At 32.7% G+C, this 249,274-nt stretch overlaps 3 protein-coding genes across 3 annotated transcripts in view; 1 reads left to right on the forward strand and 2 right to left on the reverse strand.

Annotated features, from left to right (window-relative positions):
• Nucleotides 1-106,933: 106,933 nt before the first annotated feature.
• Nucleotides 106,934-126,515, reverse strand: LOC115884376 (ATP-dependent DNA helicase PIF1-like). The gene is made up of 3 exons (XM_030902936.1): nucleotides 125,844-126,515; nucleotides 107,364-107,579; nucleotides 106,934-107,089 (listed from the first exon to the last, which is right to left on the reverse strand). The coding sequence occupies exons 1-3, from the start codon at nucleotides 126,513-126,515 to the stop codon at nucleotides 106,934-106,936; spliced, it is 1,044 nt and encodes a 347-aa protein (XP_030758796.1).
• Nucleotides 126,516-137,882: 11,367 nt separating this feature from the next.
• On the forward strand, nucleotides 137,883-242,193 carry LOC115884377. Its single transcript, XM_030902937.1, has 7 exons — nucleotides 137,883-137,952; nucleotides 221,653-221,861; nucleotides 225,240-225,378; nucleotides 226,623-226,756; nucleotides 228,671-228,887; nucleotides 228,975-229,095; nucleotides 241,950-242,193. The coding sequence occupies exons 2-7, from the start codon at nucleotides 221,688-221,690 to the stop codon at nucleotides 242,191-242,193; spliced, it is 1,029 nt and encodes a 342-aa protein (XP_030758797.1). The 5' UTR covers nucleotides 137,883-137,952; nucleotides 221,653-221,687.
• Nucleotides 242,194-246,692: 4,499 nt separating this feature from the next.
• The window catches only part of LOC115884253 (1-acyl-sn-glycerol-3-phosphate acyltransferase alpha), a 12,355-nt gene continuing 9,773 nt past the window's right edge, over nucleotides 246,693-249,274 (reverse strand). Inside the window, exon 4 of the mRNA XM_030902757.1 lies at nucleotides 246,693-247,501. Coding sequence (XP_030758617.1) covers nucleotides 247,338-247,501 — 164 coding nt within the window. The 3' untranslated portion in view covers nucleotides 246,693-247,337. The remainder of the gene's footprint in view (nucleotides 247,502-249,274) is intronic.

A 249,274-nucleotide genomic window follows, 5' to 3' on the forward strand; every position in this document is an offset into this window, starting at 1 on the left:
CCCTTATTATCGAACCTTTACACCCTAGAATCAACCTGTATGCCAAAATTGAGCTTCTTACGTTGAATGGTTTGAGCAGGATCGGGATTAATCAGTGAGTCAGTCACTTGAGGATATATATTAGTAGAATTTTAAATTTAGAATGAGTGGGAGGGGGGTTAATCACTTCGACCTTACAGATCCATTGTGTCCCCCTTTCTTGAATCATAACTCATCATACAGTCCCAGGGCTTTGACAAAAGCCAGTATCTGGGACGGTTTTATAGAGGGTAGTTCTTCATCTCCAATATCAGTCGTACCAAAATTCATGGCACGAATGGTTGTCGTCTCGGCGCACTCAGTGATGAGGTGTACTGGTGTTTCACCATCTTCCCCACAGAATCTGCATTCGCCGTTTCTTCTTAGTTTCAATCTACTGAGGTGTTCATTGATGAGACAGTGTCCTGTTAAAACCCCGTGACAATCCGAAGATTGTTCTTACTCAGACCTAGGAAGATCTGTGATTTTTATTGATCATAAGCCCTCAGAAACTTCTTCGAGTGTCCTAGACCATTGCAAGATTTCCATTCCAGGTTGCGGATGGAATCTTCCAAGTTCTTGAGTTCCTCCTTGAGTTGGTTACCACTTGGAAAGCAGAACGGTTCTGGTCCAGTTAGTGGAGTGTTCGCTCCTTTTCTACCTAGATTATTTGCTTTTTCATTGCCTTTTATCCCTTGGTGAGCAGGCACCCAGTGTAGGAGGACTTTGTTTTCTTTGCCTAATTTATTCAGCTTCTCTATGTATTCTTTGACCAATTTCGAATTGATTGAGACTGAGTTGATCGCCTTTAACGCTGCTTGACTATCAGATAAGATGGCTATTTCTTGTTTCCGATAGTTCCTATCTAAGATAAGTTGTACGCATCTCTCGATAGCGTAGATTTCTGCCTGTAGGATACTAGGGTAAGTGCCCATTGGTTCGGAGTAATTAGTTCTCGACCCAAATACTCCGATCCCTGTTCCCGTATTGGTTTTGGAAGCATCAGTATATCAAGTTATGGTATGGTCGGTATGGTCTTTTAACTGCTGGGCAAGCGTTTCGCTCTTCCAATCCTTCTTATTGCTCAATACTACATTGACATGTTTGTCAAAGTTGTACGTTCTTGGCATATCGTCCACTGGGAGTTGCAGGAGTAGTATTTCCTTTTTGAGGGTGTTCCAAGCCCCTGATCTGACAATTCTCCCAGTACTAATTCCGTTAGTGACCATTCTAATCATTGTCGCATTGGCATATCTACCAATGACAATGTGCAGTGGTGTTAGATCTAGAATGACTTCCATTGCTGCTGTTGGACAGGTTCTCATGGCTCCTATGATGCAAACGCATGCTAGTCTCTGGACTTTGCACAGGTTTAGCCTTGCCGTCCGTTGCTCTAGATTTGTGTACCAGGCAACTGCTCCATAAGTAATCATGGGTCTTACTATCATGGTATACATCCAGCGCAAAATGTTAGGGGAGCAGCCCCATCTATTTCCGGCCAGTCTTCTGCATATCATGAGAGCCTTTATGGCTTTGCTGGTAGTGTTCTTAATATGCCTGTTCCACAGGAGTTTACTGTCAGGGTTATTCCCAGGTATTTAACTTCCTCTGTTGGCAGTATTTCCTTTCCATCTAGTTGGATTCTTTTTCAAACTTCGCTTTCTGGTGAATGGCACTACTGCGGTTTTATATATTAGTATATATTATTATAGATATATATTAGTATAGATTTATTGTAGATACAGATGAGCATAAAACCACATAAAATAAAACATTTACGTATACACAAAGTAAGGTATACACAGTGTGCCGTAGGATACACAATGCTTGTGTATTACGTTTATACTCTGTTTACACATTGCAGTTGTGACTACCGCGTATATACGTATGTATTTTGCTTCGTATATACATCTTGTACTAGATAAAACTACTCCTTATGAACGAATTTAGGAAATAATACAAGTTTTGATGTCTAACTTTTCGTTCTTTTAAGTTTTCAGAACAACTACAAACACAAAAATATGTTTTTTTTATAAAATTTAACCGATTTTATAGTACTTTATATATGTATGTATCCATTCGAGCTACATAACGGAGTCGGGGATTTACTTGAAAGACAACAGACTCACTACGCACAAATAATCAACAGAAAAGACAACAGACTCACCGGCAAATAATCAAAACCGGTTCCGAAAAACTAACATTTCATTTACCAGCGATATTGAGCATTGTTTTTTTTATTCTGCTGCTTGGCTGCCGCCTACAGTCTATAAAGAAATACTGCTTTAAAAATTTATCATAATATGATGGCTTAAGTCTTTTATTAAAAGACTTAAATCTTTTTCTCTTTCGGAATAAAGATTTAAATCAGAAATCATTTTCAAAAAGACGTAACTTTTTATCAGCTTTCGAAAAATGACTTAAATCAATAAAAAACTTAAGTTTTCTGTGAGCTTGCAGGTCTGATCATAATGAAGTCGATGTAAAATAACAATTTGTTGTCACATAAACCAGTTCAAAAATTCATATCTGTCCAAAACTATATCTTTAGCTTCAGCGTATATTTTTTATCATTTTTTGCGATATAACTTTTCTGCAAGTATCCGAGTCGTTCAGCTTCCTTACATATCGATAGACACGTTCTGTCAAGTTGATTTATGTTCTCACATAAAAGGTAGTTTTCGCTGAAAAAGAAGAAAAACCACATAAAATCGCACAAGTCGTCCAAAAAATAAGGCACACTATAGAAGAATTTATAAAATCGACCAAAAATATTATATAAAATCACTCTGATCCTACTCTATGGTTTAATTTAACCCTTTGAATAAGAAGACTAAGCAAGGAACAAACCAAAAATCTTAGGTCCACCGCGATAGGCCTCAAATATGGCCGACTTAAATACCGGTTTATCAGTGCCGTTCTAATTTTATTTAAAAAATGTAAAACTATGATGTAGGGTAGACGTGGGGTAGACTCAATAATTTGTTGTTTTATTTTACGTTGTGAATAAATGTTGGTAGTTATTAAAATTGTTATAAAAATATATAATTCTAATAAAAATAGATAAAGTTATAATAAGTATTTATTAACACAAACATCCGATACGCTACTGAAAGACTCTAAGTGTCAAATTAATTGTTTCTAAATTCTTTGACATCTAATCTTTGACAGGTAATAAATAAAAGATAAAATGCAAGAAAAATATATAATTTAGTTAATTTAAGTGAATTTCATAAATGATCGGTTTTACTACACGTATGTATATTATATAGTCACTTACTAGCGAAAAGTTGTTCCATTATTTCACTCAATTTTTGCCGAGATCTACCACACGCTACACAACCAACTATTTTAGAGTCTTTTTCGATATATCGCGATAGTGTCACTGTTAATTTAAGTTCTGCCACAATTTCCATCTAGATTTACTACCTTTATACAACTATCAGTAGTACCGTATGATCGAATAAAAACGGCGTCCAGTTGGCTTGGAACTGACGATCGATGGCATTTCCTATATAAATTTACATATAAAATGACAGCGATCTTCATTTCATAGCCATCGCTGACGCCGTTTTTATTCGATCATTCGGTAGAATAAATAATAAATAACATAAAATAAGCTCCGTAAAGACTGACAAATCCACAAAATTTCAAATCAAATTCAAATGTGTCAAATGAATCGTCAAACAGAACTGTTAAGGATCCCCACCCTAGAGAGCTTTTATGGTGGCTTTTCCGCCCACCATGCATGAATACATGGATAGCATTATGCTCCTTCCTTAGTCTTTTTATTCAAAGAGAAAAACCACATAAAATCGTACAAGTCGTCCAAAAAATAAGGTACACTACAGAAGAATTTATAAAATCGACCAAAAATATTATATAAAATCACTCTGATCCTACTCTATGGTTTATGGTTTAATTTAACCCTTTGAATAAGAAGACTAAGGAAGGAACAAACCAAAAATCTTAGGTCCACCACGATAGGCTTCAAATATGGCCGACTTAAATTCCGGTTTATCAGTGCCGTTTTAATTTTATTTAAAAAATGTAAAACTATGATGTAGGGTAGACGTGGGGTAGACTCAATAATTTGTTGTTTTATTTTACGTTGTGAATAAATGTTGGTAGTTATTAAAATTGTTATAAAAATATATAATTCTAATAAAAATAGATAAGTTATAACAAATATTTATTAAGACAAACATCCGATACGCTACTGAAGCAGGTAAGTCAAATTAACGTATCTAAATTCTTTGACATCTGATCTTTGACAAGTAGTAAATAAAAGCTAAAATGCAAGAAAAATATATAATTTAGTTAATTTAAGTGAATTTCATAAATGATCGGTTTACTACACGTATGTATATTATATAGTCACTTACTAGCGAAAAGTTGTTCCATTATTTCACTCGATTTTTGCCGAGATCTACCGCACGCTACACAACCAACTATTTTAGAGTCATTTTCGATAAATCGCGATAGTGTCATTGTTAATTTAAGTTCTGCCACAATTTACATCTAGATTTACTACCTTTATACAACTATCAGTAGTAGAATAAATAATAAATAACATAAAATAAGCTCCGTAAAGACTGACAAATCCACAAAATTTCAAATCAAATTCAAATGTGTCAAATGAATCGTCAAACAGAACTGTCAAGGATCCCCACACTAGACATAGATAAAAGAAAATAATCTTCTATTAAGATAGATATGAAACTTAATAGTAAAATTTTGGATCAAAGCGCCCCTCCGTGTTCTTAGTAGAGACTACGTTTAACCCAGCGCCTTCGCCTTTTCTGCTGTAAATATTTTTTATGTTTATATTTGATTTCAAAGGATTTACTTTTAAAGTTACACTGATATATTAGTATATCAGATTAACTTTAATAAAACATAAGAATATATATATTTTACAGTTTATTAAATATAAATTTTGACTACAATGTAGAAAGCAAATCACAATATTTGATAAAACTTATAAGTATACCATTTTTACAGTTAATAAATAATAAAACTATTTCTGACTATGATATTTAAAATTTAGATAGATGCAGGCCCAAATTCAATAAAAACCAAAATTTTTCCTGCGAAAATCGGGCTTTTTTCACAGAAAAGGTATTTTTTGATTTATCAACAATCATTGTCAAGTTGACAATATACAGGGTGTTTTCTAATTAGTCTAAAAAATTGTGGTGTGATACCTCATGTGTTCTTAAAACAATTTTTATATAACCATTAGGTCTAAAGTACTTCCTTTCTGATCTACAGGGTGTTAAAAATTAAAAAAAAATCGATAATCGATTTGCTGAACATAAATGGTACACTACTGTTTTTTTAAAGAAAATATATTTTTTTCTTGACTGGCCATCCTTTTTCAACAAAATTGATCTTTTGAGTTTTTCTTATTCATCAAACGGTTGCCGAGAAAAAAATAAATATACTTATTAAGAGCTTGCCTTAAGTCGTTTTCTAACGATTTTTTATTTTTTAGATTAATTAGGAAACACCCTGTATATGCATCACAGGCAACCAAATAAACTAGTAACCTCTAAAAATTATTTTTCCTACCACTAGCGACATACCGTGTTTTTAGTGAGTACTAAATTATTTTATCAAAATTTTATCATATAAGTTTCCAGGCAATGACACTAGAGTCCTTTTTCCGCCCACCATGCATGAATACATGGATAACATTATGCTCCTTCCTTAGTCTTCTTATTCAAAGATTTAACCAAAAAGTTATGGTTAAACAAGTTTTTTTCTGCTGTTAGTTAAAATTTCCAATCTGTTTTTTGAATTTTATTATTTTTTTTTTTATTATTGAATGTTATCTACAGCTATCTGTGTATAATTTTTTAAAACGAATTAATATTTATTAAATTTTTTTTGTAACCTCAAGTTGAGAAGAAAAACCTGTCGAACGTAAATTGACGAAAATTATTTTTTGATTGCTCAACCTTAACCGACATAAAATATATTCCATGCCTTCAATTATTCATGAGAAGACCCTTTTCAATGACAGGAGTGGTTTTGAGCTATATTTTTATTTACGGAAAGACGGAAAAACTATTGAGTTGTCCCCCATCAATATTTAATACTGGAAAGTATACAGTACGTTTGTGGAAAATGTGCCATTACAGGAGGCTTAAAAATGATATTACAGATTTATCAGAAACATAAAGAGAACAATTTCCAGGAATCATCGTGGAATCTCCTTTCTCATAATCACACCACGGCATATAAATCACAGAACACACTAAAGAAGAACGCTGACTCCCATGCATTTTTTAGTTTCAAATTTGTAAAGAAATCTGTAATCTGTATATTGAAGTGGCGCCATCTAGCCACCCAGGAAAGTAACAAATGTGGCGGCAAATTTAAATAGATGCAATTTATTTTTAAGCAAAACGTATTGACTTGTTCGCCAGTTAGAGCCAATCAGATTTCTACAAAATAATGTGTAGTCATCTGATTGGTCCCAAGTTGGCAAACAAGTCAAATGGTAAAAAACAAGGATTTATATATAAAGGTTAAACCAGGTTAAACTATTGTAAAGTGTTAAATGGTTTGCTTATATCATTTTATGTGCATAAAAACCTGCAATAAATAATTTATTTTAATTTACAGAAAATTATGCCATGAAACATTTTACAAACAAATAAAACAACAGATTAAAAAGTATAATATTTATTATAGTACCAGATTTAAGAACACATAACAAATATCGTTGGAATACAAGAGAAAGTGACGTCCATTAGAAACAATGTTTTATTTACGTGTATTTAATTGTGTAATATCACATTGTGGAGTTTATGTACAAAAATATGGAGTTGATCAATTTTTTTTTGTAAAAATATATGGCGTTGTAAATATTACATTGTTAAAAAATAAAATTCACGAACATTTGGACTTGGTTAGGTTACCTCACCTCACTTTCTCAGATTATTAAATAAAATTGTTAGATAAATCAAAGACCTTTAACTTAAACCTTACCTTTAATAAAGATCTTAAAATCAAACACAAAACAAAGTTCAAAAAAAATTCAAAATATTGTAAAATCAAGATTGCAAAAAACACAGCCAAACAACCAAGAAACAACGAAACGCACATCTCCGTTCAATTGCAAAACACAACTGAAGAGGAAGGAGGAAGCCGGAAACGGAAAACTGATTTGACATACAGAACAATGACAGAACATAATTAATAGGCCTATTTAGGCAACTATAAAAACAATTTTGTACGCAATTGTTAGGCAACTAGAAAAATTAAAATAAAAATACGCCATCTAGCGCCCCAGGAAATTACTACCCCAAAAAAAGATCGTTCAAGGTCGGATATCTCAGTTGACTGGCCCTGATATAAATCACACGGCAGGCTAACTCTGCCCAGATCCCATTGTTTCAAATTTCTATAAAATTTGACCTTGAAAACACCATTATGGGTGCCGAGTCAGGGCCGGATTAAAACGTATCAAAAAATTTCCCAGAAAATAAACTATTGATAGACAGGGTCGTATTAAAAAAAATACTGTAACTGAGTGAAACTGAATTTTATTTACACAATACTTTTATCTAAACAAATGAATCGTTAACCGCGCATACTCCTCGAAAAGTAAAATGAAAAAATCAATTAAACATTTAACTGTAGAGAATAGACAATTAAAATTAAAAAACATGCCAGGAGTTACAAACAAGAATTAAAAAAATACCCAATAAAATATCTATTGAACAATGTAAAGAGGCTACGTACAAATTATGTCCATCAATGGACATAGCAAATTTTGTTAATATTCATCATAATATAATAATAATATCATCAAGAGCAATTTATTTTATAATAGTGGTCGTGATAATATTGTAGATTTTGAGGACCAGAGGGGGAACAGAGAGTTTAAACCAGCTCGGGTGTCTAATGTTGTTATGGTAAGAGGTATCTCTACCAATGGAAAACAGTTCCTAGCTTATTTTAGGAGCTTTTATTTAACTTGCTTTGTATGTACATATGTTTGTTCGGGGCAAATCTTTAGAAGCACTTCCTTTCATTGTGGGAAATTGAAATTTGGCATGTAGGTTCAGTCCCGATGACAATACATTTTCTTGCAAAGCATGACCCGAATTTTTGACAGCCGTCAAAAAAATTTCAAAGTTGTCCGATTTTGATAAAAATCGATATATAGGATGGCCATGGGCTAAAATGAAAGAAAAAAAAACTGCGCTGTCAAATTTGACAGCTGTCAAAAAAATTTCAAAGTTGTCCGATTTTGATAAAAATCTATATATAGGATGGCCATGGGTTAAAATGAAAGAAAAAAATTGAGCTGTCAAATTTGACAGCTGCCAAAAAATCTCAAAATTGTCCGATTTTGATAAAAATCGATATATTGGATGCTCCCTACCCCATAGTCGGTATTCATTTTATTTGTCTCGCATTTCAACTGTCAAATTTGACAGCTGTCGTTTTTTTAAGCTCTCCTTATGTAATGAAAATCGATATACATATTATTAGGATGCCCATAGGAAGTTATTTAAGAAAAAGAATTGAGTTTAAGTGTGTGGCACTGAGAAACCAGCATAACTAAAAAGTAAAAAATAAATTTAAGAAAAAAAAAATTGGTGTGACATTTTTCGTCCAAATATTGACGTTACTTCAGAAATTATTTGGAAAAAATCAAAATTTCTACACCCTGTATGTCCGATAGTAAGCATTTTAGGACATACATTTATACGAACTTTTTTACTTATTTTTATCTGCAGAATACGCTGCCGAAGTTTCCGGAATACAGTTCGGACCACCCTGTACCGGGTGAGTCAACGATAGATTAAAGTCCATTATCTCATTTGTTTCGAGGTTTACAAAAAAATATTAAATGTAAAAGTTGTAGAGATGGTTCAGATACACATTTTAAAATTATTATACAGTATACCGGGTGCTTCAAAAAAGTGTGGCGAATATAACATATGTTTTTTTAAATGCAACACCCTATTTTTTATTTCATTTTTACATTCTGCGTAAAATTTCATAACTTTTTTATATATAATGTTATATACCTAAAATTAATAGTTTTTGTTATATTTAAATTTGTTTAAACAAATGTTAGATTGCAGTGTGATAAAAAATTGTCATTGATGGCATTGATTCTGAAGTTAGACAACTAACATTTGGTAGGAGAATTTTATAGAGATATAGACAAAGACCTATGTAAAGATATTTTAGTTAGATGTTACAGGGTGTTCAAAATATATTTATGAATTTCACCTCTGTTAAGCAAGTTAAGAACAAAATTTGAATTTTAGTTTAATTTGTTGTAATGAGTATAAATGGTAGAGATAATAGTTACAGATTTTCTTGAAATGAACTAGTCAATGTGACTGATATACACGGACAAGCCTAGAAAACCACATTTTTTGGTTCAGTACTATATATTATAGAGTATTTTGCTAACTACTATAAGAATAGATATATATTATCTAGAAAACATCTTTAGCGTGTAATGGGACGGTTTCGCAGCAGTAGTAATATTGGCTTTACCAAATGAATTATAAACCAGAATTACTACGAGAAAAAACTTTACTGTATGTCGAAGAAAATTCCTATATCAGCAGTCTTCAGCAATTAGGTAATCTAGTATTACCCTAATATGTGGCTATTCGCCCTGTGTGTCATCTTTCATAATATAGAAATACACCAGGAAATTCACTACTGCGATTTAGTTTATTTGAGTAAAGTTAATTAATTTTAACTAATACCAGCAACTGTAACTAATTATGAAGCTATTTTTTAAAGGTAAATAATAAATAGTTTTGTTTTGTCATGGCAACTATGATTTTATAGGATAATTGTATTAAAAATACGGGTAAAAATAGAAAAAATGGGAATAAATCGCAAACTATTAAAAACAGGTGTTTGACATACTTAATAAAAGTTGAAGAGTTTTGTAAAATCTATGAGAAAAATGATAATATATAGGGTGTCCCATTAAAAAAATTTGAGATTTTTTAATTTTAAGTAGTTGAAATTCATAAATATATTTTGAACACCCTGTATCATTTAACTAAAATATCTTTACATATTATTTATTTTTTTTCATCTCTATAAAACTCTCCTACCAAATTTTGGTACTTCAACTTCAGAAACAATGACACCACTGACAATTTTTTACCACACTGCAATTTAACATTTGTTTAAATAAATTGAAATATTACAAAAACTATTAATTTTAGGTATATAACATTATATATAAAAAAGTTATGGAATTTTACGCAGAATCTAAAAATAAAATAAAAAATAGGGTGTTGCATTTAAAAAAACATATGTTATATTCGCCACACTTTTTTGAAGCACCTTGTATACTCTATAATAATTTTAAAATATGTATCTTAACCATCCCTATAACTTTTATATTAAACATTTTTTTGTAAACATTGAAACAAATGAGATAATGGACTTTACTCTATCGTTGACTCACCCTGTATATTTTCATGGCGGCAACATAAAGCATTTTCCGTCAAAATTAAAAGAAAGAAAGCACTAAAAAGATAATAAAAATATTCTTTATGCATAAAACGTTTCGTCCGATGGGAAGGAACGAAATTACAAGAGAATTACAGTGGAGGCAGTTCGCGTCGAGGAATGCAACAATTTAAATGGAGTTTTGCAAGTTGCCATAGTCGCCGGGCTATGTGCGCTGCGGGACCTGCACCAGGCTATTTCCTATTCCGATTGTCCGTAAAACTGACCCGAGAACGCTCCGGAATGCAGTAAACGACAGTAAAGGGAGCAGCTATTCGTTTAATTTTAAATATTTTGTCACGCGCCGCCGTCGTAGTATTAGATGAGCTCCGTAGTACAATTAATAGTATTAAAAACAAATCCTCATCTGGGACTGATGGGCTTACTCTCAAAATGTTCTCTGAACTTCCTGAATGCACATTAAACCATCTTACTACTTTAATTAACGAGTCATTCCAAAAAGGAGTTTTTCCAAACTGTCTTAAGACAGCAATAATTATTCCTCTGTATAAAGGAGGAGATAAAGATGAAGCTTCGAACTATCGCCCAATTGCACTCCTGCCCACATTATCTAAGATCATTGAAAGATTGGTTAAAAAAAGGTTTATATCTTTTCTCCTTCAATACAAAATACTTACTACCCATCAATTTGGATTTCTAAGTAACAGTTGCACAAATGATGCTATGTTCGACCTTTTTAATAATGTATACTCTAGCCTGAATAACCATCACTCTACAGCTACAATTTTCTGTTATTTCTCTAAGGCTTTCGATTGTGTAAATCATAATATCTTAATTAACAACTTGCAATACTATGGTTTCAGGGGAGTGCCGCTCGAATGGCTTAAGTCATATCTTGGCAACAGAAGGCAGCTTGTGAGGATTGATACGTCTATGTCTTCTTGTAAGCCTATAGAATGTGGTGTCCCTCAGGGTTCAGTACTTGGCCCTATTTTGTTTCTGGTGTTTATCAACGACATTACAAATCTAGACATTAGCGGTAAAATCTGCCTCTTTGCGGACGATACTAGTTTCACTTGGAGCGGCCCAGATGTTGCGGCACTATATGATACTATATCCAGTGACTTACGCACCATTAAGTCTTGATGCGATTCTAATCTCCTATGCCTCAACCTATCAAAACTAAAGTTTTGTCATATAAAAGTACTGTACAACCTTTTGTACTTAATAACACCATTATTGACGTCGTGAAATTCTTAGGACTTGTTGTAGACAACTCGTTATAATGGGACTTTCACATTGAAGCTCTATCAAAGAAACTAAGCGCTGCCTGTTTTGCGCTAAGATCAGTTTCTAAGGAACTTAACTTCTCAACCTCTAGAATAGCCTATTATGCCCTTTTTGAGTCACATCTTCGTTATGCCCTTCCATTCTGGGGTACTTGCTGCGCAACAAAATTTGATCGTGTTTTCATACTTCAAAAGAGAGCAGTTCGATATTTATTGGGACTGAACAGTAGAACTCACTGCCAGAATTTCTTTAAAAATTTGAAAATACTGACTCTTCCTTCTTTATTCATTTTTGAATCCGTTTGCTTAATCCGCAAGCACATATCTGCTATTCCCGAAAGGCCATCTCATAACTATCCACTTAGGAATGCAGAGCACGATCTTTATCTGCCAACCCCGAGCTCAGAACTAGTTAAGGGTTCAATACTGTACAATGCCAAAAAAATGTACAATCATCTGCCTTTGAATATCAAATCGCTTTCATTCTTTCCCGCATTTCGCAAGGCTCTAAAATCATACCTACTGGAGAGAGCCCTATACGCGGTAAACGACTTTTTTGTTGATGTTTGATTATGAACAATTTTGAATTTTAAAATTTTGATCATCTCACACACTGGTCAAAGGTCAAGTATTTAATATTCTATAACTTTAAAATTATATCTATTTACTGCGTACTGTTCTAAAATTGTCCATGTATATTCTTTTTGTAATTTTAAAGACTTAAATTTTTTTGAATTGTATTATTTGTATTGTGTATTTTTTGTTGTTTGTATTTTTTTGTGATTTTGTTGTTTGTGAGTGCTTTGTCGATGAAGCTGTTTTGGCTTTTTGCACAATAAAGCGTTGTTCGTCGTCATCAAATATAGTTTTCCCAGAGAGACGCTACTTGTTCTTCATTAATAATAATTATTTCAGCTCAGTAGCGGTTGCTCAATAAGTGCATTTTTAGATTTGTAGATCATTTATTTTCAACATATTTTTTGCGAAGAAAAACTTCATAATCGAGTTCCTGGGGTCGAAATACACATACTATGAGCAAATATAATTTTTCGAACATTGATACTTGCTAAATATACGTATAAATTTTGTGAAAGCAAATAATAATACATACATCACTATTAGTAGATATCGAATGTTTTTTGTTAAATTAGATCGATTTTCAAACCCCAAAATTTAAAATATATTTTACATTTTACCCATTGTCTTATGTACCTATTTATTATTTGTATATTGTAAAACATTTGCTACATTTGAATGGTTCATAGTTTATTTGCCAAAGTATTTATTACTATAAATAGGTATAATATATTGTACTTGTTAACTGTATATTATTTATATTTCATGTAAACTATATCATTTTTAAAATACAATCCAGAAATACGAGGAATAATTATGTTTTCCATGTATTCTACAACATATTTATTAATCCGTAGTATCTAACTAGCGTGACGTCATAAATTTCGCTCCGTGGCTGTTCTATTTGAGACGGCATTGGTCTGATATTTAGAAATGTCAAAAGCTGATGACATTTTACTTTTGACAATTATGACATTTCGTGTTGATTTTTGCAAGAAGAGGAGGAATTGTCACTTGTTTTATTATTTTCCTTTTCTATTTCACGAAAGTAAAAAGAGTTACCTATCTGATTCGTGTAGGCACTCAATTTAAAGAATATCAGTAACGTTTTTGACAGAGGAATTTTATATTTGCCATGTTGGTAAAAAATAACGGTCAAAATTCAAAGTTATTAATTTTATAGACTATAACCATTTATTCAACATGTTTAATTTATGTCAATGATGACAGGTATTGATAATTTCGATACCATATATCTCGAAAACCATTACTCGTAGCGATTTTTATCAAAAGACCTTTTTTACGTAGAAAACGTCGTAAATGTATATTTCTTTACTCAGTAGTTTTATACAGAAACAGAGAAAAAGTTATTACTCTTTAAAGCAGTTAAAAATATGTAGGTGGTGCCCTCTACTAGTAGGATTCATATCGACATCAAAAATCAAATTTCTCATGACAAAAACTCCCAGACACCAATTTTCATCCAAATTTTGACGTTACTTCAGAAATTATTTAGAAAAAATCGAAATAAAAATGAAACTTCTACACCCTGTATCTCTGAAACTAAGTATTTTAGGTTATACATTTATACGAATTATTTTACTTATTTTTATCTGCAGAATATGCGGCTAAAGTTTCCGGAATACAGTTCGGACCACCCTGTATATTTAGTTGACTATTTGTAGTATTATATGTAGAAATTGTGATATTTTTATGGTTGTTTAAGTGACTAGTTGGCTTTAGGCGCAAATAGGTCCAAAATAACAAAGTTATATTACTATGAAAATTTCCAAAAATAAGTTTTTGCTTAACTGGATCTTTTCAAGATTTCCTTTCTTGTAAATTTAATCTACTGCCTATGTTGCCATATTATCAAAAAGTTACGTTTTTAACTAAACAACAAAAAAAAATTCCAAAATTTTCTATTTTTTTTTTCTTTTCAGACTTTAACTCTAAATCAAGAACGATTTTTTTGTGTCAAGAAATTCGTCGATTTCAAACATTGAAACCCCCTTTTATATTCTAAAAATTTCACTCCATTGACATATTTTCCTCAAATTAATCTTGCTCACCGTTCAAAAAAGTAATTGTGGCAACCGTGGAAGATTTATAATGCAGCCGCTTCCTTCCCTTGGTCAATTAATTGGCCCGTTTTTCCATCTTTTACCTGTCACGGTGTCCCAAAAATATATTATCCACCTCTGCGGTCTCCTGAATTTAATTCGTTCGGTGTTAACTTTGCTTTCCAGGTGAAAAAAGTTGAGTCTTATTAAAATTGATCGAGCTCGGAGTTGCTCATAACGGAAAATTAAAGACTAGATAAATAAATATCTACCGCATCGCAGAATTTTGAGGTTAATAAAGAACTTTGAAGTAATACAAGGTAATACTGGAAGGAAAAAAACATTGTAAAAAATGTTAAATATATATTTCTCACTACTAATAGTCTGTATTGTCTCCTCGAGCCTCAATGCAAGCTGTGAGACGATGTGGCATGCTCTCAATTAAGTTGTCCAGAAGATGTTGAGGAATGGCTTCCCATGTTTCGCGCGCAGCGATTTTCAATTCCTTTAAAGTACGGGGGGATCATTCCTTTTAATATTCACGAAACATCGTTTTGGTTAACTCCTACAATTTCAGCTATTGCAACTTGCCGGTACTTCCCCTAGGAGATGCAAGACTTCCCCTAGGAGATGCAAGACTTCCCCTAGGAGATGCAAGACCTTGTCGTTGGTGGGGAAGCTCCTGTTCAGGTGCTGGGGGGAATCCCCTCTAGCACTTGGCTTGGTCTAAGAAGCATCTCACTCATCGTCTTGTCCCTGACTGTAGTGTCGTGGCCAGGGAATTGCACCAAGATATATAACGATACCGGGCGGGGCTACGGACAGCCTCAACCTTGGGGCACCGGGGGGCACCCCATTGTATTTTACCCCTTACTTCTACATGCGGGGCTCTGTAGAAGTGGACCGACTATCCCTAGCGACTCACAGGAACACTATGAGATCTGGTAATAATAGTAATAAAAACATCACCGGTGAAGCTGTGGGGAAACCCCAGCGACACTGGGAACAGTAACAGTGAAAGTTCCAAGGGGCCAAACCCAAAGAGAACTACAGGAGAGGTGGCTGACACTTGCGTGAGACCATCCTCCGCAAGTAGCATACAAGCTACCACCTCCTCCAAGGGTCGGGAGCCTACCTCCTACCTCTAAACCCAACAGGCGACACAAGCTACCGTTTCGTCTACCCGGCCTGGGTCGTAGCTCCTCGACTGTGAAGGACACGGGTCTCCGTAGGAAGTCCTGGGACTGTATGATGAGTTATAACTCAAGAAAGAGGGACACAATAGATCTCTAAGGTCGCAGAGATTAACCCCCCTCCCACTTATTCTAATTCTAATTCTAAAACTTGCCGGTAGCCCTGTTGAGACAGTGTTACTATTCTGACTCTATTAAACAGTGAAATAATGTTTCTAGGCGTTTCAAGGCCAAAACAATAGTCAAATTTCTTCTGAAACCCCAGAGACCACAAATCGAAATGTGTAAGAATTTGTAATAATATTGGATCAAAGCTGTGCATAATAAAAGATTCTTTAATGGCAATGTGTGTAGATATTTTCATCCGAGAAATCCAAAAATACATTATTTGATTAGACCTGAATTGATTTATTAAAACTTTCAAGTCTTGACGTGTTCTTTGGTAAATAGTTCGGCGCCGATCTCGCCGCGAAACTTTATTAAACTTTTTCAAAAGCCTTTCTTGCTTTATCGGAGCGTCATAAACATAGCAAACTCCATAAAGCTTAGGTAATGGGATTTCTTACACAAATCGAGACGGATTTAAAGTTTCTTCTCATTTTGTCACATTAAATTTGTTTGGATTTTCTGAAATTGCTTCAGTGCAACAGCAATAAATCTAGTTTTTTTGTTTAAAAGATATTAAAGTTTCATTGGCTCTTACTTTCAGTACTTAAGTCCCTGACATGACTCCTCTATTTAAAAATAAACATATTTATTTAAATATAAAATATCCAATTTTAGATTTAAATAAATATGTTTATTTTTTTAGCTAACAGGAAGACTTTGTCATCGGCTTCTTTCATAAAGCGTTCTATTTCCAGTTTTGTAAATACTTTTGATTTCTTTGCCTGATATTCGGAAGTTTTTCTTTTTAAAAATGCAATAAGGTTTGTGAATTTGCTAATATCTACGTTTCTGTTCAGGCAAATCATGGTGCGGAGCATTGAATATTTACTCCACAGAATTGACGGCTTTAAGGTAGTGGATAACTTCAGGAAATAGGCTAGCAATACCTTTTTTCTGTGAAATTCTCAACATGTTTTTCTTTGACCCAGGATCCAAAGTTGTTGTAGGTGGTCTCGTATAAGTTTTTCGACTTCTCGGGCACTAACGTGGATAGTGCAGTTTCAGCAGCTTGTTGAATATCCAAGACTCATTGTCACTCATTTTTTCAGAAAACTTTGTAGGAAATACGGCGACGTTTGAACCTGACAGAACTTTGTCATTAAACAATGCTTTAGAAACCGATTACCAGAAATTTAAAAAAATGTTTAAATAGTTATTAATGATACAAGTTCGATACGAACATCATAATGAAACGCGTGTAACGTTACACAAGTTACACACATAGTTACACAAGTTTCATTAAAATGTTCGTATCGGACGTGTATCATTCAAAATGTAATCTACGACGCGACACGAGGGACGATCCAAAGAGATTTGATTTAATTTAAATTATCAGATATATCCTCGTAAAAATTAAAATTCAAAATTATCAGGTGCCCATATTAGTCGACGCCGTGGTAAACATGCTTGTTGATTGTTTCTATTTTGACTTTGACAACTCAATTATTGATGTTCAATTTTGTGTTAAACGTTCAGTTTTAGCAAAAAGCAAAAATAATATTAATATGGGTGATTCGGATTCTGAAAGTGTCCCTCCGGATATTGAAGGCATTGCGCAAAACGTTGTCGATTCCCTACTTCCCGAAAAATCAAGACAAACGTACGAGCAAGCCTATGTAAAACTTGAAGATTGGTGTAAAAGGAAAGGAATCAAGAATAGTAGCAACGAAAAGGTTCTCCTGGCATATTTTGAACATCTTTCAAAACATAGGAAGGCTTCATCACTTTGGGTATATTATTCCATGCTACGTTCAGTTATATCAGTGCAGAAAAATACAGATATTAGTACGTCCATTTAATTGCATTTCTAAAAAGAAAATCGGAAGGATTTCGGTCAAAAAAAATCGAGAATTTTAAGAAAAGAAGATATAGCTCGTTTTTTGTTGGAAGGCGATGATAAAACTTATTTCCTGACAAAAGTTTCATTGATAGTGGGACTTGCGGGAGCCTGCCGGCGCGGCGTATCGGGTTGACAAATCTGCAGCTGCAAAATGTTAAAGATGAAGAACAATGCATCCATGTCATTATTCCATTTACGAAAACAAAGATATCACGAGATTTTTTTTATAACGAAAGGGAATGTTGAAGGAATGAATATGGATGGAAATAATGGAATAAATATGGAATACACTGGACATTGATTTATTAACTGTTAAAAGATATGATGGTTGGCGCTCTAACACAGTGGCAGAGAGCTATATAGAAAATTCCAAATAAAATAAGAAAAAAGTGTCATGAAATATTTTGGGTAACATTTCTGGCAATGATGGGTCTGCAACAAGTTCAAGCACTCAAGGAAATATATTTACTTTCTAAAAATTCAACTCACCTGGCATCGTCTGGAATTAATTTAACCAATTGTACTGATATTATAATTAATGTTTACAATAAATAAACGTATTTAGGTACCTTTTTTTGGTTGTGTCTTATTTTAAAATTTGCGTGTTATTATGAATTATTTATTACATTCATTTCGCAACTTCGTCGCTTATATAACCTTAAATTCCAAGTAATTAAAGACCCATTATTAATATAAATTGCATCTTTTGTTCCAGATTTCTGGCAATGGGCTTCGGATTAACTTGGAGAATTGCCGCTTCGTTATACTTTATCTTGCTTCATTTTACAGGTGAGTTTCCTTTGCATTCCCAAATGAAAATGTGTGTTTTCGAAGCTGCATAATAGAACCAATTTAGTTGGAGTGCTGTACTTTCTTGTTCGGTAAGAGATATAAAGTTTCTTAGGAACTTAAACTGTTCTGGATATATTTTGAGAATATTATATACGTCTTAAGAAAAAAAAACTTACATTGTAGAGTTGCAAAGTTTGGAAACTTTTTTATTTGAAGTTCTAATATTTCGTTTATATGTTATTTTTGCCGCAAAATTTGCCGACTATATCAAAAAGGGCTAGTTTACAAGACGTATTGGAAATAAAAATGCGAAATTTACCGAATTTTTCAAATTTACCTTGATTTTTATTGAACTCAAAAAAATACACACATTTTATTTATTCTAAACTGTGAATTAAAATAAACAGATAAAACCATTTTTACTTAATAAAGGGTATAGCCTCCTCTACTGTCCATTACAGCCCTACATCGTTTCTCCATGCTCCTGATTAGGTTCTCGATCTCTCCTTCAGGTACAGCCTGCCACGCTGCATTCACGGCCCGAACCAGATCCCTACGAGTTTCACGAGGCATACCCATTCTCAAAATTCTTCTTTGGACCGCGTCCCATACGTGCTCGATGGGGTTGAGGTCAGGAGATTGTGCCGGCCAGGGTAAGATGTTTAATTGATGAGCATTGATAAACTCACTTACCACTCTGGCTGTATGAGGCCGTGCATTGTCATGCATGACAATGAAGTTTCTCCCAAAATCATTGGCATATGGTAACACGACAGGCTCAAGAATTAAGTCACGATATGTGATTCCTGTTAGAAACCTTTCAAGAAAAACGAGATCGGTTTTTCGGCCTAACTGGACTCCTCCCCAGACCATATCTGTTCCACCTTGATAAGGGCGCACTTCCTGAACATGATCAACCGAATAAGATTTCCCGGTTCTCTCTCCATACCCTAAGCCTTCTCGAATCCGGATGAATTCCAAAGCGTGACTCATCCGCGAAGAGAACATTGGCCCATTGTTCATTCGACCACTGAACATGATCTTGAGCCCACAAATATCGTACCTCTCCATTTCTTCTCTTTAAGGGTTGAGCTCTCCAGGGTGTCTGCTTCTTAAGTTGACCTCTCTTAATCTATTGCGAACAGTGTCAGGACTAACGGTTACATTATGTGTTTCCTGGAGAATTAAACTAAGCTCTGGTGCTGTAAGAGTCGGTCGGCGTCGAGCATTTAATTGTAAAAAATGATCTTGCTGAGGGGTAGTAATGCGATGTCGCTCTGTGTGCCTTTCAGCAACATCACCACTTTCACGGTAGCGTGCACTTAATCGCGATATTACACTTTGCGTTGTATTTAATGCTCTAGCTACGTCGATTTGGCGTATTTGGCGCTTCGAGCATTCGACTCGATTTTCTGTCCTCTTTCAATACTGGGACGTAAATCCTCTCATTGCTCTTATGGGGAGGCCGTCGTATATTTTATTTAAACGTATTTGGTTGCATGTAATGCTCCAGAGCTCTAGTTACGTCGATTTTGCGCATTCCAGCTTCGAGCATACCCATAGCCCTTAGCATTTCGTTTCTGTTAAGATGTCTAGGCTCCATAATGTCGTTTAATACTAAACAGAGTTATTTGGATGAATTCTGGCCAGTTATCATAAAAACATAGCCAGTACAGGTTAAATTCGAATAATTGATGCTAGGTGCTTTTATACATTTGAAAAAAATGCACAAACACTGCTGCAAATATCCCAAATTTAGAAATAACTAGTGTGACTACTTCGTTTCAATCGAAGTAGAAAGAATCGGCCTACAAATATGTGGTTGTTTATTCAAAACATTTATTTTTAACTTTAATAAAATGATATCCCTAGATTTTTCCGGTGTGTGTATTAGTCCAAAAATTATTTGGGAAAAAATCGAAATAAAAATGAAACTTCTACACCCTGTATCTCCGAAACGGAGCATTTTAGGACATACATTTATACGTACTTTTTTACTGTATATATCCGCTATACCGGAAAATTAAAGACAAAAGGTTTTGTGGTTTAAAATGGGGCTTTTTCTTTATATGCCTGTTTTTTGGACTTACGAAAGTCGTATATAATACACAGCGCTTATGTATGCGCAACTAAACGCAAACCTCTTGACCGAGTTTAAATATTTAAGACTCAGGGCAACTCGGAACTTAGAGCCAAAGTTAGAGCAATGGACCAGCTTATTCAGAATTTTGGTGGTTGTATTATTTAAAAAAAAAGCCTGACAAGTGTGAGTCGGACTCGCCCTCCGAGGGTTCCATAAAAAGACTATATTTTTTATTATTAATTACAAATGTATAGTTTTCAGATTTTTCCCTATACTTGGAGGTATAATACGGTATTAGGAAATGTTATAGTTTTAAGCCAACAGAAAATACCCTACAAATTTTGATTCCCTTGGGAGTCTCGAAATATAGTTTTTTTGCGGCGTAAACGACCGTATTTTTTTACCTTAACTTACAACTTTCTCTTCATTAAAATGTTGTTTCCTATGTTATAGGGCTTGTTTCTCTCTACAATTTCCAGTCTCACAATGTACCGTTTGTGTTCGGGAAAGGTTCATAGTTTCATAGTTGTCGATTTTCGAAAGAAATCAGTGCATGTATATTATTTCGTATATTTTTCATTTTATTGATTTTATGGAAAGCACTGTTCATTAAAATGTTGTATCCTATGGTATAGGGCTTGTTTCTCTCTACAATTTCCTGTCTCACAATGTACCGTTTGTGTCCGAGAAGGGATCATAGTTTCATAGTTGTCGATTTTCGAAAGAAATCAGTACATGTATATTATTTCGTATATTTTTCATTATATTGATTTTATGGAAAGCACTGTTCATTAAAATGTTTTATCCTATGTTATAGGGCTTGTTTCTCTCTACAAGTTCCTGTTTCACAATGTACCGTTTGTGTCCGGGTAGGGATCATAGTTTCATAGTTGTCGATTTTCGAAAGAAATCAGTACATGTATATTATTTCGTATATATTTCATTTTATTGATTTTATGGAAGGCACTGTTTTCATTAAAATGTTTTATCCTATGTTATAGGGCTTGTTTCTCTCTACAATTTCCTGTCTCACAATGTACCGTTTGTGTCCGGAAGGGTTCATAGTTTCATAGTTTTGTCGAATTTGGAAAGAAATCAGTAAATGTATATTATTTCGTATATTTTTTATTTTATAGATTTTATGGAAAGCACTGTTCATTAAAATGTTGTATCCTATGGTATAGGGCTTGTTTCTCTCTACAATTTCTTATCTTACAATGTACCGTGTGTGTCGGGGAAGGGATCACAGTTTCATAGTTGTCGATTTTCGAAAGAAATCAGTACATGTATATTATTTCGTATATATTTCATTTTATTGATTTTATGGAAGGCACTGTTTTCATTAAAATGTTTTATCCTATGTTATAGGGCTTGTTTCTCTCTACAATTTCCTGTCTCACAATGTACCGTTTGTGTCCGGGAAGGGTTCATAGTTTCATAGTTTTGTCGATTTTCGAAAGAAATCAGTAAATGTATATTATTTCGTATATTTTTTTTTATTTTATAGATTTTATGGAAAGCACTGTTCATTAAAATGTTGTATCCTATGGTATAGGGCTTGTTTCTCTCTACAATTTCTTATCTCACAATGTACCGTTTGTGTCGGGGAAGGGATCATAGTTTTATAGTTGTCGATTTTCGAAAGAAATCAGTACATGTATATTATTTCGTATATTTTTCATTTTATTGATTTTGTGGAAAGCACTGTTCATTAAAATGTTGTATCCTATGTTATAGGGCTTGTTTCTTTCTACAAGTTCCTGTTTCACAATGTACCGTTTGTGTCCGGGTAGGGATCATAGTTTCATAGTTGTCGATTTTCGAAAGAAATCAGTACATGTATATTATTTCGTATATATTTCATTTTATTGATTTTATAAGAAGGCACTGTTTTCATTAAAATGTTGTGTCCTATGTTATAGGGCTTGTTTCTCTCTACAATTTCCTGTCTCACAATGTACCGTTTGTGTCCGGGAAGGGTTCATAGTTTCATAGTTTTGTCGAATTTGGAAAGAAATCAGTAAATGTATATTATTTCGTATATTTTTTATTTTATAGATTTTATGGAAAGCACTGTTCATTAAAATGTTGTATCCTATGGTATAGGGCTTGTTTCTCTCTACAATTTCTTATCTTACAATGTACCGTTTGTGTCGGGGAAGGGATCATAGTTTTATAGTTGTCGATTTTCGAAAGAAATCAGTACATGTATATTATTTCGTATATATTTCATTTTATTGATTTTATGGAAGGCACTGTTTTCATTAAAATGTTTTATCCTATGTTATAGGGCTTGTTTCTCTCTACAATTTCCTGTCTCACAATGTACCGTTTGTGTCCGGGAAGGGTTCATAGTTTCATAGTTTTGTCGATTTTCGAAAGAAATCAGTAAATGTATATTATTTCGTATATTTTTTATTTTATAGATTTTATGGAAAGCACTGTTCATTAAAATGTTGTATCCTATGGTATAGGGCTTGTTTCTCTCTACAATTTCCTGTCTCACAATGTACCGTTTGTGTCCGGGAAGGGATCATAGTTTCATAGTTGTCGATTTTCGAAAGAAATCAGTACATGTATATTATTTCGTATATTTTTCATTTTATTGATTTTGTGGAAAGCACTGTTCATTAAAATGTTGTATCCTATGTTATAGGGCTTGTTTCTTTCTACAAGTTCCTGTTTCACAATGTACCGTTTGTGTCCGGGAAGGGTTCATAGTTTCATAGTTGTCGATTTTCGAAAGAAATCAGTACATGTATATTATTTCGTATATTTTTCATTTTATTGATTTTATAGAAGGCACTGTTTTCATTAAAATGTTGTGTCCTATGTTATAGGGCTTGTTTCTCTCTACAATTTCCTGTCTCACAATGTACCGTTTGTGTCCGGGAAGGGTTCATAGTTTCATAGTTTTGTCGAATTTGGAAAGAAATCAGTAAATGTATATTATTTCGTATATTTTTTATTTTATAGATTTTATGGAAAGCACTGTTCATTAAAATGTTGTATCCTATGGTATAGGGCTTGTTTCTCTCTACAATTTCTTATCTTACAATGTACCGTTTGTGTCGGGGAAGGGATCATAGTTTTATAGTTGTCGATTTTCGAAAGAAATCAGTACATGTATATTATTTCGTATATTTTTCATTTTATTGATTTTATAGAAGGCACTGTTTTTCATTAAAATGTTTTATCCTATGTTATAGGGCTTGTTTCTCTCTACAATTTCCTGTCTCACAATGTACCGTTTGTGTCCGGGAAGGGTTCATAGTTTCATAGTTTTGTCGATTTTCGAAAGAAATCAGTAAATGTATATTATTTCGTATATTTTTTATTTTATAGATTTTATGGAAAGCACTGTTCATTAAAATGTTGTATCCTATGGTATAGGGCTTGTTTCTCTCTACAATTTCTTATCTCACAATGTACCGTTTGTGTCGGGGAAGGGATCATAGTTTTATAGTTGTCGATTTTCGAAAGAAATCAGTACATGTATATTATTTCGTATATTTTTCATTTTATTGATTTTGTGGAAAGCACTGTTCATTAAAATGTGTTGTCCTATGTTATAGGGCTTGTTTCTCTCTACAAGTTCCTGTTTCACAATGTACCGTTTGTGTCCGGGTAGGGATCATAGTTTCATAGTTGTCGATTTTCGAAAGAAATCAGTACATGTATATTATTTCGTATATATTTCATTTTATTGATTTTATGGAAGGCACTGTTTTCATTAAAATGTTTTATCCTATGTTATAGGGCTTGTTTCTCTCTACAATTTCCTGTCTCACAATGTACCGTTTGTGTCCGGGAAGGGTTCATAGTTTCATAGTTTTGTCGATTTTCGAAAGAAATCAGTAAATGTATATTATTTCGTATATTTTTATTTTATAGATTTTATGGAAAGCACTGTTCATTAAAATGTTGTATCCTATGGTATAGGGCTTGTTTCTCTCTACAATTTCTTATCTTACAATGTACCGTTTGTGTCGGGGAAGGGATCATAGTTTCATAGTTGTCGATTTTCGAAAGAAATCAGTACATGTATATTATTTCGTATATATTTCATTTTATTGATTTTATGGAAGGCACTGTTTTCATTAAAATGTTGTATCTTATGGTATAGGGCTTGTTTCTCTCTACAATTTCCTGTCTCACAATGTACCGTTTGTGTCCGGGAAGGGTTCATAGTTTCATAGTTTTGTCGATTTTCGAAAGAAATCAGTAAATGTATATTATTTCGTATATTTTTTATTTTATAGATTTTATGGAAAGCACTGTTCATTAAAATGTTGTATCCTATGGTATAGGGCTTGTTTCTCTCTACAATTTCTTGTCTCACAATGTAACGTTTGTGTCGGGGAAGGGATCATAGTTTTATAGTTGTCGATTTTCGAAAGAAATCAGTACATGGATATTATTTCGTATATTTTTCATTTTATTGATTTTGTGGAAAGCACTGTTTTCATTAAAATGTTGTATGTTACAGGGCTTTTTTCTCTCTGTATGTTATAGGGCTTTTTTCTCTCTACAATTTCCTGTTTCACAATGTACCGTTTGTGTCCGGGAAGGGGTCATAGTTTCATAGTTGTCGATTTTCGAAAGAAATCAGTACATGTATATTATTTCGTATATTTTTCACTTTATTGATTTTATGGAAAGCACTGTTCATTAAAATGTTGTATCCTATGTTATAGGGCCTGTTTCTCTCTACAATTTCCTGTCTCACCTGCAAGACATGCCTTTTAATTGGCATTAAATGGCCTACACAATTTTTCTATCAAAAGAAAAAAGGCAGTGGCGCACACAGGACCTATGTTGATATGAAAAATACATATTATTTTTACGTGAGGAAACTCGCCGCGAGAGATGGCACATGTTTTTTAAAACACCCTGTATAAAGAAAATTATAAGGGTGTTATAGAGAGAAGAAATAAATATTTTCTGGTACATTTCTGCATGTTCTCTAGTAGAGATAATTCGATTAACTAAAAGTTCGGCTAAATTCTCTCCGAAACCAATTCCCCAACTGATTTTCCCGATAAATCCGCCAATTTTATTATTAACACGGGCGGAATTCGATAAACTAAGGCCGAATTCACAAACAGGCGGGTTTTTGCCCGGCCGCTGCTTATGGAAACCCCAATCCCGCCGCCAGTCGAGGTATATTTTATGTAAAGACCGGTAAGCCGGGCCTCTTCATAAAATACGACGTCTTCGGCATCCAGGTTCCTGGATCGGTCTTTCCAATTCAATTTGCGTCAGACGTGACGAGACCTCCCGCTCTTCGGCAACGTGTCTCCATTTACAGAGTGCGTCAATAAAAAATTAGTTTATATAGGGTGTGTCTTAAATAAGTGTAAATATTTTTAAGGGTAGTATATTTCGACCACAGAAACACACACACACAAAATTTGGATTTTTTTTTAGTTTTTAGTTAAACATAGTAACTTTAGTAAAAACATAATTTCTTGATAATAAGGCAACATAGGTAGTAGATTAAATTTACATTCTACATTCTACATTCTACATTCTACATTCTACATTCTACATTCTACATTCTACATTCTACATTCTACATTCTACATTCTACATTCTACATTCTACATTCTACATTCTACATTCTACATTCTACACTCCCTACTCTACACTCAACACTCTACACTCTACACTCTACACTCTACACTCTACATTATACATTATACATTATATATTCTACACTCTACACTCTACACTCTACACTCTACACTCTACACTCTACACTCTACACTCTACACTCTACACTCTACACTCCACACTCCACACTCTACACTCTACACTCTACACTCCACACTCCACACTCCACACTCTACACGCTACACTCTACACGCTACACTCTACACTCCACACTCCACACTCCACACTCCACACTCCACACTCCACACTCCACATTCTACATTCTACATTCTACACTCTACACTCTACACTCTACACTCTACACTCTACACTCTACACTCTACACTCTACACTCTACACTCTACGTTCTACATTCTACACTCTACACTCTATACCCTACATTTTTCATTCTACACTCTACACTCTACACTTTACACTCTACACTCTTTGTGCAGCAAGAGCAACGAATGAGTCATCAGCTGGTCATCAGCGACAATTTTAGCGATTTTTAATAGTTTGTGTGTAGCATACTTTGTATAAACTTTATTACAATGGTAATTAGTTGTTCAGATTTCAAGTGTAAAAGCAGCAGCGATAAGAAAGAGCCAGGAGTTACGTTTCATAAGTAAATAAACAGTCCATTCCACCTTTTTAGCGTTTTCTTATTGAATTCCATAATTATTTTTCTGATATTATATGTAGTTGATATGTGCTATACGTCATCGATACTATAGTTTTGTACCTTTTATTAACATTTTAATACGTTTTTTTCGTAATTAGTTAGTATCATACCACTGTATACACTATAGGCGTAGTCAAAACATTTATCAAAAAATATTAAAATCTCTTCGAACAGTTAGGTTAAAAAAATATGTGCCACGGCACTGTTTGGTGACACGGTATCAATTTTCTTTCGGGTGTTATTAGTCCTTGGATTCTTTAGTCATTGGTTTATGGTTACTTTTCATTTTTTTAGATTTATGCGTCATTAGCGCCACTGTAGTTATTTGGTGAACCCTAGTTCTTCCCATTTTTGTGACCACTTTTTCAAATAAAGCCCCATAAGAGATATTTCTCCTCATCTCTACACTCCGTATTCTACATTCTACATACTATTTATTATATATCTTTGACATTACTGTATTTCTTTTATTATTCACTGTTACCAACCATAATGCTAAACGTCGAAACGTGAAATTCCTAGATGGTTTATTCAACTATACAAACTCATTTCCTGTAGGAGTCGCAGCAACAACGGCTACGAGCTAAGGCAAACTTTGCGTCTTAAAGGGGACCAAATTGCCCTAGGGACGTTCCAGGGAAACTCGGGGCTATTGTGTACCGATTTCCAATTAAGTGGCTGGTTCGGCTGCCCGAGAGAAATTCCACCACCTGCACACGTTGAGGCGTTCCTTGGGCCACACGCGAATGTTTAAAAAAGCATTAAGGGTGGCAAAATGAGGCCCGCACTGCGGTAACGATATTTTAGATTCGAATGACTGAGTTTTCTGAAATTATATATGTCTATATAAAAAACCATGAACAAAAGATGTTATCGTGGGGACTATAATAAAGAAGAAGAATGAAATTATTGGGCAAACCTACAGTAAGATTAGCCATGAAACACATGGAAACTATGAATTTCAACTTGTGAAAGAGCCATATGAAATAATATCGCGAGTATCTGCGAAACAGTTAACATTTTCGAAATACCCTAAATAAAATGGATCAGCTAGTTTTGTAAATAAAAAATATTATTTCTCCAGATAAGACTTTAAAACCCTTGGCGACAAAACCTGCCTAAAAATTCTAAAGAAAAATTTTCGCATGGGGAAAACAACATTTTCATGTAAGCCTGAATCGATATATTTTTAAAACACGGGCTTGCGAGGCAGTAAAAATCCTCGAGAGATTCAAATTTACATTCTATAAAAATAAAACTACAGGACATCGGTAGGTATACTTGGCAGGGAATACAGCGATCCAATCTTTTCTTGAAAAAGAAAAAGGCCATAAACACTTTGTTTGCTTCTTGTTGTTTTTCTTTTTAAAGATAAGTCTGCGTTTTAAAATAGTCGAAAACTGGTTTATATTTTATCTATAAGCAACCTTTTTTCTCCGCCGATGCTGCCATCATCGGAGAATATCGTAAACAACTAGTATACACAAATTACACGGGTTTAAATAGATAGTATACGAAAAATTTATTATAAAATTATTCTAAAAATGTTAGGAAGTATAATTTGTGAAAATTCTAAAAATAAAAATAAAAAAGTAGATGTCTTGATATCTTTAGAAGGTATAACTTGTATTATAATTTATTATTCAACTTAAATAAAAAACTTACATTTAATGAAAAATATTGACTGTAAATTTGTGTTTTTAATAAAATAATAAAATACTAATAAAATGAAGTTATTTTTAATCTTCTCATTCAACTAATGAAGCACGTTCTGTATCTAGTTCCAAAAAAGAAAGTCGATCAATCATCGAATTACTGCTGTTCTTTAGAAATATCATCTTGCTCTTCTTCTTTTTGCATTTCTTCTTCTTCTCCTTGCTCTTCGTCCCCGTATTCCTCTTCTTTTCCATGCTTTTCTTCAAATTGTTCTTCATTTAACTTCTTTTCGACAAAGTCAGGTACACAAGTAAGTACATTGACAGGATAACTAAATTTACAAAGCAGCCTGCACAAGTAAAGCCCACTCCTGCCTATGTTCTTCGAAAACTTTTGAGGCCGTTCTTCTCTGGGTTCTGGAAAATTGCTCCGAAAAAGATGTGGATGAAAGGGGTTCATTTAACTCAAGGATAAAATCCTCCTTTAACCTGTCTTCATTTTGTTATAAAAATAAATCTTTAAGTCGCGAAGCCGCCTGCCATTTTCTTTCAAAATTTATACAAAGGCGATTTATCTTTTTTTCATTGTACCTGATAGTCCTTGTTTATTATTCTGAAATTTCTGTCTTACAAAATTTGAAACATACCCGTTTTTCTCAACTTTATCGGCCCCTGGTAATGCTGATAAGGAATAAAAATGAAAACTAAACAAAAATATATGCATGTGGTCTTCTTCATTTGTATATCTGCTTGCATTCCACTTACAAAAAAAAGTCCATATACAGTGGGTCTAAAATATGTATTTTGGCCAAAAAATTAGCTTCCATAATAGAAACCATAGTGCGGTGTGAGAAACTATGAAGCTATAAAATGTTGTTTCGGGAGAGTTGAATATCCGGGAAAAGTTATTGAATGTTATTGCACCCATCAACGCCCCAATTACGTCCTCTCTAACATTTTTTTGGCAATTTTATTAACATTTGAAAATGTCACAGCACGACGAATTCTTATTTATTTATTTTTTACTACCCGAAACAGCGTTAGATCACTCAAACCTTGTACCTGAGTGTTTTATAGTCTCAGTAACTGCACTAAAATACTTAAAATATTATGAAAAAAACACGATTTCAATATTATTTTAACGCGATCAATAGGAGGGCGACATGAAATAGTTACTGATAATTTCTGATTTTTGCCGTTGAAGCGCTGCTATCGGAATTTGTTGAAATAACTGAAAAACACCAAGCCTATAGGATACTTAATTTTATACAGAATGCCTTAATTTTATACTTTGCCTGTAACGTATCTACTAGTTCTTTAACAGTCACTGATTTAGACAGAAAGGAGTATTGAATGCCAAAATATTATCCGAATTATACAGGGTTGTTCACCACATACGACACGGAGTATTGTAGCTAAACGATTAGATTTTTATAAATTTTAAGTTTTGGGTTCGTTGAAGGACTATTAGAGCTACAATTTAGAAATAATTTTAGAAGATACAGAGTGTCCCAAATAAGTAAAAAATGCTATAGTTGTATTTTTTTAAATGGAACACCCTGTATATTATTCTATTTTTAGATTCTACGATTGAAATAAAGGTAGATTTTATTAAGGTTTATCACACTTAAACCTTACCGTTTTTGAAATATTTTCAATTTTGTGAAATTGCAGTAAAAATTTTAAGGCTTCATTTCTCCAAGCGTATCAAAGTTTTTAATATTAAATATTTACTGAAGTTTATTTATTGATCAGTTATTGTGTTGCAATAATAAAAATGATACTACCTTATACAGAGTGTCTAAAATTTTATTTTAAATAATTACTAGCTTTAAACGGCAATAACTTGTTTAATTTAAATGGAACGCCCTGTATATTTTCGGAAAATCAGATGCATAATTTAATTGTCTATCAAACTGTATTATACCACTTTTTACCTATCCCTTCAAGTTTTCGTAGAAAATGCATTTTCTTATAATTTAGACCTCATTTATCAATATACCCATGGAATATTGACATTTTAGATTGTTTTTAAAGCAACAAATGTACAGGCTAGTAATATTATCGTTTTTAACAAAATGATAATATTACTAGCCCATTTGTATGCAAAAAGAAAACTATTTAAATCTTCATAAAAGTGTATACCATAATTAAATATACCACCATTATTTCCGCCCAAATACTAATTAATTACATACTTAATTATGTTTGTGAATAAATTATTCTAAATAAATGTGGATTTGAATCAGAAATCAATATAATAATAAGTTATAAAAATGAATGTCTCTGTTGTTACAACTAAGCATTTGTCAAAAAATGAAATATCATTTTTAAGGTGTTACTTTTACCACACTGTCCAATATACATAAAAATTCAGTTTTTAGTTTTAGAGCAATTATTATTAATCAACGCAAGCTGTAAATTCATGTAGTTTGAATACTGGAATCATATTAATTGGTCCTCTTTAACAAATATTTAAACAGTTTTTTTTATTTGTTAATGAAATAAACAAACTATATCGACAATATTAGTATCTGTACTCTTTAAAAATTTGGTACATCTTTGAGAATAATCTAAAATGTCAGTATTCCATGGGTATATTGATAAATGAATTTAAAATTACAAGAAAATGCATTTTCTACGGAAACTTGAAGCTATAGGTAAAAAATGGTATAATACAATTTAAGAGACAATTACATTGTGCATCTGATTCTCATAAAATATACAGGGTGTACCATTTAAACTAAACAAGTTATTGCCGTTTAAATCTAGTAATTATTTAAAATAAAATTTTAGACACTCTGTATTAGGTAGTATAATTTTTTATTATTGGAACACAATAACTGATCAATAAATAAACTTCAGTAAATATTTAGTATTAAAAACTTTGATACCCTTTGGAGAAATGAAGCTTTAAAATTTTGACTGCAATTTCACAAAATTGAAAATATTTCAAGAACGGTAAGGTTTAAGTGTAATAAACCTTTATCAAATTTACCTTTATTTTAATTTGTTAATTAATTATATATGGTGTTCCATTTAAAAAAATATAACTTTGATATTTTTTATTTATTTGGGACACTCTGTATCTTGTAAAAATATTTTTAAATTGTAGCTCTAATAGTCCTTCAACGAACCCAAAACTTACAATTTGTAAAAATCTCATCGTTTAGCTACAATACTCCGTGTCGTATTTGGTGAACAACCCTGTATAGAGCATGTAAGGACCTCTATAGATATTACACAGTTACTGCTGTTGTTTTTGGCAGGTCTAGATATTTCTGGCAATGCTCGAACTTTTCTTTATACGGTCTGGAAAAATAAATCTTGTTCTGACTCTATTGAATCGTTCCACTGATATTTTTCGAAGAGAAAATACGGATCTAAAGGAAAATATGATTTTTCCTTAAGAACAGTCGAAGGAGAAGTATATTATTTTTCTATCAAATATTCTGTAAAATTCGATATGTTTATGTGTCTACTCGATTTCAGCAAAAAAATATAATTTAAAATTATAATAACGTTTCTTGATGCTATTGGTTATACGATATACAGAAATTTTGACAAAAATGTTTAAATTTGTTGTGTAATTTAAGATACCGAGCTCTTCATTTTACTTCATAAAGCAAATGATTGTAATAGATATTTTATTTAGATTCAATATGCAAAAATTACTTTAAAGAACTTTTGAATAAGAAGACTAAGGAAGGAGCATAATGCTATCCATGTATTCATGCATGGTGGGCGGAAAAAGGACTCTAGGGTGGGGATCCTTGACAGTTCTGTATGACGATTCATTTGACACATTTGAATTTGATTTGAAAGTTTGTGGATTTGACAGTCTTTACGGAGCTTATTTTATGTTATTTATTATTTATTCTACTACTGATAGTTGTATAAAGGTAGTAAATCTAGATGGAAATTGTGGCAGAACTTAAATTAGCAGTGACACTATCGCGATTTATCGGAAAAGACTCTAAAATAGTTGGTTGTGTAGCGTCTCGGTAGATCTCGGCAAAAATCGAGTGAAATAATGGAACAACTTTTCGCTAGTAAGTGACTATATAATATACATATACGTGTAGTAAACCGATCATTTATGAAATTCACTTAAATTAACTAAATTATATATTTTTCTTGCATTTTAGCTTTTATTTACTACTTGTCAAAGATCAGATGTCAAAGAATTTTGATACGTTAATTTGACTTACCTGCTTCAGTAGCGTATCGGATGTTTGTGTTAATAAATACTTATTATAACTTATCTATTTTTATTAGAATTATATATTTTTATAACAATTTTAATAACTACCAACATTTATTCACAACGTAAAATAAAACAACAAATTATTGAGTCTACCCCACGTCTACCCTATATCATAGTTTTACATTTTTTAAATAAAATTAGAACGGCACTGATAAACCGGAATTTAAGTCGGCCATATTTGAGACTCATCGCGGTGTACCTAAGATTTTTGATATGCTCCTTCCTCTTATTCAAAGGTTTAAAGTGATTTTTATTATCGCTATGTTGGTCACATTACGCCGGGATCAGCAACGTGACAACTGTTTGACAATTATCATAATGTCAGTCATTATTTTGTATAATGTCGTGTTGTTGTTGGAGTAATTATCGTTTTTTGTCGATTTTCATAGTCTTTTTTTTAAATTGTACTTTTAAGCACAAACAGTTCTTTAAAGAACTAAATTTTTGGAGTTTTTGTATTGCATTTCTTGAAATTGTGAGTCGAAAATATGCCGAAGCATTTAAACAGTCAAAGCAAAGGGCTTGTAGCTTTTTTCATAAAATATTTTGAACTAGAACGTGAGAATAAATGTCCTTTATTACTCTTGACTGCAGTCAAAAAAGTAATTTTGATTGGTAAGCACATTATACCAGTTTCAAAGTTATTTCTACTTATTTCGATTTGTGAGTCGAGTAGCTACTGCCTTAAATCTAAATATTGCTACTGTGAGTATTAGCGACTAATAAATAAATTAATTACTAAAATACTAACTATTAAATTAAAAATAAAATGAAAAAATCTTTAAAAATCATATAATAAATATATTGTTTCCCAATTTTACATTAAGAATCTCATAAATCCATCACAATCTGACAGCGCTGTCGCTATCGCTTGTCACTCAAAGTTGATGACGTGTTTCGAAAATTGTTTTGCGATTACTTTAGTCATCTTAAAAACTTTAAATTGACTGTTCTACAATAAAATAGAGCTATATTTGAATCACTTTATATTATCCCTTACCTATTTTATTTATTTTAAAGTCGGTATTGTTTATGGGACCGAAAAGGGGGACGTGTCGTCGCCCCGCAACAATTTACAGCCCTTTAAATCCCTTAAAAGGGATCATGGCTGTCTCGGGGGGTTAATTTATTTGAAAGAAAAGCGAACGGGACCTCTAGAAATTAAGCGATTTTCCCTGTCCCGCAATGTTTTTCCGAAAAATCTACCCCTATTTTATTCCCCGACTAGGAAAAAGCAAATAAATTTCAGTCGTTCTCTTGTTCTATTGCTGATTTAAGTTCAGCTCTTTGACGGGGTTAGAATAAAAGGGTTGAATTCTGTAATTAAGGTTTGGAGAGGTGTAATAATAAAAAGTGCCCTTAGTAGGGAACCGTAATAGTTATTTTTGGTTTGAAAAAATTGTGTTTAAAGAATAAAAAGTTGGTTTTAACACAGTTTTTTTTTAAATTTTTATTTAGTAATCGTGATTTTTAGACATGAAGCTAGACTGATATAGTTGTCTAAGGTGTCTCTGTCTCTGTTGCAATTTGTTTAAAAAAAATAGATCTTTTGGAAAAATGGCTACAAGGAGCCGATAAAGTTGAGAAAAACGGGTATGTTTCAAATTTTGTAAGACAGAAATTTCCGAATAATGAACAAGAACTATCAGGCACATTGGAAAAAAAGATAAATCGCCTTTGTATAAATTTTGAAAGAAGATGGCAGGCGGCTTCGCGGCTTAATTATTTATTTTTAAAACAAAATGAAGACTGGTTGAAGGAGGATTTTATCCTTGAGTTAAATGAACCCCTTCCATCCAAATCATCTGCGGGTCGCCCACGATTACCTTTTTCGGAGCAATCTTCCAGAACCCAGAGAAGAACGGCCTCAAAAGTTTCCGAGGAGCATAAGCAGGATTGGGGTTTACTTGTGCAGGCTACAAAATACTTTACTTGTGGAGGCTGCTTTGTAAATTTAGTGATCCTGCCCATGTACAGCTGGTTCCAATAAAAGTGAATACGACTCTTTACACATTTTTTTCGAATATTTGGGCAGTGTATATTTATGTGTCAAGTATTTTCACATGTTAAGGTTATTGTGACATTGTATAAAACAACTTTGCTTTTGAGAAAATGGCAAATAAATTTTTCAGAACGTCAGCATGATATGAATAGAGAAATGGGGGACTGGTATCATAGAATATACACGTGTGGCAAAATTTCATTAGCAATAGGAGCTTTTCAATGCGATAAAAAAAGATGGTAAGGCTGCAAAATACACTGCAGTACAACAGAGACGAATAAAGTGTCTTTTCCCTACCATTGTATAGGGGAAGTGATCATAGAAGTGATACGACGAGAGAGCTTCTGCGTGAGGGGCGGGTCTTTAAGACGCTTGTGTGGGGGCTACCGGCTACTAATAGAATAGAATGGAAAAAATAGAAAGACGAAGGACAGAGTTGCCATTCTGTTAAATCAAAATTATGTTGGCTTATCCTAAATCCCGAATCTTCTAATCCCATTATCTTGCCTACTTAATAAAATATTAAATAAAGTACAAAACAATTTTAAGAATGTTTTCTCTATGCACATAACAACTTATTTTTAAAACAAAAAGTAACATGCAGAAGTTTGAAATCATTTCTAAAATAGCAAGTGCAATTCTATGAAATGGCAATACTGTACGATCTTCCTTGCAGTCGCCCCGACACCGACCGGTCGGTCGGCGGCGGCGACAAAGGAAGAAGGCCGAAAAAACTTTATAAAGGAGTAGCCGAACAGGGTTGCCAGGTTTATTAGATTATAATTCCATACGAGAACAAAATTCTCCGTAGATCTTCAACAAAAATCAAAAGTACAGAAACAAAATAAATTATAATATTTAAGTCCAAAATTAGCATTCCTATGTGTCGTAATACTAGATCACTCAAATAAAATACAAATATAGTAAATATAACAAGAATTAGAAATAGGTAGGTATATTATATTCAGTGCGAGATTCTGAATCATACGTTTTACTCGCCTGGGGTAGTTTTGTTTTAAGGTTCGACATTTCGTGGTTTAGAGGTTTGGTAATTTCAAGGCCACGCTTTTGATTAGAAAATTTTGAGGTTTGGCTAGAGAATGGGATGGGACAGTGATTTCCCCAGTATGGTCTTGGGAGATAAGCTATAAGGCTCGCGTGGGCAGGGGCACGTCCCTGCGTGACATTAAGGAAGTGGCAGGTAAACGGTGGTTAAATATAGCACAAAACAGGGAGTCATGGAAAAGGATAGGAGAGACCTATATCCAGGAGTGGATGAATCCGGGTTGAGGTAGAGGTATATTATTTAATATTAAAAAAAATATATTGAATTAAACAATATTAATATATTAATAAAAACTAAACAAGTAGGGATAGCAGTCACTTTTTACCTTTGTACAAATTTTGATCAGTGATATCTAAAATTAATTTCATTTCAATGGGAAAGCTGTAGCAACTCACAACTCTTTTTTCATATTAATATATTTTTTTGACAGGAAAAGCACTAAAATATTTATTCGTATTCAGTTTGTTTCTTAACTTAGATTTTGTTTTTTGTTTATATTTTTTGGGGGGAAAATATGGGTTTAACTTTAGTAAATGAATGAAACAAAATCTTTTCAAAAGATATCAACATCTTCGGGCATATCGCCAATACCGCGCCTAATAAAGAGTAATACGAATTTGTAGGAATATATTTGTCACTCTGCAACTAGACAGAACTGACCTATGATTACTAAATAAAATTTAATAAACAATAATAAAGTCAGATTAGACTAAAGACGCAGTTGAACATATCGTTAGATTTTTGTTTAAATCGGTAGATCGGTAGCTTACAGACGAAACCGGTAGCCCTGGCAACTCTGTGTGGACTGAGGTGATGGCGTTTTGCGGAGGCGCGGGAAGGGAAATAAAATAATGGGGATAAAGGGCAGGTGGATATCATGGGTGGATGGGAGGCGGCGGAATTTCCAAAATTTGTTATCTTATTGGAGTTTGTCTAACTCGACAGTCATAGTGGAAGTGGAAACGGGGAAGTTGTTGTCCATCTCTGTTTAAGCTTAGACTTTTTATAGGCGTTTCATTCCAATGCATGTAATTCCTATGCCTAGATATTCTATTACCGGACCTGTATACTGCCCGAAATAATAAAAATATGTTTTATATCGTACTCAATTTTATTGGAACCAGCTGTACTTAACCTACTTCGTGTAAATAACTTTATCTAAAAGAAGTTATGAAAGGAACAATTTGAACAGAAGCATGGAAAAGAAGAGGAATACGAGGAGGAAGAGCAACAAGAAGAAGAAACGCCAAAAGAAGAAGAGCAAGGAGATATTTCTAAAAAATATGGTTTCCTGGACAGTAGTAATTTGATGATTGATCAACGTTCTTTTTTGGAACTAGATAGTCTTTTTATGTTGAACAGACCGCCGTCATACCTGTATCTAACACCCACTCCTCTTTCCTGCAGTTTGCTGTCATAAGTATATGTTGAATAGGAGAGGCGCTAAGACACATCCCTAACTCCTGTTTTTGTTCCCCAACTCTCCCTAATTCCTGTATTTGTTAGAAAAGAATTGCTCAAATATATGTCTAATCAACCTTTAACATACTGGCACGTATTTAAGACATACCCTGTATACGCCACGTACTTCAGATAAATTCTTTTTTATATTTTTTATTGAAAAAATCTGGTGATATTTTAGAATTCTTGATAAAAATAACATGGAAACACAGTGATATCTTGTTAAAATAAATGTCACTTTTTGTCTCAAATTTCAAGGAACATCGCAGTAAACCCTTGTTTCTCTGCCGAACAAGCTTGATATAAATAGATCTTTTGTGGTAAATATTTAAAATGATACGCGGGTAACCTTTGACCTTTTGTTCTTTAGCTCTATGGATCATACCGTGTAACCTAAGAGATTATTATTATGTAAAATTTATAGAATATTAAATGACTCTTAATATTCACAATGATATAACTGAAGAACATCTGGACCGGTTTTATTTATCTCTTATTTGTTGGATTCGTCTCTAACCCAAATAACAGAAAACTTTTAATATACCGGAAAAATTGACGAAAGAAAATTATAAAGAGTATTAATTTATAATAAAATTAGGTTTGGAATGTCGCCATCTTTCGCAATTGACAGCTTATGTCACGCACGCTTCTAGATCATATACTTACGTGGATAAATCAACGCCATAAGTTTAGTATTAAAAAATATGTCTCCAACATCACGACATGCCATTTTCAAACTTTCTTTATTGCACTTATAAACCGTTCAATAGGTTTATTTTTTCCGAGGGCCTTACTTAAATAATCACAATTTTATACGGTTTAGAAAGTACAAATTAATCATTGTTATGGAAACCAACTTTTCATTATCATGTTGTCAAAATCTTGTCATAATCGTATGTCATAATCTTATTTCCATTGTGTAACGACGCTTGTTTTTTGCGTTTTTTATTTTAAAGATTGTATTAATTACTCTTTTATCGACTGCTTTTATATAGCCAAGAATGCAAGTGCGTTCAGTGTTCAGTGAGAAGTTAATTTTAAATTTGTGCAACTATATTTCTATTTTTTTTCGTTGGACTTTCTTAATACTCGTAAAAATGACTAGAAAGTGTTTATATAACATAGGATACAACATTTTAATGAACAGTGCTTTCCATAAAATCAATAAAATGAAAAATATACGAAATAATATACATGTACTGATTTCTTTCGAAAATCGACAACTATGAAACTATGAACTCTTCCCGGACACAAACGGTACATTGTGAGACAGGAAATTGTAGAGAGAAAGAAGCCCTGTAATATAGGATACAACATTTTAATGAACAGTGCTTTCCATAAAATCAATAAAATGAAAAATATACGAAATAATATACATGTACTGATTTCTTTCGAAAATCGACAAGTATGAAACTATGAACTCTTCCCGGACACAAACGGTACATTGTGAGACAGGAAATTGTAGAGAGAAAGAAGCCCTGTAACATAGGATACAACATTTTAATGAACAGTGCTTTCCATAAAATCAATAAAATGAAAAATATACGAAATAATATACATGTACTGATTTCTTTCGAAAATCGACAACTATGAAACTATGAACTCTTCCCGGACACAAACGGTACATTGTGAGACAGGAAATTGTAGAGAGAAACCAGCCCTATAACATGGGATACAATATTTTAATGAACAGTGCTTTTCATAAAATCAGTAAAATGAAAAATATACGAAATAATATACATGTACTGATTTCTTTCGAAAATCGACAACTATGAAACTATGATCCCTTCCCCGACACAAACGGTACATGGTGAGACAGGAAATTGTAGACAGAAACAAGCTCTATAACATAGGATACAACATTTTAATGAATAGTGCTTTCCATAAAATCAATAAAATGAAAAATATACGAAATAAAATACATGTACTGATTTCTTTCGAAAATCGACAACTATGAAACTATGAACTCTTCCCGGATACAAACGGTACATTGTGAGACAGGAAATTGTAGAGAGAAACAAGCCCTTTACCATAGGATACAACATTTTAATGAACAGTGCTTATTTATGAGACCCCTAGGGTCTTAATTATTTTAACTTATTTGGTCAATCAGTAAACCTTAAAACAAGATTGTCAAAAAACTCTCACTTCACTATTAGGTAGTACCTTTGATACGAAGTTAACCAGATCAGTGAGTACCTGATAAAAGAAAACACTCGTTATAAACACTGGAAAGACCAATATTCTTCTTAAATTTCTACAAGCAGCTAGGTACTTCAGAGAGATATTGAAAAAATGAAAAGTCTAGAAAATATTAAGAATAATAATTTGTCTAAATAAAAACATTTTTTTTTATATTTTCAGTTACAAATTGCACAAATAATCTTATTTATCCAAAAAACGCTTGAGCTAAGCTAAAATAATTTGCGTGAATCCTGACCAAGCTTGAGCAACGGCTTAAAAATGAAATATACAAAACAATATGGGCCATAAAGTAGAGCAAATAAGGGCCCAATAAAGGGAAAGCCCTGAGGTCACGCACCGATGTCCGCTTCTTCTAAACCTCCACAAAAGAAATATGGTAATCGTGGTCTTTTATACTTGTGCTCGTCAAAGACATTTATTTAATCCGAATATCAAAATGGGGGGATTTTCTTTTATGTTTTGTTTGACGTCTTTCTAAATTAGTGTCATTTTATTTCAGAAATATATCTACCGGGTGATTTATAATCCGTAAGGATATATTTATTTATTTTAAAAATTGAACGTTGTTTAAAAAAGTCATAATTATTTTATAATGAATATTTCAGGTGAATTTTTTTAGCTGGATTTTTTAAAATTTGATTGAAAAAAAAGGGCGTCAGCGATGGCAATGAAATGAAGATCGCTGTCATTTTATATGTAAAATTATATGGGGAATGTCATTGATCGTCAATTCGAAGCCAACTGGATGCCGTTTTTTTTTTCGATCATACGGTAGTATATAGTTTAACAAACAACAAACAAACAAACAAACAACTCTTTATTGTACAAAAAGCCAAAACAGCTTCATCGACAAAGCACTCGCAAACAACAAAATCACAAAAAAATACAAACAACAAAAAATACACAATACAAATAATACAATTCAAAAAAATTTAAGTCATTAAAATTACAAAAAGAATATACATGGACAATTTTAGAACAGTACGCAGTAAATAGATATAATTTTAGAGTTATAAAATATTAAATACTTGACCTTTGACCAGTGTGTGAGATGATCAAAATTTTAAAATTCAAAATTGTTCATAATTAAACATCTCTCCAGTAGGTATGATTTTAGAGCTTTGCGAAATGCGGGAAAGAATGAAAGCGACTTGATATTCAAAGGCAGATGATTGTACATTTTTTTGGCATTGTACAGTATTGAACCTTGAACTAAAGGGTTTCCCAATAAGAACGCTCGATCTTTGGCAACAGCACATTGCAGGGTCGACAGTCACACACGCGTTATCTCTGCCAGGAATATTCAGTAAGCCCTGACATTTAATATAGAGCGGTATACAACCGAAAAAGGTGTCGACAATGTGAAATTTTATTACTAAATTACTGTCAACGGTGAGCGATATAGAGCTACGCTAAGAACATTTTTGTGGCCTACAGTGGGTGGTATGAATCTTACAAACATGTGGTTTCAACAAGACGGAGCAACGTGCCATATTGCACATGAAACAGTGACATTATTGTGTGATTATTGCATGAGCAGTTCGAGGGGTCTGTTATATCGCGCAATGGCGACGTAATTTGGCTGCCAAGATCATGCGATTTAACTCCGTTGGATTTTTTTCTGTGGGGTTTCTTTAAATCTCGTGTTTATGCCAACTGACCACGAATTGTTGACGCCCTTAAAGCCAACATCAGACGAGAAATTGCTGCGATTGACCCCCCTTGTGCAATCAGGTCATCGAAAACTGGACTCGCAGAATTCGACTCACCAGGCAAAGCCGCGGCGGAGATTTAAGTGACATAATTTTTAAAACATAATGTCACGATATATGTTTTAAAATAAGTGATAAATTATATCCGTCTTATTTAAACTTTTTATTTTATTACCTTTTAAAGATCGAGCGTTCTTATTGGGAAACCCTTTAGTTCTGAGCTCGGGGTTGGCAGATAAAGATCGTGCTCTGCATTCCTAAGTGGATAGTTATGAGATGGCCTTTCGGGAATAGCAGATATGTGCTTGCGGATTAAGCAAACGGATTCAAAAATGAATAAAGAAGGAAGAGTCAGTATTTTCAAATTTTTAAAGAAATTCTGGCAGTGAGTTCTACTGTTCAGTCCCAATAAATATCGAACTGCTCTCTTTTGAAGTCTGAAAACACGATCAAATTTTGTTACGCAGCAAGTACCCCAGAATGGAAGGGCATAACGAAGATGTGACTCCAAAAAGGGCATAATAGGCTATTCTAGAGGTTGAGAAGTTAAGTTCCTGAGAAACTGATCTTAGCGCAAAACAGGCAGCGCTTAGTTTCTTTGATAGAGCTTCGATGTGAAAGTCCCATTTTAACGAGTTGTCTACAACAAGTCTGTGTTATTAAGTACAAAACGTTGTATAGTACTTTTATATGACAAAACTTTAGTTTTTGATAGGTTGAGGCCTAGGAGATTAGAATCGCACCAGGACTTAATGGTGCGTAAGTCACTGGATATAGTATCATATAGTGCCGCAACATCTGGGCCGCTCCAAGTGAAACTAGTATCGTCCGCAAAGAGGCAGATTTTACCGCTAATGTCTAAATTTGCAATGTCGTTGATAAACACCAGAAACAAAATAGGGCCAAGTACTGAACCCTGAGGGACACCACATTCTATAGGCTTACAAAAAGACATAGACGTATCAATCCTCACAAGCTGCCTTATGTTGCTAAGATATGACTTAAGCCATTCGAGCGGCACTTCCCTGAAACCATAGTATTGCAATTTGTTAATTAAGATATTATGATTTACACAATTGAAAGCCTTAGAGAAATCACAGAAAATTGTAGCTGTAGAGTGATGGTTATTCAATTTTTTCCATACATATAGTCATGAAAATTGACAATTTTTACTAATGAAAAGGCGTAGAATAAGAAAATATAGGACATTGTGGTCTTACAAGTACAATATTAGTTACTGAGGAAGTTATAACCATCACCAAAAAATAGCTCAATAACAAAGGTTCATAAAAACGTTTTTCCTCTTTTAAAGAAAATCGGGGAACATACTGTGGAACATTTTTCTATTGCCTTATTAGGGGAATATGAAACAGATTTACCAATTACTTAGCCATAATCCTCTTTAACGAGTTATAGTTCTTGGTCAAATGGATACGACCGAAGTAAACATCCCATCTAACGACGTTACGGTCTCTTGCAAAACCCTTCGTAACGTCATTTGCATATCCTTAGACTGCCGGCATTAAATTGTCCGCTTTTCTATTTATCTAATGAATACGAACGACCTCATTCTGTGGTCTTGTTTCGTCTTGTTTGTGCCCGCCTTTAAGCCGGGGCCAACAGGAATGCTAATCATATTTTCTTAGCTCGCGTATCTTTGAGTTAATATCGTCTGTTTCGATTGTTATGCTTTAATTCAATCTTCTAGAAACTATACCGGATGTCTTAGTAGATTTGTTTTAAAAATATTTCCTTTGTGAAGATATATACACTATTGAAAGTTTAGCTAGCTTGGTTTTGTGAGATTATTACTTGGAAAAATAGATTTGATTATCTAATGTTTTTCGTGTCTTGTCTTGGCCGGTTGAAAGATGCCCAAAATCGTATTTTTAATCATATCTCATTTTTTTCAAAAGGAACAAGGGTATCAAAAATGCCCATTTTTGGCTATTTTTACACATTTTCAAAGATCTTGGTAAAGCCGTAAATATAGTACTAAAATTATTAAAATATCAGTGTTTGTAGGAAGTTTTATGTAGATTGGGAATATATACACATTTAGAAGCTTAGATATCTGGGTTTTGTGAGAAAATGAACTTTCATAACATGGAATTTGGAAACCGATAGACAGTTATTGACAAAATTTTTAGTGCTACTATGTCGGATTTCTGTCTCTATTAGTATATTTTTTTAATCTATGGGACAGAGCCATGGGAAATGTTATGGCAAAAACATTTTTTTCGGTATTATAAATTTCCCGTGATCCTAAAAATAAGAGTATAATATCTAAAATAACTCCTAACCTTATTAGCAATCATAATTTTTATTAGTTTTTACTCTAAATACATTTTCAAATAATAATCAATTAATTAAATATACCATTCGCGTTCAAAACAATAAACAGTATTTTCCTAATTCCTAACTAAACAATTAATACGGAATTGTTTAAACGAGTATGATCGAATGTCTCTTTGGACGGGTTGCGGTTAAATCCCCAGGGACCAGCGGGAATATTATTTATTGTTTGAACGTGGAATCGTCGATTCGAACATTTGTTGCCTTTTATCAATGGATTAATAGTTAAATAACAATTCCAGCGAAATGTGGATAACGCGTGGATTTGATGGCATATGATGGATATGCGCGTGCTTTTTGTAACAAATTTAATATGCAGTTATAACGAAATTATTAATATTGTCTTTATTTTTCAAAAATATCACTTTGTTGTCTGCCTGTCTTTGTGTCTGTCTATCCCTCTATGTCCGTAGCTATGAAAAAAAACAGAATTGGACCTACACACATGGTCAAAATTATTACATATATCGTTTAAAAATATACGGAAAGGAATTTAAAGAATATTTTTTTTACATAGCTTTGATAATCTTTAATAAACATTTTTTTGTTAAAATGGATATGGTAAAGAGTACGGGTCTCTCTGATCATGAAGCAGTTTTAACTGAATTTTCGATGAAGTCCAAAATCAAAAATGCCCCTCGTAAATTATGCCGTATTTTTTCAGAAAAGAATGCTCAAAAGTTCAGCCATATATGTAAAACAACCCTGGGATACTAGCTCTTATGATGTCGACACCGAATTTTCTATTTTCGTAAAAAACATTAACCAGTCTAGCGTTCAAATCGTTTCCTCTTAGGCCTATAAAAAATAAGCATAATAAACCTTGGACCACTAAAGGTCTACACATATCTTCTAAAAACATGCGTTCATTATCTCACTTAAAAAAAATTCTCAGACAGTCTCTTCTTCCACAATTACGTAAAACTATACAGAAAAATTTATCATAAGACTGGAAGAGCCGCTAAGGGCCTTTATTATACTAGGAGAATAGTCAATTCTGGTAATGTTGCTAAGGAAACATGGTCTATTGTGAATGAGTTGAGAAACAAAGCTTCTTCGTCTATATGTCTACCTCACCTGAGAACCTTAACGATTACTTTGTAAATGTAGCGAAAAACTTAACTAATACCATATGTCCTCCTCATGATCCACTTTCTTATCTCTCTAATGATATTGTAAACTTACACAGTTTCTTTTTTTCGCCCATAGTTTTAGAAGAACTTCGCAGTACAATTAATACCATCAAAAATAAATCCTCTTCTGGGACCGACCGGCTAACTTTAAAAATGTTTTCGAATCTGCCAAAAAGCACTCTGAATTACCTAACAACTTTAATAAACATGTCGTTCCAAAATGGTATTTTTCCAAAATGTCTTAAGACGGCAATAATCATTCTTCTGCATAAAGGAGGAGACAAAGATGAAGCTTCTAACTATCGCCCAATTGCACTCCTTCCAACGCTATCTAAGATCATAGAAAGGCTGGTTAAAAGAAGGCTGGTATTTTTTCTGTTTAAGTACAAAATACTTACTGAATATCAATTTGGATTTCTAAGCAACAAGTCCACAAATGACGCTATGTTTTCCTCCTTAATAAAGTTTACTCCAGCCTAAACAACCATCACTCTACAGCAACAATTTTCTGTGATTTTTCTAAGGCGTTCGATTGTGTAAATCATAAGATCTTAATTAATAAACTGCAGCACTATGGGTTCAGGGGATCATCTCTCGAATGGTTTAAGTCGTATCTGAGCAACAGAAGTCAACTTGTGAGGGTGGATACCACGTTGTCTTCTAGCAAGCCAATAGAATGTGGAGTACCACAAGGCTAAGTACTAGGCCCTACTTTGTTTCTTCTTTTATTAACGACATTGCTAACATAAACATCAGTGGCAAAATATATCTTTTTGCGGACGACACTAGCTTCACTTGGAGCAACAAGGACATCACGGCACTTCATAGGATTATATCAAATGACTTAATCATTATTAAATCTTGGTGCGATTCGAACCTCCTGAGTCTCAACATTTCTAAAACTAAAGCTTTGTCGTATAAAAACTCGTTGCAGCCTTTTGTACTTAACAACACCACCATTGACGTCGTCAAGTCTGTAAAATTCTTAGGGCTTGTTGTGGACAATTCTCTGAAATGGGGCATACATATCGAAGCTTTGTCGAAAGAATTGAGCTCTGCCTGTTTTGCATTAAGGTCTGTTTCTAAGGAGCTTAACTTGTCAGTGGCTAGAACTGTTTATTATGCACTTTTGAGTCGCACCTCAGGTATGCCCTTCCATTCTGGGGTACGTGTTGTGCGACTCAATTTGACCGCATTTTCAGGCTCCAGAAGAGAGCTGTTCGATATTCACTGGGACTAAACAGTAGAACTCATTGCCGGGACTTTTAAAAAAATTAAAAATATTGACCGTTCCTTCCTTATTTATATTTGAATCCGTTTGCCTAATACGTAAACATGTATCAATTTCTCAAGAAAGGCCATCTCACACTTATCCACTCAGGAACGCGGAGCAAGATCTTTATCTACCTACCCCACGCTCAGAGTTAGTTAAAAGTTCAATATTATACAGCTCGAAAAAAATGCACAATCACCTGCCATTTGAAATCAAATCCATAACATCATTTTTTTCATTTCGCAAAGCATTGAACTCTTATTTACTAGACAAGGCTTTCTACGCCGTAAATGAATTATATTTTGAAAATCAAATTCTTGTAAACACTGGTCTAATGTTTGCTATTGCTATATTTACTAATGACATCGAAATGAATTTATTTAGAGGTCATTGATATTTTACTATAAACTAGCTAAATATTTTTGAATATTATTTTTATTTTTTGTTCTTTGACATTATAAACATTTATAATGTTTATTTGAGGAATCAAGAGATAGTACATGTTTTTTTGAAACACCCTGTATAATTGTGAATACACTGAATAAATAGTGAAAATTAACTTTTATTTTAACATTTTCAGTTAAAACTTTTCGCTGCGCAGTATGACAAGTAAAATTCGGTCGGCAAAAAGCATTTTCACATCGGCATGTCAACGGGTTTTCCACAGATAATCTATCACCCGCAGAAATCCGATTTTAATGAATTACTTTATTTAATTTTCTGTGAGCCTTCAACCTACTTTTATTTAAATCACTTTTAATTAATATGACACACAGTGCTGTTAGTTTAACCATGAATGTAATAGATATTTATAAAAATTAAACTTACATACCGTTTGATCATACTAACTTTTAACTGATTTGTTAAATACGACCTTAATGAAAACTCTTATAGTTGGAGAAGTTACTTATAAAATTCAATACTAGAAATAATATTATTTTATGGATAATGACAGTATTGTAATAAATTTCTAATATAAAATACACACCGATCAATATTTATTGCTTTTTGATTTAAAAAATATTGATTAGAATTACTTACCTTTAGAAAAACCATGAACATAATTATGTTTTTATTTATTTTATTCAATACTTTGCAGTAAAATATTTAAAACAGCATAAAGTATACTTAGAGATGGAAAAAAGAATCTGTACTGTGTAAAAAGTATGTTAAAGACAGTGTTTACAAAACTCGACCAACTATTGTCGACAACATGATATTACAACAATTATTGTAGCTGCTTTTCGAGGTTCGAGGATCCTTTTGAAAAGACAATCATTTTATTAGCAGGATCCTTTCCTGTTAACTTATTAAGTTAACAGGAAAGGAAGCATTATGAGCATTCGATTTCATCGAGCTAATTTTTGTCACATATTATCGGTTTATATCTAGTTTTAATTCTGTAATAATTAAAATATGTTTTAAATGTGTATCTTTTTATTTTCGTTGAGTATTTACTCTACAATCTTTGTTTTTTGTTAAATTAACAAAATGTATATCATAGCCATCTAGATGTTTTCAAATAATAAAGATATACTGGGTGTTCCATTTAAAATAAATTAGTAATTTGCTTTTAAAAGTGACTAATGTTCCATATTAATTTTGTCCCACCCTGTATAACTTTTCGGGTAAAATTTCAATTTGGTTTAACATACAATGGTTACTGTAATTAAATATCAGGCTATACAAGGTCAACTAAAATTTAGGTAGCTCTTATCGAAATTTAAAATTTACTCTTCATTTTCACTAAATGTAAAATATGTAAAAAAATGATTTTAGGTATATGCTTCTTTAATAAAACTCACCTTTATTCTTTTCCTAGAGTCCGAAAATCAATTAATATATAGGGTGTTCCATTAGAAAAAACACAACTTTGGCGTGTATCTTTTTTGGGGGTGGCCCTGTACAATTCTATATATTTTTATAAAATGCTTTCAGTTACCCTACATATGCTGCCAAAATTTCATTTTGATATAAACTACCGTTCTTCTTGAGTCTTCCGCGGCGTATGAGAGGCGCCACCCTGTATTTCTTTTTAATCGACAAGAAAAATTAACTCATTTGCATATTTACAGCTTTTTCTTAATCATAGCTTATTCTAATAATTCAAACAAACATTAAAAGCAAGTAACTACGACAATGAAACAATTAAATTGCTTTGAATTCAGTTGAACTGAGTTTACCTTGGAATAAAAAACTGACAAAGGGGACTTGTAACAAAGTTATCCTTTGTAAAATTAAACAGATGCTCTAATGGAATATAGTTTCTATTTTGAAAGCAACAGAAACTCGCTATAAAGCTTACATTACGTCGAAAATGAAGTTACTTCTTACTGCCTTTCATGGATAAATTAAAGTCGCTAGCTTGTCTAATATAACAATACGGAAAGTTGTGTGGAGTAAATTAACTAGAAAATAACACTTAAATGCTTTTGTAAATATAAGTCTGCGAGCATGAAAGATATTGTTAAGAAATTGTTAATCATATACAGATAAATTGTGAACTGAAGTCCCCAGTTTGTAATCTTGTAAATTGTTTTTATATTCGTAGAATGTAGAATGTTTAGGAGGGGAGTTAATCACCGCGACCTTATAGATCTATTGTGTGTTCCCCTTTCTTGAGTTATAACGAGTTATAACTTATCATACAGTCTCAGGGCTTTAACAAAAGCCAGTATCTGAGACGGCTCCACAGAGGCCAGCTCTCCATCCCCGACATCAGACGTACCAAGGTTCATGGCACGAATGGTCGTCGTCTCGGCGCACTCAGTGATAAGGTGTTCTGGTGTTTCCCCATTTTTCCCCACAAAATCTGCATTCGCCGTTGTTTTTCAGTTTCAGCCTACTGAGGTGTTCGTGAGCAGACAGTGTCCTGTTGGAAACCCTGTTACAATCCGAAGATTGTTTTTATTTAAATCAAGGAAAACCTTTGATTTTTCTCGGTCGTAAGTTCTGAGGAACTTTTTCGAGTGTCTTAGACCGTTGGAGGAAACCCATTCCAAGTTACGGATGGAGTCTTCCAGATTCTTCAGTTCCGCTTTCAGTTGGTTCCTGTTTGGAAAACAGAACGGTTCTGGTCGAGTTAGTGGAGTATTCGCTCCTTTTCTAGCTAGATCATTTGCTTTATCATTGCCTTCTATCCCTTGGTGAGCAGGCACCCAGAGTAGGATGACTTTATTTTCTTTGCCTAATTTGTTGATCTTCTCTAGGTATTCTTTGACCAACTTCGAATTGATGGTTACTGAGTTGATCGCGTTAAGTGCTGCATGACTATCGGATAGGATGGCAATTTGCTGTTTTCGATAGTTCCTATCTAACATAAATTGTACGCATCTTTCGATAACGTAAGGACATATATATAGATAGCTGCCTGAAGGATATTGAGGTAAGTGCCCATTGGTTCGGAGTATTTAGTTTTCGACCCAAATACTCCTATCCCTGTCCCTGCTTTGGTTTTGGAACCATCATTATACCACGTGATGGTATGGTCTTTTATATGCTGAGTAAGCGTTTCTTTCTTCCAATCTTTTTCATTACCCAATACTACAGTGAGGTGTTTCTCAAAGTTGTAAATTCTTGGTATGTCATCCACTGGGAGTTGGAGAAGTGGAATTTTCTTTTTGAGGGTGTTCCAAGCCCCTGACCTAAAAATTCTCCCAGTACTGTTTCCGTCAGTAACGATTCTAATCATTGTCGCATTGTCATAACTACCGACGACAATATGCAGTGGTGTTAGGTCTAGAATGACCTCCATTGCTGCTGTTGGACATGTTCTCATGGCACCTGTGATGCAGATACATGCTAGTCTCTGTACTTTGCACAGGTTTTGCCTTGCTGTACGTTGCTCTAGTTTTGTATCCCAAGGAACTGCTTCATAAGTAATCATGAGTCTTACTATTATGGTATACATCCAGCGCAAAATGTTAGGGGCACAGCCCCACCTATTTCCCGCCAGTCTTCTGCATATCATGAGAGCCTTTGTGACTTTGCTGGTAATTTTCTTAATATGCCTGTTCCAGAGAAGTTTACTATCCAGGGTTATTCCCAGATATTTCACTTCCTGTGATGGCAGTATTTCCTTTCCATCTAGATGGATTCTTTTCAAGTTTTTCAAACTTCGCTTTCTGGTGAATGGCACTACTGCGGTTTTATCTGAGTTAATACTCAGCCCGACAGTCCTGCACCATCTCTCAGCGATGCGGAGTCCTCTTTGGATAATATCACACAGGGTGCCTTCATGTTTCCCCCGTGCAATGATGACTATGTCATCTGCGTACCCTATGCAGTGTATTCCCACTAGAGTTAATTCTTCCAGTAGTTCATCCACTACCAAGCTCCACAGTAGGGGGGAGGTCACTCCACCTTGTGGAGTTCCTTGCGTTGTTTTAACAACTACAGTTTTGGTACCTATCTCAGCCTCTGGGTACCTATCTCAGCCTCTGTTGTACTTAGATATTTCAAATAGTTTTTTTTTTCTTTTTTCTTTGTGTTTTTTTGGTTGTTTAGCTGATTTTAATTTTTTTTTGTGTAACAAAAAACCCAGATTTGGTGTGGTTTGATTATATTTTATTCATGAAAAATGATGGTTTTAATGTTGCTTTTAATAAAATATACCCTCCGCTACTGGTTCTCTTTAATGAAAAACATTACTGGGCCTTTCGCGGACGCTTGTCTACAAATTTAAAAATTACGACCGCCATTATTTCCCGGGGTTTCAACGGTTCTCCGCGCGCCCTTTATCATTTCTACGGCGTTAAATTTCGAACCGTTTAGGGCAATACCAAACTTTATTTAATTCCTTCTTTTTTGGGCCACGATGCGCTATCCCGTTTTTTAATCTTTTTGTTTGCCCGTTGAGTCTCAATTTCTCCGTTTTCCTAACTTTATTTTAATCTCTTAAATCTGCCCTAAGAACTTTATTTTTTTATTGCAAACAAACAATATTTTTTAATCTTATTGCAAATTGTTCTTTTTATGGGTCTGTGTCCATAACATTTTCAAGAATTTTTTTCTACAATCGTGTATTAAAAATAAATGATAGACCCTAAACGAAAAATAAAAGAGTCTTGTTATTAATTCTTAGCCCTATATTTTTATGAATGTTTTAGTAAGCTGTATATAATTATTATATAAACTTTAATTCATAAACTAAGTTTCTTATAAACTGTAATATTTCACATATTATACAGGGTTAATCGAGGTTAATCGATTGTTTTTTACCTTAACTTTGAAACAACCTGTGCAATAATTTCGTTTGTAAATTTTTCTAAAATACAATTTTACGATTAGAACCATGCCTCTTAAGCATTTTGTTTTTTGATTCTTGTAAGAACGAAATCAACTGATCACGATCAATTTGCAATTTTTTCAATTATTTTTGCTTTTTGATGAAATTTTTTAATATGACGAGATGGTTTTGGTGACTATTGTAGTAACATCATATTACGCTGAATTGGATACTCTATATTAAATTTAAAAGATTGGTTGGAATAAAAATATCAATCGGCCAAAAGTTGTAAATCGAGGAAAATTATATTATACACTAGCGTGTACCAGCGACTTCGTTCGCGTCGATTTAATCATTTGTAATGGTGATGATAAAGCAAAGCAAGAATTTCCATTAACACACAAACTGGATAAAAATTTCTCACATTTATATCAGCATGAGAAAAAACAATATGGCGATATTATTATATAACTTGGTAATATTTGAGGGATATTTTCAAAATGTTGGAATTTGACTTTCAAAAAATCCGTTTATCAAAAATAAGCTTTTTACGTCAGGTTTAAGCAGAATCGTGGTTATGAATTTACCCAACTTTTTGGAACACCCTGTATACATTTTTAAAAAATCTTAAAATATGTAAAAAAACAAAATAAAATATACGTGTTTAAGCGTTTTTTCGGAAACTTGACCGTTTTTTAAATAAAAAATATTGTAATATTTGAGGGGTGGTTTTACCCTCTTGGAACTGGAATTTCGAAAAATCCCTTTTTATCGAACCTCTACACCATAGAATCAACTTGTATTCCAAAATTGAGCTTCTTAAGGTGCGTATTCATTATCCGAACGAACGAACGAACGAATGAAAGTGCGGTATATTTAGACGGGGACCGAACGCATGCGGCCGTTCGTTCGTTCGTTCGCTCGACCATCCGTTTCGAGTCGGTACATCAAAGGCGTTCGCGTCCGGTCTTCTCGTGCGGTTCTATCGTACGGTCCACGTCCATACAACTAGCAACATTCGTTCGTTCGTTCGTTCGGATAATGAATACGCACCTTTACGTTGAGTGGTTTGAGCAGGATCGTGATTAATCAGTATGTCAGTCACTTAATTAAGGATTTTAATTAGTATAGATTCTAAAAATATCATAAGAATAATGAGTCACTAGCAAGAAATTTCATATTACGAGCTTACAGAATCCCACCGCAGCGCAGGATTAAGGCCTGGTTTTTCTGACCAGATCGGCCCGAAATATTTCGGTGATATAGCACGAAAAGTTCGTTAGCGTTTCCGGCCAAACCCAGTATATGTGTAGGACGCAGTAGTGGTTTGTCTAGATCGGAACGAAATTTCGGAACGAAATTTCGGGAACGTATGCGGACAGCAGTTCGTCTGTATCAAACTAGTTTTGACTTGAACGATCTCAAATCGGCGTAGTTCGCCGAACTTGTTAGGTTAGGTTAAGGTCCCATAAGGTAAAACATATTTAGACCCGTCGATTTCCTTTTCTTGTCACGCATTTGAATAATAAAATTATTCACGGTGTTTCTAAAAAAGTTGGGCTGTTTATTTTTTCTTTATGTAATTTATTTCATTCTTTATGTAATTTAGTACAGTATGGAATGTTGTGGAGTTAAACGGAAAAATTCTTTGAACTTTGTATCATTATCCGAAAGATGCTTTAACACTAACAGTTTGTAAGCACTTTCTTTGTCAAACATTTTCAGAACTCTATTATGTTCAGAACATACTTCTAATAACGCATAGTACTCATCATCATCATCCTGTTCTTCTTCTAAAATCATAGCGATAAAAAATCCATTTAGAAGCGTAAAAAGAACCTAGGTACGTACAACGCAAAATTTTAATGATTGAATAGACCGAACTGAAATACCTAATCATAACTTTAATCTCCGACAAACCACACGCAGACGAAACTTCGGAACGAACTAAGTTCGGTAAATTAGAGCATTCTGTACGGAAATATTCACCGAAATATTTCGGGCCGATCTGGTCAGAAAAACCAGGCCTTTACTCTTACTCAAGAGATCGGATATCCCGTGAGTAAGAGTCAATTTAGACACTCGCCAAATCGGTAGGGCATTGACATTGAAAAGGGCCAGGACCGAGGTTCGGATTCCGCATAAACAAAATAGTCTCCGTCCAGATAAGCTTTAGCAACAACGAGGAGACGCTAACTTAAGATACTTTATTTTTTATCATAGCAGAATAGCCCAAATGAGAATTTAGAGAACGCCACTGACTCTAATAATTCTAGAAAATAGATAAAAACTACCAGCTCCGCTAATGAAAACGAATAAGACGTTTTTTGCTTTGTCCCCGGTTGAACGCTTCGCGAGGAAAATATCACTGGTTCGCAATAAATGGGGCATAAATTCAGGGCGTTATTAAGAGATAAAAATTTATAATGGGGCGCGTATATAGGCAACGCTCTTGACACTTGCAAAACGCCTGGGTCTAAATTGTTTGCCATTTAGAAGAAGGCGGAGGCCTGGGGATTACGGTCGAACAATATTTATTGTGCGCCCCGCACATTAGGATACGTTGTAATGGCCTGTAATTCTATACCCTTTAAAGCGGTCTCTTTTTGTGACAAATGGAACTTTAGGGCGCGTACACACCGAACGACCAAAAATGTATAAACTTTTATAGGCTTGGTATTTTAGTTGATTTTAAAAATCCCGACCGCAGCGCTCGATACGGCAGAAATCAGAAGCTTTCGGCTCTGTTTTTCACGCAGTTCCGATGGTGATCGCTTTGAAATAATATTAACATCATGGCTTTGTCATAATATTTAAGTAGGTACTTCAGTTTTTAATATTGCAGTTATTGAAACTATAAATCACTCAGGTACAAGTTTCATATAACGCTATTTCGGGTAGTAAAAATTAAGTGAAACGGAATCCAAACATGGAATGTTAATATTGTCGAAAAAATGTTGACGAGTAAAGGAGGGCGTAATTACGTGTTTGTTGGGTGCAATAGCATTCAATAACTCAACTTTCGCGGATATTCAACACTCTCGAAACCACATTTTATAGTTTCACAACTTCTCACACCGATTTGATCAAAAGCAAAAATGAATTCAAGCAGCTCGACTAAACAAGTGAGTAAACAATGTAAACCATTACATAATCAAAATATTAAATATGCATATACTATGGGAGGATAAATTATAATTTGCAATATTTGTGGTAGGTATACTTGTTTTAATCAACTAGTAATTCAATTTTTATGAACATCTAAAATTATAATTATGTAAAAATTGTTATAACCGAAATAGACGTCTTATGTCTCCGCTGGCAAAACCGTAGTTGAACTCATCTAAAAAAAATTATTAGCTTGAATAATAAATTACAATACAAGTTACAGCGCTTTCAGATGGAGCGGAGCGTCCGCGAGTTACATGAGTTTAAATGAAAAAAAAAATCAAAATAAATAAATCAATAAATCGATCAATCGATAAATCGATAAATCGATAAATCGATAAATCGATAAATCGATAAATCGATAAATCGATAAATCGATAAATCGATAAATCGATAAATCGATAAATCGATAAATCGATAAATCAATAAATCAATAAATCAATAAATCAATAAATCAATAAATCAATAAATCAATAAATCAATAAATCAATAAATCAATAAATCAATAAATCAATAAATCAATAAATCAATAAATCAATAAATCAATAAATCAATAAATCAATAAATCAATAAATCAATAAATCAATAAATCAATAAATCAATAAATCAATAAATCAATAAATCAATAAATCAATAAATCAATAAATCAATAAATCAATAAATCAATAAATCAATAAATCAATAAATCAATAAATCAATAAATCAATAAATCAATAAATCGACAAATCGCCAAATCGGCAAATCGGCAAATCGACAAATCGACAAATCGACAAATCGATAAATAAATAAATCAATAAATCAATAAATCAATAAATCAATAAATCAATGAATCAAAGAATCAATGAATCAATGAATCAATAAATCAATGAATCGATGAATCGATTCATCGATGAATCAATAAATCAATAAATCAATAAATCAATAAATCAATAAATCAATAAATCAATAAATCGATAAATCAATAAATCAATAAATCAATAAATCAATAAATCAATAAATCAATAAATCAATAAATCAATAAATCAATAAATCAATAAATCAATAAATCAATAAATCAATAAATCAATAAATCAATAAATCAATAAATCAATAAATCAATAAATCAATAAATCAATAAATCAATAAATCAATAAATCGACAAATCGCCAAATCGGCAAATCGGCAAATCGACAAATCGACAAATCGACAAATCGATAAATAAATAAATCAATAAATCAATAAATCAATAAATCAATAAATCAATGAATCAAAGAATCGATTCATCGATGAATCAATAAATCAATAAATCAATAAATCAATAAATCAATAAATCAATAAATCGATAAATCGATAAATCGATAAATCGATAAATCGATAAATCGATAAATCGATAAATCGATAAATCGATAAATCGATAAATCGATAAATCGATAAATCGATAAATCGATAAATCGATAAATCGATAAATCGATAAATCGATAAATCGATAAATCGATAAATCGATAAATCGATAAATCGATAAATCGATAAATCAATAAATCAATAAATCAATAAATCAATAAATCAATAAATCAATAAATCGACAAATCGCCAAATCGGCAAATCGGCAAATCGACAAATCGACAAATCGACAAATCGATAAATAAATAAATCAATAAATCAATAAATCAATAAATCAATGAATCAAAGAAATCAATGAATCAATGAATCAATAAATCAATGAATCGATGAATCGATTCATCGATGAATCAATAAATCAATAAATCAATAAATCAATAAATCAATAAATCAATAAATCGATAAATCGATAAATCGATAAATCGATAAATCGATAAATCGATAAATCGATAAATCGATAAATCGATAAATCGATAAATCGATAAATCGATAAATCGATAAATCGATAAATCGATAAATCGATAAATCGATAAATCGATAAATCGATAAATCGATAAATCGATAAATCGATAAATCGATAAATCGATAAATCGATAAATCGATAAATCGATAAATCGATAAATCGATAAATCGATAAATCAATAAATCAATAAATCAATAAATCAATAAATCAATAAATCAATAAATCAATAAATCAATAAATCAATAAATCAATAAATCAATAAATCAATAAATCACTAAATCACTAAATCAATAAATCAATAAATCAATAAATCAATAAATCAATAAATCAATAAATCAATAAATCAATAAATCAATAAATCAATAAATCAATAAATCAATAAATCAATAAATCAATAAATCAATAAATCAATAAATCAATAAATCAATAAATCAATAAATCAATAAATCAATAAATCAATAAATCAATAAATCAATAAATCGCCAAATCGCCAAATCGGCAAATCGACAAATCGACAAATCGACAAATCGATAAATAAATAAATAAATAAATAAATAAATCAATAAATCAATAAATCAATGAATCAAAGAATCAATGAATCAATGAATCAATAAATCAATGAATCGATGAATCAATAAATCAATAAATCAATAAATCAATAAATCAATAAATCAATAAATCAATAAATCAATAAATCAATAAATTATTAAATCAATAAATCAATAAATCAATAAATCGATAAATCGATAAATCGATAAACAATTAATCAATAAATCAATAAATCAATAAATCAATAAATCAATAAATCAATAAATCAATAAATCAATAAATCAATAAATCAATAAATCAATAAATCAATAAATCAATAAATCAATAAATCAATAAATAAATAAATCAATAAATCAATAAATCAATAAATCGATAAATCGATAAATCAATTAATCAATTAATCAATAAATCAATAAATCAATAAATCAATGAATCAATAAATCAATAAATCAATAAATCAATGAATCGATGAATCAATAAATCAATAAATCAATAAATCAATAAATCAATAAATCAATAAATCAATAAATCAATAAATCAATAAATCAATAAATCAATAAATCAATAAATCAATAAATCAATAAATCAATAAATCAATAAATCGATAAATCGATAAATCGATAAATCGATAAATCGATAAATCGATAAATCAATAAATCGATAAATCGATAAATCAATAAATCGATAAATCAATAAATCAATAAATCAATAAATCAATAAATCAATAAATCAATAAATCAATAAATCAATAAATCAATAAATCAATAAATCAATAAATCAATAAATCAATAAATCAATAAATCAATAAATCAATAAATCAATAAATCAATAAATCAATAAATCAATAAATCAATAAATCAATAAATCAATAAATCAATAAATCAATAGATCCATAAATCGATAAATCCATAAATCAATAAATCGATTAATCAATAAATCAATAAATCAATAAATCAATAAATCAATAAATCAATAAATCAATAAATCAATAAATCAATAAATCAATAAATCAATAAATCAATAAATCAATAAATCAATAAATCAATAAATCACATGAGTCTCGTATGCTCCGTCCGGATGATTTCGTCTGACGGCTATGTTGAAAAAACGAGTAGCACAAAAACGGACGATCCGCGCGGACGCTCCGCTTCATCTGAAAATGAAACTTCTACACCCTGTATTTTCCGAAACTAAGCATTTTAGGACTAAATTTAAACGATCTTTTTTACTTATTTTAATCTGCAGAATATGCTGCCGAAGTTTCCGGAATACAATTCGAACGACCCTGTATATGTATAATTAACCAAAAAAAATAGTTTCTTCTTAAACTTTGTATTAATTAATTTTAACAAACTTTCCATGCGAAACCGAACTATTATAACCGTATTTTTTTCTGTCTCGCTATCGTGTCAAACAGTTTTCCGTTCCTTTGTGTAATTTTTCCGACACAGTTTTTTCCTCGGCACGATCACCCTTGAAAACCCACACCGGAAAAATCAAGGCCGCTCACGAATCAAGCACACCATGAAACGGATTTAAACTTTTGGTTTTGCCGCTGGTCACGACATCCGCCACCGCAGCGCTGACCTGTTGGTCCTTATCGGAACTGCTTGATGTGGGTAATTTTTCGAATAATTTTTCATTTTTAATGGGAGGAAAATTACCGACTGTATGGAGTTTCCGAGAAAAATTAAGTATTTAAGATTTTCTATATTAAGATCATTTTGATTGAGAGACATTTTCTGATTAAAATATGACACGAAATTTTTTGGCAGACCCAGTCTAGTTTTACTGCAACTTTACTATTATTGATTTTTCTTTAAAGAGAAAATTGCAAGTATCCAATCCCTCGTTACCAAAATTGTATGCGTCCAAACCAAAAATGCATAAACCGGACAAGTCTATGCGCCCAATTGTTTCGGCTGTAGGTTCTCCGACTTATTTGGCAAAATGGTTATCAAGGGAGTTCGAAAATTTACCTAATCATAAACCTTCTTTCTCAGATAAAAATAATATTGAATTTATTAACAAAATTAAAAATATAACATTGCATGAAAGTGAAATTTTGGTCTCCTTTGATGTATCTTCGTTGTTCCCAAGTGTTCCAATTCCACATACTTTAGGCTACTTGAAGGAATTACTGAACGCAAATGGTCTCGACAACAAAACTGTGAGTGAATATATTGAGCTTACATCGTTATGTATGAAACAAAATTGTTTTCAATTTAATAACAACTTTTTTGAATAGCGGGAAGGTACAGCAATGGGTAATCCATTGTCTCCATTTTTGGCTAATTTATTCATGAGCAGGTTTGAAGTGGAGGCTAAGAATCAGTTTGAGTTCCAAGAGTATGGTTTAGGTTTGTGGATGATATTTTTGCTGTTTTTGATACACATTCAGACACCATAGATAATTTTATTTCTAAGTTAAATAATCGTTTTCCTTCCATTAAACTTACGCATGAAATTGAGAACGACAGATTACCATTTCTAGATGTATTAGTTATTAGAAATACTAATAATTGGCTGTAATTTGATATCTATAGAAAAAATACGACCACACGCAGATATATTCCTAATGAATCACATCATAGTGTTGAACATAAAATGGCTAGTTTAAATTTCTTAGTTCATAGATTACTTAGTTTCCCACTTTCCAACGAAAGATATGAAATAGAAAGAGATTACATTAGGAATGTAGCTGAGTGTAATGGATATTCTCCTTCACTAGTTGATAAATTAATTAGAAAACGTAGGTATAGGTTAATGATTTCTGAAAATTCGACTTTTCAAGTGGAGAAAGATACGTCTAAATATTTTTCGATACCGTTTGATAGAGAGTTATCCCGTGGTCTAAAAGGAATTTTTAAGAATGTCAATTATAAACTTGTGAATAGTGCTAATAATAAATTACAACAATTATTAGGTAATCCAAAAGATAAAACACCTCCACTGGAAAGGTCGGGTATTTATGAAATTTCTTGTAAAGATTGTAATCAGAAATATGTTGGGCAAACTAGAAGATCAGTATTAACTAGATTTAAAGAACATTCAGCTCAGATAAGATATGGTAGACCGGATAAATCTTGCGTTGCCGAACATATTGTTGATAAAGAACATTGTATAGATCTTAATAATTTAAAATTAATTAAACAAGTCTCAAATTACAGGCAATTAGATGCATATGAAAGCATCAGAATTAATAAATGTAAAGATAATATGAACAGAGTCAACGGTCCAATTCCTTCAAGTTCTTTGTTCCTACTACTCTAGTGGCGGAAATCTAACTGTTACGCTCAGTGGGCTCTGACTCGGTTGGCTAGATTTTGCCACGCCCACTCGGTGCCCACTGGGCGAGTATATAAACGCTCAACTTGTAGATTGTTTAATTTATAATCATCTGCTGAAGATGCTAACATGGTTAGCGAAACGCGCGTCCAGTGTAAAAGTAAAAGTGTTTTGGTGTATTGTGGTGATTTAGTGTTTTTATTTTGCTGAGGTATATTTGCAAAAAAAAACGGCGTCCAGTTGGCTTGGAATTGAACATCGATCACATTCTCCACACAATTTTACATACATAAAATGACAGCGATCCTGATTTCATAGCCATCTCGGACGCTGTTTTTTTTTATTATACAGTATAAGAACATGTGTATCGTAACTTCAACTGTTATGGTGAACAAAGTAAATAAGTAGACAAATGCATTTTGGATATGATAAAATACAGTTTAATAAAAAAAAACGGCGTCGAATACGCCTGGGGAATGGCAATAGTTTTGGCAAATCTACTACCCGTGATTTACTAAAAATTGACATATACAGACCACAAACAATAACAGACCACAAACTACACAAAACAAATTGTTGGTTAGTAGTAGTCCAGATATAGATGTAGTAGTATTTTGGTTTAATGGCCACAGCTATTCGGCCGGGTGATAGAATTATCGTTTTTTAATAAAAATTAAAAAAGATTATAAAATTAAAAAGCTAGAATGGTATACGGTTTTATATTAACTCTAATTTTTTTGAACTTTATACAAAGCATTCATAAAAAATATATATTCTTATGAAGTAAAAATTTTCTTCAAATAGTGCACACACAATTTTTTTTAGTAGCAAAATACCCAGCGTTTTCCCCAAAAATCTTTATATTCTTTCAAACAAATTTTAAGACCTTTTTCAACTTCGCCGTCTCATAACGAGCACTTATTCCCTAATGAAATAATGACAAAGACCCTCCGTCATCTCGTTTACGGCTCAAGTTTCGCTATCGAACGAATTTTAGCGCCGAACGAGGCCTGCAGATGTCACTTTAAAAAACGCATTTTAAGTGCTTCGCCACTTAAGGGCACGTAAAAGGGAATATCGCGGTGGGCGATCTGCCGCGGCAGCCCTAACAGCTATTTTTATAGGGTTACGTTAGCGCCCAATCGATTCTCGTACTCTTTTTTCGGATTTTCTACGGCTGGAGAGTGAGTTTTGTGCTTCCAATTCTTGATTCATTTAAGGTTTTTACTGTTCTATTTTATTATAAACTAGCGTGGACTCGCGACTTCGTTTGTATCGAATTAATCATTTGTAATTGTGATGATAAAGCAAAGCAAGAATATGCATTAACATACAAACTGGATAAATTTTTCTCACATTTATGTCAGCATGAGAAAAAACAATATGGCGATATTATTATATAACTTGGTAATATTTGAGGGGTAGTTCATCTCGTTGGAATTTGACTTTCGCAAAATCCGTTTGCCAAAAATAAGCTTTTTACGCCAAGCAGTTTAAGCAAAATTGTGGTTTATCAATTACCCAACTTTTTGGAACACCCTGTATAATTTTTTAAAATATTTTAAACTATTTAAAAAACAATATAAATTATGCGTGTCCAAGCGTTTTTCCGAAAGATTAACCGTTTTTTAAATAACAAATATTATAATATTTGAGTGGCGTTTTCACCCTTTTGGAATTTGAGATTCGAGAAACCCCTCCTTATCGAACCTCTACACCCCACGATCAATCCGTTTGCCAAAAATCAGCTTTAAACGTCGAGCAGTTTAAGCAGAATCGTGAATACTCAATGGTCATACTTTATGAAACACCCTGTATAATTTTTAAAAAATCTTAAAATATGTAAAACAACAAAATAAAATATACGTGTTTAAGTGTTTTTTCGGAAACTTGACCGTTTTTTAAATAAAAAATATTGTAATATTTGAGGGGTGGTTTCACCCCCTTGGAACTTCACCCACTGCGACCTTAGAGATCTATTGTGTCCCCCTTTCTTGAGTTATAACTCATCATACAGTCCCAGGACTTCCTACGGAGACCCGTGTCCCTCACAGTCGAGGAGCTACGACCCAGGCCGGGTAGACGAAACGGTAGCTTGTGTCGCCTGTTGGTAAGAGGTAGGCTCCCGACCCTTGGAGGAGGTGGTAACTTGTATGCCACTTGCGGAGGATGGTCTCACGCAAGTGTCAGCCACCTCTCCTGTAGTTCTCTTTGGGTTTGGCCCCTTGGAACTTTCATTGTTATTGTTCCCAGTGATGCTAGGGGGTTTCCCCACAGCTTCACCGGTGATGTTTTTATTACTATTATTACCAGATCTCATAGTGTTCCCATGAGTCGCTAGGGACAGTCGGTCCACTTCTACAGAGCCCTGCATGTAGAAGTAAGGGGTAAAATACAATGGGGTGCCCCCCGATGCCCCAAGGTTGAGGCTGTCCGTAGCCCCGCCCGGTATCGTTATATGTCCTGGTGCAATTCCCTGGCCACGACACTACAGTCAGGGACAAGACGATGAGTGAGATGCTTCTTAGACCAAGCCAAGTGCTAGGGGGGATTCCCCTCAGCACCTGACCAGGAGCTTCCCCACCAACGACAAGGTCTTGCATCTCCTAGGGGAAGACCCTAGAGCTTTAAACCTGTATGCCAAAATTGAGCTTCTTACGTTGAGTGGTTTGAGCAGGATCGTGATTAATCAGTGAGTCAGTCACTTAAGGATTTTATATATTAGTATAGATAAGTCGCTGTTTTAAAAATATAAAAACGCAAATTATTGGTCCAACGAGTAGTAAAAGGAAATAAAGGAATTCTTTGGGCGTAAGCAGAGACAGTAAAATCGATCCCTGGGCGGAAACAATAAGACTGGCTCTCGACGTCCTTTAATCATTAGAAACAATAACTGCCATCGTCACGGCCGCCAATTTCCTTTAGTCGTCCGTTCCTGGAAACGGGACAGCGTCCGGAGTGGACGGCATCGATGACAAACAGGCGTCCACGGTATCTGTACGATGGTTTTTGGTGAGTGGGCCAGAGAACAAATCGTATTTTGAGACAAACCACAAATAAAGATGTTTTGAAAAGAAACGTGTCTCGTGTACAGAGGTATTGTGAAAAATAGTAATTTCTTAGCTTATCTCATCCTTTTTTGTCACATTTTTTAAATACATTTTAAAAGAGTATTTACTATTATCATATTTCTGTTTACATCTGTTTTATATATCTTAGGTTCCTTTACTTTGTATCGCAGGTGATTTGAAAAGGATTTGAAAAATACTATGGTATTAATAATAATTGTTAAAAAATGTAACAAAATAAAAAATTGCATATAAAAACAAAATTAATCTGTTATTAGTATCGATATTCATAACATTAAAAAAAAATACAAAAATAAGTAAGTGTGACAAACATTCCACGCAGGTATGATGCTTATCACACGCATATGTGTTTTGTTTCTACATCGTAAACCTTACTAGATGAAATGTAATAAAATAAAATACAGTAAAAGAAGAAAAATGGCGTGGTCACGAAAAATAAACAAAAGAAGAAAAGGTAGACGTTAGCGAAAAATTAGTCCTCCAGTGTGAAATACGGGCAGGTCACATAGGAGCACTTTTTTTCTTGACACCTAATCAAAAACGTGACCAATTTTTATAGTTTATATACTTCAGGACATAACCATCCCAAGCAGCATTTGGACGTCGGGACAACGTTGTGTCACGCGACCAAACGTTGGGGCGCAACGTCGGCACAACCTCGTGCCAACCCTAGTCTGCACTAGTTTGGAGAATAATTTTTGGGTCGAAACGACGTTGGATACCGACGTTGGCTAGAAGCCTAATTTAGTACAAACTGCAACGTTGTTTAAAATCCTAATTCACAGAAATACACAACTAATATGGCATCTAAGTCGCGTTTTATCCTAAATTGGGATAATTATAGTAAAAATATTATTTTTATGATTTAGTTAGAGACATATGTCAGATGGCAGTGAAGGAAAACAAAACAAACATATTTAAGTGTGGAGGATGTTTGAAGATCATAATTATTGAAACACTTTAACCAAGGCAAAAAGGTTAAACGCAAACAACTTTATTGATAAATGTATTGTTTCTACTTTGAAAAATACTAATGGGCCTTAAAATTAAAGAAGTTTTACAAATTTTCTTGAATTTTTTTTAGTAAAATGAGAATAATTTATTCGCAGTCGAAAAAATTGTTTCCGCGTGTTTTTTAGGGTCAAATATTTCAAGTTAATGTATTCAAAAAGCAGGAATTGCTATTTTAGGAACGAAACATTTTCTTATTTAACAACATGGCGGCTTTCACTTTGTCGTTTTGGAGATTAAGATGGAGTAGTTCGAGTAGTCGCATACTGAACTAATAAAGTCGCAGTTCGGCCTTAACAGGTAGTATACTAGTCGCAAGATTGCCTAATTTAGTCATCCTAGAGTCTAGCTTGTGCCGCCCTCTATAATATAAATAAACGAGGGAGTGGATAAACTATCGGTAATATATGTCGATGTATATTTAAATTTAGTTTTATATGTACCTTTCTTATGTCCCATTTTAATTAAGCTTTTTTTATAAAAAAAAAACAGCACTGAACCGTCTGACTGAACAGAACAATGAAGTGAAAATTTAAAATTTAAGGTTATGGTTCAATACAGTTGCAAAAAGGTAGTGACTCGACGTCCTACCAACGTAAGAATAAAGAAATCTAAACAACGTTGGAATTAGTAAAACAGACGACGTTTGCATAACGTTGGAATAGGTCGTGAAACTGACGTCGGAAAACTCTATATTGTCCAACGTTGTAACTACGTTGTCCGAATCACCTAAAGATCACTTAAGCAAAAAAGGTTACAAGACAACGTTTATTCGACGTCGCAGAAGCTTCCTACTTTGCTGTAGTACTAGTCCAACGTCGGCACAACGTTATAAAAACGTTTAAATTTATTTTAATACCCAAGGTAGGGAGCTAACTAGTTTTTGTAACTAATCCAACGTTGTGATTAGTAAACATGTGGTCGCAAGTCGTGAAAATGCTACTTGGGATTACTATACCTTAGTGCAAAAAAAAACAATAAATATACAGATACAGGGTATAAAGATAGAAAAAAAAGTTTACAGAGTGTTTTATTGTAAAGTTTTATTCAAAGGCTCGAAATTATTGGAATAAATTAGTGGTTTCAATAAGGTTAGAAGTTTTTCCTCTAATTTCAATGTATCAATGTAAGCATTTAGAACGAAGTTATAACTCAGTCTAAGGGCTTTGACAAAAGTCAGTATCTGAGACGGTTTTATAGAGGTTAGTTCTCCAAAAATGGTTGTCGTCTCGGCGTAAGGCCTAAGAAATTTCTTCAAAAAAAAGTGGTACAATTTGAAATCCTTTTTAGGCCATTCTGAACACCTGCACCGATTGACCTGCAAGTTCGAGCGGTTTAGAATGCCTAAATTTGGAAAAAAGTTGAAAATAATAAAAAAAAATATTTTTTTGTTTTTTAAAAAATTTTAATTTTTTTGACATATCTCAAAAACTAAACAAGATACGTAAAAAATGCAACAGAGGAAAATTGAAGGTCTTCTTTTTTGCAATATTTTTGCGCCCTTTTAATTTTTCTGTAGATCTCTTTATTTCGTAGATTACGTTTTTTTAGTTTGACTTGCATGTAAGGACCACCTTCTTTGAACCCTTAAAACCCAAAAATCTCGTGAAAATGAAGAGTTCAGGACTGTTCAACTATAGAGGTTAATTTAGAGCTCGTGTAGTTTCCTACAAATTGATGGTTTTTATTTTTATGATTTTAGTCATAGATTTTGTTGTTAATTTTTTTCCGAAAAAATGAGGTAACCATTTTATTTTTATAACTCCGCGAGTTTTTGAACTACGAACTTGAAAAGAGGAGAAAATATTCTAGAACATCATTTTTTATTTATGCCTTTTTGTGAGTTGGACTAGTCAAGATATATAGTTCTCTATCTATATCCTGGAGGGAGATTTCCGGTTGAAATCTGATTTTGTGAAGGAAATCGAATCCTTGCATCACTTCTTGTATACCCAACGTCTGAATGTCGTCGTGAAGAACTGGCTGCCGTTTCGTGAAGCATTCCCTGTTGGTGAATAGCAGGTCTTCGTAAAGAAGGATTAAGGCTTCCGAAACATCTTTGGTCAGAGACGTGGTTGGATTTTGTTGATTTGTATGGACCGCCGATGGGATTAAAATAGCCAAATTTTTCCGACCGATATTCCAATTCCACGTGCCCAAGAAGTCCCCGAATAGTTCCAAGGTATGCTATAATTCTTCTGCCTATTCTAAGTCAATGCTCAACTGATTTTTTTTCATATTGTTGTCTGGTTTTTGACTTTTCCACGCCCACATGGTGTAGAAAGATTAGTTGAGTGTTATCTTTCTTAAATCTTATTTGGTTGTTCGTAATTGTAGAGCAAGAAGACCGATCCAGACCGTAGCACAGAACAGTCCAGAATTCCATCCGTTTCTGTTGTCCGTGTAGAGGTACTCATTGGACATCATAAACCCTCGTTGAGGTAAAGTTCAGATTTGATTAGTCTTTCTTTATTACCTTTATTAACTCCTACACGTTGTGCTAGTCCTTGTTCTATAATTGAGGCTCTTTTCTAAGACAACCAATATTATTTAGGGTTTTTATGTCACCATTTGAAACATCAACAACTTGCCTTTCATCTGTATGTCTGCTGACATCCGTGGGCTCCAGTGACAGTGCACCGAGCTGCTGTACCCTGCTGTAGCCACCCCATAGCTATACACCGTAGCTCCGCCGGAGGACTTTCCGAGTTGTTTCAAGATTGTACATCGATTAGAGTAAGACTGTTTAGATTTAGATTTGCTATATGTAAACCACCCTGGTTGTATCTAGTGTTAAGTTAGATAAGGGTGTTTGACGTCTTAGTTTTAGTATAGTTAAGAACATTTTCATTTTGCATTTATATCTAGTAATTCTTATCGATTTAAATTTCTTAACACATTTCATTCATTTCTTTATAAACTTTTAATATTTTAATAAATTGCTTAAATATTTTTACTAGTATTATTTACAGTCTAGTCTCATAGTTAAGTTAGAGTCACTTAAGTACAAATAGTTATAGAATATTTGAAGTTCATGATAGTTGCACTCAACAGTTCGAGGTTAGTGTTGAAGTCTACTTAATAGTTACATCTTTATTGCCGAGTTCGTAGAGTATAATCTCGTGGCGCCCTTTTATTAATATCTTTGAACCCCGACCACCCGGCTGTTAAAATTAAAAAGCTAGTGGCCTCTATGCAACTCATCCTAATTAAGTAAACTTGTGTTTTATTGAACTTTAAATTAGAAAGGGCGTGGCAATGGGAGGGGGTTAAAAATTTTAAAAAATCGTAACTCCAAAATTACAGTATTACAGTAGCGAAACGCGGTTTTCAATTTAAGATTAGGAATAATATTTGCAACAAAATTTGTAATAACATCAAAATCAGCCAAAGTCGCAGTTTTTGAGATAAAAAAAAATTGGAAAAATTCCTTTACTTTGAAACTAAAAGAACTGTCTACCAACTTTGCCAACTTTTTTTTTTATTTATAAATAGGTTTATTTATTTTATTTAGACTACCTGTTACAATTGAAGTATTGAATCGCTCGCCGAGATTTGTTGCGTGACCCGGTATTTGTGCTTAGCCTGGCTACATGCAATTACCATATTTGATTCGGTATATTGGCGCGTTTAAACCGACACTACCGCTACCGGTTTCGGCATGTTCGTTTAACGTAATGTACACATTGTATAAATTTCACATTACGGCTAGCGCGCTCACTGGATTTAACAAATTATCTACTCCAAATCCTTTCATAAAACGCTGCGATGTAAATACCGATAACGCGGCCATTGTAATAACTGTATGAAATTAATACAAATGTTAGTTTTGACGGGTATAATTACATTCTAGATGGCCCAGTTTAGAGTTTAAAACAATGTTTTTTAATTTAAATTAAATTGTATTTCTATTTATTTTATTTATTCTAACTAGTTAACTTATATACAGGGTGTTTCAAAACAAATGCGAAAAACTTTAGGGGGTGATTCCTTGTTCAAAATAAAGGGTAGTTTGCTTTATAAACGTTGGGTCAAAAGTCAACCATTAGGGAGATATCGCGGTACAAAGATGGCGGAAAAATAATGTTTTTATTTTTTATCTTGAAAACGAAAAGAGATAGACTAATGAAATTTTATGGAAGCATTACTGTTATGAAAACACACTTTCAGGTAATTTTTTTACTTTTTTAAAATGAGTGGAAGGGGTTGAAATAAACTACCCCTATCATTCTTGTTAACGAAATTTAAAGAAAAATCTTATCAAACACATGCAAATGCTTTAATTTGGATAGTTTAGTTTGTTTAGAAACTTTTTTACCTCTTTTGTTTTTTTGATAAAACTCACCGATTGGAAATTAAAAAATAAAATGTAAAGCATTACATGTCAGGACAAAAAACATTTTTAGATTAAGAATCTAGTGATAATAACGATAATAATAATCATCTAGATAATAACGTATTGCAGTAGAGTAATGTCAAATAAAATAATATTAGGAACATCCTAAAAAGTAACAGCGGCCGACTAGATTTTTTCCTAAAAAAATTACAGCAGCCCACTAGATTCTTTATCAGAAAATGTTTTTTGTCATGACATGTAATGCTTTACATTTTATTTTTTAATTTCCAATCGGTGAGTTTCATCAAAAAAATACAAGAGATAAAAAAGTTTCTAAACAAACTAAACTATCCAAATTAATTTTTTTGCATGTATTTGATAAGATTTTTCTTTAAATTTCGTTAACAAGAATGATAGGGGTGGTTTATTTCAACCCCTTCCACTCATTTTAAAAAAGTGAAAAAATTACCAGAAAGTGTGTTTTCCTAACAGTAATGCTTCCATAAAATTTTATTAGTCTATCTCTTTTCGTTTTCAAGATAAAAATAAAAACTTTTTAAAAATTATTTTTCCGCCATCTTTGTACCGCAATATCTCCCTAATGGTTGACTTTTGATCCAACGTTTATGAAGCAAACTACCCTTTATTTTGAACAAGGAATCACCCCCTGAAATTTTTCGCATTTGTTTTGAAACACCCTGTATATTGTTGATTTTATTTAATTTAACTTTTGTAACTAAATATTTAGAAATATTTATTTATTTATGTGTGTGTCTATTGTGTATGGTCAGGAACACTAGAAGAAACAAATTAGGCAACAGAGATACCTTAGACAATTCTTAAAAATCAAATAGTTCCACCATGTTGTGACAAAAACTATATCTTACACTGCATACCAAAGGGCGCCACTTATTTCAAAAAGATGCTAATACTTACAAAGGATAGTACAAACTGAAATAAGAAAATTTGTACAAGTGTATCTATTAATTGAATGGAAACTAAAATTAGTATAGTTTTAATTATTTTGAGAAACTGGATCAACCAATGAAACAATTCAAATATCCAAAAAAAAAAGATTTACTACCTGTTAGAAATATTCGGTACCTATTCGGCACAGCAGTTATATACATTAATATACAATAATTATATTTAAGAAACTCTATCATAAAACTTGTTAAAAATCAAATTATATCTCTTCAAATATTATTCAAACAATTATAATATAAGAGGAATACTTTTAGAGACGGTCTTGGTTATATTCGAATAATAAATATTTAAATTTGACTTGACTTATTACGAAGATTCATGAACCTTTTTGTTTATATATAGTTAAGAGGAAAAAGATTAAAATCTGTACCCAAGATTGCTCTTACAGGTCAAAGATCGTAATTATATAAAAGGTTAACATAAGTAGATGTTAAATCTGAATAATCAATCAATATAACATGGTTATTTTAATAATCAAATACAAGTAAAATTTAAGCAATGCTGAAGGCAAATACTTAAAGTGTTAAAAAATGTAACAGAACGTTAAATTTTATAATAAAAGGTTAAAGTAATGCTGAAGGCAAGTGCTTAACCAGTTAAATGTAAAATGTTAAGAATAGTTATTAATTGAACGTCCGGAGTTCGGAAGAGAGATAACATCACGTGTCGGGCTTTTCAGTCACAGAAAATCTCATGAAAGAAAACACTTTGCCTAACCATCATCTGATGCGTGTCAAATACTCTTTATTCTAAAATTCTACTATTATTCTACTACTACTTCTCTAAAATTGTATAGAAAAATATAAAATATACATACTGAAATATGAAAGCTATAAGGTAAATTATGCAAAACCAATACAAAAAACAAAGTGCGTGAAGGAATTGGGAATAAAAAAAGACAGACAGACGTAAAAAAGGCATTTTTAAGATAGACGAGAAAAAGAATACAGTATCCTTCCATATGTCATGCGGAAACATCCCTAGTTTTTTTAGAAGGCTTTAGAGGGAAAAATCTTTTAATATTTTTTTGTTGCATGTCGAACAGAGAAACACACTTTCTTTACCCACAATTTTTGTGCTGTCAGTCTCGCAAAAGTGTGGAAATGTTACGTCTGATTGACAGACGTCTGTTAGGACTGAGACAACTCCCAGTTCTTTTGGATATAAAAAGTAAAGGTTAAATGAAAAATATAATGAAAAAATTCTTGTGGAAATCACTCTATTTTTAAATCTTGAGTACTTTATTTTGTACAGGAAACCTTGTCTATTTTTATTATTTGTCTGAAAAATTATAATTGCTATACCTGGAACTATTTTATAAGCTTGCGAAACTCTATACTACGTCATTACAACACTCATACGAGTGTCATTAATTCATTTTTTAACCATGTGTCGATCTTTTGCTTGCACAACTGACTAAAACCGGGGATTTAGCTCCAAGCAGCAACCGTACCCGGATAATCTTTCATAAGCGGCTTATGCAGACGACGCGGCTGAAAGAAGCCAGTTTGACGTTTCGTATTGGCATCACGAACCCGTCCTCACATTCTCAGAGGCAGCGGGATAATATTAATCATTATTTCGAGAATTTTTTGTTAACTGTGTCACATTATCTAGGTTGCTGGTTTACATTTCTTACCAATTTTTGTATATCGTCGGTGAAACGTGATAAACTGCTAACAGTGATATCTAAAATTAATTTCATTTCAATGGGAAAGCTGTAGCAACTCTCAACTCTTTTTTCATATTAATATATTTTTTACGGGAAAATCACTAAAATATTTGTCCGAATTTAGGTTGTTTCTTAACTTAAATTTTGTTTTTTGTTTACATTTTTTGGGGGAAAATATGGGTTCAACTTTAGTAGATGAATGAAATAAAATCTTTTCAAAAGATATCAACTTCTTCGGGCATGTCGCCAATACCGCGCCTAATAAGGAGTAATAAGGATTTTTAGGAATATCTCTGTAACTCTGCAACTAGACAGAACGATGACCTGTATGTGTGTTATTACTAAATAAAATTTAATGAAACAATAAAAAAAAGTCAGATTATACAGATTCCAACTTGCGTGAAGTCGCTTAATTTTTTAATCAAATAAGTCAGCTTTTTAAAAGTGCTTCTATTGTAAAAACTAAAGACGCAATTGAATATATCGTTAGATTTTCTTTTAAATCGGTAGAATCGAGCTTACAAGACGAAACCGGTGGTAGACCTGGCAACTTCTGTGATGAACTGACGGAAGTCGGATTAGTGAGGTGCGGAGGCGATGGAAGGGAAATAAAATAATGGCGATAAATAAGGGCAGGGGAGATGGGTATCATTAGTGGATGGGAGGTGGCGGAATTTCCAAAATTTGTTAACTTATTGGAGTTTGTCTAAGTAGACAGTCGTAGTGGAAGTGGAAACGGGGAAGTTGTTGTCCATCTCTGTTTAAGCATAGACTTTTTATAGGCGTTTCATTCCAATGCATGTAATTCCTATGCCTAGAGATCCATTGCCGGGCCTGTATACTAAAATTATCCAAAAAATATTCAACTTTATTTCCGAACGAAATCCTACCCTAACGTTTTACCACATTTATCAATTTTAAATAAAATAAATTTAATTTTTCGTTTTCGATGAATATTCACAAGGCACGTTAAAATTTACAAAATAAATATATATAACTTTTTGCAGCTCTGGTTTCGCAGTTAAATCGCCCCATTTTTTGTAATAAATTGATGGAAGCACTCGTCAAATTTGTTGAAGGCAAACGTTTAAAATTTAAAACCTAAATTTAGCAAAAAAAACTGTTTTTGCTACATTTGACGTCTCTGATTTGTGTTTGATGTCTTTTAAAAAACACATCAAAGGGATTTTGTAATGAATTAAAAGTGGCTTAATGTGTAAAAGTCGCTCTAGATTTCAAAGCGACTGAATTTCATATTTACACCAGTTTATTTGAGTGGGTGAGATCGTTCATTTATGTCGCTCGTCAAAGAGAGGGTTTTTGAAATTATGCAATAAAAAAAGAGTTTAAACTAGCAGATAAAAAATTATAACAGGTATATTTGTTAGCGCTTTGGAGGAAATCGTCGTTGGTGTTGAAACTGCTATTCAGCACTTGCCCGAGGCTTCTAAAGTATTTACAGGAGAGGCTTTTAGAAATCAGTTATCAAAAAATATCGTTTCAAGTAATTCATTAAAATCTAACAAAGAGCACAATATTGTCAAGAGTTTGCGTAACAAAGATTGTTTCTATCTAAAAGCTGATAAGGGAAATAAGGTTGTTATATTAGATAAAAGACTATTACGATAAAGGTTAACAACTTAATCGATAATGGCCCCTACATAAATTTGAAATAAGAATCCTTTGTCTAAGATGGTAGCAGACGTTAAAAATGCCTCTAAAAGAATGTAACACCCTTATTGGTCTTTCTTTAAAGAGGAAATTGCAAGTATCCAATCCCTCATTACCAAAATTGTATGCTTTGCCAAAAAATTCATAAACCAGACAAGTCTATGCGCCCAATTGTTGTTTCGGGCTGTAGGTTCTCCGGACTTATAATTTGGCAAAATGGTTATCAAGGAGCTCGAAAATCTACCTGATCATGAACCTTCTTTCTCAGTTAAAAATAATATTGAATTCATTAACAAAATTAAAGATATAACATTGCATGAAGGTGAAATTTTGGTCTCCTTTGATGTATCTTGTTGTTCCCAAAGTGTTCCAATTCCACATACTCTTAGGCTACTTAAAGAAAGGGAATTACTGAACGCAAATGGTCTCGACAACAAAACTGTGAGTGAATATATTGAGCTTACATCGTTATGTATGAAACAAAATTGTTTTCAATTTAATAACAACTTTTTGGAACAGCGGGAAGGTACAGCAATGGGTAATCCATTGTCACCATTTTTGGCTAATTTATTCATGAGCCGGTTTGAAGTGGAGGCTAAGAATCAGTTTGAGTATTTTCCAAGAGTATGGTTTAGGTATGTGGATGATATTTTTGCTGTTTTTGACACACATTCAGACACCATAGATAATTTTATTTCTAAGTTAAATAATCGTTTTCCTTCCATTAAATTTACGCATGAAATTGAGAACAACAACAGATTACCATTTCTAGATTTATTAGTTATTAGAAATACTAATAATTGCCTGGAATTTGATATCTATAGGAAAAATACGACCACACGCAGATATATTCCTAATGAATCACATCATAGTTTTGAACATAAAATGGCTAGTTTAAATTTCTTAGTTCATAGATTACTTAGTTTCCTACTTTCCAACGAAAGATATGAAATAGAAAGAGATTACATTAGGAATGTAGCTGAGTGTAATGGATATTCTCCTTCACTAGTTGATAAATTAATTAGAAAACGTAGGTATAGGTTAATGATTTCTGAAAATTCGACTTTTCAAATGGAGAAAGATACGTCTAAATATTTTTCGATACCGTTTGATAGAGAGTTATCCTGTGGTCTAAAAAAGGAATTTTTAAGAATGTCAATTATAAACTTGTGTATAGTGCTAATAATAAATTACAACAATTAGGTAATCCAAAAAGATAAACACCTCCACTGGAAAGGTCGGGTATTTATGAAATTTCTGTAAAGATTGTAATCAGAAATATGTTGGGCAAACTAGAAGATCAATATTAACTAGATTTAAAGAACATTTAGCTCAGATAAGATATGGTAGACCGGATAAATTCTGCGTTGCCGAACATATTGTTGATAATGAACATTGTATAGATCTTAATAATTTAAAATTAATTAAACAAGTCTCAAATTACAGGCAATTAGATGCATATGAAAGCATCAGAATTAATAAATGTAAAGATATTATGAACAGAGTCAACGGTCCAATTCCTTCAAGTTCTTTGTTCCTACTACTCTAGTGGCGGAAATCTAACTGTTACGCTCAGTTGGCTCTGTCTCGGTTGGCTAGATTTTGCCACGCCCACTCGGTGCCCACTGAGCGAGTATATAAACGCTCAACTTGTAGATTGTACTTTAGTTTATAATCATCTGCTGATGATGCTAACATGGTTAGCGAAACGCGCGTCCAGTGTAAAAGTAAAAGTGTTTTGGTGTATTGTGGTGATTTAGTGTTTTTATTTTGCTGAGGTATATTTGCAAAAAAAACGGCGTCCAGTTGGCTTGGAATTGAACATCGATCACATTCCCTATACAATTTTACATACATAAAATGACAGCGATCCTCATTTCATAGCCATCTCGGACGCTGTTTTTTTTATTATGCAGTATAAGAACATGTGTATCGTAACTTCAACTGTTATGGTGAACAAAGTAAATAAGTAGACAAATGCATTTTGGATATGATAAAATACAGTTTAATAAAAAAAAAACGGCGTCGAATACGCCTGGGGAATGGCAATAGTTTTGGCAAATCTACTACACGTGATTTACTAAAAATTGACATCAAACTTGTCAATTTTTTGACATATTTGACATCAAAAAATATCTTTTGTCGAATTTTAAACTACACCATTTAAAAATAATTTTTTCATTTATCTATAGCTCAATATTATCAAGTTATAAATCAAGAAAGAATAACTACCCTCATTCATTCGATACGACGAAGACCTTCAGCTGTTATTGCGGGTCAAGTTTCGTTCAGCCGAAATCAGTTAAAAAAGAAAAAAAAAATTTTTTGTCATTTAGGTACCTCAGGCAGTATATTACTGAAAAAATTTTGCCGCGGAAACGCGTCACCATTTTTTGAATGCGGTTTAAAAGTAACGAAATGACATACATGAAAAATTAATGTTATTTCATATTTTGGGTACGTCTTTGTAAATACTAATACGAAAACGAAATTCCGCGGAAATGCGCTGTTGCCATTTTTTTTTGAATATGGTTCAGAAGTAACGAAATGAGATATATGCAAACTAATATTATTTTATATTGTAGACTTATTTTAAGCACCGATACAAAAATTTAAATCCGCGGAAATACCTTGTCTCACCACTATGCAGTGATCTTCTTCCCGACCTTTGACACAGATCAAATGAATAATATTATCTATTCTTATCAACTTAATATCGCTATGGTCAACGCGTCAAAAGTAGAGAAAATTTAAAAACAATTGTCAATAAAGCATAAAAACGACAACTAAACCAAACCAACTAAAACCAAACCGAAAGTATGCAAAATAGTTGAGAATACTATGGAAAACTTAATATTGAAGATTTTAATAACACCGACCTTATGATAGATTTCCGCGGAAATAGTTATATAGAAAAGTTATAGCAAATTATTAATCAAACAAAAATATGTAGTTTTTATCTTCCTATCACATTTCAGCACTTCTAAAACCCGGAAAAAATCATTTGAAAATTATTGTGATAAAAAATATTTTCGAATAAAAATTAGATCACATTGTTACATAAAAGGTTAAATAAATTCTATAATGAAAAAAACTATTAAAAACACCGTAAATAGTTTTAAATTTTAGTTAATAATAGAAAAATTAAAAATTCGAGTTTACTCAAAAACAAAGAATTTCCGCGGCAAAAATCAAATTATGTAGTGCTAGTTTTCTTGTATAGAATCATCCTATAAACCGATATTCTATATAACTGATTTCGGCTAAACGAAACTTGAGCCGTTATTGCTGCGAAAGGACATAAAAGCTATTAAAATTATTATAAAATTATTATTTTTTCCAATAAAAGAATCTCTGAAATCAATGTTTTACTTAAAAATGTGTAGCTCATAAATAGAGACAGTGGGAAAATTCAAAAAATTAAATGTTACAGGTATCTAAGATTACAGGAAAGTGTTTTTTATCCAAAATGCTTGTCTCATTTTTTCCACAAGGTGTTTTGAATTTATTGCAAAAACAACGCTTTGATTTACCCTGGTATAAACCTACCTAACCGAAGAATATACACTAGCGGACAAAAGTAGAGCAACACTTCAAGAAATATTTGCAAATCGCGATTTTTTAATTATACATGCATGATAATGTATACAAATACAATAAGTTTAAAAACTACGAAGTAGGCTATGCGTATCCATGACAACAAGAATTTTTACTAACAAAACAAATGAATTTATTTTGACATATAGTTTTAAATGCTTAATAGTAACGCGTCAAAAGTAGAGCAACATTCAAATAATTCATTCCAAAGAAGGGTTTTAGCAAAAGTAAAGCCCAAAATATTTCTGCGAGGTTTATTTTATGTTTCTTTTTAACATTTCTATGCTGGATTGGTCATGGCAAGAGGAATTCCAATTTCAAACGACTTGAAGCAAAGAGTTGTGAATGCATTCATGGAAGGTATAGTCTGTAAAACGAATAACTTTGAATTTGACAGTTCCCGCGGGCTTTTATAGTGTTAATTTTATTAGGTTAGCAACTTGCGGCCATGCTGACGTAATGCCGTCTCTAATAGAACAGCCTCGGGCGATTTGGAAGACGTCACGCTAGTTGGAGTACTACAGTATTAATAAATATGTTGTAGAATACATCGAAAACATAATTATTCCTCGTATTTTTAGTTTGTATTTTAAAAAAATGATATGTCTTACATGAAATATACATAATATACAGTTAATAAATACAATATACATACCTATTTATAATCCCAGCAATACTTTTAGCAGATAAAACTTCATGAACCATACAAATGCAGCTTAAATGTTTTACAATATGGCTGAAATCGTACTCTATAGTCAATGTACATAGTTTTTGTGTTAAGAATAATAATTTAAAAAATTTTGTGGGTACTCTCTTTGATGAAGTTTATATTAGTTTATTAATTGCAGTAAACATTATAATATATAAATAAATTGTACATCACTATTAGTAGATATTGAATGTCTTTTTTGTTAAATTAGATCGATTTTCGAACCCCAAAATTTAAAATATATTTGCATTTTACCAAAGTATCTTATGTACCACCTATTCATTTATTTGTATATTATGGAAACATTTGCTGCATTTGTGTGGTTCATAGTTTTATTTCTTAAAGTATGTATTACTATAAATATGTATATATTGTATTTATTAACTGTATATTATGTATATTTTAAGTAAACTATATATCATTTTAAAAATACAAAATAAAATACGAGAAATAATTATGTTTCCATGTATTCTCCAACATATTTATTAATCCGTAGTATCTAACTAGCGTGACATCATAAATCTTGCTTCGAGGCTGTTCTATTAGAGACGGCATTGGTCTAATATTTTGAAATGTCAAAAGCTGATGACATTTACTCTGTCAATCAATTAGATATTTCATTGTTGATTTTTGCAAAAAGAGGAAGAACTGTCACTTGTTTTATTATTTTCCTTTTCTATTTCACGAAAGTAAAAAGAGTTACCTATCTGATTCATTCAGGCACTCAATTTAAAGAATATCAGTAACTTTTTTGATAGAGGGATTTTATATTTGCCCTGTTGGTAAAAAATAACGGTCAAAATTCAAAGTTATTCATTTTATAGACTATAACAAACAAGCCGATATTTCAAGACAGTTTGTGTTACCCCGGTACAGTGTATCTAAAATAATTTCATCGTATAATAACAGGGGACACTTAGAAAAGTTGCCAAAATCGGGAAGGCCAAAGAAAACAACACTAATGACCGACAGACGCATCAAAAGAATTGCTCAAAATGATCCTTGGAAGTCCGCACCTAGAATTATTGCCGAAATTCCAGAAATTCCGGTTGGTATACGAACAGTACAAAGAAGATTAGTAGATGCAAACTTATTTAGTAGACGTCCAGCCAAAAAGCCGTTAGTTTCGGAAAGAAATAGAGCAGCAAGGTTGGCATTCGCACGTCGGCATTTAAACTGGACCGTCAATGACTGGAAAAAAGTTTTGTTCAGTGATGAAACGCGCTACAAAATATTCAATTCTGATGGAATGAGACGTGTGAGGCGACCAATCAATACAAGGTTTAATCCTAAATACGTAACACCTACAATTAAATACGGTAAAGGCAGTGTATTTTTATGGGGTTGTTTCTCATGGAATGGGATAGGCCCTATAGACACTTTATTAATGACACGATGCCGATGGTCCGATTTGTTTATAGGGATTTCATGCAGAATATTATGCTTCCTTATGCAGAATGGGAAATACCACTGCGTTTGATTTTCCAACAGGACAACGATCCAAAACACTCTTCACAAGTTGTTCAACAGTGGTTTAGGAAAAATGACGTTCGAGTTTTGCAATGGCCAGCACAATCCCCAGACCGTAACCCCATCGAAAATCTCTGGGAAGAAGTACAACGTCGTATTCGTACCCAAATGTTTCCAAATAAACAACGATGTACTTAAACACCCGTTAAACGGTAGCCTACTAAAATGCCGTTAATAGATATTGTGACGTCGTTCATGTCGGCGGAAAGTAATGCCTGGCCTTAAACATTCTGCAAGAGCACCTGTGGGTCAGTGGCTGAGGCTATCGCTTCGTAAGCGAATGGTCCGTGGTTCAAATCTCACGCCGACCAAGACTTTTTTATATTTTTTTGCTTATAGCGTGATCTTATTGCATTGGTTTCACTCATTTTGGTTGGATTGGTTTAGTTATTTGGCGGGTTGGTTAGCGTGGTTATTTGGAGGGTGTTAATTCATTGGTTAGTTGGTTATTTGGTCGGGTTGGTTGGTTTTTACTAATTTATATTTGTTTTTTATATTTTTTATCAGTGTCGAGGTTAGTTGCGTTGGTTAAGTTGGTTATTTGGTGGGGTGGATAGCGATGGTTAGTCCTTATAAAATTCCTATATTTCATAAAGCCGTCAAGTGCGTCACATCAACGACGTTATACCTATTAACGGCATTTTAGTAAGCTACCGTTTAACGGCAGTTTAAGTACAGCCAATAAACAATCCTTGATAGTTAAAATTAATGAAGTTTGGACAAATCTTCCCGAAAATGTTATTCAGAAGTTCATTGCTTGAATGCCGCGCCGTTGTTGTCAGCAAGTTATTAATAATAATGGATATTCTATCAATTACTAATGTATGACTTTCAATTATTATTGTTCTTAAATTTGTTAAATATTTTTTGTTGAAATAAGACACAATAAAATTTGTTGAATACAATTTGTTGCTCTACTTTTGTCGCCCCCATTCTTATCAATTTTTATAATCAATATTATTTACCATTTTTAAACTGATTAAAACTATTCCAAAATAGTACTAGTACTATAGAATAGAATAGAATAAGTGGGAGGGGGGTTAATCTCTGCGACCTTAGAGATCTATTGTGTCCCCCTTTCTTGAGTTATAACTCATCATACAGTCCCAGGACTTCCTAAGGAGACCCGTGTCCCTCACAGTCGAGGAGCTACGACCCAGGCCGGGTAGACGAAACGGTAGCTTGTGTCGCCTGTTGGGTTTAGAGGTAGGAGGTAGGCTCCCGACCCTTGAAGGAGGAGGTAGCTTGTATGCCACTTGGGGAGGATGGTCTCACGCAAGTGTCAGCCACCTCTCCTGTAGTTCCCTTTGGGTTTGGCCCCTTGGAACTTTCATTGTTACTGTTCCCAGTGTCGCTAGGGGGTTTCCCCACAGCTTCACCGGTGATGTTTTTATTACTATTATTATCAGATCTCATAGTGTTCCTATGAGTCGCTAGGGACAGTCGGTCCACTTCTACAGAGCCCCGCATGTAGAAGTAAGGGGTAAAAATACAATGGGGTGCCCCCCGGTGCCCCAAGGTTGAGGCTGTCCGTAGCCCCGCCCGGTATCGTTATATGTCTTGGTGCAATTCCCTGGCCACGACACTACAGTCAGGGACAAGACGATGAGTGAGATGCTTCTTAGACCAAGCCAAGTGCTAGAGGGGATTCCTCCCAGCACCTGACCAGGAGCTTCCCCACCAACGACAAGGTCTTGTATCTCCTAGGGAAAGTACTAGTACTAAAATAGTACTATAGTAATAGTGTAAGGATAGTGTGTTAGTAAACATAGCCGAAAATCACAACCTAATATATTTTTTTTATTCAAACATGAATAAAAATGAACTTTGTTGCTCTACTTTTGTCCGATAGTGTAATCCATTAAAATAATGCCAATAAATTTATCTTCACACTGATATCATAATAATATAAATCGGGTTTCAAAATAAAGAGTTATGAAACATTAAACTTAATCAAATTTTTAGGATGGCGAAATTTTGTACCCGTGAGTATTTGCATTGTTTAATTGATCAGTCAGTTACCAAAGATTCCTTGACATCGATACTGACTGAACACTGATACTACAGCGGCTTATAAATGTATCTACCGGGTGCATTATTATTCCAGGAACAGGTCGTGGCGTGCCTTGTAAAACCTCAGCCAGGGGCTCGTGTGTAGGCAAACGTTAATTATAAACGGCGAACGGAGCAGGAATTATAATTGCATTTGTTGTGGGATCGCCTCGTTCCGATGCACCGCCTTGCATAGCTAATGCACGTGTGCATTTCCGCCCTTGTTACATGGTTACGCTAACAGGAGCGAAATGAACACGCGAGATATGGAAGGGAAAAAATAAAAGGTCTACTGCTTTCATTTGTCAACCTGTCACATATGTATACGAAGCATTTCCTTTTTGTGATTTGAGGTTTTGAGGTTTACACTGTAATTAACATGTGACATAAATACGTCAGAAAAATTTTAAAACATCGTTTATTCAGGGTCCGGCAAAAGTGCGTCGGGCATCTGCAGCTCTTAGAATAAAAAACTTAACAGACCTAACTTCTACCTTTTAACTTCTACAAGATGGCTGAAAAAAGTGTGAGTGGATTGGGATAATTTTTTTTAATGGAACACCCTGTATATTATTGCATGTTTGGCTTCCTTTTAGGCCACTTTACATGATCCTAAGATATGATAACTATCCAATCCCTCATTACCAAAATTGTATGCGTTACCAAAAATTCATAAGCCGGATAAGTCTATGCGCCCAATTGTTTCGGCTGTAGGTTCTCCGACTTATAATTTGGCAAAATGGTTATCAAATTTAGCTGTTCATGAACCCTCTTTCTCAGTTAAAAATAATATTGAATTCATTGACAAAATTAAAGATATAACATTGCATGAAGGTGAAATTTTGGTCTCCTTTGATGTATCTTCGTTGTTCCCAAGTGTTCCAATTCCACATACTTTAGGCTACTTGAAGGAATTACTGAACGCAAATGGTCTCGACAACTAAACTGTGATTGAATATATTGAGCTTACATCGTTATGTATGAAACAAAATTGTTTTCAATTTAATAACAACTTTTTTGAACAGCGGGAAGGGACAGCAATGGGTAATCCATTGTCTCCATTTTTGGCTAATTTATTCATGAGCAGGTTTGAGTTGGAGACTAAGAATCAGTTTGAGTATTTTCCAAGAGTATGGTTTAGGTATGTGGATGATATTTTTGCTGTTTTTAACACACATTCAGACACCATAGATAATTTTATTTCTAAGTTAAATAATCGTTTTCCTTCCATTCAATTTACGCATGAAATTGAGAACAACGACAGATTACCATTTCTAGATGTATTAGTTATTAGAAATAATAATAATTGCCTGGAATTTGATATCTATAGGAAAAATACCACTACACGCAGATATATTCCTAATGAATCATATCATAGTGTTGAACATAAAATGGCTAGTTTAAATTTCTTAGTTCATAGATTACTTAGTTATCCACTTTCCATCGAAAGATATGAAATAGAAAGAAATTACATTAGGAATGTAGCTGAGTGTAATGGATATTCTCCTTCACTAGTTGATAAAATAATTAGAAAACGTAGGTATAGGGTAATGATTTCTGAAAATTCGACTTCTCAAGTGGAGAAAGATACGTCAAAATATTTTTCAATACCGTTTGATAGAGAGTTATCCCGTGGTCTAAAAAGAATTTTTAAGAATGTCAATTATAAACTTGTGTATAGTGCTAATAATAAATTACAACAATTATTAGGTAATCCAAAGGATAAAACACCTCCACTGGAAAGGTCGGGTATTTATGAAATTTCTTGTAAAGATTGTAATCAGAAATATGTTGGGCAAACTAGAAGATCAATATTAACTAGGTTTAAAGAATATTTAGCTCAGATAAGATATAGAAGACCGGATAAATCTTGCGTTGCCGAACATATTGTTGATAAAGAACATTGTATAAATCTTAATAATTTAAAATTAATTAAACAAGTCTCTAATTACAGGCAATTAGATGCATATGAAAGCATCAGAATTAATAAATGTAAAGATAGTATGAACAGAGACAACGGTCCAATTCCTTCAAGTTCTTTGTTCCTACTACTCTAGTCGCAGAAATTTTTAATTTTGCCACGCCCTCTCGGTGCCCACTGAGCGAGTATATAAACGGTCAACTTGTAGATTGTATTTTAGTTTATAATCATCTGCTGATGATGCTAACACGGTTACCGAAACGCGCGTCCAGTGTAAAAGTAAAAGTGTTTTGGTGTATTGTGGTGATTTAGTGTTTTTATTTTGCTGTGTAACACCAAAGGTTCCAACCCTCAACTGTAACCTAAGATATGAGTAAATATGTTTCTATTGAATATCGCATTAAAGAATAGACACCGTAATGATTCATTCGAATGTTCGAGAACAATCGAGTTCCACTGGAATGGAGTAGTACATACGAGAACATTCGAATCCTTCTCTATGCACCTAATGATCTATGGATTATTCGAGAACTCTTTAGCTGTGGGTAAGTACGAGTACAGCTGCCGCGCTAAATTCAAAATAAATTATTTCTAGATAAATAGTGTGTAAATAGTTTTTTAAGTCTTTTAATCGTTATTGTTTGTTACTTAGTGTAAATAAATTGTGGTTAAATAAATTGTGACTTTCTATCCACACGGAACCGACGAAAAACGTAAATTCGTGCAGCAGGTACCCCAGAATGGAAGGGCATAACGAAGATGCGACCCAAAAAGAGCATAATAGACTATTCTAGATAAAGTCCCAATTTAAAGAGTTGTATACAACAAGTCACTAATACTAATTGTGTATTTTTTGTTTGCCATCAACGTTTTTATTTACAATTTATCAAAAATAATTAGAATACAATTCAATTTGTTCAGTTAAAAAACTCAAACTAACAACAAAAACAAACTATTCGCTTAACACACGGTATATTCTGCATTTAACTCTCAAATTCTTACTTCCACAGTACTTATCTCTATTTTATTGGTGCATCCTGAACTCAGCATCCGCAAATATTAAACGAGACGGAACACCTGTAGGCACATTCGTCTTTTTAAAATTCCATACTTTCCGGAACCGTTGAAAAATTCATCAGCGTGCGAATTTTTGCTGCTTTTCCCAGATATCTATAAAATTTTCTTTTCCCTTTTTTTTTGCTCGAGCCAGAGCTGTATTCGTCGACACCTAAAATCCCAGATTGTAAAATAGGAAAATGTAATTGAAATTTGCTCCTTTTTTATTATGGCTATAAAAGGAAAGTATCTTACTTTCTTTTGGGCGTAAAACGTGTTTAATTTGGTTTTATATGTGTGGAAAAGTGTATTTCTGGGTTTATTCCGAAAATATTGTTGTTGTGTGTTATACAGCGTGTTTAGGATATAAAGTTATACGAACTTTTCCTTACTGTATACAGGGTTGTTCACCACATACTACACGGAGTATTGTAGCTAAACGATTAGTTTTTTACAAATTTCAAGTTTTGGGTTCGATGAAAGACTATTAGAGGTACAATTTAAAAATAATTTACAAGATACAGAGTGTCCCAAATAAGTAAAAAATATCAAAGTTGTATTTTTTTAAATGGAACACCCTGTATATTATTACATTTTTAGTTTCTACGATTAAAATAAAGGTAAATTTGATTAAGGTTTATTACACTTAAACCTTACCGTTTTTGAAATATTTTCAATTTTGTGAAATTGCAGTAAAAATTTTAAGGCTTCATTTCTCCAAGGGTATCAAAGATTTTGATACTAAATATTTACTGAAGTTTATTTATTGATCAGTTATTGTGTTGCAATAATAAGAATAATACTACCTTATACAGAGTGTCTAAAAATTTATTTTAAATAGTTTATAGCTTTAAACGCCAATAACTTGTTTAATTTAAATGGAACGCCCTGTATATTTTAGGAGAATCAGATGCACAAATTAATTGTCTATCAAATTGTATTATACCATTTTTACCTATCCCTTCAAGTTTTTGTAGGAAATGCATGTTCTTATAATTTAGACCTCATTCATCAATATACCCATGGAATATTGACATTTTATTATTGACACCCATGGAATATTGACATCATATATTGACATTCTAGTAATATTATCGTTTTGCTAAAAACAATAATGTTGTATGCAAAAAGAAAACTATTTAAATCTTTATAAAAGAGTATACCATTAATTAAATATAGCACCATTATTTCCGCCCATATACTAATTAATTACATACTTAATTGTATTCGTTAATAAATTATTCTAAATAAATGTGGATTTGAGTCAGAAATCAATATAATAATAAGTTATCAAAATTAAAGTCTCTGTTGTTATAAATAAGCATTTATTAAAAAATGAAATATCATTTTTAAGGTGTTACTTTTTATCACACTGTCTAATACCCATACAAAATTCAGTTTTTTAGTATTTGGAACAATTATTATTAATCAATGCAGTCAGTTAATGTAGTTTGAATACTGGAATCATATTAATTGGTTCTCTTTAACAAATATTTAAACAGTTTTTTTTTATTTTTTAATGAAATAAACGAATTATATCCACAATATTAGTATCTGTACTCTTTAAAAATTTGGTACATCTTTAAAAATAATCTAAAATGTCAATATTCCATGGGTATATTGATAAATAAATTCTAAATTACAAGAAAATGCATTTTCTACGGAAACTTAAAGAGATAGGTAAAGAATGGTATAATATAATTTGATAGACAATTAAATTGGGCATCTGATTCTCGTAAAATATACAGGGTGTTCCATTTAAATTAAACAACTTATTGCCGTTTGAAGCTAATAATTATTTAAAATAAATTTTTAGACACTCTGTATAAGGTAGTATTATTTTTATTATTGCAACACAATAACTGATCAATAAATAAACTTCAGTAAATATTTAGTATTAAAAACTTTGATACCCTTGGAGAAATGAAGCCTTAAAATTTTTATTGCAATTTCACAAAATTGAAAATATTTCAAAAACGGTAAAGTTTAAGTATAATAAACCTTAATCAAATTTACCTTTATTTTAATCGTAGAAACTAAAAATGCAATAATATACAGGGTGTTCCATTTAAAAAAATACAACTTTGATATTTTTTACTTATTTGGGACACTCTGTAACTTGTAAAATTATTTTTAAATTGTACCTCTAATAGTCCTTCATCGAACCCAAGACTTAAAATTTGTAAAAATCTCATCGTTTAGCAATACTCCGTGTCGTATGTGGTGAACAACCCGTATTGATTTTTTTCTGAATTTATACTTTTCTTAGAAACTTTTTGTATTTATTATACAGGGTGGTCCTAACTGTATTCCGGAAACTTCGGCAGCATATTCTGCAGATAAAAATAATTAAAAAAGTTCGTATAAATGTATGTTCTAAAATGCTTAGTTTCGGAGATACAGGGTGTAGAAAATTTCATCTTTATCTCGATTTTTTCGAATATTTTTTGAAGTAACGACAATATTTGGACGAAAATTGCTGTCTAAGAGTTTTTTTGACATGATAAATTTGATTTTGATGTCAATATAACTCCTACTTGTAGAGGGCACCACCTACATATTTTTTAATTGGTTTGAAGAATAATAACTTTTCGTCCGTACCTGTATAAAATTACTGAGTGAAAAATATACAGTTACGACGTTTTTTACGTTTTGTTTTAGACATTTTCATCCAAATTGACGTTACTTCAAAAATTATTTGGTAAAACATTTTTAATAAACATTAAAATGAAACTTCTACACCCTGTATCTCCGAAACTAAGCATTTTAGGACATACATTTATACGAACCTTTTTTACCTATTTTTATCTGCAGAATATGCTGTCGAAGTTTCCGAAATACAGTTCGGACCACCCTGTATATTACAAAATAAAAATTAACCAAATAAATAACAAACACCGCCAAATAATACCTTTACCAACAAACATTATTTAATTTTTTTCGATATGGATAAGATTTTATTTCATTAAAACGACTTGAACCATAAGAAATCTAGTTTTATTCACTACAGAACAGCCCCGAAACAACCCCAAGTAACCCCAAAGTGTGAATATTCCCATAAAACCGTCTGTATTCGATACAAGGGACCAACGAATAGAACATCCAATATAACTTTATCGCACCAAAGCATTGTATCGCTTCATAACCTTTTCCACTTGAAGCAAGCTTCTTTGAATAAGGTTGTGGAATGTTTGAAAGTGAGATAAACAAATAAAAAAGATAAAGAGGGGTTAAAGATAACCCTGAACCTTACGGTTGCCCTGGGGGCAAGTCGTTTAGCCTTTTGTGAGACGGACTTTTTCGTATGTCTGGTAAAAATGGCTGTTTAATGTGTTTTTCACGGGTTTTGGTGTTATTATTAGTTGAAAAAAAAAACAGTTGTATTTTTGTTTCGTTATTTATGTTTTTGAGTTGATTGTAGGGGAGATATATTAAAAAAAGGTGGAAACTATAAGATAAACGTATTTTTTTTTGTAACAAGTCTGGGCAGAAGTATTTTAGGTGTTCTGAGAACAAACCTGGAGTAGATATGCTTTTACTGAAAGGAATATTTAAAAAACAATATTGTTCTGTTCGGCGCGAGTGTAAAAAATATTTACCTTTAATTATTCCATTTATTTTATACAATTGAATTTATTATAGTGACTTAAAGATATTTAGTTTAATAAAAAAAATAACACATATTACTTAAAGAAATAAATATTATTTTCTATTTCACTTCATATATACCGGGTGCGTCTCAAAACTGGCTCACCCCTATAACTTTTTTATTTTTTCAGATAAAACAACGAGATTTCTTATGTTAGTATATGAGATAAATTAGGATAGATTGACGTATTCAATTGTTTTTGGTCACTTCCTGTTTCACCGGAAATGCTTACAACTTTTGATTTTTAAATGGCACCATTGGTATTTGTTTACTTTATTCGATAGAAAATAACATTCCGAATAGAATGACATATCATATGGCAACTTTTGACATTCTTGATTGATAAAAAACCGCATTTTAAATTTCAATCTAGAGTGCCATGGCCAATTCTATGTTAAAAACACTAATTCTTAATCAAAAAGCCTTGGAAAAATAGATTTGGTAGTCTAATGTTTTTAGTGTCTTGTCCTATGCCCAAATCGTATTTTCATTTCATTTTTAGACACTCTGTATAAGGTAGTATTATTTTTATTATTGCAACACAATAACTGATCAATAAATAAACTTCATTAAATATTTAGTATTAAAAACATTGATACCCTAAAAAATGAAGCTTTAAAATTTTTACTGCAATTTCACAAAATTGAAAATATTTCAAAAACGGTAAGGTTTAAGTATAATAAACCTTAATCAAATTTACCTTTATTTTAATCGTAGAAACTTAAAATGTAATAATATACAGGGTGTTCCATTTAAAAAAATACAACTTTGATATTTTTTATTTATTTGGGACACTCTGTATATTGTAAAAATATTTTTAAATTGTAGCTCTAATAGTCCTTCAACGAACCCCAAACTTACAATTTGTAAAAATCTCATCGTTTAGCTACAATACTCCGTGTCGTATGTGGTGAACAACCCTGTAGACACTACTTACTAGAGAATTGTGATTTTTATTAGAAATACTAGATTTGCCAGCTTTTTCCACCATGTTGATAGATGTTAAAAGAGGAAATAATACAAAAATACAATTCTATGGGTAAAACGGAGTCAGAGTGGGTTCGAAAAGCCAGAAGGCTGTCTTTAATATGCAATTGGAAATGTCATCGATCTTCATTTCCAAGCCAACTTGACGCCGATTTTTTTCTCGTTCAAACGGCTTTAATAAGCTACTTATTATCAAAATACTGATGCATGCACTCGTATTTTCGTTACGAACCGCAAGTTATAATTTCAAATAAACCATATGCGAAAATGTCAAAAGTTGACATATGATATGTCATTCTATTCAGAGTGTTGTTTTCTATCGAATAAAGTAAAAAAATACCGAGGGTATCATTTAAAAATCAAAAGTTGTAGTTATTTCCGGTGAAACAGGAAGTGACCAAAAACAAGTGAATACGTCAATCAATCCTAATTTATGTCATATACTAACATACCAAATCTCGTGTTTTTAACTGAAAAAATATAAAAGTTGTAGGGGTGAGCCACTTTTGAGACGCACCCTGTATATTATTTCCCTTCTCAAACTTCTTTATTTCTTCAAAACTATAGGTATTATTTAAATATGTATATTCATAATAATCGATTCTTTGCATGGTACAAAGAATACAAGGTATGATCGATAGCGGCTCCAATTTCGTTCAGTTCGCGCATACCACCTGTGACGTCACTAGGAACATAATGAATAAATAAAAAATAAAGAAAGTTGACAGGAGATCTGCATTTTTTGGGGTTATGGTTAAGAATTTTTTTTTCCTTCAGTTTAACGGCCTTTAGCTGCCTGGACTATACGGCCCGCTGGTTAAGAATTGTTTATTTTTAAGACTTTTTAGTTCGTTTAATTTAATAATTACTAAAACCAGCAGTTCCAAAAATATATTTAAAAATAATAATTATCTATTAACACGGATTTGGCCGATAGGTAAGAATACTAAATTTATTTCTATATTCGGTATAAAATTGTTTATTAGGTTTTTAGTTTGCGATGTTTATGGTAAATCATTTTCATTTTCATTGCCTCTGAATTCACATGAGGACAGAGTTGAGGATATCTATGGAAAAGTAACCACAAGAGGAATTGTTACATCATTTAAAAAATGTTGGGAAGTTTATTGTTTCCCATCGAAAAGTAGAAAATGCCAATGCAGATGAACGTATTGTAATTGTGATAGAAGTAATTCTAAGGGTGAAGTTTATTATAATTAGTGGAAGTAATACCAAGGGTGAAGTTTATTATAATTAGTGACCTGTGCTCCTTTTTATATGTAGATGTTTCTGGTTTTGAGAATAAATCTGTTGAACGACACCCAAAATTTAAATTCCTTTAATGGTAGGCAATTATTCAATGCAAATTAACTTTTTAAGTGACTGAAATATTAAATAGTTTACAATATGGTATATCACTAAAAATATATTACTTTTAGGTACAATTAGGGCCCGATACATTTCAAAAAGTAGAATATTATTTTATATTAAATGAGGTATTGTACTAACAATCAATTTATATTAATAACGGAGATTAAAAAATAACAGAATAAATAGTTCTTTTTTTATACTACAAAAATAAACTATAGAATACAACAGTATTTAAAAAAATAAATAAAAAGTTATGTCCCGGCCGAGATTCGAACTCCGGTCTCTCGCTTCCTAGCCCGACTCCTTACGCACTGCTTCACAGTAGCTTGCTTAGCGATAATTCAATGACGGTATATAAACAAAAAAACAGGTTTATAAGAATATCTTGACGATTTGAACTGGCGCGCGGAGCGTGCTGACCAATAGCGCCTGTTATCACCTGTGACGTAGCGACCAACCTGCGCAATATCATACCTTGTATTCTTTGTACCATGGATTCTTTGTACTGTCTATTATAATAGGCCTTTATGCTTTATAAAAATGAAAAGTATTTATGTCTACCAAGGCATTTACTGATAAAAAGATCGATAAAACAGCATGTAACTGCATATGATTTGTGTTTGTGACATAAGACATATTTGTGACATAAACCACCAACAATTATCCAATTAACAGAACAAGATAGCTAAATTAGAAGTGACAGATGGAATGACATTGAATTAATTAAGCATGTTCATTCAAATTTAGTGTAGTAAACTATAAACCTTTTTGTAATAGTGGAATAAGACACACAAATATATATATTTTCAAAATAAATAATTTCTTTATAGATTGTTTTAATGTTTTGTATACTGTATGTATCCGGATTGTCTTTACAAGAGGACGAACTTTTTTATTATTGACATTTGAGAAAAATTGCTTCATAAAAATGTTTACTAGTTCTAAAATGTTTATATTTTTCCAAATTTCTATACCGTTTTAGAGGAATTAAAAAAAAACAGTTTGTGCACTATATGCGCATATTTGAAGTGAAGAACTTCTTACTAACAGCTATTAAATAGAAGGATTTGAAGGGCATGTTTGAAAAAGTGACCTATAATTCTGTTTTAATATACAGGGTTATTGACCACATACGACACGGAGTATTGTAACTAAACGATTTTAGTTTTGGGTTCGTTGAAGGACTATTAGAGCTACAATTTAAAAACATTTTTACAAGATACAAGGTGTCCCAAATAAATAAAAAATATCAAAGTTGTATTTTTTTAAATAGAACACCTTGTATATTATTTTATTTTTGAATTCTATGATTGAAATAAAGGTAAATTTGATTAAGGTTTATCATTCTTAAATCTTACCGTTTTTGAAATATTTTCAATTTTGTGAAATTGCAGTAAAAATTTTAAGGCTTCATTTCTCCAAGGGTATCAAAGTTTTTAAGACTAAATATTTACTGAAGTTTAATTATTGATCAGTTATTGTGTTGCAATAATAAAAATAATACTGCCTCATACAGAGTGTCTAAAAATTTATTTTAAATAATTTCTAGCTTTAAACGACAATCACTTGTTTAATTTAAATGGAACACCCCGTATATTTTAGGAGAATCAGATGCACAATTTAATTGTCCATCAAATTGTATTATACCATTTTTTTTCTCTTCAAGTTTTCGTAGAAAATGCATTTTCTGATAATTTAGACCTCATTTATCAATATACCCATGGAATATTAACATTTTAGATTGTTTTTAAAGAAACAAATGTACAAAGTGTTCAGGTGCTAAAAACGATAATATTACCAGCCTATTTTTATACAAAATTAAACCTATTTAAATCTTTATAAAAGTTTTTAAAAAATTAAACCATTAATTAAATATACCACCAGTATTTCTTTTTTTATTTTTTAATGACATAAAACGAACTAGGTATATCGACAATATTAGTATCTGTACCCTTTAAAAATTTGATACATCTTTAAAATAATCTAAAATGTCAATATCTCATGGGTATATTGATAATTGAGGTCTAAATTATAAGAAAATGCATTTTCTACGAAAACCTAAACACATAGGTAAAAAATGGTATAATATAATTTGATAGACAATTAAATTGTGCATCTGATTCTCATAAAATATACAGGGTGTTCCATTTAAATTAAAGAAGTTATTGCCGTTTAAAACTAGTTGTTATTTAAAATAAATTTTTAGACACTCTGTATAAGGTAGTATAATTTTTATTATTGCAACACAAAATTTAGTAAAACTTAAATACGCCTAGAGAAATAAAGCATTATAATTATTACTGTATTTTGACAAAAACCAAAATATTTCAAAAATGTAAGTTGCGTAATTCTAATAATTCTAATTTTGAGCTAGATGCTTTACCTATACCGTTATTAAGAAGCTACAAACCCAGGTATACTGTCAAGTTAATTATAATAATTTTCTTAGCTTTAAACTAAATGTTTTCTGATGTTTGCGAGATCCTTACCATTTTTTTTTCTCGCTAACTCGTAAGTAAAGAAGTTCCACTTTAAAAACATGAAAATTTAGTTGAAATTCTTAAAAATCAAAGACCCTTTCTATGGTAATATTAAGAAATATTACAAAGCACACGACATCAAACATGAAACTAATCTATTTTATGCAATATCCGCTAGAAAAAGATCGAATTTATCCCGACAAACCAATCTTAAAATCCACATTCAATATTCAAATCGTGATTTGATAAGAGAGAATAGCTTAAACACAGCCGGAACGCGAAAATCCAAAGCTCCGACCATTTGAAATATTCAATTTTCGATTTGTTGTAAGCCGTCTTGCTCCCCATTTGATATTCCTTATCCCCCCTTTTCTTAAAACCCACCATATTTTTAGGGGGGCATTAAGACCAGCGAAAAAAAAACGTTAGAGGGCAGAGAGATATGCTACAGTACAGGATTGTTACTGTTCAGATAACCCCAAGGGTTATTAAGGGTATAAGGGGGATGTTTTGAGATAAGCTAATTGTGCCGTTATCAGAAAATTGATGGAGTTGTTAGGCCTATCGTTATAAACATATTGTGGTGATAGCATGGACCTAAACATCTTGCTTTAAAGATAAAGTACGCATCATGTGAATCCTTCTTTATTTGTTGATTTAGGTAAAATTTGACTTGAACGATAGTTTGCGCCACGGGGATGTCACTTGTATGGGAAAACAGGCAACAGTCAAATTTAAACGTGCCAGGACCAACGACAAAGAAAGCAACATCTGCCAGGCATTGGCTTTCTTTGTCACTCACATTGCTTAAATCATGATACCGCGGCCATTTTGTCAACAAAGAAGCTGGCCGGGCTGTCCTGGCAAGTGATTTATGGGATTCTTTTCCCAGAGGAAACCATTTAGTAGCAGTTTTTTTTTGGATTTAAAAAATGTCTTCGATACCTTATGGAAATATAACATAACTAAAACTTTGCATGACTGGGGCATTAAAGGTCATACACTAAATTTTATCTCCAATTTCCTTCAAAATAGATCTTTTAGAGTAAAAATAAATAATTCTTTCTCGGATGAACTTACCTTAGAGAACGGAGTTCCTTCGGGTTCTGTGTTGAGTCCACTCCTTTTTAACATAGCCATTAATAATTAACTTAACTCTTTCAAGCTTTCAATCGACTATATGCAGACGACATAGTAATATATTATTCTTCTCATTCCCCTCACGTCTCTGAAAGGAAATTGGAGCTTCTTTCCCAGCCTGGTTCCATCCAGTGTTGGATATAGGCCTCTTCTAGGTTTTTCCATGCTTCGCCATCTCTAGCCAATCTTATCTATTGTCTTCCCGCCACTGCCCTGACGTCATCGACCCATCTCTTTTTTGGTCGGCCCACACCTCTTGTTGTTCCCCTAGGTCTCCATAGGATTGCTTTTTGGGGCCATCGGTCTGGATCCTGTCTTGCCACATGTCCTATCCATTGCCACTTCAGACTATTAATTTTGTTTTTTTGACGTATGTGGGTATTCCGTATTTTTTTCCCTAATGGTGACTCCCAACATGATTCTTTCCATGGCTCTTTGTGCTACTCATAGTTGTTCTACTGTTTTTCGAGTAATTGCCATAGTCTCTAAGCCATACGTAAGCACAGGTAGAATACAGCTGTCGTAAGCCTTTTCTTTAGGTTCATGGGCACCTTTTTATCCTTGAAAATATCGCTCATATTTCCAAATGCTACGCATGCCAAATGGATCCTGCGTTTGATCTCCGTATTTTGGTTTTCCTTGCCCAGCTTGATTTTATGACCTAAATATATATAATGGTCTACGTTTTCAATAATAACGTTGTCAACAGTAATGCTATGGATATTGTTGCTCATTATCTTGGTCTTTTTCAAGTTCAAATTGCAGCTATGCCTCAATAACTTGTCTAAATGATGTCCCACTTCCGCTTTTCCTTCTCCTCTTCCAAATCCTCATCTGTGCACTTTTGTAGAAAACGCAACTGCCCGAGGTCACATCAACTCTCTCTCTCAAACCTGCCCATTGCATCAAAATCTTCTGTCAAATTTTTACGACTTTATTTTGACTACAGACTCTCATGGAACGAAACCAAACACATAATCAATATAAAACCAGATTGCAGTAAAACCATCAACAGCATTAAATGGCTATCCCACTCAAAATTTGGCTGATCTCAGTCCGTACTTTTGCTGGAACCATTTTGAATATTTCACTTACATGGCCCTGCACCAATCACTCTTTCTAAATAACCTCTGATAACGTTTAAAAATTGCTTAAATGGGCATGTGCGGGTATTTGACAACCGGAGCCGGCCGGCGAGATCTTTTATTTTAGGTTATGTTTGAATTGTTTTGAATTATTGCTTTAGTTTTATTAGGTAATTTGATATTTAAGTAGCTGGGATTAGTTTTAATTAAATAAATATGGCCCAAAATATGGATTCCACCTTGTCCAATACTAAAGAACCTATAAAGAGTCTTAGGTTTACAGCAGATGACGACTTAGCCCTTCTAAGAGAATTTGTTATTTGTTGCCCTAAACCCACTGGCAGACGTTGAACAATAAAGCACTGGAAATAAGCACTTTAGCTCTTTAGTTTTAAAATACCTAGTACACAAAACAATTTCAAAGTTTTAAATTCAAAGTTAGGTTAAGTTTAAATAGCGGACGCGACGCGATCAGAATTCTTTCCAGTCCGATAACTATAAATGAAGAGAGTTAATACCACCTCACGTAAAGGAAATAACACCTGGCCTTATGTCCATGCACGCTATTCGGTTTAGCGATATCTCTCTATTACGCTGTTTATTGTTATTTTACACGAGTTTATTTTTGCGCACAGGAAATTTGACTCGTTTGCATATCGTCATAAAAAACAATTTTCGTACCACGAATTAGGGACAAGATTTTTATCTGTATACTTATAGGATACCTAATCTGTGGTAATAGACTCTTAAGGCTATGTCAAAACAAAACACCATTACTTCTAACTTTAATTATTTTACTAGCTATAATAAACTTCACAACATATTTTCTGTGGCCGGAGATAAACTACCTTTATTTTTTACTTTGTTCTACCGTAATTTGGAAGTAGAGAATGCAACAAACGTTTCCTCTGTCTTATCTCGGGTAATTGAAACTAAGTTTTTCCCAGAGAGAGTTATTTTGCGTGAAATTACACAGTTTCTTTTCCCATTCTTTACTCGGGCGACTGTAAGGAAGAAAGAAAACATTTTAGAAAAGTGTCCAGGGTCTTTAAAAGGACGTTCCTCTGAGCTGTACTGTAGCTGAAATTGTAAGAAAGGTTAAAAACTTTATTTCTTCTGGCACGTTTTTTAATTGCTTCCATTTTTGAAAGGATTTTCGGGATTTAAATGGAAGTAGTTGGGATATGGCGTTTGTCGCCTCAACCTGAATATCTGTTGGTAATTTACTTATTTCGTTTTGAGCCATTTCTGGCTTCAATTCAATCAGCAATCGACACGAAAGAGAATTAAAAAATATTGACTCAAAACTGACAACTAAAGAGACAGCTTTATTTATTTGTCAAATTACATAGCAACCAACGCCAACCCAGCACAATATTTTTTCTACTCGTAATATATTCTTTGAAATCAGTGGAGGATACAGGGGGGGCCATGGGGCCCGGGCCCCCCCTAAAATCTGTAAATTTGTGTTAAATATTAGGCTTTTGGGTTAAAAAAAGCATATTCTACATTACTTTTTATTTTGGCTCCCCCCTAAAATAAATTCCTGTATCCGCCCCTGTTTGAAATAATAATTTCTGGATATTATTTAAAACGTAACCCGCTATGGAAAGTAAGTATCTCGCTAAGAAAAATAAGTATCAATATGAATCAAAAACAGAATTAAAATATCTGATTTTGCTTAGTAGGCAATTTCAATCTATAGACATATACCGGGTGTTTTTTAAAAGTGATTCACCATTATAATTTTTTATTTTTTCATTAAAAAAATGACATTTTGTATGTTTATGACATAAATCAGGATTGATTGACGTATTCAGTTATTTTCGATCACTTTCTGTTTTACCGGAATAGATTTTTAAATGGTATCCTCGGTATTTTTTTTACTTTATTTGATAGAAAACAATATTCTGAATAGTATGATGTATCATAAATGTCAACAGAGAGCCTGTTTTAGTGAGACTGAAATATAATAAAAAAATATTTAAAATTTGTTTTCACTAAAACGTAACTTTTGATTATCTATACCTTGAATTCTTGATTAAATGTGTTCACTCAGTATATAAAATAAGATTGCCAGAAATCAAATAACTTAGAAATTATTTATCTCGATAATTTATCTCTTGAGGGAGATTTATTTGAAAAATTTCTATAATTAAGCTCTGAAAATGGATTGTTTGAGAACTTGAACTAATTTCAAGACATAATTCTCATAAAGTTTGCTGCTTTAAGTGAAACTTTTAGTTTTTGTCTACGTCCTAATTCGTAACCGTATAAATTTAAGAATATGTCAGAACTGAGGAGTTAAATTTATACCTCGAGAAAAGCTGGACAGATTTTAATAATTTCTGGTTTGTTGGATTCTTCTACTACTAACAGTAAAATTACTTTGTAGATTATTTCTTGTGTTATAATTCATCATACAGTCTCAAGTCTTAGACAAAAGCCAGTATTTGAGCCTGATTTACAGAGGTTAGTCCTCCATCTCCGATATCAGTCGTTTCAAAGGTTATAACACGAATGGTTGTCGTCTTGGAGCACTCAGCGATGAGGTGTTCTAGTGTTTCACCATTTTCACCACAGAATCTGCGTTCGCCGTAGCGCTCGCACACTTAAATTAAAAAAAAGTTGTAGAAAATCTTTGAAATAGATAATAATACAAAAATATGTCATTGTATATTTTTTCTGCACTTCTTTCCATCAGAAGATTTTCAGATACACATACAGAAGAATTGTTATCCACACGAAATGTGAAAAGTAATTTCAAGTAAATTTTTACTCGATGATCAATTTTTTTTATTTTATTTTATTGTGAACTCATATTTTCCTAAATACATCTCTGTGAAACTATGGCGAGTGCCACGACTATACTTTGCCTAGTTATAGACCACGACTATACAGCTACGTCAGAGGTCACGGGACGCGAGAACAAGGTCATATAAAGTGGCAGAAAAAGAACAAAGGATTTGAAAAAGAGTAAAGCTACTAGTTTCCTTATACTATGAATATTATGATGGGGACAGCCCTAATATTTTTTTTTATATTCGTGTGAATTTGAATGAGGCCATCAGGCGGCGATGTGACCGATCGCCATATTGAAATTGTCGATTGGATCTGACAAGCGCCATTCTATAACGCCGCCATGTTTACATAATTAATGCCGCGACTGGAATTGATGTTTCGCTCTCAGCTCGCCCGAAATGCTTTTCCGATGCTAAATAGCCCCGTGTGTAATATAAAGGAGGAACGGAACGATTCTGTAAACAAATTAATTTATTAATGAATTTACCAAGTAAAGAGATAAATATTTTGTGGTAAAATAGCGTTGAATAATAAATAAAGGCTGATACTTTCAAAATTGGGATTAGAACAGTTTGAACTTTTTTATTTTATTAGAAACTAATAAAAAATAATTCTGACACAGTGCTAAATTTATAGTTACAGGTAAAAAAATAATTTTATTAATTGTGATTAATAAAATTGCCTTTATTTTATCAAGGAGGCCGAATTCGACAAAATATCAAGAGATAACTTTTAATTGACATTAAACGGCCAACACAATTTTGATAATAAAAGAAAAAAAGTCAGTGGTGTACATGCTTTTTTTTTAATATTCCAGTGATAACGCATACAGCACATCAAATTACATTTACGATGTGTTTACATTATTGGATGTAGACACAGGGTGACACAATTCCCCGATGTAAATATGCTACGTTTACACATGGTAGTTCAACACGTATGCACAAAGGTTAAACGTTCACCTCACAATGTAGCCACAGTATAGCATTTACGTATACACAAAGTAAGGGATACACAGTGTGCCGTAGGATACACAGTGCTTGTGTATTACGTTTAAACTATGTTTACACATTGCAGTTGTGACTACCGCGTGTATACGTATGTATTTTGCTTCGTATATACATCTTGTGCTAGATAAAACTACTTCTTATGAACGAATTTAGGAAATAATACAAGTTTTGATGCCTAACTTTTGGTTCTTTTTAAGAAATATTTATTCAATGATACCAATTATATCTTTTAGAACGAAAATTAGGAAGGCAAAACTTTGTATTTTCCAAAAAGTATCTCGATCGTAAGTTCAAGAGAAGTAGCCTTAAAATTGTTCCATTTTTGTTTTGTATTAAATGTACCATTTTTCTTCCATAAATTGGATTAAGTGGTTAAAAAATAAAATTCTTATATTTCTTTATATCATGGAACGCAAATAACACAATAATAATAATTATTTACATTGCAGAAACTAGAAGTAAGAAAACACTGTAAGAGAACAGAATTTGTATCAAAATGTATTAAAAATATAAGTACCTAGTATAACAACATATTAAAATGGTAAACACTGGTATATCGCCACGATTTCGTGGACCTCGTTTAGTCATTTTTTTCTCCTCTTTTCCCTCCAAGCAGTTGTTTTATTAGCATACTCATTCATCGAGCACTCTGTTGGACTTTGTTGAATTTTATTGCCAGATTAACAATCTCACCCTTAAATTTTATATGAAATTGATTATTGAATATTAAACATATCTGTATATTGATCCATCAATAACTTACCGAATATTTGGTAAGAAGTTCTTTGAAGTGTTTAAATAGGTTCTCTGGTCCATTTAAGTTTATTATTTATCTAATAGATACTGTTATCTATAGGTGAATATTTGGAGTTTTCATGCATTGGAGTCAAAATAAAATATATTGGGTAGATTAAGGGAAGAGCTATCCGTATAATATTAACAATAGGGGTTAGGAAGGTGTAACAAGGTAATTAAAAATTTGTACTTACCTTAAAATCTCTTTTAAACTACACACAAACAGAACATTTATATAGAGCTTCCGAATGATAAAACTGATAAAATGATAAATAATGGAAAAAATGATAAATAATGGCTGCTAACACATACCACTCCTAGAAAGGAGAAAGGAGAGAGGACACATAAGATACACTTGGTCGGTGTATCTACGCTGAGGCTATCCGCGCATGCGTACACCTTCATTTCATGCTAGAATGTAGACACAACTGTACACTATTACAAAGTGTCTATATAGATATTTATATTATGTGTATACGTCACATTTTTAAAAGGTGTGTACTATAGGCACAACTATGATACGAAGTATCACACATACATATGACTTATACATTGTACGTCTCATATACCGACGTCAGATTTCATCATTTTAATAATTATTTGTTACGTTACAAAAAACTCTTTAGAATCTTGAGTGCATACGGTATACAACTAGTAAACACTGTATCACACAATTCTATCAATATAAACCTGCGTGTATCTCATATGTATATGTTAGAACTAGATGAACACTAAGGTTCACTTTAACATATGTTGTTTCTCATGTATCTCCCTTGTAGAAACGTAATTTCATTTGGGCGTGCTATATGGGAACCCATATGCACATATCCCTGATAAATTTATCGACACCTTTTTAGAATTAAAATTTGTAGCACTTATAGTAACTTTTACCCTCAAAATTTCATTAGAATCACTAAAAGTATTTGGAAGAAAATCATAATAAATCGAAAGATTATTAAGACTTTTAACACCCTGTAGCTACGAAACAAAGCAGAATCGGACCTATGTTGATTTTTAGACAATCTTCTTAAAAAGAAACTTCAAGAAAATCGCATTATAAAAATAACATTAAGGTAAGGCGAAGCAGTATGCTCTAACAGCGTCTTCTTCTAAAAACTTCATGGCCGTCTCTGTGTTTACGAGAAATTAACATTAAAATTATCTTTTTAGTTAGTTAAATTAAAAAAGCAGCTAGAGTAGAGTGGATGAGCTAGTCCAGAGCAAAATAAATTGCAAAGGCAATCTGCATACTTATCTGAAAAACAAAGAATGACGCCAATCTACTTAAACTGCAGAAACGAAAAACTTGAGAATGGGTGCGAGAAAATTTCAGAGTTCTAGCGTTAATGTTTAATTAAGTTTACAGACTTTGAGATAAAGCAGCAAGAATTAAGAAAATTTAATTTTTGATTTTTATGAAGTAACGGATAAATCTTTTTGTTTATGATTATTTACAAACAGCCAATAACTAGGAACTATTTCCATTACATTCCCAATATGTATACTACAGCCTCTGTATATTTTTAGTTATATTTCTCTACATTTTTATACCGAACATTTGAAAATTCAATTCTCCAGGGAAAACTGGTTTTGGATATAAACATAAAATAAGGAAGGAAATATCCCAGGGCTACGGTTTATAATTCTTTATTCTGTGGCAAACAAGAAAGGTCGCATGATTGTCTGAAAGACCGCAGCTTGTCTTGTATTCAGATTTCTGAAAGAAAAAAACAACGCCCAAAGACTTCCGGTTGATTGTCTGGCTTTATTTGAGAAAGCCTAAACACGGGATCAAGAAAATAAAGAAGAATACGTTTAAAATGTTCCTTTTAATAATAATAAAGTCAATTAAAATACCAGCAAAAATATGATTTTGTCATGTCAAAATTGCGGAGACTGTTTTTTATATTGCCATTTACATCGCAAAAATTAATAGGTACTTTTGTGACGTTTCAAAAAAAAATCGTGTGTGCACTATGTGCACATATTTGATGTAAAACTTCTTATTAACAGCCATTAAATTGAAGGATTTGAACGATAGATACTTTTTTATGAATGCCTAAACTTCAAAAAATAGAGTTAAAATAAAACCGTATACTATATTCTAGCTTTATAATTTATAATGTTTTTTTTTTAATTTTTATTAAAAAACGATAATTCTATCACTCGGCCGGATAGCCTGGCAACTGTGGCCATTAAACCAAAATACTACTACATCTATTTCTCTGACTACAACTAACTGTTACTAACCTATAATTTGTTTTATGTGGTCCGTGGTCTGTTTTTGTTTAAATGTTTTGTTCATTATTCATGTTGGGGATTTATTTTTAAATTAATGTTAATCGTTAGGCAGCCAGTATTTTTTCGCATAATCAAAATTGTCACTCTAAATAACTGTCTTTTTTAGAACAGATGTCACTTGTCTTTTAATCAATCATAATTGTTTATCTTCGTCATTTACCTGATTTAATAATACGGAAATCACAGTCCAATTACAAACAATTCATTATTTATAGTGATTTACAGTTGAGGGTTGGAACCTTTGGTGTTAAACAGAAAAATAAAAACACTAAATCACCACAATACACCAAAACACTTTTACTTTTACACTGGACGTGCGTTTCGCTAACCATGTTAGCATCATCAGCAGATGATTATAAACTAAAGTACAATCTACAAGTTGAGCGTTTATATACTCGCCCAGTGGGCACCGAGTGGGCGTGGCAAAAACTAGCCAACCGAGTCAGAGCCAACTGAGCGTAACAGTTAGATTTCCGCCACTAGAGTAGTAGGAACAAAGAATTGAAGGAATTGGACCGTTGTCTCTGTTCATACTATCTTTACATTTATTAATTCTGATGCTTTCATATGCATCTAATTGCCTGTAATTTGAGACTTGTTTAATTAATTTTAAATTATTAAGATCTATACAATGTTCTTTATGAACAATATGTTCGGCAACGCAAGATTTATCCGGTTTACCATATCTTATCTGAGCTAAATGTTCTTTAAATCTAGTTAATATTGATTTTCTAGTTTGCCCAACATATTTCTGATTACAATCTTTACAAGAAATTTCATAAATACCCGACCTTTCCAGTGGAGGTGTTTTATCCTTTGGATTACCTAATAATTGTTGTAATTTATTATTAGCACTATACACAAGTTTATAATTTACATTCTTCAAAATTCCTTTTAGACCACGGGATAACTCTCTATCAAACGGCATCGAAAAATATTTAGACGTGTCTTTCTCCACTTGAAAAGTCGAATTTTCAGAAATCATTAACCTATACCTACGTTTTCTAATTAATTTATCAACTAGTGAAGGAGAATATCCATTACACTCAGCTACATTCCTAATGTAATCTCTTTCTATTTCATATCTTTCTTTGGAAAGTGGGAAACTAAGTTATCTATGAACTAGGAAATTTAAACTAGCCATTTTATGTTCAACACTATGATGTGATTCATTAGGAATATATCTGCGTGTGGTCGTATTTTTCCTATAGATATTAAATTCCAGGCAATTATTAATATTTCTAATAACTCATACATCTAGAAATGGTAATCTGTCGTTGTTCTCAATTTCATGCGTAAATTTAATGGAAGGAAAACGATTATTTAACTTAGAAATAAAATTATCTATGGTGTCTGAATGTGTGTCAAAAACAGCAAAAATATCATCCACATACCTAAACCAAACTCTTGGAAAATACTCAAACTGATTCTTAGCCTCCACTTCAAACCTGCTCATGAATAAATTAGCCAAAAATGGAGATAATGGATTACCCATTGCTGTCCCTTCCCGCTGTTCAAAAAAGTTGTTATTAAATTGAAAACAATTTTGTTTCATACATAACGATGTAAGCTCAATATATTCAGTCACAGTTTTGTTGTCGAGACCATTTGCGTTCAGTAATTCCTTCAAGTAGCAGTAATTTACAGTAATTTTATTAAATTATACGAATATTCTCGTTGATTTATTCTCGTGTTTTACTGGGGCAATTTAAATACAAACTAAAAGCAAGAAGTATTTTTTCTATATAAATATATAAAAGTGTTACTTTTGGAAGCCACTCAGGTGAAATAACACGTTAAAAAATAAGATATATAAGCCATGCAAACGCTCCTTTATTTCGCGTATTTTGCACGCAAATCTCTGAGGACTGTAACACGGTTTGCTTTCGCCGAATCTATTTTGGTGTTTTCAAACTTGTTTTAGCCACAAAAACATCTAAATTACACGAAGAAAAAAATCACTTAAGGCACTACAACAGAAAGCGATACCAGTATAAAAATAAAGACGTAAATTTTAACGTCACGATTTTTTTATGACGGTGATGTTAAAAGTAGTTTCTCTGTGTCCTTCACCAGCTTGTACAGGTCCTTGATAGGATGGGAGCAATGTTTTATCCTTGCTTTCCAAAAAGAGAGTTTACTCACTAATTTATTGCACTAATTGGGAGGTTCTGAATGAAGCTTTAAACCATTTAACATATATGAATTAAAAATGTTTTAAAATTATAAGGATGTTGGTTGGTATAGTCTGTCCAACGAGAAGATCCTTGACAGTGATATATGTGTCTGTCATTTTAATTTCAAAGTAGTTTATTTTATTTTACAAAGAAATAAGTTGGTACAACTGGAACGCATAGCAGGAAACATAGACAAACAGAAAAATTAAAAGACTGCCGGAAGACATACGACGCGCAGGCAAATGTTCCTGTAGCGCATCGACGCAAGTGCGGAAATACGTCCATCTAGCTATCTGTGTTTCGACACTAGTCCGTTAGTGTTAGCATATTCAGAAAGAACACGCTAACCTCTGGGAATTCCCCAAATTTTGGGGAATCCGGAGCCGATTGGGAATTTTGTTGGGATTAGCAATAGGCGGCGAAAATAAGAGGAGTTTCAACATTTTATTGCTGATTGAAAATGGCGTAAAATTTTTAGCTTTAAAAACGGAGCGGGACGATATCTCTTTCCCAATTTAGAAATTATTATCTGCTTTTTACTTGTGCTTCCCTTTGCAAATGCTTCAGTTGAAAGAAAATTTAATGACCTCAAATTATTTAATGACTATTAGGGAAGGGATTAAAAAACAAGGAGGTAATTTACAGTTTAATCTCTCTAACATATATAATAAATATTGTATTTTTATTAAAATTATTTTTTTTTTGTTAAAATAATCATATTTAATTTAATTTTTGGCGAATCGGGACATTTTTATCCCCAAATTGGCGAATTTAATTTAGATTTTGGGTAGTTTAGAAAATTGACATTAGCAACGCCGCTAACCTCATTCTTTTGTTTGTTGCTTGTTCAAAAACCGGCACACGGCGTAGTACAAGGCTTGATCAATTTTGAAGAAATTTTTGATTGTTAATTTTATTTTTGTGCAAACTAAACAGTTGTTTTTTATTAAAAAATAGCAGACAAAGGTAAGGTAGGTAATGTCCATGCAGAAGTTTTTATTTCACAGGCTATTCTTTCTAGAAATTATACCATCCAGCCCTCCTATTTAATTATTAAATGAAAGTGTGAAAGAGATATCAAGGGCTATTCTAAAAATATCATCCGGCCAGTCTAGGCCCTGTTGTCAACCAGAAGGTGTGCTAAGTTGGATGTTGGATATAGAATGGAAGGAATATCATGGCCGAGAACAAGGCATAATTGTATGACCCTTGATGTAGGAGGGTAGGTTTGTTTCTAATAGGCAGTAAAACCAAAAATTCTACTGCGAATCTTCATATTCTAGGCCTGTAAAGATAAATAATTCCTGGAGCCATCTCGAGGTATAGTACTCAAGTCGGAGCGAATCAATTGGTAGCACGTTGAAATAAAATAATAGCCATCATAAAACTGTAAATATGGATATAACTAGTACAATGTAGCTATTTAACTGTAAGTACAATGTAGCTAGATATTTAGTAGAGTAGGGGTATTATAAATTAACACAAAATACAATAATTGGTCATTGTTTCCATTCCCATTCAATTCTTCCCATTTAATCGTTTTCCTATAAAAAAAGGAAAATTAAAATTAAGAGTGCCCTTAACCAAAAATAGTGAAATAAATGGAGATAGTCAAATTTTATATTAGCGTGTAAGACTTTGAATAAAAAGGTGTAAAAGGATTATAAATGCTGTATTTATATCCTTTAATATCATGATAATATAAAATTTAAGTAGGTATATCTCCATTTATTTCACTGTTTTTGTTTAAGGGCACTCTTAGTTTTAATTGCCTTAAAAATAATAAGTATAATAATAATTTAAATCTCCCGCTCTTTCATAGTTCGTTCCTGTAGCCAAGTAGAGGGCGCCAAAAGCGCAATCTCCCAACATTTTACCACGCGATTCACCAGTCTCTAAACTATTAACTTTCTCTATGGCAGGAAATTATTATATTTAAAATTTGACTGACAAGTGATTACGTCAAAATATTGTGAAAAAAAACTGTATAAAACTGAAAAAATGTAATCGAGTTATTTAATTTAATAAAAAACAGTATGTGTTATTACAAAACAAACAAGAACAAGACACCACATACCAAAAAAATATGAAAAAGAACTATTTCTTACTTTCAAGCTTTATGAAACTTTCCGCATTTATGATTATCTTTATCAATATAACTTACGTATAAATAAAAATTTGTAATATTCCACAGGAATACATAAAACAACATAAATAAAACAAACTATTTTATTATTAATAACACTTACCAAATTTTATAGGTACCTTAAAGGTTGATTAATTAACTTTAATCTTAATTTTTTAAACAAGTACCTTTGACATTACTAAAATAAATTATTTACGTATCGTGTGATGTCGATATATTACAGCTACTCCAGTTTTTAGTATGTGTTTAGTATGGTCCTTCTACCATATTCGAGATGCACTTGTCCACGACGAGATGGTATACGAACTTTAATGATAGTAACATTATTGGTATATAAGACTTTTTGCCTGGGCAGCGTGTATTAACCATAAACTGTGCTCTGGGTCTACAGTTAATTTTCACTCGATTTTTCCTCCACTTGACTTCAAAAGACACAAAACACACGTAATAACACGAATCAAAATGCATTATCTTCCAAAACGCAGGGTATTTGACATTTTGACAAAACTGACAGAAGTTGACACAAAATTATAACCTCTAATTTGGAAGACTTTGACAAGCGTCAAAAATCTAAAGGCGAGTTCATACGCATCGGCGTCCGTTTGTCGTTCATCGTTCCGTCAAACGAATAAAATTGAAATACGATCTGTCATTTTTGAAATAAACCAATAAAACTGGTTAAAAACAACAAGAGACGACGCATGACGGATTAATATTTAAACCCATGCATAGTTAACTTAAAAATTATTAGAAACTTTTTTTAGTAAAATAAATAGATTGGTATGGGACGTCATCTGCTTTTCTTCTGTCATCGTCTGTCGAAATCTTACCTGAGAAAAAAAACAGAGTATATTTGTTCGTGTATGTTTGTTTTATACATTTTTCTGCGTGTAGGGTCAAATTAGGGCCGAAATAGGGATAAACTAGGGAACGGAGGTGGATGTCGAAAGCCAATTACCAACCTGGCACGATTAAAAGCACGGTCGATTAGACTGTGCCCAATTTTTCGGAAAATGAGCCTACATCGGGGTCAACGATTCCGCTCTGTTCATTCCTACTAACAGTATATTTATGCTTTAAAATTAATAAATGTATTCTTAATTGAAAAAGGAAATTATCTTTAAGAAAAATGATTTCGAATTTCTCCACTATCTCAGATTATGAATTATTAATTAAATTAAAAAAAAAATAACCAGTTGCTCTTTGCTATCTGTCAAATTTGGCATTTAACGTATTAAGTGGCTAAAAAATGCGTTTATTCAATTAGGGCCAAATTTTGAAAAACTGTATGTAAAAAAGTTATTGTCGAATTTTACATATAATCTATACTTCTTCTTCTTCTTCTTGTTCATTTTTAAGATCTCGCGATCTGTTAATTTTGATGGGTCCTCTGTAACAGTTCTTGGGAGGTGGACTGCCAGCTGTCCTTCCATCTCTTAGGTGGTCTTCCAGGTTCTCTTTTCCCTGTTGGTTTCCCTTCTAATGCAATTCGTGGCAGTCTTCTCTCATCCATTCTTCTCACGTGGGCGTACCAACCTCTTTTTCTTTGTCTGCCCCACCTTACATATGTCTTGCACCTCACATTGTTCCCTGATGTCGGTGTTCTTAATTCAGTCTCTTCTTGTTTTTCCCATTATTGTCCTGAGCGTTTTTCATCTCGGCTACTCGTAGCATGCTCTTCGTTTGTTGGTTTCTCTCTGGTTTCTATTCCGTATGTCATGATTGGTCTGATACAAATCTTGTATATCTTTACCTTGCTATCCCATCTCATGTATTCGTTCGCCCATATTGTTTGCCTTAAGCAGCCCGACATGGCAGTCGCTTTGTTGATCTGGCTTCTTAAAGTCCTTCGCTGAATCATGGTGGCTCGATCCATACCCAGGTATTTGAATTGTGAGACTTGCTCGATGATTTTGTCCTGAACTACCAACACATCTCGGTCCCCAGCAAGGTTATGCTTTTCGTTTTTCTGTAGATATGGTCATATTCATCGCTTGACTGACCTGGTAGAATCTGTGAAGCTGTTTCTGCAGGTCGTCCTCCGTTTCACGAAAATGGCTGCGTCATCGTAGCATATAATACTGATTCTTTTCTGTCCCATTCGGTATCCTATGTTAGTGATGATACTTCCTCTATAATTCTGTCCATTAAGAGATTGAATAGAAATGGGCTAAGGCTGTCACCTTGTCTGATGCCTCCTGGTGTCCAGTTGGTTGTATAATCCTATACAATATATAAAATCCTTAAGTGACTCACATACTGATTAATCACGATCCTGCTCAAACCACTCAACGTAAGAAGCTCAATTTTGGCATACAGATTGATTCTAGGATGTAGTGGTTCGATAAGAAGGGATTTCTCAAAATTCCAGTTCCAAGAGGGTGGAACCACCCCTCGAATATTACAATATTTTTTATTTAAAAAAGGTCAAGTTTCCTAAAAAACGCTTAAACACGTATATTATATTTTGTTACTTTACATATTTCAAAATTTTTTAGAAATGTATGCAGGGTTTTTCAGAAAATCTGGTCATTGATTAATCACGATCCTGCTTAAAGCGCTTGACGTAAAAAGCTGATTTTTGGAAAACAGATTGACTTTAGGGTGTAGAGGTTCGATAAGAAGGGATTTTTGGAAACTTGAATTCTAAGGGTGTGAAACCACCCCTCAAATATTAGAATATGTTTTATTTAAAAACCGGTGAGTTTTCCGGAAAAATTCTTAAACACGTATATTTTATTTTGTTGTTTTACATATCTTAAGATGTTTTAAAAAATTATACAGAGTGTTTCATAAAATATGACCACTGAGTAATTACGATTCTGCTTAAACTGCTTGACGTTTAAAGCTGATTTTTGGCAAACGGATTAACTGTAGGGTGTGATAAGGAGGGGTTTCTCGAATCTCAAATTCCAATAGGGCGAAAACGTCCCTCAAATATCACAATATTTGTTATTTAAAAAACGGTTAGGTTTGGTTTGGTTTGGTTTGGTTTGGACACACTTGGACACGCATAATTTATTTTGTTTTTTTACATATTTTTAAAAACCATTCAGGGTGTTCTAAAAAGTTGGGTAATTGATTAGCTACTATTCTGCTTAAATTGCTTGACGTAAAAAGCTTATTTTTGGCAAACGGATTTTTCGAAAGTAAAATTCCAACGAGATGAAACTACCTCTCAAATATTTCCAAGTTATATAATAATATCGCCATGTAAAATTTTATCCAGTTTGTATGTTAATGGAAATTCTTGCTTTGCTTTTTCATCACCATTACAAATGATTAATTCGACGCGAACGAAGTCGCGGGTACACGCTAGTAATAATATATGTAAGTATACCAGTTTTAAGCTGTCTAAATGAAAAAAAAATGTTATTATTATTCATCCCTTCTGTGGCGCTGCAAAAACAGTCTTTACAATCATAGCCACAAAACAGTGGTTGGCCAACAAATTTCTAGAATGGTTGAGAAATTTTCCAAAGGAGAGACAGGCGAAAAAGTTCATAGTAGAATAATAATAATAATAGCTCCCGTATATAGCTTTTAAAGCCTTGGGAGTAGCAAGGTACAGCTTGCCATGCTAAAGTCGTTCGGTATACAAGGAAGATAACCCAAGCAGCATTTGGACGTCGGGACAACGTTGTGTCATGCGACCAAACGTCGGGGCGCAACGTCGGCACAACCTCGTGCCAACCCTAGTCTGCACTAGTTTGGAGAATAATTTTTGGGTCGAAACGACGTTGGATACCGACATTGGCTAGAAGCCTAATTTAGTACAAACTGCAACGTTGTTTAAAATCCTAATTCACAGAAATACAAAACTAATATGGCGTCTAAGTCGCGTTTTATCCTAAATTGGGATAATTATGGTAAAAATATTATTTTTATGATTTAGTTGGAGACATATGTCAGATGGCAGTGAAGGTAAACAAAACAAAAGTATTTAAGTGTGGAGGATGTTTGAAGATCATAATTATTGAAACACTTTAACCGACTCTGTAACTCGTTACCTAAGGCAAAAAAGTTAAACGCAAGCAACTTTATTGATAAATATATTGTTTCAACTTTGAAAAATACTAATGGGCCTTAAAATTAAAGAAATTTTAAAAAAAATTTCTTGAATTTTTTTTAGTAAAATGAGAATAATTTATTCGCTGTCGAAAAAATTGTTTCCGCGTGTTTTTAGGGTCAAATATTTCAAGTTAATGTATTGAAAATGCAGGAATTGCTATTTTAGAAACGAAACATTTTCTTATTTACAACATGGCGGCTTTCACTTTGTTGTTTTGGAGATTAAGGTGGACTAGTTCGAGTAGTCGCATACTGGACTCATAAAGTCGCAGTTCGGCCTTAACACGTAGTATGCTAGTCGCAAGATTGCCTAATTTAGTCATCCTAGAGTCTAACTTGTGCCGCCCCCTATAATCTAAATAAACGAGGGAGTGGATAAACTATCGGTAATATATGTCGATGTATATTTAAATTTAGTTTTATATGTATCTTTCTTATGTCCCATTTCAATTAAGTTTTTTTTATAAAAACAAAAACAGCACTGAACTGTCTGACTGAACAGAACAATGAAGTGAAAATTTAAGATTTAAGGTTATGGTTCAATACAGTTGCAAAAAGGTAGTGACTCGACGTTCTACCAACGTAAGAATAAGGATATCTAAACAACGTTGGAATTAGTAAAACAGACGACGTTTGCATAACGTTGGAATAGGTCCTGAAACTGACGTCGGAAAACTCTATATTGTCCTACGTTGTCCGAATCACCTAAAGATCACTTAAGTAAAAAAGGTTACAAGACAACGTTTATTCGACGTCGCAGAAGCTTCCTACTTTGCTGTAGTACTAGTCCAACGTCGGCACCACGTTATAAAAACGTTTAAATTTATTTTAATACCCAAGGTAGGGAGCTAACTATTTTTAATAAACTAATCCAACGTTGTGTTTAGTAAACATGTGGTCGCAAGTCGTGAAAATGCTACTTGGGAATGTGGCTAGCACCACGCTTCAACCGCCTATTATTACCTCAGGATTGTGAAACCCAAGTACTCACTTAAGGCTAAGTCGACCTAGGTACCTAAACTATTTTTATTTTAATAAAAATAGTCGGCTGATGAAATGCCGGGTGTGGGATTCGAACCCACAACCTTTCGATTGGTAGACGAGAGCTGTACCTCTACGCCACCGGGCACCTTCATAGTAGTACATCATAGTAGAATATTCGCCAAAATTCAGAGCAGACTGATAAACAAAGACAGAAAGACAGTCAAAGCTGTAGTGGGTCTACTAACAGGGCATTGTAAAGGCATCAAAAGCTAATGGAATTAGATTGTTCAATCTCCATGTTATTATATTTTGTGAACGGGATACTACTAGAGAATGTAACCTTGAGATTAAATGAGGAATAATAATAGCCATCTCAAAAATCTAAATATACCAACCAAAATTGTATTTTAAACCTGTAAAATACTAAGCCACTCATTAAATATTAATTTTAAACGAATATATACATACATAACGCCACTTAATCTTTCTGGTACAAGGTGTAATTTCGACCTTAACCGCATTATTTAACGCCGCAAGTGGATAATTACAAACATGAAGCACGCGGGCCTCCAGACCAGCAGCGATTTACTCTCAAAAGACAAGTAAAAAGTTTTAGAGGAGACGCCATCATAGAAACGAGAGAACCAGCTCAGCTCCCTTTGATCCGCGTGCCGGAGTCCAATTTAGCAACCGTGCGCTCCGGGACGATGAGATGAAAATGGCGAACGATGGTCCGGGGGCTTTGTTCCGGATCCGGGAGCGCCGGATTCTGTTTATTTTTAATCAAAAAGCGAGGCTATTAACGCGAGGCACCCCGCCCCACCGCGACGGCACTGTCACGTATGGAAATTAAATTAATATTTTAGATTAAACTGGCTTGAGGCTAAAAGATCGTTACGCATCGTAATCCACAAAGTAAAAGAAATATTTAGAACGCTTTAAAAATGTTGTTTAGCTCACGGGATTTGTCTGCGTATACAGAGAAAATCCGAATTTTATATAGGAATTTTTTATACTTTAGATACATACTCAATACTCCGGTATACAGGTTCTATTCATAGAACACTTTACAAGTTCTATTTAGCTATAGTCTGTCCAACGAGAAGATCCTTGACAGTGATAGATGTGTCTGTCATTTTAATTTCAAAGTAGTTTATTTTATTTTACAAAGAAATAAGTTGGTACAACTGGAACGCATAGCAGGAAATATTTAAAATTTGATTGACAAGATGACAAGTGATTACTTCAAAATATTGTGAAAAAAACTGTATAAAACTGAAAAAAGGTAATCGAGTTATTTTATTTAATAAAAACGGTATGTGTTAATACAAAACAAACAAGAACAAGACACTACATACCAAAAAAATATAAAAAAGAACTATTATTTACTTTCAAGCTTTATGAAACTACCCGCATTTATGATTATATTTATCAATATAACTTATGTACAAATACAAATTTGTAATATTCCACAGGTATAAATAAAACAACATAGGTAAATACAACAACTATTTTATTAATAATAACACCTACCAAATTTTATACCTTAAAGGTGGATTAATTACCTTTAATCTTAATTTTTTTAAACCAGTACCTTTTGACATTATTTTTCTGCACCAGTACTAAAATCCATTATTTACCTATCGTGTGATGTCGATATTTTACAGCTACTCCAGTTTTTAGTATGTGTTTAGTTTGATCCTTATATACGAAATGCACTTATCTACGACGAAATGGTATACAAACTTTATCGATGGCAACTTCATTGGTGTATAAGACTTTCTGCCTGGGCAGCGTGTATTAACCATAAACTGTGCTCTGGGCCTACAGTTAATTTTCACTCGATTTTTCCTCCACTTGACTTCAAAAGACACAAAACACACGTAATAATACGAATCAAAATGCATCATCTTTCAAAATGCAGGGTATTTAACAAAAGTTGACACAAAATTATAACCAATAATTTGGCAAGACTTTGACAAGCGTCAAAAATGACAAAAATCTAAAGGCGAGTTCATACGCATCGGCGTCCGTTTGTCGTTCATCGTTCCGTCAAACCAATAAAATTGAAATACGATCTGTCATTTTTTAAATAAACCAATAAAACTGGTTAAAAACAACAAGACACGACGCATGACGGATTTATATTTAAACCCATCCATAGATAACTTAAAAATAATTAGAAACTTTTTTTAGTAAAATAAATAGATTGGTATGGGACGTCATCTGCTTTTCTTCTGTCATCGTCTGTCGAAATCTTACCTGAGAAAAAAACAGAGTATATAGGCTTCGTGCATTCTCCGCCGGTGCTGCCACCATCAGAGAATATCGTAAACATCTGGTATATTTAAATACACGGGATTAAATAGCAAGAATACGAAAAATTTATTATAACGAAATTTTTTAAAGGTACATAATTATAATTTTAGAAATGTGTTCCTAATAGTTATTTATTGGGTGCGTTTATGTTACTCTGCAATACAGATGTACGTTTTTTGTTTTTTTTGTAAATAATAAATAGGACTGACATTAAGACGTCATTTAGATAAATCGCATTTTTTAACGATAAAATAGTGAATTATCAACAGCGGCGTGCGGTGACAATTATAGGCGGGGAAGCGAATCGGTAAAAAACCTTATTTCGAGACATTACTTTTACATTTTCTTAAAAAAACTTACATTTGAAAATTCCGAGGCCAATTCCATTGTTCGATTAAAATTCTATCGAAAATTGTTAAACAAACAAAAACACATAAAGTTATAATAGTTAAAATACGATATTTTAACAAAATAATTTGGATAATTTATTGCAGCCGGTTACCCACTCGTACTTACCCACTCGTAAAACCCAACATGAAAATGTCTAGTGAATTTTTTTATCGACTTCTCCACTCTGGTCTCTAAATTGATAGAAACCGTTGGCCTACCTGACTTAATAATGTCACTTTTTTCTTGGAAGTTCCGACTAAAAAATCCCTTTTTTAATAACACACATACAACACAAACACAATCTAAATTATTGTCCACACTAGCAGAAGCAGAAGATTGTCCTTTTTGACCCTCCATTACAAACGAAACAGTAAACACTAAGTTAAATCCGAAAAAAATACAATATTACCTAGTCTCAATAAATTAAAAGTCGCGGAAGGCGGCCGAAAGATCGCTGCCGTGGCTAGCAAGTGTGCGCGATTTTCCGGCTTAAATTTCTCGTTTGCGTTCGAGGTCAATAACACCTACATGAAGGAGGGACAGGCGACCGGCGGCGATTTCCAGGCGCGCATCCAAAGACATTATAAAGATAGACCGAACATCTCATTCATAAATACTCGTTGGAAGTGTATCAAACATTCCAATGTCAAGCAAAGGACAGAAGAGACAGAAGTCTAAAATTTCAGGCCCCCGGCAGCTAGGCGCATTTGGATTGTTCTAATGGCCAGTGGCGTATCGTTTTTTGGAACGAATTTAATTAGTAAAGTAAAAGTAAATTAATTAGTAAAATTTTTACTCCATATTAATATACTACATTAACACTTTTTCCACCGAAAACCACCGAAAAATACTGAGTTTTGTTATAAGGTCTAATATAATAATATAATTAATATCCCACATATACCTTTGTTGAAACGTTAGTAGGTAGTTTTCGAAAATCGCTCCAACGTCGATTTTCAATTTAAACTTTCAGTTACTTCTATATAAACTTTCAGTTACTCTTGAATATTTACAGGTTTTACAATTTGTGGTTGGTGACTTTTCTTTCAATTTTTTTTCAGAATATGGAGGCAATGGTAAAGCACATTTTAGACATTTTTGTAAACATAGGTGGCCGGAACATATTTTCAAACTTTTTTGAAAACAAATTTTCAAATTTAATCTTTATATAACTTTATAAAGATTTGCCATTAAATTTCCATTCCAGAAATATCTAGGGTTGCCACCTGTCCTTTTTTGAAAAGGACAGTCCTTTTTTAGAATAACTTGCCCTTTTGACTTTTTTTGACTTAAAAAGTTATTTTTATTTTTGTATTTTCCGTGAGAAAATTACCTACAGCAAACAGAAATATTCTTTTCGTCCAAATTTAATTAGAGATGTTATAAAACTTGTAAATAAATTTTTCTTGTTTAGAATAGGCAACATTATTTAGAACTTCCCGTTTAAGCTGAAATGATAGTTTAGGTTTTAGTTTTACCTTTTTTGATCTAAAAAGAACTTCAAAATTAGTAATTAGTAACGATTTAGTTAGTTCGCAATCGATAGCTTCCTGTGAAGTACTGTGTAATAGTTGTTTAATCTTGTATTATTAATAACTTCCTATACCTAAAATCAATATTTAATGAGAAAATTCTTTTTTTGAAAATATGAGACAAGATTTGACTCTTTCGGTCTTCTTCTTGTATTATGATGGCTCTGATACGAGGCAATTACCTTTTAGTAAAGGCTGGCCGGACGTTGGAAAACGCGGGGCCATAGTATTTGAGAAGAAGAAGAAGAAGAATTACCTTTTAGTCTCTCAATAGAAGGCATTTATCATTAAAAGTATCAAATCTGTGTGCTACAGTATGGGATTTCTGTCGCATAATAATGAATATTACGTTTATTTACAAACCCATTACTTTTAAAGGTAGCTTCATCAAACAATCAAATTTTAGTTAAATGTCTCAATCTTCATGAACTGTATTGCGGTTTGAATCACCCTGTATGTTGACAAAAATATTTTGAAAATGTGCGTTACAATGGCAAACACACCGTACAAATAACTCTAGGAAGAGGTATTTGTACGGTGGTAAAAAATTGTCTAAACAAGGCCGAAGGGGCAGATATAATAAAGCAGTAAAATGAAAAAAAGGTCGGGTAAACACCTTTGTTTATTTGTTGATCAAAATTCCTTTAGAATATCGTATATAATGACCAAAATATGACGCAATTTTAAGAAAAAAAATGTCACTTTCTGGCTTATAATAAAGTTTCAAATGCAACGTTTATATTCAAATTTGTTATGATCTACAACAGTTAGGTAGTAATTGAGACGAATTATAATTCAGTTACCAGCTACTACGTTCTTGTTTTAATAGATCAAAATTCAACAAATATAATTAGAAATTATTTTAATTGTAAGGGGCTCCCTTGTAGGACGCCTATGTACAATTACGGCGGAAATTTGTACCTACCTGTTAAAAGACAAATTCGGGTAATTTGAGCTTATTTTCCCACACACTTGACACTGTGGTACCATCTTGATAATTAGCAGATTTCAAAAGTATGTTAAACAAAAACAAAAACTACTGAAAACACTGAAAAGTTCACTTCGGACTTGATTCCGACTTCAAACACACCGTAAGCTAAACGTACTACGCTATAACGGACCAACGGCCGTCGCGAGGGGTGGTGGGACGGACGGCTCATTTTCATTCTGGAAGACTAGCAGCGACGTTGCCAATAGTTCTAGACGTTTCAGCACATTAAACAGTAAACATGTCCTTTAATAGTAACGCATATATCCTCTGGTTAATAACATATTATTACGCATGCTTCTTTAAAAATAAATTATTAATTTAATTAAGAAATTGAGATTTATTGATATCCGGTGAAGGTTTTAAAGTCACTTTTTCTACAAATCAAACTAAGTAGATAGGCGCAAATTTGAGATGTGGCAATGTGGCCTTCTCTATCTAAGTTGGTTTTTACAGTACGTAGTGAACCTCCGATTGTTTGATCGGGTTAAAATGCACAATGTAATATCTGTTCTTCCTAAATCTATGCGCGCATCCATGCAGTAAAAAACTAATTAAATTTACTACGTTTATGTAAGGTTTCAAATAAATAATTTTAACAAATTAAATTAATCTTTTGTTATAAAATAACAGTATTATTAACGTTTAACTATATATTTTTTTATGTTTAAAAAGTTTAGGGAAGCGGTGCTTCCCCCGCTAATAATATACAATATACTATTCTGACGCTATACAATAGCAATCCAATAGCTCATATATTATTATTTCTCGATAACTTTATAAAGACAAATTTGTCCCCTTCTGAGCAAAACCCGCCCGGCCCTTTTAAGCATTTTTAAGTCTGCACGAGAAGGCGGCGGTTATAAATCGAGTCTGGCGTTCGCCTCTAACGCGGTCTTGATTCCCTCTATTTCCCAGTTCCAGATACGTACGTGCCCGCGCTTCAAATGGGCTCGGTTTTAGGGAAATTTAGACTCGCGGGGCGCCAGAAGCAAATTTAAAAAGACGTGCTCGGTCTAGAATTCGACTGGAAGGTCTACGACGCGACACGCGACTGTTGGGAGATTTGTTTCGCTCGTATATCACACCGAAATCATGCTAGAACAAATTTGCTTGTTTTAAAATGCAAGAATATAGAGTATCACTGAAAAAAAAATAATTCGTGAATTTAATAACAATATTGATGGTTATTTCTTGCCACAGATTATTCTAGTAAATTTACCATCCGTTCTTTAGTTTTCCAACTCGTTGTAAGGCTAATTTGTGGCATGTATGTACATCTCGAGATAAATCTATACTAATATATTATAAAATCCTTAAGTGTAAGTGTAAGTACATACTGATTAATCACGATCCTGCTCAAACCACTCAACGTAAGAAGCTCAATTTTGGCATACAGGTTGATTCTAGGGTGTAGAGGTTCGATAAGAAGGGATTTTTCGAAATTCCACTTACACTCGTCTATACCTATACATTCCGATCTACCTACGCCCTGCCCCTCGATCTGCGTAGATCCTGAATTGAGTAGCAGTGTACAGGGTGCATCTCATTCGACGGGCGAGAAGCTTTTAGTTATGATTTTACCATTTGCGGCCAAAAAATAGCAATATAAGAAAATGTGTAGTATATTCTTCAGTCTTTATAAGTAAACCAACTACACACTAGAGTTCGAATTTATTTTACACTAAACTAGCGTGTACCCGCGACTTCGTTTGTGTCGAATTAATAAGTTCTAATGGTGATGATAAAGCAAAACAAGAATTTCCATTAACATACAGACTGGATAAAATTTTCTCACTTGTGCCAAAAATAAGCTTTAAACGTCGAGCAGTTTAAGCAGAATCGTGGTTAATCAATTACTCAACTTTTTGGAACACCCTGTATGATTTTTGAAAAAATTTCAAAATATGTAAAAAAACAAAATAAATTATGCGTGTCCAGGCGTTTTCCCGAAAGATTAACCGTTTTTTAAAAAGCAAATATTGTAATATTTGAGGGTAGTTTCACCCCCTTAGAATTCGAGTTTCCAAAAATCCCTTCTTATCGAAACTCTACACCCTAAAGTCAATCCGTTTTCCAAAAATCAGCTTTTTACGTCAAGGGCTTTAAGCAGGATCGTGATTAATCAATGACCAGATTTTTCAAAACACCCTGTATACATTTCTAAAAAATCTTAAAATATTATTTTGAAAATTTTTCAGAAAAAATAAATACCTAAATATTGAAACTTAATAAGTAAGTACTGAAACATACAGCGCCATAATATCTCGACCTCCGCCCGTTATGCTCGTAACAGTTTGAAAAACAATGTACTATCTAAAATAACTGATGCGTTATTCTCCAAACTGTTTTGAACCTCCATCGACAATCGACCGATGCAGCAGCGTTCCTTTCCCACTCCGATTATCTCGACCAACGCCCTGTTATGCTCGTAACAGGTTGAAAAACAACGTATCTAAAATGACTGCTTCTCCAACCCGTTGCGAGCCTCCTCGACAATCGACCGATGCAGCAGCGTTCCTTTCCCACTCCTGTTATCTCAACCGCCAGGCGTTATGCCCGCAACTGTTTCAAAAACCTGCTTTTTATATCCTATTATTTTTAAGCTGTTGCAAACCCAATACGACCATTGACGGTATCGACCGAAGCAGCTACGTTCGCCGTAGCGCATTCCCCACTCCGTTGTCCGTTGTCTCGTCGCCTGTATCGATGGTTGACGAAATAACATGTTTTCCATCCATACTAGTTGTTTTTTTGGAATTGCTTCGAGCAGCATAGAATTTCGTGACGGTCCAGAGCGCTGACTTCGTCTTTCGTTTCACGAGCGGCCGATCTCTACGTGTCGTTATTTTATATCTGTTATTTTTTAGAAGTAGTAACGGTTGCGTTATGTTATTTATAAAATAACAGATAGTTAAATAACAACCCATCACTAGTAATGAAGTCTTCCCGTATATGCGCCTCTCCTACAAGGTGTCCATTTTTTCTGTCGGCTAGTGTATTTTCTTTAAAAATAGGCAACATTTAGAAAATTTTACACAATTTGCTTATGTCAGCCTATATAAAAGCTTCTTATACATTATTCTAGGCTTAATTAGGCACGTAGGTACCAGAAATATCAATACTAACTGTGAAATCAGAGAAATATCCCTCAGAGACGTTGAAAGTTAAACTAGAGAGGTTTGTGGTCACATTTCAGGGACAGTTTCACCCGATTAACATATCAGCTGGGAATAAACAATTTACCCATGCTTGTAACTGATGGTTAGGATTTATAATTAACCATCCATTAGTCGTGGTGTTGCCTCTGATATACCGCTGTTATTTAAACTATGATAATTTCAAGAAAATTATATCTACGGAGTGCTAAACAATGATTTAAATAATTGGCAGTACTGTGTTACAGGATATTGGTAGTAATGATATACTAAAACAAATTATCTAACATAATTTTTAAACAAATTATATCAATTCATTAATGTCTATTTTTTCAAAATTTGGCTTTGTTATTTTTTGTGAATTTTTTACATTGTTTCAGCTTTCATCGCTACTAAGTAATAAAGTTATTAGTGTGTAGCAACATGTGTCTGTATGAAAGTACACTAACCAGCGCGAAAAACGAGCACCTTAAAATTTTGATGTATTTTAAAATTTTATATATCCTGTTCAAGTTGAACGATTTTGATTATCTTTAAAGTAATTTGTAGCTAATTTATTTGACTTTTTAGTACCCCCTTCTAAATTAAAAACGAAATTTCCCATTTATCGAATATAAGTAGGAACACTATATGTTGTTATTTTAGTGAAAGTTTAGAACATTCTGGGGAATATGTTAAAAAGAGCAAAAAATATGAAAATCTTTTTATCATCTAGGTGCATCTTGTTTCGATAATTTTATTTTTTAATTTATAAAAGCTTTACTTTTTTGGAGATATTTTTAATCCCTTCCCCGACACAAACGGTACATTGTGAGACAGGAAATTGTAGAAAGAAATAAGGCCCTGTAACATAGGATGCAACATTTTAATGAACAGTGCTTTCCATAAAATCAATAAAATGAAAAATATACGAAATAACATACATGTACTGATTTCTTTCGAAAATCGACAACTATGAAACTATGATCTCTTCCCGGTCACAAACGGTACATTGTGGGACAGGAAATTGTAGAGAGAAACAAGCCCTATAACATAGGATACAATATTTTAATGAACAGTGCTTTCCATAAAATCAATAAAATGAAAAATATACGAAATAACATACATGTACTGATTTCTTTCGAAAATCGACAACTATGAAACTATAATCCCTTCCCGGACACAAACGGTACATTGTGAGACAGGAAATTGTAGAGAGAAACAAATCCTATAATATAGGATACAACATTTTAATGAACAGTGCTTTCCATAAAATCAATGAAATGAAAAAATATACGAAATAATATACATGTACTGATTTCTTTCGAAAATCGACAACTATGAAACTATGATTCCTTCCCGGACACAAACGGTACATTGTGAGACAGAAAATTGTAGAGAGAAACAAACCCTATAAGATAAGATACAACATTTTAATGAACAGTGCTTTCCATAAAATCAATAAAATGAAAAATATACGAAATAATATACATGTACTGATTTCTTTTACGTATTTTTTATATTAAAACGATAATTTTGCTTTTGGTCCCAGTCAACAGACCTATGAAATAGTGTTTATGATTTATATAATGTCACTGTTATTGAAAAATCATATTATTATTTTCTGTTGGCTGTTGGGCAGTTACGTGCAGAGATGGTTTTAAATTTTGAAATTGTATCCGGCTATAGTTGCTCTAAATGAAAATGATGAGATGCCTATTTATAAATAGACATATTTATTTAAATTCGAAACATTCATTTTTAAGACACTCTGTATACATAAACAAAATCATTGATTTTTAAAATATTATTCACAAACTAGGGAGAGGGAAATCAGGCGACGAACAGTGGTGATAGTTGTTAGATAATAGCTTCTAGACTACCATTCGAGACGCATTGATATTATTTTGGTTCTTGAGTTTTGTGACAAAGAATGTTATTAAAGGTAAAGTAAAAGTTTTCTCATTATTTAACTAATGTTAATTTAATCATATTATTTTGTTTTCTTGTTGTAATTCTGTTTTAAAGCTTTTCCTTATTCATTTGATCTGACAAAGACAATATATAACATGTGTATGCATTTAATTTAATCTATTTATGCTGTAAATAATTTCAGTTTAAAAGTAATCTAAATAAAATCGTTTACTGTTCCTTCGTGCCGATGTTTGTGGTTTGTGAGAATAAGAGCCTTGTTGAGTGTACTAACAATTTTCGACCTTGCATGGGCGAATATCTTAGCTCGCAAAAGGGGCAAAACAAAACAATAAATAAAATAATTCATAGAATAACTTACAATTTATTAAATTATAAGATATTGGCACCAAACCTTCAACTTTAGCGTCGATTCCGCAACAAGGGACTTCGTACCTACGGATGGGGACCCGTTAAACTAACAAAAAACTCTTCAGTTTTGAACGATATAAATGTGGCATATTTTGAATGTATTAAACTATTAGGTATGAGGACAGTTTCTTTATTATTTCTCTTTTATTAAAGTTCAGGACAGCATAGTTAGATTCTCTGGAATAGTGATCATGGTTTTCTCTACGGTGCTCTTTGGCTTGTGAATTCCAAGCAGAGTACGGCACTCCTTTCATTTCATTTAATAAAATAAGTAGGGCTATTTACAAATTTAGCGTTTTATTTACGTAACCTATTCTCCTCAAATTTCCCAAAATATTGCTTTGTCGAGGCGCATCCGAGGTAATCACTATAAAAAAATATTTAACATAACGTAGGTTCCTTTCTTTCATTTAAATTGTTTGTTATACAGTTGGCTAAAATATTACCTCTTCAACTTTGTTGACGAATTTGGGTTGTTACACTACAATGACAAAGATCAAAATTATGTCGCTATCAGATTTAGGTGTGCACGAAGTACAGTGCAGTCGCTTCCTCGAGACAAGTTCATATGCTATAGACGTCCAGGAATCTTCCAATCAGACCTTCGAATCGATACGATCGATTTATTGTAAGTTTATCACTAAAAACCTAGTAATTATCAATTAGATACATCCATTAGAATGAAAAAACACTACTGGGACATTTTAAACATATTTTGTCCACCTAAAAAAACGGTCGTAAACTTATCCAATTTTATTAAACTTAAAAAGTAACTTTATATCCTAATAACCCCACTAATTTCGGACCATGCTGTCACATAAATATTCCATTTTGCGTCCAAGTTTGGAGTTAGTGATGTAAATTTAATAGCTAAGCCAAGTATTTTAAGGTAGGTAAATGCGAGAAGAATTTTTATGAATTTTTCAGGAAGAAGTTTTACTTATTTTAAGTTACTCCGACAATATTTGCATCGTTTCTGACAAACTTCCTATGCCCTGAAATCTCGAGGAGTTGAAGCTGCACGTGCGAAGATAGAGTTGAGAAAATTTAGTTGAGAATTTGTATTAAATCAGGCATTTTGTGAAAAATGAGTATATTACTAAAAACAGAAATAAATTGACTGAAACGCATATTAATTTATTAACTTACTAGCGTGTACCAGCGACTTCGTTCGCGTCGAATTAATCAATTGTAATGGTGATGATAAAGCAAAGCAAGAATTTCCATTAACATACAAACTGGATAAAATTTTCTCACATTTATGTCAGCATGAGAAGGGGGGTAGTTTCATCTCGTTGAAATTTGACTTTCGAAAAATCCGTTTGCCAAAAATAAGCTTTTTACGTCAAGCAGTTTAAGCAGAATCGTGGTTAAGAAATTATCCAACTTTTTAGAACACCCTGTATGATTTTTTAAAAAATTTCAAAATATGTAAAAAAAAACAAATAAATTATGCTCGTCCAGGAGTTTTCCCGAAAGACTAACCGTTTTTTAAATAACAAATATTGTAATATTTGAGGGGCGTTTTCACCCTCTTGGAATTTGAGATTCGAGAAACCCCTCCTTATCGAACCTCTACACCCCACAGTCAATCCGTTTACCAAAAATCAGCTTTAAACGTCAAGCAGTTTAAGCAGAATCGTGATTACTCAATTGTCATATTTTATGAAACAACCCTTATAAATTTATAAGAAATCTTAAAATATGTAAAACAACAAAATAAAATATACGTGTTTAAGAGTTTTTTCCGAAAAACTCACCGGTTTTTAAATACAGAATATTTTAATATTTAAGGGATAGTTTCACCCTCTTAGAAATCGAGTTTCGAAAAATCCTTTCTTATCGAACCTCTACACCCTAAAGTCAATCTGTTTTCCAAAAATCAGCTTTTTACGTCAAGCGCTTTAAGCTGATCGTGATTAATCAATGACCAGATTTTTCGAAACACCCTGTATACATTTTTAAAAAATCTTAAAATATGTAAAAAAAAACAAAATAAAATATACGTGTTTAAGCGTTTTTTTCGGAAACTTGACCGTTTTTTAAATAAAAAATATTGTAATATTTAAGGGGTGGTTTCACCCCCTTGGAACTGGAATTTCGAAAAATCCCTTCTTATCGAACCTCTACACCCTAGAATCAACCTGTATGCCAAAATTGAGCTTCTTACGTTGAGAGGATTTTATATATTAGTATAGATTGAAATAAAAAACAATAGTTTAGTATTATATTTAAAAAAAATACTACCTTTTAGAGTACACAGTCTTGCTTACTGTAGTAAGGTCTAAGAAGTTTGAAACTTTTTAAAAGACAAAGAGGCTTTCGGCAAGCGTATAAAATACTTTCTAGCATAAAACTATGTCCTCACTTTAGAAAGGTGTTTGGTACAAATGTATATTTGTCTCCCATTTATAGTGTCTCCGGTAGCAAGAAAAAAAAAGCTAACATATAGGAACAAATAAAAAGAAAGGAAAGGGTATATGAAGAGAGGTCCCAAGGTAACGACAAGTATAAATTCAACAAATAGCACACATAAAAAACTTTCTTTTGGCAAACTTGCTGCCAGTAAATATTTTAGGGCGTTTTTTTTCGACGAAAATCGTGTCTGTCTTTTACTTTTTTTCAATTTGAAACTCAAGGGAAGTAAATTATTATTGTAAATAATAAAAAGAGGCTTCAATGTTTTGTAGTTAAACGATGGAATAGAATATGAAATATATTTTTCTATTCAGTATTATACAGGGTGGGTCTTAAATAAGTGTAAATATTTTCAGGGCTGGTAGATCTCGATAAAAGAATCATATTTTCTCTTTACCGTTTTTCAAATAAGACCAAAATAAAAGAGGTATTTTACTTTAAAGATTTCAAAAAAAAATGTTTAAATTTTGAGAACTACTGGATCTTTTTTGGGTTCTGAGTTGGGAAAGAAATTCAAAAAATTCCTGTGTTTCTGGAGTCGAAATATACTACCCCTAAAAATATTTGCACTTATTTAAGACTCACCCTGTATTTTCACCTATAAAATTTCTTTCAGGACGAAAAAAATCAAGAGACAAAAATTGTGTAGAAACGAAATAAATTTTTAACTAGTAATTTTGTTTAAAACTCAATTCTACATTTAATTTAACAACTTTTCCTCATAACTTTTAACAAGACGCTTTAATATTATTAAACTTGCGAAGAATTTTCTCTTGAACAGAACTGTTATTAGAAAAGGTCATAAAGCTGGTTAGCTCTAAACGAACGAAAGAACTAACTCTACCTTATGACCCTAGTTCGTTCCAGAAAAGAGACTTCTAACACTTTACGGTTTTTCTTTTACGGGTTGAGATGGTGGCGAGCGAAATGAGTTTACAAGCAGAATATTATTTTATTAACGGCGTTAAAAATGTAGTGAAAACAACAACTTTTTTTATTTATTTGTTTTTTATTCAGCAAAAAAAAAAGTTCTCCTACTCTGGATGCGAGCTTACCAAGGGATAGAAGCAAACAATCTAGCTAAAAAAAATCGGTAAAAAAACTTTTAAGGTAAACGATTTTATCTTATGTGCACTGAAAACTAGAAAATAATAATAACAATTAGGTATTTTGAACTTCTAGTTCAGAAATATTTTAGTACTAGGCAGAATAGCTTTTAGGCATATTAGAATAAAATAAAAACGTGGGGCCCATTAACTATTGCTGTAATACTTTCTTCTATACTAAGTGTGGATTGCATCGACTTACTATAATCGTAACTGGAGATTTTGACAATCAATAACCAGCCGTGGCGGCTTCATCAGCGAACGCCGAGCTCATATACCAAAGTATAAAGATATGCTTTGCCATAGGTAGGATTTCAGAGGGGCCCCACGTTTTTATTTTAGTCTAATATGCCTAAAAGTATTCTGCCTAGTACTAAAATATTTTCTGAACTAGAAGTTCAAAACAACTAATTGTTATTATTATTTTCTAGTTTTCAGTGCACATAAGATAAAACCGTTTAACTTAAAAGTTTTTTACCGATTTTTTATTTTCTAGTTTTTAGTATTTAACGGAAATGCCTACCGAATATTCCTCATTCTATTTAATTCATTTAGTGCATCATTGTTACATGGTTTTTTACCTGATAATTTATTACAATCTAATTCCTCAACACATAGCCCTTCCAGAGACTTGACTCGACTTAGAGCCACGTATGCTTGCCCTTCCTCAAACAATTTTGAGCCCAAATACACTACTGCATGGTCGACTGTGCTGCCCTGCATTTTATAGACGGTGGATGCCCATGACAAAATTAAGGGTAACATCCTTCTTTCAGCCGTACCATAATTGAATTTTGCTGGAAACTGTATGGCTTTCGGGTGTATAACGTGCATGCCGTCTCTGCCAAAGTCAATCCAAACTGATGGTACATCTGTTTCGTACATTTGGGTTCGACGGAACTGAGGCCAAACAATTTCTGTAATGTGGCCTATAGCACCATTTACCAATCCTTTTGTAACGTCAATGTTGGACCGCAACATTAATTTTGCTCCTACAAATATTTCAAGTACTGATGGTAAGCCTCCAGTCTTATTTATATCTGTTGGTATTATATTTGCTAAATTTAAAGTATCTGTATTTCGTGTGGCGTCAATTAATTGGTCCTGTGCTTTAATGGTATAAATTCGAGATCCCTTATTCCGGAACAGATTTAAAACAGCAGCGTTGTGATTGTTTACTTGCTGATTAGTAGTGTATACCCTTAACGCTTTGTCTGTTGCAAACTCATCACTTGGGTTTTGAATAACTCTTTGCATCAAAATACTAAAATGGTTAGCGGTTAGCTCACCTATTCTCAAAGCATTTAATATTTCAATAAAAGTATGGTCCCCTTGCTGACGCATATTCTCCGTCAGCTCACAGAGCGTGAACAAACGCCATAGATGTGTGGCTGGTTGGAGATGATCGGGCTGTTTGAAAACAGGAGCTCCGGAGCGTTTGATTGGAGGCAGTTGTAACAGATCTCCAAAAAGTAAAACGTTTATGCTTCCAAAGAACTCGTCTTCATGATTTTTAAGTTGTCTTAATCGTGCGTCAATCATACACAGCATTTGATAAGATACCATTGAAATTTTGTCAATAATGAGAAACTCTGTCTGCCTCCACTGCTGTCTCATTATTCGCAAATAGTTTCCGGATAAGGGTGACATACCAGTTATTCGTCCATCCTTCTGTACTGGCAACTTTAAGATACTATGTATAGTAGCTCCATTTATCAACCGTGCTGCAACTCCCGTAAGTGCGCATACTTTTACTGCATCCTTCGCACAGCACCTGTTAATTTGGTTTGGTTGTGAAAACGTCTTTCCGACACCAGCACCACCTGTAAAGAATATTTTTTTTATTTATTGTTTCCATGTTGTTGCCACGAGTAATGGACATTTTAACGGTCGACCCCCCCAGAGGTCCAGTAGAGGGGCAAGGCTATAATATACAACAAGAGGCGCCCAATCTTGAGGGGAAAACGCTTGCGACATTACATTTTTAGCCACCCTAATGCCATACAGTCCTCAGCACGTTTTAACCTATTACCTTAACTTGGGTGGTAAAGCTACCGCTAACTACGTAGGTACATCTAATCACCTATTTTTTTTATCTGTCCTTCTAACGTCACACAATCTTGGACACAACTGTTCTGGACACGACTACTCATGCCCTCACCTAATACGCCATTTTGTAACGACGTCCATCTTGGATTTTAAATTTTGTCATAATCACAGTATTCTACTAGTGTAGCCCTTTCATTTGATACCCATATTGAGGGGGTGGTGGAAAATATGAAATCCGCCATTTTGTACCGGCGGCCATTTTAGATTTACAATGTTATTGATATTACTATATTGTATTGTCATCGGAACTAAAGGTGTGTACCAAATTTCAGATCAATCTGACAACAGGAATGTACTTAAATTTCAATTTCTAATTTTGACCCAAATAAACAAACAAATAAATAAATACCGTACGGGCTAAATAAAACCGTTTAAAAAGGAGCTAAAAGTCCACTAAATGGACCTGGAAGACTCCATCCGTAACCTGGATTGGGAATCCTCCAACGGTCTAAGACACTCGAACAAATTTCTCAAGACTTTACGACCGAAAAAAATCAAAAAATTTTCTTGATTTTGGCTTTTTTAACAGGACACTGTGTCCTCAATGAACACCGCACACCTCAGTAGATTGAAGCTAAGAAACAACAACGACTGCATATTCTGTGGGAAAAATGGGGAAACACCAGAACACTTTATCACTGAGTGCGCCTAGACGACAAACATTCGTGTCATTAACCTTGGTACGACTGATATAGGAGATGGAGAACTAACCTGTGTAAAACCGTCTCAGATACCGGCTTTTGTCAAAGCCCTGAGATTGCATGATGAGTTGTAACTCAAGAAAGGGAGACACAAAATGCAAAATGAACTTTCCACAAACATTTTGCAATTTTTTTTTAATTATTGTTAATTTATAATGTTAATGTTCATAATGACGAGGTGGTTTTGGTTATTATTGTTATGTACGATTGAATATGGTTCTTGTGTCGAAGATTGTGCTGAAAAAGTCACTGATTTTGTTGAAGATGCTCGAAATTATGAATATTCGCTTGGTCCTTGAAGAAAAATGGGAAAACAATATATTTTGAGTCTCATTAACAGTATGAACTGACATCTACAAAGAGTTATAACAGCAGGGGGAGGCAATACAAAGTATTAGACTATTTTTACAAGTTTTTTTATTTGTTTGTACACTTGGTTATTTTTTTAATATCCTTAGTTCTGTTAGTGTTACTAATATTTATTAAAACTAAGCCTGTATCGTTACTTTTTAACGTTTTTTTAAATTTTAATATAATAATAATAATAACAGTTTATTTCTGTATAACAATCGTTTACAAATGCTTTAAACATTAAGGACAAAATAATCGTACAGAAACAAACGTTTCCCCACAAAAGTTTCCTTGCTCGTCGGTTTATCCATCCATGCACGAATAATTCTGACCCGTGTATTTGATTTTTGTTTGCTATCCTAATTTAATCCATAACAAAAAAAATTAATAAATAAAATAATCCAAGAACCTATAGATATAATATTACTATTAATGAATTTCCTAGACTATGACTATACTAAAACAAATAAAAACTGAAACAAAAACAAAATCTACATATATCACATTTTAGTTGTTCTTATAGTCCATGAGCAAATTAATCTGAGATTTGGGTGTGCTTTGCAGCCATTAGTTAAGCCCAGCCTTGAATTGCCGTAAAGTGTCAACAATCTTTAGATTTTCTGGTAGATGAATACTCGTGGTGCAATAAATGATATAGAGTTCTAATCAGTGTAGATATGACATTACGACAATAGTCACCAAAACCAAAGAACACTTTAAACGTGACAAAAAATTCTCCTTTGCGTTTTATTTAAAAATATTTCTTTATAAAAGCAAAGAGTTGAGATTGCACTTTTGAAGAGAGCTGCACAAGGGCAATAAAACGCGAACAAAAACAACGAATAAAGGACAGAAGAGATAGAAAACGTTTGGATACCTTAACAATACGGTAGAACGAGCAGTAAAAGAGAAGATAGGGCGTGATCTGGCTCCTAATACGACTGATCAGGTTTCAACTTTCGTTTCGCCCTGGCGATCGAACGGAAACTTTTACGAGTCAACTCGACAGCAAGGGGAATAATTGAATAATATTAGGCAAACCTAATTAAGCCCGAAAGATATGGGGAAGTATCGAAGAAAGTTTTAGACATTTTTTTTCATAATTGAAAAAATTGTGAGAGACATTTTCTGATTAAAATATGACACGATATTTTTTGGCACACCCAGTCTAGTTTTACTGCAACTTTACTATTATTGATTTTTCTTTAAAGAGAAAATTGCAAGTATCCAATCCCTCGTTACCAAAATTGTATGCGTTGCCAAAAATTCATAAACCGGACAAGTATATGCGCCCAATTGTTTCGGCTGTAGGTTCTCCGACTTATTTGGCAAAATGGTTATCAAGGGAGTTCGAAAATTTACCTAATCATGAACCTTCTTTCTCAGTTAAAAATAATATTGAATTTATTAACAAAATTAAAAATATAACATTGCATGAAAGTGAAATTTTGGTCTCCTTTGATGTATCTTCGTTGTTCCCAAGTGTTCCAATTCCACATATTTTAGGCTACTTGAAGGAATTACTGAACGCAAATGGTCTCGACAACAAAACTGTGATTGAATGTATTGAGCTTACATCGTTATGTATGAAACAAAATTGTTTTCAATTTAATAACAACTTTTTTGAACAGCGGGAAGGTACAGCAATGGGTAATCCATTGTCTCCATTTTTGGCTAATTTATTCATGAGCAGGTTTGAAGTGGAGGCTATGAATCAGTTTGAGTATTTTCCAAGAGTATGGTTTAGGTATTTGGATGATATTTTTGCTGTTTTTGACACACATTCAGACCCCATAGATAATTTTATTTCTAAGTTAAATAATCGTTTTGCTTCCATTAAATTTACACATGAAATTGAGAACAACGACAGATTACTATTTCTAGATGTATTAGTTATTGCTAATAATTGCCTGTAGTTATTCTGTAGAATATTATTCTGTAGAATATTAGTTTTTGAATTTTATTTACATCAACTTAATACATAACATAACCTAAATGCTTTATTTAATTATAATATTATATTTGTCTATGCGGATAAAAATTAAACATTTACAATAATTATATGTATATACCCATTGATTATTATTTTAGCGTTAATATACCTAAATTTCAGATATATAAATAAATACATTAAATATATAGTTATTGATAAAAAAATATTAATAAACTTAATGATGAAAATGTTATTGGTACTTTTTAGAGATATATGTTTTTTTTTCATAAATAAAAAAACCTGTAACACAAAAACAAACCTCTATAAAATTATAAACATATTTTTCAAACATAGCTTACACCTTTTTGGAGGGTATATTTCATTAAATATGGGTTGGTGTATAGTTATAGTGTAGCCTTTCTCACATATTTAGATACTCTCTTTGCAGTTGGGCCCATTATTTTCTATTGGTGGCTATGCGTGCCCAAGTTACCCCTGCTAATTTCCTAATATCGTGGTCCCATGTCAGGTTCGGTCTTCTTCTAGGTCTCTTAATTCCTCTTGGCTACCATGCTGTAATTTTTGTGGTCCATCTGTTGTCCGTCCTTCTTGCCAGGAGTCCTGTCCATTACCACTTGAGGGATTTGATTCTGTGGATGACATCTATTACCTGGGTCTTTCTTGGTTATTCCCAGCATATTTCGTTCCATTGCGCGTTGTGTGACCTGCAATTTCCTGATAATGTCCGTTTGAAGTGTCCAGGTTTCGCATGCATAGGTCATGACTGGTAGTACCCATTGATCCAATGTTTTCTTCTTTAGATAAAGTGGCATTCTAGAATGAATATGATTAATATGGGTATATTGCCACTGAAATCTAAAATATAACAAAAGAAAATTGTGAAATTCAAGACAAACGTAAACCAGAAGTAAAAAACAAAAAGAACAAAGAAGAACTAATTAAAATGTATATTACTTTATTATGTGATTTGTTAATAAGCTGGCAGAGTAAATGACAGCGAAACAAAAAGAGGGGAAGTAAAGTAAATTAAGACACAGAATGCCTGTGTCTTCAAGAATTAATTCCAAGCGCGATAATGAAGCTTGGCAGTCGCGAAATACAACATAAAATGTAAATTTTGCGTCATTTTCACCTTCTTTTCGGTTAAAGGAATTAGTCGGAAGAGTGTCATAATTGACTGTCTTATATTTCGACCCTTTTTAGCCATTTTGCACCCTCTTGCCGTATGTTTACTTCAAAAAGATGAATATCTTTATCGATTCTCTGTTATATGTACAAATATTTCAGCAAAAATAAAGTTGTAAGTGAAGTCTTGAATGTTCAAATTTTATGGTATAAATCTGCCTTCAGATTTGTACTCTTACACTAGTAAGAGTAAATTATCATTTTGGCGGTCTATTTTACTACAGATAGAGAAAACAGTAAAAAGAAAGTAAAACAGTAAAAACAGTAAAATAGACCGCCAAAATGATAATGCAGGCAGTAATTATCGTACTTACTAAAGTATGGGGACACTTGAACCAGACAGCAGACTTACTAATTTTGCTGTCTGCTTTACTATTTTACAGTTTTTACTGCCTGCATTATCATTTTGGCGGTCTATTTTACTGTTTTTACTGTTTCACTTTCTTTTTACTGTTTTTTTTTCTATCTGTAGTAAAATAGACCGCCAAAATGATAATGCATGCAGTAAAAACAGTAAAAAAAAACAAAAACAGTAAAGCAGACAGCAAAATCAGTAAGTCTGCTGTCTGGCTCAACTGTCCCCATACAAACTCTTACTGGTTGGCAACATTGTGTTTATGTCAATGTACTGTGTGATACTCTTTTTTTTTGGCTTTTCATTGTATCTTTGAAAATTTGCATGTTTTTGCTTTGTTTTTTATGCAGACGACATATTTTTTACTATAAAAATTACTATATTTCAATACAACCCGAGTATTTTTTTGGAACAAAACTAAATAGTTTATTATACCTTAATATGATTTTATTATCAAAATGTATTAGCAGCACGTAACCTAACCTATGTTTTTTAGTACACTTGTTCAATAATTAAATTAATTTTACCTGTTTTCCTATTTTTGATTAGTGATGGGTTGTTATTTAACTATCTGTTATTTTATAACAATTATTTAGAAATAACATAACGCAACCGTTACTACTTTTAAAAAATAACAGATATAAAATAACGATACGCAGAGATCGACCGTTCGTGAAACGAAGTCGGCGTTCTGCAACGCCACGAAATTCGATGCTGCTCGAAGCAATTCCAAAAAACCACTAGTATGGATTATGGATGGAAAATATGTTATTTCGACAACCATCGATACAGGCGGCGAGATACAACGGACAACGGAGTGGGGAATGCGCTACGGCGCGGCCCGGTGAACGTAGCTGCATCGGTCGATGGTCGTGTGGGGCTTGCAGCAGCTTAAAAATAATAGGATATAAAAGAAGCAGCTTTTTTGAAACAGTTGCGTGAATAACGCCTGGCTGTCGAGATAACAGGAGTGGGAAAGGAACGCTGCTGCATCGGTCGATTGTCGATGGAGGCTCGCAACGGGTTGGAGAAGCAGTCATTTTAGAGCCGTTGTTTTTTAACCTGTTACGAGCATAACAGAGCGGCGGTCGAGATAATCGGAGTGGGAAAGTAACGCTGCTGCATTGGTCGATTGTCGATAGAGGTTGGAAACAGGTTGGAGAATAACGCATCAGTTGTTTTAGATACATTGTTTTTCAACCTGTTACGAGCATAACGGGCGGAGGTCGAGATATTATGGCGCTGTATGTTTCAGTACTTACTTATTAAGTTTCAATACTTAGGTATTTATTTATTCTGAAAAATTTTCAGTCAAGTGAGATGCATCCTGTACACTGCTACGCAATTCAGGATCTACAGGTAGATCAGAATGTATAGGTATAGACGAGTGGCGGAATTTTGGCTTTTTTTATATCGCAATTTGTAAACAGCGCTTATTTGTAAACAACCACCATTTTTAGAGAGGTATTTTAGATAACAATCGATACTTAGAAATGTTTTGACACCCTGGAAATACTACCACCGAGCACGTCATTGTTGCAACTTGCAACTGCGTCAATACGCCTGGCGGTGACCGCCTCATACTCTTTCAGATATTTAGCAATAAAATAAAGAAACCTGTTATTTTTAAGCTGTTATTTTAAGCTGTTTTTTATAAATAACTATAACAGTTTCAACTGTTATCTAAAAATAACAGTTTTGCCCATCACTATTTTTCATATAACATTATCTCTATTCACCATATCTATAATTTTCGACTATTCCCACAATTATATTTGATAACGTAAATATCTCCAGTCAACAACTACCAATTAGGGCATCTACGGTTAACCAGATCCCCAACTAAAACCCTTCGAATTTCGGCAAATCAAAATACGCCAACCCTTATTTCCTTCGGTATTTTCACCTGAAATTTGAGCAATGCTTTGGGGTAGGATTTTACCTCAATTTACATTGCGTAGGTAAACAAGGGTTTGGTCTTTATTTATCCCAAGAGAATATTAGTATTTAAATGTATAAAATATTCGAAACAATCACACTGAAATAACAGTATATATATACAGGGTCACCCAAATTTGTGCCTCAAAGCTAGATAATCTCGGACACTAGAGGAAATTCGCGAGTTTAAAAAAGTTTAAAGATTCAAAGCGTTAAAGGAAATTTCTAATAAATTTCCTTTATTTTCTTTCATCCTTTTCATAGGCAAATCTGACGAACAAGAATACAAAAGACTGCATATATTGCATTTGTATCGAGATATATAGGAATATTTTATTAAATTTTCGCCATGCATAGCCTATAGTGTAAAACGCGAAATATTAAATTTTGTTCGGAACTAATGGTTTTCCCGAGGCTGTGGGATGGAAATCGTTTGGAACTATTACATTTTCCCCTCAGGAAAACTGAATATATATACTGCAGTTACTGCACTCTGCGTTAAGTTTATCAATTATTTCAATTTAAATAATTTAAAACATGGAAAAGCAACGGCCAGCTACGTCGAAACACCGGTTCCCATTAGAACACCGAAATGAAGCGACGTAAGGCAATACTAGTGGATGGACGGGTGACCTGTTCGAAACTCTGTATCGTGCTGTTGTCCAATAAAAGCAAAAGTGTAAATCTATTGACACACACTGCTCATTCGCGCCGGTTCAAGGCCGGATGAGATCGGATATGTCGTGAGTAAGAGACGATTTAGACACTTGCCAAGTCTGTAGGCCATTGACCACGATATTGCCGAGGACCGCGGTTCGGATTCCGCTTAAACAAAGTAGGCTCCGTCCATATTAGCCCTGGCAGCAAAAAGGAGACGTTAACTTCAAATCTTTACTTTAAAACATGGAAGTCAGTTAAAACAGTAGATTTTTATTAGAAACATCATAAAATTCCAAAATAAGCGACTAAAATTCTTTTAGGGCTGTAATAAATTTACTAAAAATAAAAAGCGACCAAATTATAATTTGGAGCTCTATATGGACGTTCATAAAACCATTTTCCATATACATGAATAAAGATCAAAAATATGCATACGGTAATAACTTTTAAATGAATGAATCATAAAAATTAGGCGAAATTTCTGAGAATGAATTAGATTTTTTATTTAAATTTTACGAGTGTATAAATAGGAGGAAAGCGTGCTTTAGGAGATTAAAATAAAAGTTTTTCCATGTCTATTTAGGAAAATCTAAAATTAGAAAATATACTTTAATATGTCATGTTTTATAGCATATATACAGATTATATACTGTATACTCTTTCGTATACAAAAGGTACCGGTTGTAGGTATACTAAACAATAAGAAGTAAAAAATATTTAAATATAGTTTCGAAATTTGTTATATTTAATATTGTTTTTTTGTTAATATTTTTTATGAATAGGTATGTAAAACTTGGAAAATAAGTTTGTTATAATAATGCTTTTATTTATTCACTATTCTAATAAAAAATTTATCTAGTAATGCTAAAACACTCTATATGAAAGTCGATTAGAGAAAATAGTATGATTCATTGGCAAGCGATGTAAATATTTGTGATCAGGTAAAATTGTGATGTAAGAGGAGCCTTAGCTTGCACGGGCGCGGCAGGTCAGCCAGTCGTTGATATGCCGGCCGGCTGTGTAGTGTTGTGTTTTGTCACAGAGCTGACAAATGGAGGTTGTGAGTCTTTTGACTAATATAGTTGCAAGTCGTTTGACTGTAAGCCAACGGGGTCGTTTGATCACGGTAAGAAAACCTCTTGGGACGTCCTGCCTTCGAGTTGGTCTTGAGAGTTTGAGGTCTCCATAATGTCTTCTCGATTGACGATGCGGCGTTGGGATAGTGAGCTACCCAATAGCCTATTCGATTGGGATGCGAATCTGTTTAGAGGCAGAGTTGCGTCCGGGGGAAGCCCCTATACTATTTCAGGTGACACTAGATAGTTGTTGAAGATTATTAACCAATAGATCCGAATAATATTTATTTTGAATTAGATGGAAGATATGGAATGTGATATATTGAATAGAATATCAGTTATGTCAGTGGCTAGGGGGCTGAGTACCCCCGGGTGAGTCTTACTATTTAACTATCAATTTTATCCAGATCAGTAAATGTTTGTTTTGTTATTTTCATGTACAATGAGAGAGTGCTTGCCAATGACCAACTAAATGGATATTTGAGGTGAATTGCATTGTGAGACCCGGTTGAGTAAGCCCCAAAAATACCGATTTTACAAATATTTTGATATTAAATGTTTCAGTTAGCTATACAGGGTGAGTCTTGAGATAAGTGCAAATATTTTCAGGGTTAGTAGATCTCGATACAAGAAACATAGGTATTTCCTCTTTAACGTTTGTCAAATAAGTCCAAAATAACCAAGATATTTTACTTTAAAAATTAAAAAAAAATGGTTTTTTACTTAGATTTTGAGATTTACCTATGTTGCCATATTATGAAGGTATTACGTGAATTTTAACTGAAAATTGTTCATATTTTGCTTTTATTAAAGTGTTGTCACAAAGAAATGTCACTCAATTTTAATGTCAGTAGTACTCAATACAAAGAACAAATGTGCTTTCTTTCTCTGTGTGATACACGAGTGTATTATTTACTGATTTGGAACGATGTGTCAATAAAATTAAGGTAATTTTGTCCAGAATAAAAAGAGATAGAATAAATACATATATCCGCAAAGGAGAATTACCTCAGAGTGATAAAACGCTAAGAAGGTTTGGTAGGATAGAATAACGATTGCTATTATAATTTTATAAAAAAAAAGTTGTGTGTGCTCTATGTGCGCGTATTTGAAGAAAAGAAACATAGGTATTTCCTCTTTAACGTTTGTCAAATAAGTCCAAAATAACCAAGATATTTTACATTAAAAATTAAAAAAAATGGTTTTTTACTTACATTTTGAGATTTATCTATGTTGCCATATTATGAAGGTATTACGTGAATTTTAACTGAAAATTGTTCATATTTTGCTTTTATTAAAGTGTTGTCACAAAGAAATGTCACTCAATTTTAATGTCAGTAGTACTCAATACAAAGAACAAATGTGCTTTCTTTCTCTGTGTGATACACGAGTGTATTATTTACTGATTTGGAACGATGTGTCAATAAAATTAAGGTAATTTTGTCCAGAATAAAAAGAGATAGAATAAATACATATATCCGCAAAGGAGAATTGCCTCAGAGTGATAAAAAGCTAAGAAGGTTTGGTAGGATAGAATGACGATTGCTATTATAATTTTATAAAAAAAATGTTGCGTGTGCTCTATGTGGGCGTATTTGAAATAAAACTTTTTACTTACAGCCATTAAATTGAGGGATTTGAAGGAAATGTTTGAAAAAGTGACATAATACCGTATGATCGAGAAAAAACGGCGTCAAAGGCGGCTGGGGAATGACTATCGATGCTATTTTTGACGAGGTCGAACTCTGCTCAAAGTTAATTAACTTTATTTTGATTTTTTTAGTTAATTAAAATCCTTCTTCTTTTCACTTTAAAGATCTTCAAAAAAATTAAATTTTAATTAAAATGAATACTAAATGTAGAAAATCTGGAAGACAATAGTAAGTTTCCGGATTTAACAATACAATAATCAAAAATGTTGTCGAAATGTCTCGGTCGGAGGCTTGTCGGACGACGAGATTTAGTTAGGTTAGAGTCTTACTGGTCTTGCTCTTCTTTATTTTTAAAGGCGTTTACTGCATTAAGGATGATTTAATATCGATTTTTTATTGAGTAGAACTGGTGCAGATCGAAACATTTGAGAAAACAATTTTTTGGAAATTGATATGTGTATCTGGAAACTTTCTATTCTTTTCTGGTTTTTCTATATAAGGTATTAATTTTTGACAAATTTTATGTCAGTTCTCAGTAACTGACGTCTAGAGTTCTATCTCGTCAAAAATAGCATCGATAGTCATTCCCCAGCCGCCTTTGACGCCGTTTTTTCTCGATCATACGGTATATTGCTGTTTTAATATAAATATTATTTTCAATTTATTTCTGTAATCTGTACATTTTCTGTTTCCTCAATAGCCTGCCAATTTCTTTGAATACCACCCAAAATACACACTTTTATGCAAACGTCTAATAATATTAACGCCCCTTAAAATTTAATTAAGAAAAGAAGAAATTTTGAACCTAACCAACAATTCGCGTGGTCGGTTTATGTTTACATGCTTTTTTCTTTTATTTATAGTGATTTACTGTAATTTTGTTAAATTATACAAATATTTTCGTTGATTATTGGTTTGAAATAAATATGAGAATGTCCTGCAATGAAAATGCGAGTTGCTTAGCTCTAATAACTCTAATTCTGAGCTAGGAAATGAACTGGATGCTTTACCTAGACCGTTATTCAGAAGCTACAAACCTATCGATGACACAACCGGAGGATATTGGTATACAGGTACAGTAACAAGTTAATTATAATCATTTTCTTTGCTTTAAATCAAATGTTTTTTGGTGTTTTGCGCGATCGTGCGATCCTTACCTTGCAAATGCGCTGTTCTATGTTTTTTCTGATCATTATCACTCTGATGGAACAGTCAATCGATTTATTCATAAATATTTCATAAGGTTATTATCCTCGTGAACCGATGGAGTATAAATATTTAAATCCAACGAAAATAACTACTCGAAATGGACAGGCGTTAAAAAATTATTTCGTTTGTCGCTTAATAACATTATTTGTTTCGATTTATATCGAACAATGTGCACGTGTGTTGGGTGATTTTGGAAAATGCCATTTCAGCAGTTAACTGGCAATGCAATAATATAAGTCTAAATTATTATTTTAGCAAAAATAAAAGTGCGAAATGTGGAACTCCAATTTCCTCAATAATTAAAATAATTTTTTTCATATACCCGGCTACCGACGATATAAATAAGATCCTGGAACTACGCAAAACGGACATTATCAAATCTTTGCAAAATTTTATACTCTGTTTTTTTTCTCACGTAAGATTTCGACAGACGATGACAGAAGAAAAGCAGATGACGTCCCATATAGTAAACGCCACGAATGTTTGGGAGTGATTCATCGGTCGCTACCATGTGAACTAATCTGTTCAACGTCACATAAAACTTAATTCCAGTGCCGTGGTGTTTCAAGTCATATGATAATCAATATATAATCTTTTGTAATTTGTTGTTTTAACTGTCAAAGTCTTGTCAAAACATATATTTGGTTATAAATATAAAATGGAATACCCCATTGGTCGCACTGCAAGCACACCAATGGACTGACGCACAAAAACGAATCAATCAAAGAAACGCGATATAGTATCGTCTTTGTCAATCACGCTAACATTTTAGAATAAGTAGGAGGAGCGCAGGCAGATGATTAGACCGGGCTTTAAAAACCTACGTCAGCGGTAAAAATTTACGTTTTTAATGTAAAAACGATAGCGCGCGTGTCGATTCTAACTTCATCAAGCGATGAATCACTCCCAAACATTCGTGGCGTTTACTCTACCAATCTATTTATTTTACTAAAAAAAGTTTCTAATAATTTTTAAGTTACTTTAAGTTAATTATGGATGGGTTTAAATATAAATCCGTCATATGTCGTCCCTTGTTGTTTTTTACCAGTTTTATTGGTTTATTTCAAAGATGACAGATCATATTTCAATTTTATTGGTTTGACGGAACGATGAACGACAAACGGACGCCGATACGTATGAGCTACTCGCGTTTAGATTTTTGAGGATTGTCAAAGTCTTGCCAAATTACAGGTTATAATTTTGTATCAACTTATGTCAAATATCTGCGTTATGGAAGGTGATACATTTTGATTCGTGTTATTACGTGTGTTTTGTGCCTTTTAAAGCCAAGTGGAGGAAAAATCGAGGAGAAAATTAACTGTAGACCCAGAGCACAGTTTATACTTAATACTCGCTGCCCAGGTTATACACCAATAAAGTTTCCATCAATAAAGTTTGTATACCATCTCGTCGTAGATAAGTGCATCTCGTATAATATGGTACAAGGATAATACTAAACATATACTAAAAACTGGAGTAGCTGTAAAATATCGACATCACACTTTAGGTAAATAATGGATTTTAGAACTGCAGAAAAATAATGTCAAAAGGTACTGGTTTAAAAAAATTAAGATTAAAGTTAATTAATCAACCTTTAAGATATAAAATTTGGTAAGTGTTATTATTAATAAAATAGTTTGTTTTATTTATTCCCGTGGAATATTACAAATTTGTATTTGTACATAAGTTATATTGATAAATATAATCATAAATACGGGTAGTTTCATGAAGCTTGAAAGTAAGAAGTAGTTCTTTTTTATATTTTTTTGGTATGTGGTGTTTTGTTCTTGTTTCTTTTGTGTTAACACATACCGTTTTATTTTAAATAAAATAATTCGATCACATTTTTCAGTTTTTACAGTTTTTTTGAAGTAATCACTTCCTTCCTGCTATGCCTTCCAGTGGTACCAACCTATTTCTTTGTAAAATAAAATAAACATACCTTGTAATTAAAATGACAGAGTATCTATCACTGTCAAGGATCTTGTCGTTAGACAGACATAGTTCATTGATGTTTTTGTGCAGACAGAAAATACTGATTTCAGCAATTATTGCTGATATAGCGATTAAAAGATAATTCCACCTATATCCAATATCAATCGAACCTTAGTAGTGTTCGTTCTAAGGCCTTAATAAAAAGAGTTATGTTGCGGCGCTGCGGTGGGACCTTAATAAAATCGAAATGGCGTGCACCGCTTTCGAGTCGAACCGCTGGGGAAAAAGTTCGACGTAGAAACCTTTGATAATGGAATTATGGCCGACTCCATCTTTAAATCGCCGATGCAATTGAATTGCCGCCCCGCCGGTTTGTTTGTTGCAGAAATGAAAAATGTCGTTACTTTTCTGCAATTAGATTTTTTTCACTGTATTAATTACTTTTACGCTGGGATGCTTTGAAAAAATATAACAAGAAATAGAACGTTAATAGTTATTTTTTATACAAGCCTATAAAATTGTATTTTATCGTCGTGTATAAAACAATATTTTTTCCATAGCGAGTTACGTTTTAAAGAATATTCAGAAATGTTTATTTCAAGGAATTTATTACGAGTAGAAAAAATATTGTGCTGGGTTGGCGTTGGTTTCTATGAAATTTGACAAATAAATAAAGCTGTCTCTTTAGTTGTCAGTTTTGAGTCAATAGGGAGTTTTCGTTGCTTTAAAAAAATTCAACGGTACGGTTAATGGATACGTAACCATAACCGCTATTTTGACAGATAAAAAAACATTTTTCGGACTTTCGGTTCATCGGTTCGGAGCCGACATACGATACGATAACCGAAAACTGACAGCTAAACACAGCCCGTAGCATAGTGTTTTGATTTTTGGTTTTTGTATTGTTGTTTGATTTGAAAGTGCTTTATATGACTTTATTGGGTATCGCTATATAGGATGGACAATTTAATTTTATTGGACTCTAGTGATGAATCGGATTTGGAGGATGCTATGCTGTTGGAAGGGTTTGAAAACAACATCGAATATCGAGCAGACTTTATGGGGAGTTCAACCTAGAAATATTATCTGACCAAGAGTGCAAAGCTAACTTCTGCTTTGAAAAAAAAGACATTCCTCGATTAGTTGAAGCACTAAGAATTCCCAACGAGTTTAATACAGATAAAATAAATAATCAAAACATAAACAAAATAGAATGATGTTAGGTTAGATCTGTATTTTTCAATGTTGTGTTTCTACTGCGCTAGTGCGCATGCGTACCGCTATGTTAACGGCTTTGGCTAACGTCCGTAAAATATCGGCAGCTAGCGGTTACGATATACGATAATCAAAATTGAAATGTCAAAGTTGTCAATTAGCGTTAACCGGAATTGCAATTTGTAAGCAACGAAAACTCCCTAAAATATTTTTTAATTCTCTCTCGTGTCGATTGCTGATTGAATTGGAGCCAGAAATGGCTCAAAACGAAATAAGTAAATTACCAACAGATATTCAGGCTGAGGCGACAAACGCCATATCCAAAAACTACGTCCATTTAAATCTCGAATAACTTATGAAAAGGAATACAAACATTTTCAAAAATGGAAGCAATTAAAAAACGTGCGAGAAGAAATAAAGTTTTCTAACATATCCTCGCTGTTAAAGTATCATTTAATCTACCATTGCGGTTAAAATACTATTTTATCTACTATTTTTGATAGAAATAAGGCAATTTTAACAGTTGCTATAGAAAAATAGTCATTTATTAGTGAATTAATACATAGTCGCTGATCAAGAAAATAACTCTGAAAATGATCTTGAGAATATAATATTTCCTGTATTATTTTTATCAGAAGAAAATGAAGCAAAAATCGAATGGGCAGTGTTAAAGCTACGCTCTACATCATCCTCTATTTTTATTACGTCTTTTCAGAATATTTTACCCGATATTTTTATGAGAATATAAGTTTCTGGAAGACGGTGCATATTCTGACTGGGTCATTCATAACGAAAATATCATTTTCGAGCTATATTATGTATGACGTAATTTGTAATCATATCGATTCTGTCACTTGAGAATATGTAAAAAAACTTGTTTTAAAAAATGACCGCACAAAATCATGAATAAAAAAATTGTATGTGCACTATGTGCGCATATTTGAAAAGAAATTTTTATTCCAAATTTATTTTGAGCATATACAGGGCACATCAATAAGACGAAGTTTTTTGTCCGAACTTTGTAACACCCTGTAGGGTGCAGCAGCAGTAATATCTATTCCTAAATTAAATCACATTGTAGCATCATCTTTTATGAGCATTTTGTTTTTTTAATCACCACATTATCTCTTTTTGTATTGGAGATATGCTGTTTTAAAACGAACGTCTCGGAAAAATTCAGAATTCATCTCGGAAAAGGCAGAAAGTTTTATGTATAAATAATCAAGGCGACATAGGCGAAAACGGATTTATGAATATTTGCAATATGAGAAAAACGGTTGTCAAATTAAAAAATGCCATCATCTGTAACGGATGTTGCTCGTATTGAGGCTTTAATTGGGGATGGCCGAAGTCAACGTTATGTCTCCGATACCCTGGGTATATTTCGAACAACAGTCCAGGATGCCTGGAATCGGTATATGGAAATGGGAAATTTCACGAGGCGAGTGGACACTAGGTATTAGTTCCTTAAAATTTCTTTACCTTTTTCTTAATTTTCATGTTTTAGTTAGTTTACGTCTACGTTCTGATGTTTGATTCCCCGGCACTCCCCTGCAATACTATGGTTTCTGGGGAGTGCCGCTCGAATGGCTTAAGTCATATCTTGGCAACAGAAGGCGGCTTGTGAGGATTGATACGTCTATGTCTTCTTGTAAGCCTATAGAATGTTGTGTCCCTCAGGGTTCAGTACTTGGCCCTATTTTGTTTCTAGTGTTTATCAACGACATTGCAAATCTAGACATTAGCGGTAAAATCTGCCTCTTTGCGGACGATACTAGTTTCACTTGGAGCGGCCCAGATGTTGCGGCACTATATGATACTATATCCAGTGACTTACGCACCATTAAGTCTTGGTGCGATTCCAATCTCCTATGCCTCAACCTATCAAAAACTAAAGTTTTGTCATATAAAAGTACTATACAACCTTTTGTACTTAATAACACTACTATTGACGTCGTGGACTCTGTGAAATTCTTAGGACTTCTTGTAGAGAACTCGTTAAAATGGAACTTTTACATTGAAGCTCTATCAAAGAAACTAAGCGCTGCCTGTTTTGCGCTAAGATCAGTTTCTAAGGAACTTAACTTCTCAACCTCTAGAATAGCCTATTATGCCCTTTTTGAGTCACATCTTCGTTATGCCCTTCCATCCTGGGGTATTTGCTGCGCAACAAAATTTGATCGTGTTTTCAGACTTCAAAAGAGAGCAGTTCGATATTTATTGGGACTGAACAGTAGAACTCACTGCCAGAATTTCTTTAAAAATTTGAAAATACTGACTCTTCCTTCTTTATTCATTTTTGAATCCGTTTGCTTAATCCGCAAGCACATATCTGCTATTCCCGAAAGGCCAACTCATAACTATCCACTTAGGAATGCAGAGCACGATCTTTATCTGCCAACCCCGAGCTCAGAACTAGTTAAAGGTTCAATACTGTACAATGCCAAAAAAATGTACAATCATCTGCCTTTGAATATCAAATCGCTTTCATTCTTTCCCGCATTTCGCAAAGCTCTAAAATCATACCTACTGGAGAGAGCCCATATGCGGTAAACGACTTTTTTGTTGATGTTTAATTATGAACAATTTTGAATTTTAAAATTTTGATCATCTCACACACTGGTCAAAGGTCAAGTATTTAATATTTTATAACTTTAAAATTATATCTATTTACTGGCGTACTGTTCTAAAATTGTCCATGTATATTCCTTTTGTAATTTTAAAGACTTAAATTTTTTTGAATTGTATTATTTGTATTGTGTATTTTTTGTTGTTTGTATTTTTTTTGTGATTTTATTGTTTGTGAGTGCTTTGTCGTTGAAGCTGTTTTGGCTTTTTGCACAATAAAGCTAAGTTGTTTGTTTGTTTGTTGTTTGATTTGATTTTAAAGCCTTTTCGAGGCGTTTGTTTTAAAGCAGCGTATAGCGTATCTCCAATACAAACAGAGATAATGTCATGATTAAAAAAAAAACAAAATGCTCACAAGAGATGAAGATACAATGTCATTTGATTTAGCAATAGCTACTATAGCTGCTGCACCCCACAGGGTGTTACAAAGTTTGAGCAAAAAACTTCGTTTTATTGTTGTGCCTTGTATATGCTCAAAATAAATTCGGAATAAAAATTGCTGACGTAGCATCCGTTAAGAAGGAATTAATTTATAATTTACAAAAAATCATCAAAATGTAATGAGTGGTTCGCGAGAAATCCAACTTTGAAATTAGGACTAGTTTTTAGTGGCCGGTTTTTTTTGCCGGTGAATGTATATTTACGCAATAAAAAAAATATAGAACAAGCAAAAATGGAATTTTAGGTTAAAAAAAAAACAGAGTGCTAATAAAAGAACAGCAGCTTTGCAGAAATATATCTGTCCCAAAACCAATAAGGTCCCTAGTGGGCTTCTGCTGCCTGAGGGTATAAGGGTGGGTCAAGCGAAGGGTCAGCGGAAAACGATGTATGACGTAGAATGGCCATAAAATTGACCAGTCACCCTCAAATTGAAATTTCTCTGCTAAAGATTGATTCCTCAAAAAAGGTTTTAAGATATTTTATAAAAATTCGGTGGTATAGTACAGCAGAATAATTGACGGGTTTCTTTATACGGGGTGTCCGAAACGTAAGGGTTATCATTATGGATCTCTACTACCAGAAATCAACAGATAAATTAAATTAGCATGGAGTACTTATGGAAGAAACTCAATCATGTTTTAATCTAGAATGCCACTTCGGGCAACGGCCCAGCTACATCGAAGCACCGGTTCCCATTAGAACACCGAAGTTAAGCGATGTAAGGCAATACTAGTGGACGGACGGGTGACCAGTTCGAAACTCTGTATCGTACTGTTGTCCAATAAAGGCAAAAGTGTAAAATCTATTGACACACACTGCTCATTCACGCCGGTTCGAGTCCGGATATCTCGTGAGTAAGAGTCGATTTAGACACTTGCCAAGTCAGGTAGGCCAGGTAGGTGTAAACAAAGTAGGCCCCATCCAGATTAGCCCTGGCAGCGAAAAGGAGACGTTAACTGAAATCTTTACTTTTTTTTAGAATGCCACTTGATCTAAATAACATGGATAACTTAGGCTCACATAGCCAATAATGGACAACAATGGGTCCAAATACAAAGACAGTACCCAAGTAGCATTTTCACGACTTGCGACCACATGTTTACTAAACACAACGTTGGATTAGTTACAAAAAATAGTTAGCTCCCTACCTTGGGTATTAAAATAAATTTAAACGTTTTTATAACGTTGTGCCGACGTTGGACTAGTACTACAGCAAAGTAGGAAGCTTCTGCGACGTCGAATAAACGTTGTCTTGTAACCTTTTTGTTAAGTGATCTTTAGGTGATTCGGACAACTAGTTACAACGTTGGACAATATAGAGTTTTCCGACGTCAGTTTCAGGACCTATTCCAACATTATGCAAACGTCGTCTGTTTTACTAATTCCAACGTTGTTTAGATTTCCTTATTCTTACGTTGGTAGGACGTCGAGTCACTACCTTTTTGCAACTGTATTGTATTGAACCATAACCTTAAATCTTAAATTTTCACTTCATTGTTCTGTTCAGTCAGACAGTTCAGTGCTGTTTTTGTTTTTATAAAAAAAAACTTAATTAAAATGGGACATAAGAAAAGTACATATAAAACTAAAGTTAAATATACATCGACATATATTACCGATAGTTTATCCGCTCCCTCGTTTATTTAGATTATAGAGGGCGGCACAAGCTAGACTCTAGGATGACTAAATTAGGCAATCTTGCGACTAGTATACTACCTGTTAAGGCCGAACTGCGACTTTATTAGTCCAGTATGCGACCACTCGAACTACTCCATCTTAATCTCTAAAACAACAAAGTGAAAGCCGCCATGTTGTTAAATAAGAAAATGTTTCGTTCCTAAAGTAGCAATTCCTGCTTTTTGAATACATTAACTTGAAATATTTGACCCTAAAAAACACGCGGAAACAATTTTTTCGACTGCGAATAAATTATTCTCATTTTAATAAAAAAAAAATTCAAGGAAATTTATAAAACTTCTTTAATTTTAAGGCCCATTAGTATTTTTCAAAGCAGAAACAATACATTTATCAATAAAGTTGTTTGCGTTTAACTTTTTTCCTTGGGTAACGAGTTACAGAGTCGGTTAAAGTGTTTCAATAATTATGATCTTCAAACATCCTCCACACTTAAATACTTTTGTTTTGTTTTCCTTCATTGCCATCTGACATATGTCTCTAACTAAATCATAAAAATAATATTTTTACTATAATTATCCCAATTTAGGATAAAACGCGACTGAGACGCCATATTAGTTTTGTATTTCTGTGAATTAGGATTTTAAACAACGTTGCAGTTTGTACTAAATTAGGCTGCTAGCCAACGTCGGTATCCAACGTCGTTTCGACCCAAAAATTATTCTCCAAACTAGTGCAGACTAGGGTTGGCGCGAGGTTGTGCCGACGTTGCGCCCCGACGTTTGGTCGCGTGACACAACGTTCTCCCGACGTCCAAATGTTGCTTGGGTATCGAAATATGTGAGGGAGTCTACACCATAATCTAAATTGCCATCCTATCCGATAGTCAAGCAGCACTTAACGCGATCAACTCAGTAACCATCAATTCGAAGTTGGTCAAAGAATGCCTAGAGAAGCTCAACAAATTAGGCAAAGAAAATAAAGTCATCCTACTCTGGGTGCATGCTCACCAAGGAATAGAAGGCAATGAAAAAGCAAATGATCTGGCTAGGAAAGGAGCGAACACTCCACTAACTGTACCAGAACCGTTCTGTTTTCCAAACGGGAACCAACTGAAAGCGGAACTGAAGAAGACTCCATCCGTAACTTGGAATGGGCGTCCTCCAACGGTCTAAGACACTCGAAAAAGTTTCTCAGAACTTACGACCGAGAAAAATCAAAGGTTTTCCTTGATCTAAGTAAAAACAATCTTCGGATTGTCACGGGGTTTCTAACAGGACACTGTCTCCTCAACGAACACCTCAGTAGGCTGAAGCTGAGAAACAACGGCGAATGCAGATTGTGTGGGGAAAATGGGGAAACACCAGAACACCTTATCAATGAGTGGGCCGAGACGACGACCATTCGTGCCATGAACTTTGGTACGGCTGATGGCTAGATGGATATCGAGGATGGGGAGCTGGCCTCTGTGGAGCCGTCTCAGATACTGAAATATTCTACATTCTACACCATAATTGGAAATAGTTAAATAAGCTGAAAATGATGATGATGATGAATAAATCAAAGGTTAGTTGCACAAATTATAACTGAAAAGAACTTAATAAGTTGCAATCATGCATCAATGAATTATGATATTTCTAAAAGTCTATAAATTTGTTATTTTTTTAAATCATCATTTTTTCCAACGACAATTCACATCATAATTTAAGGTTACACAGTTTTTCACCGGTTTTTACCTTTTTGATTTTTTATTAACATTAAGAGGTGTATATTAAAATAAATATAAAATTTAAATAAACACCACAGTTTACAGGATGGTAAATTATTTTAAGTACCCTTAAATCCAATCATGTCAAAGCATTTTAAGCGTCTTGCTCCTCCAAATTGCTCTTTGGAAATAATTTACGTTTTATTGCCTGACGCGCTTTTAGAGCTGCTCATTAAATTTATCGAATGGCTGCGATAAAGGAATTTATTGAAAATAAAATAGAATATCAACAAGTACTAAAACATGGCTGAATTAATTTCGAATAAGAATTTACAAGATATCCAGAATCGATAATAGTTTTTTTCTTTAGTAAGTTCTAAATTTTTTTAAGGATTTACATGTGTCATTCATCATCATCATCATCACCATTTCCGATTTTGGTATTTTAACTTCTATAGGGTGGCTCAAAAAAGTGTGAGTCGATCGGGATGATTTTTTTTAAATGGAACACCCTGTATATTATTGCATTTTTGGCTTCCTTTTAGATCATTTTACATAATCCTAAGATATGAGGATATATTTGGATAATTTCAGAGATATTACTAAATAAATAAAAAATATATATTTTTCAACCTTCCAAAAAAATTGTTACGAATACAAGAACTGTCCGGAAATCAAAACTATATTAGATATTTACTTTAGATACCTATTTTATACTTACTTTGCTATAAATATCGTAATCTTAAATCATACAAGGTGTTCAAAATTCTACGCCAAACTTTCTAAAATATAAAATTTTCCTTTGTTTTTTTTAAATGGAACACCCTGTATATTATTTTTTTATTAGATGTAAGTTAAAAAATAAACACTTTTTTGTATTAAAGTATTTGAAAATGTTTAATGATTTCGCAGATAACGCAGTATTATTTATTCAACGGTAAAATCGTTAAAAATGTTGAAATACTCTAAATAAAAAAAGGTTCATTTTTTAATTCTCAATCTATTGAAAAAATAATATACAGGGCGTTCCATTTAAAAAAAAAGAAGCAAAATTATTTTATATATTAGAAAGTTTGGCAAAGAATTTTGAACACCCTGTATGATTTAAGATTACGATATTTATAGCAAAGTAAGTACATACCATTTAAAGACCTAATATAGTTTTGATTTCAGGAGAGTTCTTGTATGTTTAATAATTTTATTAAGAAAAGCTGAAAAATATATATTTTTTACTTATCTATTAATATCTCTAAAACTCTTACAATATGTTTATTTATTTATATATATATATATATATATATATATATATATATATATATATATATATATATATATATATATATATATATATATATATATATATATATATATATATATATATATATATATATATATATATATATATATATATATATATATATATATATATATATATATATATATATATATATATGTTAGAGTTATGTAAAGTCAAAAAAAAAACCATCCCGATCCACTCACACTTTTTTGAGCCACCCTATAGAAGTTAAAATATTTTCCTAAAACACATCCTAGTACGTGCTTTAGGTTTGCACTTAAAAAAATTCCCAAGTTTTTTGTTCTAGAAGCTACACATGCCCGACGCACTATTGCCGAACCCTATAGTTAAATAAAATAAATAATAACAGCACAGACAGAAAAAAAATCATTAATATCATGTTTCAAAGCCGGTCAAAATCGCGCGAGACATACAACGCTCCACAGTAAAACATCAACAAGTACGGTAACCGTATAAATTAATTACAAACTTCAGTTTGCGCCCTCAGCTAGAAAGGCCTACACACAAAAAGGCTATTTGTCATGTGGGCTTGTTCGCTGTCCAATCAATTGAAGCGCTGATCGATGTTCTAGTGTGTCAGTTTTTTATTTCTATTTTCCTCAAACGCAAACACGTGCGGGAACGTGCGTATGTGTGAGTGTGAGCGCGGGTTTCAGTCGATAATAACATAAATTGCGGGTAGAAAACTTGATAAATTGTATTTTAATTTAGCTTTGATTTAGTTCAATTCATTTGCTGACATATACAGGGTTGTTCACCACATACGACACGGAGTATTGTAGCTAAACGATGAGATTTTTACAAATTGTAAGTTTTGGGTTCGATGAAGGACTATTAGAGGTACAATTTAAAAATAATTTTACAAGATACAGAGTGTCCCAAATAAGTAAAAAATATCAAAGTTGTATTTTTTTAAATGGAACACCCTGTATATTATTACATTTTAGTTTCTACGACTAAAATAAAGGTAAATTTGATTACGATTTATTATACTTAAGCCTGACCGTTTTGAAATATTTTTCAATTTTGTGAAATTGCAGTAAAAAAATTTAAGGCTTCATTTCTCCAAGGGTATCAAAGTTTTTAATACTAAATATTTACTGTAGTTTATTTACTGATCAGTTATTGTGTTGCAATAATAAAAATTATACTACCTTATACAGAGTGTCTAAAAATTTATTTTAAATAATTATTAGCTTCAAACAGCAATAACTTGTTTAATTTAAATGGAACATCCTGTATATTTTACGAGAATCAGATGCACAATTTAATTGTCTATCAAATTATATTATACCATTTTTTACCTATCTCTTTAAGTTTCCGTAGAAAATGCATTTTCTTGTAATTTAGAACTTATTTATCCATGGACTATTGACATTTTAGATTATTTTTAAAGATGTACCAAATTTTTAAAGAGTACAGATACTAATATTGTCGATATAATTCGTTTATTTCATTAAAAAATTAAAAAAAATTGTTTAAATATTTGTTAAAGAGGACCAATTAATATGATTCCAGTATTCAAACTACATTAAATGACTGCTTGCTTTGATTAATAATAATTGCTCCAAATACTAAAAAACTGAATTTTGTATGGGCATTAGACAGTGTGATAAAAAGTAACACCTTAAAAATGATATTTCATTTTTTAATAAATGCTTATTTATAACAACATAGAGACTTTAATTTGATAACTTATTATTATATTGATTTCTGACTCAAATCCACATTTATTTATAATAATTTATTAACGAACACAATTAAGTATGTAATTAATTAGTATATGGGCGGAAATAATGGTGTTGTACCGTATGATCGAGAAAAAACGGCGTCAGCGATGGCTATGGAATGAAGATCGCTGTCATTTTATATGTAAATTTATATAGGAAATGTCATCGATGTTCATTTCCCAGCCATCTGGACGCCGTTTTTTTTTTCGATCATACGGTATTTAATTAATGGTATACTCTTTCATAAAGATTTAAATAGTTTTCTTTTTGCATACAAATGGGCTAGTAATATTAACGCTTTGCTAAAAACGATAATATTACTAGTCTGTACATTTTGTACATTTGTTGCTTTAAAAACAATCTAAAATGTCAATATTCCATGGATATATTGATAAATGAGGTCTAAATTATAAGAAAATGCATTTTCTACGAAAACTTGAAGGGATAGGTAAAAAATGGTATAATACAATTTGATAGACAATTTAATTGTGCATCGGATTCTCTTAAAATATGCAGGGCATTCCATTTAAATTAAAGAAGTTATTGCCGTTTGAAGCTAATAATTATTTAAAATAAATTTTTAGACACTCTGTATAAGGTAGTATAATTTTTATTATTGCAACACAATAACTGATCAATAAATAAACTGCATTAAATATTTAGTATTAAAAACATTGATACCCTTGGAGAAATGAAGCTTTAAAATTTTTACTGCAATTTCACAAAATTGAAAATATTTCAAAAACGGTAAGGTTTAAGTATAATAAACCTTAATGAAATTTACCTTTATTTTAATCGTAGAAACTAAAAATGTAATAATATACAGGGTGTTCCATTTAAAAAAATAAAACTTTGATATTTTTTATTTATTTGGGACACTCTGCATCTTGTAAAAATATTTTTAAATTGTAGCTCTAATAGTCCTTCAACGAACCCCAAACTTACAATTTGTAAAAATCTCATCGTTTAGCTACAATACTCCGTGTCGTATGTGTTGAACATCCCTGTAGATGTCAAGTGGCAGGAAATTCTCAAAAATATATGTAGAGATTTGTATAAAGACTGTTCAGCCATCGTTCACCATTTTGTCATAATTATTTATCAAATCTTACTCGAGAAAAACCATTTATAAGCCTAACAATGAGCTCTTGTTCTTTTTGATTAAATCTTTGAGGTGTAACAGATTATTTCCTTTATATTATTATTTATATGATTAACAGATAATTTCCTATGTCCTTTACGTTCAAGTCGATGTTTTCGGTTATTAGTTTCGGGAGAGGGTCTTTTAGCAGGAAGTAATAAAACAAACATCTTTCAAACGTGACTATTTTTAAATTCCCGAACTTATAGAAGGGCAAAGCAAATAAACTGTAGAACTTAGAAGTAAACAGAAAAATTGTAAAGATAGACCTTAGATAAAAACACTGGGACGTTGTAAAACCAATAACCACCCTTGATAACATGTAACTATCGCCGGATATTTGTAAAGGATCTGGGAACTTTAGGAAAGCACGTAACTAGACGTAAACGAGAATTAAATACGTAAAATGGTCATAGTACTGCCATCTAACAACGGGAGGTCGAACCAATTTGGTTTGAAGGGCGGTGTCAAGCTGACCAATCAAGCAAAGAACAGTACCTTTAGGGATGATCCTATTGGCTAAGTACCGAATGCACCACCCTTCAACCTGTAATGTTGGAACCTCAGGGCTGTTTTAGGCAGAAAAGTTAGTTCGGTTTAAGTTTTTTTAAAGACACGGTTCTCTCACGGGTTCACTTGAAATTCAGTAAGGTTCACGATGTGACCCCCCCTGTAGTTTTTAAGTCTGGTGTCTACTAATAGTTTTTTTATGTCCTTTTGTCAAATGTTTTTAATTTTCTTCTCTAAAATTATTTTAATGTGTTGTAGTAAGATTTAGTAATGAAGGTTCAATTGATTATGTAATTATCAGATTTTTCAACAAAGCAGACACCAGACAATTTTCTTGTATTTCTCCATCTCTTTTCCATTTTTTAGTAATAACAAGTAATTTCGATCATATATATATTTTTTATTTGTTCTTTATTTTCTTTTTAATATTAAATTTAAATGTTTTCTAAAAACTCGGCCGTTTTATTTCTATAGTAAAAAATAACCAAGAGTGTTTTAAAAGTATATAAATAAGATCCTTATGAACGGGCAGAATATCTCCAGAGCAGTTCCGAAAAGTCTCGAGAAATGAGCTACATATTTACAGATAGAGGTCGGGCCGCAATTAAGGTAAGTTATAATAGATTTGAGAGACTAAGAACAGGCACCGTGTCGTATGTGTTGAACATCCCTGTAGATGTCAAGTGGCAGGAAATTCTCAAAAATATATGTAGAGATTTGTATAAAGACTGTTCAGCCATCGTTCACCATTTTGTCATAATTATTTATCAAATCTTACTCGAGAAAAACCATTTATAAGCCTAACAATGAGCTCTTGTTCTTTTTGGTTAAATCTTTGAGGCAGTTTTGCAATAAAAAAAATTGAATTTTGTTTTACAGCACCAATCAAATTTTAATTTTGACATTGATCGATGCCCGTCGATAAAATTGTAACCCCCAATTAAATGACAATGGCAACTACTAAATAGAATATACAGTAATTTACGAAAATGTTCTAATGACGTCACCAATCTCTTTCATCTGGTTGGCAAGTGATTGAGAGACTACTTGAACGATTACTGAACATTCTATACCAGCAATAAAATATTTATAAATTAACTAGCGTGTACCAGCGACTTCGTTCGCGTCGAATTAATCATTTGTAATTGTGATGATAAAGCAAAGCAAGAATTTTCATTAACATATAAACTGGGTAAAATTTTCTCACATTTATGTCAGCATGAGAAAAAACAATATGGCTATATTATTATATAACTTGGTAATATTTGAGGGGTAGTTTCATCTCGTTGGAATTTGACTTTCGAAAAATCCGTTTGCCAAAAATAAGCTTTTTACATCAAGCAGTTTAAGCAGAATCGTGGTTATGAAATTACTTAACTTTAATTAATTTGAGGGGTGGTTTCACCCTCTTGGAACTGGAATTTCGAAAAATCCCTTCTTATCGAACCTCTTCACCCTAGAATCAACCTGTATGCCAAAATTGAGCTTCTTCCGTTGAGTGGTTTGAGCAGGATCGTGATTAATCAGTATGTCAGTCACTTAGGGATTTTATATATTAATATAGGTTTATTGGTGCACGAGAAATACTTTATTATAACTATAAAGAAGAATGTTTAGAACAATGTATTTTAAGCTAATGCTTCCCTTTTGAGGATGATATGTAATATATTAATATTAATATTGTTCTAATAATATTCTCTATTATTTATAAATAAATATAATACTATTCTCTATTATATTTATTATTTTTTTCAGTCCCTTTATGATCATCTACTTTGCTTACCACCTCTTTAATAGGTATTATTTCTTCAAACCGCCGTAACTTTTTTATGCAGGAATTTAAATGTACACAAAATATGCATTCAATGTCGGTTTATTCCGTAACCAGTATATCGGTAATTAATTTACTCGTAAATTCTTTCGTAATTTGTAAACACGCCAGATTGGACGACGTGGAATTTAATAATTTGCGCGGTTTAAAATTAATTTAAATAATAAATTGCGATCCGAAACTAGTCGGGAGCACGCTACGAGCGACTTCTCGCCAGTTTCCGGTCTCCATTTTCCGGAAAATTAATTTTCCAAGGCTAGGAAACAGGAACAGGTCCACCTGGGAAGCGAAGAGCAGTATCGTGTTCCTAATTAATGTTGTTTTATCGTCGATTAATTAATTCCCTTTGGGATTAATAACAATTAACAATTATTTAACGTTAATCATAAAATATAGAATAGTCAACCAAAGTTAGCGCGCGCGTCATTGAAATGTTTGACCAAAGCAAGATCATCGTATGTATGAAGAGTACGGTCAACACGCTTAGTAAAATAAGATGCACTAAAAAAAGACAGAAGAGTAATTGTTTTCCCAAGCTCATGGAATCTATATGTCGAATCTATAGATTAAGTGGTTATACAATATAAATACTTCGTATTTTTGCTCTCTCCGAATTACTAGATTGCCATAACGAGTCACTCCTATACATGTAAACGTCAATACATGTACCTCGCAACGTTCATTAGCAAACTGTTGCACTTTAATAAATTAAAACAATGAAAAGTTATTGACGTGGCTCCGGAAAGCAATTAGACAAAGTATAATGCGAAAAGAAGGAAAGCAGAACAAAATAAATGGAAAGGCTGTTTTTTCTCCTTGTCCTGCACGAAGCCCAAGACCGACAAAGCGCTCTGCAAGATAAATATTTTGTTTTGCCTTCGGCATGAACGATTAGTATTGGGCATAATGGGATTTTTCCGGCCTTAGTCCTTCAAAATATGAAAGGCTTTAAATAAAATTAGACTTGTAAATTTTGCGGAGTTCGGTTTCCAATTAGTGTCAACGAAATTTTAATTTGGGTTGGTAATCAACGATGAAAAAGAGACTTGGACGAATATTGGTAGAGTCAGTTCTTTGCTATGGAGTGCAGAGGAAAAGCGCAAAATCCAGGTTGTTGAAATGGACTACCTTAGAAGATGCGCAGGTATATCTAGGATGGAAAAAAAGACAAACATAGATGCCAGGCGTATCATGAACGAATTGGAGGAAACAATACTAGATCGAATTGGAAAATCCAGCTTAAAGTGATTTGGTGATTGATAAAATGCTTGGCCAATTCCCAAAACCTTGGAAAGTTGCAAAGCTGGTCCTTAACGAAAAACCGAAGAGGGAGAACGGCCATACCAAAAAATATAGACCAATCTGTTTACTGAACTCCAGCGGAAAGTTACTAGAATGCCTATTAAGAGATAGAATGAAATCAGAACTAGAAGAAGGCAACAAACTTCACCCTAATCAATTCGGCTTTAGGAAAGGAAAGGCCACCATTGACGCATTAAACATGGTGGTCAACGAAATAGATCGAATTAAAACCAAGAATTACCGACATAGAGGATTTTTTCTATTTTTTTTTCTCACCCTTGATATAAGGAACGCTTTCAATTCTTCTCCATGGCTGGGCATTGCAACTTAACTAGAGCATAAGGGAATTAGCCCATACCTTGTATGCATGGTACAGTCGTTCCTGTCACATAGATATGTCATCACAGAGTACGACAGGAAACACAAAATGACGTGCGGTGTCCCACAAGGTTCGATCCTCGGACCCACCCTCTGGGCCTGGGCAACACGATCTTAGCTTATGCTGACGATCTAGCCCTCTTAATAACTGCATCCACCTACACGATCCTTGAAGAAAAGATTCAGACGGCTGCGCTAGTGATTAAAAATAAGTTGGAAAGCACGGGCGTCAAACTGGCCCCAGAAAAAACTGAGCTGGTCATTCTCGTTGGACAACGCAAGGCAAAGGATCTAAGCATAAAGTTGGATAATTTAGTTATAAAACCTCAAAAGAAGGTTAAATAAGGGGGTTTGGTTCGACTCGGGCATGCGAATGACTTCACACGTTACAGAAATCATGGATAAAACGACTAGCACCATCCAGCATCTGACGAGAATAACTCCCAATATCGGAGAACCTCGCGCGAAAAAAAGAAGACTTCTCGCTCCGGTAGTTCATTCGACCATACTCTACGCATCGCCGATCTGGGACAGATCCATGCGCTTCAAGCATTACGAAAACATGCTAGAAAGGATAAATAGGAAGTTAGTACTCAGGGTTGCATCGGCATACTGCACATGTCCAACAGTAGCGGTACTGTGTCTTGCTAAGATACCTCCAGTCAGTCTACTGATCCAGGAAATAAATCAAATATATAAAAATGGAACTTCCTTCCGGAAAGAGGCCAGGAACATGGTACTAGAGCAATGGCAGACACGATGGGAAGCATATAGCGGATGGACAAAGACTTTCATACCTAATATTAAAGATTGGATAAAATGCGACCAAGCAAACACGGTCTACTACATCACGCAAGCCATGACTGGCCATGGAGTATTTGGCGAGTATCTGCACAGGATCCGCAAGGTTGACTCTCTTAAATGCTGGTATTGCGAGGTGTCAGACTCGGCTAACCACACACTATTTGAGTGTCACGCGCACGAATATTTACGGGAAAACGCAGAAACAGTGTGTGGTACGAAGATTAATAGAGTAAACGTCGGAAACCTTCTAACATCATCGAATGAAAATATCGAAGCGATTTGCGGCATGTTAAGGAACATTATGAAGAAAAAGACGAAGGACGAAAAAGACAAGGCTCTTCAGGGCAGAAGAAAGAGAGGTAGACCTAGAAAATCCTGGAATGGAACGGTTAATGAAGCAATGGAAGCTCGTAACCTAGAAGCTAATGACGCTCTAAATCGAGACGTGTGACGTAGGGTAACGGGAAGACAGCAATAGGCTGTAATTAGAAACAAGCCCAAGCAGCATTTGGACGTCGGGACAACGTTGTGTCACGCGTCCAAACGTCGGGGCGCAACGTCGGCACAACCTCGTGCCAACCCTAGTCTGCACTAGTTTGGAGAATAATTTTTGGGTCGAAACGACGTTGGATACCGACGTTGGCTAGAAGCCTAATTTAGTACAAACTGCAACGTTGTTTAAAATCCTAATTCACAGAAATACAAAACTAATATGGCGTCTAAGTCGCGTTTTATCCTAAATTGGGATAATTATAGTAAAAATATTATATTTATAATTTAGTTAGAGACATATGTCAGATGGCAGTGAAGGAAAACAAAACAAAAGTATTTAAGTGTGGAGGATGTTTGAAGATCATAATTATTGAAACACTTTAACCGACTCTGTAACTCGTTACCCAAGGTAAAAAGTTAAACGCAAACAACTTTATTGATAAATGTATTGTTTCTACTTTAAAAAATACTAATGGGCCTTGAAATTAAAGAAGTTTTAAAAATTTTCTTGAATTTTTTTTTTAGTAAAATGAGAATAATTTATTCGCATTCGAAAAAATTGTTTCCGCGTATTTTTTAGGGTCAAATATTTCAAGTTAATGTATTCAAAAAGCAGGAATTGCTATTTTAAGAACGAAACATTTTCTTATTTAACAACATGGCGGCTTTAACTTTGTTGTTTTGGAGATTAAGATGGAGTAGTTCGAGTAGTCGCATACTGGACTAATAAAGTCGCAGTTCGGCCTTAACAGGTAGTATACTAGTCGCAAGATTGCCTAATTTAGTCATTCTAGAGTCTAGCTTGTGCCGCCCTCTATAATCTAAATAAACGAGGAAGTGTCGGTAATATATGTCGATGTATATTTAAATTTAGTTTTATATGTACCTTTCTTATGTCCCATTTTAATTAAGTTTTTTTTTTATAAAAACAAAAACAGCACTGAACTGTCTGACTGAACAGAACAATGAATTGAAAATTTAAGATTTAAGGTTATGGTTCAATACAGTTGCAAAAAGGTAGTGACTCTACGTCCTACCAACGTAAGAATAAGGAAATCTAAACAACGTTGGAATTAGTAAAACAGACGACGTTTGCATAACGTTGGAATAGGTCCTGAAACTGACGTCGGAAAACTCTATATTATCCAACGTTGTAACTACGTTGTCCAAATCACCTAAAGATCACTTAAGCAAAAAAGGTTACAAGACAACGTTTATTCGACGTCGCAGAAGCCTCTACTTTGCTGTAGTACTAGTCCAACGTCGGCACAACGTTATAAAAACGTTTAAATTTATTTTAATACCCAAGGTAGGGAGCTAACTATTTTTTGTAACTAATCCAACGTTGTGTTTAGTAAACATGTGGTCGCAAGTCGTGAAAATGCTACTTGGGAGTACTAAATACTTAAACCAAATCCTGGGTATCGCCTGTACCAGACTTATTTTCCAAGTTTTACGAAATTTATTAAAAATCTTTATTAAGATTTAAATTCTGCTTCGAATCTCCCGGCTGCATCCTCATCAGCTCGCAACTTTGCAATCTGCCAACTACTTTAATTAAATTACCGTTTTGCCGGTGCCTGTATACTAAATTAATCAATTACTTCTTAATACTACCCCAGATACACCTCCTCGAGCTCCAAACTGTAATCCGCGGATAATTATAACGGAATCAATACAGCTCATGCTTTGTTAATCTTTCAAAGGCTCTATAATACGGAGTATTAGCAAGACGCGGTTTAGATTAATTTTAGGTTACATTAAGCACACCTACCTGTGAGATCATATTTTTTTACTGTAAAAACCTTGGTATTTAACTTTAGTAAAAAAATCTCATGACGTCAGAAACGTGTTGCTTGTCATGGTATACGTATGACACAAGGCCTTGAAAGACGGCCGTGACGCACGAGCTGGCGAGAGGAAAAGTGATAGCTGCAGTGTTGCCACAGCTATCCCATTTGAGGTAGATCTACTCCTTTGTAGAACAATTTATCACCGCTATCTACCCCGATGAAAAATAAGCTTGTGACAACACTGGACAACGAAAGTTTGACTTCAAATATACGTACATATTGCACACACAATTTTTTTAACCAGTAGATAAGGTTATAAAAAAGGAAAAAGTGCATTCTTAGTTTCAAACGATTATTTATATTTTACTTTTTAGATACTTAATTTGCTAGTAGTTGCAACCATAAAATAATAAATACAAGAAGAAGTGTCAAGTCAATGTTAAATTATGGAAACAGCGTGGCTGCCTGGGTAACTAATTTTCAGATATGGCGGCTGGGACATTTGACATGACATAGACATGACAATTTCAATTTTATGAAATTTATTTCCGTTTCCGGTTTTTAATGGCGGGGCTGTTCAGAAGGTTTAAATGAGGGTAATATACTTTTTACTCTTTCTAGTAGTAAATAATACAACAAAATTACTCAAAAATATTTATTTGGAATTTAGAACAATGTAAATATGCAAATCAACACAATTAAAGAGCTATAAACCAATAAACTACTGTATCAATATTAAATATTTAAATAATATCAGAGATGCTGTGTTAAAGCGAATTAGTAAAGTAACAGTGCATTGACTTACAGAAACTTGAAGATAAATAAATGTTTTCACAGCTTCACGGATAAATAACTGGAAGCAGGAAAAAGGCAACCGGAACCCACACAAAACCTGGAATCAAAAAAAATATGTAAAAAATATAAATATAGGTACCTACATAAGACTTTTGTGAATTAAATCAAACAGGACTTGAATGAAAATAAAATGAATAAAAAATATGATACATATACATCTAATACCTCATTTGTATTTTAAAAATAATCTACATACATAGATTTATAGCATTATTGCTATGAAAATACATAATAGGTACCTATGTGATATGTAATTACGCATTTCTGTTCATCTTGTAGAAATTTAACGTAGGCTAATAATAGTTCAATAATCATAATTTACCTTGTATAACTTGCTTTCAATTGCTCAAAATCACCGATCAGTCTTTAAAGTAGAGATACGGAAAAATCCTTGAAAGAATATCCCAAGATCCTTGGGTTTAAAGCTAAAAAAATATAAAAACAGTTAATATATTACCTATTTTTACCTATAATATGGCCCATACCTGCTACACGCCGAAACGTCGATTTCATCATTTTCTTCATGTAATTAATATCATATATACTTTATTAAAGTGTTAACAAGGAACTTTATATCAAAAAACATCTTTGTACTTATAAATTTCAGCCGAAATATCAGAAACAAACTTCCAATCAAATCTAAACGGCAAAATTAAATGGCGCCCGACCTGCCAGAGGCCCGAATTACGCCACATCGCTGACACACAGACAAAAGAAGAGGACGCCGACGTGCATAAAAATGTTCCGTAACAGAAATTGACAGAAATCATATAGAAATATTCAGATTTTTGTCTAGGACAGTCTAGAAGGCCATGCTTTCTGCCTGGGTAGGACCGCGCCAGAACTGTTTCCAATTTTCCGGTTTACTGTCACCCCCCTGGTTGCAACGTCTCAGTTGACGTACATGTCAACCTTTATTGATTTTTTCATAGTCTAAAGTTTATTTCCAAAGAAAAATTATTGTCGATGTTTCAATGTCACCTATTTTACTAAATTTGCCGATAAAAGACAAAGGGAAATAAAAACAATGACTGTTCCCTCAGGATAAACCGTCCTGAGGCCTTAGGGAACCGGGAACGATGGCTGTAATTAGGTAAAATGTGACCTTTTACAGGCCGAGTTGTTCCCTTTTTTAGCATTTAAGCATTCGACTGGATTAGGCGGACAGAAATAGAAGCAACAAGGCTTGCAGAAGATCATTTTCAGACAGCAAAAAAAAACTAATTATCTATGTATACTGTGTGCGTCTCAAAAGTGACTCACCTCTATAACTTTTTTATTTTTTCAGATTAAAAAAAAAGAGATTTGGTATGTTGTACGTACTCAATTATTTTTCGGTCACTTCCTGTTTCACCAAAAAATACCTACAAACTTTTGATTTTTAAATGGCACCCTCGGTATATTTTTACATTACTCGATAGAAAAGCACACTCTGAATAGAATGACATATCATATGTCAACTTTTGACATTGTCGCATATGGTTTAAATAATGAATAAAAAAATGCTTTTTCCAAACATGCTAATGAACCACCCTCGTTCCATTTGAAAAAATTGAGATATGATTAAAAATACGATTTGGACATTTTTTAACTGACCAGGACAACACACTAAAAATATTAGACGATCAAATCTATTTTTCCAAGGCTCCTTGATTAAAAATTAGTGTTTTAAACACAGCCATGTAGATTGAAATTTAAAATACGATGACATATGATATTATGTCATTCTATTCAGAGTGTAATTTTCTATCTTATAAAGAAAAAAATACCAAGGGTGCCATTTAAAAATCAAAAGTTGTAGTAATTTCCGGTGAAACAGGAAGTGATCGAAAACAAATGAATGCGTCAATCAATCCTAGTTTAAGTCATATACTAACACACACCAAATCTCGTTTTTTTATCTGAAAAAAACAAAAAAGCTACTTTTCAAACGCACCCGGTATACAATCTACTAATTTTATTGATTTTTCTCTATGCAGACTTGCAGTTAAGATCTTGCTCATTCAAATACTAAATTTATATTCCCAAAACCCTTTTAATTTGACAGTACAAACCCAATCTTCTTTTGAATTGGCTGAAAACAACAATAACGAACAAATTAAAACTTTATTACGGTTCTGCTTTCGAATTGTCGGACTTTCGTTTCATTTCCATACTAAAAACTGCTTAAAACATTTATGAGACAAGAACTTTCGGAATTAGTTGCCTTTAGCGCAGCCATCGCGCTCTCCCACTAATGGAATATCAAAATCAGATGCGTCGAAGTTCTAATTGGCCGCCATGCATTATTAAAATAGTTTTCCATCCAAAAAGACCAATTTCTGGCTGGTTTTAATTGAAAAGTACGAGGTCAAGCAACTTATCGATCAGTCGATAATCGATATAGCGTATGATTGAAAAAAAACGGCGTCTAAGACGACTGGGAATGACAACCGATGATAATTTTGGCGAGGTCAAGCCCTAGACGTTATTTACTTTGTCCGTAGGAAATATGTGGCCGAAGGAAATATATATTATACTAGCGTGTACCAGCGACTTCGTTCGCGTCGAATTAATCATTTGTAATGGTGATGATAAAGCAAAGCAAGAATTTCCATTAACATACAAACTGGATAAAATTTTCTCACATTTATGTCAGCATGAGAAAAAACAATATGGCGATATTATTATATAACTTGGTAATATTTGAGGGGTAGTTTTATCTCGTTGGAATTTGACTTTCGAAAAATCCGTTTGCCAAAAATAAGCTTTTTACGTCAAGCAGTTTAAGCAGAATCGTGGTTATGAAATTACCCAACTTTTTGGAACACCCTGTATGATTTTTTAAAAAAATTCAAAATATGTAAAAAAAACAAATAAATTATGCGTGTCCCAGCGTTTTCCAGTCAGGTTCGGTCGGACCTTAGTGATTAGTGTTGATTTTTCAAGTTTTATGTCAATGACGTCTCTTGACCTCGCCAAAATTGCCATCGATTCTCATGAGCCAGCCGTCTTTGACGCCGATTTTTTTCGATTATATTGTATTTCAACTTAAAGTTGCAATGTAAACACACGTATCAGACGAAAGTATTTTCAGTGAACGTTAAATTTGAAAATAATTTTACAACAACCAATAATAATCGAACAAAACATGTAAGATATACACGCCGCAGAATACGAAGTAAAGCTCTTATATCCGAAATGTAAATATTTAGCTGCCTTTCGAAATTTCGAGCGTTATCCCGGTTATCGATCGGTCGTTATTTAATAAAAGCACCAAGAAAGAGCGACAGATAACGCTCCTAAATATTTAAAACCAGCGGATAAAATTCACGAAATCAATAGCTGAAGATCTGAATATTTTTCGGTGTCTGGCAGCGAACGATGGTAATTGACAGGCTTTCTTTAAAAAGTTAAGTAACTTTGTTCCATTTTTGTCACCACGAAAAGAATTATTCTTTTATACAGGGTGGCGCCTCTCATACGCCGCGGAGGCTCCAAAGAGAACGACAGTTTGTATTGAAACGAAATTTTGTGAGCATATTTTCATATACAGGGTGTTTCAAAACAAATGCGAAAAACTTTAGGGGGTGATTCCTTCCTCAAAATAAAGGGTAGTTTGCTTTATAAACGTTGGGCCAAAAGTCAACCATTAGGGAGATATCGCGGTACAAAGATGGCGGAAAATTAATGTTTTTATTTTTTATCTTGAAAACAAAAAGAGATAGACTAATGAAATTTTATGGAACCATTACTGTTATGAAAACACACTTTCTGGTAATTTTTTCACTTTCTTAAAATGAGTGGAAGGGGTTGAAATAAACTACCCCTATCATTCTCTTAACGAAATTTAAAGAAAAATCTTATCAAACACATGCAAAAATTAATTTGGATAGTTTAGTTTGTTTAGAAACTTTTTTATCTCTTGTGTTTTTTTGATAAAACTCACCGATTTGAAATTAACAAATAAAATGTAAAGAATTACATGTCAGGACAAAAAACATTTTTAGATTAAGAATCTAGTGATAATAACGATAATAATAATCATCTAGATAATAACGTATTGCAGTAGAGTAATGTCAAATAAAATAATATTAGGAACATCCTAAAAGTAACAGCGGCCGACTAGATTTTTTCCTAAAAAAATTACAGCAGCCCACTAGATTCTTTATCAGAAAATGTATTTTGTCCTGACATGTAATGCTTTACATTTTATTTTTTAATTTCAAATCGGTGAGTTTTATCAAAAAAATATAAGAGACAAAAAAGTTTCTAAACAAACTAAACTATCCAAATTAATTTTTTTGCATTTGTTTGATAAGATTTTTCTTTAAATTTCGTTAACAAGAATGATAGAGGTAGTTTATTTCAACCCCTTCCGCTCATTTTAAAAAAGTGAAAAAATTACCAAAAAGTGTGTTTTCATAACAGTAATGCTCCCATAAAATTTTATTAGTCTATCTATTTTCGTTTTCAAGATAAAAAATAAAAACATTATTTTTCCGCCATCTTTGTACCGCAATATCTCCCTAATGGTTGACTTTTGACCCAACGTTTATGAAGCAAACTACCCTTTATTTTGAACAAGGAATCACCCCCTGAAGTTTTTCGCATTTGTTTTGAAACACCCTGTATACAGGGAGGTCCGAACTGTATTCCGGAAACTTCGACAGCATATTCTGCAGATAAAAATAAGTAAAAAAGTTTCTATAAATGTATGTCCTAAAATCCTTACTTTCAGAGATACAGGGTGTAGAAGTTTCATTTTTATTTCGATTTTCTCTACATAATTTTTGAAGTAACGTCAATATTTGGATAAAAATTGGTGGCTGGGAGTTTTGTGACACGAAAAATTTGATTTTGATATCAAAATGACTCCTACTTGTAGAGGGCGCCACCTACATGCGTTTTGATTGTTTTGAAGAGTAATAACTTTTCGTCCGTACCTGTATAAAACTACTGACTAAAAAAATATACATTTCCATGACTTTTTACGTAAAAAATGTTTCTCGGTAAAAATCGCTACGAGCAACCGTTCTCAAGATATCTAGAATGGAAATAGTCAATACATCTTTGTCTGAGGGGTAGGCAACCTTAATAATATTTTGAAGATATATATAAATTCCCCATTGAACACCGGAATAATATACTGGATGTTCCATTTAAAACAAAGGAGTAACTTGCTTAATTTTAATTTTTTGCCAATTTTCATCCAAATAATTGACGTTACTTCGAAAATTATTTGGAAAAAATCGAAAAATGAAACTTCTTCACCCTGTATCTCCGAAACTAAGCATTTTAGGACATACATTTATACAAACTGTTTTACTTATTTTTATCTGCAGAATATGCCTGTACAATTTAATATTTTTTAAAATGTCTAATCATGGCTTAAATACGAGATTGTATCAAATTTTTATGCAGTTTTGATTCATGTCCTTGAAAACCAATTTAAATGTCATTCAGCTGACTTAATTCTACCCTGTCAAACGTGTCACATGTCATTTCTTCGTGTAATTACCTTGCAAAAACGATTTTAAACACTAAGTGGTCTGATATATGGAGACTAAAGGCTGTATGTCGTGGGAAACTCACCGCAACTGTAAAAATAATTTTATTTTTACTTTAAATATGAAGATTAAAACACGCACGTGTACGATAAGAGGTTTCGTACCGGTTTTTTTCTTGTAATTAGCAAAGTCCGCGCTCGTCACGCAACGCAGCGTAGTGGTTAAAGCGGAAAAAGTTTTCCCATAAAAAAATGGATAAGAAATAACTTTATTTCTGATGATACAAAAGAATAGAACGTAAAAATGGATATTTTTGAAGAACTTCTTTACACGCGTTAGGAGTGACACACGCCCAAGTAGCATTTTCACGACTTGCGACCACATGTTTACTAAACACAACGTTGGATTAGTTACAAAAAATCGGTGAAAAAACTTTTAAGTTAAACGGTTTTATCTTATGTGCATTGAAAACTAGAAAATAATAATAACAATTCGGTATTTTGAACTTCTAGTTCGGAAATATTTTAGTACTAGGCAGAATAGCTTTTAGGCATATTAGACTAAAATAAAAACGTGGGGCCCCTCTGAAATCCTACCTATGGCAAAGCATATCTTTATACTTTGGTAGATCATGAGCTCGGCGTTCGCTGGTGAAGCCGCCACGGCTGGTTATTGATTGTCAAAATCTCCAGTTACGATTATAGTAAGTCGATGCAATCCACACTTAGTATAGAAGAAAGTATTACAGCAATAGTTAATGGGCCCCACATTTTTATTTTAGTCTAATATGCCTAAAAGCTATTCTGCCTAGTACTAAAATATTTCTGAACTAGAAGTTCAAAATACCTAATTGTTATTATTATTTTCTAGTTTTCAGTGCACATAAGATAAAACCGTTTAACTTAAAAGTTTTTTTACCGATTTTTATTTTCTAGTTTTTAGTATTTAACGGAAATGCCTACCGAATATTCCTCATTCTATTTAATTCATTTAGTGCATCATTATTACATGGTTTTTTACCTGATAATTTATTACAATCTGACGCTCAGGTGTTTCTGGCGCTAACAACTCTCTCTGTCTGTCGCGTTCTGATGCTAGCCTAGACTCATGACGTTCAGGTGTTTCTGACGCTAACAACTCTCTTTTTGTCTCGTCTTGTGATGCCAGCCTAGACTCATGACGCTCAGGTGTTTCTGCCGCTAACAACTCTCTCTGTCTATCACGTTGTGATGCTAGCCTGGACTCATGACGCTCAGGTGTTTCTGACTCTACCAGCTACCATTGTCTCTCACGTTGTGCTATTAACCTGGCATCATGTTGCTCAAGTGTTTCTGTTGCTAACCGTTCTCTTCGTTTCTGTAGTCGACTATAAGTTTCATTTTCACTTTCTTTTGCACGTTTCGTTCTATACTTTTCTTTCGCCTTTTCGAGCCTTCTTTTTCGTTGTGTAGCAGTTTCGTTTTTATTTTTGTTTGTTTTTTTTATTTATTGTTTCCATGTTGTTCCCACGAGTAATGGACATTTTAACGGTCGACCCCCCCAGAGGTCCAGTAGAGGGGCAAGGCTATAATATACAATAAGAGGCGCCCAATCTTGAGGGGAAAGCGCTTGCGACGTTACATTTTTAGCCACCCTAATGCCATACAGTCCTCAGCACGTTTTAATCTATTACCTTAACTTGGGTGGTAAAGCTACCGCTAACTACGTAGGTACATCTAATCACCTATTTTTTTTATCTGTCCTTCTAACGTCACACAATCTTGGACACAACTGTTCCGTACACGACTACTCATGCCCTCACCTAATACGCCATTTTGTAACGACGTCCATCTTGGATTTTCAATTTTGTCATAATCACAGCATTCTACTAGTGTAGCCCTTTCATTTGATACCCATATTGAGGGGCTTGTGGAAAAATATGAAATCCGCCATTTTGTACCGGCGGTCATCTTAGATTTACAATGTTTGATATTACTATATTGTATTGTCATCGGAACTAAAGGTGTGTACCAAATTTCAGATCAATCTGACAACAGGAAGGTACTTAAATTTCAATTTCTAATTTTGACCCAAATAAACAAACAAATAAATAAATACCGTACGGGTCGAGCTAAATAAAACCGTTTAAAAATAGTTAGCTCTGTACCTTGGGTACAGAGCTTAGGTACAAGCTTTAAAATTAAAGAAATTTTTTAAAACTACTTTAATTTTAAGGCCCATTAGTATTTTTCAAAGTAGAAACAATACATTTATCAATAAAGCTATTTGCGTTTAATTTTTTTGCCTTGGGTAACGAGTGACAGAGTTGGTTAAAGTGTTTCAATAATTATGATCTTCAAACATCCTCCACACTTAAATACTTTTGTTTTGTTTTCCTTTACTACCATCTGGCATATGTCTCTAACTAAAACATAAAAATAATATTTTAACTATAATTATCCCAATTTATGATAAAACGCGACTTAGACGCCATATTATTATAGTTTTGTATTTCTGTGAATTAGGATTTTAAACAACGTTGCAGTTTGTACTAAATTAGGCTGCTAGCCAACGTAGTTTCGACCCAAAAATTATTCTCCAAACTAGTGCAGACTAGGGTTGGCACGAGGTTGTGCCGACGCGCAACGTTGCGCCCCGACGTTGGGTCGCGTGACACAACGTTGTCCCGACGTCCAAATGCTGCTTGGGCGGCCTTGAATGATGGCCGCGAGACGCATGTGAGACGGTCGTGACGCACCAACTAGCGATAGGAAAAGTGATCGCGGCAGTGTTGCCACAGCTACCCCATTCGGGGTAGATCTACCCCTAGTAGTATTTTGGTTTAATGGCCACATCTATCCGGCCCGGTAATAGAATTATCGTTTTTTAATAAAAATTAAAGAAAAAACGTTAGAAAATTATAAAGCTAGAATAGAATACGGTTTTATATTAACTCTAATTTTTTGGAACTTTATAAAAAGCTTTCATAAAAATATATATCCTTCAAATTCTTCAATTTAATATAATGATAGTGGCACAGACAATTTTTTTATTTACCAGGATGGATCATTCCATTAAAATATAAATATAAATTTAAGGACTAATTTGCGATTAAACTGAGACACAAAAGAAAATCGAAAAAGGAACAAAAGAAAACAACAAAGAGTATTTTCTGCTTAACAAAGCATGAAGAAATAAAGCGAAGATTCTGTGTAAGGATAAACGCGACAGCTTCCGAAAAAATCCAACGTTTCCAGAGTTATTTCACGGGCATTTAACAGGAAAATCTGGACGCGTTTGAACGCCAAAAGCAACTGGTACAATCCTGGAACGGCCTCTCATCTTCAACCGGCTGAAAATAAGCTCAAAAATTTTTTTCTATGAAATATGTTTCGCTGTGTGACAACAAAATCGTTATATAATGCACTATTTTATTGTTTTTAAGGTTATGTACCTCAAAAGGAAAAATCGGAACCCTTAGTTGTCTGTCGGTCTGTATGTGAAGACCCTTGAAGCTTTTCAAGAGAAGAGAGCAGTTCGATATTTATTGGGAATGAACAATAGAACTCACTACCAGAATTTCTTTAAAAATTTCAAAATACTGACTCTTCCTTCTTTATTCATTTTTGAATCCGTTTGCTTAATCCGCAAGCACATATCTGCTATTCCCGAAAGGCCATCTCATTACCACAAATTAACTATAACAGATGCGAAAGAACACCGAATTCCGCGTTCAGGTTTCTGTGACCTTCAGAAAGAGTTCATAGACAATCCGCATCAATGTATACTAGTTTGGGTTATTATTTGTTTGGGTGAAAATAATCTGCACCAATATGTTATCGAGGCATATAATCTCACAGTAATTTAATAGATTACTCGTCATATTATATCAGTTCGTAGGAGATTAGGAAAAAAAAGATATTTATAGTATAAAAAATTAATTTATTTAACAAAATTTAATTAAAGTTTTGACAAAATTGTTACTTTTCTATTGCCTCTATCGGACTTTTTTCGACTATATAAATCTTTATTTGTAAACTTTAATGCATAAAATATTTTCAATCTAATAAATAATTTAATGATGTAAATAAGAGGAAATTTCTCACATGGTTGGTCAAATTCTATAGTTTCCATTATATCAAACAGCCTCTGAATGTTTTCTTCAGTGCAAAACTCATCAAAATTTAATATAAATAATTTTTCCAGCCTGTAAATAAAATGAACAAATTTTTCCACTTTCATGATCAAAGGCTTTTAAATGGGTAAATAATTTCGAGTTATCCAGAGATTCGGATTCTTTTGCAAATTTTAGACAAATATCACATTGATGTATTTGAATATGATGTAGTCAAACATAATTAAAGGCATTTTGAGTTGAAAACATTTCTCAGAGGCTGTTTGATATAATGAAAACTATAGAATTTGACCACCCATGTGAGAAATTTCCTCTTATTTACATCATTAAATGATTTATTAGATTGAAAATATTTGATGTATTAAAGTTTACAAATAAAGATTTATATAGCCGAAAAAAGTCCGATAGAACCAATAGAAAGGTAACTATTTTGTCACATTGTTAATTAAATTTTGTTAAATAAATTAATTTTTTATACTATAAATATCTTATTTTTCCTTATAAATAAACACATTTGTATCCCATTTTAAATAAGATATACAAAAAACTTAGAAATAACAGTTCAAAAGTTCAACAAAAATCCTACACGCGTTTTTAAAAAGAAACATATAACCACGCACTATGTCACTCCAGCAAGCGAATACGACACAGCAAGGGTTTCCGGACTAAACGACTGGTGTATTTACACCACTCAATAGGCGTGTCGGGTTTGCCGAGCGGTTTCCGATGCAGTCGCTTTCTTTCGCATCTGTTATAGGTAATTTGTGTCATTACTATCGACTTAGGAATGCGGGGCACGATCTTTATCTGCCAACCCCAAGCTCAGAACTAGTTAAAGGCTCAATACTGTACAATGCCAAAAAAATGTACAATCATCTGCTTTTGAATATCAAGTCGCTTTCATTCTTTCCCGCATTTCGCAAAGCTCTGAAATCATACTTACTGGAGAGAGCCGTATAGGCGGTAAACGACTTTTTTGTTCAATCATGAACAATTTTGAATTTTAAAATTTTGATCATCTCACACACAAAGTCGAGTATTTAATATTTTATAACTCTTAAAATTATATCAATTTACAATTTCCCTATTGTAAAATTTTATTGATACGTCTTTTTTTTGTGTTCTGCAATTGTCCATTATGTTCTATTAGTAATTTTAATGACTTAATTTTTTTTGAATTGTATGATTTGTATTGTATATTTTTTATTATTTTTATATTTGTTTTGTAAGTGCTTTGTCGATGAAGCTATTTTGGCTTTTTGCACAATAAAGCGTTATTTATAGGTGTGAAAAACCTGTGTATTTATTTTAAATTAATATAAATCATTATCACCAATATTACCACCAAAAAACTACAAATCTAGGATAAAAAAACACGATTCTTTGATTTCAAGAGTTAGGGCGGGTGATATTTCTAAAAAAGTACAACAAAAAAACAATGAAAAACATGCAGTATATTTCGAGTTTCTAAAGCAATTGGCTAGCATGAAAGCGGTCTGGCTTTTTCATTGTCATCCCGCAAAAAGTATCTTTTAGGGTTGAAAGAATTTTGTTCCTCGTAATTTACGACTTTTTCTAGCTATTGTAAGGTAGCATAACAAGGTGTTATTGTTAAAAAGTATTCTGTTGTATGAGGCTTTCAAACAGTAACAAAAATATTGCAAAGGATTAGCTTTTTAATGAAAAAATATGTATTTCTGTTTGTTTCTTGGTTATTTTTAATAAATTTTATAGTTTTTTGAAATCTCCCGTGAAAAAAACCGTGTATTTATATGTGTAAAAATCTAACTTATATAATAAACATAAAAAACCTCTGTAAAAATAAAATCCAAAAAAAAATATTACCAAAATTAATTGATATTTTGTAAACATCTTACTAATTATATTCATTAACTATACCAAGATTAATAACAAACAATAAATATCCCAGATGCTTTTCAAAAACCCATCATGCCTCCCACGGAAAGCTGTCGATTTCAATCATTAATCGTGATACTCGATACACAATTATGAATTCCCTCTCCTCACAGCCTTTGACCTAATAAAGCCCTCAAAATCCGCCGGACTGAATGACGTCAGAGGATGATTGACCCCTATATTCATACCCCCACCTCACACGTTAGGAAAGAACCCTTCAATTTGAGGCCTCACAACCCTAGATCATATATACTTACGTGGATAAGTAAATCACTATGGAAACTGTCGCAAACATATCAACGACTTCCATTTATCTTTTTTTTTTGTTTTTTGTTTGTTTGTCTACTCTATCTATCCTTGTCGAGGACCTATCGTCTGCGCGCCAAATTTGAACGTTAATTTTAAAAATTTAATTTGTAAAATGCTTATATTTGAACAATAAATTGAATGTTTACTGTTAAAAAAATTAAATTATATAAAAAATACATTTAGTCACTCCGTACGAATATTCTTAGGAAATCTAACCAGAAAGTATGCATGTGGCTTAATATAATAAATAAAAGAACAACTGAATACTTTACTTGCTTATGAGAAGATAATTCGGGGACCTTTATATTAGAACTTTCACTTTCTAGTCATTTTTACGAGTATTTAGAATGTCCAACGAAAAAAAAATAGAAATACTTATAATTGCACAAACTTAAAATTACCCTCTCACTGAACACACTTGCATCCTTGGCTATATAAACCTGGTCGATAAAAGAGTAATTAATACAATTTTTAAATTAAAAAACGCAAAAAACAAGCGTATTATAGTTACACAATGGAAATAAGAAGAGTGAAATAAGATTATGACATGATTATGACAATATGATGACAATGAAAAGTTGGTTTCCATAACAATGCATAATTTGTACTTTCTAAACCGTATAAAATTATGCTTATTTTGGAAATACGTGCAACTTTTAATGCGCATGTGCAAAGTAAGGTCCTCGAGAAAGACAAACCTATTGAACGTTTCATAAATGCAATAAGGAAGGTTTGAAAATGGCATGTCGTGATGTTGGAGACCTATTTTTTAATGCTAAACTTATGACGTTGATTTATCCACGTACATAATATATGATCTAGGCCTCTGACTAAGAAGACTAAGGAAGGAGCATATCAAAAATCTTAGGTCCACCGCGATGGGACTCAAATATGGCCGACTTAAATTCCGGTTTATCAGTGCCGTTCTAATTTTATTTAAAAAATGTAAAACTATGATGTAGAGTAGACGTGGGGTAGACTCAATATTTTTTTTTTATTTTACTTTGTGAATAAATGTTGGTAGTTATTAAAATTGTTATAAAAACATATTATTATAATAAAAATAGATAAGTTTTAATAATTATTTATTAACACAAACATCCGATACGCTACTGAAGCAGGTAAGTCAAATTGACGTATCTAAATTTTTTGACATCTAATCTTTGACAAGTAGTAAATAAAAGCAAAAATGCAAGAAAATATATATAATTAGTTAATTTAACTGAATTTCACAAATGATCGGTTTACTACACCTATGTATATTATATAGTCACTTACTAGCGAAAAGTTGTTCCATTATTTTCCACTCGATTTTTGCCGAGATCTACCGCACGCTATACAACCCACTATTTTAGCGTCTTTTTCGATAAATTGCGATAGTGTCACTGTTAATTTAAGTTCTGCCACAATTTCCATCTAAATTTACTACCTTTATACAACTATCAGTAGTAGAATAAATAATAAATAACATAAAATAAGTTCCGTAAAGACTGACAAATCCACAAAATTTCAAATCAAATTCAAATGTGTAAAATGAATTGTCAAAAGGAACTGTGCCCACCATGCATGAATACATGGATAGCATTATGCTCCTTCCTTAGTCTTCTTATTCAAAGATCTAGACTCACAAGCCTAGATCATATATACAAAGTGTCTTTGGAGGAGATTACATTGGAATGTTTCATTTCTACAATACAGAGTCGGGCATTACACAATTTAATAGAAAAAAACAATAATTTTTTGAATAATCTCACCGATACTCTTCGTTTTAGAATCCATTTGCAGCAAGATTTCCATTTAATATACTGCCGGTATATTCAAAAACACTTAATACAAACCATTTAATGAATGTTTCTATACTGAAATTCGATCTGAAAAGTGAAGAGTTTCACGAATTAGAGTAAAAGGCACATAAATCGAAAACTCCACCGCCTGTTGGGGAAACTTTCTATCATTAATTAATAATTTGGCATCAAGGGGAGTTATACAGAGGGGTTAAATTGCCTGACTACCCTTCGTCCCTTTTTTGAACCCTCATTTAAGCGGATATTTTGTGATACTATAATTTTTACTTAAAAAATATATAAAATCATCCAATCACCCAAATATTTAAAAGAAAAATGATGTATAGTTCATATCATATAAACTTATAGTCACGTGATTAAGCTTGACCGGCACAGCGTTGCCCAATTTTACATATTTTCTTTTAATCAAAATATTTTAGGAATCAAAAATAAATAGATTATAAATATATAAACAGTTATTATTTACATCAACAAAAATCACCTTCTTAACAGCACTTAAGGAACATAAGGGGCTATTACTACCTTTCTCCCGTTCAAAATATTCTAATAAAATATTTTGCAACAGCTATTAAGCTACCTTGTACACTTTGCACTAAAAAAGGTTCTAAAAAGAACAGTGTTCGACTGCAAGGTCTGCTAGTAAAAAATTTTAAGGTTAAATCATCACAACATAATTCATTTAAACCAAAAACTCGTAATACAAAACTAAAGTGTCAAAACGAATTTAACCAACCCAGCGCCGAATATGTCCATGGTTGGCAATAATAAATTTAAAAATCGCGCCCTCGATTACGCAACTCAAAGTTTAATTGAAATCGGTTATATAGTATTTGACCATTATTTTTTACCAACATGGCAAATATAAAATCCTTCTATCCAAAAAGTTACTGATATTCTTTAAAATGAATGCCTGAACGAATCAGATAGGTAACTCTTTTTACTTTCGTGAAATAGAAAAGGAAAATAATAAAACAAGTGACAGTTCTTCCTCTTCTTGCAAAGATCGACGCGAAATGTCATAATTGACAAAAGTAAAATGTCATCAGCTTTTGACATTTCTAAATATCAGACCAATGCCGTCTCTAATAGAACAGCCTCGGAGCGAGGATTTATGACGTCATGCTAGTTAGATACTACGGATTAATAAATATGTTGTAGAATACATGGAGAACATAATTATTCATCGTATTTTTCGTTTGTATTTTAAAAATGATATAGTTTACATGAAATATACATAATATACAGTTAATAAATACAATATATATATATACCTATTTATAGTAATAAATACTTTGGCAAATAAACTATGAACCATACAAATGCAGCAAATGTTTTACAATATACAAATAATGAATAGGTACATAAGATAATGGGTAAAATGTAAAATATATTTTAAATTTTGGTGTTAGGTTAGGAAAATCGATCTAATTTAACAAAAAACATTCAATATCGTGATGTATTATTATTTGCATTCACAAAATTTATATGTAGATTTATTTTGCAAGTATCAATGTTCGAAAAATTATATTTGCAAATAATACAATATCATAGAAAAAAAGGCGTCAGCGATGGCTATGAAATAAAGATTTTATATGTAAAATTATTCTAAAATTTTTGATTTTCTTGGGATTTAGGTTCGGGAAAAACGCTGATTAAGTTTTCATTTGGGTTTTCATTATTTTTTGGTTAAAAAAAAAACGTTTCGGCTCATTATAGCCTTCATCAGTGTTGTGTCATATGAAAAAAATAGTGTGGAATATAATCCAAAAAATTACATAAAAAATATTCACACCACACACCACATAATGTTTACTGCAATTAATAAACTAATATAAACTTGTCAAAAGATGACCACATATTTTTTTTAAATTATTATTCTTAACACTAAAACTATCTACATTGACTATAGAGTACGATTTCAGCCATAGTCAAATATAAGGAATAATTATGTAAACTATATCATTTTTAAAATACAAACCAAAAATACGAGGAATAATTATGTTCTCCATGTATTCTACAACATATTTATTAATCCGTAGTATCTAACTAGCGTGACGTCATAAATCTCGTTCCGAGGCTATTCTATTAGAGACGGCATTGCGTCAGCATGGTCGCAAGTTGCTAACCTAATAAAATTAACACTAGAAAAGCCCGCGGGAACTATCAAATTCAAAGTTATTCGTTTCACAGACTATACCAGTGGTTTTATCAAAATCGGTGAGATGACCAAATGACCGATGAGATAAAAATATATGAGTAACAAAACCTCTGTTTCTGAATTTATTTTCAAGTAAAAAAACTTTTATTTACCTCTGTTTTATTAAACCAACGCCCTCTTTATGTTGGAGAACATAATTTGATTATATACTTCCCTCGCTTTAGGCTTCTTTTATATAAAGCCATTTTCCGTAAAACATTCTTTCTTCTCGAAATAAGACACAAATTCTGATACAATAAAAATTTTAAGCCACGTATCTCTACGTCAATTGCCATTTTCTTCAGCTGCGATTTCATATTTTTTGTTTTGTTTTTTCTCATCTCTACCGCTGTCATCTCTAGGGATTTTTTTTGCTTTAGAGTTATGTTTTTCATACGTTTCGTTTTTTTTTTAACAAACTAAATACATGTATGTATAGGAGGCAAAAAATATGAAATAGTACAAAAAAATGAGATAGGATTGATTGAGGCAAAATTGACTGATATCCAAAGTTAATAACTGGAAAAAGAATGATATTATCCAGTGTAACCACAATAGCAGCAGTAAATAATTATTTCTTGAGCCTTTGAAAATATTTCTGCAGGAATACCACCATCATTTTCTTGCATTTTTTCGTGGTTTTTAATAAAAACGTATGACACAAGCTCCGATTTTTACTTTTGTCAAACTTTTGTTTTTATCAATACTAAACAACATAGTTATCATAACAACGATTCTTTTTTGAGTTATAACTTATAATACAATCTCAGAACTTTGATAGAAGCCAGTATCTGAGACGGTTTTACAGAGGTTGATTATCTCTTTCTAATACCAGTCGTACAAAAAAAAATACCTGCATGGATAAAATGCTTCCTGAAAGCATTTATATTACCAATATAACTGTTAAACAAAATCTTGCAATAGGCAAGCTGTGTTTCAGACTTTATTAAAATAACAATTCTCAATTCCTAGTTTCCATTTTCTTATTTTCGAACAACGAAAGCATTTGTGCCGTTCCACAAGGTAGAGTTAACTAAAAACAACCGAATTAAATTAGCTGCATGATTAAATTAGAATGTGTGTTGTTGGGTTTTCTTTACCGAACAAACAATAGCTGGAAACAAATTTTAGTTACCTATTTTTTTCTGTTTGCTTTGCTGAATAGTGAGGTAAAATATTACCATATATTTTTTTTGTTTCGTTTGTTTCTTTTGGTACATATTATTTGACATTTTTGAAGATAAACAGTGGTTTTTAATTAACTGAAAATAACCGTAAAAAAAACGGCGTCAAAGATGGTTGGGGATTGACAATCGATGATAAATTTGGCGAGGTTAATCTGTCAATTACTAAAAAGACGTCAATCACTAAAAATTGACATAAAACTTGTCAAAAATATCCATTAATTATAGAAGGATTAAGAAAGGATAAAATGGTTCCAGACACACAAATCTATTTCCGAAAAAATATTAATGGTGTACAGGCAGTTCTAGAAAGTTTTCTGAAATAGACAGGAAAAATTTAAAAAAGCACGATTTTCAACATCTTTTTTCGCAAAAAACTCATAGACGTGTTCCTATAGTCGAAATATACCACCCCTAAAAATATTTTCACTTAAGACTCACCACAGCACACTCAAAGACACCAAATTGTTTAACTCAATATCAGCTTCCAAATGAACTTGTCGCCCTTGTCGGGCAAAACACAAAAAAGAAGAACAGCACAAGAAAGCATAAAGCATAATTTAATCATGTTCTTAGGATCCGAATTCGTGCGCTACATTTAACAGAATCAACTGCTTGGACCGGCAGCGGCCGTATCGGTCGATAGAGGGCGTAATAGGGCTAGCAAAAACGCGCGGCACGGTTCTGTTTTGACAAATGGCCAGAGCGCGATTTATTGGCTCAATCCGAAAAGAATAAATCATCTGGCGGGTTCTAACCCACTCCCAAAGGCTCGTAATAACTTCAATTTTGCGATATTTCCCTTTGTATTTGAGCACTTCATACTTGATACTAATATGCGAATTTTAACTTCTTATTTTGAGTAGTCTGTCGAACCAGCGGAGGGACGAATTCTTAATTTTTTGACGATAATAATGTTATTTAATAATGAATTTATACCCCCCAACTCAAGAATCATACTTCTTCAGCTAATGGTAAACTGGTAAACTGCTGATGGACACATGCCATCGAGTTCGAAAGGACCCAGTCCGGGAAAGTTTTCTCGTTATAATTTAGTTTTAATATATTCTTTTGGTGAAAATAAAGTTATTTAATAATGAATTTATACCCCCCAACTCAAGAATCATACTTCTTCAGCTAATGGTAAACTGCTGATGGACACATGCCATCCAGTTCGAAAGGACCCAGTCCGGGAAAGTTTTCTCGTTATAATTTATTTTTAATATATTCTTTTGGTGAAAATAAAGTTATTTAATTATGAATTTATACCCCCCAACTCAAGAATCATACTTCTTCAGCTAATGGTAAACTGGTAAACTGCTGATGGACACATGCCATCGAGTTCGAAAGGACCCAGTCCGGGAAAGTTTTCTCGTTATAATTTAGTTTTAATATATTCCTTTGGTGAAAATAAAGTTATTTAATAATGAATTTATACCCCCCAACTCAAGAATCATACTTCTTCAGCTAATGGTAAACTGCTGATGGACACATGCCATCCAGTTCAAAAGGACCCAGTCCGGGAAAGTTTTCTCGTTATAATTCGGTGTTAATATATTCTTTTGGTGATAATAATGTTATTTAATAATGAATTTATACCCCCGAACTTAAGAATCATACTTCTTCAGCTAATGGTAAACTGCTGATGGACACATGCCATCCAGTTCGAAAGGACCCAGTCCGGGAAAGTTTTCTCGTTATAATTCGGTGTTAATATATTCTTTTGGTGATAATAATGTTATTTAATAATGAATTTATACCCCCGAACTTAAGAATCATACTTCTTCAGCTAATGGTAAACTGCTGATGGACACATGTCATCCTGTTCGAAAGGACCCAGTCCGAGAAAGTTTTCTCGTTATAATTCGGTTTTAATATATTCTTTTGGTGATAATAATGTTATTTAATAATGAATGTATACCCCCCAACTCAAGAATCATACTTCTTCAGGTAATGGTAAACTGCTGATGGACACATGCCATCCAGTTCGAAAGGACTCAGTCCGGGAAAGTTTTCTCGTTATAATTCGGTTTCAATATCTTCTTTTGGTGATAATAATGTTATTTAATAATGAATTTATACCCCCGAACTTAAGAATCATACTTCTTCAGCTAATGGTAAACTGCTGATGGACACATACCATCCAGTTCGAAAGGACCCAGTCCGGGAAAGTTTTCTCGTTATAATTCGGTGTTAATATATTCTTTTGGTGATAATAATGTTATTTAATAATGAATTTATATCCCCGAACTTAAGAATCATACTTCTTCACCTAATGGTAAACTGCTGATGGACACATACCATCCAGTTCGAAAGGACCCAGTCCGGAAAAGTTTTCTCGTTATAATTCGGTTTTAATATATTCTTTTGGTGATAATAATGTTATTTAATAATGAATTTATACCCCCCAACTCAAGAATCATACTTCTTCAGCTAATGGTAAACTGCTGATGGACACATGCCATCCAGTTCGAAAGGACCCAGTCCGGGAAAGTTTTCTCGTTATAATTCGGTTTTAATATATTCTTTTGGTGATAATAATGTTATTTAATAATGAATTTATATCCCCCAACATACTTCTCCAGAATCATACTTCTTCAGCTAATGGTAAACTGCTGATGGACACATGCCATCCACTTCAAAAGGATCCAGTCCAGGAAAGTTTTCTCGTTATAATTCGGTTTTAATATATTCTTTTGATGATAATAATGTTATCTAATAATAGATTATATTCTATTGATTTTTTATATAATTCTGTTGATTTCTGGTAGTAGAGATCCCGAGCTGTGTATTAGTTGTCCAAAATATATAATAATATATTCTTCTACTATTATTTTATTTTTTATGTTTTGTGATATATTAGAATGTCTTTTGTTTATACTAGTTCGTTGTATATTACGTTAGTTTTTGCTAAATTAATTTTTAGACCCACTTTACTGCTGGCTGTATTTAGTTCACTAATTTGTACTTGTAATTCTTCAGGACTATTGGCGATTAGGACCATGTCATTAGCGAATCTTAGATGGTTAAAATATTCTCCATTTATTTTTAATCCTCGCATAAAACTAATATTATTTTACCTAAATTCCGAAAACATACTTTAAGACGTTTATTTTTTCCATAAATCCGGACCAAAGCAACCCATTCAATGCGTTACATTGACCGTGTAACTGTACCGTATTTTCCCTAAATCAGTTTGGCAAGTTTTCCAGACCCAGAAGTCGCTCTTATCGGGACTCGAGTCCAGCGGTACAAAAGTTCTGGAGATCTACTTCCGGACCCGCCGGACCGGAACTAAGATAAGCGCGAAATGTCGCGGTGACCAGAAGAGACGTTTTTTAAATGGACTACCCGAATCTAGTGTGCAAGATATCAGGATTTTTAAGTATCTTGACTAATTAAAATTGAAATTACTTTGTTTAGTTTTTAAATCTTTGTTTTTTTATGACAAATTTAGAAATCTATACTCTTTAGACAAAATAACTAAAGTTGAATCAACAACAACTTTCCCGGACTGGGTTCTTTCGAACTGGATGGCATGTCTCCATCAGCAGTCTACCATTAGCTAAAGAAGTATGATTCTTTAGTTGGGTGGTATAAATTCTTTATTAAATAACATTATTATCACCAAAAAAATGTATTAAACCTGAATTATAACAAGAAAACTTTCCTGGACTGGGTCCCTTCGAACTGGATGGCATGTGTCCATCAGCAGTTTACCATTAGCTGAAGAAGTATGATTCTTGAGTTGGGGGGTATAAATTTATTATTAGATAACATTATTATCAGCAAAAGAATATATTAAAAACGAATTATAATGAGAACACTTTCCCGGACTGGGTCCTTTCGAACTGGATGGCATGTGTCCATCAGCAGTTTACCATTAGCTGAAGAAATATGATTCTTGAGTTGGAGGGTATCAATTCATTATTAAATAACATTATCATCATCAAAAGAATATATTAAAACCAAATTATAACGAGAAAATATTCCCGGACTGGGTCCTTTCGAACTGGATAGCATGTGTCCATCAGCAGTTTACCATTAGATGAAGAAGTATGATTCTTAAGTTCGGGGATATAAATTCATTATTAAATAACATTATTCTCACCAAAAGAATATATTAAAACCGAATTATAACGAGTAAACTTTCCCGGACTCAGTTCTTTCGAACTGGATGGCATGTGTCCATCAGCAGTTTACCATTAGTTGAAGAAGTACGATTCTTGAGTTGGGAGGTATAAATTCATTATTAAATCACATTATTATCACCAAAAGAATATATTAAAACCGAAATAAAACGGAAAAACTTTCCTGGACTAGGTCCTTTCGAACTGGACGGCATGTGTCCATCAGCAGTTTACCATTAGCTGAAGAAGTACGATTCTTGAGTTGGGAGATATAAATTCATTATTAAATAACATTATTATCACCAAAAGAATATATTAAAACCGAATTAGAACGAGAAAATATTCCTGGACTGAGTCCTTTTGAACTGGATGGCATGTGTCCATCAGCAGTTTACCATTAGCTGAAGAAGTACGATTCTCGAGTTGGGAGATATAAATTCATTATTAATTAACATGATTATCACCAAAAGAATATATTAAAACCAAATTATAACGAGAAAATTTTATTGGACTGAGTCCTTTTGAACTGGATGGCATGTGTCCATCAGCAGTTTACCATTAGCTGAAGAAGTATGCTTCTTGGGTTAGGGGGTATAAATTCATTATTAATTAACATTATTATCACCAAAAGAATATATTAAAACCGAATTATAACGAGTAAACTTTCCCGGACTCAGTCCTTTCGAACTGGATGGCATGTGTCCATCAGCAGTTTACCATTAGCTGAAGAAGTATGATTCTTGAGTTGGGGGGTATAAATTCATTATTAAATCACATTATTATCACCAAAAGAATAGATTAAAACCGAAATAAAACGGAAAAACTTTCCTGGACTAGGTCCTTTCGAACTGGATGGCATGTGTCCATCAGCAGTTTACCATTAGCTGAAGAAGTACGATTCTCGAGTTGGGAGATATAAATTCATTATTAAATCACATTAATATCACCAAAGGAATATATTAAAACCGAATTATAACGAGAAAATTTTCCCGGACTGGGTCCTTTCGAACTGGATGGCATGTGTCCATTAGCAGTTTACCATTAGCTGAAGAAATATGATTCTTGAGTTAGGAGGTGTAAATTCATTCTTAAATAACATTATTATCACCAAAAGAATATATTAAAACCGAATTATAACGAGTAAACTTTCCCGAAGTGAGTCCTTACGAACTGGATGGCATATATCCATCAGCAGTGTTAGAAAATACTTGAATCGGGATATAAACAAATTATCTGAAAAAGTAATTTAGCAAATTGACTGGGCTGAATCAGTCCAGATCATTAGGTTAATCCGTACCACAAAAGATTGACAAAAAAACTCTCACTTCTCTAAACACTTGTATTAAACATTATTTTATTTTATTTTTCATTTAATCGAACATTTTTATAAGTGTAAACCATAAAATTCTTTCCATTGTCGAAAAGCAACTTTCCAGCTGTAACACCCGGCATTTTTCTACAGTTTAAAACCACGTCAGAGGTGTCATTAAAGTCGTATTAGAATTTTAAAACAAAATAATAACACAGGGACTTGTTATAAATGCCATTAAAATTGTTTGTACCGTTGTTGCCGGAATTAATGCACGAATAATCGGTTTGTACGTGTCGCGCTCACATTAAAGCGAATTTTTTGTTAATTTGTTCATTTTTAAAACAAAAATTGTTAGATTGCTGGTTTTTAAAACAACAAACAAGCTATAATTTTATTAGAATTTTAATATAACACGCTTTTAGAAGATCGAATTTTTAATGAAAGTAAATTTATCTTTACATATGTTTCGGTTTGCTAGGCCTTTTTCAAGAGTTTTTTTTAACTAACCGTCTGACTATATTGTCACGATATATACATAGGTCAAACAGGTAGAAATTTAGATATTAAAGATTAAAAAATATATAAAATCCATTAATAATCTCCAGCAAAATTCTAGTCTAGCAACCCATTGTATATTAAATAGTCACACAACAAATGAAAGAGCAGACGCTTAACTTAAGTTGAACAGTTAGAAATATTAAAATCAACTAAAAACGACAAAATACAAATAATGTAAACGACCAGCAAGAGTTCCTAAACACATTTTTAAAAATATATATTGTGACAAAAAACTGCTGAAACTATACCAGTACTATTATACTAAGCTTTGTAGCCTGTTATATGATTAAACCGCCATTACATATAAATCGTTCATCGTGTAACGATGTAGTGTATGTAAAGTTATTGTCAACTGATTTAACCCTATGGGCTCATAAATCTCTCTACAAGGCTCTAATTTGGTCTCTATAGAGACATTATCTTTTATATTAAAAGCAAATATATATTTCTTTCAAACGTCACAAGGGTATTTATTTTTGCGACTTGATTAACAATATAAAAAGTCATTTTAACGCATTGGCATTAATAACGCCTTATCTGGAACGTTTGAAATTGTTTACAAAATTATTTGTGGCGTTTGAAATAAAAATACCATGTTCTATTCGGACTAAAAATAACTTTTTGTGTCATGTTTGCTCTTAATAAAACAATATACTATTTTGTGTCAACGTCAAACATACAGTCTGGCCACAAAAAGAATCATTTTTACTCCTAATTTAATAATATACAATTAGAATTAGAATAAGTGGGAGGGGGGTTAATCTCTGCGACCTTAGAGATCTATTGTGTCCCCCTTTCTTGAGTTATAACTCATCATACAGTCCCAGGACTTCCTACGGAGACCCGTGTCCCTCACAGTCGAGGAGCTACGACCCAGGCCGGGTAGACGAAACGTCCCTAAAATAAGAAAAGGGACGCCAATTTGTTATGTTTCATATCTGGGGATCCATATTTTAGGGTGCTATCTGGTTTAGGTTTGTAGGATTATAAATAGAATTTCGATAGCATTGCTATGACTTGCGTTCAATACTGTAGGAATGCACAACCTTGAAAAAAAATTGTTGCGAGACCACACTCCCAAAAAATACTGTTTTGGGGCTATCAAACTGCCAATCTAAGATTAGGAATTTAAAAAAATTAAAAACACAATCTATTAAAATGTATTGCCTTTAAATATGGCAAGCTAATATCATTTTTGTAGCTTGTGAAACCAGGACAAGTCTCAATCCGATGCAGATAATTTCGATCATGAGCTGCAAATGCATGGATTACATGTACACGGATTACATGTGCATGGATTACATGTGCACGGATTACATGTGCATGGATTACATGTGCACGGATTACATGTGCACATTAGCCTGCTAAAGCCTACTAAGTATTTTTTTATTTACCTCGAGTTACCTTTTGAAGAATACCACCATATTTTTAATACTAATGTACTTTGTACTAAAAAAAAATAGTAAGTAAGTAAGTAAACTAGTAATTTTGACTTTCTTTTAGGAAAACAATGTATCTAGAACCAAATATTCCTTCTAAATCGGTGTAATCCACGAACTAGAAATATTTACATGAAAAACAAAGAACTGCCACAGATAAAGCTCAATGTAATCCGTTTTAGTGGCTCCATTCTTTTTTCAGTCTTTATTCCTAATTCCAACCCGTATGCCACCCCTTCTTAGCTGTGTACTTGTTGCACCGAAGCCAGCAAATTTTCCAATGCTGTGAGACAAGATTAAATTGTACTAATTTTAGTACAATTAGAAAAATTTTAATACAGATGATAAGAATTATTTGAAGACTAAAAAAGAAAACAAAATAATTTTGTATTAAAGTGACTTTGAATAATAGTGTATCAATTTTTTCTTAGTTAAGTATAAAATATGCTGCGAATAGTAAACCAATCTATATTCGATGCCAATTAAACTTTCAGTTACGTAATCGAAAGCGCCATTTTTCAATTCATTGTTGCCAACCATGGACATATTCGGTGCCGGACTGACTAACTGGATTTTAAATTTTCCGCTGGAAATGTTAAGTTGCCACACTTATTTATTTATTTTATTTAGCTTTGTATTACGAGTTTTTGGTTTAAATGAATTGTGTTGTGATATTTTAAGGTTAAAAATCTTTACTAGCAGACCTGGCAGTCGAACATTGTTCTTTTTAGAACCTCTTTTAGTGCGAAGTGTACAAGATAGCTTAATAGCCGTAAAAAGCTCATGGCAACTTTATTAGAATATTGTGAACGGGAAAGCGGTAGTAATGGTCCTTTATGTTCCTTAAGTGCTGTTAAGAAGGTGAGTTTTGTTGATGTAAATAATAACTGTTTATACAGGGTGTTTCAAAACAAATGCGAAAAACTTCAGGGGGTGATTCCTTGTTCAAAATAAAGGGTAGTTTGTTTCATAAACGTTGGGTCAAAAGTCAACCATTAGGGAGATATCGCGGTACAAAGATGGCGGAAAAATAATGTTCTTATTTATTATCTTGAAAACGAAAAGAGATAGACTAATGAAATTTTATGGGAGCATTACTGTTATGAAAACACACTTTCTGGTAATTTTTTCACTTTTTTAAAATGAGTGGAAGGGGTTGAAATAAACTACCCCTATCATTCTTGTTAACGAAATTTAAAGAAAAATCTTATCAAACACATGCAAAAAAATTAATTTGGATAGTTTAGTTTGTTTAGAAACTTTTTATCCCTTGTATTTTTTATAAAACTCACCGATTTGAAATTAAAAAATAAAATGTAAAGCATTACATGTCAGGACTAAAAATATTTTAGATTAAGAATCTAGTGATAATAATGATAATAATAATAATCTAGATAATAACGTATTGCAGTAGGGTAATGGTCAAATAAAACAATAATAGAAACATCCTAAAAGTGACAGCGGCCGACTAGATTTTTTCCTAAAAAATTACAGCTGCCCACTAGATTCTTTATCTAAAAATGTTTTTTGTCCTGACATGTAATGCTTTACATTTTATTTTTTAATTTGAAATCGGTGAGTTTTATCAAAAAAACACAAGAGATAAAAAAGTTTCTAAATAAACTAAACTATCAAAATTAATTATTTTTGCATGTGTTTGATAAGATTTTTCTTTAAATTTCATTAACAAGAATGATAGGGGTAGTTTATTTCAACACCTTCCACTCATTTTAAAAAAGTGAAAAAATTACCAGAAAGTGTGCTTTCATAACAGTAAAATTTCATTAGTCTATCTCTTTTCGTTTTCAAGATAAAAAATAAAAACATTATTTTTCCGCCATCTTTGTACCGCGATATCTCCCTAATGGTTGACTTTTGACCCAACGTTTATAAAACAAACTACCCTTTATTTGGAACAAGGAATCACCCCCTGAAGTTTTAATTTATAATTCATTTATTTTTGTTTCCTAAAATATTTTGATTAAAAAGAAAACATGTAAAGGTTGACAACGCTGTGCCGGTCAAGCTTAATCACGTGACTAAAAGTTTATTTTGACACTTGTACAAAAAAGAACCTTCTAGTACAATTTATATCCAGTTGTACATTTAAGTTGTGCAACGCCAGTGATGCTATCGATTCTGGTTGGTCTCTTCCCTTGTCAGATCCTAGCACGCGCAACGAATGCACTTTTTCAATTGTACTATCACAGTGCAGCCTCGTTTCACGCCCTTGAATTATTACAGGTCCCTGTAATTCGTCGGGGATTCCCTTGAGAATACAAAACCGCCAGTTTCATACACACACCGGAAAAATCTAGGGATATCATTTTATTAAAGTTAAAAATAAATGTTTTGAATAAACAAGCACATATTTGTAGGCCGATTCTTTCTACTTCGATTGAAACGAAGTAGTCACACTAGTTATTTCTAAATTTGGGATATTTGCAGAAGTGTTTGTGTATTTTTTGTCAAATGTATAAAAAGCACCTAGCATCAATTGTTCAAATTTAACCTGTACTGGCTATGTTTTTATGATAACTGGCCAGAATTCATTCAAATAACTTTGTTTAGTATTAAACAACGTTATGGAGCGTAGACATCTTAACAGAGACGAAATGCTAAGGGCCATACCCCATACCCATGGCCCTGGAAAATACCCATGGAAACTGGAATGCGCCAAATCGACGTAGCTAGAGCATTAAATACAACGCAAAGTGTAATATCGCGATTAAGTGCACGCTACCGTGAAAGTGGTGATGTTACTGAAAGGCACACACGGCGACATCGCATTACTACCCCTCAGCATGATCATTTTTTACAATTAAATGCTCGACGCCGACCGACTCCAAACCAAACCAGAGCTTAGTTTAGTTCTCCAGGAAACACATAATGTAACCGCGTTAGTCCTGACACAGTCCACAATAGATTAAGAGAGGTCAATTTAAGAAGCAGACGCCCCTGGAGACCTCAACCCTTAACGAGAGGAAATCGAGAGGTACGATATTTGTGGGCTCAAGATCATGTTCAGTGGTCGAATGAACAATGGACCAATGTTCTCTTCACGGATGAGTCACGCTTTGGAATTCATCCGGATTCGAGAAGGCTTAGGGTATGGAGAGAACCAGGAAATCTTATTCGGTTGGATCATGTTCAGGAAGTGCACCCTTATCAAGGTGGAACAGTTATGGTCTGGGGAGGAGTCCAATTAGGCCGAAAAACCCATCTCGTTTTTCTTGAAAGGTGTCTAACAGGAATCACATGCCGTGATTTAATTCTCGAGTCTGTCGTGTTACCATATGCCAATGATTTTGGGAGAAACTTCATTCTCATGCATGACAATGCACGGCCTCATACAGCCAGAGTGATAAGTGAGTTTATCAATGCTCATCAATTAAACATCTTACCCTGGCCGGCACAATCTCCTGACCTCAACCCCATCGAGCACGTATGGGACGCGGTCCAAAGAAGAATTTTGAGAATGGGTATGCCTCGTGAAACTCGTAGGGATCTGGTTCGGGCCGTGAATGCAGCGTGGCAGGTTGTACCTCAAGAAGAGATCGACAACCTGATCAGAAGCATGGAGAGACGATGTAGGGCTGTAATGAACAGTAGAGGAGGCCATACCCTTTATTAAGTAAAAATGGTTTTATCTTTTTTTTTAATTCAGTTTAGAATAAAAAAATTCAGTTTCAATAAAAATCGAGGTAAATTTGAAAAATTCGGTAAATTTCGCATTTTTATTTCCAATACGTCTTCTAAACTATTTGTTTATTTTAATTTTATTATATCAGAAATGCAAAAAATAAAATTACTGACGATGGCTGGATAAAATTGTAATATCCCTAGACTTTTCCGGTGTGTTTATTTCCTGGTTGGGTGAGAGTAATAGAAAATTTCGTAAGAATGTACCAAAATAAGTATTTTGTCGTAAAACTAGGATGCTTAGGTGACGATTATATTGGAGATGTATATACAGGCCGAGTCAGAAATAAGTGCCAATATTTTCAGGGCTGGTAGCTAACGATAAAAGAAACATATTTTTCTGGATTTTTTTTCTTGTAAATTTAATCTACTACCTATGTTGCCATATTATCAAGAAATTATGTGTTTCAACTAAAAATTTAAAAAAAAATCAAAAAATTAAAAATTTTCAATTTTTTACTACCCCTAAAAATACAGCTATAATTTTTTTATTTTTTCAGATAAAAAACAATATTTGGTATGATAGTCTTCTTCTTCTTCTTCTCTCTCAGCCTGGTTCCATCCAGTGTTGGATATAGGCCTCTTCTAGGTTTTTCCATGCTTCGCGATCTCTAGCCAATCTTATCCATTGTCTTCCCGCCACTGCCCTGACGTCATCGACCCATCTCTTTTTTGGTCGGCCCACACTTCTTGTTGTTCCCCTAGGTCTCCATAGGATTACTTTTTGGGGCCATCGGTCTGGATCCTGTCTTGCCACATGTCCTATCCATTGCCACTTCAGACTTGCCACTCTTTTAACGACATCTGTTAATTTTGTTTTTTGACGTATGTGGGTATTCCGTATTTTTTCCCTAATGGTGACTCCCAACATGATTCTTTCCATGGCTCTTTGTAGTTGTTCTGCTATTTTTCGAGCAATTGCCATAGTCTCTAAGCCATACGTAAGCACAGGTAGAATGCAGCTGTCGTAAGCCTTTTTCTTTAGGTTCATGGGCACCTTTTTATCCTTGAAAATATCGCTCATATTTCCAAATGCTACCCATGCCAAATGGATCCTGCGTTTGATCTCCGTATTTTGGTTTTCCTTGCGCAGCTTGATTTTATGACCTAAATATATATAATTGTCTACGTTTTCAATAATAACGTTGTCCACGGTAATGTTATGGATATTGTTGCTCATTATCTTGGTCTTCTTCAAGCTTATTTTAAGGCCAATTTTCTGGGATTAGTCATTTAGCTCATTTAGCATGGTGTTTAGTTCTTGAATGTCGGTGCTCAGCAAGACAATATCGTCTGCGAACCTCAGATGGCTAAGATGTACCCCATCGATGTTTAGACCTCTATTTTCCCATTCTAATTTCTTGAAGACATTTTCCAGTGCCAGTGTAAATAACTTGGAAGAGATGGTATCTCCTTGTCTCACGCCCTTGCCGAGTAGTAGTTTTTTTTTTTTTTCTTCTTTTTGAGGTCATCATCTAATCGAACTTGGAAGGTTGCACTATCATAGATATTTTTAATAATGGAATAATATCTGGAATCAATTCTCGCGTCCTCCATTGCAGCTAGAAATGACCAGGTTTCGATGCTGTCAAAGGCTTTTTGGTAGTCTATAAAGGCCAAATGTAGAGGTATATTGTATTCTGTTGTTTTTTCAATGACTGTTTTAATTGTTTGTAGACGATCGATGGTACTAAAACCTTTTCGAAAGCCTGCCTGTTCTATTGGCTGATAGGAATCTAGTTTCGTAGACAATCGGTTGTTGATAATCTAGTGAAAAGCTTGTATAGATGCGAGAAGGAGGCTTATTGGTCTATAATTCTCTATATTTGTAAAATCTCCTTTTTTGTATAATAGCACAACTTCTGCGTTTTTCCATGCGTCCGGGATTCTACCCTCCATCAGACATTTATTTAACAATACCTCAACGGCATCCACTAATGGTTTTCCGCCCATCTTCAGCATTTCAGGTGTAATACGATCTTTTCCTGGGCTTTTGCCATTTTTTGTATGATAGTATATGACATAAATTAGGATTGATTGACGTATTCAATTGTTTTTGGTCACTTCCTGTTTCACCGGAAACGACTGCCATTTGGATTTTTAAATTTTCAAAAGACACTCTCGGTATATTTCTACTTTATTCGATAGATATATCATATGTCAACTTTTGACATTTTCGCTTAAAAAAATCGTATTTCAAATTTTAATCTAGAGTGCCATGGCTGTGTTAAAACACTAATTTTTAATAACAAAGCTTTGGAAAAATAGATTTGATCGTCTAACGTTTTTCGTGTCTTGTTCTGGCCGGTTAAAAGATGCCCAAATCGTATTTTTAATCATATCACAATTTTTTCAAACGGGCCAAGGGTGGCTCATTAACATATTTAGGAAAAGCATTTTTTTGCGAATAATTTGGTACCACACACATGATATTTCGAGTCAAATTGTCGTTATGTTACCATTTCAAATAAATCATATGCGAAACTGTCAAAATTTGACGTATGATGTGTCATTCCATTCAAAGTGTCATTTTCTATCGAATAAAGTAAAAAATACCGAGTGTGTCATTTAAAAATCAAAAGTTATAGGCTTTTCCGGTGAAACAGGAAGTGACCGAAAACAATTGAATACGTCAATCAATCCTAATTTATGTCATATACTAACATACCAAATCTCGTTTTTTATTTGAAAAACACAAGAGACGCACCCGGTATATGGGTGTATATATATATATATATACCTCTAAAAATATTTGCACTTATTTAAGACTCGCCCTGTATAACTAATTAGAGGTATTCTTTTTCTTCTTTTAACCAAATTAAAATATCTAAGGAATCTGCTTAATTAAAATAAAAAAAAATCCTATAATATTTCTAATTTCTTGGGACATAGTAAAAACACACAAAAAAAAACTATAAGACTCATCATACGGAGATTAAAAATGTTTTAATTAAAGCCCCAGTTGGCGGAGGAAAACCAATTTCGTCCCTTCATATTCTAAAACGAAAATAAAAAAAGGCAAAAAATTAGTGGACAAGCCAGGGCGCTATTACATTTTTGCTATTAGTTTAAGTACTTTGCAGGTAAAATTAATACGCGAAATCTCCAGCAGAGAGTAGAGCTCCTACTTTTAAAGCCTCTGGCACCGATTACCATATGAATCTTTAATGTTTGGGTTGAAAAATTAACAGGTTGGTTTTAACAGTAAAGAGTGTAGCATTTTTTTAAAACATTATCACTGCGAACGGCAGCTTTTCGTTGGTAGAGCAGTCGTGGATAAGGTATTTCACTGGAAAGAAACTAATTAACAATAATAACTCGAAATTATAAATATTGGGCGTCAGGCATGTACAGAGAAAGAAAACACAGTTGTATATTACTTAAAACTAATGACTATATTTATTCATGATGTTCTTAGATGGTACATGACATTGTAGAGTTCTAATAAATATATAGTGGTTATATGTCAAAGAAAGTGGTGGTAAGAGTCGTACTAAATATCAATGAAAACAACTACGATAAAATACAAGATATGTAAAGTTTAAGAGAACATATGAAATGTAGCATTACTTTAATTAATTTGATATATTCCATATGATGCTAAATCGAAGATGTTGCAACCTGTAGATTCTAGAATCTATGTTTGGTTATTCATCTGTTAAAATAGTGCGATAATAATATCTATAAAAGTAATACCATTACAAGATGTAATGCAATGAAACCTAAGATCTAAATTATATTTAGTATTAATTATTATATTAAATATTAAATCGACATGAATGTTCTTAACAATCTAACCACTAAACATAGTCTGTACGATGTTATTTAAGATGTACGTTATATTGTTTAAGACTGTAAATGTTTTAAATGTTAAATGTAAAACTAGAACCTAAATCTACACTTAGCTGTTCTTTATGTAATCTTGCTTTAAACAGTAACAGAGTGAGGCGGTCTCGCATCTCTGTACTCAGCCATCCAACACAACCAAAGGGGCCAGAATGAGGACACCATGAATTGATACCGCCGTAACTAACTAGCTTATAGCTGGGAACGAAGCAGCATGGGACTCAAGCTACATCCACGCTGTGGCACTTATATGTAAGAAAAAATCATTCTTACTGGGGACACTCGTCCACAGGACATCCGTACATAAGACACTATCCGTACCTTGGACCCTCGAAAAACTTCCGAGGGCTCAATAAATAATAAACATCCTGTTCTTTCTTCCATGTGACATTCTGGAGGACACAAGAAAAGAGACGCCAACGTGCCAGCAAAATACAAATACAAGTTGGGACATCCGTAACTCTACCCTGTAGCCTCGAAATAGCAGCTGATTCAGATTATACAGCAAGATTTAAATAATTACCATTTCTAAAAAAAACTGGGACTAATGGCATCTGACAGGCCAAACGGTCAAACCAAAAGTGCCGTTAAATCACAGAGAGTTGACAGAAGCGATGTTGACAGCGCGCGCCTCCATAGAATAGTAAAACGATAGCAGGGTTGGCGACTAGGGAACGTAGAAATTACGCCAAGCGTACCAACAAAATGATCAGGCCTGAACGAGAGGGAATCCGGTGACGATAGGCCAGACATCATATACTATATGTAAAAAAGACATGTAACGAACTAAAAACGTTACAAGAGGTTGACAGCAGTGTTTAGAGGGTACAGAAATTTAAGAAAAAAATGTATATTTTTAGTTTCAAAGTAAAGTAATTTTGGATTTATTTGAAAAACGGTAAAGAGTAAATATGTTTCTTTTATGGAGATCTACCAGCCATGAAAATATTTGGACTTATTTAAAACTCACCCAGTATAATTCTGATCAAATAAACTTTTAGTCACGTGATTAAACTCGACCGGTACAGCGTTGCCCACTTTTACATATTTTCTTTTAATCAAAATATTTTAGGAAACAAAAATAAATTAATTATAAATATATAAACAGTTATTTTATTTATTATAGACCAATAACCTTCTCTCGCATCTATACAAGCTCTTCACTAGGATTATCAACAACCGACTGTCTACGAAACTAGATTCCTACCAGCCAATAGAACAGGCAGGCTTTCGAAAAGGTTTTAGTACCATCGATCATCTACAAACAATTAAAACAGTCATTGAAAAAACAACAGAATACAATATACCTCTACATTTGTATGTATATTTTTAGTTTCAAAGTAAAGTAATTTTGGACTTATTTGAAAAACGGTAAAGAGTAAATATGTTTCTTTTATGGAGATCTACCAGCCATGAAAATATTTGGACTTATTTAAAACTCATCCAGTATAATTCTGATCAAATAAACTTTTAGTCACGTGATTAAACTCGACCGGTACAGCGTTGCCCACTTTTACATATTTTCTTTTAATCAAAATATTTTAGGAAACAAAAATAAATTAATTATAAATATATAAACAGTTATTTTATTTATTATAGACCAATAACCTTCTCTCGCATCTATACAAGCTCTTCACTAGGATTATCAACAACCGACTGTCTACGAAACTAGATTCCTATCAGCCAATAGAACAGGCAGGCTTTCGAATAGGTTTTAGTACCATCGATCATCTACAAACAATTAAAACAGTCATTGAAAAAACAACAGAATACAATATACCTCTACATTTGGCCTTTGTAGACTACCAAAAAGCCTTTGACAGCATCGAAACCTGGTCATTTCTAGCTGCAATGGAGGACGCGAGAATTGATTCCAGATATTATTCCATTATTAAAAATATCTATGATAGTGCAACCTTCCAAGTTAAATTAGATGATAGATGATAAATTAGATAGATGTTTGAGACCTCAAAACAGAAAAAAATACTACTCGGCAAGGGCGTGAGACAAGGAGATACCATCTCTGCCAAGTTATTTACACTGGAAAAAAGACTGGAAAATGTCTTCAAGAAATTAGAATGGGAAAATAGAGGTCTAAACATCGATGGGGTACACCTTAGCCATCTGAGGTTCGCAGACGATATTGTCTTGCCGAGCACCGACATTCAAGAACTAAACACCATGCTAAATGAGCTAAATGAGCAATCCCAGAAAATTGGCCTTAAAATGAACTTGAAGAAGACCAAGATAATGAGCAACAATATCCATAACATTACTGTTGACAACGTTATTATTGAAAACGTAGACCATTATATATATTTAGGTCATAAAATCAAGCTGGGCAAGGAAAACCAAAATACGGAGATCAAAGGCAGGATCCATTTGGCATGGGTAGCATTTGGAAATATGAGCGATATTTTCAAGGATAAAAAGGTGCCCATGAACCTCAAGAAAAAGGCTTACGACAGCTGCATTCTACCTGTGCTTACGTATGGCTTAGAGACTATGGCAATTACTCGAAAAACAGCAGAACAACTACGAGTAGCACAAAGAGCCATGGAAAGAATCATGTTGGGAGTCACCATTAGGGAAAAAATTCGGAATACCCACATACGTCAAAAAACAAAATTAATAGATGTCGTTAAAAGAGTGGCAAGTCTGAAGTGGCAATGGATAGGACATGTGGCAAGACAGGATCCAGACCGATGGCCCCAAAAATAATCCTATGGAGACCTAGGGGAACAACAAGAAGTGTGGGCCGACCAAAAAAGAGATGGGTCGATGACGTCAGGGCAGTGGCGGGAAGACAATGGATAAGATTGGCTAGAGATCGCGAAGCATGGAAAAACCTAGAAGGGGCCTATATCCAACACTGGATGGAACCAGGCTGAGAAAGAGAGAGAAAGAGAAACAGTTATTTACATCGACAAAACTCCAACTGAACTTTCCCGTTCAAAATATTCTAATAACGTTGAGATAAGTTTTTCATGGATAGTAAGCTAGGTATTTTACACACTTCGCACTATTATACAGGGTGTTTCAAAACAAATGCGAAAAACTTCAGGGGGTGATTCCTTGTTCAAAATAAAGGGTAGTTTGCTTCATAAACGTTGGGTCAAAAGTCAACCATTAGGGAGATATCGCGGTACAAAGATGGCGGAAAAATACTGTTTTTATTTTTTATCTTGAAAACGAAAAGAGATAGACTAATGAAATTTCATGGAAGCATTACTGTTATGAAAACACACTTTCTGGTAATTTTTTCACTTTTTTAAAATGAGTGGAAGAGGTTGAAATAAACTACCCCTATCATTCTTGTTAACGAAATTTAAAGAAAAATCTTATCAAACACATGCAAAAAAATTAATTTGGATAGCTTAGTTTGTTTAGAAACTTTTTTATCTCTTGTGTATTTTTTGATAAAACTCACCGATTCCTTAATATTCCGGATGTCAAAAGTAATAATGGTTATTTCAAGGCTCACACAAATAAATGTTCTACCAGCATTCATGGCGGCTGGAAAGTACAAGACGAAAAAATGGAAATATTCGCGGAAAAGTTAAAACAATATATTACCAGACAAGACACAAATATTTCACCTTACACCTTTATGAATCTTATCAGAACAGCCTGTGATAAAACTTTCAAACCAATTAGGATAAGGAATGATAAAAGAAAACCCGTATACTGGTGGTCAGCGGAAATCGCGAATATTAGAAAGGAATGCCAATTAAAGAGGAGACATTTTACACGTAAAATTAAGCTACAACATGTGACGGAGGAGGAAAAGAAATATGCAAGAGATCAGTACAAAGAAAAAAAATCTGAACTTAAAAAGGCTATAGAGAAGGCGAAGAAAAGTGCATAACTGAACTCGTGCTACTTTTTGATTGTTTTGATTACCTAATTTAAACCGGCCGACTATGTAATAAAGTTAAATAATGCATTTTTACCCCGTTTATGAAAATAAGTATTTTAGAAAGCCCGTAACAAGGAAAATAAAATAATATTCAAAATATCGCATAAAAACATATAAATTTTAATCTATTTAAAAAAGACAGATTCCAACGAAGAAATAGTTACGGCACTGCATTCTACGTGAAACACTGTACGGGAGACCGTTTTCACCTTTTCGATAAGTTATGATAAAAAGGGGATCGAAAAATGCAATAATTTCAGATTCACCCTGTATTTTAGGAAGTAAGAGAGCTAGGACATATCTGTATGTAGCATCTTTAGTTTCATAAAAAAGTAACAGCGTAATGTGAAAACCGCATCTTTGTATCTCGACTCATAAACGAGAAACCCTGCAAAACACACGAAAAAGGGACACCCTGTACAGACGTACTGCCAAATCAAGAAATTATCTACGAATGAAATCCCAGATCGATTTATATATTTGATATATTTTAGTATTTTTTTGTGTTCGTGATAATTCCTTTGCTACTTCCTCCAAAAACCGACAGTACGTTAGAAGGAGGGTTTCGAGGAAGTAAACAGACGAAGTAGCGTTTTGACCATAGACTTAAAATAAAATATAGACTACACTATTTACATCTCAACGCGGACAAAAAATATTTTTTGTACACATGTTTACTTCTGGGTACAGTCGACCGAGCTTTCCTCATCCAGCCTATGTTGTCACGTCTTTAATATTATCAATATGTTTTTTCTTGTTATACACATATTGAGATATTAATACTACAGTTTAATAAAGTAGATTTTAATATTCCATAGATGTATTAAATAGTCCTTATACTACTAAATTATAAGTCGGAAACTGTTTAAAAAGGATAAGTTTTTTACAATATGACAACACCGATTAGAGGCGAGGGAGCCTATTCATTCATTTATTACCTTGTAGTACGTGTCGCACGTGTGCGGTAAAGCTTTGTTGCCGCTATCTCCCCGGCTGTATTAACGCATTTTCTTAGCTTGTAGTCCTTAAGTGTTTATTTTATTGACTTTTTCTGTTCAAGAACTATAAAATATGGTTCGCCAGTGCCCAATTTGCAAGAAATTTGACTTAAATAATCCATTTAAGTCTTGAAACGACTTTTGACCGGTAGGCAACTCTCAATTTACCCATTGGGAGTCAGTGGCGTTGTTGTAGAAAGGCGCTTATTTAGATAATATTTTAGTAAAATTTAAAATCTGAATTTTTTCTCTTACATTACATTATTTACTTACTTACATTGTAACAAAATCATAATTATAACCCTGTTAATAATTAATAATGTTTTTATTAAAAATATATTCAGTTTATTCTAAAATTATCTTCTGAATCTAAAATAACATACAAGAATTTTAAAATGATATTACATTATGAAACAATATTTTTTAATATACCGGGTCGTCTCAAAAGTGGCTCACCCCTATAACTTTTTTATTTTTTCAGATAAAAAAAAACAGATTTGTAAGTTAGTAGGTATATGATATAAATTAGGATTTATTGACGTATTCAATTGTTTTTGGTCTCTTCCTGTTTCACCGAAATGATTACATCTTTTGATTTTTAAAGGCACCCTCGGTATATTGCTACTTTATTCGATAAAAAATGACTTCGAATAGAATGACATATCATATGTCAACTTTTGATATTGTCGCTTAAAAACAAATCCTATTTTAAATTTCAATTCAAGGTGCCATGGTGTTGTTAAAAACACTAAGTTTTAATCAAGGAGCCTTGGAAAAATAGTTTTGATCGTCTAATAGGTTTCGTGTCTTGTCTAGCCGGTTAAAAGATGTACAAATCGTATTTTTAATCATACATATGTCAATTTTTTCAAATAGAACAAGGGTGACTCATTAGCATATTTGGAAAAAGCAATTTTTATGAATATATTGATACCACACACTTGGTATTTCGAGTCAAATTGTCGTTATGAACCGCGTGTTACAATTACAATTAAACCATATGCGAAAATGTCAAAAGTTGACATATGATATGTCATTCTATTCAGAGTGTCATTTTCTATCGAATGAAGTAGAAATATACCGAGGGTGCCGTTTAAAAATTAAAAGTTATAGTCATTTCCGGTGAAACAGGAAGTGACCATAAACAATTGAATGCGTCAATCAATCCTAATTTATGTCATATACTAACATACTAAATCTTGTTTTTTTATTTAAAAATATAAAAAAATTATGGGGATGAGCCACTTTTGGGACGCACCCGGCATAATAAAGACAGTACCGAGTTAAATAAATGTAGTTTTCATTTTATCCACTTCCTATCACCTTCCTTGCTTTAATGGAACAGATTTATGTTTTCTCTAATTTACATAAGACATCACTTAACCAGAAAAAAAGTACAACAATCATATTTTTCTTTCTCTCCCTGTCGCCGATTCTATTATATCTGTGGAATAGGTTTGGCTGTTTTGATTAATATTAGGGGTTGTAAATGTTTGACTAAAATTAATAATTTATTATTAATATCAAAAATTGCGTAATTTCGATTATAAAATTTCTTCTATAACGTGTATTTTATTATTTTTATCCTTTTTGGACTCTAAAACGTTTTTTCTAAACTTTTATTTAAAAAATCTGTCCTAAATCTTAATAAAATATAAGAAAGTTTAAATACGATATATTTCTAATTTAATTATAGCTTCATTAAAATAAAAAAATTACCCGGCTATGATACGAAGAGTTCAGGTGTACTTGAGAAACGAAAGACAGTGTTGTGTTTCTCGGCAGAGTCGTCAGGGAACGACCGTTACGACAGAGACAACCTATCTATCGCTCGTGTCGCACTCGTTATAACCTAAAACAATAACACAACAATAACAAGACATTGTCTGACCGCATGTTCCAGCTATTTATGAATGAGATGCTCAGTCTATATTTTATTTTAAGTCTATGGTTTTGACGAAGGAGGAAGGAACACACACTCGCATAAAATCGACATTTTTCCATAGTAAATATATAATTTTTGGATGAAGGGACGCGAGGAAGGAACGAAGTGAAGTAGCGAAGTGTGAGTATGGGGCTTAAGTCTTTTTATTCAAAGGTTTCTGTAATGTTTTCACGTCATAATATCATTTACACCTAACCCTATCGTTTGCAACAATCGCAGAACGTTTTTTGATTTGAAAACGCATACAATGCAAATAAAACTGTAAACATGGTATCGTGATACAGGCACATCAATTTGATTTTTTACCACCCAGAAAAAAATCGGGTTGTTTTCGTTTCAAATGAAAAAATTATCGATTGTGGCAGCGAGCGTATATAAATCAAACAAGGTGTAAACGAAACAAACTCAAACAAAACTCTTTCTCTAGATTGGTAGAGATAGGCGGCATGGAAGGCTTTAAATAAATTATTGATTGTGGATTTTGGTAAATTAGGTTTCGGTTTTTATTTTTGGATCAAAATAATTTCGCAAATACAATTTACGGCACGAAAAGAAACCCTTTAAAATGTTTATGTATATTTGATACCAATTATACTTTTAGTTACGTAAGCGAGGCGTCGATTATACGAGGAAAAACAAAGAGTTCGAAATCATCTCCAACACAAATAGTTATTGTGTTGGAAAATAAATGTTTCGATAAAAAAAACATTTTATCGAAAAAAGAGGCAACTTGATGGTAAAGTAGTTTTTAATATCCTTACTGATCTAAACCATTCCACATGGTGTTTCAAACTTTCGTCAAAATAATATTTTGTTTTCACTCGTATAACAGAGAGATAAGTACTTCTTTAATTTCTAATTTGAAAAAAAAACTACAAGCCAAATAGTTTAGCCAAAAATTGCTTAAAAAAATCATCAAAATCGGTCCACCAGAACAAAATACACACACCGGAAAAGTCTAGGGATATTACAATTTTATCCAACCATCATCAGTAATTTTATTATTTGCATTTCTGATATAATAAAATTGAAATAAACAAATAGTTTACAGGAAGTATTGAAAAAAAAAAGCGAAATTTACCGAATTTTTCAAATTTACCTTGATTTTTATTGAACTCAAAAAAATATACACATTTTTTTTAATTCTAAACTGTGAATTAAAAAAAAAGATAAAACCATTTTTACTTAATAAAGGGTATGGCCACCACATCGTCTCTCCATGCTCCTGATCAGGTTGTCGATCTCTTCTTGAGGTACAGCCTGCCACGCTGCATTCACGGCCCGAACCAGATCCCTACGAGTTTCACGAGGCATACCCATTCTCAAAATTCTTCTTTGGACCGCGTCCCATACGTGCTCGATGGGGTTGGGGTCAGGAGATTGTGCCGGCCAGGATAAGATGTTTAATTGATGAGCATTGATAAACTCGCTTACCACTCTGGCTGTATGAGACCGTGCATTGTCATGCATGAGAATGAAGTTTCTCCCAAAATCATTGGTATATGGTAACACGACAGGCTCAAGAATTAAATCACGATATGTGATTCCTGTTAGAAACCTTTCAAGAAAAACGAGTTCGGTTTTTCGGTCTAACTGGACTCTTCTCCAGACCATAACTGTTCCACCTTGATAAGGGTGCACTTCCTGAACATGATCCAACCGAATAAAATTTCCCGGTTCTCTCCATACCCTAAGCCTTCTCGAATCCGGATGAATTCCAAAGCGTGACTCATCCGTGAAGAGAACATTGGCCCATTGTTCATTCGACGACTGAACATGATCTAGAGCTCACAAATATCGTACCTCTCGATTTCCTCTCGTTAAGGGTTGAGCTCTCCAGGGGTGTCTGCTTTTAAAGTTGACCTCTCTTAATCTATTGCGAACAGTGTCAGGACTAACGGCTACATTATGTGTTTCCTGGAGAACTAAACTAAGCTCTGGTGCTGTAAGAGTCGGTCGGCGCCGAGCATTTAATTGTAAAAAATGATCATGCTGAGGGGTAGTAATGCGATGTCGCCCTGTGTGCCTTTCAGCAACATCACCACTTTTACGGTAGCGTGCACTTAATCGCGATATTACACTTTGCGTTGTATTTAATGCTCTAGCTACGTCGATTTGGCGCATTCCAGCTACGAGCATACCCATGGCCCTTAGCATTTCGTCTCTGTTAAGATGTCTACGCTCCATAATGTCGTTTAATACTAAACAGAGTTATTTGAATGAATTTTGGCCAGTTATCATAAAAACATAGCCAGTACAGGTTAAATTCGAACAATTGATGCTAGGTGCTTTTTATAGATTTGAGAAAAAATGCACAAACACTTCTGCAGATATCCCAAATTTAGAAATAAATAGTGTGACTACTTCGTTTCAATCGAAGTAGAAAGAATCGACCTACAAATATGTGGCTGTTTATTCAAAACATTTAGTTTTAACTTAAATAAAATAATATCCCTAGATTTTTCCAGTGTGTGTATATTGAAATTTTAAATACATGAAAATTTTAAGGTGTCTTTTTTTTTATTTAAATCTTCCATTGCTTAAAATAATTGCACTTATTTAAGAGACACCCTATATAGACATAGTGCTATTCTATTATATAGTAAGAAATAAAAGACGGTACATAAAAAACTGGCGTCGGGAGGCACGTATAGCCGCCCATACTAAAATATGTTAATAAAAAGTTATTAGGCAGTTCTTTTAGTTTCAAAGTAAAAGAATTTTTCCAATTTTTTTTTATCTCAAAAACTGCGACTTTGACTGATTTTGATGTTATTAAAAATTTTGTTACAAATATTATCCCTAATCTTAAATTGAAAACCGCGTTTCGCTAACTACTGTAATTTTGGAGTTACGATTTTTTTAAATTTTTAACCCCCTCCCATACCCCCTTACCAACCCCCCACCCCCATCAAAAACTAAAGGCCAGATTCTCGGGTGCCACATTATTTTTGTGCCAAATTTGGTTACAATCGGTTTAGCGGTTTTTGAGTTATCGTGTTACAGACAGAAGGGCAGACAGACAGACATCATGAAAATATTTTGTATTGAGGTCATTTATGATCCAAATAACTAACTTTGAGTGAAATTAAAAAAGCTTTTTTTTGCCGATCTTAATAGCCTACCATACCTGTTGGTATGATCGGCTAAAAATATGGTTATTCGATGGCTAAAAAATTAAAAATAAAAACCACTATACTATCCAACTCTGTATCACAGAATTCTCGAGATCACTCAATACCCCTGAGGAGAGATACTAATCATCTTTCTTGATTATTTTCTGCTCCCTGGCTGACGATATTCAATTTTATCGCAACAATAAGACACAAAGCGGCCGAAATTGAATGCGCCCTCTATCTGCCGCCTGGAGGCTGAATAGAAACGTTCCAAATCAACTACAATACGTCTCTTTTATGACCCGAACGCGTCGTGTGCCGTTACTCACTCAATAGAGGAAATTTTCCGCTATCTTGCTCGATACACTCCGCTAAGTTTGCCACAGATGCTAATACGGTGTAATAAATACTGACAAGTGACGTTTCTTGCGGAGATATATGGTGTCACGGAGTCAGAACAGAATAATAATTGCTATTACAGAGTGTCTCGGAAATAAATGTTAAAGAATAGGTAGTATACCTACTTTATTTGGTAGTATATAGTCCGAGGGAATCTATTAAACACGCAAACATGCTATACAGACCGGACCACAGTAGTAGTAACATAGGCAGAACCGGACGAATACGGCGGACGGGTAGCCGTATAAAAAGCAGGCGAAAAAATGCGATAAAATAAAAATAGGTAGATATGTGATAACAATATTTCAGAATTTGTATTCATTCGTGTTTTAATAGCCTAAACGAATACATAGATTCTCGCGACAGTTCTCGTGTAAAATTTATTTTTTAAGTAAAATAATGGATGTTTACGAAGTTCGTGAGAAAATTCAAATTGTAAAATGGTATTTCCAAAATATGTCTTATCGGAATATACAAACAATTTTTCCAGAAACTTTTGTAAACAGGCCAATTCCATCTTTACCTACTGTATCAAGAGTTATTAATAATTTTGAAACACATGAGTGCGTGTTCGCACAAAAACACAAAAAGCCTGATGTGTTGATTAATGAAGAACAGGAGTTAAAGCAAGTGTTCATTTGTGCTACCGCGGATCAAAATCCCACGTTTTCAAGTAATCAAATTGCGGAGGTGGTTGTCCTGCCCACAATGCCCGTATTGTTCAAGAATATTTGAACAATACTTTTCCCAACCGTTTAATTAGTGGATATGGAACTATTTTGTGGCCCGCTGGATCACCAGATCTTTCTCCCAATGACTTATTTTTGTGGGGTTATGTAAAATCCAAAGTGTATGGTCATAATAGGGCTAATAATCTGGATGAGCTTCAAGTAAAGATACGAGAGGCTTTCCAAACTATATTAGCCCTAATATATTAGCCAATGTCAGACGGGGATTTTACGACCGCCTAGGCTTTTGTCTAGCACAAGAAGATGGTCTTTTTGAACACTTGTTATAACTTTTTCTTATTTAGAGTAATATTTTAGTTTTTTTTTGGGGGGGTTTAGAGAATTTATTTATTTTTAGTTTTGGCTTGTAAACACACTCAAATAATAAATATTTAAGTATTTTCATTTTAAATGTTACCTTAAGTGAAGGTAAACACTTAAAATGAAAATAATAAATACTCGACACTCCTCGCGTCGTATTCCTAGTCTGTCACGACCGACCCGTCCAAGCACAACTGCAACTGCGTACTGCCTGACCCACAAAACACATACACAAGAAGAAGTGCGAGCGCCTTGCTAAATATTGGAAAGTGAAATTGACGTTTAAATTTGACACTGTTGACAAGCCTACTGCTACTAGCGCCCCCAATTTCGCTTGTAGGAACTACGGACTAAATTGTCGCGCATGGCGGGAAGTTTAAAAAAATAAAAATTTTTATTTCTTCATTTATTTTTAATTATGACATACACAAAAACACAAAAAATACACCATTTTTTAAAAATATGTTTAATATCAATATCAAATATACAACAGAAATTAATTTCACCACAATAAATTAATAAAATTAAAAGAATAATGTTACAAGTAGATCAAGAGACAAAATTAATTATAACAAAACTAATTAAAATTATATGGGAAATGTCTTCGATCATCATTTTTAAGCCAACTGGACGATTATTTCAAACATACAAGCTGAGTTCGTTCATAGTGCTCTGAGAAATCTAGATAAACAAAGAATAATAAATTAAAAGTATTCCAGGGGAAAAGAGAGGAAAAACCTGTATCATCTCTGATATCTGTCAGGGTATTGTTGAAAGTGTCATATTTTTGCTCGAAGTTTTCAGGTTGATCAAAAAGATGACATTTACAATAATACTTTGCTGTAACTTTCACAAATATCAGAGAGAGTACATACAGGTATTGCTTCTCTTTTCCTCTGGGATGCTTTATATCTGTTGTTCTTTGTTTATCTATATTTCTCAGAGCATAATGCCGAACACGACTACAGTATATAATAATTTCAATATCCGAAGTAGAAAGAAAAAAGATCACCTTTCTGTTTTGTACTATGGTCCCTTTCTTCCGATGGCTCATCTCGTTGATATTTAGGAAGGATAAATAGGAAGGAAAATATAAAATTCAATTTGATTTGATGATCCTTTTCTGTCACCTAAAATCAGGAGAACGACAATGAGCATGTTAAGATGAAAAAAAAATTATCAACACTTACCTACACGTTAGTCCGAGGAGTTTTATTAAAAACTAATATTTGCCTAAATAATTTATGTATTAAATTTGCAAAGCAAAATGCAGCGTGTAAACAAGAGAAATAAAATGGCGACAAGTCAACGTCAACGACCCGATAAGGAGAAAAGTGGTGTTCGAATAACAAATTATGGGTCACCAAAAATTGTTTTTGTCTCCTTTCAACGCACACTTTAGAAAGAAAAAGAGATGAACTGGAATACTGAAAGAACGTCAAGGTTTTATCTGTCACTCTTGTCAATAATTTATCGGTAAGGAAGATTCCTAGAAAATCGCTTGTAGTCAAGTTTTCAACCATTGCCAGTTCTCCCATAAGAAGTGTCATCCACCTGGCCTGACCAGCCGACTAGCCGGCAGTGAATCTCGAGTACGAACGCAAATCGGGTAAACGTAAATTCGTCCGGCAACTTGCTATGTTACTAGTAGCCTGGTCTTCTCTGTATATACAGAGTATCTTAAAAATAAATATTTTGAATTTAAAGAAATATGTTTATTTCTAAATAGGCGGTTCATCTCACAAGGACGATTACATTGATTGACATCAAAAATGATACAGTTTAAATCTCCCTTTACCTTCAAAATATTGCTGGTTTTATCAAAATTGCTTTCAGTAATAACAGTCAATCTCTGTACGCCAGAGTATATAAATACGCATTAATAATGCAAGCACTTCAGTTCATTAGTTAATTGAAAATGAAGGTTGCACTTACACAAACACAAACATAATATACACCTCTGGGCGGTGTATATGATGGAAAGGGAATATTATATGGCAACAGCTTGTGAAAATATGATTAAGGTCATTGTCTGGCCGTATCGATTAATTTTATATAGGTGAACTGGATAGAAGATATCAATAAATTAATAATTGTACTGAAGAATTGAAAATTTACCGTTTAAAGTAGCGGATCATAAAAAAGCGACGTCCAGTTGGCTTGGAAATGGCGATCAATGACATTCTTCATATAATTTAACATATAAAATCACAACGATCTTTATTTCATAGCCATCGCTGACGCCGTTTTTTTCGATAATATTGTATTTTTTTCTATTCTCGTATTTTTTTTTAATTAAGTGTTTGTTTGTGTTTAAAAATACGCTAAGAAATAGTTATTTTTTATACAAGACGATAATGCAATTTTATCGTCGTGTATAAAACAATATTTTTTTCCATAGCCAGTTACGTTTTAAAAAATATTCAAAAATTAATATTTCAAGGAATTTATTACGAGTAAAAAAAAATATTGTGCTGGGTTGGTGTTGGTTTCTATGTAATTTGACAAATAAATAAATTTGTCTCTTTAGTTGTCAGTTTTGAGTCAATATTTTTTAATTCTCTTTTGTGTCGATTGCTGATTGAATTGGAGCTGAGGAAGAAATGACTCAAAACGAAATAAGTAAATTACCAACAGATATTCAGGCTGAGGCGACAAACGCCATATCCAAACTACTTCTATTTAAATCTCGAATAACTTATGAAAAGGAATACAAAAATTTTCAAAAATGGAAGCAATTAAAAAACGTGCGAGAAGAAATAAAGTTATCCTCGCTGTTAAAATATCATTTAATCTACCCTTGCGAGTATTATTTTATCTACTATTTTTGATAGATATACACACACCGGAAAAATCTAGGGATATCATTTTATTAAAGTTAAAAATAAATGTTTTGTATAAACAACCACATATTTGTAGGCCGATTCTTTCTACTTCGATTGAAACGAAGTAGTCACACTAGTTATTTCTAAATTTGGGATATTTGCAGAAGTGTTAGCAGAAGATATTTGCAAAGCACCTAGCATCAATTGTTCCAATTTAACCTGTACTGGCTATGTTTTTATGATAACTGGCCAGAATTCATTCAAATAACTCTGTTTAGTATTAAACGACATTATGGAGGGTAGACATCTTAACAGAGACGAAATGCTAAGGGTCATGGGTATGCTCGAAGCTGGAATACGCCAAATCGACGTATCTAGAGCATTAAATACAACGCAAAGTGTAATATCGCGATTAAGTGCACGCTATCGTGAAAGTGGTGATGTTGTTGAAAGGCACACAGGGCGACATCGCATTACTACCCCTCAGCAAGATCATTTTTTACAATTAAATGCTCGACGCCGACCGACTCTTACAGCACCAGAGCTTAGTTTAATTCTCCAGGAAACACATAATGTAACCGTTAATCCTAACACTGTCAGCAATAGATTAAGAGAGGTCAACTTAAGAAGCAGACGCCCCTGGAGAGCTCAACCCGTAACGAGAGGAAATCGAGAGGTACGATATTTGTGGGCTCAAGATCATGTTCAGTGGTCGAATGAACAATGGGCCAATGTTCTCTTCACGGATGAGTCACGCTTTGGAATTCATCCGGATTCGAGAAGGCTTAGGGTATGGAGACAACCGGGAAATCTTATTCGGTTGGATCATGTTCAGGAAGTGCACCCTTATCAAGGTGGAACAGTTATGGTCTGGGGAGGAAGCCAGTTAGGCCGAAAAACCGATCTCGTTTTTCTTGAAAGGTTTCTAACAGAAATCAAATATCGTGATTTAATTCTTGAGCCTGTCGTGTTACCATATGCCAATGATTTTGGGAGAAACTTTATTTTCATGCATCACAATGCACGGCCTCATACAGCCAGAGTGGTAAGTGAGTTTATCAATGCTCATCAATTAAACATCTTACCCTGGCCGGCACAATCTCCTGACCTCAACCCCATCGAGCACGTATGGGACTCGCTCCAAAGAAGAATTTTGAGAATGGGTATGCCTCGTGAAACTCGTAGGGATCTGGTTCGGGCCGTGAACGCAGCGTGGCAGGCTGTACCTCAAGAAGAGATCGACAACCCGATCAGGAGCATGGATAGACGATGTAGGGCTGTAATGAACAGTAGAGGAGGCTATACCCTTTATTAAGTAAAAATGGTTTTATCTTTTTTTTTTAATTCACAGTTTAGAATAAAAAAAAAATGTGTGTATTTTTTCGAGTTCAATAAAAATCAAGGTAAATTTGAAAAATTCGGTAAATTTCGCATTTTTATTTCCAATACGTTCTGTAAACTATTTGTTTATTTTAATTTTATTATATCAGAAATGCAAACAATAAAATTACTGACGATGGCTGGATAAAATTGTAATATCCCTAGACTTTTCCGGTGTGTGTATGTCAATTTTAACAGTTGCTATGAAAAAAATAAGATTTATCACACACACTGTTTATTCACAAAAGATGAACGTAAATCAAGCCAAAGCGTAAACAAAACAAAATCGTACATAATGAACTTTTTCGAGATCGGGATAAAGATAGGCGGCATGGAAGGCGTGAATAATTTAGTGGCGAGGAAGGCACCGAAACGGAAGTGAAACGTTGTTTTTGCCATATTTTAAAATTAACGGGCCTATGTTACCGCTGTACGCGCTATCTAAATGGCACATATGTTACTTTTCTCATCAAATTCTGGCGTTTACATTTATACGGGACCAGAAAGTCCATAGATATTATGCTTTCTTGATGTTTCAGACAAAAAAATACCTGTTAATAATAATATTCTCTAAAAAATGTAGATTATTATAAATTATTATCGAGCATTCTTGTACCGTATAGTAAAAAAAACAGCGTCAAAGATACCTGGGAACAATCAATTTATTACGTATATTATTATAATAATTAGATATTCCTTATAATTAGTGGAGTGCTTAAAGCCCTTATGAGATACAAACCTCGGAATTCATTTACTGTGAACGAATGTTTATAAAACTTTTTGCATTGTATTGTTAATAAGATATATTACAAAGTTTACCTATTTAAATTCGTTGCTTTCACTTTGGTATTTAAATAAACACACACGTATACAAATGCATACATACAAGATGGCTCCGTTTTCCGGAAAAGCTCTGTATCAGGATTCCTATTTGAGATTTTCACTCTTCACATTTCAAAAATATTTTTATAGATATACAGGGTGAGTCAAATATATATATATCATTTATTTATTCGAGTTTAGTGAATTTGCTATAAAATTCTGGTTCCAAAAATACCTTAATACCATAGAGTACCTATATTAAATGGTCTTTGAATTATGACCACGTCCATAAGGACGTTAATATAGACGTCCAGGAACCTTCGTATGAGAACGTCTAATCGAGACGATCGACTTATTGTAAGTTTATCGCTAAGAAACCGCCGTTTGCCAGCTTTTCAAATTGATAATGAATTGCACTTAAGAACCGTACATATTAATTAACGGACTACAAAAAAAAGATTAAATGAAGCAAATCTTATGTCAAGAAGGCCTGCTTCGGGACCAGAACGTACTAGATATGTTGACTAGGCCCAAAATCAGAGGCATGGTCTTAATGTAAAAATTACGAAAAATGTTAGTGCTGTAACGTTTTTAGTTCGTTACATGTCTTTTTTATATATAATATATGATGTCTGGCCTATCATCACCGGATTCCCTCTCGTTCAGGCCGGATAGTTTATTTGACGCGTAATTTTTACGTTCCCTAGTCGCCAACCCTGTTATCGTTCGACACAACCCTGTTAGCGCTCTGAGGAGGCGCTGTCAACATCGCTTCTGTCAACTCTCTCCGTCCTTAACCTCACTTTGTTTTGACGCTCTGTTGTATCCCAGCTTTTAGAAATGGTGATTATTTAAATCTTGCTGTATAATCCGAATCAGCTGCTATTTCAAAGCAACAGGTAAAGATGAAATATCCTTTTAGATTCGATATTATTATTGAATATTTTTAGGGTAGAGTTACGGATGTCCCAACTTGTATTTGTATTTTGCTGGCACGTTGGCGTCCCTTTTCTTTTGTCCTCCAGAATGTCACATGGAAGAAAGGACAGGTTGTTTATTATTTATTGAGCCCTCGGAAGTATTTCGAGGTAGGTTTATTTTGTTTATTAGACCTTGTTTGGTTTTAAACAAGAGTTTCATATTTTTAGGGTCCAAGGTACGGACTGTGTCCAAGGTACGGACTGTGTCCAAGGTACGGACTGTGTCCAAGGTACAGGTAGGTCTTATGTACGGATGTCTTGTGGACGAGTGTCCCCAGTAAGAACGATTTTTTCTTACATATAAGTGCCACAGCGTGGATGTAGCTTGAGTCCCATGCTGCTTCGTTCCCAGCTGTAAGCTAGTTAGTTACGGCTGTACCAATTTATGGTGTCTCATTCTGGCCCCTTTGGTTGTGTTGGATGGCTGAGTACAGAGATGCGAGACCACCTCACGCTGCTACTGTTTGAAGCAAGATTACATAAAGAACAGCTAAGTGTAGATTTACGTTCTAGTTTTTTATGTTTTAGATTTTCTATATTTTCAGTCTTAAACAGTAACGTACATTTTAAATAATATCGTACAGACTATATTTAGTGGTTAGATTATTAAGAACATTTATGTCGATTCAGTAGTTACAATGTGATTTAGATTTTTAGGTTTCATTATATTACGCCTTGTAATAGTATTACTTTCTATAGATATTATTATTGCGCTATATTAACAGATGAATAACGAGACATAGATTCTAGAATCTACAGGTTGCAACACATGAGATTTAACACCGCATAAAATTTAACAATTTAAATAAAGTAATGCTACTTTTCTTATATTTTCTATAACGTTACACGCATTGTATTTTTTTCATAGTCTTTTCATAGAACATATTTAATATTATTTACATACATAGTTTTACTCAACAAATAACCACTATAATAATTATTAAAATTGTACAATGCTATTTACCATCAGAATTCATCATGAATAAATATAGTCATTAGTTTTAAGTATTATACAACTGTGTTTTCTTTCTCTGTACATGCCTGGCGCCCAATATCTATTTCTTTGGTTTATTGTTATTAATTAGTTTTCTTTCCAGTGAAATACCTTATCCACGACTGCTCTCCAATGAAAAGCTGCCGTTCGCAGTGATAATGTTTTAAAAAAAAACGCTACAGTGCATTCTTTAAAACCGAATATTTCCAACAAAAATAAAGCTAATGAGATGAACCAAAAAACAAACCATCGAGAAAGGATGTATCTAAATGATAAAATAATTTTTAAATTTCTTAACATATTTCACAGGGTGTTTCAAACTTTAATAAAAAATATCAACATTTTGTTTTCCCTTGTATAATTAACAGATGGGGAGTTTCATTTTTAATTTAGAAAAAGATACTAAGAAGTCAAATAATTTGGCAACACACTGCTTAAAAAATCATCAAAATCGGCCCATTAAAATCAAATATATTAACCTTTAAAATACATCAAAGTTTTAAGGTGCCCATTGTTCGTGCCGGTGAATGTATTTCAAAAACTATACATTTTAGTCATATACTTTTTTACTAGAATCCAAAAATCAATTAATATATAGGGTGTTCCATTACAAAAAACATAACTTGGTGTAACTTTTTTTGGGGACACCCTGTAAAACTCTACATAATTTTAGAAAATACTTTAAATTGACTTACATTAGCTCAGAAAATTTCACTTCAATACAAACTTTTGTTCTCCTTGCAAAAACCGCGTCGTATATGACGCGCCACCCTGTATAATTCGATTTCAATCAAAATTTCAATGATTAGAATATAAGCAGAATAGGTATAGCTTATGCATTAGATTTATTTATTTCAATAAATTTACTTAGAAAAAGAATTAAAAAAATCAAAATATTAAGAAGGAGGTAATTAAGAATTTACTAAAATTACTAAATAAAAAATTAACAGCAAGGAAAGAAAATGGGTAAATATTTTAGTATGTTATCTATAAAACACAATACAGAAGGTTTGACATTAATACATTCACAGTACTTAAATTCCGAGGTAAAAGTCTCTGGGCGCTCATTCATCAGTTACAAAATGATTAAAATTCTAGTAACATACACTAGTTCATTGATACACAATCAAATTACATCTAATGAACACTCGATAACCTAGTTTTAAGCGACTACAGCCACCTAACGAGCAAACTTTTAACTTCAAATAGCTCCCTCATGTCTCCATTATCAGATCTTTATTATTTCATTTAAACCGCGAGTCTTTGGAAAAACTTTGGCGCAAGGTAAGCCGAAACTGAGGTGTAATAAATTAGCGGAATTCCAGTTCAACTCCTTCGCGAGAAGTTTATTGGGAAAGCTCAGACTGAAACGCGTCTGTACTTGATTAATTCTAAACTCCCGCCGCTTCGTCGATTATCTTTGACAGATTTACATCCGGCAACGTTGCGCCGAGAAGTTTACCAGTTGATTAGGGGATTTATTCGGTCTCCTATCGAGCAATCTATAAATCTGTCAACCCAGCTTTTCTCTCTTGGTCTACTGAGTTTCTTTGCAGAGATTTTTTTTACTTTACTGTGTTTTTTTTAATAAACAAATATTTTTGGTGGAATTTATTTAAAAATATAGTTTTTGATTATTAAACCAGCAAAATAAAACACTAGTAGATACATCACAATACACTAATACACTTTATTTTTAACACTAACGCGCATTTCACTAACCAATCATATCAGATGATTGAAACTGAACTATTACTTACAAATTCAAATTTTATACAGGGTGTCCCAGAAATAAGGGCAAATATTTTAAGGGGTGGTAGATCTGGTCAAAAGAAACATATTTTCTCTTTACCATTTTTAAAATAAATTGAAAATAACCGAGTTATTTAACTTTGAAATTTTAAAAAAATAATAGCAACATTTTGAGAACCGCCGGCAGATATCGACAACTACCTCCAATTACCCGAATCAAGCCCGCATCCCAGGTATTTGGACGCCCTGTGTTGCCATATGGACAAGAAAGTATATTTATGCTTAAAATAAGTCATAAAATCACACCACCTCAGGAGTTTGGTAGAGATTGCAGAGATGCATTACATTTTTAATATTGCGTTATTATTACAGAAAATAAATTAAAAAACTTATGACAGATCGATGTAACTGCGACAGTTCTCTTTTTTGATACACACTTAATTAAAATACACTTCACTGTGCTGCTTTACTTGTACATGCTATTATAATAACTGCTAAAATAACAATACCCATTTCTAACACATTCTTGCCATATAGACTTAATCACAATTTGAACCACTGATTTACAAAACACCTTGAAAACCACACATTACTTTGGATACCTTTCTGAATGAATAAATGTTCAGAATTATTGTCTCTTATCGCCACTTTACGAACTACTTTCAATCTAAGAAAATACATGTTTCACTCAACAATTTTAAATACGTATTTTGTTTCTTCGCTATTTTTTCGATGTATTTCGACAATTCCATCGACAGCCGAACCGTCTGCCAAGAGTGCAGCGGTCAACTGCTCCTTTGAGGCGCCGCGCCGTCGTGGCGGGCTTGCGTCATACGATGTTAAGCAACGTTACCGTAGCAACCGAAGCAATCAAATTGTTATTAAATTTTAAAAATAAAACAGAAAAACATCAAAGGAAACAAACAAAACACAAATGAATTAATGATTGATAAGGTCACAAAAAAGAAATGTCTAAAATGTTTATTGTAATTCAGAATTCAATATATCGAAAACAGCCCGACGAATAATAAATTCATTTTTGTTTTGTTTGTTTCCTTTCATGTTTCTCTGTTTTATTTTTAAAATTTAATACGAATTTGATTGCTTCGAGTGTCTTGAATTTGAAATTGTTGAAACTACGGCAACGTTGCTGAACATCGTATAACGCAAGCCCGCCACGACGGCGCGGCGACTCAAAGGAGCAGTTGATCGATGGTCGATGGAATTGTCGAAATACATCGAAAAAATAGCGAAAAAACAAAATACGTATTTAAAATTTTTGAGTGAAACATGTATTTTCTTAGATTGAAAATAGTTCGTACAGTGGCGATAAGAGAAAATAATTCTCAACATTTATTCATTCAGAAAGGTATTCAAAGTAATGTGCGCTTTTCAAGGTGTTTTGTAAATGAGTGGTTCAAATAAAACAGAGAAACATGAAAGAAAACAAACAAAACAAAAATGAATCGATTATTCGTTGGGGTGTTTTAGATATATTGAATTCTAAATTACGATAAACATTTTAGGAATTTCTTTTTTGTGACCTGATTGTGAATAATATGAAGAATCATTTTATTAAATTTATTCGAAAATAAAGTTATTTTGCAGCATAACAAAGATTTTCGTAAACGTCATAAACGTAATGTTTTAGTTAATGTTCGGTGGTTTTTGTTAAGTTTTCATTGAAAGGGTAAGTACTAAAAATAGTTAAAGTGTTTTTTTTTTCTATAATTATTGACAATGAGCACTAATAAAAGATTAAATTTAACATTCCTAATTTTTTGAGTAGAAATTTGTCTATGAATTTACAAATGTAAAACTATGTAGAATGTGGATAACACAGGAGGTTGCAACACTGCAAGATTTAGATACACCGCAGAGAAATCTCAGGTGAATAAACAAGTGGCACTAAAAATTTTTTTCAAATTTTCCGGAAAATGTCAAGAAAAATTTTCAACATTTTTTTTTTCGCAAAAGAAAAACTCATAGGCGTGTTTCTGGGGTTGAACTTTACTACCAGTTAAAATATTTGCACTTATTTCTGGGACACCCTGTATATCGTAAATAAAATTAGTATACACGAGTATACGAAAAATTTATTATTTTTTTATTATTGAATGTTATTGCACCCAACAATGCCTTAATTACGCTCTCCTTTACGCGTAAACCTTTTTTTCTGGCAATTTTATTAACATCTGAAATTGTCACAACACAACACGATTTTTTTTCAGTTATTTTTTACTACCCGAAACAGCGTTACATCACACAAACTTTGTACTTGAGTGTTTTATAGTTTCAATAACTGCACTAGCGAAAACCTAAAATACTTAAATATTATGATAAAACCACGATTTCAACATTATTTTAATGCGATCAACATGATAGAGGCGTGAAATACATACTGATAATTATGATATTATTATGATAATTTCTGATTTTTGCCGTTGAAGCGCTGCGATCTGAATTTGTTGAAATCATCTGAAATGCACCAAACCTATAGGCACTTCATTGTTATTGCTACTAAAGCGTGACAAAATTGGGAAAGCGAGGAAAAACCACTAGAGTGATAGGAGTAAAAAACTAGAAGGAATAGGACCATTATCTCTGTTCATATTATTCTTCCATTTAATAATATTGACGCTACTATCGTATGATCGAAAAAAAAAACCGCGTCAGCGATGGTTATGAAATGAAGATCGCTGTAAGGGACATATCATGTACTAACATAAGAAGTCTCGATATTTTATCTAAAAAAAATAAAAAAGTTATAGGAGTGAGTCACTTTAGAGATGCACCCGGTATTCTAGAGTCTAGAGTCCAGCAGCTAACCTAAATTCCATTGTAATGAAGTCAGTTTATTTTTTTTATTTAACCTGTTAAATGCCAGGCGTGAACATAAATCAAACACGGCACGATAGCGCGGCGTGAAAGTACTTCGGTGGTACACCGAAGGGCCCGGGTTCGATCCTGCTTGGGACTTAACTTTTTATTTTTTTTATCGTTAATATTCTCATGGCAAATGTTTAAATATTTGTTTTTTTGATCACCAGGACGGATAGCGTTTGTGGATTTATGAACCATACTGTATATAAGTAGAATTTGATATGTTCATTTGTTTTGAAGGATTATGGTAACAAATAATTCTTAGACAAGCTTAGTATGGTTTATTTTTATTTTTAGAACTGTTATGATAGTCTAAAACTGAAAAATATTTTTAATACTAAAAATTATTTGCTGATAAAATTGTGTTAAATATTTCGTCGATTTGCATGGAGACGTTGAAGTTTTTTTTTTGTACAAACAGCAAATGGTTTTTTGTAGGATCGACGGGTAAAAACGTTTTTTTTTACTGTAAGAAATCTTGATGGGAGGTAGGACGATGGTAACCGAACGTGGTTCGTGGTTCCCGACGGGAAAGATTATTTAAGCGACGGGAGCGCAAAAACGGGGTTCTTCCTGTTGAGACTAAGTACCGGTGAACTTTTCTAAGTAAACCTCGCGAGTCTGATCCGTTTTTTTTTTATCAGCGCTGCTGTAAAAACCGAATTCTTGAGTTTTAAAGTAAAAGTACCGTATCTCCGTTTTTGATTTTAAATAACTATAAATCGTGGTCGCAGGGATTTGATTTAAAATAAGTCTAAACCGTATTTCTGATTTATGAGTATAGATAGTTAAAAACCGAGCACTTAAGTTTTTTTTTTATACCTGACCGTGAATAGACAACCAGACCGTTTCGTTTTTGATCCGACGCCGATTTTCTTAAGTTTTCTTTATACCTGACCGTGAATAATTAGTGCGCCTGGATTCCGGGCTGCTGTAGGCGATTCAGAGATTCACATTCTTTCTTTTTTTTTGTAACCGCCAGATACCTCATCAGAGTTCTAGTAATCACAAATTTTAGTTTCAGCACAGTAGAGTTTTTTATTTTATTTTTATGGTATAAAATTCCTTTACGGAGGAGGAGTTAATTAAGGTTCCTCTTTCCACGTGAATATGTATTGCTAGTATTTTTCTATTTTATTTATTTGAAGATATTGAATTTAAATCATACGAACTTAATTATTTGCTATTGAAATTAACTGATTTAATTTCTCCGTGTTAGATTTTGATATTTCATGTTTTAGTATTTTCTTCATATTTTATCTATTTGAAGAGATTGGATTCATAATTAATTTAATTTATTAATTAATTACTTAATTATTTGCTATTGTAATTAACTGATTTAATTTCTCTGTGTTAGATTTTGCGATATTTCATGTTTTAGTATTTTCTTCATATTTGATTTATTTGAAGATATTGGATTTGTAATTAATTTATTTAAATAAACCTCGTTATGGAATATATTCGACTTTAACTGGCTTTTATCCCATTTCCCTGGATTCTCCACTGTAGAAAAGCTACCCGTATTGGCCGAGGTGGTCTCTCAAACACCTTAAACTTTGGGGGTGGCGCCCGAGAACAAAAAGACCGACTGTTAGGCGTTAGTAATAGCTCTCTAGAAAAAAAGACTGTTACACCATCAAAACCAAAAATAAAATGTGAAACTATCCAAATAATCTGTTTAAATCCTCCAAATCGTCTCGATTTACTCTTCGCTGGCATTGATTTTTTGCCGTTTTCTCTTTGAAGAGGAGAAGCTTCGAAATAACAGAGTTTTTCCGTAGGTAAGGTAAAAAGAGTCCTTTACTGTTTTCTTAACAATAATACAAGAGTCTCGACTCTAACGTCTCGTGAGCCTTTCGAATAAATAACGAAACGTAAATAATTCTGTTGAAAGAGAGAATTCGCCGAGTTTCTCAACAATTTGTCTTTGTAATAGAAAACCGTGTTGCGCTGCTAAATTTATAACATATTGCCTTATAAAAGAAATTATTTTTGATGTAGTAACAAAATATTAGTAGAGTTAAGTCTTTATATTTCTGATTTTATAATTCCAAATAATTTATAGTCGAAAACAAAAAAAAATATTGAAAAAAATAATTTTCCATAAAAAATATCTACCACCAATCAAATATTAAAAACCAGTGAGTTTTTCGGAAAAAAATCTTAAACACTTATATTTTATTTTGTTGTTTTATATATTTTAAGATTTTTTATAAATTTATACAGGGTGTTTTATAAAATATGACCATTGAGTAATCACGATTCTGCTTAGACTGCTTGACGTTTAAAGCTGATTTTTGGCAAACGGACTGACTGGGGGGTGTAGAGGTTCGATAAGGAGGGGTTTCTCAAATCTCAAATTCCAAGAGAGTGAAAACGCCCCTTAAATATTACAATGTTTGTTATTTAAAAAACGGTTAGTCTTTCGGGAAAATGCTTGGACACGCATAATTTATTTTGTTTTTTACATATTTTGAAATTTTTTAAAAAAATCATACAGGGTGTTCAAAAAAGTTGGGTAATTGATTAACCACGATTCTGCTTAAACTGTTTGACCTAAAAAGCTTATTTTTGGCAAACGGATTTTTCGAAAGTCAAATTCCAACGAGATGAAACTACCCCTCAAATATTACCAAGTTATATAATAATATCGCCATATTGTTTTTTCTCTTTTCTGTGCTTATATTGCTATAAATATCGTAATCTTAAACAATACAATGTGTTCAAAATTCTATGCCAAACTTTCTAAAATATAAAATATTTTTTCTTCTTTTAACTGTAAAAATACCAGACACAATTCATGAGATGGCTTTGATAAAAAATTATTGTTGAAAAACGATGAAGTATGACAATGACTACCAATTATTAAGCAATTTCTAAAATTATAGAAAAACATCTATATAATCAAATCGTTTCATTTGTAGATTCAAATAAACTAATACCTGAATGCCAATCTGGTTTTCGTAAGAACTACAGCACTACCACTTGTTTACTGAAGCTGGTTAATGATATTAGAACAAATCAAGAAAATAAAAATATGACGTGTCTTAGCTTACTAGACTTTAGTAAAGCATTTGATACTCTAGACCATTCACTGCTCCTAGCAAAATTACAGTATTTTGGATTTTCAGACGGCTATTTAGAATTGATAAAAAACCTTTTATAAGATAGATCACATTGTGTTGTCATGAAACGGGGAAGTTTAAAACAAAAATCTAGTTATATTCCTATGATTTCTGGGGTTCCTCAGGGATTTATTCTGGGGCCACTTTTATTTTCGTTATATGTAGCTGATATGAATAAGGAATTACAGTTTTCTGAATTGCAGCAATATGCAGATGATTCTCAAATTTATTGCAGAATAGATACTAATAATTTGGCACAACTTCAGTTAAATTTTAACGACGATCTTAATAAAATTAATAAATATGCTCTGGATCATAATTTGAAATTAAATGCCGGTAAATCTTGTGTTATAGTATTTGGTAGTGATATAAACAAAATTACAAATACGGCTGGTAACATGAATATCCATATAGATAATGTTGCGATACCCATTGTTACAGAGACTAAAAATCTTGGAGTCTATTTTGATGCGAAGCTTTCTTTTCAGGCACATATAACTACTAAATTAAAGGCTGCTTATATACGGTTGAAGAATTTTTCGTCTCTTAAGAAATATATACCATCAAAGACTAAGTATCAATTATGTGACACACTTATTTTATCTTTATTTGATTATGGCGATGTTGTTTATGGTACATCCATAAACGCTAGATTCTCTAGAAAAATCCAAATACTTCAAAACTCGTGTCTACGGTTTTCTTTTAACATTCCTTTTAGAGATCATATAACGCCACATCTTAAAAATTTATCTATTTTATCCATGACTAACAGACGACAATTTCATTTAATGACAAGCAGCCTCCCTATTTGTTCTCATTGTTTCACTACGTTGACCATGATCATTCGACTAGACAAGTGCATTATTTTAAAATTCCTCAACACCGAACAGCTAACTTCCAAAAATTTCATGGCGCCACATTTGTGGAATAATATTTCTAATAACTTTAAATTTCAATCCTTTACAGATTATAAAAAACAAATTAAAAATCATTTACTAAATTCGTAAATATTATAATTTCTTCGACTGATTTGTGAGATCTTGTTCTTCTGATATGCCCGTCATTGGTTGCTGTTCCGGTTTTTACACTGTTTCATTATGCCTCTCTGCTTATCTCCGCTCATCCCTGATAAAATTATATTTTCACTTTTTTTATATAATTTTAATTTTTTTAATTTCGTTTATTTCTATAATTTAATTTATTTCTGTTTTGTATTTGGGGTCACACATTTATTAATACTAATATTATTCTGTAAAACTTAATGGGGTCTAATAAAGAAATTTGAATTTGAATTATGTTTAAATAAAAATATAACAAATTTTAATTTAGTATAACGACTATATATTTCAGTAATTATACTTCTGTTCATATCCTTTTTCTTTTTTCGAAACATAAATAATAGAAAAAGTTAGTTGCTATTACACAAACAGCACAGGCCATTAGTTACAACCGAGCAAAAACTTTCCTTATTTATATCTTTCCTCCCCGACAGACTAAAAAACGGACGCTTAAAGGACAAATCGAGATAAAACAAAGAAAATAAACTCCGTAAAGTATTTCAAAACAGTTTTTTAATCTTCCAAGTAATCGATAGACTTCACGATCTTTAATAATTGATTAAAAAGTCTAAAGTGATTGATGATATCCCGTTAGTTTTTTTATCAATATCTTTTGCGAGTGACACTTTAATTTTTTTTAGATTTTTTACTGCCTTTCTCAAAATCTCTCTTTTTTTCATATTAACTAAAAGTGTCAAAAATAAAATGTCGTTTTTTTTCATAATATTAGGGTTTATGATGGACCATTACTTTTACAACGTTGTTAGCTCTTTACAGCGCAAGGGTGTTGTGGAATATGATATGGGACAAAATAAACATACACTTTAATGAGATAATTTTTCATATTTCGTTATGTTTCCCTGTGGGACTTGTAGACGGCGTAATAATGTGGGTTTACCCTAATAAATGCGTGTTGGAAATTTTAATCTTTCGGGAAGAAAGTTTATTGCTGTTTGTATTTTTGTTTTTAATTAGTTTTTGAACTATTTAAATATAAGATGTATTACTAAAAGATGATTATACCGGGTGTTCTCCAAAAGTGGCCCACCCCTATAACTTTTTTATTTTTTCACACAAAATATCAAGATTTCGTGTGTTAGTACATGACATAAATAAATAGATGGGGCTGCTCCCCTAACATTTTGCGCTGGATGTATACCATGATAGTAAGACCCATGATTACTTATGGAGCAGTTGCCTGGTACACAAAACTAGAGCAACGGACGGCAAGGCTAAACCTATGCAAAGTCCAGAGACTAGCATGTGTTTGCATCACATGAGCCATGAGAACCTGTCCAACAGCAGCAATGGAGGTCATTCTAGATCTAACAACACTGCACATTGTCATTGGTAGATATGCCAATGCGACAATGATTAGAATGGTCACTAACGGAATTAGTACTGGGAGAATTGTCAGATCAGGGGCTTGGAACACCCTCAAAAAGGAAATACTACTCCTGCAACTCCCAGTGGACGATATGCCAAGAACGTACAACTTTGACAAACATGTCAATGTAGTATTGAGCAATAAGAAGGATTGGAAGAGCGAAACGCTTGCCCAGCAGTTAAAAGACCATACCGACCATACCATAACTTGATATACTGATGCTTCCAAAACCAATACGGGAACAGGGATCGGAGTATTTGGGTCGAGAACTAAATATTCCGAACCAATGGGCACTTACCCTAGTATCCTACAGGCAGAAATCTACGCTATCGAGAGATGCGTACAACTTATCTTAGATAGGAACTATCGGAAACAAGAAATAGCCATCTTATCTGATAGTCAAGCAGCGTTAAAGGCGATCAACTCAGTCTCAATCAATTCGAAATTGGTCAAAGAATACATAGAGAAGCTGAATAAATTAGGCAAAGAAAACAAAGTCCTCCTACACTGGGTGCCTGCTCACCAAGGGATAAAAGGCAATGAAAAAGCAAATAATCTAGGTAGAAAAGGAGCGAACACTCCACTAACTGGACCAGAACCGTTCTGCTTTCCAAGTGGTAACCAACTCAAGGAGGAACTCAAGAACTTGGAAGATTCCATCCGCAACCTGGAATGGAAATCTTGCAATGGTCTAGGACACTCGAAGAAGTTTCTGAGGGCTTATGATCAAGAAAAATCACAGATCTTCCTGGGTCTGAGTAAGAACAATCTTCGGATTGTCACGGGGTTTTTAACAGGACACTGTCTCCTCAATGAACACCTCAGTAGATTGAAACTAAGAAACGGCGAATGCAGATTCTGTGGGGAAGATGGTGAAACACCAGTACACCTCATCACTGAGTGCGCCGAGACGACAACCATTCGTGCCATGAATTTTGGTACGACTGATATTGGAGATAGAGAACTACCCTCTATAAAACCGTCCCAGATACTGGCTTTTGTCAAAGCCATGGGACTGTATGATGAGTTATGATTCAAGAAAGGGGGACACAATGGATCTGTAAGGTCGAAGTGATTAACCCCCCTCCCACTCATTCTAAATTCTAAAATTCTAAAATATGACATAAATCAGGATTGATTGACGTATTCAATTGTTTTTATACATATAGAGCTACAAAGTAGTCAGAAACTAACAATGAATTCACTTGTTTCAGGAGTGTTGTGCAACATTGAGCATCTCGAACTAGAAATGCCCAGGTACGCCGTCAAGGGAGGTAGCGTAACCCTTCGCTGCAACTACAGTGTGAAACCGGAACACTTGCATAAGGTGGAATGGCTGAAGGGCGAGGACAAACTGGTCCAGTACGTTAAGGGACGGAAACCGGCTTTTAGGGCCTGGGAAATACCTGGGGCGAAGTTACACGTAAGTTAGATCGATTAAGGCTAGTATAGGTCTAATTAGCTTAGATTTGAAGGTAACCGAGGTCATAAAATCGTAGAGTGCATCTTTAGATACCCGATCTCAGTCTGAAAAATCATGTTTTAAAGTAATATTTTTGTTAGATTTTTCCATAACTCCTTTCTTTTTTTCTTTTTCGTTTTCTTCTTCTTATCTTCGTTTTTTCCTCTTCTTCTTAATTCTTCTTCCCCGTTTTTTTTTTGACAATCCATTTTAAAAACGTATGCAAACAGAAACAATTATTTTATTTACATAGGCACACTATAGAGATATTATTTTATTATCATTTTTTATTGGTTTTTAATTTTTACTTATGTTCATTAAAATCAAAGATAGGTAGCCATACATTACTAACCTCTACAGATGCCTGAGCAGTACATTAATTTGTATTAGATTGTATTAAACATTTTCTTTTATTTATCGTTTAGTTATGATGATTGTTGTTCAGTATCTCTTTTTGTTTCTGCATGGGCTGCATTACTTCATTGTTGGTGATCCTTTGTACCCATGAGATTCGCAGCATCCGTCTGTATATATGCATTTCGAAGGCTTCTATTCTCTTCTCGGTTTGTGAATCCAGTATCCAGCTCTCACATCCATAGAGTAACACAGAGAAGACGTAGCATCTGACCATTCGAGTTCTGAGATCCGCACTGAGGTCTCTTCTTGTAAAAAATGATTTCATTCTCACGAAGATTTTTCTCGCTTGCTCAATTCTTGAAAATATTTCTCTTTTCGGGTCGCACTGACTATTGATGTTAGCTCCTAAATACTTTAATGAGGTCACTTGTTCGATTGTTTGTCCCTTGACACGCAGGTGTGCATTTATTGAGTCTTAGAAAGACCAATAGTTTGGTCTTGGAGACATTGAGATGCAGTCCAAACATCTCACTATAGTGGACTACGGAATTTATAATGCTTTGCAGTTCTTGTATATCGTTGGCTATTATAACCGTATCATCGGCATATCTGATATTGTTTATTGGGATTCCATTGAACTTGATTCCGCCCTGGATTCGATCCAGTGCTTCTCTAAATATAGTCTCCGAGTACAGGTTAAACAGGAGCGGAGACAAGACGCAACCCTGCCGAACACCCCGTCTGATTTGTATGTCTTCCGATGTTGACTGCTTCATCTCAACTACCGCCGTTTGATGCAAATAAAGTTCTGATATGAAACGTAGGTCTTGTTCGTCAACTCCGGTTGTTCTTAGAATTTTGATCATCTTCTGATGATTAACACAGTCGAACGCCTTACGATAGTCTATGAAGCATGCAAATACATTCACATTCATGTCTCTACACCTCTGTGTCATTACATTTAGGGAGAAGAGTGCTTCACGCGTTCCGAGTCCGTTTCTGAAGCCAAACTGGGTGTTGTTCATCTGATTTTCGCACTTCTTGTAGATTCGAGTGTGGATGATTCTAAGAAAGGTTTTGAGGACATGGGACATAAGACTTATCATCCGATAGTCATCACATTGTGAGACGTTGGGTTTCTTTGGCAGGGTTACGAATGTTGATTTAAGCCAATCTGACGGTATTTTGCTTGAGCTATATAATTTGTTAAATAATGCTGTTACCAAATCTAGACTTCTGCTTTCGTTATCTGCAAAAACAGAATTTATTAAGTGGATTAAAAAATGCTAAATGATTTATTAACTTTTTGGGATATATAGATTTACAAAAATGACTAAAAGAATGATTAAATTTAAATTAAATTTTTAGAAAAATATTTTGAGAGAATATCAGATTAATCTCCACCTCTAATTTTTTTTTAAATACATAGATATACTTAAATAGAAGATAAAAAATGTATTTATTAAACTATTACAATAATTAATGTAAGAAATCTTTAAAACACTTTTTAATTTTTTGACTGGTCAAAGATTGGCTACAAAATAAAACGGTTCATTTAATTTTACATTCACTTTTTTTTTACTTTTTTGTGTTTCTTTGTGTGGTTTAGCCTGAAACTAAAGCTAAACACACACAGAAAATGTGGTTAGAGTGGGTCTGATGACTTTTAGTTCACGGTAATTACAGGGAACTGTACGTTTATTTGAGGGCTTTAAAGTAATTAACTATAAACGACTCGCGGTCACATTGTTGGAATTTGTTTTATTTTTGTTCTGGAATGACCTCAAGTTTAAAGTTTAATGAAACTTGCTGTAGAAAATGTAAAATTTAGCAAAAATGAAATTGCTTTAGATAACGAGTATATTTTGAATTTTCTTCTAAAAAAATGAAGTTTATTTTTTCGAAGAAAAATTGATGATTAATTTAAAAAAAATAAAAATTTCCCAAATTTATCATTTCAGTCAAATAACTATCTACTGAACATGTTTATTTTTTTGTCAATAATGACATGTATTGACTGTTCCTATTCCAAATATCTCGAACGGTTTACTCGCAGATATTTTTACCAAGAGACTTTTTTTTCGTAAAAACGCGGAAAATGCATATTTTTTCTTTACTCAGTAGTTTTATACAGGTACGGACGAATAGTTATTAGTCTTCAAACCAGTTAAAAAATATGTAGGTGGCGCCCTCTACAAGTAGGAGTCATATTGACAAAATCAAATTTCTCGTGTCAAACAATTCCCAGATGCCAATTTTCATCGAAATAAAATTTTCATCCAAAATATCAATCCATCATCCAATTTTCATCCAAAATAAAAATCGGAACAAAAATAAAACTTCTACACCTTATATCTCCGAAACTAATATATTTATACGAACTTCTTTACTTATTTTATCTGCAGAATATACTGCCAAAGTTTTCTTAATACAGTTCGGACCACTCTGTATAATAAAATATCCTTAAAGCTTGCTACACCCATTAATAATATAAAAAATACATTTAAAATTTATTTCCTCAATCGTTATAAATTTCCAGACCTTTTACGTCCCATTTCTCTCTTGCTATGTAAGATTAAAATTCATTATCAGGACCGTCTTTTAGAGACGGACCCGTTTAAGCAAAGCCCACTCGATAAAGCTCTGATTTGATGGCCATTAAAAGTCAAATTCCGTTCAGCATCCCTTAACCAAGCATCGCTGTGTTTATATTTTGGATATAGGTCACTCCAATTCTATTTAGAACTTATATTTTATGCACGAAGGGTATTTTAATACCCCGTATTCAACGTAGGATACTGTTATTTTAGTATTAAATTATTTAGTATTAATTTGTTTTAAGAATAGATTTATGTACTCAACAAGTTTGGTTATCATATTCTTAGAACCAATAGAATACTCTAATTTTCTGCTAAATTTATTTACTACAGTATTTACTGAGAAATAAAGATTTTACATATTTATTTGTTATTGTATTTGCAGAAAGATCACTACGATGAAAAACACATTCGTCTCTCCAACCTTACTTTTGCTGCAAGCGGATCATATTACTGCATAGTATCCATGGAAACGCCCAGTATTTTTACTAAAGACTCAGAATCCAAAGATTTAACGATCATAGGTAAGTTTTAAAAAATACTCCATAATTTATCTGGTTATGATTAATTTTACTCAATTACTTGAACATGTCAGTTGAAACACAGAACAGATACAAATTTGTATCTGTTCTGTGGTTGAAAATAAATGAGTAACTAAAATCAGCTACATCTGCTCTATACAGGGTGGTCCGAACTCTATTCCGGAAACTTCGGCAGCATATTCTGCAGATAAAAATCAGTAAAAAAGTTCGTATAAATGTATGTCCTAAAATGCTTAGTCTCGGAGATACAGGGTGTAGAAATTTCATTTGTATTTCTATTTTTTCTAAATAATTTAGGAAGTAACGTCAATATTTGAATGAAAATTGGTATCTTGGGGTTTTTTGACATGAGAAATTTGATTTTGATTATTTCGATTCCAAATATCTCGATAACCATGACTTGTAGCGATTTTTACCAAGAGACCTTTTTTACGTAAAAAACGCCGTAAATGTATATTCTTTTACTCAATAATTTTATACAGGTACAGACAAAAAGTTATTACTCTTCAAATCAGTTAAAAATATGTAGGTGGCGCCCTCTACAAGTAGGAGTCATATTGACATCAAAATCGAATTTCTCATGCCAAAAAACTCCCAGACACCAATTTTTATCCAAATATTGACGTTACTTCATAAATTATCTGGAAAAAATCGAAATAAAAATAAAACTTCTACACCCTGTATTTCTGAAACTAAGCATTTTAGGGTATACATTTATACGAACTTTTTGACTTATTTTTATCTGCAGAATATGCTGCCGAAGTTTCCAGAATACAATTAGGACCACCCTGTATATCCACTAATACATATAACCAGAGTTCTCATGTTTTAAACATTTTGTTAAAAAAACAAGTGTTTAAAAACCATTAATATTTAAAACAAGTTTTAAAGGTGAACCGGTGTTTATTTTTATAAAAAATAAGAAAAGCTCTTTTCACCTAGTACAAAAGATAAGAACCACAGAACTAATAAAAACATGGTACTTAAACATTAATAACTATTATTATGTGCTACAAGTCGGAGGAGTACCATTAACGTGTATGGTACCACTATGTAGAACCATAAAAGTGTAAACCATAAAAAAAAATTAAAAATAAAAGAACATGTTTTTTATCACTGAATTTAGTCAAGGAGTTACAGTTAATTTAGTTTAAGTTACTTAAGAATTTCTGTTAGTCTTTTAGCGTTGACTGAAATAGTTATAAAGATGACTTTTTTGTATATAGATCCACAAGAGTATGACCCAAAGATCACCTTCGAGAAAGAAACATATTTTGTTGGAGAGACCTTAAAGGCCAACTGTACCACAGCTCCTGCAAAACCTCCTCCGCATATTACCTGGCTGATGAACGACGAAAAGGTAATTGATATTAATTTTTAATAAAAAAAAGGTTTAATAAGCACCTTTAATAAACTAACCCAACTTTGTTTCATTTATCTAGATATTTATGTAAAAAAATAATATAAAACGAACAAAAAAGTCTCTTATTTATATGCAATGAAATTTTAGATACATTAATATCATTACCAAGATTTCCTAAGAGTAAAAAGCTTGAGCACAGCCTCCATACGAACCAGCCAAAGCAAAAACTAACTGGCTAGTTACAAATTCCAGACAAGTGTAACTCCGCGAGTCCAGATGTGATTATTTAACTGGAATATGCCTGTGTGGAATAATAAAACCGGATTGCCCTATTTTTTGTTGTAATTCTCACTAAAATAAAAAATTTAAAATTTTATTTCCTGTTCAATTATGGATTGGATTTATAAAGCAGCAAAAATTTTCTTTTAAGCTTCAAAAATTTGTTTTTTTTAATATAAAATAAGATTGATAAATTGATGAAAGAAATAAAGGAAAAAAAGCTTGAACTACTTGAGAGAAAGTTTTGAAGTAATTAGAAAGAGCTGAAAAATTATGGAGAAAAAATTTAGACAGTCGAGAAGTTTTTTTCTTTTTGTCTTCTCAAAGAAAATCTAATTTTCTTTTTTCTTCTGTTTTAATTTAACTTATAATACATTTTTGCGTTTTTTCTTGTGGTTAGTTTAGGTTTTTTTGACAGGCTTATTACATGGGATTTTTTTTTGGTGTAAACAATGCTTCACTTGTAAAAAAGCTATTATGTCACACTTGTTGACATGTCAAAAACATAGAATTGGCCCCTTGATTATACCGTGCTGGCAACTCTTAATTTTGGGTCAGTATTTATATGTGTGGAAGTAAATCGCATAGGGATCTTGTTAAGTCGGAGTGAGAGAAATGTTGCGGCGTTGCCACATTTCTCCGGTACGCCTTTTCCTATCAAGTAAAGTAAAATCACGATCGCAAACCGCTAATTTAAAAAAAAAAATTTAGAAAAGATTTTCGAAAGAAATCGGTACATTTATTATATTTCGTATATTTTTTATTTTATTTATTTTATAGAAAGCACTGTTCATTAAAATGTTGTATCCTATGTTATAGGTTTTGTTTCTCTCTACAATTTCCTGTCTCACAATGTACCGTTTGTGTCCAGGAAGAGTTCATGGTTTCATAGATGTCGATTTTTGAAAGAAATCAGAACATGTATATTATTTCGTATATTTTTCATTTTATTGATTTTATGGAAAGCACTGTTCATTAAAATGTTGTATCCTATGTTATACGGCTTGTTTCTCTCTACAATTTCCTGTCTCACAATGTACCGTTTGTGTCCAGGAAGGGTTCATATTTTCATAGTTGTCGATTTTCGAAAGAAATCAGTACATTTATTTTATTTCGTATATTTTTCATTTTATTGATTTTATGAAAAGCACTGTTCATTAAAATGTTGTATCCTATGTTATAGAGCTCGTTTCTCTCTACAATTTTCTGTCTCACGATGTACTGTTTGTGTCCAGGAAGGGTTCATATTTTCATAGATGTCGATTTTCGAAAGAAATCAGAACATGTATATTATTTCGTATATTTTTCATTTTATTGATTTGATGGAAAGCAAAAAAATTTCTTATTTATAAAGATTTTCACATGCTGTCTGCGAAGAAAATATAGCAGAAATATTAAGAAAGTTTTTGAAAAAACGTCTCTTAGTCTTCCACGTATCTTAGCAATGTGCACAGTTTCGCGGTTTATTTCATACATTTGGCAACGTTTTTACTGTTTTCTCTTTGTTCAGTACTTTAGAAACGCATCGTACTCTTCTTACATACGGAAATCTCGACACAAAACTAACCTTTCCCAGCCCTTAGTATATCGATAGTAACTAAAAAATAAACTACACGTATCATACTATTACAGGTGAGAGATTCACTGACAAAATCCTACTCAAATGGTATCGTACATGGCCATGGATACTTCGAAACAAAAGCACCCTCGATCAAGCAACTATCCATAGAAGTATCCCAGCTACATGCCGGCGAAGACGGCAGACTGAGACTGACGTGTGTGGCAACCATTCCAGGATATGTCAGCAAAGACAGCGACTATGCTGATATCAGAAACAGCACCGCACTGAGTAAGTACAGAATAAACTTGCTCTTGTATTATTTTCGTGATAATTTTATGTATAATGGTCCTAACCAATTTTTTTGTTTGTTTGTAGTCGAAATATTAGAAATAGAAAGCCCTGCTCTACCATCTCCTGTAGAAGCAGCATCTTCGTCTCAATTTTTAAGATTTCACGTCATTCTATTGGTAATCCTAGTCCTGACGACGTACCAACTGTAAGAAAGATAAATATTGCAAATTTTAAGGTATATTCTGTACATTTTGATTGGTTAAAAGAGTTTAAAGCTATTTTTCTACCGGGTTGTTAAGTTTTGCGAAATTTTAACATAATTTTATTGCGAAATTTATTTAGTAACAATTATTGTAATATGCTAATACAGTAAGTATATTCAAAAAAAAACACTCAGAAAATCAAAAATACGTTTCTATATAAAATAAATATATCCTGCATAATATCGCTGTATATGATTCGCAATTTCTCTTCGTTAATGCTGTTTTACTTAATTACATTGAATATACAAAGCACAAACGTGTTAAATCGTGGTTAGTTGTAATTTAAACAAAATTTAATTACGGAGAGTTTTAATAAACTGGAGTAAACAAGTTTATATACAAGCCTGGAAACATTTATGATTATAGTTCCTTGTTTAGGAAAACATACAATCTATTTAAAACATATTTTTTCCATAGCAACTGTTAAAATTGCCTCATATCTATCAAAAATAGTAGATAAAATAGTACTTTAACCCACAAAACATCCCCCTTTAGAACTTTTTCTTTAATGGCCATAAGCGGGAGTAAAAGACCAACCGTCCGAACAAACACTAGAGGCGCCACCGGTCATCAAATGGTGTAAAAATTGCGAAAATTTAATCATCTAATTTTGACACAAGGGGTCGCGCTTAACTTTTTCAATTTTAATTCAATATTCATTGTTTTCAAATTATATTATTAGACTTTGTTGTATTTTGTGAATGTATAAATGTTTTCTTAGTATAAAGCTGCATTATAGTAATTTAAATTATATTACATACATATTTAAGATTCAAATATTATGACATATATGTCAGTTGCCGTCTAAAATGTCATCTTGATAACAAAAAGTTAGTTTTTGTCAAAAGTAGTTAAAATCATGTTAAAATATTAAAATTTACAAGTTATAATTAGATATTTTATATTATTTCAACAACAAACACATAATAGTACAGCGTAATGTTGATATTCAGGTACAAAACAAAAAGTGCCGTTATATTTTTCAGTTTTCGTTGTCAGCCGCGGAAGTTTCAGTGATTTTAGTGTTGTCGGATATTTTTATTTGTGAAATAGAAATATTGCGTTTGGATTGCAAAACTAAAAGTGGAAGTTTTATTGCAATGTAAGTAAGCGTTTGTCCATTTTATATTTTACTTTTTTCATATCTACGACAAATATACATATATTGAAATTTTATAATTCGTTTTATTAAAACAATGTTAGAAAACAAGCTTGTAATCCTGTAATTGACATAATTGTTATGTAATATATTCCATTTAAATGTAATATATTACTTTACAATTAAAAAAAATGTAAATTTAAAAAATATATTAAAAATACAAACAGGCATTAATTGAAATGTTTTGAGTGCGAACAAACACGAGAGGCGCTTTATTATTTACTTTCATTTCTTAACATGACAGACGAAGTTCTAAAGGGGGATGTTTTGTGCTTTAACCCAAGGGTAGATTAAACGATATTTTGACATCGAGGATAGGTTAAAAACTTTATTTCTTCTCGCACGTTTTTTAATTGCTTCCATTTTTGAAAATTGTTGTATTCCTTTTCATAAGTTATTCGGGATTTAAATGAAAGCAGTTTGGATATGGCGTTTTTCGCCTCATCCTGAATATCTGTGGGTAATTTACTTATTTCGTTTTGAGCCATTTCTGGTTCCAATTCAATCAGCAATCGACACGAAAGAGAATTAAAAAATATTGACTCAAAACTGACAACTAAAGAGACAGCTTTATTTATTTGTCAAATTACATTGAAACCAACGCCAACCCAGCTCAATATTTTTTCTACTCGTAATAAATTCCTTTAAATAATAATTTCTGAATATTTTTTAAAACGTAACTCGCTAGAGAAAATAATATTATTTTATACACGACGATAAAATTGCATTATCGTCCAGACGATAAAATACCATTTTATCGTCTTGTATAAAAAATAACTATTAACGCCTAGGCATAAAAGTAGAGCATTTTTACGCGTAAGAACAAAAGTACGAAGATATATTATGAAACTGACATAAAGTGTCAAATTCAACAAGTGTAACCATAGTTTCTCGATATATAATTACTTACAAGGTATTACTTTTAAATCTTTTTTTATATTTGCAACGTTTGAAATGGTTTAAAAAATTATTTGTGACGTTTGAAAAAAAAATAGCATGTCCTATTCGGAGTAAAAAATAACATTTTTTTGTGTCGCCATAAAAAGTATCATTTTTCTCCATAATAAAACAATAAATTATTTCTTTTAGGGAATAAAAACGTCTTAAAATGATATCAACTGGCCTAATTCCTCCTAAACTCTTCAGTTAAATATAAATGCAAGTTCTGAGAGTTTTTCAGAAAATACTTACTGCATTCGCTCCGTAGAAACCATTTTTCCAGCATTTTCTTTCTTTGCCTAAAGATAAGAACTTCTATTCCTGGCAGAAAAATTCATAGAGATATTTTAAAATATTCTTTCAAAACCAAAAAAAAATATAAAGCATACTAGGAGATAGTTTGCAGGGTAAAGAAATCGTATTTTTCAGTTATATTATTATTAAAAAGAAGATATTAGAGAAAAAAGTTTTTGAACAAAAATATATTCCGTGTTAACATAACAAATATAGAAATATATTATATTTATATGATTGTAAAAAAAAGCAGAAAACAAAAAGAGATGTTCAAAGAAGAAATTTTCACTACACACTCATTATTGTACACTTTACGAAATACTGCACTCGATGTAAACGATGGTATCTATAAATGTGAGTGTTTTTCGTGTTGTATTTGACATTTATACGATACAGGGTGTTTCTTAAACCAGTGTAAATATTTTCACAGGTTGTAGAGGTTTCAAAAAAAGGAAACCTTAATATTTTCAAAAAAATTTTGTGATCTAACCAGATAAATATTTAAACATATTTAAGAATCAACCTATATAAATCAATGTTGTTTATATAATATATCGTCAAATGATTTATGTATCTCATGTATTTTCTATGAGAATATTATATATACCTTATATACTAAAAAGTGAACTCATACATATCGTTGGTATAAATGTCAAGTGATATATACACAGTCAATATTGCTGTCTGTATGTAAAAAAAACTGATGATGGAATGTAACTTACTCGTGCACATTTTACAACGCTTATATGTTCCTTGTTTTAGATGATTTTAAACGAATTTTTAGTAGTTTTTTATCAATAATTATTTTTTTCTTAATTCATATATTTTATTTTTAAAACAATTTTACTGAAAAGTGAATCTTTATGAAAAAAATATTGTCATGGTAGGCGTTGAAATAGCATTTTAGTCCAGGCTCTCCTAAAAATCATATAAAGATTCATTTTTTAGAGTACAATTTCAATCAATTTCTCTTATGAATAACTTTATAATCTTATTAAAACAGATTTAATATACGCTTTTGCACATTTAGGATGTAAGGTTTTACGTTAAAAACAATAGGTAATACGAATATTTTAGGGAAAAAAATATAGATACATGTCTTTTTAACAGTTGTTACCTATTGTTCACATGAAGACAAAAAATAAAGATTATACATCGCAAAATAAAATATGATCGAAAAAAAACGGCGTCAAGGACGGCCGGGGAATGAAAATCGATCACAATTTTGGCAAGGTCAAGCCCTAAACATCAGTCAGTTGGTCTTAAGTAGGTTATAATTTAATTTTTGTATTGAGTAAAAATGATTTTTAAATGGTGTAGTTTAAAACTCGAGAAAAAATGACGTCTACTTCAGATTGACCTCTCCAAAATTATCATCGATTGTCATTTCCCAGCTGTCTTTGACGCCTTTTTTTCGATTATACAGTACTAATAAAAAGGTCGAACCAAAGACTTTATAGAATGGGTTTATAAAAAAAAACAATCAACTTTAGCGAATTTATCGAAAAAAAAACGGTATTCACAGTTTATTTTGTAATTTACTTTAATAATAATTATGAGAATGAAAACCTGGTTAAAATAATATTTTTTCCAATATCTAAAAATTCTTGATATAAAATATATAATTATTGTTAATTAGATTTTTAAATAATATTTGAGCTCAGCAAACTTTAATGAGAATTTTTAATATTTTTAACTGTTGATTATTATAACACTTTCTACAGGGTGATGTTTTAATTTGGTTTATTTTTCTCCGAAAAAATACTAATAGTAGAGTATTTTTAAAAAAGTGTAACTATTTAAAAAAAAACAAATATATCTTTGATTTACGTAATTTCATCTTAGTTAGTGAATTACCCTGTATATAAATATTATTAAATTATTTATAAAGCCTAAAACAGGTAAAACATAACATTCATTATGCAATAAGTGGAATAATTTAATATTACCTCTATTAAAATATGGCTGAAATAAATTTTTAAATAATAATTATTTCTGAACAAAATTACAGGAGATTAATTTGTATGATATATTATGCGAATTATTACATTTCCAAAAAATATAAAGTTAGTAATAATTTAAATGTGGTGGCAAAATATAATTACCAATTGAAAGACAATCAATAAATTTATATAATTCTGACGTTAACAACTTCAATATTTTTTGTTAGAAATGAAAAAAAAAGTCGCTCGGTTCGAGAATTAATTAATTGGTTATAGTTACCTAATTAATTAAAGTTAACTAATTTTAATTAATTAATTATGATTAGTTAACTACTTTTGAAAACGCAATAAAATATTTATTAATTATTTATACGAAACTAATTGATTATAATTATAATTAATTAATTAATTAAATTTATAATTAATTAATTATGTTTATAATTAAATAATTATGTTTATAATTAAATAATTATGTTTATAATTAATTGATTATGTTTATAATTAATTAATTATGTTTATAATCAATTAATTATATTTATAATTAATTAATTAAAACTAATTAACTATAGTTATAATAAATTAATTTTTGAAATTAAATACAAAAACCGGAACGTTTACCAAATAAACCCTTTTTGTTATAGTTAATTAATTAAAGTTAACTAATTTTAATTAATTCTAATTAATTATGATTAGTTAACTACTTTTGACAACGCAATAAAATATTTATTAATTAATTATACGAAACTAATTCATTATAATTATAATTAATTAATTAAATTTATAATTAATTAATTATGTTTATAATTAAATAATTATGTTTATAATTAATTAATTATGTTTATAATTAATTAATTATGTTTATAATCAATTAATTATATTTATAATTAATTAATTAAAACTAATTAACTATAGTTATAATTAATTAATTTTTTAAATTAAATACAAAAACCGGAACGTTTACCAAATAAACCCTTTTTGATAGCTTAAATTTGTTTTTAATGAACAATTTTGGTTAAAATATTCTTATACGAATATTATTTAGATATTAAAAACTTTCTGACATAGTATAAGACTATTTTGAATGTTTAATTATAAACTAACGGTCTTACTAAGGGCTAGATAAGGTATTACCCTAACAAAGACGTACAAACTAAAATTCAAAACGATATAATTAAAAGATCACGATGTATAAAACAATGTGGTAGTTTTCTTAAGAGAATTACTGAAGTTAACATGTTAATTTAGCCTTTAAATTAGTTAATTTCACGGTATAACGCGTAATTTTTGACTACGATATCTTTCATTAGGCTTTATTACTACAGAGTAACGCTAAACGTATTTTATATAAAAGAAAATTAACTTAAATGAATAGATTTTAACTAATTTAATAATTTTATTAATTGTAATATTGATATTACTGTCTTTCTATAATTTTGAAACTGTCACAATATTTAAGCTTCATTCAGAACGTTCAAATTAGTGGTTTCAATTATACTTATCTAATTAGTTTCAATTAATTTTAACTAATTTCCCTTGACGAATGATAATCAAAGGTTAAAATGATACTACTCGCAAATTTTCAAGTATAATTAGTGGAAAAAATGGTAAGCCTCATTCAGAACCCCGCAATTAGTGGAATAAATTAGTGGTTTCAATTAGCGTAGAAGTTTGTTACTTTAATTACAACGTAAGCATTCAGACCGTCAAAATTAGTGGTAGACATTTTCAATTAGTAGAAAAAGTTATCAAACTTTTAACTTCTCCACTAATTATCCTTCAAAATTTGCGAGAAATGTCATTTTGGCCTTTGATTATCTTCCGTCAAGAGAATTTGTGGTTAGAAATCAAAAGTTTATTGTTTTATAAGCTAAATATTAGGCTTTCTTTATGTACACAATAACTGACTAACCCAAGCTGTTGCTAGGATATACCATTAATTTTAATTGTGTTTCTTAAATATTGTATAAAGTGTAATTGAAACCACTAATTTAGTCCACTAATTGCAAGGTTCTGAATGAAACTTAAGTTTGTTAAGTTTTTTACTAATTGAAAATTACGACCACTAATTTTGACGTTCTCAATGAAAATTCTACATTGAAATGAAAGAAACAAACTTCTACACTAATTAAGTCCACTAATTTTGAGGTCCTGAATGAAGCTTAAGGAACTTTCCAGTCAGTTTCTCCGTTTTTCTCACCTATCAGTCTCACTAAAGCAGTGATTGAAAAGCTGACAATTTCAATATAAAAATTAAATTTCAACTTTAAAAAACGAGAAAATGTATTTCTAAAGCCCCAAAAAATCCGAAAGAAACTCAAACGAAGGTTTTTACAGCAATTTTGTGTTTCATCCTCAATTTCTGCGATCGCAATGATTCAGATTGGGGGCACAGATGCTACACCGGTGCACAGGCACGGTGCTGTAACAAAAAGGGTCGGGATGATAATGTAATTAAGGGTTAAGATAACAAAGACCTACTGGTAATTAATGAAGTCCCTCGGGCATTGTTATAGGTAATTTCCTCGTGGTCCTTTTTTTGCTAATTCTCATTTTTTAATCGTGATATTCTCTCGTTTCTTTTTGGATAGGGTTTGTTATATATTTTGTTATATTAGTTTTTATTTTAATTTGGATTAAGGTTAGTTTTGTCTTGATTTTTTTTTATTATACAGCATGAATAACAAAAAATATTGAACCAGACATGTTTTTTCTGGAACAAAACATATCATTTCAAGCAATAATATCTAGATTTTAATATATAGACTTCCTTGTGATACTGGGTGGATAAATTTAATAATATTAACAGTTGAATTATATTAATATTCTCTTTAGTGTTTGCAACCGCTATTTTAAAAATATTATTGACGTCACTGATACAGAATAAATGTATTTTCAGAAAAAAAGTTAGTTATACATATAAAGATCTCTACTTAAAGCTATAAAATACCATATCATGAAAAATATAATTCTATATACATTTAACTGTGATATTAGTACATAGTAATGTAGTTGATCTGTGCACAAAAATATTTTATACCAGTTTTTTTTTATTTAGATGCTGTAAGATAAACAAACTATCTATTATTTTAGAGATATAAATATTATATGCATCTTTAATTTGGGTTTTAGAAACTTGTATATCAGTGACGTTTATAGTATAATTTATATTTCTATGTGTAAATAAACATTGAAATTTGGTAAAATTTTATCTAAACCAATTAAGAACTGACGGGTACAAGTTATTTTGAAGCTTTTGTAATGGTATTGGTACTCACAGACATGTCTAAAAGATAACCTAACCAATATAACTTGATTTATTTAGACCCGACATATACAAGCAACATTTGTTTATTTACATTTTTATTAGACTACAAACTAAAAATAATCGTTTTTTTTCAAGATTTGACTAGCGTAGTCTCACGATCTTCATAAAAACAGAAAAAGAATGTTATTTTAATAAATTTTGCTATTTATTTCTAATTTATTATCTATACAGACCGACGCGTGACGCCCCCCCCCTACTGCACCCTACCGTTGAAAATACTAATTTGTGAAAGGCTTTTTGTTTTTATTTTTATTGAAAATTCCAGAAATCATGGAGTATATGTATATGTTCCATCGTACACCATTTTTGTCTTATTTTGATAAAAAAAAATAGTATAACAACGTCACAGCACAAATTTTTCAAAAACACGCTTAAAATGAATATATAAAACGTAAACAAAGTGGCAACCTAGCATTTTTCTGTTTACATTTGGTTTGTATATCATGGGTACATTTGTTTTAAGTATATAAAAACATATTAAAAACTATAAAAGAATGGTTTAAACTAAATGTCAATCAACTAAAGTCAATCTTAATAACGTATTACTTCTTAAGATTCCATGAAAAATAAACTGTGAATACCTGGATATATTAAGTACATAATATATTGTTTCAAAATCAATTGGATGAAACATATCTACCAAAAAAATGAGAAGAAAACACATGTTTATACAAGAGAACAAGAATTATATAATATTATATATGCGTATTTGTTACCAAACTTTAGGAAATTTGGGGTGAGTTTATTAAGCTCCCATATGGTTAATGATAATCTTGGGGGATGGTAAATTTAGCCCACATTAGTGCAGTGTTGTCAGGTTTGAGAAATTTTCGCCAGATTTATACAAAAAATGTTTTGACTTTTTGAGTTTTAATACTTAGAAAAAATTTCATACACTGTCAAATATGTCCCAGATATTGGTATATGGCATAATTTTTAAATAAGACTAAACTAAACTATTTAAATACTCATTAGAAATGTTAGATTTTAATATATTTTTAATGTATTTCTTAAATGTAAATAATTCAGTTAATGAAAATAAAGGTTTTTAATAAATTTTTGTTGGTCCGAACATTTAGTTGTTAGGGCTCGTATAGCGTGTTCCGTTTAAAGAAAAATTGTTTATATAGTCTATAAAATGAATAACTTTGAATTTTGACCGTTATTTTTTACCAACATGGCAAATATAAAATCCCTCTATCAAAAAAGTTACTGATATTCTTTAAATTGAGTGCCTGACTGAACGAATCAGACAGGTAACTCTTTTTAGTTTCCTGAAATAGAAAAGGAAAATAATAAAGCAAGTGACAGTTCTTCCTCTTCTTACAAAAATCAACGCGAAATTTCATAATTGACAAAATGTCATCAGCTTTTGACATTTCTAAATATAAGAGCAATGCCGTCTCTAATAGAACAGCCACGGAGCGAGATTTATGACGTCACGCTAGTTAGATACTACGGATTAATAAATATGTTGTAGAATACATGGAAAACATAATTATTCCTCGTATTTTTGGTTTGTATTTTAAAAATGATATAGTTTACATGAAATATACATAATATACAGTTAATAAATACAATATAATATATACTTATTTATAGTAATAAATACTTTGGCAAGTAAACTATGAACCATACAAATGCAGCAAATGTTTTACGATATACAAATAATGAATAGGTGGTACATAAGATAATGGGGAAAATGTAAAATATATTTTAAATTTTGGGGTTTGAAAATCGATCTAATTTAACAAAAAACATTCAATATCTACTAATAGTGATGTACATATTATTATTTGCATTCCCAAAATTTATTTATATATTATAATGTTTACTGCAATTAATAAACTAATATAAACTTGTCAAAAGATAACCACATATTTTTTTAAATTATTAGTCTTAACACAAAAACTATCTACATTGACTATGGAGTACGATTTCAGCCATACTGTAAAACATTTGCTGCATTTGTATGGTTCATAGTTTATCTGCCAAAGTATTTATTACTATAAATAGGTATATATATATATATATATATATATATATATATATATATATATATATATATATATATATATATATATATATATATATATATATATATATATATATATATTGTATTTATTAACTGTATATTATGTATATTTCATGTAAACTATATCATTTTTAAAATACAAACCAAAAATACGAGGAATAATTATGTTTTCCATGTATTCTACAACATATTTATTAATCCGTAGTATCTAACTAGCGTGACGTCATAAATCTCGCTCCGAGGCTGTTCTATTAGAGACGGCATTGCGTCAGCAAGGCCGCAAGTTGCTAACCTAATAAAATTAACACTAGAAAAGCCCGCGGGAACTGTCAAATTCAAAGTTATTAGTTTTACAGACTATATCAATAAATGTGACATAAAACTTAACTAACTATCCTACAATTTAATATTTTAATGAAAGTTTTGTCTCCAAAAACAAAAATAAGTTACAGTCAATTAAAAGTGGAGCAAAATATAATGAAGGTAGCGTACCATTGTCTACCATAATTGTTTTTGTTTATTTCTAATTATATAAATTAAAATATATAATCTATAAAAATCTGGCAGGCACAAAACTGGCAACAAAACTGCCTTAGAAAGATATTATACAGTAAGCTACTATAGATATGGTTTAGGCGATTCGGTGTCCACAAATCCTTTCGATATATGATCGAAATTTGCTCGAATAGAGCAGTACCCTTTGTGGAGACCCGATGGGCCTATGATCTAACTGTTTACGAGATAAGTCTGCAGGCTGAAACGCCAAAAATGTCTTCCTTATAAGCTATTATCTATTTTGTAATTTTTAGTGAAGGGAGCAAAATTGTCACTTCGAGCTGAACGTGTACAGGGTGGAACAAAAATAATAAAATATAACACTAATTTTGTGCGGTCTTAGTTTTCTTTGCAATACGAAAAATGAGGGTTTTTGTCGTAAATTAAGTGTTTATATTTTATATTTTTTAATTCATCTTGTACAGAAACTCTTACGTTGTAAGCTGTCGAAATAGATTTTTATTTCCTTAGTAGTGAACTGGTACAAATAAAATTAAGACGCTTATAAAAATTATTATATTTTATATCATTTCTACAGACGAATATGAGTTTGATAATGTATTCTGATTGTTTAAACAAATAATTTTAATACATATATGAATTAATAAACGGCACATTGGGGGTATTTTTATAACTGAAAATTTAAAAAACAAAAATTTCGTATTACGAAATTTTCAAATTTTTATCGAATATCTGCAGTTATTTATTACCTACCCTGTATATACTATCAGTTAAATTACTTGCAGTTATTTAAGAGACACCGTATGTATATACAGTGTAAGTCAAAAAATATATTTTCATTATACATTATTACATATCATATTGGTCTACTTTATAGATATATAGATTATTTAGAAATATTTATTAATGATTTTTGTTATACCGGGTGTTGCATCGTCGGACGGGACATAGGAAATCCCATGCAAATTTTAATGGGGTCAATTATTGACTTCCCTAATTATTTTAGAGAATAATTCTATTTAGGTTTATTGAAGAGCACTAAAACCCACATTCAAAAGAATAACTTTACATATTTTTGATTAGCCCGTTTACGAGTTACCGCCGATTTCTTTTTAAATATTTCTCCTTTCTTATGGCCCTGTATTTACTTATGAGCACCAGTCAAGGTAAAAGATAACTGTCAAATAAAGTTGTCATTTCAGATATTTACCTATTTAGTGCTTTATTATTATTGAAAACTCATTCCTACATCGGAAATCTTAATGATGTATTTATAAATACAAATTAATATGAATTAAAGTAAAATAAAGTAATCAATTACAAGATTAATTATAGTATTATTACAGTATTCAATAATTTATTATTAATTTAGGTATCTACTATTAAATTGTTAGAATTTTAGGATTTAAGAAGATATTCAAATATTCCTCCATCGACTGCTAGACAATAACCCAGGCGATCATAAAATTCTCTTCTTACATTCGCTAGTTGGTAAACTGAAATTCTATTGCATTCGGCAGAAATAGCATTTTTTAACTCGTCTAGATTTGGGTATTTTTTATCCTTGTATATCTTGTTTTTTAAATGGCCCCAGAGAAAGAAATCATTTGGCGAAATATCAGGAGACTTTGCTGGCCAATTTACTGTATGATTTAGGCCAATAACGTTTCCGTTAAAACTATTGTCTAAATATTCCCAAACAGCCAGGGTACTATGTGCCGGACAGCCATCCATTTGGTACCAAACTTCCTGATTTTCCCTAGCGGCATCATGTAAAGCAGGTAAAATATGATTTTCGAGTAGTTCCAAATAATATTCTGCATTCAAATTTCGCGTAAGAAATAATGGCCCGATAATATTGTTTCCGAATATCCCTGCCCAAACATTTACTTTCTGTGGATATTGCGTCCTTGTTTCGACAAACCTGTGTTGGTTTTCTTTGTTCCAATATCGATAATTTTGAACATTGGGTTCATTATTTAAGGCAAACGTGCATTCGTCAGTGAAACATATGTTTTTTAAAAATTCCCTATCCGTGTTCAGTGGCGTATCCAGGATTCATGCCTGGGGGGGTCAATAACTCAGTATTATACCTAAATATATATTTTTTTACATTAACAAGCCAGTACCTACCTAATTACAGCCTAGGTACTATGATAAATTGTATATAGGTATAAATAAATAACAAATATTTTTCTTAGAAAACTGGTTTAATAATTTTTCTATACTTTGCTAAACTGTTGACCGAAGAAAGGGCCGAATATCAACAAACATTGCAGCCACAATCCGACATTCAAATAAGAACCACAGCCTCTCCACTGAGGATCAATACCAAAGAAGTAAAACAAATTTGCCAAACCCTGAAAAATAGAAAATCGCCTGGTCCAGGTGAAATTCCTCCAGAATTACTCAAGTACGGCACGGATAAATTATATAAGCAGCTCGCTAATCTTTTCCAAAAGTGCCTTAATGGTGAAAACATACCGAAAGAATGGAAGACATCATATATAACAACAATACACAAGAAAGGAAGTAGACGATTGCGATAACTATCGAGGAATTTCCGTGCTGAGCTCTGTTTCAAGGGTCTATGGAAAATTGGTCAAAAAGAGAATTGAGGAAGAATACTGGGATATGGAGGCTGAAGAACAAGCGGGGTTTAGAGCTGGTAGATGCACGGTCGACCATTTATTTACACTGACACAGATAATTGAGAAAAAGATGGCAAGAAATCAAGAAATACATCTCCTCTGCGTAGACCTCAAGAAACCATATGATAGTGTACCCCAGTCTAAATTGTGGGAAGCCCTCGAGCATAACATTAATTAAGGCTGTCCAAGAACTTTATAAGAACAACACTAGCCAAGTAAAGAAAGGACAAACAGTATCAAAGGGATTCAGCATAAACAAAGGTCTTAAACAGGGCTGCTGTCTACCCCCGACACTGTTTAAAATCTATTTGGAACAAGCTCTGAAAATGTGGAAAAGGAAGTGCGAACAGATGGGGATACCACTAAACGACTCGATACTTTACACTCTTTGTTTCGCTGATGATCAAATAATACTGGCTCAAGACTACTAAGTAACATTACATCACAAAAAAAAATAATCATTAACACAAAAATTAACTAAAAATTAAAGAAACAAATAACAAAATAAGAAGAAACAAACAAAAGGCCAAGTGAATAAAGTAAAAGCACAGATACAAATAAAATTAAATAACAATATCCAGGCTTTTTTGCCTGCATTTCATTAAGTACCTCCTCTGTACTAACAGATATTTCTGGATACATATACAAAAGGGATAAGCCATTTAGTCTGTCTTTACTTACGGTGTTACTGACGTAGGACTTTAACAATTTAGGGTTGAAAATTTCCTTTCAGGTGTTGCCGTACTAACGGGTAAAGTGCAATTTTTTTTAATAAGATAAATATGTTAGGAAATAGTTCTTGGTCAAATATTAACAGAGCATCGAGTGCGGAACTTGGGTAGTCTTCTGGTGCATAGTCTTCAAATATTCTATGCTAGAGCTTAAATTCAGCCGAAACTACAGAAAATGAAGAGTTTTCTAAGTCGTTTTTATTAAAATCTATAGCATATATTTTAGATTCGATACTTCATAATCGGATTTTTTATTTAGGGAGGGAATATAAGAGAGCTACATGACCGTAGTATGTCTTTGTATTTAACAAATCGTTCTTCCAAATGTAATACTACGTGATCTAAAAAAGGAATAAAAATTAATAATCTGTAATAATCTTGAGCAGTTTCAGTTTTAAAATTCGGCCTGTTTTTTTGTCTACTAGTTATTCGGTTTTTTTTATTTCCTGTCCAAACAATTTGTTCATGTTTCTGTTTGCTTCTGTAAAAATATCTGCGAAGCTGGTATTTAAATTATTGTTTAAAATATAAATAGGACCGGCGCGAGTCGTGTATGGAGGGGGCAATTGCCCCCTTTGCCCCCCCTTGGATACGCCACTGTCCGTGTTTGCTCTTTCCATCATGTCAAAACAAAACGCCTGCCGCCGTGTTTCGTCCCCATCTCGTAGCTTTTGGTGCTTTTCATATTTGAAGGAATAGTATTTATGTCGTTTCAAAATTCGAAACGCTGTAGTGTGATCTATTCCGATTTCATCCTCAAGTTTCCTTGTGCTGATCTTTCCATCATTCTCTTCCACGCACCATAAAACTTCCAAGTCGGTATCATTTCTTGCATCTTCTCTTTGTTCCTGCCTTGCTTCACATCTGCAGTTATTTATTAGGGTACCTTTGGTCTCAAATCTCTGGATATTCCTTGCGATTGTAGATTTTTCAGGTATCGGTCTATTCGGATACAGAACAGCAAACATGTCCGACACCTTTTGATAACTATTTCCTTGATAATACACACCATTTAATCAATACTTTTTCTTCGGGAGTGTAATTCATGGCTAATATTTTCGATGTAGGTATGAGTTCTTAATAATAATAATAAAGCACTAAATAGATAAATTTCTGAAATGACAACTTCATTTGATAGTTATCTTTTACCTTGACTGGTACTCATAAGTAAATACAGGGCCATAAGAAAGAAGAAATATTTAAAAAGAAATCGGTGATAACTCGTAAACGGGCTAATCAAAAATATCTAAAGATATTCTTTTGAATGTGGGTTTTAGTGCTCTTCAATAAACCTAAATAGAATTATTCTCTAAAATAATTAGGGAAGCCAATAATTGACCCCATTAAAATTTACATGGGATTTCCTATGTCCCGCTCGACGATGCAACAACCGGTATATCTACTTACACTATTTTTAACTGTTTTTTTGTATACTTACACAATCCATTCACACTCTTCGAGCTCGTAGAAATGACAATAATTTGCTTTAAAAGAATATTTATCCACTAGAACATTCTAGGGGTCCATCTTTTTTGAAAATTCCAGCATTTTTTCCAATCATCTGTACCTACCTTCTCCATTGAACTTTTTGAAAAAAATCTGGCTTTTTCAAAAAAACCTTGGACCGAAAAACATATTGTCAGTGGTTGGTTTAAAATTAATTAGTTAGATGAAGAAATTAAGTTTAAATCCAACACACGGTATACAACTTACGTTATTCGTGTAAAGATATAATATATGTAAAATTAAAGTGTATAACTTTATCTTCTATGTTTTGTAAAATGGGAAAAATACTAAAAATAAAGTAAATTGTGGTATTAAAGTCTTTGTTGTTTTATTTTAATGTTCTTCTTTGTGTACAACCAGGGCTTCCGACCATTTTATGTTGTGGGGCTTGGAATTTTAGATGCAGTAAATGGTTTGATATTTCTGAAGGTTTTTATCGTAGATATTCTACCGTATGATCGAAAAAAACGGCGTCAGCGATGACTATGAAATTTAGATCATCATTTCCCAGCCAACTGGACGTCATTTTTTCGATCATACGGTATTTGGTATTAAAATAAGGATTATGGTTCACCCTGTATATCGAAATAAATTTATTAAATTGAACTTTTTTTTTAAATAAAAACCAAACGAATATAAACGTTTATTAACTAATAATTTTTTGTACATAGTAATGTCAAAAATATAATGCATATTATGGCAATATTATAAAATCACAATTAATTAGGTTTGTTTATACAGGGTGAGTTTAAATAAGTGCACATACTCTTGGGGGTTGTCATATTTCCATCCCAGGAACATATACGTTTATAACGTTTAAAACTCCGCACTTATTTAAGACTCATCCTGTATAAATGCAATTTAAAAATTATATCCAACCTATATATCTAAAAGTTAATCTAAAACAACAAAAAACAATTTTTTGTAATCCTAATTTATTCTTGAGCAGAACAAACGTTATTTTTTTGGTAACATTTAGGCCAGAATGACTAGTAACAATACGGGTAATTTTGTTGCAAATTAATTGTAACAATTTAAAAAAAAACAGTCTAAAATATAAAACAGATAGGTTTAAAAATAATGACTATGTCTTAACACACTTAAAATTACTCTTAAATCTATTTTTTGGTAAACTAGAACACTAAAATATAAAAGAATTATATTAAATTTCTTTGGCCTTTAAAAATTCTTACCCTTTTTTAAATCCTAAAAATGCACATTTTTTTTGTATTTAAACATACAATACAATCGAGAAAAAAAAAACGGCGTCACAGTTAGCTTGGAACTGAAGATCATTTTCGAGCCAACTTGACGGCGTTTTTTTCTCGACAGTAAGGTACTTTTAAAAAAGTCTTTCTTATTCTATCAGTTTTCAATCTATACGCAATTATATAACAAATTTAAGGCCATTCCTCAAATACTGATAGATAATTATTATTATACCACATATACAGGGTATTTCATAAATAAATGAAAACAGTCTCAAGATATTTTACATAATCATTTATAAGCAAAGTTAATATCTTGAAACTTGATGATAAAATACTGAAACTTTTGAGAACCGCCGATTTTTAATGTCTATGTTATTTTGCATTGTTGCCAAGTTGTGCAATTTTTCAGTGAATTATACAAAAATCTAAAAACAAATTACTAGGTATTATAAGAGTTTAGAAAACTATAAATGTATTAAATTTGTGCTCTCAGCTTATTTGTGTTAAAATTAAAAATCAAAACATAAAATTCTCAATTAACTTGCAGTACCAAAAAGTTTTGTCAATTATTTATTAAAAAAATATCAAAAAATATAAATATTTTTTTGTAAAAAATGGTAGTACTTATGAGATCCAACTATGTAGCCAGTATAATATATGCATTTATTTACAAAACACCCAAAGTATATATTAATCTCTTAATTAGTCCAAACTATGCTATGCCCTAAAACTATATAAATACTTATATTTTTTTCAAAATAAAACTTATATTGTAACAAAAACTTGTCATCTCTTCCATATCACATTTTTTAAACACTCTTACCACAGTGTCACATACAAATCTTGCAAAAATGTATGACATTTTTTCCTGATAAAGCACATATTTGCTTGAAAAAAAAAACAGCAAAATTTTTAAAAAAATATTGCATTATATGACACTGTAAATAGAAAAAAAAACACTCAATGACAAAGTAAGCCACTTATACAGGGTGTCCCAGAAATAAGTGCAAGTATTTTAACTGGTAGTATAGTTCAACCCCAGAAACACGCCTATGAGTGTTTTTTCGCGAAAAAAAAATAAAAATTAGAAATTTTTTGAAATCTTTTTTTTGGAAATTTTGTCATCATTTCTTGATAATACGGCAACATAGGTATTAGATTAAATTTACAAGAAAGAAAATCCACAAAAAATCCAGCGGTTCTCAAAATTTTAGCAAAAACTATTTTTATTTTGGAAATTTTCAAATCAAAATAACTCTGTTATTTTGAACTTATTTGAGAAAGGATAAAGAGAAAATATGTTTCTTTTATAGAGATCTACCACCCTTTAAAATACTTGCACTTATTTCTTGGACACCCTGTATACCGTACACACTTTTTTTAAGTGATTCAAATGTTCATCCACTTTTATACAGGGTGTGTCTGAAATAAATGCAAGTATTTTAAAAGGTGGTAGTGTATGTCAATAGATTTTACACTTTCACCATAGAACAACAACACATCGGTGTTTCCATATGGTTACCCGTCGATCCACTCGCATCGTCTAATGTCGCTTAACTTCTTAAAATACTATGAATTTATAAACACACAAATATGCAGACTGTAAGTAAAGGAGGTGGCATCATTGTAAAGCTTAGATACACCGTCAAGAAATTTCAGGAGAATGAACCTGTGGCATTAAAAAGTTTTTTAAAATTTTCCGAAAAATATTTTAAAATACTTGCACTTATTTATGGGACACCCTGTATAGTACAGATGTGCAATAAAAAGTCGTTTAAAAAGAATCCTACCAAGATTTAACGCAAATTTAAGTTTGTGCTATTTACTGATAGTTGCATAATTTAAAAAAAAATTGTTTTGGTTAAGCAGAGGCTCTATTTTAAAAGCTGATGTGAGTTGTTATTGCTCATGAGCTCACTGTTGAGCTTTTTAAAGGTTTTTGTCATTTTCTCTCTGGTTTCTTCCATGAGAGACTCAAGATCTTCCAGCGTCTTGCCTTTGGTGCTTATCGGTTCCAAAGTTTCAATTATAACAACACCTGAAAAAAAAAATAATAAAAAAATCAATAAAAAAGATGCACAATTCAAATTGCACATTTTGTTCTCCTGTATTTGTCTTTTTATAATATTTCTATATGCCTAAAATTTGGCAGTGCATTTTTCACAACCTGTATAATGTTTATTTGTTTCTGTGTCAATAGGTAATGTATAATAACATAACTCAGATATTAAAAAAAGATGAAGAAAATAAATTCTAAACCCAAGTAGCAAAAAGAAATTCTAAAAGGATTGAATTATTTTATAATAGTCGAATAGCGTTGTCTTAAGAACTGCTTGATTTTATTAAGCGTTTGGTTTCGACCATTCTGTTTTTTAATAAAAGTTGTCATATTAAACTATTTTCTAGTGGTTTGTACAACCTATCCTGTAACGCTTTAGACGATAATTTCTTTTAGTATGATATAACACTTAATAAGACAATGCTATATGATAACAAACATATTATTTTATTAGACTCTTATACCCACCATGTAAGAGTTCTATAATATTCATATAACTAGTAGTCACAAGATCATATAATAGTTACTTAAACTTGTCTTAATAAAGTTGTATTACGTTGTATGATAGAATGTTTTATTGCGTTAAACTACGGTGCTGTATACAACACCAATTATATAGCCTTATATGACAAAATTGTGATTAACAAAATAAATTCGCTGTATTATAAAAAATCTGCATTATAAAACTGGTAATGTATAATATAACCTCATTTTAAATTAAATGGTATACCTAGTTATTTATTTTGTTATTGTTGTTGTTGCTAAAGTAATATCTACGTACGAGTATAATCAATCACAGCTATTATGAATTCTGGACAAAGTTGGAAAAAAGTTAACAAACGCAGTGGTAGTTATAAAGAGCATGTAAGAAAAAACTCATCGAAATTACGGCAAATAATCCCGAGAATTCCCTAGGTTCTCAAAAATCTCTCGGGTTGTCTGGCTTCTTCAAAGCATTGTTGCCACGTTGATTAAAAGTTTTACTGTAGTAATGTTTGTATTGTTTTATTGTTGTTTTTCCAAGTCCTTAGGTTGCCGCTCACTCGTCGGGCACGCATGAAATGCATTGCGTGCATGAATCCATGAAAATCTGATCATGTTTGTTAGTTTAAATACTAATCAAATGAGATTTGGCAACATCTATTTGTCACAAATCTCAATATATCCAAAATAGTTCTATAGTGCCTGGAAATTCAGCGTAATGATAGATATTTATCCTATACCGTTTTATTTTACAACAAAGACTTATTTAAGGGATTCATTTATAATAAAATGGTTGCATTATTATTCGCCATATTTAAGGCAGAATTTTTGTATGGCCTATGGCCGCCATTATATGAAGCAAAATTAAAAACATCAAAATAAATTGTAAAATGTTATTTTTGAGATCTATTTTGTGGTAAGATTCCCACATACAGTAATATAGTGTTTAATTAAATTCAAAACAAGAATTTTTGAAAATTTTATTTTATTTTATTGTTTAAATTTATATGTAAACCTTAATCGAAATTAAAGCGCTTTAATTTATTGCCAAATGCATACCTAATCTACCAGTAAAATTTTCGGCGGAACAAAAATTGTCCCTACTTTTCAAACCCTGTTAATGATTTCTTATATTACATATTTGTTGTACCTTCTGGCTCTACCCGCCATTTTCATTGTCGAGTAAAGTCTCCTTTTTAACAACCCACATCCTCTAGATTCATTTTACGACACGCTTAAAATATAATTTGCTCCTAATATTCTTCGGTA

Source organism: Sitophilus oryzae, unplaced genomic scaffold (genome assembly GCF_002938485.1).
Source record: "Sitophilus oryzae breed Bouriz unplaced genomic scaffold, Soryzae_2.0 scaffold_227_pilon_pilon, whole genome shotgun sequence".
Classification (NCBI taxonomy): Eukaryota; Metazoa; Arthropoda; class Insecta; order Coleoptera; family Curculionidae; genus Sitophilus; species Sitophilus oryzae.

Excerpts from the sequence above, each read along its gene's own strand:
- LOC115884377 (XM_030902937.1), top strand. The coding sequence starts at position 221,688 with ATGCCCAGGTACGCCGTCAAGGGAGGTAGCGTAACCCTTCGCTGCAAC. Across the intron at positions 225,379-226,622 it reads CAAAGATTTAACGATCATAG|ATCCACAAGAGTATGACCCA; the intron begins GTAAGTTTTAAA and ends TTTTGTATATAG. Across the intron at positions 228,888-228,974 it reads CAGAAACAGCACCGCACTGA|TCGAAATATTAGAAATAGAA; the intron begins GTAAGTACAGAA and ends GTTTGTTTGTAG.
- LOC115884376 (XM_030902936.1), bottom strand. The coding sequence starts at position 126,515 with ATGAGACAGCAGTGGAGGCAGACAGAGTTTCTCATTATTGACAAAATT. Across the intron at positions 107,580-125,843 it reads TTGACGTTACAAAAGGATTG|AAAAACGAAAAGCATAACCT; the intron begins GTAAATGGTGCT and ends CCATATCTACAG. Across the intron at positions 107,090-107,363 it reads ACATGAGATGGGATAGCAAG|AAGGGAAACCAACAGGGAAA; the intron begins GTAAAGATATAC and ends GAATTGCATTAG.